The sequence below is a fragment of the Corvus cornix genome, chromosome 1A (genome assembly GCF_000738735.6).
Source record: "Corvus cornix cornix isolate S_Up_H32 chromosome 1A, ASM73873v5, whole genome shotgun sequence".
Taxonomy (NCBI): domain Eukaryota; kingdom Metazoa; phylum Chordata; class Aves; order Passeriformes; family Corvidae; genus Corvus; species Corvus cornix.
The window spans coordinates 14,615,227-14,855,709 of NC_047057.1; the positions used below are offsets into that span (position 1 = coordinate 14,615,227).

General features: G+C 42.5%; 5 protein-coding genes and 1 long non-coding RNA gene across 13 annotated transcripts; 3 read left to right on the forward strand and 3 right to left on the reverse strand.

Moving 5' to 3' along the window:
- Positions 1 to 14,722: 14,722 nt before the first annotated feature.
- LOC104686912 (ALG10 alpha-1,2-glucosyltransferase B) lies at positions 14,723 to 22,053 on the reverse strand. Its single transcript, XM_039570811.1, has 3 exons — positions 21,851 to 22,053; positions 21,404 to 21,601; positions 14,723 to 19,586 (listed from the first exon to the last, which is right to left on the reverse strand). The coding sequence occupies exons 1-3, from the start codon at positions 22,013 to 22,015 to the stop codon at positions 18,531 to 18,533; spliced, it is 1,419 nt and encodes a 472-aa protein (XP_039426745.1). The 5' UTR covers positions 22,016 to 22,053; the 3' UTR covers positions 14,723 to 18,530.
- A 24-nt stretch (positions 22,054 to 22,077) lies between these two features.
- TPRKB (TP53RK binding protein) lies at positions 22,078 to 26,459 on the forward strand. Its single transcript, XM_010395699.3, has 4 exons — positions 22,078 to 22,391; positions 22,862 to 22,984; positions 23,277 to 23,453; positions 24,280 to 26,459. The coding sequence occupies exons 1-4, from the start codon at positions 22,251 to 22,253 to the stop codon at positions 24,364 to 24,366; spliced, it is 528 nt and encodes a 175-aa protein (XP_010394001.3). The 5' UTR covers positions 22,078 to 22,250; the 3' UTR covers positions 24,367 to 26,459.
- Positions 26,460 to 27,841: 1,382 nt separating this feature from the next.
- On the reverse strand, positions 27,842 to 30,788 carry LOC120411893. Its single transcript, XR_005604466.1, has 2 exons — positions 29,851 to 30,788; positions 27,842 to 28,626 (listed from the first exon to the last, which is right to left on the reverse strand). It is a non-coding gene; the product is annotated as an uncharacterized LOC120411893 (long non-coding RNA).
- Positions 30,789 to 32,238: 1,450 nt separating this feature from the next.
- On the forward strand, positions 32,239 to 44,125 carry GTSE1 (G2 and S-phase expressed 1). Of its 2 annotated transcripts, none has more exons than XM_019283612.1 (12): positions 32,239 to 32,387; positions 32,863 to 32,946; positions 33,645 to 33,708; positions 33,785 to 34,388; positions 35,487 to 35,657; positions 37,016 to 37,169; positions 38,359 to 38,736; positions 38,928 to 39,000; positions 39,409 to 39,639; positions 40,783 to 40,960; positions 42,567 to 42,707; positions 43,699 to 44,125. In XM_019283612.1, the coding sequence occupies exons 2-12, from the start codon at positions 32,868 to 32,870 to the stop codon at positions 43,780 to 43,782; spliced, it is 2,157 nt and encodes a 718-aa protein (XP_019139157.1). In that variant the 5' UTR covers positions 32,239 to 32,387; positions 32,863 to 32,867; the 3' UTR covers positions 43,783 to 44,125. The 2 variants fall into 2 exon arrangements, with proteins under 2 accessions (XP_019139157.1, XP_010393899.1); XM_010395597.2 differs by having other exon boundaries at positions 32,239 to 32,355.
- A 506-nt stretch (positions 44,126 to 44,631) lies between these two features.
- On the forward strand, positions 44,632 to 55,282 carry TRMU (tRNA mitochondrial 2-thiouridylase). Of its 3 annotated transcripts, XM_039571228.1 has the most exons (11): positions 44,632 to 44,735; positions 45,147 to 45,312; positions 47,472 to 47,578; positions 48,135 to 48,257; positions 49,399 to 49,571; positions 50,551 to 50,604; positions 51,111 to 51,177; positions 51,995 to 52,095; positions 53,085 to 53,229; positions 53,477 to 53,559; positions 54,754 to 55,282. In XM_039571228.1, the coding sequence occupies exons 1-11, from the start codon at positions 44,648 to 44,650 to the stop codon at positions 54,898 to 54,900; spliced, it is 1,254 nt and encodes a 417-aa protein (XP_039427162.1). In that variant the 5' UTR covers positions 44,632 to 44,647; the 3' UTR covers positions 54,901 to 55,282. The 3 variants fall into 3 exon arrangements, with proteins under 3 accessions (XP_039427162.1, XP_039427163.1, XP_010393898.1); XM_039571229.1 differs by lacking the exon at positions 54,754 to 55,282 and having other exon boundaries at positions 53,451 to 53,542; XM_010395596.2 differs by lacking the exon at positions 44,632 to 44,735 and having other exon boundaries at positions 45,220 to 48,257; positions 49,458 to 49,571.
- Positions 55,283 to 65,252: 9,970 nt separating this feature from the next.
- Positions 65,253 to 232,284, reverse strand: CELSR1 (cadherin EGF LAG seven-pass G-type receptor 1). Of its 5 annotated transcripts, none has more exons than XM_010395590.3 (35): positions 229,412 to 232,284; positions 164,195 to 164,833; positions 143,233 to 143,455; positions 138,693 to 138,808; positions 135,967 to 136,055; positions 115,777 to 115,934; positions 114,702 to 114,865; positions 112,925 to 113,050; positions 107,830 to 107,996; positions 107,182 to 107,367; positions 106,688 to 106,801; positions 106,195 to 106,369; positions 105,338 to 105,479; positions 103,516 to 103,636; positions 102,212 to 102,395; positions 101,314 to 101,415; positions 99,423 to 99,517; positions 98,898 to 99,107; positions 96,087 to 96,270; positions 93,197 to 93,340; positions 91,853 to 92,051; positions 91,351 to 91,518; positions 88,850 to 88,976; positions 88,274 to 88,474; positions 83,241 to 83,415; positions 77,494 to 77,606; positions 76,100 to 76,179; positions 74,460 to 74,586; positions 72,425 to 72,550; positions 71,981 to 72,117; positions 71,396 to 71,499; positions 70,430 to 70,597; positions 69,320 to 69,562; positions 68,758 to 69,022; positions 65,253 to 67,467 (listed from the first exon to the last, which is right to left on the reverse strand). In XM_010395590.3, the coding sequence occupies exons 1-35, from the start codon at positions 232,092 to 232,094 to the stop codon at positions 67,443 to 67,445; spliced, it is 8,280 nt and encodes a 2,759-aa protein (XP_010393892.1). In that variant the 5' UTR covers positions 232,095 to 232,284; the 3' UTR covers positions 65,253 to 67,442. The 5 variants fall into 5 exon arrangements, with proteins under 5 accessions (XP_010393892.1, XP_019139166.1, XP_010393895.1 ...); XM_019283621.2 differs by having other exon boundaries at positions 91,853 to 92,054; XM_010395593.3 differs by having other exon boundaries at positions 69,320 to 69,520; positions 229,412 to 232,189.
- Between the last annotated feature and the right edge of the window lie 8,199 nt (positions 232,285 to 240,483).

The window sequence follows — 240,483 nt, forward strand, 5'->3', positions numbered from 1 at the left end:
ATGAGTGTCCTCGGGACTGTGACACATTCTCGAAGACTCTGCCTGTCACCACAAGATACAAAAATGGGATAGAAAACTTAATCTTCTGCTTTTATATAGGAACCATATAGGAAGCAGTGTGCATCCTTACCTGCAGGACATGAAGAAGTATAGAGGATTATGGAGGATTTTGAAGTGATGCTACCTGGTTATCTCCCTTTTCCTTCACCAGGCAATCCCTTTTTAAGTTACTACATTTCATTGATGCATCATCACAATTCTGTTCTTGCCTAAATCTGATCTTGTGTGTGCCCAGCTGTTCCTTTTCTTCCTTCTGACTGTGCTGTTTGATCCATTTCTCTGATAGTTCAAACTACAGAGTCCTTTGTAACATCTGAGCTGGAAGTGTGTCTGCTCACAGAAAGTCGTTCCCAGGATGTATCCATCCCTGTAAGCTGTTTGGTTTTTCTCTTTACCTGTTAGTCTAGTTAAGAAGGATTTCTTTGTCTGTTACTTTTCCAGACGTGCATAATGGTTACTAATCCTCATCTATTTCCTACATGGAAAAACAATAAGACTTGATAGCTACACATTGCTTCTGTGCCCTTTGAGAGGAGACCAGGGAGCCTAGGCAGGCTGGTCCTTCTGCTACAAAATAGTTTCTCAAGTCATTGACAATGACTCTGGGAGAAACCAGAGCTTAGAAATGAAACACATTAATAAACAGCAGAGAAAGCAGGGGATTCTTGATACAATGAAATCACTGATATAATTAAGATATTTTTCTCGGTGACATTTCCCACATTTTGTCCAATGGGAAATAAATTAATCTAAAAGATTTTTTTTAAAAAAAACCCCTAACTAATGGTCTGAGGCATAAGAAAACAATTATTTTTATTTTAAATTGTTTAAAGAAATTGAGAACTCAAAAGTTCAAATATTCTTTAAAGCACTAAACTTCTTTATCCATCCTCACTGAGGACCTACAGTATAAATACTCTGATTACTCAAGGATAGCATTTGTTTTTCTGGGAGCAGTGATGCCTTAAGAGGCCTCCCAGAAACAGAGACTGGACAGGAGTAAAAGAATAAAATAGGTATTTATTTGAAAGGCCTTCAAAGGTACACCCTGGGAGCCACAGGCTGTTGCCAAAAATGGACCCCAAGATGGACAACAGGTCATGAGTTCTTCACACCTTTATAGGTTTGGTTCATTTGCGTATCAGTTAATTCTCCAATTAAAACTTCAGTTCAATTATGTAATTTCCACCCCCCCCCCCCCCCGGCCCCCTTAGAAGCTCTTTGGATTATACTTCTTGAGCCTAGGACAGTCTGGGTGATCTTGGAGAGCAGGCCCAGAGAGGCTTTGTTATGTCTACCTAAGCATGAGAGAGCAGAAATTAACAGGCTACAAGAAACCTCAGAGTTACACGCTAAGCAGTACAGAATCAGGAAAATATAAGTTAAAACCTAGGCATCAGCAGGGCTATGGAAGACATAAATAATACAGCCCATTACAGTGTCTGTTGTAGTGGAACGAGACTGAATGGTGCAAACATTGACATGTACAGTATATATTTCCTGGTCTTTTCACCTCCTCAGCTTCTACATGGATTGTGTCACAAATGAATAATACTTGCTAGACTGGTTGACCCCAGAAATACGGTGGTCTTCCTTTTTGCATTATGCTTCATTCCACCTGCAGTTTTTCTTTGCTTTCTCTCACTCTTTTTTTCTTATTTTTTTCTTTTTTTTTCTTTTTTTTTTCCTTTTTTTTTTTTCCTTTTTTTTTTTTTTTTTTAGTGAGTTAGTTGGCTGAACTCCATTTTGGCTTGTGTCTGTGAAAGCACCAGTGCATTTTCCCTCCGAGACAATGTCACTGCTCACCCATTCAGCCAGGTTGGTGATTCAGTGCCATCATACTACAAATGTTGCACAAATTACTCTACTCAGAAATAGTTAATGTCAAGAGAAACACGGATGGGAGCTTTGAAGTCTCTTGTCATGGTCTGGGCTGATGGACAAAATTTCTGACAAAATATTTCATTTTCTCAGAGAATGATGATTGTTGAGGTTTCAAATTTGTTTTTCATTAAATTGCAGAGAATTTCCACATATTTAAAGGTGTGATGGTTCTAGTAAAGGAGCTGTGTAATACTATCACTGTTAACATAAAATAATTAAATGGAGGTGCTACTAGATACCAGTGTGATTAAACTCTATTATTACTAATATCAAGAGATCTAAATCCAGTTTTAGAGGCAGCTGGACTAGACTGCCCTTGGACTAGATGTCTCCATCTGAGTGCTAAGACTCATCTTCCTGGTCACCTATTCCAACAAAAAGACTCCTCCAGAGTTTAGGTAGAAGAGAAGGAAATTAAGGCCAATAAAAAGAGAAGAGGGAAACTAATACAAGGAAAGGACCTACTATCAAAATGCTGATTGTCAGTCCATTCAAATGGCACTTTCAATGGAGCAAATCGAGTTAAATTAGTCCACCTTGTCGCATGTTCCAAAAGTAAATCCAAGTATAATTTTAAGATTTCTTGGACAGATTGCATAGACAGTTTTTTGAACGTGTTTCAAAACAAGGCACAGAGTGTAAAGTCCATGAAATCTTTGCATTGTCTACAAACATGCTGAAAGGAACCCTTTCCTTCTATAGAAACACGCTTGTAGTGTTACATGCCCACTGGCTAATCTAAAAAGTACTTGTAAAAAAACTCCAGAAAATCTTGGAACTAGTAGAGTCTGGGATGTGAAGCTACTCCCATTGTCACTGAGAGCCCCAAGCAGCACAAGCACCTGTGGCTCTTTGGGAGAAAATTCACCATAGGGATCAGGACATGGAAATTTTCATGACTCTCCTCTTCTCTTGTACACCCAGGGGCAGCCAGATATTTGTAAGAATATGCACCAAGTGCAGCCATGCAGGGAAATGTGCAAAATGTAGCACACAGAGGTGTTGAAAGTGCTACATGAGCAGGGTGAAACATGGACACTGTAGTCGTGTGCTCTGCAAGGTCTGCAGTGCCAGAATACTGGAGTCAGCTCAGAAACCACATTTCAGAAGGATCTGGTAAACCCGACAGCTTCCAGTGACAAATGACATCCTTTTGGGAGCAAATACCCTGCTCTGAGTCCCCAAGTAAAATGCTAAGTGATCTGCTTTAGAGCATTTTTAGTAGAACAGACTCTTATGAGGACATGCTGAGCAAGTAGGGAGGGAATGTGAGGGAATGGAAGGACCACATGTTTCTGTCTGACACAGAGATGTAAATAGCTTGTTACAGCAGTCTTGAGCTGAGTGATTAAGCCCATGTTAAAAACTGTGGTTTGTAAACAGATGGCTTTACAACCCTGCTGCTGCTGCTTGCAAATAAACACCACCAAGTACCAACATCAGCAGAAATAAGTTCTTCTGGTCTTCTTAATGGAAGACCTTCACTAGAATAACAGCAAATGGCCTATTGGTATATTCAGTCTTTCTTACCCGTATTGCTTAGAAATCTGAAGCCATCCTTCAATTTGTTCATGTTTTACAAGTTGACATGCAGCGTTTGACTCTAACTGGAAGAGATGTGCTTCACTACAGATCAAAGAAAAGCTGGTTTCAGAATGCTTATTTTAGATTTGCAACCACAGGCTCAACTAGAGCAAACAAGAGCAGGAGGAGTGGCTTCTAGCCAGCCGTGTAGTAGGGATCTTCTCCAGAGCAGTCGGCTGAGCATCGAAATGAGGCGACATGTAGTACCACTACAATAAAGGCAGCCAAATATTCTCATGACCCAGACAGATGGTCTTAGAAAAAGATCTATGTATATTTGAGCACACTTCAGAAATTCAGAATTTGGAATTTGTTGGGGTTCATTTAAACACATGTAACTAAATCCCTGGCCAAAGCTGATCTGACTTCTTATGCTTGCAGGAGGGACAGTGTCATTCCCAAATTCAGGCTGATCTCTGCTATATCCCTCTTCTCTTTTTCATCAAACTCTTACAGTAAAATGGCACTTTCAAATTTTATAATAATCCAGAAATGCACTCACTGACCTGAGTGCCCCGAATGCCCCTGAAGAGGGCTCACCTGTCACCAGTGGCCACATCAGACCACACCAACACGAGCTTTCCATCTCCTTCCCTGACTTGGGACGTCAAAGACAGAGAGCATGAAAGCCCTCTAACTGTGCTGTAAACTAAGACAAGGTCTTGACTCATTTTCCCAGGTAGATGTTCTTCCTGACCTATTTCTCCTGTCACTTTACTGTACCATCATAGTTTCAGGCCGGCGCCTGGGGTCGTGGCTGTGCTCCAATCTCAGTGAACAGCCTTTAAAAGCAAAGTGGCTTGAGTGCCAACATCAACACAGACTTATATTATTAGTCTGTATAAACTGTCTGACTCTATTTAAAGCTCAATTTGGCAAGACCTATGGACAACAGGCACGCTGGCATGGGGAAATAATTTAAAAACACACCTTCTCTGCTCTGCTTCTTTCACCCAAAAATCCTGCTCCAGGAAAGCTCCTGCATCACTCCCTTGTCCTCATGCAGCAAAGCCAACGTGGTCCTCAGGGCACTGGGATGAAGGCCAGGAAGGACTTTCAGTTCATGTGGCCCGAGGAGAGGACAGTGCCCTCCCCCATGGCAGTCAGGGCCTCACAGGAGGTACCCCCGTGGCAGGAGCCCCACTACAGGGTATGGGCTGCACCTCCTGTGCCTGAGGGGGAATCAGGGTGCTCGGCAGGTAAATGCTCATGAGCAGGAATACTAAAATGAAACACAAACTCCTCTCTTAATCCTTATTGCAAAGATGAGAAAACAGAGATAAAAAATCAGGTCACCCTGAAAAACTCCCAACCTTAATCACACATTCTCATCAAATATATTTCCCTCCACTTCATGCTTTTAAAAATAGCCCTGGGAATGTGGTTTTTAAGTGTTGTAGAGACGATGACACAATACAACACAGGGCACTTTTTCTACTGTTTTATGGATGATTAAAATAGAAGATCCAAAGTACTACTTACTGTAAGACTAATCTTCCACACAAAGACTATCTGTCTCTCTTCTCCCAAAAGTGAATTACAGGCTTGGTTACTAAAATAGTGAATCAATTTGCAGACACCAAAGTCATTGACGACTTTGCAATCTTCTAACCCTGTTAGGTTATAATGCATATATATAGACTCCCAATTACTAGGCAGCATTTATATGTGAATCCATACTTCTTGCAAGTATTTGTTATTTTATATTAGGAATACAATATTTGGAGTTACCAAAGTCATCCTCTGGGATCCTGATGATATTGACAAATTCTTTATTATTTTGGGGAAGCTGTGCTATATAAAAAAAGGATGCTTCGGCAAAGTTTTGGGATACATTATAGTAAAGAGAAGTTATAGTTTCGAAAGAGAAATAAAAATGAAAATACAATTAGTTTTCAATTACAGCACATGTACTATATTGTACTATGATTGGTACTAGATTTAAGGGTCAACACAAGAACTTGCAATAAAACACATAAATTAGAATTAGGTATGGTTTGAGCCTGACACAGCAATTTCCTTTGAGCCCTTACAGGTGAGCCTTCAGCAAAGTGATTCTAATGGATGCTCACATCATTAACAGTGAAACTGTAGGACTTTGTTGACCACTGTGTCACTATCAGCTTCAATTACAATAATTTGTCTCCAGCCAGGTGGATCAAAATCTAAGTGATTTTAGTAACCAAAGTCTGAGTAAGAGTATACTCTTTTGCTTGAAATCCAATGGGATCAGAAAGCTCTTTATCTCCAAGCTGCATAGCCACTTATTTGTGAGAGATGGATGTACTTGGAACAGCTCCTCATACAATCATATGTCTAATATCCTGTGACATCCCACCCTTAAGGAGAAGGAAGCTCCTGACATTAGCAGATGCTCACTTGAAAAAAAAAAGAAGACAAAAGTCAGAGGATCTGCAAAACTTACAGAGTTTTATTAGTATATTACACACTTGCCATGGAAATTGGTATAAATTAGTCCTTTTTCTTATAGTATAAGCACACATCCAGCTATCAGTGTTTGAGACATACACACCAGCCCATCATCTTCTGGGCTTCTGCAGTATCAAAGGAGGAACTAAACACAAGGAGAAAGGTAAAATACCATTTTACTGTAATTTCAAGGAACCTGGTATCTATTGAACAATTTATTTAAAAAAAAACAAAACAAAGCTTTCGGAAACCATTTAAGTCATCATCTGTTACCTCTCCCCGGATTCTGACCACAAGAATGTGACAGACTTATTTTCTTTGCATCTTGTTTAATTAACATGCCTTTGGAGGAGCAACGGCAGTGGCAGCAGGTACCACCCCTGACAGTCACTGAATTCCAATAAACATTTTCTGTCCTCCTGCAGACAGGCTTTATCTGACAAGTGATTCTTCACAGCTGACTAATATGCCTTGGGTCATGTTCATGGTTAGCACAGATACTTGCAGTGCAGATATGACTTACTACAACATGTGCCACTTGTAATTTTGTAATGAAAAATCTCATACTCGCCAAGAGAAGGGAAAAAAAGAAACAAGCAACAGCTTTATAAAGGAACATCTTTCAAGATGTTCTGCCTAGACGATACCTAATTCCAAGCATACCAGCATTTTATTTTCATTTGGACAGAAAATTGTTACTTTTTGAGGCAGGAATGCTTTGTGTTATAGAAATGCTATAAATCAAATGCAGTAAGTTTCTAACAGTAAGACACTCAAGAAATCCTGGGTATTTAAGAGCAACACAGCCCTATTTGCAATGAACTGAAAAATTAAAATGACAGAGTCAGTGCTAAGGTCTCAGCTTTTTCCTTATTATCCATGTTGTACAGTAATATGTGAGGTGAAGAACAAAAAATGTCATTGTTTGAATCAGGAACTCTCAGCACTGTGGCTTTCATCAGTAGGTCACCTACCTGCTCTCAGGTTTAAAACTGTCAGCAATTATTTTAAATTTCCATGAAGGAAAAGGAGCAAATTTGGCACAGTCAGAAAAGCAAAAGCTGATGGGAGCTCAGCTCTTCAAGAAATACAGAAAGTATTGCAATAGTTGCCTTGAATTCTTGAGCCCCTCATGGCACCACCACTCACTCCTGTGAAGGAGCTCTTCAGACGGAAGGAAGCAGCCATCTTACCAGGTATCTGGAAACTGAAAGATTTCTGTTGATAAATACATAGTACTCAGGCTTTTCTTCTTCATCCACCCACTTTAGGTTCTTCTTTTTCTAGAAGATATATTTTTATTTATGTATTATTTGCAAATTATGTATTTAATTTGAACAATAAAGGGACGGTTTAATAGGAGCAGTAGGAATTCGAGTATATTGACTCTCCTTGTCCCAAGGAGAATAAATTCCCAAGGGGAATAAATCCAATCTGTGTTCTATGATTGAAGCCAAAATATAAAGGTTAATTTTTTTCTTTTAAAGAAAAATCTCTTTATAATTAATGATAAAATATTAATCTTCAGTTTAATATTTTTCCTTCCATGAGGACTTGCGTTTTCTTAAATAGCTACAAAGAAAGGAGACTATCCAATACATTTCCTTCAAAAAACACTGGTTGTAATTTTTTGTTCAGTTATGTGTATTGGAAATATATTTATCCAAAGCAATTTTTAAGTATTACAAAATAAAGTATAGATCAAGAGGACAAGACTGGTTCTATGTAAATAACTCACCATCTGCTTATAAAAAACTTTGTAAAAAGCCATGAGATGCAGGGAGAAAATAAAGGCAGTACACACAAAATCAGAAAAACGTCCTTATCCAGTAAGAGGAAAGCCAATGACACTAGTTTGTCACATATCACAGACAAAATTCAAAATGAAGAAAGTGACTTGAAATTAAAAGAAAAAAGCTATTCATGAGTGCCACTTGACCACTATCACCAGCTGCACTCATGCATTTTGAAGGACATCAAGCTCTAATGAGCCACCAGAGAACCCGTCTCAACAGCAGAAACCAATGTAAGTTCTTTCAGTGTTTGAGAGGGAAACTCATGTACATAGAAAACAGTGAAAAGTGTATTTTATTCTGTAGTCACATGTCTAGTAAAAAATATTCTTTCATGCATCATCTCATCCACTCTCCACTACATTCAATGGGAACCACATGATGAAAAATACAGGACAAAGCAAGGGTTTTATAAGGTGAACAGTTTTCCATATCTATTTCAGTTCTAACAAAACTTCATTTAGTGTATCCTTGAGTACAAGAAATTAAGAAACACCACGGAAATTGTCTTTTCCTTTGTTTGTTTATCTCACGACTTCTGAAGCCCGAATCATACATCTTAAGTGCAGGTCTGCATTTGTGCCTTTCAAAACATCTTCCATGGGTGAATTAGGGACACAATTTATATTAGCCTAAATAAGAACCAAATAGTTTATAAGTTTAGGAAACATCAAAAAACAACCCTTGGCTTTTGGGTTGCTGAAAACCCATCCATTCCCAGGTTGTGCAGATGCTGATGCTTCAACCTCTCAGAGGAGGAGGCCAGGCTGGGCCAACAACTGACATCTAATTTTATGGCTATCTTTATTGCTTCTTGAAGGTAGAACAACACAGTCTGCTGAGCTTAGAGCTTTGTTACATTATCTCAGGACAAGGCAAAAGGGCTGTCAGCTCACCCCAGCTAAAAAGGATCAATCATTTGAAGAGGCTCTACTAGGAAAATCAAGACAAGCAGAACTCCCACACTGCAAATTTGCTTCTGACAGCCAGGGAAGGATTATCACACACTCCTCCTTTTGCCAGGCCAGTCTTTTTGGTGCCATCCCATCAAGCCAATGGTTAAGTACAGCCTACACTTACATCTCTTGAAATCCTTGCTTAAATGAACAATGAGTTTTGGTTTTTGGCAGCAAGAATGAGATAAAGAAACAGTCATGAGCATGCCAGGGTGGCTGGGACAAAGCCAGCTACAACTGTGGACAGTCTGTGACACATGCTTACATGGAGAAGAGAGGTTCCTTCACAAAAGGAAGAACAGCCAAGCAAAAAGAAATACAGCCTCTGGTGGGAGGAATGGGATCATTCACCCTAGAAAGGGATGAAAGTGGAGGCTGAGGGGCCTTTATGGAATTCATTCCTGGCCTAAGCTTCCTGCAAATGCACACAGCACTACTTTTATCTTTTTTCTCCATGCAATGTACCAGGAACACCCTTCAGTTTATTCTTTTATTTGTTATCAAAATACAGAAGTCCTAGTGAAGGTTCAAAGAAAAATATCAGATTTATAAAGGTATTTAGAATGATAAAAATGCAGATGAACACATGAACAAGTAGATCCACCTTTTCAGATTTGGTGCACAGCTGCTTTCTACCTTAGATGAGCTGACAACAGAAAATCTGTCACAAGATATCTTTTCACCTTTGTATTTCCTTGTATTGTTCCATTGTTGTAAATATCAAATGGTGGTTTTACCAAAAAAAAAAAGTAGTCACTGCCCTGAGTTTTATTTTATTTTTTAACATTGTACATTCTAGTGAATATACAAATCCAAAAATCTGTGAGGTCTTTATGCCTGTTCTTTCGGGTTGTACGATTGAGAGCACACAGCTGGAGCATCTCCACAGGGCATTATTATTTCTTTAGTGTGTAGTTCCTGTTGATTTATATCCTCTAGTGTCCTTGGAGAATGCAGTATTGAAATGAAAATAGATTCATCCCGTGAAGTTGTACTTACTACAATTTCAATTAAATTAGTGTGTGGGTAATGGAAAAGAGACTTGGATTGTAATTACCTTCTTCAACTCTTGCCTTGGAAGTGTATGTTCAAAGGACCAAACGAATTGTCAATATCTATGCACTTACTTGCAGAGTAACGTGAAAGATTAAGTCTGATACCAAATTATCCTGTCTACTTTATGCTAGATTTAATGAGAAAATAAAGTATTAAATATATTCTGTCAATACATACTGTTGTTTGCATTTTGGCGGCAGGGTATAGATCCATTTGGTCTAAGTATTACTCGTGTTAATGCATACATTTCTTTAAAGTAATAAAACAGACCTCCAAAACAATTTTTTATCCAAGAGGCAATAAAGCCACATTGAGGGAAGAGGATCTTGCATTTTGAAAGAAAAAACAAAAAGGGTTGAAGAACATTTATCATGAGATCCATCCCAGCAAAATCTCAGAAATCTTTTAAAGCTCTTTACAAAAGAGACTAGAAGCTGATTTTGACAGGCTAGTTTTTCACCAAGTAACTGCAGACTAGCAGTTAGTTAGACTTTAGGATTGACTTTAAAGGCTTTTCTTGCTTGCTTATTCTCTGACAAACTGATGGGCAAGAAAGTTCAAGAGCATCATGTATTCTATTGTGTGTGACTTAAATAAAATGGCAGAATCTTCACAGGTGTTAACATCTTTGACTCAGATTCAGTCACAAACGACTTACTTTAACTGATCTTTGTTGTAACTGCATGCTAAGGTTTATAGAAGCCTTAATTGCTAGTAGGATTGACAATTGTTTTCCAGAAAGAAAAAAAACTGTTTTCTTTATTCACAAAGAAGTTTTAACTATAAAGCTAGGATTTGAAAGTGCAAGAAGAATGAGCCCAGTTGATGGTGGTGGTGATTTGTTATTCAAAATCAAAGGCTTCCTGCAAAGTTAGCTGATCTGATAGTTGTCTACAGCAACGCCTAACACCCTCTGACCCTCAAGCAGAGTGATTCCAAGTATTAGAGAGTACACAGAGACCCATTAGGGCAAATGAAATTTGGTTTAATCAGTATAAGGATAAGAAAAGCAGGCTTTCTTACAGAACCAGCCAATTCTCATAATCTGAATACCTTTATTTTTAACTGGACAGAAAAAGAATATTCCTGTGCACAAACTCCACAAAGAAACTGTCTCAAGGCAAACATAGCCAACTTCTCGATACAACAGCAAGCTACTTGAGTTAGCCCTGGCTTTACAGATCAAGACAGTAATCAATCAATTAAATTTGCCTCCATAAGCATTTAACTTCAAGGAGCTCCACAGGAAAGAGCCAAATCATAAACTGCTCAGCCAAATTGAAACTTCACATGCCCTAACTACTATTAATATAGTAATAATCAAGGAGAAGCAAGAAAATAGTTGTGTGTATCTCCAGCCACTTCACTAAAAAAGATGAAAGCAGTTGTTACGGGAATTGTTAGTATATTTATTTTGGGCTGATTTTTCCATTAGCTTGACTTTAAAAATCAAGAATTGATGCTTCATGTACAAGGTAGCCAGCATGCTCCTCACAGTAAGGGTATCCACGCATACAAGGTGCCACAGACCTTGTTTCAGCTAAACAGAGCAGGTCTAGGTAGATGATACTTCCTCTGAGAAGATCTCAGAAGTTTTGTGAAGTCTTCAATTATATTAATCATAACTTCTTTATATGCTGAAAATAAAGCTAGAGAAAATCAAATCTGGAGCGCCAAATCCTCATGTCTCTGGAGGCTGTTGTGTTGTGCTGTGATCTGTACATACCAGCATAAATTATATGTATCTGCACAAGTGGAAGAGGAAAATGGGGAGAATTGTCTTTGCACAGATGTAAAAAAAGATCATAACTAGAGAGAAAAGGTTTCTAAGAGTAGAAGTAATTAACTCTGCAAAAGCTTGTCTAGTGAAATGGCAAATTCATCACTACTTGACTGCTTTAAATAGTGTGTTTTCAAAAGATGTGCTCCATTTCAGCTTCAAAATATCAAACTCTACAGGATTCACTTATATAATGTGGAAAGTAACTCCCTCCTTGGTGGAAGTTCTCAAAGTCTTGTGGTCTCCTGGCCTGATCAGGCAAACAGCCAGATCAGGCCATTGTAATGCTACCCCCCTCTTCCACCCTTCCAAAATTTAAGTAATATATATTTTATAAGCAGTATAGGAGGGAGAAGTGAAATTACTAGTATTTATCTTGAAGGCGAACTTAAAGCTTCTCTCAGACAACAGCTGTTTCCAGAATCCCAAATATGTTTTCTTAATTCTTAAGAAAACTGCTGGACACCTAATTTCTTTTTGGTTTCAAGCAAACTGTTCTTCTTCTCTGTTTCAGAAAAGAAGGCAGAAAATTCCATCCCAGTAATAGTTAAGGGAACAAAACTCGCTGCTATTGAAGCAAACGTGCACTGATACAGTTTTACCAAGGATACATACAACTCTTCACTATAAACAGCAAATAAATTCCTTTTCCTTTGGCGTGTTACTGTTTCTTTCCCCAGGGGCTGGACCTGAAGAGAGAAGGAATTCCACAAGGCTTCTTGAGATTTTAAAGCAAGTTAACAACACACTGGATTGGGCTGAAACTTTTCAAATTCAGCTAGCAGAGTGGTTGCCAGGAAAATCAGCTCAAACTTCGGTCATTTGGGCCTCAGTCTTGGATATGAGGCTTCCCCGGCTCACAAGTGCCCTGCCTGAACAGGCAGGGTTCTAGCAAGCAGCTCGAGCTAGAAGGTGGTTTCAACAAGACATCTGGCAGATGAATTCCCACTGTCACAACTATCTCCAACGTAAAACAAGGCTATTGATAATGAGAAGGACGTAGTGCTGTAGCAGCTCAGGAATGCACAGAGCAGCTAGTAGGGAAGGAATCCCATAAGCAGCACACAGAACACCCTCGCTGCCCTTCGCCAGGACTATGGTTATGCTGTGCTTACTCCCACACACCAACAACGTGGTGGCATTTGATCAGCGCTGACTCCGAGGGCGAAGTGCTATCCCTGAAATCGGTGATGTTCCTAGCTGCGTCTCCTTTGTGCTTTTGAAGCTTGTCATTTAAATTTCAGTTCAGCCAGGCAATGCTTTGAGATTTGATGGGAACACAGAAAAATGAAGCATGCTTTATGTGTACTAAACTTGCAGGTCTGAAGTAGTGCCCTAAAATTACTCTTGCCAGTGATAATCACCATTCCTTTTTCATTATACTTTCACAAGATTACATTTTGACATTTTGATATCAACTCTTCTAAAAGTATTGTCATAGAAATAATCTCATTACAGAAGATGGGAATGTAGCTAAGGACACGAGCTCTCACAATTACATCTTTGAAAAGGCATACACTGCTGTTACTAATAGGAGTTCAAACCAATTGGAATTAAATGCATGGGATATTAATTTACATCTACTTAAAACCAGGAGATAAACCACATGGGAAAGACTGCTTTAATGATGTTTATTTTTTAAGATACATCAATTTTGTATTATAAACCCACTAAAGTATCTGGGCAACTGACAATGTGAAAATTAGCCAGACAATGCTTTGTTTGAGATTTGATGGGAATCAAATGGGAATCACAGAAAAATGCAGGAAAATGTGATTTACATATAATAAACTTACAGGTCTGAAGGAGGTGTCTGAAAGTTGTCTCTGAAACAAGGTTGTAGCCAGGCTGGAGTTGGTCTGTTCTCCCACATAACAAGTGAGAGGACCAGATGAAACGGCCTTAAATTCAGATTGGATATTACAAAAAAATTCTTCATGGAAAGGATAGTCAGGCATTGAAACAGGCTGTCCAGGGAAGTGGTGGAATCACCATCCCTCCAAGGGTTAAAAAGGTGCACAAATGTGGCAGCTGGGGAGATGGTTTAGTGGTGAAAAAGGTAGTACTGGGTTGATAGGAGGACTCAATGGTCTTAGGAGTCTTGTCCAACCTTAATGATTCTATGATTCCATGAAAATGAAAGCAACCCCTTCCCCATTTGTGACACATAGCTGTGTTTCAAGCTCATATTTCCTGAACACTGCAAGAACAGTGTTTTTATTTACAGATGCACAGTGAAGCACTAAAACATCTTCCAACAAACCAGTTCACTGTCAGATTTCAGAGGATCATTCTCCCTGTGCCCTAGCAACAAGCAGATTCTTCTTGCAGCTGAAGACTTTCCCACTCAAGTATGGCAAGCAGCTCTCCCCTATCACCTCATGTTTTAGCCAGCCACAGTGCTCTGCTAAGTACAGTGGTGCCCTCTAACCCCCAAAAGCACCCACTCATTCCTGCTCCTGGCAGCCTTGCACGCTCCCAGCTACGGCAGCACTGCAATGACAGTGATCTGCAGAAATGTTTTTCCTCTTGCTTCCTGCTCCTTGTATCCCAGCTATCCCTGAAGCTGAAGGAACAGCGTGAGGTCCCAAGCATCCTCTGAGATCAAGCAGAAAAACTGGCAAATTAAGGGCATTTTAGCTACACATGGCTAGGTAGATTAGCATTTCTGTCTCATGGAGAGATCCTTTTTGTTGGCAAAAGGATGTTTGTTAGCAACACCAATTATCTGCATTCGTCTAAAGCATACTTTTAAGAAGGATGTTTTTTTATAAAACGTGCCTCAGGTAACATACGAATGTCACTGAATTGAAAATAAAAAGCATGTCTAATCTAACAAGGGATAAGCAAAGAGAGCAAAGTTTTTCAGGGGAAAAAATCAGGATGCTGAATATAGACAAAGTTTAAGATAATTAGAAGCATTTTCATGGATTGGGCTTTACAATTTTTCATTATGCAAGAACTAGATGACACATTTAAAAGAAGGTATATTGACTACTATAGGGCCAACAGACACTTGAACATTTATAGTTCGAATGTGCATCACCCAAATAAGAGTGAATATTTTAGAAAATCACCATGTGTCAGTCTCAAAAGCATAATTACTCTGCTTTCCTCAATTTGTCCTTCAGTTTTTTTTCTTCTTAGACAGCAACAAATAGAATGAATATGCAAAGAAAGTAAAAATACTGTGAAATTTAATAATAAAACACCAAAAGGAAATCTGCTAATCTGCTAAAAACAATGACATCTTTACAACAGTAGGATTTCGAGTTTCATTTTGTTCTCTTAGAGCAGATATGAAAATTTCCCAAACAGAAAAAAATGCCAGAAAGACACTTTTAAGATTAATAGAACTTAACATACTATACGCATTTAAAATTAACAATGATATTATAGCTAAATCAGTTACTAAAACAAGCAATCAGCCATGAGAGAACTTGAAATATTCTAATTATCAAAGTGTTGCTGGAACAACATTATGATTTCAAGCAGCATTGCACTAAGCACTTGGTCACCTCAACAAGACAGCACAGGACTGCCACCTTGTGAACAACAGAAAACATCAGAGCTGCATTAACAGGACAAAAACCAACCGCCCCCAGACACTACAGAATACTTTTCCTTACTTTCTAACAGAAGGAATCCATCTTCTTTATCAACCCTCTAGAAAATTAACAGATTAAAAAATATTTCAGCATCGCTTATGATATAAAATTCTTGCTAATTTTGAACATGAACATTTGTTGTCAAAGAAGTTAAAAGGAATGAAATATAGAATGCTCACAAATAGCAGGAAATGCAGTTCACAGCATAAAGGATTATCAAACTTCCTATCTTGATGAATAACAACATTTTTTTAACTGAAAGAAAAAAAATTGTTCAACTATTTGTATTTTTTCCCCCCACTTCAAAACAATTCAGCCATGCTATGACTATTCAGCTATTTTTATTATTCCAACAGTTACTGAAAAATCATCTTTCTCTCTAAGAAAAAAACTGAGCCCTTTTTTTTAAGCAGCCATTATAGAAATGCTAGCTATGCCATTTTTGGTTTTACCTTGGATACTTTAAGAAATTAGTGTGACTTCATTCTAAATTAGTAACTAATAAAATTTACAAGACATGAACGTTTTAAAGCTGTTTTAAGACATTTCATTGCCAAATGACACCTGCTGAGAATTAACCTAAAGTAAGCAATTATGGTTCTATTGAATCTAGAAGACCTTGGCAACATAAAGCAGGATAAATACAACCCTTTCTGCATGTCTTTAAGGAAAACAGCTAACAGCTAAACTAGATAATATTTCAGGAGCAAAATACTAAAATCCATTTTTCAATGAATTTCAATAGTGCTAGTGCTATTTGTCAAAGTTCTAGAAAATACTGACGGAATTTGGAGACCTTTCTTTATGACCAATTCTGATACAAATATAACCACCCTGATTCCTGGACTGACTTGGCCAACATTGAATATTACCTGCAATATTACCAGGCTCATAGGCAAAAGTAAAAATATAGCTTTATTCTACAAATATGTTCTCCTTTCATACTTTAGTAATTCATCAACTTCCCTCTTTAAATAAACTTTTATCAGCTCAGCCTGCTTTCAAATGAGCAAAACATATTAAGCATAATTGTACTTTTAAATTAAAATCTGTAAGTATAGTGATAAATTCCATTACAAAATATTACACCATTTCATAATACTGGTTAAGCAGCCCCAGCAGGTCACAGTAATTTTTCTAGTGTCTCCTGGGGTGGAGCTCATTAGAAAGGTATTGTGCTCTAAATTTTGGTGGACTTTTTGCATTCACTTTTCACTACAAAAAAGAACTTTTTAAGTTGTACATGTTTAAGCCAGCTCTTTTCACTTGAAACACAGCTTCTACTTCTGTTAAAAGTAGGAAGCCTAACAGTCTCTCAACAGTGTTGATCATCAGAGGTATTTGAAACCAGTAACTACAGACATGCTGGACAAAACACCTGTGGACTACACAGGGATCTCTGCAAGGGAATTTTCTTTTCCTCAAGGGAATGGACACCTGCTCCCCAATGTAAAACCAGAGAAAACCCTCAGATCTAAGATACAATTTAGAATACTAGACAGAGCCCCATGCCTTCCCATGTTACCATTCCAACTCAGTATTTCAGGGCACAAATGAAGTTGTACTCAAGGCAGCAAATGCTCTTTATCTTATGATTTTATTGGCATGGCACACAAAAACAAAATTGGAAGCAGAAGGCACGCAAGACTTCCCCTCCCAAATCTGTGACACTGAAATCGCAACACAATATCTGGACTCTGCCAGAACCATGCTGGATTCTTCAAAAGCAACCCATTTCAGGTTTCTCTTTTCCCTTCAATTTGAAGAAGCAAATAGGGAATGATTGAAAATGGTGTTCCCTACGGTACACATTGACAACAAATTACCAGGCTGGCAAAAGGCCAAGAAGCAAAGAGTGACCTGGCAGATATCTTAAATTCAATACAAACACACCTACTCATTGAAGAGTGGCTTGAGGATTTCCTTAGGAGAAACAGGGCTGCGAAGGCACTGATCAGAATCTGAGCTCACCACACCCACAGTGTTAGTACAGGGAAGGAACTGGAGCCAGGACACTGATCTTAATGTCTTAATGTTGCAAAAGAAAACAGTAACAGTATTGACCTGAGTCTGTAACTCACTAGTACTGACCCCTTGAAAAACAATTCCATTTCAGAGTGACTTGAGTGCCGATAATATGATGTTTGCACAGATCTGGCTGCAGTATTTTCATTACAGAACAATAACGACTTTAAAGAGGCTACACAGTACCTGAAGTTTTGGACACCACCCTCCTCTGCCACACACTTTAGCAATCAAATATTTTTCAGACTTAATAAAGTCATTACTGACAGGAACCATTACAGGCTTCATTTTTTCTGATAATGCACACTAGATGCTTTTAAATACATATACATACATATATGTATATATACATTGCATTTTGCCTTTGTAAAACAAAATATATACACTCAAGTTCCATTAAGTTTGTATAAACATGAAAAATACTTAAAAGACTAGTTCAGTAATGCCATTAGTACTTACTGAAGATTACACATCAAAGATCTTTGAAATACTCTGTGCAACTCAGGAGTGCACTCGAGCTGATTTCAGCACAAACCTGTAAGCCCAGAACCACAGGACATAAAAGCTCAATTATTTAAGAGGCTGCAATCCACTGCATGTTACAGTCTGACATCTGTAAATTACTCCCCTTCTTATAGGTCACATAATCAACTGCAATTTATCTTTTCTTGTACAGTAACATTTATTGCCTCAAAGAACGCACACGCACATAGCCTCCACTGTGTTTTCTAAATACCAGTTTGAAATAAAATGTTCAAAATGCTCTAATGATTTAAGAGCCTACATTCTGTTTATAAAACTAATGTAAGCATTTACTGACAAAAAAGTGATGAAAACTCAGTGAGACATAGGAGGTTTTGAAAACATTGTACTTTAGCAGTGGTTTATACCTGACAACTAGTAAACCTAGAAGGAAATGGCCTGATCTGAGGAATAAATATGCGCACAGATAAATAAACAAAAAGGTTGAATACTGAAATCCTTCTTTTTTAAAAGAGAAACCTCTGAAACATACTTATGAACTGTTATTCCTTCAAGGGCATGTCATATAATACTTTATTATCATGAAAAATGACAGTAAACATCTCCCTTATTTTACAGTAATTACAGAAAGGTGTTCTCACATTTCCCCTCATATTGAATTTTAAAATTCTCATGAATTCAACATCTGGAGTATCTTCACATTATAACAGATCTTGCATTTGGTTGCAACAATATAAGCAAAGAGCTTACTTCCCAATTCCAACTAGGGAAAACAGTCCTTACATGATGCAAAAGACATTGTTTCATTCCAGAGCCCAGTCCTGAAACAGAATAGTGTTTTCCTACAGGTATAAAAGTACCAAAAAAAAAGTCACCACATAAACCTCTGTACTTCATCACTATTTTCCCATTTGAATGTTCTGTTTAGAAAAAGATAAAAGGTAACAGCATTTACTAAAACGTAAAAAGCCAGCTCCAGAAGTTGTCTATATAGTGACAGAAATGGAATATTGAGCCTATATATTAAGAATGGCAAAATAAAGTAACGAAATTCTAGCAATTTTTGAGGAACTGTGACTGCTAATAAACATACAAAATACATTAAGATCCAGAATATCGATTTTGATTTTAGTGTATCAGCAAAACTCCAGCCAGCAAATATATAGAATGGAACTAACAGGTATTTTACAAGCTCATGTCTTTGGAACACTTTTCTCCAGACATAAAATGTATAGTGTCTGTTATCTGCTAGTAAATACTTATGGACGTAGGTAAATTTCCAGATCAGGAATAAAGAGATGACAGCGATTAAGCTATACTGCACAGGGTGCTTTCGCAATGACAAAAGGAATTTCCTGATTTTAGTAGGGGTCAATAAATGAGGGAATGAAAAAAAAACTGTAAAGGACAGAAAATAGAACAGCTGAGGAAAGTGCAAACAGGCTTCATGACTACTTTTATCACCAACAACTATTCCACCATTGATAAAGACAAAAACAAAGAACAGAGATACTAATATGATGTATGGCCAAGTTAAAGCACTAAGTGTAACTAAGTTTTTAGGTGATGTGAGATATTCAACAAGAAACTGCAGTATTCTGGTCAAATCGGAAAATGATCCTTTCCTGGAAGAAATCTTTTCATCTTTCTTTTTCTGCAACTCAATCTTCCAGGCTTCATTTAGCTTCTCTGCAACAACATTTCCAGCACAAAAAACTGTCCACACAATATTCGTCTGACGAAACATGAAGCCACAAAATCCAAGGAGAGCAGAAGTTTTATGGTTACCATAAAGGCACATTAAATAGGAAAAGAGAGTAAAAAATACTGATCCTGGATCTGTATAATAAAGGAATGTAAAAAAATAAAGGGTGGGAAACATTGCAAGAGTTAATGTAGACAAGATTCTCTGGAAACCAGACACAGCCTAAAAAAGAAGCAGAAAAATGTGGTTAGACAATGTCTAATAAAATAATAAATTAAAAGAAAACTAGTATCATTCTTGAGAATTCCATTAACACAATATAACATCTCCTATGCTCTTTGTTTCCATTATTGCACAAATGCTATATATTTCTTAAGCTCCTGTGATGTTAATACAGTTACACAATGTTAAAATCCAAGTGGAAAGTACAAAACATTACTGCAGGTGAGTTAAAAATATGGCAACAAAAATACACCAACTTCTTTCACATGTCAGGTGTGCACGTATTTGTGGCATTAAAATCATGGTGGGAGCATAATTGCCCCCATACCTTGGATAAAAAGGCTGCACTAATAGGCAGAAGAAAGTAAAATCAATGGTTTATGCCCCTGCAATCTCATAATGAGATTCTGTTTATCTGTGAGACAGCACCATTTTGTGCCTCTACTATCACCTCTCTTGAACCCAGTCCACAGAGAGGTCATCTCCAAGTTTCTGATCTTTAATGCAGCTTTTATTATTTATCCTCATTATAATTCATGAGTCAGAAAAGAAACTTTAAAAAAGGTAGGAGACAGGCAGTTAAAAACTCTTCCCAATCATCCCACTCACTACATGATACACCACAAACCACAACATGATAAAATGTTGCATGATGTTTCTGAATGATGTAGTGTGGGGTGAAATAGCCACTCACCACCTTACAGGAAAGAGGAATAGAGAAAATGCTGAGGTCAACGAAGTGTCCAAGTATTACTTAATGCTTAGACTACTGTCATGAAACTTTTTCTTACATTTATGTTTCCACTTCCAAGTATAAAATTAAAAGTGGAAACAATTTATCTGATCTAATTCTGTAGTGTTATCATGTGCTTAAAAATGAAGAGGTTTCTCTAAGAAAATACACCAAAAGAAACTTTCTTTATAGTAAAGGAATCCTTCAGTTATCAGGGAACAGGAAAAAATGTTTTAAGGTTAAAAGTTAAACTAAGTAACTTTACTAACATGAAGGATTTTAAAGAAGCCATTAACCACTAAAACCATCTATTTACTGCAGTGGTGGATGCTCCAGAATTTTAAATATACAGCATTCTTGTATCCAAGCTGAACTGTTACGGTATGATGTACGGACAGCTAGACAGGTAAAAACTGGCTGGATGGTGAACTGGTCACACTCTACCCAAAGGACAGTAACAACCCAAGTACCACGGGGATCTGTACTGGGACCTGTCCTGTTTAATGTCTTTATCAAAGACAAAAAAGCAGTGAGAGTACACTGTCATCAAGTCTGTAGTTGACACTACATGGGTGGGACCAGGCAATTTACTGTAAAGAGTACAGGTGTCATCCAGAGTCACCCACACAGGCTGGAGGAATGGGATAACAAAAATATGATGTAATTCAACACGGACAAAATCAAATGCCTGCAGCTGAAGAAGAAGAAGTCCACATAAACAACACAGGCTGCTCACAGAGCAGCTGAGGAGCTGCTGTTCAAGCTCTGTGAGGACTCCTAGTAATCCCAAGTAGATGAGCATTCAGACCTTCGGATAATAAGTCTGCATATGTACTAACTTTTATTTCAATGGGACTCCCTGTAGTTATGCGCAAGAATGAAATTTTAGAGGACTGCACCTTGTACGAGAAAAAAGATATTAAAAAAAATTAGAGAATAGGAATGTGTCTTCTTGGCCAAACTGGTGGTGGTACTTGCAGTTACAGAAAACTGAGAACAGCTCACATATGTAGTGAAGGGAACATACACTAAGCCATCAAAGCTGCTTGTACAAGTGCATAAAATTATTTTACTCTGACCGTACCTTATTCTTCTGATGGATCTTGAACAGAAGCAAATACAGTAAATAGAAGTTCCCAGCACTGAAGAGGAGGTTGATGAACCTGAGCATTCCCACGGAGCACACCACGCTTCCCGTCCACCCGAGGAGCCACGCCGCGGGCTTCACCACTCCCACCGAGAGCAGGTACAGGCCGGGCAGCGTGGTGATCATGGGGTCCCACTGCGACGCGACACACACAGCGTTACGGAGCGCTCCCGACACAGCGGCCCGGCTACCCCACCCCGCCACGGCCCCTTCGCTCGGCCCGGAGGCCCAGACAGCTCCTGGCATTGTTGCCCGGAGGGTTCTGAACTCCGTGTGCGCTGCCAGGCGCGCTGCTCCTCCATCCCGGTACAAAACCCGCCTTCGGCCACCCTCGACCCCGAGCGGCTGTTACACTGCTGCTGCAAGGATGAGTTCCTCCCTGACCTGCAGGAAGCGGCCGTGGCAGTAGGCCTGCGCCTGCGGGACGTGGAACACCTCGTCCATGTAGGGCCCGCGCTGTCGGCGGCTGACGGCCGCGAAGAGCAGGCACGACAGCAGGAAGGCACCGCTCAGAGCGCCCGAGAAGCCGTAGGCCTCAGCCCGCTCCATGCCGGCTCCGCGCCGGCCGCGATGGCGCCGCCCTTCCGGGGCGGGGCGAGCGGCGAGGGGCGGCACCCGGCCGGGCGGGAAGGGCCGTGGGGCAGAGGCTGTGGCGGGGCCCGGACATTGGGGATTCCTGTCGGAAGCGCTGAGCCCCCGGTCTGAGTGGCCGCGTGTCGGTAGCGCTGCGTTGTCCACGGGACGAGCGGCGCCTCCGTGCCACCGATACCCTGGGGCGGCCGGGATGGAGCGAACGCACCGGCTGGAGCTGTTCCCTGGCCGCAGTGTCACGCTGCTCCTCTTCCAGCACGTGAAAAATGCCGCTGCTCTGCGGAAAAAAGCCATGGAAGGATCCATTGACGGAGCACTGATAAACCCCGCGATGGTGAGTGAACGCGTGTGCCGCCCTGTCGGTGTGGAAATCCTCGGGGGAGCTCAGTGAAGGACGACCCGTGCTCTCAGTCGCTGTCCCACGAGTTGCTTTGCGCGTCCTCCAGGCTCTGCGCAAATGCCCTCCTTTGATTTCATTACTATGTCCTACAGCAGAAGGGTTGGTCTGTGTAAAACACAGCATTGGCAGGATTGGCCAAAGCAATTGTTGTCTTGATTCGTTTCACATCCTGCTTGGTGGAGCGGTTTAAATCTGCTTCATGTGTAAACTCTAATGCTAATTGATTCATGCTGTCAAGAATCGACTATCTGGTGCCTTTGTTCTCATTTAAACCCATAAATAGTTTTAGAATCTAGTCCTTTTTTGTTAGAATTAGGCTATAAAAATGAAGTGGTCAGGATTTTTTTCATATTTCAAAACAGTATGTTAAAATTCTGTATAACTGTTTCTGTTGTGTTTTACAGATTGTAGATCCTTTTCAGATTCTTGTGGCAGCCAACAAAGCAGTGCATCTACAGAAGATAGGTAAAATGAAGACCAGAACACTCTATGCAGAAATTATTTTCAGCCTTTCACCAAGCAACAATGTAAGATTTATTGAACAAATTTCTTTTTTGCCAGAAAAGCTTGCTAAGATCCACACATCCAAACTAAGTACATGTATTCATTTAACAGCCTACCTGGCTACTAGTAGAAGCTACTGTTATTTTTAATAACGCTAATATGCTGTTACGGTTTGTAGCTTGTCAGAATTCCATTAATGTAAAATGTCTGTCAATTTATACTGTTGGTGTATCTGACACAGTAACTGAAAAGGTTCCTTATATGTAGTCAGAAAGTGACTCATAATATTTTAATTTTTTTTTTATCTTTTCTCAGATTTCAGATGCATTTAAAAAGTTTGGCATTTCAGACAGCGACACAGCAGTACTCATTGTGCTGGTTGTGGATGGAGACAAGACTGTAAATCTGGCGGATATAGCATCTCAGGTGGAAGGCGAGCAGGTTTCCCTAGATGAGCTCCCCCAACTAACAGACACTGCCAAAGTTAAAAAGGTGTGTAGCCAAAAGAGAAGACTGACATGGAGAAGAGGGATAGTTTATTTAGTTGTCTGATTGAATATCAACAGACATAATTAACTTAGGATCTGTATTTCTTTAGCACAAGTGGACAACTCATTTTAAGTGGACCTTGATTATTTCTTAGAATTTTTTAGTTGAAACAAGTTTTAGTTGTCACACCCTAACATCACAAAGTTTAAGTCTTCAAATTATTAATGTTGTCAGGGAATTTGACCATAAAAATAAATTCCAAATTGCTGCCTACCATCCAAGCACTTTTTCTTCCTGTTTTCTCAGGCAAATATTCATTTAATTAAAAATTTCAGTCCTGAGCAGTTTCATAATCTTAAGTACATAGATAGTCCCTGTAGGGGTGGTTAAAGTAAAAACATGTCAATTAGCTGTTAGGAGCTGTCTTAGGGCATGTATGCTCTTAACAGATTACCACATGCTAAATAGGTATTTTGAAGCATATGTGTCCTACATGATAAAATTCAAGTAACTTAAATAATCGTTATGATGTCTGTCAAAGTATTGATAGGAGACATATGAATAAAATTGAACAAATCGTAGCATTTAACATGTGGAGTTAGAAGTGCTGCTCTCATTCAGTTTCATAGCTTTCCTTGTTCTTGCAGTTTCAGAATTTGCTTCAGTCCAAATTTTGTCTTGTAGTCACAAGAAGGTAGGAATTTCCAATGTAAAAGTGGGGAAGAGGGGAATAATCTTTTCTTGTGTATGTATTTTTAGAAGGTATGTCATCAGTTTTTTTCTTCCTTATACATATTTCCTGTTTTTCTTGTTCTTTTTTTTTCTGCAGGTGTACAAAGTTACTCCACAGGAAGAAAAAATCGGCACCTTATTGGATAGTGTTGTTTGCAGAATGTCAACAAAAGATGTTTTGTGAAAATGTGGAAATAAATTTCAGAGGAAGTGAAGTAGTACTGAGTAGTTTGATAACATCTGAGCTTTAACCAAGCTTGGACACAAGGGTAACCTGAGCTGTGTTCTAAGCACAGAGAGCAACTCTGCCAGGCCAAGCAGAATTTGCCATTGGCATTTCTGTCCCTTTTCTTGACAAGGGAAAATTGCCAGTACTGTAAGCTGAACTTAAACAAAAGGCTTGGAACTGTGTACTTACTCTTTCGTCAAATGTTTTGGTAGTCCCAGACAGGGTTCAAACATTGTAAATACTTTTTATTAACCGTGCTCTGATTTGTTTTGGTTTGGCAACCTGATGGATGATATCCCTTTAACAATACTACTGCCAGAAAAGGTGTCTTTACAGCCCAAGTATTTCTGATGGACTAGGAAAAGGAAATTTTCCATAAATAATCAGCAGCATCTCCCTCTTTTTGCTACTGGGATAGAATTGCTGCCCACCCTTTGAGGACAGGAAGGGGCAGAGAAGCAGTGTGGCAGCCAATGGCAATGTGGAGCAGGTGCACCAGAGATGTGTGCAATGAAGAATAAGGTCAGTGTGGATAATGCTGTGGTGTTAGCACCTGACAGTCTGATGTCATCCATTGCTGGCATTAAAGGATAAGAAGTGGTGCTTTTACTTCATAACACTGATACATGTGATGCTGAAGTCGTTCCAAGTGCAGAATTCACAGACAAATCTGCACCATAGATTGTCTCCACTTAAATTGTTAATAGAGCTTACATAGCATTCTGAAAGGATCATAAATCTTGTCTTGGTTTTTTGAACCAGTGCTAGGAAAGGCCATCAAAGGGAACTAAGAGGACTATTGATTTCCAGTAGTGACCAGGTGCAACAGCCCTGCGTGTATATCATTTAATCACAGGCAGGCATCCTGTTCAAGTAAAACTAATGTCCTAATTAGGTAGAAATCCATCCTGTTTGTTATTTTTATGCTGTAGTATTTTTCTGGGATGTACATAAAACTGTGTAGCTGTCTGCATTTTTTTTTCTGAAGTTCTCTGAGGTATTATGATTTGTGTACTTAAAAGATCTTTGGGAGAGTTATTCTTATGCATAATGTTTGGGAAAACAAAATATATTTTGAGGGAGAGGTAGTCTGAGTTAGAGTTCAAATGTTGTCCAGTACAGTAAACAGACGAGTGAACTGACATGTAGACCTGGTTTTGTCTGTTTCTGTATTTAATACAGTAATATACAGCTTCTGTTTCGCATTTTGATTTCAGTTAAGTCTTCCCTTAGTTAAAACACAGTAGTACAAATACCATCCTTTTCTTACCAAGCAGACCAATGGCAAATTTAGTTACAAAGTACCAAGGGAATTGCAAGGTTTATCAAAGGATTTGGGACAAATGCCTGTGCTGACTTCTTGCTTTAAAGATGGCTTTACAGAATGCATCATCGTCTCTAAAGGGAAATGTGAGGCAGTAGCAAAAAATGGAGCTTGGAAGGACTTGAGTCTTCAAAAGTGTGTAACATCAGCATGTGAGAATGACCATGGAAAAAAAATAAGAGACTTGTTTTCATTTTCTGACAGTCCATTTGGTACATGGAATATATCATAAGACTTACTGGCTGAACTACAATGTTTTGGTAGTTTAAAATAACAGCAGACAGGTTTACTTAACCCATTGCCTTTTTTGAACATGTGTAAAATGTTTGTCCAGTCTGTTTAATACAGGAGAAATAGTAATAAAATGATCGCTGCATAAAAGTTTTGACACAATTTCCAAACTTGGGTTCCCAGTTTCTGCTTCTTGTCCATCTATTTCATTGGTGTAGAGACATTAAATAGCTTGTTACTGTTGACATAAGTTAAATTGTGATTTACTGTGAGACCCAAATGAGGTGTTTTCATGGATGGATTTACAGGAAATTATTTTGGGACCTGAAGTCTCCAAAGTATCATTCAGTCAGGCAGATGATTTGGGACTGTTTGCATTGAAAACTATGCCCTGCAAGACCACAGGTTTTCCCTAGGTGTGGTTGCATTATCCAAGTTAAATGAGTTCTTTACAAAAACTGGTAATAAAAGTAGATTTTGTTCACCCTGCAAAGATACACTTGTCTTTCTGAACACATTAAAAATTAGTTAATTTAGATCTCTAATGTTACCACTAAATCAACCAAGGCTGTTTTCTGAAACGCAAAAATATAAGAAAAAAATATGTTTTTCAAAACATTTAATGTTCTGCTGCAGTCTCTTCTGAACTTTCATACCTCATCTCCTCTATCACAAGGTGAAAGAGGAAGCTGAAGTATTTTCAAGACCTTATTTGGACCTCCAGTGCTTCAGAGGCAGGATTATACCTGCAGAATTTATAAATTTAACAACTAAATGCTTAATTATGATGTGTGGTCAATTGTTCTAGGTGGGTTTTTTTTCCCTAGGTGGGGTGCATTTGGGATTTTGTGTTTGACTTCCAGCACACTGAGGCCACTGTCTGTCCCACAGCCCTGATCACCAGAGGTTTTTTGCTGCTGTCAGAATGCATAGGTCCCTCTACCATCTCGTGTACTTCAAAGGTACATTGCCATCCTTTTGTGTTCACTTGTAATGTTCATGCTACGTGTTTTATAGCTGGGTCCCTATGTTCTGTGACAATGTATTTAATGTGCTAATCATCTGGTTTTTTAAGTATTCCTTTGTGTGCTGTTCTTTAGGGAGCATCACCAAAGCACCGCTCCCCTGTTAAAGCATGCAGGTACCTTAACAAGGGTGTTTGCCCTGGTAGGGTAACGCTGGCTGAGTGCAGCATCAATGGAGGAACACCAATTCCAGCCACCTCACTGCCTGCTGAGAGCTGACATCGGTGTCTCTGGTGCTACACTGAGCTTTGTTAACACTCCTGGAGCTATGCCATGGAGCTCTTCTCAGAGACATTTCAGTTTATGTACCCCTCCTGATTACGGATGGATACCAAAATGGGGTACACAATACTTAGAAGAATTGTGTTGTCTGCAGGTACTACCTAATTACAAGTGTCTACCTATGTGAGTGTGTAAAATGTCTAAATATCTTGCAGGTTTCTTTTTTTTTTAATTGGGATACTATTTATTAGTTTAGCCAATGCTAAAATTTGGGGTTTAAGCTGAGTTTAAGCTCTCAAGGCTTGGACTATTGTCTCCAACAGTCACTGCCCCTCCAAACTGCCAGTCCACTAACTTGTGCTCATCAGGAGTAGACAACTAACAAAGAGTTGAACAGAAACTGTCAACCGGCTCTATATTCAGAAAGCTTGCAGGTTGTCTGAGTGGGGTTACTTCCCTGTTCCCTGAGAATGTGGGAGTATGGAATGCCCCCCATCAGTGATGGGCTGGTGTATGTAGAAGCTGCTGCTGCCATGAGATGCTAATGAATTATGGAAAAGCAAGTGGTGGTTGCAGATAAATTATACAAGACTGAAAACTGAGCCAGCTGTGACAAAGGATTCAGAAATACAGCTCATTTCATAGTTTTATTCCTGAGCTTATAAAGTCATTACCATAAGTTAAAAATAATGGATGCAAGTCCCATACAAACTCTCTTCAGCAATGGAGATGAGAATTCAACTTTTTCAGTGATCTTCCTTTGCTGGCAGAATAGCTGGGTTTATTGATTATTTTTTCCTATGTTGTTGTGACATGGCAGATTATTTCCCTCCTTCTATTGTATGTTTTTATCATGGATTGGGACAGGCAAACTTAGCAGAGGTAGAGACTCGACAAGTGCACAAATGGAAGGCTGGGGTGGACATACAAAACACTAAAACAGAAGTTGAATTCTTCTTTCTAGAATATGGTGCTTAAACTTTCATATACATGCTAAGTGTAATAGAAATGTGTACAGGTCAAACAGGTCTATGTTCTTCACAAAATTATGTTCTGTGCATGGCCCGTTGAATTGCTTCATAGATTCACTTCCACGAGTAGCAACCATTTAAGCAGTTTCAAATAAACTGAAATAGGCTGATTTTTTTTTCTTCCTCTTGAGTATGGATAATTGACACAAATACTTCTTTAAATATTTGACAAAGAAAGTTGCTATATTGCTGCTATAAGGATGAATCCTTTCTTGACCAGGCTCCCCAGAGTGCCACTAGAAGGATCATGATGATCACTGTGTAAAGGGTGTGGACCGTAACAAGATCATCTCCATGCTGGTACTTGAACCCAGAGGTGCTGTGCCAGTTCTCAATTTTGTTTCCATTAGTTTTCTGTCTGTGAGCACGAAGAGAATGTATCCTGACATAACAAAAAGCAAGATTAAGGTTAAAAATTATTCTTTTTTTTAACAGTTCAATACTGTTTGTAATGAAATCCAGAGTGTGCATTGTATCATTGACTAGATTTGGGAAAGAGCTCTTCAAACTGTCTGCAGCTAATAAAATAATTTCTATAATTGGAAATGCAAAACATTTACCAGCCATTTGGTATTTCTCTCCCACTGACAGGCAGAGAGACTGGGTATGGGCTTGTTAGAGGAAACAGTGCTCTTACTCCTCACTGTTGATACAGATCATTGTATGAGAAAAAACATACCCTTTCATTTTGCAATAGTATGAAAGTGGCAGGGTTCAAATAAAAAATTACCAGTTTCCAAAGCTTTAATCCACGGGAATAAGTACAGCATGTGAGCTTCCCATCCTGCTCCGGCATGTTTTTCTATCTCTGCTTTTCAGAGGGGACTTGTGTCAAGGTATTCATTAGGCAAAGATACCCATCAGGAGTAAGTATGCAAAGCATATTGCAGGATTCTCTGCAGTAACATTTAACATTGGTTTGTCATCTTTTCTAAAGGGTTTGAAACTAGAATTATTCACCTATGGCAACAGACCTCCAGTTACTGTTATCTCCACTGAAAATTGCCTGCTAAGCCCCAGTGCTGAGTCCTTGTTCCTGCTGCCTTTGTTTTTGTTTTTTTTTTTTTTTCTTAAGAGAAAAGTAATGTTTAATGTCCACGATTACATCTGAATTGGAATGCCAAAAGGAGATTAATTAGCTTGTGATTTTCACATTTGTTAGGAAGGGGTCTGAGATGTATTAGATGTATTGCAGGTCTGGTTCATACATGTTCCTGCTGTTACTATGACAGAAGAGTAGAGATTACCACAAATGTTAGCACAGATACAGCTTATGAGTAAAAAAGAACTTTAAACCACAAATTACATACTTATGCACATACTTGGAAGAGAGCTGTCAAAACTAATTTGTTAAAACTGAAAGACTAGGAAATGCAATCTCCAAAAGGGTATTCATCAATAAAACAAAAGTTCTGCCATTGAGCTTGTACAGAAGGTAGTTGCAGAATTAAACATTTATATGAGGACAGTCTGTCATGCGTAGCTGCAAATCAAATAACAGTTCATGATCATTTGGGAGCATCATGTGAGGACCACAAGAGGAATATTCTGCCAATAGTTTGCTTTTCTATTCCTACCTGAGGGGAATGCAGTATATGCAGCTTACCTTCTGCAAGCATTCATGTTGTCTGGGGGATTGAGTTCCCACTGCGTCAGATTTCTTCTTGCAGAGGAAAAGAGCCTTTTTTATCCTCGTTTCCTTGTACAAAATGAGAAAATTTTCTCTCAGTACCAACAAAAAGAATCTTCCTTCCAAGCCCACCAACTTGACCAGCAATAATCTTGGAGCACTTGTTATGTGTCAATGAAAGCTCTCAAATTAATGGTTTCTAAAGCTGATTTTGACATAGTTCTTGAAGAAATTCCCTTGAGCAGTTCACAAGGCAAGTAATGAGTAATCCCAATGACTAGCTTCTTTTAGCTGCTGGGATCTCATAAACAGTAGCTTGCTGCTGAAGTGTTGCCAAATTCATAACAACACAAGTAATGCACAGATGGAGGGTGCTGGTGATGAAACATGCAGGATGAGCTGTAGCTTAGAATTACTTTCTATTCGATCACAGGCTATTTTGGGGTAAAACTTAGTTCCTTTCTGCAATTTGGTTTAAATTGCCTGGAGTGACATTTCAAGCCACCATCACTTACATGTGCTCTAACAAATATTTTTTATGAAAAAAGTAGGTGCCTTTTTTATTAAACCTTTGACTTCTATGACATGATCACATTCAATAAGCAGTCAATAAGTAATCTATCAGCACAAAACCCCACATTTAGATATCTAGGGTTAGTAACAAAGTCACGTACATCCTATTATTCCCTGACCACCTGGAGCCATTAATTAACAAGAGGCTGTGCCAATGCAGAATTTCTCCCAAGCTGGGTGTTGTATGATCAGCTGGGTTAATGGTGAGTTTAGCATAATCAATTCAATGCCCCTGTAATGATTTGTAGGGCTTGTAAACAAACACATTTAAATTTGCAATTTAAAAAGGCAGACCAAAACCCTTCTTTCCCAAAACACTTTCTTGCATCATCTTTCCAAATACGTCCTGGAAAAATCACTTACACTCCAGAAAATTAAGACTGAGTTTGTTCAGCCATGTGAGCAAAACTGTGTCACTGGAACCAATGAGGAAAACACCAAAGTAGAAAATCCTGATGTAAAAAGCTGGAAGAGAGAAACTGTAACAATGAAGATTGGCCTGTTTTACAAGCAACTAAGCCTGACAGTTCCCCATGCAACTGACCACTGCCAGCCAGGAGGGACTCCTCATGTCATTTGAAGGGAGGAAAAGTGTGAGGTGAGCATGTTAATATTCAGCACAGAAGCCTATTTGTCCCAGCCTATTTGTCAATACATAGGATACTAGCTATATACTCAAGTTACATACATACTGCTTGTGCGGCTCCATGAAAGGTAGAAAATTACAAATGGTTAAGTGGAAAAAAGATTATAGAGTATTTTATCTATATGAAAACCTGTAGGTTATGATTAACTATTCTTATTCAGCTGATAAATTCCAGCCGAGTGATTTAGTCATCCCAAAATACTTGGAACAGAGTACATCACTGGAACACAATTTCTGATGCCATGCATGCATTAAGAGAAAACCCTAAGCACTGTGCAGCATTAAATGTTAGAAGAAATGTGAAGAGTGGTGTTTTCCCAGTGTTTTTTACTAACACGGTTCTACTTTTAAAACTACCCTATCAGTCAGGCTGTATTAATGGGACTGATAATAACAATCCACAGTTGGGACTGACATCCAGGCATCTTGCTATTCCTTATGCCACTTTAGGATTAGATATACATCCCCTTCACAAAATCACAGAATCCATTAGGCTGGAAAAGACCTCTGAGTCCAGCCTTTGACTGAACACCACCGCGACAACCAGACCATGACACTGAGTGCCACATCCAGTCTTTCCTTGAACACCTCCAGGATGATGACTCCACCACCTCCCTGGGCACCCCATTCCAATGTCTAATCGCGCTTTCTGTGATTAAATTCCCCTTATGCCCAAGCTGAACCTCCGTTTAGCTTCACTTCTAAAGTTAAATTACTAGGAAAACCATATCCAGCAAAGGTGTCAAGGACACCACAGGAATCGGCGCGCTGGCCCCACCGCAGCCAGCACGGCGGTGCTGCCTGGAATCACCGCGCACGCCGGCACGGCCTCAAGGTGAGACGTTCAGCAATGCCCACACGCTGCTGAGGCTTTCCCTTGCGCTGCTGCCAGCACCGCGGCTGCCGAGGCCGCCCGGGCAAGCCGGGCTGTCCAAGGCCAGAGCCCGCTGTAGGGGCGAGGACGGGGCCGAGCGGGGTGATGGGGCCTGCGCAGCCAGCAGAGAGGCCGTTGGGAGCCCCTGCTAACTACAAGCCCCAGAATGCACCGGGAGGGCCCGTGTATCCTTCGAACCTGCCAATGAGGACGCGCCGGGCGCGTCACGTGAGCGGGGCGCGCTTTCCAAGTGCGGGCGGGTGCGCAGCGCGGCTCGTGCGCGGTGGCGGTGAGGGGCGAGCGGTGAGCGCGGGGACGGCGGTGACGGCGGCGGCGTGCCCGGAGGCCTTTCCCCGTTTCCCGGCCGTAGAGGGGCCCTTGCGGTCGGGTAAGGGAGGCACCTGTGCGAACTCGCCTGAGGTGGGGCGGTCGGCGGGATGGTGAACTGTGTGGCATCCCATAAACCACTTTTTCGGTGGTGTCCAGCCACAGGATGAGTAGTAATACTAAATTAAACTAAAACACAGGAAGTTTCATTTCAGCGTGAGTAGGAACTTATTTACATGGAGGGTGGCAGAGCACTGGAATAGGCTGCCTAGGGAGGTCGTGAGGTCTCCCACTCTGGAGATATTCCTAACCCACCTGGATGCGTTCCTGTGTAACCTGCTCCAGGTGACCCTGCCTTGATGGGGATTGGACTGGATGGCCTCCAGAGGTCCCTTCCAACCCTAACTATTCTGTGATTCTGTGTGGCACTCCCTAAGTATGAGAGTCTTCAGAGGGAATGTTTACCCCCTCACTAATTCAGCAGTATCATCAAAGTCCGTGACCCTGTTGTTGTTCGGTTTTGGGGTTTTTTTTAAACCTCCTGCATGTCTACTTCTATATTTTCCAGGTACTATGGAGGAAAAAAAAGAAATGTCAGCACATAGCCTGAGTCATGTGACTGAAGCAAAACTGGATATTTGCATGAGCAATGGTAGGTGTAGAATATGGTGAGTTATTCTCCATGTGGTATATTCCCTGTTATAGGTTAGGACAGCTCATATCAGTAGACAACCTCTGTCTGCTTTATCTCATGTTCTGTGTACTCATTTCCTTGGATGGGCTGCTGTTGCCAGTCTCAGAAGCCTCCTGAGAGCTTGTGGAGCATGGTGCTAAAGCTTGTGTAATAGTGACTGATGTCATCAACCTCCTTTCTATATATCTAATCTGAGCTCCTCCCTTTTCCTTATCCATCAGCTGCTGATTTATTTAGTGTATCTGTTAACTAATAAGAAAAGGAGCCTTTCTCACTGGTTCCTGCTACTGTTCTGTGGTAGCCTGAACAAGAAAAGAACTGACGAATGGGACAAATGCATTGTCACATAGCTCTAGATTACATGTTCTCGCTCATTTTAATTGGAGGCTGCTGATGAGCTGTGTTCCATGTTCCTGTTACAGCTGCTTAGAAATCACCATTGAGCTCTTTCAGAATATTTGGGCATCTCACAATTATGATCATATTCGCAGTTGTAACTTAAATTTCTTGGACCTAAAGCATGTTTTTCTAAGTTTAATTTTTTAGACTTGGTAGCTAAAGCTTTTTTTGCTAGTTGACATCACTCACCAAATTGTCAAAGCATAATGCAATCATTTTCATTGCAAATCCATGCTGTGATAAAATCTTTGTTATAGTTTCAGACTTTCCTCTTCTGACTGATGAAAAGTTTGATTTTGACCTTTCACTCTCTTCAACAAGGTAAGTAATGTAAGTACTGTACACCCTTCAGAATTGCCACACGTAAGGTGCTGGGCTAAACTATTTTTCTTTGTAGTGGAAATGAAGATGAAGTTTTTGTTGGACCTGTGGGACACAAAGAAAGATGTATTGCTGCCAGTATTGAAGCAAAAAAGTGTGTGTCTGCTTCTGATGATAAACTCATGTGGAGCCCACTTCAAGGAGAGAAATTTGTGGAAATTTTCAAAGAAGCTCATTTGTTGGCACTGCAGATAGAGACTGGAAGCAAGAACAAGGAGAGTAAAATAAGCCAATCAGAAGAACAGGAAAACAAAATTGTAGAAACATTTGTGGAGGACTCAAAGTCAAAGCTGAAGATACTGAGAAACAAAAATATAGCAATAAGTCCCAGGGCTGTTAAACGGGAGACATACTGTGTGCAGGATAGCCTGGCATGTCAGCTGCCACCTTGTTTTCAGAAGGTATCGCATAAACTTGTGTCAGATGGCAAAGTACGTGCTCCTCCTGCTCCTCCTAACAACAGCCCTGTTAAAAGTTGTGTGTCTCCTACAAAAAATGCTAGTTTGCCCCTGACAGAGGAACAGAAAACTCAGGAAACAAACACAAAGGCAGTTGGCAAACTGCCAATGGCAAAACCTTCATCTACTTCTGGGAAAAGCAATTTGTTGACAATTGACAAGGTAAAGTCAGGTTCTGGGCAACATTTTCTTCAAGTAAGGTCTCTGTGTTTTAGGAATGTTTAACCTGTCTACAATCTTTTATTTTTAAAAGTGAACTTTAATCTTCTGATGCTCCTCTACCTCATAAGATCCTTAGTCAGAAAACATATATAGAAAAAAAAAAAAGGGCAGGTCCTATGGTGTAGTAACCAATTACTTTATCTGTTATAACAATGTAGAGCATTTGCAAGTACATTTCTGTTGTATTCTGGTTTTGTGAATACTATAATTCTTGGCTTCTCTTCTAACTGGTTTCTAACACTTCTGTGTTGCTGGCAAAATTACTACACTGTTACACTTCATGTATAATTTTACACTTAATGTGTAAAAGTGGCCTTTTTTACTGTTAATCTTTGTCAATGGAAATGTTCTGGGATAGCAAGGAAACAGTGGTGTTAGTGACCTTGTGAGCACAAATCCCAGTCTTTAGATAGAATATCTTCTGGATTTTATTGCTCTACACTTTATGGCTTAGGCTCCAGTATGTATCGTGGATTTTACTGAAGGTGTGGTAGGGGCTTCTTAAGAACCATCACATATAGAAATTACAGGACTCTGATTTTCCTTTGTGGTATAAATTTCTTCTTGATTTTGTGTGCTATCAGGAAAGACATGATCTTAAACACTTTAACTAGACAAATTATACCCCACTGTCTGAACAGACAGTTTGCATGATCCATTCTACTACTGTAATGTCTCACTTTTTGGAAGGCAGAGTAAAGTGGAAGAATAATAAGTGGAGAGTCCAATATAGTTGTAAGGTACAGTTACAGTATGGAACAGTATGTGGGTGAATGTGATTATAGGATTTGTACTGATGAATTGTTGCAGAACTGCCCTTAAGTTGCTGTCCAGTCTCTGCGTTCAGGCATGTTCTAGTACTTGGCAAATACAATCACTAGACTTACTTCAGACTGTATTTGTCTAAAGACTTCACTGGGTTTGGAGGCTTCATTGACTTTTGTCTCTGTTTCTGAACAGAATCAATGTGTGTAAAAAGCTTTATAGTGGTTTCTAGAAGCACTAGTACCTATTAAAATGTTGCATTGAAATTTGCAGCTCAAACGAGGAAAAAATACTAGTATTTCTACAAAAAGAGACTTGAACAGCATGGGATCATCTGAAGATGTAATTTCCGATAAATCTAGTATTGCTTTAGATGCCTTTGAGTCTTCATTCAGTGGCAGTTCCTCAGTGCAAGACACAAAAGTCCTTCCTGCACCAAGTAAGGTAATGGCAAGCCTCCTTAATATGAAAATAAGTTCTGTAGTATTTCTGATGAAAAGAAATTAATATAGTTTACTTTCTAATTTAATTTAAAGCTGTTGTGTAAAATGATTTTAAGGAAAAGTAATTTATGTTTCATATTTGCCATTTTTGAATGTGTGTTCTAAGTCTGTAATGCAATGAATGTACTTAAGAGCAACGGTAAATGTGCTGGATTAACAAGCATGCCTTTGTTTTTAAAGCACTAGCTGCAGGTAAGTGATGAGCAGTTTCCTGTAAGAAAGTTTTTGATGTGTGTAGCTAACTATACCATATGAAAAGGTTGCCATAACTTGCATGAGGGTAGTATACCTACAGCTGTCAGTTGCTTTGAAGCTTTAAATGCCTGTTTTAATGCTGTGTGCCATGTCACAGAATCACAGAGTTGTTGAGGTTGGAAGGGACCTCTTGAGGTCATCTGGTTCAATGCCCTGCTCGAACAGGACCACATGGAGTCATTTGCCCAGGCTCATGGCCCGACAGCTTTTGAATATCTCCAAGGATGAAGTCTTGGCAACCTCATAGGGCAGCCTGTGCCAGTGATTGGTGACCCTTGAAGTAAAAGAAGTGTTACCTGATGTTCAGAAGTAGAACCTCCTGTGTTCTGCTCTGCCCATTGCCTCTAGTCCTGTCACTGGGTGCCACTGGCTACTGTCCTTTCAGATATTTCTATATATTGATGAGATCCACCTTGAGCCTTGTATTTTCCAGGCTGATAAGCCCCAGCTTTCAGCCTTTCCTCCGGTGGGAGATGCTCCAGTCCCTTAATCACTCTAGGGGCCCTTTGTTGGACTCTTTGCAGTAGCTCCAAATCACTCTTGTACTGGGGAGCCTGGAACTGTAGGGAGATCTTCAGGTGTGGGCTCTCAGTGCTGAGCAGAGAGCAGGATCAGCTCCCTTCACTTGCTGGTGACGCTCCTCTTCGTGCAGCCCAGGATACTATCAGCATTCTTTGCTGCAGGGGTGCATTGCTGGCTCATGTTCAGCACTCCCAAGGGCCTTGCTTGCCAAGCTGCTTTCCAGCTCCTTGGTGCCCAGCATATACTGGTGCCTGGGCTGACTCTTTTTATTCTTTAATTCCTTTAAGTCCATACTCAGGTTTGTGGCAGGAATAAAAATAATTGTTTGCCTCCTAGGTCTGATGTTCCAGTTCTGTATAATAATCCAGATACAATGATCTCTCTCTAAGAAAATTCACTTTTAAAAATGTCATCTGAGTTAAGGAGCTCCTCTAAAATTCACGAGTAAAAAGTTACAATACCAAGACAAATAATGGCAAAATCATGTGTTAAATAGGGCATTTTTTTTTGCTTTTGATTCAGCCTGGCTTAAGGAAGATGACATATCTGAAACGTCCTGGTGTTGCCAGTGGTCTCACAAGAAAGACTACATCATCATCATCTTCATCATCAGCTTCCAGCATGAACTCATCAAGTCTTAATTCAAGTTTACCCATTTCTCCTATAGGCAAAACAGGTAACGCTCTTACTACATGTTTGTGCCACAAATCAGTTTTGAAATAGCTAAGCATGTTCTGGACTTTGGATTTGGAAATGTTTTAATGGTGTCCAGTACATTCAAGCACTAAGAAATGTTTTGTATGGAGAATAAAATTTTGTAGGCTAGCCCAGTAAATCCCTGTGGACTAAAGATAAATGTTAGACATACATCATTTGTAGAAACTAGATTGATCCAAGCCCGATGCCTACATGTGAGCAGCTGACACAGCTAGAAAGGAAGCAATGCCCCAGGAATTCTGTTCCTTTTATGCATGATCTTCTCTATTATAGCCAAGAACGTGAGCTTCTGAATGCTCTAAGCTTGTCTGACTGGAATTAAAAGAAAAAAAGAAAAAAAAAAAACCTGCCAAAACAACTGAAATTTGGAAGGAAGGTGGAAGGCTTTATTCCACATTTCTGTAAGCCTAAATAAAGGATGAGCTTTACCCAAGCAGATGGGAAAAACACCTCTAGGGAGATAACACAGCCAAGAGGCTTGTACTGTATTGAGGCCATCAATTTGACCATTTCAGTAAGCCTCAAAGGATCAGGAAAATAGTCTTCTAAAAGCACTGACAGATGTAAGGACTACAGTTCTTGTACATCTATAAAAATACCAAGTTACAGCAAATTTTTATTTGCACCTTGTTTCTGGGAGATTAATAACATACTATTAAAAGCTTAGTAAGAACTATTTTATGCAATAGAACTGTCTAATCAAGATTTCTCTTCTTATTGAAAGTAACCTACAGACTAAAAGTAAGAACTTTACAGAAATCTGGGAAAAATGCTTGTGGGGTTGTTTAGTCTGTGGTGTTAATCAGTGTAACTCAAACTGTTACCTCCTTGAAAGGCTGCTTAAGGGAACAGGGCCAGCTATGCTGGGAGAAAATGCTGGAAGTAATTTGAATCTGCAAGCTGTTTTGGCATTCCTTGAAGAATATTCTTTCACCTGACTGCAGTAATTTGGGAATTTGGTGAGAAGACCGTAAAATAGTATTGCTGAAGAATTTGAGGAATAGGTTTTCAGTAGTTGTATATATTCTCCTTAAACTTGAATTATTTGAACCTAAATTTAAATGCTGTAAATTTCTATTTTTCTTTCCTGTGTTAGTGTAATTATTCTGCCTAGTCAAAAACTTCAGAAGTACAATTTTCTATTTCAGGGAAATCAAGCATATCATCAAAAGCTAGTGTGAGTGGCTCTAAGGTTTCATCTAGTACAAACAGGCTGGCCCTTGTCAGACCTACCACAGTGTCATCTCTGCAGGCTGCCAATACTGAGAAATCCAGGAAGCAAGTGAGATCAGCTAGTACTCCCAAAATATCTAGTGCCGTAAGCCTGACTAAATCTTCAGCTTCTGCAACATCATCTGAGTCTGCAGGCAGTGGAATTCAGAGACCAAGCTCTGTTCCCAGTCTGCAGCAGCTATGTCAGCAGAATAAAGATGGGAGTTCACTAAAAGGAAGCCTGTGTGCAAAGCCCAAGGCTGGAGTTTTGTCTGTTTCCACAGGTCAAGCTAAGGCTCCTGTGAAAACTCAAGGTAAGCACATACTTTGTATGACCTGTCTGCTACTTTGGTTATTAAAAGCAAATGTTACCTTGAAGGTTTGTGATTTGTTTCATTACACTTCTGTCCACCTTTGGGAAGAAATTAGTATTTAACTGAAAGATAACTGCTATAAAAGAAAAAAATATTAATGTGATAGCAATTAACAAAACTTTTCTCTTTAGATGCAACACCAAACAAATTGGCACCAAAAGCAACACCATCTTTTGGATTAACATTTTGTGGCACACCTGGAAGGTAGGGCGTCACTGAAAATTGAATACACTGAGGCATCCTTCTCAGCATGTGACATGGTTGGGTGTTGCAACAGTCTTAAAAGTTCTAACTTAATTATCTAGTCCCTTGAGACATGCCAAGTTAGATGTGTTAATGCCTACTGGAACCGACTTAAATCAAAACCCAAAACTAAAACAAATAACCCCTCCCACTCTATTAAGAAGAGGTTTCTTTGCAGTGCTAAATAGACTAAAATAATTCATAAAATAATTCTTACCAAGTAAAGCCCCTGCTATGCTGTGATTATCAACTTTAAGTTGAATACTGTTCCCTTGCTGACCAATGGGGAATGGATTTCTATTGTTTGGTAGAATGGTGTTATTCAAACAATTTCTAGAAGGTGTTGGCTAAGGCATGTTCCTCTTCTAGTGCCATGGCAGTCAGCACTCCTATGAAAGGCCAGAGTTTTTGTTTTCCTGAGAGGTCTGCCACCATGACTCCTGCCAGTGTGAAACGGTCTGGCCTACCTACACCCATCCGTCGGATCTCAGGGTTCCCAGCAGTGACTCCTAAAACTGTACCAAGAACAGCAATTTCTCCACATGCTGCATCTCTCCAGCAAAGCTTCAGCTTTTCTACCAAAAAGACTTTTACAGCTGGGTAAGACAGAAATCTGCATATATGAAATGAGTATTGTAGGCAAACTGCCTCTGAATGAATTCTAGTGATGACTCTTGGGTTTCAGGGACCTCTGCTAAATGTTAGAATAAAGCATTTGAGCATAAAAAAGCTGTATAGCCTAATAAAAATTTATAACTTGTGACTGGTAAAATGCTATAAGCTGTACTGAGGTGAGTCAGTATCTAACATGAAAGAATTACAGCTTTAATAGGAAATTATTTGTATTTCTTGAGCTAGGGAACAATTTAAGAGTTGTATCTGATGCTCTGGTGTCATTTTGCTATTGCCTTCTGATGAAGGGAAATAGCTGATTAAAATGCATATTACTTCTAACTTTTGTTTTATATTGTTGCCAATGGTCTGTAAAATTACACTTTTTAAAGCATCAGTCAAAAAGCCAAGGATTTAGTTGACTTAAACTTTATTTTCTGAGCAGCTTTACTTATGCTTTTATTAATTCTGTTTGTTTTCTGTGAAAGTAGTGTTCTCCATATTATCAGCCCAGCATCTTCTGACAAGGGCCATATGTATGCAGGCTTGTTTTGTGGCTGGTGGAGAGGAGCAGTAATAAAGTAGGAATGATTCATGGCTAGAAAACTGTCATGCTACTGAGGTCAAATGTCTCAAATGGTCTTTTCTTTCAAGGAAACAATTATTCTGTCTACAGTGACTTTATCATACTAATCAGATTACAGCCTCTGGTCCTCCAGCCGGTGTCAGTACTTCCTTTCAGTAGGGACTGAAGTGGGTTGCTCAGTGATATACAAGATCAATGCCTCTTTGCTAGTTCTTCCAAGTTTAAAAAAATCCCAACCAAAATACCTTGTGTGAAATTTAGGCTGGACAGAAATGTCAAATAAGATTAAATTCTTCTTAATCATTTCCCTTTCTTTTTTTTTTTTTTTTTTTTTTTTTTTTGCATGGGTAGGCTATACTTCTATTGCAAAATGAAATATTTTGGATTTTGCAGGTAACTACTATTTGAATAAAAATATTGGAAGCCTTTTGGTCATTAAAACTTGGGGTAAAAAAGGAGAAAATGAGGTTAGAAATTAGGTTGTCTGTCTTTAGTAGTTAATGCTGATTAAAGAGCTCAATTATTGCTGATGCTCTTTTCTGTAGTTCTAAACAGAAACAAGACAGTAAGAGACAGACATCTTCAGAAGATGATACATCTCCTCCACCTGTACTACCTCTTGCACTTAACTTCTCACCAGAGAAAACTGCTACAGAAGGAGTAGAAAATGTATTAAAAGAGACAGAAGTACAAAATGAGCTGGCTGAAGAGAAACAACCTGAGGTAAGAAATGACAATACATTTTCCTACAAAATTACTAAGTAAACTGCTTGAAACCATATTATTTCAAGGTAAGGGATAAGTAGGAAAACCACTTCAGTATACATGAAGTTAAAATGCGTTGGAATCATGAAATAATAGAATATTTTGAGTTGGAAGGGACCCATCAGAATCAAGTCCAACTCCTGGCCCTGCTCAGGACACTCAGGAATCACACTAAATGCTTCTTGAATTTTGTCAGGCTGGTGCTGTGACCATTTCCCTGGGGAGCTGTTCCAGTGCCCAAACACCCTCTGGGTGAAAAATACTTTGCTACTATCCAACCTAACTCTCCCCTGACTCAACTTCATGATGTTTCCTCGAGTTCTGTCACGGATCACGAGAACGAAGAGATTGATACCTGCCCCTGTGTTTCCCCTCTTGAGGATGTTCAAGACCACAGTAAGGTCTCTCCTCATCTCTTCTCCAGGCTGAACAGACCAAGTGCCCTCAGCTGCTCCTCATAATGCTTCCCCTCCAGACCCATTGCCATCTTTGTTGCCTTCCTCTGGGTGCTCTCTAATAGCTCAATGTCTTTTTTTATATTGTGGTGCCCAACTAGCTGTAACCATGTGCACCCTCTAGTGCCTGTATTTAGCATTGAACATAATTTGTTCAGTACTTCCACTAAGTGTGTTCCCATTTCAAATGCCTTGTCAAATACTTGCAGATTTTATATTAAATTTCCACTTTTGGAAGAGTACTGTGAAATCCTGTTGGATTCAATTAAAAAAGTAGTGTTGCAGGGCAGTTCATTTTGCACCCATAAAGCTCCTTCAGGGATTAAAAAACCCAAACCCAAAACACTGCTGTAGCTAAATTCAGTCACCTAACAGGAGTGCTAATCTGCAGTGAGGGAGGATTAAACCCCAAAGTCCACATAGTACTAAACTTAAGTGTCAAGTAATTAGTTCAGTGAACACTTTCCCTCTCCCAGGAATGTCGTGGCTTCATGTTGAAAGCTGGTACTCCACAGGCATTAAAAAGAAAGGACTGAAGTTGTAGTTCTGAAATATTAACCTGACAAAGTGGCTATTGTTTTACAAATACTCAGGTGTAGAATAATGTGTAGATAAATTACTTGATGTTACTGCATCAGTATGTTCCTTGTTAGCTTACTTGGGGGCATAAAGTCTCTGTTTCAGAATTGCTTAGTACATGTATGGGGTAGTTAAACTGGACCAAAGGATAACTAGAGTGTGAAGCTGTAGAGAATAGTTTCTATGGCTAAATAACATTGCACAATAATTGTAGTTAAATCATTTAACTATTAAGAGGGTTATTAATCTTCTGTTTTACATTTAACTCTACTTTTAAGTGAAAAACTGTTTTATGCCATAGGATCTCTTTTGCTTTGTCTTACTGCATTTTCCCTGTGATGCTAGCCACTGGCAGAGCAGGAGCTGAGGTTTTTACACTGTGTGCAATGAATCCTGCATGAAAAACACCCAAGCTATAAATTAAGCCTGTTCTGTGATTATTATAGCTGTATAAGCTAAATTGACTCCCACAATATATATGAAGGAAGCTTGGTGAACAGAGGAGAAAACCTGAATTATTTTTTTTAAAGGCCTTGCTGCTAGATACTGGAGTAGACAAATCTCTCCCACAGCCTTCTGAATGTGAAAGTAGACCTTTGATTGACCTTTCCAATACTCCTGAAGTGAGTAAGATTACTTCTCCAAAGCCTGTATTATCTGGGCAGATAAAGGTAAGTTTTATTCAAATAATCTGGTGCAAGTATGTTAGCAGAAAAATGTCAGCTGGCTACATACCCTTGTCTCCAAAGCAGTTCCACAATACTGTAGGAATATTTAATATTAGCTCAATATGATATACATAATGAGGTGCTCTTAAGAGAATGTCATGTTTAAAATCAAACAGTGTGTTCTGAACTAGAGCTCAGTGAGCAATCTGCAAATAAGAAAAGGAGGAGGATGGAGAAAGAACTTACTACTTAAAGCAGTTGTTATAGAATGAAACTGTTCTGAAGCAGGAAGTGAATGTTGTCTTCAGGAGAATTGGCATGCTTACTCTTGTTTCCCCTTTTTTGCACATTTTCAGTTCTTGGCAGCAACTCTTTTTAATCAAAAAAGAAAGGTGGCCTCTCCTGTTTAGCTCCTTTTCTAATCCTCTCCTTAGCTGGAAGATGTGTGCTGTTGGAATCTGCTCTAAATTTTACAAGCATTTCTAGGCAAGTGCTTTTCATGCATTAGTGGCTTGAAGGTAGATACCTCTATTTATTGTCAGATGAATGCGGGTAACTATGAGGATGCAGCCTTTGACAATAGATGTAGTTGGGCTCAATTGAGTATCAGGCCCTTCAAATTTTGTCAAAAGAGGAGGATTGCAGAACTCTGACTTGGGGGGGGGCATGTTCAGAGGAGTTCAGAAGTGCTGTGTCCTGCCTGGATGGCACTGTAATTAGAATATGCATTGTAGTGAAACTCAGAAAAGCCTTTTAGGCTTTTAAGGTAAGTATGGACAATAACCACCTTGTGAGAAGCTTATGCTTGTCTAAGAATGAGCATATTTTAAAAAACCAGAACACAAACTCTTGAGTGTGGTGCTTGTATTTGTCTTCTGGATACTAAAAGGAACTCTAAACAAAACAAGTAATTGAGAATAATACAGATTGTAGCTGCTAGTAGCTATGCACAACAGTTGACTACACTAGCTAAATTTTATTGTTTTTCTTGCAGCTAATTGATTTGAGTTCTCCTCTTATAACTCTGAGCCCTGATGTAAACAAAGAAAATCTGGATTCCCCTCTACTCAAGTTCTGAATTTGAACTGAAATATGAAGAATTCTTGGCAACTGTGATCTTTGAAGTGTTTTAGGTGTTATTCTTCACTTGTATAATTTTTGGGAGATGGCTGTAGATTCTGTTGAACTGCATTAACAACATAGAATTCTAACAGTCTTGATATAGTCAGTCTGGTAATGGTTTTGTTCATGGATGTGCTGCAATGGATGTATTTAAATGATATTGTTCTAAGGTAAAAAAAGGTATATTCTCTGAATTGGAAACCTGCCTCCTTACTTCCTACCAATTGTCATTTGATTCCTTTCCTCTATGTACAAAAAAGTTTTAATTTACAATAAATGAGTTGTGTGCTGAATGTGTACAAAGTAGCAATTTATTGCATGCTGGGGGTAGACTTTTCTAGTGCTTCACTTACAAATGCTAATGTGTAGGTAAAAGCTAGTGGACTTCAGGGTGGTGTAGCAAGTTTGGAAACAAACATTTCAGTACTGAATGCCAGTGGAATAAATCAACAGCACCACCTGAATTTCTGTAATGCAAAGGAGAAGACAGCAGCTTGTTCCTGCCCGATGGTTTAGTCGTGGCTGGCCCTAGCTGGGATAAACTTGGCTTATTCAGGGATAACGGCCATGAGACAATCAAAGGGAGATGTTTTGTTCTGTTTTCCTTTGTCTAACTCACTATGCTGGGCCCTGTGGCGTGTGTGCGGGTTTTGGGTGGCCTGAGCAGGCCCAGAGGCCGCCTCTCCCGTTCCCGGGGCCCTCTCCCGCTGCGCTCCCCTCCGGCCGCGCGGGTGCCGCCGCCGCCCCGCCCCGGCGCGCAGGCGCGTGCCCGGCCCGGCGCTGTGGGGAGCGCGGGGCGGGCGGAAGCGGCGGCGGGGGCGATGCTGGCGGCCCAGGGCCGCCGCGTGGCCTGCGCCGTGTCCGGCGGCGTGGACAGCGCCGTGGCCGCGCTGCTGCTCCGCCGCCGAGGTGCGGGGCGGGGGTGAGGGCGGCGGGGCCGGCCGTGCCCTGTGCCGCGCTGCGCGGGCCGCGTGTCCCCTCTCGCTGCCCGCTCAGCCGCCCCCTCGGGCTGCCGGAGCGGCCGCACGCCGGGCAGGGCAGCGCGGAGAGCCGGGCACCGCCGGGACGGCAGAATAGCCGCGAAGGAGGGGGTGGGAGTTGGGGCTTACCGTCGCGTTAGGTTGCCACAGGAGCTTGGATTAGCTATTACCTAGAGAAAAAACCCATAGCTATACAATAACTCTGCTGTAGAGTTTAGCACAGGACTACTCAGCATCTTCGGAAAGATGCAGTTACCAAAGCCATTCTTGAGAAACACAGGGTTTGCGTCCAGGCTGTAGGAGTTTAACTTTCTAAGACATTCTCGCCTTCATTTCATAGGGTACCAGGTGACAGGTGTGTTTATGAAGAACTGGGACCCTCTGGATGAACAAGGAGCTTGCTCTATTGATAGAGATTGTGAAGATGCTTACCGGGTGTGCCAGAAGCTTGATATCCCGTTTCACCAGGTTTCCTACGTGAAGGAATACTGGAACGAAGTGTTCAGGTAGAATCACATTTACACTAGCTGGTTTTCCAGTATATTAGTGTGGTACCATGTTATAATGAAAAGCAAGAATGGACAGATAATGGGCAATGGCAATTCACTGCAGTATTATCAGTGCTAAGAGAAAGCCCTGAAGCCTGTTAAATATTGAGGAATTACCTTTTCTCTTGTTTGTATTTAAGGTCAGAATTTATATCTTGGTTTTAATGTGTTATTTTAAAATTAATAAGAGATTTCTCCTTGTGCTAGTGTGTAGCAATTGCTTTGTTGCAGCTTATTTCTTCAGCTACCCGTGTACTGGCCCAACCTTACTGCAACTTGAAAAAAAATTATTTAATGGGGTGCAGTTATTGTCTGTATGTGCAGCTTACACAGAGCATTTTACATAATGTGTGCTGAATCCAGTTTAGCATAAAATGATTGTGACCTAGCCTTGTTTCTTTAAACTTAAAACGAATTTGAAGCTGTTCTCTGAAGAGGGTGCTCAGATTTTCTGTGAATTTATTTCACTTTAAGGGACGTTCTACATAGGAAAAGCTGAGAGATTTTCTTGGAAGGTAGGAGAAGAAGGGACATGTTGGTATAACAGCATAATTTATCTTTATGCGCTGAACATAAGTACATAAAAGTTGGTTCCTGATCTTCATCATCCCCCTTTAAGTAGTGCTGTTACTACGTTACTTGAAAGCGAGGAATAACCTGGTCATGCTACTTGTACTGCATGTTGAAATGACATCAAGCTGAGCACCAAACTTTTGGATAGTCAGTGAAGAAAACAGCAAAACAGCCCTTTGCTGGGGAAGTTCACTCCATTATTCTATTTTTTCTGTGAGAGAATGAATAAGTGCTACAAAACTTTTTGGGCTTTATTAATACAGTGTTTCCTAACTCTCTGTTACAAGTGTCTCGGTTTGTTCCAGAATCCTTTTTTCTTTACTGTCATCACTGACCTTAAATTTACTCCTCCTCTGGATCTCTCTTAAAAGGGTTATTCACCGTAAGACACCTTTTATCATGAGAACTGTTCCAGGTCTTGTCTTTTCCATGGTTTTTGCAAAGCCTGTTTCAGTTCTTTGCGTTAGAGAAAAGGAACTCTGTCCTGTAGACATCCTTCATTGCCCTTTCTCTGGTTCTGTGCTTTACTAGAAGTTCTGAACTGATGTGAGTCTGGCTTTGTGCTGAGTCCTTTACAGAACTCCCAGTGTGCCATAAGAGTACAGTGTGAGCCAGCAAGAGGGAGGCATCTCTGGGTAGACCCAGGTGATTTAATTATTAGCAGCAGTTGTTGAATTCAGAACTTTTAAAAAGGAGTTAGAGAAAGTAAAAGATATGTTGCTTTATTTTCTATTTACTAATGTAATGTATCACACATAAGGCAGAAGCAAGTGATTCAGTTTCAGATGGAGAAAAGTAAAATCAAATACTAGGATTGCTGTTGTTCTTTTAAATCCAGTCTGTGCCCTCAGTTCCTCTTGACTGCAGTGGCTATTGACAGCAAGCAAAATGATGCAGTGATGAGGCCTTTTGATATCTCAGGGCAATGTTGTATGCAGGTTTAATTTCATTAGTTATTATTTCAGTGTTTTCAAGTGAATAATAAATACTAAGTAATTGTGCAGCAGTGTAAAAGGACAACATAACTTTGAGAAGCTTTGAATTTCTAGAAGGGGAAAAAAAAGGACAGGAAAATGTCTCTAAAATTAAGCCCCATGAGTGATGACTGCTTGTGGTGACGTTATTGCAGCTGAAGTTATTGTCTGTTCCACTGAGACACTCCTGGTGTGTACCACCACATTGTCCCACTGAAAAATTAAATAGGGTTGTTAATTCTGAAAGTAAGTATTCCATAAGAGTTGGGTAGGATGTGCACAGTGGACAGCCACATCTGCCCAGAGGGAATATTAATTTAATAAAGCGGGGTTACAAGATTGTAAGTGATAATTTGACCCTGTCCTCAGTGCACTTTGGGGAAAGTCTTCCAAGGATTGGGTTTTTTTGCACATTACAATCTAATATTATTTCTAACATAAAATGTTTAGTATAACTGGATCTTCTCTGAGACTGGGACACTCAGGTTCTCATAGTTAAACACTGTCCAGTTTCTGATAGTATTATGCATATTAATGATTCTGATAGACATTTGAGTCTTTATTTTACAGTGACCTCTTAAAAGAGTATGAATTGGGAAGGACGCCTAATCCTGATATTTTGTGTAACAAGCACATCAAATTCAACTACTTTCTGCATTATGCTATGGATAACCTTGGTAAGGTATTTTCAAGTGTGTCAGTACAGAGTGTGTGCCGTGGAAATGCTTAAAGGAAACAAACTCTTTAAAAGGTGGGGAAATACATGAGTCCATGTGCATGCCTAACTCATATATCTGTGGTAGTATGTCAGTAATCACAAAGTATTTGGTTTTAAGATTGCTTTTGCATACAAAATTATAGAATGTTTCAGGTTGGGAGAGACTTCCAAAGATCATCTAGTCCAGCTCCCCTGCCCTGAGCAGGGACATCTTCCACTAGATTAGGTTGCTCATATGTAGGAACAGATTTATTTCAGGGACACGCATTGACCTGACCACTAAGTTCTACATTCTTAAGTTGTCCTTAAAGTACAAAAGCACAAGTGCTGGCATGCTGGTGAATAGTTTGCGTTATTTAAATAGCAGGAGTACAATTATTGTCAGTATAAGACTTCTCTAGGTTTTCTTCTTTCATTGCTTTCTGCTTTTTTTGCTGTATGTTTGCAATCCTGTTTCGAACTGTGAATTTCAAGTTTGTGCCTTTATGTTATATTTGGGTTTTTTTCCTTGATAGGGGCAGATGCAATTGCTACTGGGCATTATGCCAGGACCTCACTGGAGGATGAGGAAGTGTTTCAACAGAAACATACTAGAAGACCACAGAGGCTTTTCAGAAACCGTTTTGAAGTTAGAAATAGTAAGTTGTGACTTCATTTCATGTTTTATCCTACATATGAAAGGGAAATTTAAACTACATTTGTTGTCACAGAGTCAGAGATGTTTGTTACCTTACACACAATGATTACCGATTAGACCCCAGCCTTTGTAGAAGGTTGGTTGTGCTAAACAAGGTATTTACATTACTGAAAAGGACCCTGACTTCTCAAATACTACAGATTCTGTTTTAAGAGTCAGATGAATGTCTGATACATGGTGAGAAGCATGCTGTACCCAAAGGGAAAAAAACTTGTAAACTGAAGCTATGCAAAGCTGCCACAGTGATGATTTTACTTTATAGATTCTCTGCTTTCATTTGTTTGTTCTGGACTTAAAGGGGTTTATTTTTTTCTTCGTTTTAATTTTACTTCTGGGAAGTTGAAATGGCCCCAACTGGACCTATGGTCTATATATGGGACAGACTGTGATTTACAGATGTAGTGTTTTGTGATGAGCTTCCTTTCCCTGTTACTGAGATTTTATATTGCCAGTTGTGACTGAACTATTGGCCTGTAGTTCGTGTTCTAGTCAAGAAGCACGTAAGTAGTGTTTGTACAACAGCAGAGCTATTAACTTTTAAAGAGAGGGGGCAGAACGTGATTGAAGAACTGTACCAGTTTTATTTCATCTGGGCAATCAGGAGATTTCATCTATTTTAAAGAAAAAAGTCCGACTCCCATCTCTGAGCATTGGCAATAACTCCACTGATTGCTCAAATCATTGATTTGAGGTGATTTCAGGGCAAAACAGTGTCTTTCTGAAGAACAGTGTACTCCAAGGTATTTGAATCTTTGTTCTCTCTTTCACAGGAAATGTGAAAGTTGTTTTTGTTTTTTGTATTGTCAATGTCCTTGCCAGTGACACATGCACTATTGAAATAGATGTGAGGCAGTGTAAGACTTTGTAAGATTCTGCACTGTACAAATGCAGAATCTTCAAGATCTTATTAGTGACGAGAAAATATCCGGGTGTTTTCATTAGATTTTGAAAAACATGCAAAATCCTGTCTTTAATATGTATTTGGAAATACTAAAACAGAAATGTTGATTGTCAAAATACTAAAGCAAGTTGAACTATTAATGGTAGTTATGATGAGGTGTTTTATGTGTTTAACTTTGCAGCTGTGAAACTCCTTCAAGGCGCTGACCTCTTTAAGGACCAGACATTCTTTCTAAGTCAGATCTCACAGGATGCTTTGAGGAAAACGATCTTCCCTTTAGGGGATTTAACAAAAAGTTTTGTAAAGAAGATAGCAGCAGAACATGACCTTCATCATGTGTTAAAGAAAAAAGAGGCATGGTAACACTTAAAACTCTTTTGATGTGTATTTCTCTCTAAAACAACTTCCCTGAACTTTTCGAACTTTAATCTCTGGCAACCCATCAGTTTCTAATAGAAAAGAATAATATAATAGGCTGGGAAGCATTTTTCATAGCTGGCTACTGCCATAAAAGTACTTTCAGGAGCTTGTGGTTAGTTGTGTATTTTAGCTTGCAGGTATTTTGTCTACTGTTGTATGTCAGAAGAGCTAAGATGAAGGTGAATGTGTCAGATGCTGTGAGCCTGAAGGAAAGCATCCTCTATCACAGCAAGGGAGAAGCCTCTGGTCTTTATTCTCCATAGCTTTTAAGAGCTTCCTCACTGTAATTTTTCACTATGTCTTTAGAAATTGGATCATACTCTTTTCCCATAGTTACTCTTAAAAAAAAAAAAGTTACGTTTCTTCGAGAACTAAGACTTCATGAGTTGATCTTAAAAACTGTAATGCAGGCAGTAGTTGTTTTGCTGATGCTGCCTTGATTGCTTTTCATGTTTATATTCAGCCTCAGTAAATGGATGCTTGAAGAATGTCAGCAATAACTGAAAGGAAAAGAAAAGCCTGTTTCGTTCTGAAAGTGTTTTTTTTCAAGAGATGGACCATCACTGTATCATTTTGTTACTTTTGTACCTCAGTATGAAAGAGACTTCTGTTTTTAATGTACATACAATCTAGTCACCAAGGTTAATGTATTTATTTATTGAACAGATTTTCTATTTCCTAGTATCTCTCTTACTTTCAGTGCTTACAGCTCTCACCGATTCTGTATAGAATTAGTTTACCTATGTTGCAGCAGATGTTGTGGATTTGTTTATGACATGCCTAAGATAGTTTGGCATATATGGGAGGGAAAAAAACCGTCTTGGACAGATTATTTCAAACAATTTCTTGGACAGACATTATTTCAAATGTTTTTCTCTGCTTTTATGGATTCAATTCCATGTTTCCTTTTCAGAGTATGGGGGTCTGCTTCATTGGTGAAAGAAACTTTGAAAAATTCCTTCTTGAGGTGAGCAACACTAAATCTGTGACAATCTTTGTTTTCTTCTGGCCTTCAGTCACTGTCTATAGAAAAATCTCCAGCAGCTTGTGGCCCACAGTAAGTAGCAATGTCCCACCTGCCTTTGCAGTCCGAAGCCTAGTTAGAAGCTGACACCCACAGCCTGGGGGAGGTATCTTGCCCCTCTACCAGCAGTCACTCCTTTTCTGGGGCAAAAGGAGTGAACATGCACTCCTGTGCCTGCCAGGCTCTGACAAATGGTTGGAATGTGAGAGGGACAAATTGCTGGATCCTGCTGTCCCCTGACATATGTGAGGATAGGGGACTTGAAGCCTAGAGTTACTGCCCTTCCTGCTTTTCTGTGAGAGCAGTATTGAGGAAGAGTCAGTAAGCTGCTTGGGCAGAGTTTGCTTCTTTCTTCTTCTTCAGCTTCAAGAGAATGTAGTGACAGGATCTGAAATATGCTGTGAGGTCTTCTTGGGCTGTCTTGTGACTTACCTCTTCCTCTTTGTTAGTATTTGGAACCTCAACCAGGTAACTTTATTTCCATTGAAGATAAGAAGGTGATGGGAAGACACAAAGGTAATTGGCTAACTTACCGTAATAACTTACTTTTAGATAAATGGAACAATACTGCTTATATTTGGGGGGACAAATTTTGGGAAATTCCAAAGGAGTCTACAAATTTTTACCCTGTTTGTTAAACCATGGAAAATTTGCTGTATCCAATAGTAGAGCCTTGAACTACAACTGATTCTTGATTAGTTGTTCCATATTGCAGGAAAGCAAATAATTATTAGGGTTACTCTGTCAATACTAAGTGGTTGTTATTTTAATACCAGGAGACCATTGTTCACTTAATTCCTTCAAAATGACTGTGCTTCCTTTCCATAATCTTTAGTATCTAAACTTTGTAGAAGAAAATGCACCTCAGTGATACACAGCAGGACAGCATCAAACATGGGCACCTTAACTTTTCCTTTTCTCCCATGTGTTCTTCCTTTGCTGTCCTCAGTTCAAGCTGCCAGAATTGAGTTCCTCTCCCAAGTAATGTATGGTAATAGAGTGTTACACTGGTACATAAAAGTAAGGGACTGGCAAGACTGAATGGTAAAAAACCCACAAATTGAAACTGAAATAAAGAAATGTTTGTCTTTTATAAGACCTAAGAATACCACAGGTGAAATGGATTATTTGAAATCTTTAGTTTGCATTTCAGGTACAGATGAAATTTCAAGTAGATGTTAGTTTTAGTTTGTGACTGGTCCTCTTCTCTAAGGCAGCTTGGTTTGTTATTCTTTGTTTAGTGGTAACGTTTTGGGGAAATTATTTTAATGTGTTTTTCTGAAAGAAAAAGATGAAAAGTTCCTAGCAATATTCCATTTTTATATTTCTTTAGGTTGGTTCCTCTTCACAATAGGCCAGAGGGCTCGGCTGGCAGGCCTCAAGGATGCTTGGTTTGTTGTAGACAAAGATGTCAGCACTGGAGATGTCTATGTGGTGAGTTAATTAACACTGGGTTTGCAAATGACTAATGCATACATTTTGTGACTGCTGCTATATGGAGCATGAGCCTAACGTGGGCAGAATTCTTGGCTTTCCTCTTGGGGGAAACAAGAACCAACTAGTGTATCAGCAGATGTGAAACATTTTCCAAACAGGCTTTTCATGAGCACCAAATTGTTTTAGATTTTGGCACAGAGCTTTTCCAAGCAAAAGGCAAATACTGAAAAGAATCAGCCAATCTCCTGAACTCTCATTTTCTACTCTAAAGGATGAGGATTTTATCTTAGTTATTAGGACATGGTTTATAAAATACGTATTATCTTGGTTTATGATATATTGCTGCTTTGTTTTTCTAGTAAAAGAATAAGGAGCCAGTGACAGAGTTTTATCATTTTGAAAACTGAGGCAGAATATGTATAATAATGCAAATAATTGGTGTGTTAATGGCTAATCATATGATGTTTCTTCCTGTTCATGCAGTTGTTACTCCTCTTGGATACTGATGTGATTGTGATAAGGTGTTCTGCTACTTGTTGGTGTGCTGGGGGGGGGGACCATAATCAAATGAGAATTGAGAAGAAACACACAGGAACACTAAGAAATTTTTTTTTATGCCCTGCAGTGAGTTTGTCAAAGGCAGTGCCTTTGTTGGGGAGGTGTTCATTTGGGAAGCTGAAAAAGAAGAAGGTAGCATCTTGTTGAGATAGGATAAAGGAGGTCAGATTTCTGAACTCAGCCTGAAGAAGGCAGAAATGCAGTTGGAGGGAAAAGCATACAGGAAGAGACATGACTCTGAGGGGAGTGGAAGACTGACAAAGCATTCAGGCTTGCTGTAGCCTACTTAAGTGCTAACAAATGCTTGCTTTCTTGCTCATATTGCCTTCATCTTGCTATGGCTTGATGCTCCTTCTATACTTCATGCTTCACTTTACAAGCTCCACCTCTTTGGCAAAAACATCAGCAATAAATAAACATTTTTTAAGGCACCATCAAGAGATCACCCTGCTCTGTACAGAGACCTCCTGCGGACAAACCGAGTGCACTGGATAGCGGAGGAGCCTCCGGCAGAGCTTGTTAGAGAGAAGATGATGGACTGTCATTTCAGATTTCGGCACCAGATGGCACTGGGTAGTCAAACCTTGTTTTACTTTTTGTCTTACTCAGTTTGTGAAACTCTGGTAGCGTGTTGCTGTAGTTCTGCAGATAGTGGAAAGGTTTTGGCTTGGCCTTCCTGTTTCTGCAGTGTGTTATGCAACAATTCTGTACCTTGACTTAGATCTGTTTAGCCTAGGTTTTCCTTCTTTAACATGAACATAATGGTTAACTGTCAGGTTTTTTGCTCATGTCAGGTGTTTCTGATAATTTTCTGCTCTAGTGCCTTGTGTCCTGACTCTAAACCAAGATGGGAGTGTGTGGGTAACACTAGTAAAGCCAGCAAGAGCTATCACACCTGGACAGGTAAGTTATTAGAAGTAGTTTTCCTGCCATTTTTGTGTTTTACCTTATCTGGCTAATAACACAGAGTAGCTGGAGCAAAATAATTAATTTATTTACATGTGAGAGTGGTTAGCTCTATTTTGACTATTCATCAGCTGTTTTCGAGGAGATTGTTTCTAGTTTTAAGTGATCTGTTATTATCTGTATAGTCTGAGAAACTTGCTTACAAGTTTTAGAAATACATGGAAACATCTCTGGTGATCAGTTGTATATGCAGAAATGGAAGCTATTGTTGTTTGCAAGAAATAGATTTTAAAAGGCGTTAATTTGGTAATTGGCTGCTTAACATGGGTTTAGTGTTCAAACCAGTTTAGGGAGGCTCTGTCTGGGGAAGTCCATTGTCCTGTAGAGTACTGAGAAGAGGTGCTGTGCCTAAAAGGGATGCCTTTTAACACTGCCAATATAAATATACTCCATCACATCCCAGCACAGTGGCTCTCAAATATTCCCTGCATGCCTTCTCCCAGCATCTGTTGTACCCACCCTCCCCGATACTTGGGGGCCTGTGGGTCACATCAGGAGGGAAGTTGTTTGAGAACTATTTGTAGTGGAGAGAAGCTGAGAAGAATCCAGACAGCTTATGAGAGACATGAGAAGCCCCTGAGTGCCAGCAGCTGCTGAGCCTGTAACCGGGCTCTGTTTTGCCAGGGAGTGAGACAAGGCAGGAGGTCTGGGCTCCCCTGTCCTGCAGGAACCTGCTGAGCACATCGGGGAACTCCAGTTGCTTCCTTGCAGGTGGTCTGCTGCCATAGTCCTTGGCCCCTTCCTGTTTTGGGAAGTGCCACTGCAGGCTGGGCACAGTTGTCTGGGGAAGGTCCAGTGGAGATGCAGATGATGTTATGTGTGTCATCCCGTTTGGAAAGGAAATTTTCCAGCACAATCTATTCCACCTCAGTAACTGAAGAGTTTTGAGATGGTCTTGTAGAAGTTCATGATGAATTTTCCACCAACATGTTTATAAATATACACTCATGTGAGCCAACAAATCCTCTGTGATTTGCGTGTTTTTTTGGTTTTTTTCAGGGTTTTTTTCAGATTTAGCCAGAACAGGTATAAATGAACGTGCTCACTCTCCAACAGGTCTTGCACAACCTGCAGTTGCTCACGATGGTTTCTGCAGCTGCTAAAAAGGCTCTCCCTGTGTTTATCTCCTAGTTTGCCGTGTTCTACAAGGGGGACGAGTGCCTGGGCAGTGGGAAGATCCTGAGGATGGGCCCATCAGTGTATACCTTGCAACAGGGCAAAAATCGAGAGGAGAGTCCAAAGAAGGAAGAGATTGACAAAATAGAACCAGCAACATAACGCTTGGGGTTGTTTATTGAAGGACTTCGGAGAATTTGCTGCCTGAGAATAATAAAAACTATAATGAATGTGGATTTTGTTGATCGGTATGTTCTTAAGGCCAGTTAACTGAAGAGTCTCAGCTCTTGACTGTTAGCACTGAAGGAGTTTAATGCCAGTCTGGTGTAATTTTGCTGGACTGTATGGTGCTATTTATGCTAATATGTATCAAGGGATGTCCTAAGGTGTTCTGTAATAGTAGTTACACATAAAAGAATTTTAATATAAAAATCATGTCTGAAATAATAAATCTATCTCTTACATGTAAGTGAAATACTTTTTTTTCCCCTTACTTAAAGGTGTACCTGTCCCTAGTAAAGGACATACATTATTTTACTATGAATGTGTGCTTGTGCTTTGAATTCTGGAAAAGGAATTAATGATGTTCAAGTTCAGCATTTGGAATGAACTCCAGGCAACAGATACTTATTTTTCATTTTGAATAGTTTTCTAAAAATTGCTTTTGATTCTTAAACTGTATTAAGTAGTCGTTTCAGATGTTTACATAAATCAGAATTACAAATCTTAGGGGCTTAAAAACCATCTTGAATGTTAAATGTTTTCACAGAGCTGACTCATTTTCTGTTAACTGCTGAGGTCTGAGGCTGTTTGGTTTGTCTCCTGGAGAAGAGAATGCATTGTACTTGAAAAAAATGCAAATTCATAGGGATTTCCTTATTGTGGTTCGAGCTTAATATAGACCTAATAATGATTGGATCTTGCTATGTCTCAAATTGGAATGCTATTAGGAAGAGCTGAATCCAAATTGAATGGGTTTATAAGGACTGGGTGCATATTGAGGATACCCCAAGCTTATAATAAAACTTCATTGCAGCAAGTTAGCAAAAATGAATTCCTGTCTTTCAGCATGGTAGTAGAAGGTAACTATTCCTGAGGTACAGGTGTGCAGGAGCAGGACTCACCTGGTGATGTAGAATTTTGAGATTTTAACTGGCACTGAGATCCCAGGTTTGCTGAGAGCTGCTGGGCCAGTGTCTCATAGCAAAGGTTAACCATGTCCTGCTTGTAGCATAGCTGGCATGGGATGCAATGAATGCTACAGCACCTGCAGGACAGAGGCTTTTTAATCTGTGCTCTGCATCCCTCTTTTTGTTTAAGCATCCTAAATGTTGGATACAGCAGTAATCCAGGATGGCTAATGTAGAAAATTCAGAAGCTAACGTGCTGATCTTTGGTGGAAACCGCCCCAGCAATGGTCTCCATTCACTTTATAGGCTCAGGGAACTTTGATTTTTATCATCCGAAGTGAACCTCATGGTTCTGCTGAAGAATCCTCATCTGAGGTAGAGGTGAATATGGGCAATGGTTGGTTAGTACAGACTCATTGTCTGAGAAGGGTGGAGGCTGCAGCTCAGCCTCTTGCCGTGATGATGAGTAGAGATCTTTGACAAGATGAAGTGATTGCTGCTCTTGCTCCCGGTGAACCTCACCACACTGCTGTGAGCTAGGAGCTAGTGGGCATTTGTGAAATTCAACTTGCTAATAGCTTCTTGCATGGGATGCTGCACAAGAGGCTGCACATGCCCAGCAACGCCACACTTGCATGTTCAAACCAGCATTTCCAAACAGCTTGTGCTGTTCAGAGGGGTTGCTACATTTCTCTTTTTGTCCCATGTGCTTCTCCTGGATAAGGGTTTGAACTACTGACCTGGGTGAGATCCTTGCTCCTCTCATATGTAGGGTCTTTGGCCAGGAGAATTTTATTATGTCCTACATAGGGACGCAGTCTCTCGGGGCATCTGGCAGAGCAGCCTATAGAGGCACATTTCTATTCTGGAGCTGGCTGTTAACCTGCAAGATGAGCAGCCCCATCACCACTCGTGCCTGCATTTGTAACACCAGTGCCCAGAGGTGCCAGTACTATTGACAGCAGTGCCTGAATCCCATGCTCCAGCCTGCCCCAGGGCTAGCAGCCTGGCCTGGCCCAGCCCAAAGTGGGTGTGAAAATGCCCAGGGGCACAGCTGTAACGGCTTGGAAACCGAGGTAGAAGGGGTGAGGTGAGAGCAGAGGTTGGTGCTGGGGTCAGGTAGCCGTGCGCCCTCCAAGGGACCATCACTGATACCGTTGCTTGCACAGCCTTTGCTAAGGCTGGAATTTGGCCAGGATTAAGCTTGAATCGGGTAAGAGCTGTCTGGCTGGTGAATTTCCTTTTATGTCTATTGCCGAAGATTAGCATCAACATGCTTGTTGAACTTCATTGGCTTTTCACTTTTTTGGTCTTTTTTTTCTGCCACTGTGGGCAACAAATTGCAAGCTGGTGAATTCTCTTTCAAGTTGTCATTAAGCTTTTCAGGTCTTGAAATACTTGGTTTCAAACGCTCACATGCATAACTATTTAGAAAAGGACTTTTTCCTTCCAAAGTAGAAAATGTGGTAACAAGATTAGGATCATGTAACTGAAAAACCACGACTCGTGTCAGCTAAGGCTGGGTCTGAATTGAAATCTCTGTTGTGCCCTGTGAATGTATTCGAAACCTGTGTTTCTGAGTGTATAATGGCTGAAAAATTGCACTCCAAGTGCAGTTTTATTCCAGAAATGCTTGTGTGAAACCTGTCTTAATTGCACCCCTGGTTTTGCTCCTTCTTGGCGGTGTTCCTGCCCCAGCTGGTGCTGAAGAGCTGGAGGACAGAACTGTCCCCATGCAAAGAGAGCAGGGCTGTCACCTGATTCTGTCTTCTCCTGGACAGGATCTCTGGAGCATTGAGATGTTGCACAGGTGTGGTGAAGGGCTTCGTTCACACTATGGCAGCGCAGTATTTACAGTCCAGCAGTAAAAGCATTGGCTTGTAGTGTTTGCATTGGCTTCTAGGGCTGAGAGAAGCTGTTATATTCCCATTTCAAAACTGAGTGTTCACTCTCTTCAGCTGCTTTCTCTCTTTAGCTGCAGACCACAGGGAACAAAGCTGGTGTTTTTATAAAGCTTTTTCCCCCTCCTCCTCTTTAGAGTAGATCTGTATTTTTAGCATACTTACAAGCAAAAAGGACCCCAAATTGTTGGATGCAGCATTTAAATTTGTACTTTTATGTATGTAAATATTGAATCTAGCCCCTGTGAACAAGGCTGAGCTCTCCCTGGAAGCTGGGAGATGACTGTGTGCAGCCTCCTGTGCAGACTCTCCCCCGAAGGCAAGGAGATGGGACTGGAGTGAAGGTTCACAGCACAGCCTCTACTGCCTGGATTTCAGGATCACACTGTTCCAGAGTTAAGGATAAAATTCCCCTTTCCACCTTTATTCCCAAACCAGAATTTCCTGATCTCTCTTTGTCCAAAAGAGCCCTTTCAGCTTGGAGACTTCAGCACAGGAAGGTCTGGGGAGGTTGGTTTTCTGCTGTCCCTGCTTTGCATGGGACGATATTGGGCTCTGCAGCCAGGGACGGCAGAATGAGCTGCAGGGGGGTCTCAGCGCCACCAAACAGCCTCTGGTTTAATTTTAGAAACGCTTTCTCTGCATTTATATGTATTTACATGCTTTAAAGCATTGAACAAAATGAAATTATCTATGATAAATGCGATAATCACACCAGAGTGGCACACACCAATGATGCAGGGAAGTGATGTGCCATTTCCAGCTTCAGCACCAGGAGGCACCAGGGCATCGCGTTCATCCCTCCCAACCGTGGGCAACGTTGTTGGGAGACGGTGGCAATTAACACATCCGGAACTGTGAGTTTTCCCCTTTTTTTAGATTTTTGCTGAGCCAATACATTGGAAGAATTGCCCCTCTGTGGGTTTGCTCGCGGCAGGGATAAAGCCCAGGCGTTTCAGCACAACCATGAGCTGGCTGAGGAGCAGCATCTTTTAAGGGCCAGACTCTCACTGGGGCTGGGCGGCGCCCATGGTACAGGTCAGGCCAGTGACAGCCCCGGCAGCCGGGAAAACACACACTTAGTCAGGGTTCAGGTCCTGCCTGTCCTCCCTCCCCTGTGCCGGGCTGTGCTGCTGATTCGTTTCCTGGTCACTCTCAAACTTCATCTGGTTCTTGAACAGCTGGAGATAAAAGGGAGATTTATTTTTTTTCTCTTGAGAACTAGCACCAGATTCTTACACTTGTTTGAATGTGTGAGGATTCTGATGAACAATGGCTTTTGGAGTTGTTCTTTTCTAAAATGTCTTGCTTTTTATTACAGGCATAGCATCAGCCAGAGAAACCTGAGAATGCAAAAAGTGAATGGACTCCACATTCTATGCAGTTTTGCAGCATATAGAGTAATTTTTTCAATACAAAAGAGCTTCCAACTCACTCTGCAAGTTTAAGGTTCTAGAAACAATTAAATACGTGGAGAGATACCACTTAAACAGACCCAACCTGGAGAAATTAAGTTTTTTCAGGGGGCTGTCCCACTCTGGACTTTGATAATTCAGTGGCACCTTTCCCATTCTATAGCACCATCTTTTGAGGAGGCTCCCAGGAAAATACAGTCAGTTAATTACAGCCCACCAGTTCCTGTGATGAAAAGCAACAGAAGACCTACTTCCAGTAAGAAGATTCATCAAGAGGAAAGTGACCTGACTGCTCTGTCCTGGATTTCTCCAGAAGTGCTGTGGGAGCTCATGACAGAAATTCTTCTGGTGCTTTGCATTCCTGCAGGGCTCCTGGGTTTGTGTCTCTGGGCTTACATGAGCTGGATGTAGTCTGCAAGAAGTGTTGGTGGCAGTTCTGGCTGGCAGATGGGACATCTGGGTTGTATCAAAAAACTTCAAATTGGACTCCTAGACAAATGGTGAATTCTTCCTTTCCCTCCTTTTCTCTCGTTTTCCTAGGGAGGAAAGAGACTCAAGGTGTATGTAGCACTGACTTCGTGGGAGCCAGCTGTTTCATCCCTCTGTGCACCCAGTTCTCTTTTGATTTCAGTGAAATTTGACCAGAACAGAGAAGGAGGTTCAGCCATGTCCTTGGGAGCAGGGAAGATGTCCCATGTGCTCCTCTTCCCTGTGGCAGGTGCTACAGAGATTCCCTCTGTCTCCCAGTCTGCTGTGTTCTCCAGGGCTGATGAACCCCAGCACAGCAGGAAAATCCTGGGCTGTGCCCACTGCTCAGTGCAACACAGGAGAGACTGAGTGAGAACCACTGATGGAACATTTCTTCTCTCATTTGAAGGACTTCAGTGGAACCTCCACAGACTTCTTTGTCCATCTCGAAGGCTCCCAGCCCTGCTGCAGCTCCTGCCTGGTGGCAAAGCAAACTCAGCTGGTCTGGTATGGCCTCGTTACACTGGATGAGGCTTTGTATGAAACTGTCAACATCAAACAAGGATGGATTGTAAACATAAAAAGGGCTGGTATGCAAAGATAGGATAACTAGCCATGTAGCATCTGGTGGATTTCAGATTGGTGCTGGATTAAAGGTAGTTTTTATTTTAATCTAGTCACTTAACTACTCTTCACACATCTTTGTCTCTCCTCTCTGAGAGTACACAAAGGACTCTATGGGCCAACCATAGAGTCACACCAACAGTTCTATGGCTGTTAGCAAATTGGCTATATGTAGTAAAACTGTGCTCAATCTATTACAAGTTTGAAAGGTTCCAGGTGTGGCATTTAAACTGAAAATTGCTTTATGTATTTTAAGTACTTATTGCTATAGTGACACCTTTGGAAATAAATCAGCATAATCTACACTGGTTTTAATTATTAAGGTGTTTTATGGTATAAGATTATTACACTGAATTAGTTTTACACCTACCTTTTAGGTGAATAAGAAAGCACAAGCAGAATCTCTGTGAGCTGATTAGTAGCCAGATGTTAAACCTTGTTTAAGACACGACCATTTCATGGAGCAGAGACTGTCCTCATGTGGTGTGTCTCCTCTGCACTGCAATACAACAGTGGTGCTTGAACTCCAGAGCAAGCAGGGGAATTCGCTACTGAGAGGAGATCTAAGACTGATGACTTTTAAGGTGGCTCCCTGCAAGATTCTTTCTTTCTGAGACCAGAGGGAGAGAATCACTGATGGATCAGAAGAAACATGTAAATACTGTCTAAGCACAATAGATTGATCCTGGGAATTAGAGCAGGCAGCTCTGCTCCTGTGCTCCTTGCCACAGCTGTCCAACCCTTTAATTACAATGGACTTCCTGTAGCTACTGCTGCTGTACTGAGCACCTGCCATGAAAAGCCAGCCCAGCAGAGGCCACGCTTGAACCTCCCGTGTTAAACCTCCTAGGAGGCAGGTTTAACACGGAGCTTGCAGCAAATCCCAAAGGACGCATGGTGTGTCTCTGTATCACCACAGAGGCAAGCTAAACATTCTGCAAGAAACAGGAGTGCTTTGTTGCCAGTCTGCTCCAGCAGAGGAACAGCCTTGACAGAAACCCCTTTGGGGTCACCTCGGTTGTGATGGCACTGGCTCTGCCACGGATCTGCCCACAGGGAAGTGATGCAGATGGATGTTTGAGGAGGTGCCCTGTCACTGAGTGAGCGAGAAAGAAAATACACAAGCTGCTTTTGGTTTGTGCTTGGTATAACCTAGGTGAGATCAGCCAGGAAAGTGTTTTTCCTTGGACTACCTGGCGGAGAAAGCTGCGCGTCAGGAGTGCTTTGATGGCAGCTTGGTTCCTCCTGACCACCTGCTCACTCCTGTTTGTTTGGCCAATTTGTGCCAGCAGTATGAACCCTAACTCCTAAAGCTCCTAAGCCAACTGGGCTTTCCCCTGATCCTTTCCATCCCTGAAACCTGTGCATCTGTGAGTGAAGGAGTTAACCATTCTAGGCATTTCTGTTTGTTTTATCCAGGAAATTGAAACATGTGCTAAGAGGTATTGATTTTTCTCAGAATCAATGCCCGATTTATTGTTTTGCCTGGAAACTTGTTCAATTTGCTGGCTCCCAGCCACAGCTGCTGTTGTTTTGTATGGGATTCAGTGGGATGTTCCTAACCTGAGCGGAATAGATCATTCACAGGGACCTTCTGCTTCAGCTGCCCTGTTTATACATACACAGGATTTCCCATGCTCACTGTTTCCTTCAGTATATGAATATCTAACAAAAACACAGACCCAAGTCTACGCTCTTCACTTGGAAAGCACAAGTGGTGGTGCTGGTGTGGACAGTGGCGACATCTCACCAGGGGGCCTGGGGATCTCCTTTCTGTGATCCCCCAGACATTTCCAGGCTTAACATCCAAACAAGATCATTCAAGAAGGACTTCCAAAGAGCTTCCATCAAATAACCAAAAGGAAGAAGTTTTCCTACCCATTAGCCCAAGGGGTTGGTGGTTTTGCAAACAGTTATATTTGTGGAGGGGAAAACCCCCAACCTATAAGAAACTAATAGAGGAAACCACCCAACTGGTTGCACTATGACTATTTTAATAAAAGAGAGTGGCAGCACCTGGAAAGCTGGAGCTGTGAGCTCATTTCTATTTCCTGGGTGGATCTGATGGAAAACGATGGCTTTGCAGAAGTCAGGATGGGCTCCTGAAGCCAGGCCATGCTGGGCAGGGCAGTCCCACGTTTTGGCCAAGGATGGCCCTGGGACACACGCAGCTGTCAGAGAGACAGGGAACCTCTCACCTTAAGCACAGTTCTCCCCCTAAGAGGTGCCTTAGCTCTGCTCCACCTCTGTGGTGTCTCCTGACCCACTGCAGAGGCTGGGCTCTCACAGCACCTCCATGAAGCATCAGTCCACAGGGAAATCAGTCTGGGCCTCCCTTCAAATAAAGACAATATGCTCAGACTATGAAAAATGTGAGTTTGAAGCTGTGGATACTCTATTCAGAGCTGTCTTTGAGCAGAAGGATGGCAGCAGATGTCTGACCAAGGCAGAAGGGGACACACCGGCACAGCACTGAGCTCCAGGGGGCTCCTGGGGGCACTTACAAATGCTTTGAAGTATTTAGAAGACAATGATGAATTAACACGGTCTCTTTGCCACACACACTTCAGATTAATCTAATTTTCTTTAATACAGTGCCTGGCATGGTGGATAAAGGAGCAGCAGCAGCAGATGGAACATGTCTTCAGTAAATAGTTTGATACTGCCCCACACTCTGTTCTCATACACAAAACACTGTCAGTGCAGACTGACGTTAATTGATATGAGGTAGGTGCAAAACTTGCTTGGCAAGAACAGAAGTGTTTGAAAAGCCCTCTTGGGCTTAGTTTTGTTTGATATTTTCATTCATGGTTTGAATGATGAGATGTAAGGTAGCTAGTAAAGGTTGCAGATGCTGCCTCCAGGCATCCTCATGGACAGGACTAAAATCCAAAATGAGTATGAGAAACTGGAGGATGGATTCAAAAACCAATAGACTAAAATGGAAAACGAGTCTAGTACAAATTGCTTCTTTAAGGGACGAGAAGTGAGTTGCACATGTGAGAACAGGAGCATAAAGGCAGAGTAGAACCTGTGAGGCTGAGGCCCAAATGCATCCTAGACTGCTCCTGGCGCTGTGGGTGTGGTGTTGGTGTGGACAGTAGTGACATCTTCCCAGGGCTGCTGGGAATCTCCTTTCTGTGATCCCCCAGACCTTGGCAGGAGCATCCTCTGTGGCTGAGCAGGCTGTGTGCCTAAGCACAACATAAGGATTCAGACAAACTAACTCATTATCCTCGGAAATGCTACTGCAGGCTATTGGCAGATGTACTGGAATTATCAGTTAGGATTTTTAAGACTTTTAGACAGATCCCTGAGTATATTTGAATATATTTGAGTATACTGTTGTTGAAGGGGCTGGGGTACATGACTGCTTATGTTACTGCAGCCTTACCATGCCATGCTGCTGCCAATGGTGCATCTCTTCTGGAAATTTTTTCTTATAATTTGCTTAGGCCAAATGTCATTATAAAGATTAGGATGGGAAAAGTGAATGGAGATTTTTTTAAATTTTTTTTTCTTTTTTTTTTGGTGAGTGTTGGCAGGCCTACTGCTTGCATTTTGTGGTCTGCTCTGGTCTCTTCTCTCTCTGCCACCCCAAAAAGTCTATATTTAACCTGGTAATGGGCTGAAGAAGAGCAAGAAGGAAGGTAAAAGGTACAGCAGTGTTTCTGCACATGGAACAATTGCAGAGATCCAAGCTGCTCAGCTGGAAAGAGATTACCCAAGTGCTCTAGGACAGAGCCTGTCTCTCTCTTTGACCTGGAGAAGATGAGAGATGATTCTCACTGCCTCTCCTGCTGCAAGCAGCAAAGGTGTCCATGGTAGGGGATGGGAATGAAGCTGAAGGAAGGTATTTTTCTTACTGCTTGTGACTGAATCAGGCAGCCCACTGTGTAGTAGAAGTTTAAATGGGTCTGAAACACAACAGGAGAGATGTATGAGGGAAAAACATGGTTTGCTGGAGACAAGCACAACTCCTGCCTCTGCCTTGAGCTGCAGAGAGCTGGGGGCTGTGGACCCTGCTGGGGCCACCTTGCCAGGTAATGTGTGGCTGATAATCCTCTTTTTCTAAACATCTGCTGTAGGTCACTGCTGGAGACAGGATCATAGGCTGGTCTCTGCCTCAACTAACCTGCTTATGTGAAAGCCTGAGGCTTATTTCTGCTTCTCCACAGAAAAGTGAACTAGTACTTCAGAAAAAACTCTGTGTTCCCCCAAATAATGCACTTGTACAATAGAATTCAAAACAGTTTCCCCTTGGGCTAATTACTTGAGTTTGTTTAGTGGCAAGTTTTGGTGGAGCTGTTTCCAAAATGAAGATCCTGAAGATTTGATTTTGCCCCTAAATCAGTAGCGAGGCTCCCTCCACCTGGCTTCACCCTGGCCGGTTGATACTGAGAAATACTTTTATTTCCAGAAAGCTGACAGACATGTGCAGGTCACTGCTGGGCCTTATGAGATCTATGAATGAGGACTTGCACAACAGCCTGAAAAGGACTGAGTGAGCAGGACCACAGCTCAGCCTCAGCTGGCTTGGGAGAGCCAAGGACGGAGCACAGACCATTGGAGAAGGTCCTTGTCGCTCACTGCAGGCTGTTGTGGGCTGGGCTGGCTGCCACTCCCCTGGCTGCTCTCACACGTCCTTTTCTAAATCTGGTGCTTTCCTGGTGACCTGCTTTGCTCTGGGTTAGCAGAGGGCATTTCTCTTCCACAGGCCATGTCCCATGTCTGAAAAATGCCGCAGGTTTGGACTGAAATGTGATGCAGTTCTGGCACCCTGTGCCAGCACAGGGTCCTGGGCTGGCAGCGGGGTGTGTGCATTGCCTGGCTGGTGCTTTACAGCCTCTGCTGCCTCAGTGAGAGAGATGGGTATCCGTATGTTCCCGCTCCTGCTACTTTCTAAACCCCAGGAAATGCCATTTGGACCCTCAGCATCCGCACTTAAAAATAAACAACCAGAGGAAGAATACAAGTCCAAAAAAATTTCTTAATTTATTGTAAATTCTCCTTTCATCTGTGCTGCAATTCCAGTGTTCTGCACATTAATAAATATACATTTGTTAAAAAAACCAAACAAACTTCCAGTGTCTAATCTGCCATAAAGCTTTTAAAAAGTCATAAAAATAGGTTTAATTTTTTTGTCATTAATACAACTGACCCTCATTTACTGCAACAATTCTGATCAAAATAAAAACTACCTACATCTCACTGGGACAAAATATACATACACAGATGTAAGAACAACTAGCATGGGTTATACACAATGCCTGAGCACACAGCCAAGTGCCAGACCCTTAAAACATTCAAAATTCTTTTCTGTCAGAAAATGTCATACAGTATGTTGCATAATTTTTAAAGGAACAGCATCCTTCCTCCCTCTCCCCTTCTAAAGGCTTCCTTGATACTTTTGAAAATGCATAGGAATATAATGAAACCAAGATTACAGTATACTGTTTTTCATCTTTTCCTCAACTCCTGCATTTTATTTAGCCTGATTTTCTATTTCTTCCCTTTCACACACACATTTGCACAAACAATAGCCAGTATTTCCCCAAAAGGGCTGCTGTGGTGAGCACGGAGCTCCTGAAAGCCTTACTGGCAGAGAGCAGGCACAGCCACACCACTGTCATCCTTGGAGTCACATATTCCCACCACGAGGAGCCACCGGCTGAGCTCTGCCTAACACTGTTGGATGCAAACTTTTTCACATCTTACTCTTCCTTTTTTTTGTAAACATTGCAGGAAGGTGAAGACAGCAGACAGGTCACGCTTAACTTTCTGATACTTGTGAAACCAGCACATTTTATGGGAAACGTGAAACCTTAAGCCTTCCATGTGCTTTTTGAAGCACCAGGAAGGCCAGGGTTTTGTCAAAGAGCTGGACAGTGAAATCTGGACATCTTTAAAGTCTTCTATTTCTGCTTTGATTAGATGTGCTGAATCCAGTGAGAAGAGAGAAAAAAAAAATACTGCACCTGAGGCAGAACTTGCCCATGGAAGGAGGGCCCTCTCCCTGGGACATGCAGAGTGCTGGTTTGTTGCAGAGCCTGACCAAGGTAAAAACCTACCACACAACCACACCACTTAATTTTCTTGTTCTTGGTAAGGGAAATACTGATTTGACTTCTTCCAGACAAGGACTGAGTTGAAACCTTACACAAAGATATGCGTCCTGAAGTTCAGTTCCTGAACATGTCAATGAACTTGTGAGAAGAGATCAAACTACCAAAAAAATGCAGAAAACAAATTTTTGTGGGTTTTAGAAGGTTATGAGAAAAAGATACTGTGCCCTTAAAGTGTTCCAAAATCTGTTAACAAAACTTATAAATTATAGTCATGGATTTTGATGTAATTTACTGTATTACTTTGAAAACTGCATCGTGTCTGAAGGTGGCTTCCAGGCAAACCTCAGTTACTTATCAAACGCCAAATTCAAGTAAAATTGTGCAATGTTCATATAAAAAATATCAAAACATCTTTTTAATTGATTTCCTATTATCAAATTAAGAAGATCAGTATAAATGTAAAATATACAAAGGAACTTTTTCTTTAGCAACACCATACAAAATATATAAAAGTATCTACACTTTTTATATATATATAAAGGATTTTTTTTTCTTAAGACGACGTGTCCGTAGGGGGGTGGACAGAGATGGTGGCATAGAAACCAAAGGACACTTGTTGGGATATTCCTCCTGGAGCCCAGCAGCCTCAAGGGTTCACACTACAGCCATCAAAACTCCACAAGAGACACGTCCTAGTGCTTGTCTTCAGGCTGATGGATTGCCTTATTGTAGGTCCTCTAGGATAACAATGTGTTTTTCCTTGGTTCTCCCCTGCAAAAAGCAACCCCTGCAGCACTGTCTGCACCGTGCACAGATATCCATCCAACACAGGGCATCCCTGCGGCCGTTTCCGTGTTTTCGGCACGGGTTCCTGCGGGAGGAGCGTACCACACAGCGCCCTTATTGCAAGTGCAGCCGGGCACTGTGGCTGTGCCAGGAGCAGTCAGGAGTCTGCCAGAACATGAAACCACGTGGGAATCGATGCCCACCTCATCCTCCTCACCGTGTGGCCTCTCTGATGAAGTCCGAGGCGGGCAGGCGGCGACGCCGTGGCGAGGAGTCAGAACCGTGCAGAGGGGATCACAATTTCCTGATGGTTCAAATTGAAGTTTCATTACTGCCTCTGTTAGTGAGAAGAAGTGATCATGCAGGTTTAGGGTTAAACAGGTACAGGCAAACTGCTCCACCCAAACCCACCTAAACCTGTGAAGTTACCATGCCTTGCCAAACCAATGCTTGCAGGGGGGATGCTGTCTTGGAGGGGAAGACCACCTGAGAGAAACAGTTCCAGGTAGTACACAAGAGAAATGCTTTAGAGGAAATTCTACAGAGAGTCTGTATTTGGCTAATGCTTCACTGAGGATGCAAGGTTCACATACAGATCTTACAAGCTGTTAGAAGCCTGGTGTATCGGACAGATTCGTGCAGTCTGCTGCCAACAGCAGAGCTTTCCATTATGCCAAAGGTGCATAGATAACACAGTTGCTTAGTGCAAGCTGGCCAGTTATTCCCCAGTAATGACTGTGTTACCTGGTAGCAGCAGGTAGTTATGGCTTACTCAAAACATCCGTGTTTCCTGCCTAACCAGGATCTATTTCATCAGCCAACTCCCAGCAATCCAAAGATGTGCTTTTATAGTGAGCTGGGAATGGTCTGTGCACCCAGACAACAGGCATATTTAAAACCTGGTGAGATAGTGCTAGAGTTAAAGCTGGGTGAGAATTTTTCTCTCGGTTTGGTGAAAGAATAAGACTATTATTCATGTTAATAAAGAATGAGACTATATGAATAAAATGTTTGCATAGACTTTACATATGGCTGTTGTCTTAATTTGAAATGCAAGAATTATCAATGATGAGTAATGAGGTTTCTGAGAATTCCCTTTGGCTGAGAGCTTGCTCAGCCTTTTGTTTATATTTGATTTAGTTTACAATGATAAATTCACACACTGATTGCCAATTTAGGATTGGTAGCTTGGTTTTTCTCTCCAGCCTTGGGATCTCCTGCCTCAGCCATGGTTTCCCTCTGCCCTCTGAGACATGGACACTCACACCATGCTCCCCACAGCCTTGTCCCTTTCCCCAGCCAAGCCCCGGCAGGGTGGCAGGGCAGAGTGAGGCTGCTCCTGTCCAAGTGTGCCAGTACCACATCAGCCTGCCAGTTCAGAGCATGCCAGGGTGGCCCAGTAGCAGGTCTCTGTCCTGGCACCTTGCCTGTGATACCTGTTTTGGCCTTCTCATGACTGAAACACCATGGCCTGGGGACATGGTATGGGCAAACCATCAAGACAGTTACTGGTGAAGGACTCTGGGCAATCACCAGAGGAAATTTTTGCTCATGTGTGAGTCTGGGATTGGAAGGTGAAGGGAGAGACCATAGGAGGTCAGCCAGGGCATCCCAATGTGACACTTACTCTGAGTCTGAGGTGTCAGCATGTCCTGTTCCCACGTGGAGGTTCATGGCCATGCCATTGAGCTGGTCTCGAGACTGCTCCCTCCGAACATTTTTTACTGTTACCCCCAAGTCTGAAGGAGAGCGGACCCCCTCATTTGTCCCTAGGGAAGTAGTCCTGGATGAGATTGTGCTCTGATTGTAATCCGACAGCTTTTCCCGCAAACGATTCTTCATATTCTTATCCACCAGTGGGGGAGGGTAGGTAACTTTATTTTTTAAGATGCCTGTTAAGGAAAAGAGGGAATAATAAAATTTTTTAAGTGTATCAGTCATTTCATTTATCAAGCTGAGCGCATGCAAGATGTTACGTTCTCTATTTCTTACTAAGACTTCTAGTTTGGCACTTTATTTCATAACCAAAAGATCAGACTGCAGCAACTACCCACTAGCTTCCCACGGTGTATCTGGCTACACAGATTGGAGCCATTTGGAAAGTGTTCTTCCCTGACAGAGCTACCTTTTAAACTAATTAATGCTCATTAACCCTCCGGTCTCCCAATCCAACTGTGAGGCTGTGTTACCTTTCCTCTGCTCCGGCTGCTGGTTATTCTGGTGGGCCAGAGGTCTGTTCTCCTTCTGCTGCCCTTCGTTCTCCTTGTCCTGTGGTGCTTCATTGCTGTGGTTCACCTGGTTTTCCCTGTGAAGCTCTACGTTGACCTTGGTCTCTACTTTGAGTTTTTGTTTCCTGCTGGGGTCCTCGCCATCGCTGGCTGATACGCATTCTGTGGGCCAATAGGGTTTCACATGATTGGGAAGGGTATCAACTGCAATGCAAAAAAACACTAGCTCGAAAACCACTTTTGGTATGTTCTCTCAACCACTGCCTGGCATCTGTGGCTGGAGAGGAGCTGTGTGTCAAACCAGAGCAATCCTTCAGTTGGTCCTTGATGGACTGCACTGCCCTCAGGGTGCATTAAATCCCCAAAAAAATCACCTGGTAGGATGACAGGATGTCCAAACCCTTCCCAGAGCAAGGTTGCCAGCTCCATTAAGGAGAACTGTGAGGCAAACCTGCCTTCTCAGCTCTCCAGGGTCAGAGATCCTTCCTTGGGGAAGTTGGTTTCTGAAGGCTGAGGGTACCCAAGGCACCCTGTGCTGTATCTGTGAAGAGCCTCTGCACACAGCCTGGATGTTTGTCATTCAAAGTTGTATTTCATTAGGACAGTATCAACAATGCTTAGAAATGCCTGCACCCTGTCACACAGAAATTATATTAATGGTCAATGATTTCCAACTCTTTAGGTCCAGGACCTCCCCAACACCACTGGATACACATGCCTTTATTGTATGAGGAGAGGCAGACATTTCCTCCCCCTGCCTGCAAAACAAGTGGCTTCTTTCTCCTCTTCTTCATGAGATATTGCTGGCTTGGTAATGCCATGTCCAAATGCTTTGGGGACCTGCCTGCAAAGCTCACTCTGCTTTAGGGTGTTCAGCATTCAGTACTCAGTCACCCCTGGGAACAAGCCTTTGGAAGAAGAAAGGTCTCTAAGCTGGAAACAAGGATCTCTACCAAAGCAAGGTGCAGAGGTAGAGATGCTGCCTCAGCTGCACGGTAGTGTGGCAAATGCATCCCATCTAATCCAAAGCTACTTTAGTGCACCACTGCCCTCCCCTCGCACTGGGAGTACCTTTGGGTGTGCTGTGGAGTGGGCCATGTTCATTGTTTTTGGAAGTAGATGTGTTCCACTTCTTCTCCATCTCGAGTCCATCTTCCTCGCTGTCCGATGAATGGGAGGAGGCGTAAGAACTGCTGTGTTCATCGAGGGACAGCTCGCTGTCAGAGTCTGAATCATGCTCTGCAAAGGTGGACAGGGGAAACACAGTGATGGAAGTGTAAATAGCAGCTGAACAGATCTATCTGACAAATGCACAAGGAGGAAGGAAAGGCAGGCATCTGGTTCAGGCCGTGCCAGGAATGAGCTCTTACATCTGTAAGTGTACCTAGGATAAATGCAGAGGGACTGCAGCACAACCATTGGGAAGCACAACCACTCGGCTCAGCTAGTGGGCAGGATGTGCAGGACAGAGTGGGAGCACATTTTTCCCTATTTAACATGCAGAACAGTAACTCTATTGGATCTCAATGAACACAACACACAGGCAAAATAAGATACCTAGAAATACCAGGAATCTGAAATGCACTTAACTTAAAAACTGCTACAAGGCAACAAAATTGAATGTCAAGACCAAAATGAAAGGAAATCAGACAAGAGGCACTTCTCATTTTTTTTGTACAAACCACAGACAAGTAAAGGAGAATATTGCCCCAAGGTCTCAAACATTAAAATTTCTCCAACTAAAAATCAAAAGCAACAGTACATAATTTGTGAGAAAGAAAGGGGACTCCATAAACTGTCAACAGCTGTGACAGCATCAGATAAAAATTAAACCATCACAAGCAGCAGATATATGATATTTCCATTCCAGGATTTCCTTGTAAGGCAGCCATTACACAGCTTGTTATGCCAACAGCATAATCAGAATGAGAACATCTAATTATTGTAATTATTCTTCCTGTTACAGAAGACTTCGGAGAAAGTGCTGAGAAGGAGAAGGTGCACAAATGGGTCAAAGCATTTAGAAATTATTCTTACCATGGGATTTGGACGGATTCCTATGAAAAATGGAGGAATCTGCTTCAGTCTGACCAGCCCTTGCTTGACTTGAGGATCCACTGAGTTTATGAGCAGCCTCGTCCCTTTGAGAAGAAAAACAGAGGACAACTTTCTTGGTCACTTTACTGTTCTTAACAACAAGGCAGACATACAGACAGCTTCAGGGGATGCCAGCCAGCCTGTGCTTGACTGTCCAGTGGTCACTTTACAGTGAGACAAAGGTTATCCTGATCTAGTTATCTACCTTGTGCCACATGAATCACACTCTGAAAAACCCTAAAGCTAATGAGCTAAACTGTGCTCCTTGAGACACATCTGAATTGCAACAGGCAAGCAGCATAGCCCATATAGGTAACCTCACTCTTAGGTTAACCTCTGCACTGCCAGAACCCTGCCCCAAAGACACATGCAACAGAAAATGCACCAAAGAAAATGACAGTCACATGAAACAGAACTGTTAAGACATAAATCAAGTAGCATTTGAACCAGATTTCTGGTTTCCACAAGAGCAATAAAAAAGGGAAAGGCAAGCACCTGAAAGCCATGCACCTGCCACCGGATTACCTGAGAATATAAGCAAGGTAGCTATTGTGGCTCTTGGCTGACCTGACGGTGCTTTCTAGGGAGACAGTGGATTCTCCCATAGTTGTGCGATACATGTTTGGCTCTTCTATATATGTGTTGTTACAGTTCAGAGATCGCTGAAAGGGAAAAAAAAAGACATAAAGCATTAGTGAATGATCCTTCCAGAAGCTCATGTTACCCACAAATGTACGAAGTTTCAAAGAACCAAATGGGTTTTGACACCAGGGAAAATAATTATTTTCTCTCAAAGGTTTAAATTAAAATAATAATCAAAACTTTTGAGAGAGGCCATCAGTAATCTTTGTAGAAGTCACTGAAAGCAATCATTCAGTTCACTTATTACAGGCAAGCCACCTATAAGTTTATTTTAGGTAACTTCTACCAGCAAAAAGGATGGTTTTTCTCCCAATGCTTTTTTCTTACAGTTAATAATGTAGCTCTTGTTGCAGTGGAATCATCTGGAAGAGGTTTCTTTCCAGTTAAAGTGTTCTTCAAGTGCTTTCTGACTTCTTTGTTAAATACGCAGTGGAAGAAGAAAATGAACAGCCCCTGGACAATTTTAGAGAGAGGAAAATGTAAATGATTCGCTACTACCACATTGCAAATATGGATATTGGAGAACACCCATTCTGAAACAACCCCTGAATTCTAATTTGTAGTCCATGATGGTGTATTTCAAAAGCAATAACTATTTTCTTTCTTTGACTGAAATGGCATTGACTGATCTCCTAGCACTTCTTCATAATTTGATTCCAAGTTCAAATGTGCATTAAAGGCCTGGGAAAATATACACAAAGATGTGTTTCTCCAGAATTTACAGAGCACAGCTTGATTTGGGAAGAAATCCAAAGGGAACCTGAATGTCCCACTAGAAAACATCACAGGAATTTTAGAATTTGGGATTTTAGAGCTTTTACACAGATGATGAGAAAAAATCAATAGCAGCACGTGAAAAATATCACAGCCTTTAGTGAAAGCCTCTGGAAATGGGCAACTTCTGTGAAAGGAGCCCTTAATACTGTGTCTAAGAGAATTTTAGAAAGCCTTGTGAGATGTGAAGATGTACTGGGGGCAGAGAGGTCCCAACTTTTGTCGTCTAAGTTCCTTGGTTAAGCAATACCTCTGATGGGAAAATCAGTGAAGTCCCCCGGGCTGGGCAATTGTTGGCTGCCAGGAACACACATTAACAGCTTTTGCTGGGGGCAGGGCACACACACGTGTCTGCCTTCAGATGTATTTGCTCTGAGGGAATTAATGCAGCTGCCAAATAGTTACCAACTTTGGTTGGACATACAGTATAGAAAAGCCAATACTCATGAAGTTGCAGCTGTACCAACATCATAAGAAGCCTGAATTTCATTATTTCAGCCAAAGCAATTGACTCAGAGTAACTTTAAACTTCAAGCTCACTTTCTAAACATTCGAGCAAATGTGATTTTAGCTGGCACTAGCACTTTGGGATTATTCATTAATAAAATTCACATAAATGTCTCTTTAAAAATACAAGTTCAAAGAAGGCAGTGATGTGAAATGCCACATACCACTGTACCTCTCTGGGCAAGTTTGGAGAATTCCAGCTGCTGATCTTTGTCCCTCTCATCAGGTTTATGTTTAATTTAATTTAATTTTAGATTTGTGGAAGCCTGGTTTTACAGCCAGAGTAGGTGCATTTATTTCAGAGCACACCAGTTGCAGCGGCAAAATAACCTTGCTCCAAGCTGAGCTATCTGCTGTACTTCCAGGGCACTGACAGCCATCTCCAAAGGAGACCCATCAGACTTTTTTTTCTCTGTGGATGCAAGTTGTGGCTGTTGTGCTGCAGCTGAAAGAGTGTCCTACAGTAGCTGTTTTAGTACTGCAGACACTTGAGAGGACAGTTACTGCCATCCTTGGTCACATTCAAATTGTGACCGACATGAAGCTCTGTGACTACTTCCATGCCAGGTCTCCTACAAATAACTCTTTTCTGCATCTTTATTCAACAATTGTGCAAACTGGGACAGGCAACCCAGGAAAACCCTAATACAACTCGCATTGTATTTGAAAATCATTACTTGTCTCTTTTTTTCATTTGTGAAAGCCTTGAACTTGGAGCCATCGACTCTGGGTGTAATATAACAGTCTCTTGTTTGTGGTAGCAACAGAATGACTTAACAATGAGCACACAGAACACAGTAACAACGACTTTGTCACTAGAAAGACAGAGGTATACCTGTCTACTGTCACAGGTTACTATAGTAATGCACTTATCTTTAGAATGACTAAAAGCAAAAGATGTAATTACACCGAATTATAGTTTTGGTTAAAAAAACCCCACTCTTTGAGAAAAGAAAGCAAAAATTGCACTTGAGATCTCTGATTTTCTTAAGTTAGCTCATGTTGAGCAGGTTTTTGGAGGTCTGGGTGCAAGCAGTGTGCTCACCAAGGTCTGCCACAGACAAGATGCCATCCAACTTACCTGCAGGCAGCTGAAAATGGCAAAGAGATAGTGAAATGTCATGACGTCGCTGTTGACCGCCATGAGCCCCAGGAGCCACGTGGCACTGATAAGCAGCAGGAGCAGGAATGCTGTCCGCAGCACAGAGCTGTAAAGCAAACACAGATGGACATTTGCAGTGTGATGGCACACAAGAGATACACTTCTCCCCATGGGTGCTGTTATGTGCCCAACAACTCAGCAACTGGAAAAGCCCTTTGGGAGAATTAGGGCAGTGTTCACCAGGTCCCAGTTTCCAACTCTCTCACAGCAATACTCCACAGCTTAGCATATTCATGTTAAAAACGTGATTTCTTTTCAAGTTCATTTCCAAGACTTTCTTCAAACAAATCTGACTGTTTTCCAAGCCCTTGCTGTTCAGCCTTGATGACTCTGAGGAACACATCTGGGCAGTAAATGGCCATGTCCATCTCATTTCAGTTTGTCAACCTCACTCTCACATTCCTTTCCAACATTACTACCAGAGGTTTTGAATCAAGGGCACTCAGGGAATATTTGTTTTCTTAAAAATACAATTTCCACAGACACTTTCAAAAGACAGAAACAAATACAGTAGCAGAAGTTTTATATTACGAGTAAAATTGCTGCCATTAGGTAGCAATTATACTCCTTGGTTTAGGGAGATTTGGATGTCATCCTCAACCCCTGCACGTTAATGGAGTCAGGGTAGGGTTCAGAGTCCCACAAAGCTGACAGCTGCATGGAAACTGGGGCTGGAAAGGGCATGCCAAGGGGAGCACGGCACTGCACCAGCATTGCTCCTTCCACACTTTTATTAACTGGGCCACCCATGTTGCTGGTGAGCTCACCCTCAGATTCTAGTTTTCATTAAGTTTAGTGTTAGGGTTCAGAGAACCACAAAGACTACAGCTCCAGGGACACCAGGGCTGGAAAAGCCATGCTAATGTGTACACAGCACCCTACAGCCAGAACTGAAAAAGAGAACGAGAAGCAGCCATTTGAAATCTCATACAAAAAACCCAAGGGGCTGTCTTGCCACTAGATAATCACATTTGGGTTCACAGGTAAATCCTGAGCTTTGGGCAAAACAGATGTTAATGAGAACAGGCTGCCACAACAGCTCAGGAAGGTGGCAGGTTGCAGCGTGCGATGCCTCTCATCCCATGGAGTGTGGGATGCAGGCAGGCTGGCCCTCAGCACAGGAATGTCAGTGTGTCTCTGCCATGACACAGCTGGTAACCCAGACACTTGAGAGGGGAGACCTATCTGAGCCATGGACAAGAACAGGGAGACGCAGACTGATGTCCACCTGGGCAAGCTATAGGCAGAGGTGAAGTGACAGTGTAGTAGAGAGTATAATGAGAGATCTGGAAGGACTGCAATGATACCATCTGGAGGCTAGATCTTTCCCTTCTCCTTTCTCCTGCCTACACCTGGTGCTGCAGAGCACCTTGGTGGAGGCTTTACAGGACCTCCAAGGGAACCCCAGGAGTGGGTGGGGTGAAGCAGCTCCAATTGGCTTTACCAACACTCTCCTCCAAAAAACTTTTTTATTTCCTGCTCCAAAACTTGCTTTTAGGCAATTCTGTCTTTTATTATTTCTGGCCACAACTTCTACAGGTTTTTGAACTCAAACTTACATGACTCCTGTTTTTTCAAATGAACGTTGCCTTCGTCTGCACGATGCTTTCATTGCTAGTATAAAGATGACAGTGTTTATCTGAAAGGGAAATTGAAATAACAGCATGGATTCTTTCTGTACATTTGTTACAGCTCTATTTGCAATGACAATGCAATTTTTATCCTAAAACAGTTTGTGGTGCCAAGAATATTTTCCCTTCAACTTACAGGTCTCTAAATTCCAAGATTCACCTTGTTTCAAGGCAACATAGTCAAGGACATCCTGGCACTTGATCTGGATGAAACTCAGTAAGACAACCCTATGCAAAGATTCTTGAGTGAAAGATAAAAACTCGAGAATGGCTGTTGTTGTCCAAACCAGTGTCCACCTCAGCCCAGCACCTTGTTTCAGTTTGGTCAAACCAGAATTTAGGAGTATTTTCTAGCAGAGCATACAGTGATAATTACTCTGAATAAACCTCTCGTCTCCACTCATTTCCACGTCAACTGGGATGTACTAGGTTGGTGGTGCATTTATACTTAATCACTCATAGTGAATATTCATGCTGAGAATTTGTCTTGTCATTCACTTTCCAAAACTCTGCAGAGCTTTACCACTGCCATTGTCCTGTTTCTCAGAGTTTCTAACTTAAAATGCTGTGGAGAAATGATGCAGCTTCTCCTGTTTCTTCAGGATCTGCTGCCTCCTGCTACTGCTTGTGTTGGAAAGACCTTGAATGGTTGGGTCCATAGCCATTTTCTCCAGACCAACCAAGGCTTCTCCTTCTCCCTTCTCTGCAGCTTTCTCTTCTCTAAGCTTAAGACTCCTAGTCCACTTGTTTGTTCTCCAGTGGGAGCTGTCCCATGTCTCTGATGACTCCTGACCATAACCTACACTGCTTCTAGGTCTACTTCATACTTTTTGAGATGAGACCAGAACTGCATTTGGCATTCAAGGTAAGAGTGAAACCACAAATATTTATCTTCTGGTGTTACTTTGAAGGAGAAGCTCTAAGGCAGAAGTTAAACACCAGTCCATTCTTTTAAATTCCTGAAAGCAGAAATATTTAATATTCCTTTAGGACTTCTGGATGAAGTGACTTGTTATGGCTTATTTTGTTGATTTGTTTAATAAGCTCACAGACCAACCCTTCGAAAATGGAACAAAGCAAATGGGAAATAGGTTTCTGGCCATACAGCCATTACTCCACAAGCAATCTTTGTACTGGCAATCAGCTCTCTGATTTCAAGAAGCTTAACTCATGTCGTATCTATTTAAACAAAAGATGCAAGCTCGAGTACATTTGCTTCAAATGTAAAGAACACAGTTGCTTTGCATGACTACTGTTTGACAAAACATATGAGAAAAGGTTGCAGGAAGAGACAGCTCTGGATGCCAACTTCCCCTACTTACAACAACAACCATTACGATGGGCCCAGCGAAACTCCAGATCAGGGTGTCATGAACAGACAGCCAGCAGAAATCAGGATTCCCATAGCCTTGTGGATCCAGACCAACAGCGAGTCCTGTGTCATAAAATGGAGAAAAAGTAAATCAGAAAAGTGCTGCCTATAACCAAATGTAGTTTCAAATAAGCAAAATTATCATGGCAAAATTTATTCAACAGGGAAGTCTGTGAAGGCAAAATCAAAGCAAATATTGAAATAAAATTTTGTAAATCAAAAGCTTTACGCTGGTCATATCAAACAATACTTTGAGTTTTGCCAGCTAGAACAAAGTTCAGCTACATAAAAACTATAACAAATGCAAGTCCCAAATTAATTCTGTTTCAGCACAGTTTTATAGTCATTCTCACACAGTGTGAGCCTTGAGGGTGAGTGACGTGAGGAATTTCAATAAGCCTGTGCAGCAGAATGAAATGAATCATAACTGAGGAGATGTCTATGCTACAAAAAAAAAGGGCATTCTTAACTTGCTGTCACTAAAATAACATCAGAGACAAAGGAACCTGGGAACTTATGGGAGTTAACTGCTTGAGCTCAGGTGGGATTCATTTTGAACTGCCATCCCAGGTACCTCACCTTGCTTTCAGCATTGTCTGAAAAGGACTTAATGCCCCAAGGCAATTGAGTTAAAACCACATCTTTTATTATTTAGTTTTCAAAACCTGGCCAATTCCAAGGGACTCTCTGAGCCCAACATTCACCTGATGATTTACAGTGCTGTCTGACTTGGTGACCTACACCTCGCCCATGGTGATGGACTGGGATTGCTGCCTTTGACCTGCAAAATCATACAACCATAGAATCGTTTAGGTTGGAAAAGACCTTCCAGATAAGATGTCCCCTGAGACCTCTTTTCTCCAGGCTAAACACCCCCAGCTGCCTCAGCTGCTCCTCATCAGACTTGTGCTCTACACCCTTCATCAGCTTCATTGTCCTTCTCTGGACACTCTCCAGCACCTCACTGTCTTCCTTGTAGTGAGGGGCCCAAAACTGAACTGATTTGCAGTGTGGCTTCACTAGTGCCGAGTACAGGGGGATGATCACAACATCCTTTTAGTCCTCCTGAGTTATCTGCCTTTTCCTCCATTTTTCCCTGGATTCCAGCAAAAGCTCCCTGTTCAGCCAGGCTGGTCTTCCCCATTGCTTTGTCTTTTGCCATGTGGGGATAGCCTGCTCCTGTGCCTTTAAGATTTCCTGCTTGAGGAATGTTCAGCCATCCCGGACTTCTTTGCCCTTCATGACTGCCTCCCAAGAGACACTGTGGGTAAGCCTCTAAACAGGCCAAAGTCAGCCCTCTGGAAGTTCAAGGCGGAAGTTCTGCTGAATCCCCACCTTTCTCCTAAGAGTATTGAAAACTATAATTTTGTATCACTGTGTCCAAGACAATCTCCAGCCATCACATCACCCACCAGTCCTTCTCTGCTCACAATGAACAGGTCCAGCAGGGCATCTTCCTTTTCTTGCTCACTCATCAGCTGCATCAGGAAGTTCTCTTCCACACACTCCAGGAACCTCCTGGACTCTTTCTTCTGCTGAGTTGTATTCCCAGCAGACACCTGTTAAACTGAAGTCCCCCACAAGAACAAGGACTAGTGATGGTGAGACTTCTCCCACCTGTTTATACACTATTTCCTCTGCCTCCTCATCCTGGTTGGATGTCTATAACAGACTCTCACTGTGGTATCTGCCTTGTGGTCCTTCATGATGATTCTTACCCATAAAGACTTTTATCACCAACATCAAGCTCTAGACAGTCAAAACAACCCCTAACACAGATAAGTGTTCCCATGGTTTCTAACACAGAAACACCTGCATCTTTGCTGCCACATGGATCTCCAACCCCTGCCTCCACTGAGATGGCAGACAGAAGGACTTCGCTAGCATACTGCCCCACGAACACTGGCATTCTTCCCTCTGATTGCCTCTAGTGAGCCTGGTTTTATCCCTTTCCTCTTTCAAACCTAGTCTAAAGCTCTTTTAATGAGCCCTGCTAATTCCTGTGCAAAGATCCTTTTCCCGCTTTGAGACAGGTGTACCATGTCTGCAGAGATCTTCCTTCTTCAAGACACAGAAACTGATCCCTGTGAGGTCTGTGGCCAGTGACAGATGGCAGGTGGCTGCAGCATGTTGTCTGGGCATGGGAGGACCTATCATGATGAGCGTATGTCCTGTCTCAAGAGGCGGCCAAGGCTGACAGCAGAGCTGGTCTCTGCAAGGAGGGTCCATGTGCATTAATAGTCATCTTTTTTTGAATTGAAGCCTGAGTGCTTGGATGAAAAGACACAGAGAAAGGGAAAGGTAGCTGCATTTCACTCTTGCTGCTTAGAACTGGCCCACAGCCAATATTCACATCTGGTACATGCCTATGGTCTATGAAAACTAAACCGGCTATTTGGCAGACCAGTGGATATTGGATCTGTTTTCACTGAAACGTGGAATGAGATAGGACTAGTCTCCCTCCCTGCTCCCATTGGCTCTTCCACCACCTCCTTCAGCAGTTGCCATCCAGAAAGAATTAGCCATAAATGATTAAGGGACCATAAAGTATTTTATACAGATGTAATTCTATGGATACAGTCTGTTTCCCAGGACTGGATTTCCTCATTTATAGGACTCTGGCTCTATGCATAACTGGCAGGCAGCAAAATTTTTTCACTCTCACAATCCTACCCTGAAGTTCTCCATTAAACAAATGGGGAAAATTTCTGTCTTCAGGTACATGGTTCAAATATTACTGCAGTCAACAACATGTGAAATATCACTCAGCCTGCGCACTCAGTCTGCTAAGGGCAGCCAGGTTGCAGCATTTAATTGATGCGCCAAAATGTTTCTCAGTATTACATTACATTGGCTTCATTCTGCCTTTGAGTAAAGTGTTACCTTGCTGACATTTGCAGGAACTGGGGCTGGTCCTATGGCCAAGAGTCCTGTGGGGACCAGCACCCATCCCAGGACTGTGCCAAGGGTTGCAAGAGGGGCACATTTTGACCCTTCTGAGCTCCTGAGGGCTCAGCAGCCATGTGTGACTCAGGCAGCTGTGGGGCAGCCTTACCTCTCTCTGGGCTCATTGCTTTGCTTAGGATTTGAGAAGTGCCAGTTTCTGGGTGATACTGGTTTTAGGGCTGCATAAGAACCTGTTTTAACACAAGTACTGCAGTCTCCATGGCAAAGCTGTTACTGCACACATATGTCAAGCAGCTAGTGTGCTGCCACAGAGACAGGCAGAACTGGGGGGGTCTTGCTGGATGCCAAATCCAGCCCTTTGCTCCTCAGGCAAGGAAGTAATAAAATCCCTCTCCAAGATGGATCAAACTACACTTTAAAATCAGCAAGCTTAAAGCAAATTTAAAATGTTCCACTATCACTCCCAATGGAGGACGCTTCCAGATCCATACTCTTTTGATGACTGTAAGCCTTCTTCCAACTTCTATTCTATTCTATTCTTGTTCATGGCAATTTGCATTTCTATGCTGTGATTAAATGTGGTTCTTCCCCGTTTGAGTGTTCCTCTGTAAACCTTTTACTAAGTTTTATCCCCTTCTAAAGGTCAAGGTTCCCTTCTGCAAGTAGCCTGCTCCCATCACAGATGCCTTAGGACCACTATGTCCCACTTGAAATGAATATCAGTTTGAGCACAGAAAGTAGAAAAAACTATATACAAAAAGCCACTGCTATTGTAGGTTTGGTTTTTTTCCCTCTCAGGATAGCTATGATGAAGATGAAATAGTATTTATCTTTAAAATAAAAAAGTCCCCTGCATGTCCCAAGACTAAAATTTCTTCCCATACCTAGACTATACCACTACTAAGAAAAATAAACAATCCTTCTCTCATAAAGCAATATAAATAATGTTTAAGATTCATGTTATGAAGCTAGAATCTTTTTTACTGTTTAGAAATTAAAATTTATAAAGAAGCTTATTTAAAATATGTACAGTAACAAGTTATCTAGAGGCAAGAAGTCCTACATTGTGCAATTTATGATGAAACAATTTTCTCTTCAGATGATTTATAAGCCTGGAAGGGCAAACTAAAGGCTTCGTTTCCTTTATCCTTCATTTCACAAAATCCCCTGACTTTTTCAGTAACAGGGATCTGACTTTTCATTTAAACTGAACTGCAAATTCAGTAGATTCAGAGATTAAATTGAAGGACACAACCTGGAAAGTTTTAAAAGTGCAAAATAGTTCCTTATCACAGAGAGCAATATCTAAGTAGAAAAATGGTATGCTTGTGATATTTAGACTGCATAACACTGCTGTTGAGAGGGTCCAAATTAATTTAAATTTCAGGAGAGAAAGTAAACCTGAAGCAGAAACTCCTTCCAATAAAGTTCTTCTAAAGATAATGAGTTTTGAAATGTAATTACTTTTTGTTATTCAATGATACTTCTTTTCTGCCAGAAATGATGCTGCCAAATATCTGATTGCACTTCAGTGTTCCTGAAAATACTGTAGTAGTCCTGTATGTACTGATAAAAGTCACATAGGTCTGAAACATTTCAGAAGTTCAAGGACAATTTCTATTTAAAATGTCTGGGATACGTCTAGAGTGGCAGAACCTCCTGGGCTGTGCTTTCTACTATAAATTGATAGAAGTAGAAATTATTTAGGCACAAAGTGATATGGAAAAACTTACCAGCTCTCTGAAGAGAGAATTAAACTGTACCAGCCTATGCTGTGTTTTGGTATTGCACCTTCTTAAAACACACAGAAAAAAAGAACAAGTATGTATTTTTAACTTGTTCCATAATATTTTTGCAAGTGTACATGAGCGATAGCTATTTGTTTGATCTCAGAGACATCTAAACCTCTGCCATTGCTGACAGTATGTTATTATCTGTAAAAATAACACTAATTGCATAAAAGGTAACTGCCTGCCTATGATCTGATTTCCCATATGGAAACAGATACATGCTGAAACAGTTGAACCAAAAAACTCCACTCCAACTGTTCTGTGAAGCACAATTCCTGAGGAGCTGTCTGCCTGAATTAACACAGCGCCGTGTGCTTACAGTAGCACTGGAAATGTCTGATGGCAAAAATAGGCACGGTGAGGGCGGAGATGGATGTGCTCCTGTGGATCACTCTGGATTGGTTTAAAAGATTACTGCCTCCAGCTTTTCATTACTTTTCCTCAACTGGAAGTTACAACCTTTGTATCCAAAATTAAGTAAAAGGCAGCTTGAGTATTCCCAGCTTGGTTTTATGCCAAATGAAACAGAGCCGCTGAAATTCCTTTCAGGATGTATTTACTGCTGGTTGAGGGTAGGCAGTGGAAATGTCCAGTGAAGGACAGTAATATCCTGTGGGCAGGATTGCTTCTGAAGCCACTGCAGTTACTTCTCTCAGAGACAGTGTGTCCATATCTGGAGGTACCAGCACAGGGAAGGAAAATTCCTGAAAGCTACTGGCAAAGTTGTTGAAATAAAAGTACTGTTATTCCCAAGCAATGTTATCAAGTCCTAATTTAATGTGTGTCCCTGTTATTGCATAACCATCGATATCACTTCAGCTGGGGCAACAGACATTTGGTACACAGATCCGCCAAATTCGGGCTGACTTCTGCTAGATATGGCTTGGTGCTGCCCTGGTTCAGGAAAACACCCTTGGCTGTCTGGGATGGGGTAATTTCCCTGAACCTGGCCAGTGAAGATAGCAGGGAAACAAAGCTTTTTTGGGGTGGTTGAGGGTACCTGTTATGATGGCCGGAATGCCCCAGCCAACAACATAGTAGAACCGCATGTGCCCAAAGTTGATGTTCCTCACTTCAGTCAGCATCCGGTAGATGTGGAGCTGCTCCACAAACATCCATGCGAAGGTGCTCATGTAGAAATAATGCAGGAGGATGGCAATCACGGTACACACAAACTGCAGAGGGAAAGGGCAGGGAAATTAGAGTTGCTCTTCTGAATCACAACCTGGTGAGTCACCAGTTCCCCCTGTGCAGCTAATGGCAAGTGTAATAAAAAGATTTTGGCAGAACAAATATACTGCCTTTAATAAGTTTTTTAGAGTTTAAGAAGAGCTGCTCATACTGTGAAAGATTTTTCTTTTTTTAAAGTAAATTATGTCACCTGTTCTGAATCTGGTTCAGCTTCACCCTTATCAACCCAACACACTTTCAGTCACTGCCCTTGTCCTCTCTGTTCTGTGGCTAATTTCTCTGTGCATACTTGCTGCAAAGGTGAGGATTTGAGCTATTCTGACCAAAGTCCTTCTGCCTGCAAAAAGGGCAGGTCTGGCAGAGCTCCTGGCTCTTTCTCCTGGGGCAGAGCAGGAGGTGAGGATGCTCCTCTGGAGGCTGAAGATCCTTTGCCCTGCCTGGTGTATGAGTCTCACCTGCACAATGCCACTACAATGAATTCAACCATAGCATGTTTAACTGCATCAGCTAAACTGGTCTCACTGCAAAGCCCATAAACTGCCCTGAGAACAGCCACCCTCAGCCCTGCGCTTACTCAGGGTCTTCCATTGCCACATCAACAGCCATTCTATGGGTTTTCCTGACACTACATTCTTTCCAGAGAGAAAAGGAAGTATGCTAGTTTGGTACAGTTTTCTTTTGTTTTAAAGTAGACTATATTTTTTGTTTTATTAGTAGATAAAAAACTACAAAGCAAGTCTTCTCATATTTGACAGAGGTGGGGGGGATGTGTGGGAAGATCTTAGGCCTTCAGTTTAGGACCTGTCCCTGAGAAAGTTCCTTCTCAGGAAAACTTCCGTTTTGGGGACAGTAAGTCATGAAGCCTCAGGCAAGGAAAAGTGAACATGCTGAACATGAGCTACAGATGATGTGTGGAAGAAATCCACCCTTTCTTTGAGAAATTTCTTACTAGCTAAGTGAAATGTCACAAATAGACAAACTTTGGCAGGATCTTACAATCCAACATAAAGTCAGCCAACTATTATGCCCCTATGTGTCTGTCCCAGATCTGAAATTATCTATTCCAGCTACATCTCCTCTTCTGGGACTCTTTCTCAAAAAAAAAAAAAACATTTGAGAAGCAAAAGCATGGATGCATCCATGGGGTAAGGCTGTTGCCATCTCTTTTGTCCTTGCACTCTGCCCTTCAGTGACGAACCCTGAAGACCTTGCACATCTGTACTTCATCAAGTCATGGAGGACGCCTGGTCATTATCACTGGACTAAAAGATGCAGTCAGAAGTATAGCACCACCTACCCTGCAGACCAGTCTTTTACCTAATGTCAAAGTCAGGGTATTTGACTACAAAGTGGGAGAGTGGCTTCTTGTCTCTACCTGGCTTGAGCATGGGGGTTAACCCTCTTCTTGTCCACACAGAAAACAACCCTAATCACCAGGCTGTAGGATATTCTGGGTCCAGAAATGCTTGCTCTACCCCTCTCTTGGGGCTGTGCTACTTGCAGTCAGGCAAAGAAGCCATACGGACAAAGAGAAGCAGGGTAATGCTGGGTGGATAGTTCATGACTTCAGCTAGGAACAAAGGGACCTGGAGCTTCCAGTCCTATGTTTGGATTTGGTTTTTACACTACATCAGCAACACAAAGTGGATCACTGAGCTCTGCCAGGCTGAGAGCAGCAAAAATTAAGGACCTGCTGAAACCAAAGAGATCAGGTCCACAGTGTGACTAGAAGTAACAGCTACAATGGGCAAACTGGTAGCTGAAGTCATCTTTGTGATCAAATGGCCACCTTGAATTCAACCTATGACCTTCAGATACTTGCATTTCTGCAATATTTGCTAACCAGTTTTCTCTCCCAACTTGACAGTTTGATGGGTGAAAACAGGAATGACCACAAGCATCCGACACCTGAATTGTAATCTTGCAATTAACTTTCTCCTTTCAGAAGCCGAACAAAGGATTTTGCCAAGGATCTGTTGACAAGCTTGAATTAAGAGAACTTCGTGCAACCATTCAGTTCTTGTTTGAAAATGTTTTACATTGTGTTTTGGAACCTTTTGTTCCCGTGCAGCACTGACCCTGCTTTCAGACTTTGGCATGACTTTTTAGTGGTTTTTCATGGTGTAATGCTCAGAAATGTACATTTCCCTATTTAACTTTGCTGAGTAAAAGAATCATACAAAGACCGCCAACTTTCTGGATTCACTTACTACATCAGCTTTATAATAACATCAAGTAGTATTGAAAATGTGGCTCACCAAATAAACCATCTTTATTCCCTCTATGTAAGCAGTGCTTTTTTTGTTCCTACTCTCACATGCATATGAGTAGAGTGCTGCCCTGAACATTACCTTTTTCAGGTAAGAAAAAAGAAAGAAAATAAATCACTTTCTATCAATAGTCCAGGGAAAGATTAAAACCTCACCCAGAAATGTGACTGTTAATTTACAGAAACCCATAAAAGCCAGGCTGGATGCCAAGCAGCACAGCATTATTTGTGCTCCAGCATTCTTTACCTCTTTATGTTCATCAGTGCATGACTCGTTAGACAACTCTCATTCCACACAGACAGATGAATAATTGTCTCAAGCAGACATGGCTTACAGCCCTCCTACCTTCTCAAATTGACTGGGTAGGCAGTAAGGAGCAGCTTTCTGCCACATGAAGTACATGCTGTAAATTAAAGATCTTTGTAAATGTTTCAAGGTTTGGGGTGAAACCTTTAAACCATTTACAAAAACCATTGAGTCCTGGTAACACTCCAGGACATGATCACACCATGAGCCCCAAAACATGAAAATGAGAAGGAGCGAAAGAGAACAATCTCACCAAGTACAACCATTAGGATTTGTGGTATTGATGTAATGAACTGTTTTACTACTTTTATAAACTTTTGCTTGGTGCTTCATGATATTATGAAAGAAATCTGGAAATGAGGAGCCATCATTTACTGCATAGTTTTTGGTAAAATTCTGCAGGGATGTGGACTTGGCCCTCAACTCCTCAGTAGATATGTTGGAGAACTGAAAGATTATAAACTCCTTGGTAGTGAAATGCAGTGAAAAACGAGTGGTGTGGTCAGCAAGGCATGAGAAAGGTCAAGTTACACGGAGTGCTGTGGATCAATTGGCAAGGTGAGCTCCTTTGAGCAAAGTTATTTTAGTATGCAAACTTTTATATAATGAAACAAAGACAACACAAATTCACACATGACATAAGACCATATCCCAGGAGGCAGGTCACTGCAGAAGATCTCACCATAGCAGCAGATAAAGGACCTGAGCTCCTGGTAAAGGGGAATATTGGTATATGGGACTGGAAGTGACACAACCAGCTGGAAAGCTTTACCCAGTTTGGCATTCACAGTTTTTCAAAAGGTAAAGTGGGAGAAGAAGCCCAGAAAAATACCTGTCAGACAAACCTGAATCTTAGAAATTGAATGAGTTCAGCACCTTAGTTTTATACAGTTTTCCAAAAGAAATACTATTAAACAGAGGTTTCCTGGCAAGACAGTTTTTATAAGAGGGGTCTCTCAAATTTACGAGGAAAAGTCCTTGTCAGCACTCAGTTACCAGAAGCTGAAATTAGTCAAGGTCAGGTACTTTTTAAAATGCATGTTATAGCTCAAGTGGATATTAGAAGCCAGAGTGATGGTGTAGGATTAAGTTATACAGCAAATGAGGCTGTGTGATTAGGCACCATGGTGTCACTACCATGATGGTGATGATATTCATTGAATGTAGGCATATTCTCCTATTTCTTCTGCTTGGAAAATGTGAAATCAGGATGATGTTTTTGTTGTTTTTTTGTTTTGTTTTCATCTCAACACTGTACTTCCCTCTAAAAAATTTGATTGAAACATGTACAATAATGGATTTCTAGGAGATAAATTTTCTTCAGTGTTCAGATAACCCCTAAAGTATTATTTTGAATATTCTTCCTATCTATTACGGACATACATTTTATTGCATGCCATCCCCCATCACTGTCCAGCCTGTTTGGCACAGGTGCCTGTGCAGCCTGGCAGTGCTGGAGCCCTTGTCTGTCTCTTAACTGTCTGAATGGCAGCTGTGGCTTTTGGGATGGGTGCTACAAAGAAACAGCAGCAAGACTACATGTATGGTTAAGAGAGCAATGAGGTCTCAAGTACAGAACACACTTCATGTGTGGTTTATATCTATCTTGTCCTCAATCTATTAATAATTTGCATTTCTTGACATGCCCAGTGCTGGAGATCCTTGCACTAGGCTTTGCCAACAGATGTGATTGGCTGAAGCCATCAATCACAGTGGCTGGAAGGCACAAAGCAAAGTGACAGGTTTCCTCCTGAATCTCAGATGTAGCAAGCTGTCCCATGCCTGGCAAGTGGCTTCTCCAGAATAGCCAGTGGTGTACAATGTGCATATTAGCACCTGCCCAGCACCACATTGCTGACAACCTATCAGTCAACACCTGGAGCCATTTGGGCTTGGGAGGTACCTGCTGCAGGAGAAACTGGACAGCCTCCTACTGAACAGACACAGCAAGACAGAAAACACACTGATGGAAAGGAAGGAAGAAATCAGTATTCAGGGTTCAGTTCCTGGGATAAACCTTCAACAGGGCTGCTGTCATATATACTCTGAAAATAAGATACAGTCCTATTGCCTGCCATTGCTATTAATGACATCAACCACACATGAATGTACTAAAAATCTGATTTTTTCAAATTACTGTTGAAGCCAAAGAGAAGCCAAAAAGAGGAGAAAGTGAAACAGATGGGAGAAGGTAAAAGCTGCAATATGAACCCCCTGAATTAAAGCGTGACAACAACTCTAGCAACGAACACAGAGTAAGCCTTACCGGGTTTTCAGTCTGGTTGATTCCAATTAGAAAAACAAGCTCAGAAAAGAACAGGGCAGCTACCAGGTTTTTGTGGATACTGTGCAAGTTGGAACGCAGCGTGCGGATCAGGACCAGCAGAATGAAGGTGATCAGCAAAGCCGCCAGCGAGATGGATACGGTTGTGTAAGTGACAATCTTCAGAGGAAGCACCTCCCCATTCTGTAGAAAGACAGATTGACAGGAGCTCTTGGGGTTTCCCTTCCTTTTCCTCCAATCAAATCTACTACCCAGAATGTCAATGTTATCATTACTACTGAGACAACATACAGATTTACTTTAGGACCAATGGGACTGGGTGATGACACCTCTTTTGTCACTAAACATGTTGAGTGTGTATAAGCAGCACCCAGAGGATGCACCAACCAGGTAAGAAGCTCCTTTCAGCAAACCCAGTAGCAGATGCTGTCAGGGATGGACAACACACTCCTGACACTGGGATCAATCTGCTCACAATGTCCTGAGTCACACTCAAAGCTTAAGCTCTGAGTCAAAGCCCTTGAAAACCCCAAAAATCATGAGCCTGACATCACCCACCTCTCGTTTAGAAATGTCCATCAGGACGGCAAAGCTGGTTATATGGTTGCACTGGCAAGCAATATGGCTCTGGTTTCTGGAAAACAGCTCACACCCTCTGGAGGACCAGGCACCTGTCCCACCAATCCTGTGGGGGAAAAAGGCATTTCTGAGAGCCATCCTCTGATCTCCCCCTGCCTTCCACTGTTACTGTCCTCTGTGGCAGCTTGTGCTGCACAACCAGAGAGGACAGTAAGTACCAGGACAGAATTATTTATAGCTGTCACCTGCCTGAAAGAATATCATCAACTTAAAAAGGCCTTCAGTTGAAGTAGTTTCTGATAAGACAGCTGGCTTAGGTACCCAGATTTTGTGGGTTTATAACAGTCTGTTTTGAGTTTAAAAAAAAAATTTAGAAGATTTGCTTTTGGGTCAGTGACCACACAACCAACATGCAGAAGAGATTGCAGAATAAAATGACTGTAACCAAGGTAAATAATACCAGAACCAGAGAGGGATACATGTTTTTGAGTCACATGAAATATGTTTCAGCAGCAATATGATATCATTATAGAGTTCCTCCGAAAAGTACACAATAAAAGGTTACAACCTTCTCTAATAAATAATATTTCATATCAGAAGATCTCTTATATTAACAATGGGAAGGAACTGCTGCCTTGAAAATTCTTCTCTGTGCAGTTATGGTTAACTCCAGTGACTTCAGAAATTATTTTGTATCAATATTAATTATTCTATTCTAAAGTTAATGAGTAATAAAAATAGTCTTGCAGTTACTGAAAGAGTTTTTAATTAGATATGACAGGACCTCTTTTTCATTCAGCAATAAAATATTTGTTGAATTTTAATATCACTTTCTCTCAAAAAGTATTCACTTTCTAAAAGCTCTTTCATTACATGCAGCATAAGAGCTGCTTTTCGACTGTGGCTGTAGGAAGACGTAACACAGACAACAATGGCACTGAAGTTGCCAGCAAATAGCTAACAGATGAATCACTTCAGAGCTAATGACTTATTCAAGCTCATACAATATCTAAAAATTTATGAAAGAGGGCTTGCCATTCCCTCATGATCAGCAGAATCATCTGTGCATACAAGCAAAAACACTACTTCACATGAGGGCAAATGGAGGCGTTCATTACTGCGAACATAAGAGATTTCTGTTGTGTCTTCAACCCTTTAAATGACATAAACTCCTGAAGCCTTTGACTAGGAGGCACACATTTCCTAGGTTAGTCTGCTATTTTATTTCCAGTCCAGGATATTGCCTTTTAGTGGATTTTTCCATAGGTTTACTGGAGCTTTTGGGTCCTTAGGAAACAAGTAACAGCTATTCCCCTTCCCCTGGGCAGACCATATCATCCTCTCACTGTGTACCTGGGTTTGTAGCTGGAAATTGCAATATGTATGTAATAGTTACAATATTGTGAACATGTAATATGGATATGGTCACCTCTCAACACGTTTTCTTTGTTTTATCCACACTCTTGAAATATCTTCAACAGGACTGTGCTGTTTCCACAATGCCATAAAACCAATGGAACATCAGCATACACAGTTCCAGCTCATATAATTTTTCTCATTTTCAAGAAAAATATGTCTTTATCTTGAACTTTACTGAATGCAAAAAACCTAAATGAATCATTTTCAGAACTTTTCATCTTTTTCCTAACACTTCCCTCCTAGAGAGTCAAATACCCTCTCCTTATATTCTGCTTATATATTACAGTTGCTTTCCATAAACTGGAACAGGTCTAAAGTCCCAAAGAAGGTATTTCCTCTCCCTCCAATTTTTCACTAAAACAAATGAAAGCAAATCCACAATAGCTGATGAAATGAAAGTTTCTTATCACTGCAACTGCCTTTGCATTGACTTTTGATTAAAAAATTTGTGATTCAGAAATTTATAATCTTTACTCCTAATTTTATCTGCAAAACCTCAATCCTCATTTCTACCAAAATGAAGATTTGGTTTTATAATTTTTTGCACTGGCCCTGGCTGAGGCACCAAGGGTAGGTGCCAGCTTGCCATGGACTCTGTCCATAGTCACTGGAGTGCAACAGGAGAAGATTCAGCCCATGGAAGAGCTGAATCATCTCCTGGAAATCCTGACTTAAAGACCTCAGACAAGCTATGAATTCAGACACTGGAGCTGGACTATGCCTGTCCAGACATAGATCTGTGGGCAAAAAGCATGGGCAAATACAAGGAAATTGTGAGATTTATTACTTCTGGGTGAAAATGAACCCTGCAGAAAGACATGACAGCACTGTGTTTCTTAGAAACCACATGGCTAATCCTTTGTTCGAGAAGTTATGATAATTATTTTCATTTTTCTCAGGTTGGTGGGAAATGACTACATGGCTCTATTCCATCAAAAATCAGTTGTCAGTTGAATAAACAGACCAAGACAGGTTTTTCTCCAGAATTATCTTCCCAGGCAGGACTTTCCTGCTACTCAGACAGTTGCCATTCACAGCCCTAAAGCAAGCAGAAGACATACATGATGGAGTGATTCCAGAAGACACAGACAGGCTTCGTCCTCTCCTCTGTTTCCAGCATGGCGTACTCCACTATGACAGGCTTTTCCACCAGGTTGGGAGGAATCTCCCCATCACTGTGAATGGCTGTGCTCACTACAGGTGTGTTGATAATGGGGCGATTTGGCAATCTGCACAAGGAGAAAAATTGCACAGTGATCTACACATTAAAATGCAAAGCACTGATTCGCTATGTTCTGCAAATAAAAGATTTCCAGTTCCTTCCACTCAGAAAGTGAAGTAGGTGCACCATCAGCCTTCCATACAAATGTGTTTCCAAAAACTGCTGGCACTTCTGGCACAGTTATTCTCCCACAGTGTGCCAGAGGAGGACAAGAGACAGCACTGTGGTGACAACAGCAGCACTGATGGCATTTGGCTGGTATAAAAGCAGCTCTGTCTTCCCCACACACTCAGAGAGAGTAGAAGGGATCTGAACAATTCACAAACAGGTTTGAAGTTTACCTCAAGCTCCTTCTGTCAGGATCATAGTTTTCAGGCAGGAGGTGTCCCAGGGATCGGTATATAATGACCATGGCAACGGTATGATGTGTCTCAACATCTGGGTGTCGCTTCTTTCTCTTTGCAAAAGCACTCTCAGGGCTGAACGCATCGCTGTTCAACTTAGAGGGTATTTTTTGATTTGAAGGCTTCATTGTAGGCACTGCTATGGAATTAACACAAACACAGCTTCAGAGCTACCATTTAAACTGGTAATTTTGCTTTGCAAAGATACAATGACATTACAGTTGTTACAACTCTAGGCTTAGAGCACTCAGCATGCTCCTAATGTTATATTCCATATTTTTAATAAAATTTCAGCACAATTCATAGTTATATAGCTGAAAATCAACCACTGAAGAGTGAAAAGCCATTTAGTCTAGCTAGAAAATAAGCAATTTCTAAGCTAAAAGGTCCAGAAATATATAAGTACCCCATGCATAACTTAAGGAGAACATTAAAACATTATGCATGCTGTTAAATTGCATGTACCTTTATATATGGCAAAACTAGAATTAATGAATACACCAAGTAGTCACATAAGATTTCTTCCTGCTAATTCTGTCATTTAATGAGCTTTCAGCTTTGGAAGATTCTCTTAAAATTCACATTCCCCTTTTTTGTTACAGAAAAGATACAAATCATAGAAGCAGATACCCTGTTTCTAAGCAAAAAGTCACGAAGCCCTATTAGCTTATTATGTGTTATTTTCGGAAGAGTTACTATTTCCCCATTCAGGAGACATTCAGCCATGGTACATGTATTGAACTTTAAGTTACTCTCTCTCCCCTTGTCCAAAAAAACTTGTGGTGCTTCAGAGACATTGGGAAGCAGGTACTTCCCCATGTATTCTCCCTCGTCACCCAGTTCAAGACCTTTTCATTGCTGCCTAGTTCTGATAACACCTCTGTCTGCTCCCAGATTTGGAATCTCCATCTCTCACACCACCTCCCTCGTAACTCTGCAGGGACTGGAGGAAGGCGGCTGTGGGACTGCGGTGCTGGGCAGCCATCCCATCCTATCCTGGTGGGAACAGAGAGCATTTCTCCCACTTTGACAGGGCTTTGAGGGGCTGCAAGCGAGACCTGACAGACAGGTACAGCCAGTCCCACAGCTCCCCATGCCTCCATCGCTGCCGGCAGGCAAATGCCTCAGAAGTATGCACAGCTGCTCCATCCCTAAATAATGTTCACTTGTGCAGATGGTCACCCCGCTCTCACCCTAGTACCACTCTGCTCCCCGAGGATCAATCATGCTCCCTGGGAGCTGGTCATAATTGCTAACCAAACAGCAGCAGAAGGGTTTTACCTTTCCTTTCTGAAGGTCTGAACAAAGTATCAGGGAAGACAACAGATGACTCCAGATCTTTTGGGTAATCTTCTTTAATCTCATGAAATCGTGGTATTCTAGCTCCCGTGAAATTAGACTTGTCAAAGACGTCAACAGCAATAACTGGAGGGGATAAAAGTTTCCCATAAAATTAACTTCAATGCATTCAAATATGATATTGCAACACAATGAAATATTATTGAAAGATTAAAATATCTGCACAATGCAGATAAAAAATTTAAACCCCAAAATAGAAAGTAAAATTTAATTTTTTTCAGTTAACACCTTATATGACAACTAAAAGCTTATGTGACAGCATTATGTTACATTTATCAAATTATACATTTGTTTTTCAGTGGAAAGGAATTCACAAGATAGTATCTCATACTATGAAAACACTACTGCAAACACTGGAAATAAAGAACCATAGAACTGTTTAGGTTGGAAAAGACTTCCAAGATCAAGTCTGGCTGTTAACTCAGCATCACCAAATCCTGCACTAAACCATGTCCCCAAGGGCCACATCTACATGTCTTTTAAGTATCTCCAGGGATGGTGACTTCCCTGGGCTGCCTGTTTCAATGTCTGAGAACTGTTTCAGTGAAGAAACTTTTCCTAATACCCATCTCAACATAGATCACTTTGCTGGTACTTCTCCAGCAGCAGCTGACTGGGGTTTCACGGAGGCTTTTCCCTGGCTGCTGTTCAGTGAATGCTCCTGCTTCACAGAGCTTCTCCATGTGCTGCTGGCTTGCTCCAGTGTGTGCTGCATGTTCCAATTTTAGACTTGCTTTTTAATGGGAAGACTGAATCTACTACTTCAAAAACATAGTTCTACATCTGTTGGATTGCGAAGTCAGCTGACCAAAGAAAATAACATGCATTTTACCTGGGACTACTCCTTAGTCCTCCATCATCAGTTCCTCCCTAGCTTACCTCATAATCTCTGCCTGTTTAGCTGCCAAAATATTTAAAAGCTGTTGAGTTGGCTTTAAGTTTCTCATTTAAGTGAAATCACTGAGTGCCAATTTACATGTCCTGGGGGTAACCCTACACCAAAAGGTGTGATCCTCTGCAAGTTTCTGTATGAAGAAATATCCACGTTAAGACCCGCAAACTCCCATTCCTTTCCTAGTTTCTAAATAACTCCCAGATGAGCCATTAGGAAACTCTATTAACACCATGTTCACCTGGAAAAACTGTTCAAAAGAAAACAGACCTCTTTCAAGCCAGAGTTGCCTCATCCCTCTCAAGCTCACACGTTTTTACACAGGAAGAACTGGTTGAAAAAAAATCATGATTTACAACCTGCAAGAAATTCTGGGGTTTGTTTTCATCTCAGCTCAATTGCGTTAAAATGTTGAGCATACTTTTTTCTGAGTATGAAGGTAAAAATATTTTGATTCTCATAGTCCTGAATCAAAAGAAAATATTTCAGTTTTGGTTTATTAAGGAGAAATCGAAGTATTTCAGTTTGGCTTAGTTCAACAATAATCTATGCCTGTTGATGCAGGATGCTACAGCCTTTGTAACTTGACTGCCCCATGCCTTTGGTTTTCTGCCCCTGTGATTGTGGACATAAAGCATTCTTGGGACAAGGTTTGTAGCCAATTCACTTCTTATACCAACAGGTGTAGTTGGGAAAATAAGACAAACTTCTAGCACATAAGCCTTCTTCATATCTGAAATAAAAGCAATAGCTTGAAAAGCTAAATACAAGTTCAGGCTGATATAGTTTAGAGCACCTCTGAAAGAAAAACCAGATAGCAATGCTGCTTGTGAGGGACTTCTGAAGGTCACCCGGCTCCATCTCACCTCCCACTCAGAGCAGGACTATCACAAACACCCTCTCAGCTCAGACTGTTTGTAGCTGGGAAGAAAACTAAATAGGGAGGGCAGGGGAGAAAATGGGGAAAGAAGTTGACCAGGCTGCGGCTGCTGTGCTTCACCTGCGTATGCACTGCAGGGATGTCTATGAAATACATCACAGTCCCAGGCGCAGGAGCTGCTATTTGCTTGTCAGAGGACATATTTCCTGTGATAGGTGGGGAAGGTGTCTTGGTATGCCTGATGCTTCCTTCTCAGTTTAGACCCATTCTGGATATTTTGGATCCCATGGATTTTGCTCTGATTATGGGTTTTGCAAGACTGGGATGGTGTTTGAAGGATTGGTGATTCTGTGAAAATACCTTTCAGCACAAGAATCTCTACAGATTATGATTTTCTGGATAGGTTCCAGGTTAGGAAAGCATGTGAAAATCAGAGATATAATTATAGAATCACAGAATCATCTAGATTGGAAAAGACCTATAAGATCATTGAGTCCAACCTTAGACCAATCATCACCCTGTCAACTAGACCACAGCACTAAATGCCACATCCAGTTGTTTCTTGAACATCTCCAGAGCTGGGAATTCCACCATCTCCCTGGGAAGTCCATTCCTATGCTAGTAAGATTAATAATATGCAATAAAATCAATAGTAGGGTTACTTTTTTTTGTACTGCAATAATTCTTCAGGTGGTGTTGATGTGATTCCACCAAAAATGAGATCTACTACATTCAACTATATCAGTTGGCCTCAAAAGGCATTACCTTAATTTACAAACTTAGTCCTTCCTACCATCTCTACGCTACTGTGACTGCAACAAAAAGCCACATGGAGCAGTGGCATGGTCCAGGGGGAACCCGGATCAGACATCTCCCAGGAGGCCCCCATGGCAACTGAAAGACATGGATCAAGGCTCACTGGATTGGAAACTAATGCGATGATTTTTCTCCGTGGGTTCTATTAAAACAAATAACTTGCACCTCTATCCAGCACATTTTTAAGACTCGAAGAAAAATGGCAGTTTTCAATGGATACTCACTCATGTTAGTGGTGACAATAACAAAAGGTCTCATGTAGGTTTTTTTCATGTTCCGGGCCACGTTGTTGAAATATTCCTCATAGTGCCTGAGCAGGTGAGCGGTGCCACCCTCCGTTCTCTGAATTTGCTCCCAGTGCTCCTTGTTGCCGGGGTCCAGTAAAGCACTACCCACTTGGATAATATTCTGAGAAATAAAGTACAAGCCTAAATTATGAAACAAACAAAGTGCTGGGTTTCAAGTGAGAAGTATTGAAAATGATTGGCCTGAATGCCTCAGGTGAGTGTACAATGAAATATTTTAATGCAGGCATGTTCTACTGCAGCCATATAAAAACATGCACACCAGTTACTCACCCTGAGATTTTTTGGTCATGTAAAGCAAATCCCTCCAAACTTTTCATGAGCAAAGTAATCCAAAATTGGAGGCTATAAGAGAACTGCCTACTTTTTTTCCCCTAATGACAGGAAACCTAGCAAGAAAATGCAGGAGGAAAATCTATGCATGTTTTCTTTGTTTCTGAGAGATCAGACACAGACACATGAAAAGCACAGCTCCTAGTAGGTACACTGAGGAACTTCCCAAGAAATTGAAATAATGGTTTTTTGTTGAAAAACAAAAGAAAGCCATGGATATAAATATAATTTCCTCCCTTCAATTTTTTCTTTTACTTTGTTGTTTCCTAGATAAAAAAGACAGCTTATACGGTGAAGAATGGTAAGAGTGAGTATTAGCTTGCATAGACAAACCTGAAAATACATAAGAAAACTTAAATCATGTTATTGTCTCCCCATTTTTATGTTGCTTACAAATGGTATTAAAAAGGCAGTTCTTTCTGAGGACCTGCCTCTTCTGCCCTTTCTTAGAAAAATATGCAAAGGGACCCTCAGGCTGAATGGAAGGACATCGACCCCAAAAGTGAGTGCTAAATAGCTTAAATGAGAAAGATGCTAAGAAGTTTTTAACCTTGGTGTACATATGAACTATGTTGTTGTAACAAAACCTAATTCCTAACTAAAGTAAAATTTGTGTAGATGATGGTAGGAGTTAATCACCACAAGCTCTAAAATAGCCAAGACAAATATTTAAGCTTCATTGAGAAGGAGCTGTCTGTATCCTGTCTGTGTTGTCTGAGGCTGCAAACATGTATCAGAGCTAAAAGAGACTCCCAGTATGACCACCTCTACCTAGGGTGAGAAGCACGACATGTTTCCCAGGAATGCAGGAGACTCATGTTGTACTTGGTACCAGGCCTCCTCCATGTTTGTGAACATTATTTATGTTTTATTATTATCTATTTTTCAGGCTTCTATGTGGGACTATAAAAAAAACCCCTCCTTCTCTCTTTGTGCTCCCTCAGCCTAGGATGTTGCCTCCTTTTAGTCATGAGCTGTACTCGTTAGTTTTCAAATTCCTGACCTATCCTAAAATATTTAGGGAGTTCTTGAAAACATCATCTGTATGAATCTCGGTGCCAAGTGCACAGAATAATAAATTAAAGCAGAGGTTTCCAAACTTTTTTTTTTTTTTTTTGCTTATTGTTCTTATTTCTGCTTAACAAAACATGCTAGAAATTAAGTTCCGTCTCGAGATCTGAATGGCCCACAGGAAAGAAAAAACAGAGTATTTGAAAATCTGGTGCATCTGAAATGTAAAATGTTTCAGTTCTTTACTCTCTGTTAACTGTACAGCCCAAGACACTAAGGAACTTTTTCAGCCACCTTTCTTCCTGCTCCTAACTCTCCACTGACATCCTCTCCTGGTGCAGCTTGGCTTTGCACAGGCTCTCCAATTTCACCCCAAAGTTTGCCTGACCTATCTGGTCCTCCTGGAGTACTGTGAGCAGTGACCTGGGTGTAGCACACCTAAGGGAGCCAAACGGCCTTTGGCCAGCACAGATGCCAGTCTTGGCCCATGGAAGGTCATCCCACATGCTGCTGTCCAAGCTATGGGCTCTGCTAGCATAGATCCAAAAAGATATTTTAGCTTGGACTCTTGTGTTGTGCTATGGCCGGGATTTTGGAAATAGTATGGGCAAGAGTGGAGAACAGTACCTCACAGCACACATGGGATTGAGAAAAGCTCTACAAGCCTGACATGGGTCGTCCAGCCTTCACATTTTCAGACCACATAAAACTCCCAACTTCCTCCAAATTTCACATTTTTCCACCACAACTTTCCACATATTTTCCCAGACAGGGAGGGTGCTACAGCTTGTTCTCGAGCCCTGGTCAGGTCTTTGGTAATAACCGGGTCTTTCATGGATGCTCTGAGTAGCAGAAGCTCTCTGGCACACATTTTAGTATATGCCATACAATACCAATATGATATGGAATGTCTTTCAATGTACCAACTCGTGATTCAAGTGTTTTCAAACCGAATTAGTGGAAACCTTCAGAGTCAGTAACTGGTTTGGACTTGGTTCGCTGCACATTTAAATGAACATGATCACATTAGGCATGTTTTACAACAAAAACAACTGTAGTACACAAAACTATTTTAGCCAGGAAAAACACATTAACTTGATGATTTTTTTTTCATACGGGGAATATTGCTTTTGGCTGTTACTATGATGATATTTATTAGAAAAGCACTTTATATTATATTTGTATTACACACACATGTGCGTGCATAGACACATGCATAACCAACTTTCCATTCTAATCTGAGAAGAAAGGTTTATTTGTGGAACAGATTAAGCAATTACACAATATTCACTTCACCTCGGTCAAAGATGAATTTAATTACCCACAGCCACCTAACTTCTACGGGAAACTGTAAGGGCTCAGCACAGTATACACTATTTCTCTTACCTCATTGAATTCCACGTCCCTTGTGGCTGCCAAGTCAAACCCTTGCTGCTGGCTCTCATACTGGAGGACCCGGATCATCATCTGGTAAGCTGTCCTCACGTCATTGCCATACAAGCTGTGCGTGTATTTGGTGGCATTCTGCAGCGCTCTCACGATCCATATGGTTTTGTCTCCATCCAGCTTGGTCTCGTTGTGGTGTAACTTCTCATTCTGAACCAGATAAAAAGGAAGAAAAACCCAATTATGTAGGGTATTTTTCATTCTAGTTACAATCATAATCATAGGATTTTTTTATAATTTAGGCACAAAGGAATTTTTTGGTCAAAATTTTGTTTGTCTTGAGAAAGAGCTGGCAACAAAACTCAACCACAAATATAACTGAGAGCCAGAAAAGCACAAAGGTCCTGATGGGAAATAAGGGTGTTCAAGGATGCAGTCAAAAGACTGAGTGCAGGGATATCAAAATGGAGTCCAAACTGATCATTATTTACAAAATAAAGGGAAACCTGAGAAAACACAGCTTACCATGATTTTTAGATCCACAAAAGTGTTAGTGGTGCAGTTGAAAAGCTCCGGAGGCAGCCAGCCCTTCTCAATGTTACAATGGCGAACGGCGTTTCCTGAAGGAAACAAAGCATCAATGGCAAACAATGTTCCGAATTGCTCAAGGGAAATATTCATAGATTTCAACTATCCTAGACTTTCAGATTTCCTACATTTTCAAGTTGCTTAGAGCTACACATGTATTTCAATTTCCAAACTGGGGATTCCTGTGAGAGAAAAGTTAGTCTACTAATCTTCAGGAACAGCTTTTCCCAGGCTTTGGAGAAAAGTCAGGCAAGCTCCAAGCCCTGCCCAACTGCTCTCAGCCTCACTGCCCTAATGTTCTCAAGTTAATTCAGTCATTTATTTTTACCAAATAAGAGAAAGACTCTGCACTTCCTAAGTGTTCCTGAAAACCAACCCTTACTGAGATTTCTGTGCAATAGCCTACATAGGAAGACCTCCTGGACAAATGCTGTATTCACAGCAACACACGCCAGCACATCTGCATGCTGCATGTGCTAAACACTTCAGCCAACATGCATAATTGCCTTTTTGCCACTTGTAAATGGACTGTGAGCAGCTTACTGTTTAATTTAGCCTACTATATTTTGTACTATTTGTCAAATAATTTTAAAATGTGATTCTTGGCTGAGGATCCTTCACCATGAATTGCAAGTAATCAAATTCAAAATTGACATTTGTGCTACTTAATTTGCACGTAACATACTGCATGTGTCTAACCCATTTAATTACCAATATCTAAATAAGAACTATAATTAATTTTACTGTATCTAATTATATTATTTCTCTTTCATGACTAGGTGAATACAATTAAGCCTCAGATTCTTAGTTTGAATATTCATTATTATAAGGCTTACTTTTTTGAATGATCTAAAATTTGCTTAGAATGGGCAATTACTATAAGCAACATTGCCTGCCAGTCTATTTGCTAGAAAAGACACTTGGATCAACCACAAGAACAGTGCAGAAAACCCATTTTAATTCAACTTTATACTGTTTAATCACCAAAATATTCTTCACCTAAAAAAACTAAATCAATTCTATCACCTAAAAATTTTTAGAACAGGAGCTAGGTTGACCACAAATCCTGTGCACACCTATAGGCAGTGGCCTCCCCCAATAAATATTTCGGGCAGTCACATAACTATTTATAACTCCCTGAGCCTAAGGAGCACTCACAGCAGAGAGCTACCAGGTCCTGAACCAAGAGAGAGTTTTCATTTCCCATAGAACAGACATTGGAAAAGATTGGGAACTCTGTTTTCAAAAATTTGATACATGTTTTCAGAGACATATATGAAAAAGCAGATTGTAATTTGCCTGTTATACAAAACAGCACAGCTCATGTACTTTATAAAAGGTGTTTTTCAGCTGTTTTCACTTATGGAAAAGATATCGTGTGGAAAAATGTGAGTTTTGTTGCAACTCTTAGCTTTAGTAGCCTGCAAACCTAGTAAAACAGTCATCAGGAATACGATTTTCCTAATTTTATCTTTGACCAGAGGAACTGTATGGCTAAAGAGCACTTTTAAGTCACTAGAAACTAAAAGTTACATGTGTAAGAACTGCTTGATAAATAGCAAAAAAAGCCCAACCAAACAAGACTCTGCTTTTTTGGAAATAGAAAATTTTTCTTCTTTGTACATGTTTATCTGCTGTACTTTTGTATTTATTTATTGCTAGTATTCCAAATGTACTCTGCTCATGATATGCATGAGCTATGCTGCAGTGTCTAGACCCAATGAATTAATGCCTTTCCCTATGTACACATTTTTTCTTTCTTTTTTTTTTTTCTTCTCCTTTAGAGGCATGCAGATAAAGTAGGTAATTATTTACTCAGGGAACTTACCCACTGAGCCCTTAGGACAAGGCACAGCAGCTGGCTGGCCAAACTTGGTCTGTGGCCACCAAATATCAGCCTCGAAAGCTTTGGGACAGCCATTATAAATTACTGAAAGTAGAAAAAGAAATGATGCAATTTTTCTGACAAGATAAAAATCACAACAATGAGACATTTCAACCTGCCTGAAGGACCTTCCTGTAATTCCAAAGCCCTGTCAGGATACCAGTCCTCTGCAGTGCCTTCCAAACTGTAACCCATCAGCTGCTCCTTATCCAGCAGATTGGACAGACAGAGGAGAGCTCAGGATGATTATGGGGCTCCGGATTTTGGCTCTGCCTATCTCTGCTTGCCCCTTTATTGTGGGAAAACATTGCTGTTTCATTTCACCCACACACTGTGGTGAGACGGCTGTTGCAGCAGCATTGTGCTGATCACAGAAGGATGGTGGGTGGGTGGGTGAGAGGAAAGGCAGGATGGACAAGATGGGGAAGAAAGGCAGAGTGCACGAGGCGCACGGCACAGCGTCTGTGGGCAAAAGGTGTGAGGGCTCTCACCCGCCTCTTCAGCTGCAGCTCAGCAAGAAAATACTGCACTGCCAGATCAACTCAGGTTTAAAGAAAAGTTGGTGTCAGTCTTTTGCTCCCCCCATTTGAGGAAAATTAAAGAGATAAGAGCTTGCTTTCCTTTTCCCCAGCCCCCATGAGTCATACTGGCACAGATCTAGGAGGAGGGGTGTATGCTTAGGCTGCTGCAGCCCCCATTGCTGGAGCCATCCTGCTGGGCTCACACCGCCCCAGGACACAGCCGCGCGGCCACCGCGGCGTCCCCCCTGTGCCCACTGCCAGCAGCTCTGGTCCCGCACCGCAGCACGGCTGACGGGCAGCGTGGGCGGGCCAGGAGGTACCTTCACAGCCCCTCACGGTGACTTCTGCAAACGGGTTGTCGCAGCGGTTGCACTGCCGCCCGATGACGCCAGGTTTGCAAGGACATTGCCCCGTCTCCATGTCGCAGGCGCGCGTGTGGGAGCCAGATGGGAAGCAGTCGCAGGGGTAGCAGGTGTCACTGCTTTGGGGCCTGTAGTAATTGGCCTAGAAAAACCAAAATGATAGACACCAGGTATTTGACTTACATTTCAAAATGCTTGTATTTCTGAGACCTGCTCTAGCAGCACATACATCATAAAAAGGGCTAATTTTGCAGAGCACAGATAAAAATTACATTACTATTATCAGAGACCCAGGGTTTGCACTGCCATTTGCAGTGCAGGTACATGGCCCACATTACTCCTGGGGCACTCGTTGCTAGTGCCCACCAAACATACTCCTGGAGGATTTACAGTTTTCGCAGCTTTGCAATTCTGCTCTTGTACGGCATGAACGAGCCACTGAGGAAACTTCCCGCACTGTGCATTTGTGTTTCATGTAGAGGGTGGAGAGCAAGCAATGATCCCATATTCAAATCACCTCTGTACATGCTTTTGATCTGAGGTATTACGATTGAACAAGAGCGTGGAGCTGGCACCCCACTGACTCCATTTAATGCAACAGTTGCTGTGTGTCCTGCTGGCATTTTGGAAAGGAGCAGGGGGCCAGATTCACAGACGCCAGTCTGCACAGGCCCAGCTCCTCTGATGTCATTCAAGCCAGTTGTAAAACCTATTGTGAGAAGTCCTTTGTAAAACCTTCATGATGAGGTTCCTCCCCTCCGATGTCCCCCATCTGCCCCTGCCTGTCCACGGAAAACTCATCAGAGATGGCACTGCGGAAAGCATTTAGCCTTCAGCTCTCTCCAGCTGTCAGGCCTTTTGCTGGCCATTGCACAGGGGAGAGCTTCACCCAGCTGGCCCGAGCTGTTTCATGGCTATTACTCACTTGTGATACACAAAACCCCACCGACACTCCTCTGCACCCCAGTCTGATCTCCCCCGATAAACCAGGCTGCACTTCAGAGATCAGAGCCAGGCTTTCATCCTCTCGGTTCGGTTTTCCAAACACAAATAAGATAAGAGCTGTACGGTATGATTTGGAGAAGGGTGGTGCCAGCAAAATGTTTTGGGTAATGGTTAACTCCACTGTGCACATACATATATATGTGATACAAAGCACAACTCTGTGTACTTTGTCTCAGATACTCACTTGTAATTATTAGTGGTACAGTTACTTTTTAAACTACAGAAATTTTGACCTAAGACTGGTTTCTTTTGTTTACCTTGCAGTGGCATTCTCCATTGGTCTTATTGCAATCAGAATCAAACCCTTTACTAGTCTCACAATTACATGGGCCACAGATGGGATTTCCCCACCAACCTCTGGGACAAGGCAGGTCGATCCTATTAAAGAAAATCAGATTGAAAGACAGTTATTTTAAGTTTCCTCTTAAAAAGTGTGCAAAAAAGCTTTGGGCCAAATCTGCATTCAACTCCATAACCTTATCGAGTGTAATGTATCTCAACCAGCAATCAGTACATATATAAATATATATACACTATAATACAGGAAAATTTAGAATATCAGTGCTATGGAACCATAGAGGGAATGCTTGAAATATTTTCAAGTACAGGTGGCTCTGAGCCTGTGCCCTGGTTTACCTACCACCACAAACTGCCTTGGTGTACAGCTCCCCAGTACTTTATGTGCCCACTCTCTGTGGGCAGGAGGGCTTCTTGTCCAGCCTACAGGGATACCAGCTCAGGTGCAAAGCTGGCTGTAAGCTCATCCTGTAGAGAAAAGCCACTACTTTCAGCTCACCTGGCTTTCTCGGGCAGATCACTACAGGGTCTGAAAAGCCCTGGTCTGCCACCGGGGAGGCAGAGGGCCCATGGCTGGGGACATGGATGAGGGAAGGGTGGCAGCTTTGATCTGGACTATGGATCAAAGACTATGATTCAGACTGAGTGCAGCAGCACTGGAAGCTAAGCAGCAAGCCAAAGGCCACACCTGCTGAAGAAAAACCCTAATTCTCACTGGTATTATTTATTCTGGGTGAGCCTCTGAGCAGGTTACCCCACAGATGCCCCAACATTAGTTCTGGCAAGGGGACCTCTGATTCTCTGATAGCTGGGAGTCTTTAGTCAAGCAACAGCCTGAACGACAACAACTCTGAGACTGGGATCAGGGAAATGCACAAGGCATCCCTCCCTGCTGCTCATTTTAGGAAAGAAAAGCTATTTTCGTCTGTTTCGAAGACCACTACCAATTTTGTTTACAGTTAGGTTAGTACTTCAATGCTTTAGATTATGAAAACCACAATGTTGCACTTGACACGATGTCAGCAGATAATGACAAGGGACAATGTCTCTGTGTCACTAATCCAGAGGAATGAAAGACAAATCTGGCAACAGCATGGCCAACATTTGCAAGCCCACACAACAAAAGGCAGAGGAAGAAGCTTGCAGTTTTCAAAGGGAAGGAAACATCACATGAGCCATTTCTAAATGGGCAGACAAATGCACTTCATTTGCACGTCATGAATGGCCCATATTACATTAAATCAAAGTGCCGCCTCTGGGATAAGGCTGGTTGCTGAATGCTTATCTGAGACCAGGAAGCTGCTGACGAGGGAATCAGCACGTTTCACCCACAAAGCAACAGACACAGGCTCCCAGACTGTCCAGAACAGATGGCTCTTTGCCAGCCCAGGGACTAGACCCAAACTGCAAAGTGACTTTATCTTGCTACAGGCCACCAAAATGGTGCATCGTTCTGTGTGCTGGGGAAGCTGGGGGAGAGATGGAGAGCAAACTCAGGCTAAGCCCACTACAAGGTACAGGTGAGATGCAGTGCTGTGTAACACAGCAGAACTGGTTGAGCCCCTGAGCTGCTGATGAAGAAAAGCAGCTCCTGAGTAACATGGAAGTTTGTATAGCTTCTGGGAAGAGCTCAGGAATGCCAAAAGGCAAGGGAGTCTAAAATACCACTCAGATTTTAACAGAAAAGTTTACTAGAGCAGAAAAGGAAGTGGGAGGACGGCTGCCTTAGAGGAAGAGCTACCTGGAAGGATCAAGAAACCAAGAAAAAAATAATTCTCTTACTTGCTTTCGCAGTACTGTCCATAGTAGCTTTGTCCACATTCACAGGTGTAGCCGTGGGATGAGCTAGGTTTGTGCACGCATGTGGAGACATGCTCACATGGGTTCAAGTTACATACATCAACACAGTCTCTCCCAAAGTACCCTGGGGAGACAAGGTAAGAAAATTACCGCAACCATTGTAATTTACGATTTGCATGTCTCCAAAAGACTGTCTATCTTAAGCTTTTACACTAATAACACACCTTCAATAATCAGTAGATTCCCCCTGAGATACTGTCAGAAATGAAGCACTCTTGTCCCTCTCAGACAAAATGATAGTAAGCCATTCTTTTAGACAGTCTGTTACCATGCTTGAGGCACCCTTGTGCCTTTGGTTCCCAGTTTTATATTCAGGGCATGTGCTACAAATAGTTTTGTATTCTCTTGCTCCATGTATGGGAGGTGACTGTGCTGGGTGCTGACAGCATGTGCTGGCTACATGCTCCAAAACAGAGAAAACATTCAAAGTATCTTGCTTAGGATGCAGAGTAAGAGACTGAAATTCAACAGCAGAAAAGGCTGAGAAAGAAAATGAAAAAAAAAAACCAGAAAAAGAAAAGGGGAGGTGCACAGAAGGAGTCCTTTGGACCAGAGACTGTCTTTCTGTTTAGTGGATACGTTGCCTGGATTCTTAGCCCAGGACTGCAGCTTCCAGGGTGCTACAGTAACAGTGAGAAGGGTAATACTGATTGGAAGATGAGGAATCAGAAGATGAACACTTTGCCAGCATGCTGCTGCTCCTGCTGTGCTGCTTCTGATGAGTGCATGAAGGTGTGATCCAGCTCCTATATGAGTGGATGGGGTGGTCACCAGGTTACCTGGATCACAGACACAGGAGTAGCTGTCCCAGTCATCACTGCAGTAGCTGTGCTGGGGACACGGGTTGGAATCACAAGGGTTATCCACTTCACAGCCCTCCCTCACGTTAATCTTGATAGCCTGTTTCATGTTGAGTGTCGCTATGTTTGTAGACGTCTCTCCCATTCTTACTCCCTGGTGACAAAAGACAATTATTTTTAAATTAAGAGTCTTCTTTCAGAGTACAGTATTATGTGTTTCACTATTTTCATCAATCAATGAGACTACAATTTAAAGAAATCACCTGATAAGCCAAACCCAGATTTTTTTTCAAATGTTTTTCCCCTATGCGATCAGGTTTTTACCTAGCACAGTAGGTAGACTCTAATATTTTGATTCTTAGGTAATTTTTATGGAGAAATGTTTGAGGGTGGATAAAAAGTAACCCCCCACATTTTCACTGTGTATTTTCTCATGAGTTCAAAATTTATTGCGACACTTTTCATTTCATACCTGCATACATCCATAAAATCCCTGCTGAACAGAGACTTGGTCTCCAGAGACACCTCCCACAATGATGCTTTTCATTTTCAATCCAGGTAGTTGATTTCCAATCTGCACAGTGCTCTGTGAGGAAAAGGATAGTTGATAAGAAGCACTATCATCCTCTGTGACACAGACAGCCTTCTTTCTATAGTGATGGAGTTGAGCAGTAGCTGACAGTAGATTACAGAAAAAATACCAAAGCAGTGAGGAGCCAGACATCAGAACATGACTTTTTACTTACTTCTTTGTAAGATACCTTCTGCAGTGATTTATGCCTAATCAGTGATATTAATTTATTATGCTTTATGATAAAAAGGCTTAAAAAATTAGTATCACTGATTAGGCATAAATCACTGCAGAACATGTCTCACAGCCTAAGTATTTGTCCACAGTCCTTTATCCTACTTCCTCCTAAAAGCATTTGTGCAGTGCTCAGGGGCGAAGTTATGATGCTGCCTTACCTGGTACATGCCATAGTCCAAGGACATGACAGCGAGGTACTTGAGATCTTTACCATCTTTTGCACTTTTCAGCTCTATTAATAAATGATGCCATTCCCCATCACTGACCCGTGACTGGCTCATCTTCAAACTAGCAACCTGGCTCAGGCCACTGTACACTTCAAACTGCACGTAGTTGTTCAGTATCTGTTGAAAAAAAGATCATGTCTTCTTTTGCTACGTTTGTATTTGACACAGAACGAGGAGAAGGGCAAAATAACAGCATTTCTTAAGACAACCCAAAAGGAATAAAAGTCCAAAGTGTAAAGATGGGAATGCTTGCAAGAACTCCTTGTATAACTTTGGACATTCAGACTTCAACTTCCCTTATGGGCAAAAAAACCCCAAAGCAATAGACACATTTTTAACATCTATATTAATGCACACTACTACCTCTGACTAGTAAAATAATCTTAAATGAATATGATTTTTATAATGATATTTTGATCATTCATTTTTTGATCTTTGTAAAAGGCTAAAGTAATGATATGTTTTTATTGACATGCATTTTTTTGGGTGGACGAAGCTATGTAGTTCATCTGGCCATATCCACTGATGGGGGAATTAATTAATTAATTCTTTTCTAACCAAAGGCAGCCACACTTTTACCTGAATGTTGATCTTGGATGCAGCCCCGGCATTGGCTTGCATTAGCATGCCATTGACTTTCCGGGTTCTGAACATCAGCCCAATGTACCATGGCACAGAGATGGTAATGTCAAGGTCGCTCCAAATGATAATGCTCTCACCACTGAAACGCTGAGGAGAAGGCATTGCTGTAAATCAAAATACAGAAGAGAAACAGTTGATATCCTTCAGGACAAATGTTAAGAGGAAAAAATGATGCTATGTCACAGGGATGACACAAGGGAGCTAGTCCCTCTTCCACTGAGTTATATTCAATCTACCATGGATTAAGAGCTGGTCTAGGGCAGTTACTGTGAAGCAGCTGATAATAGTGCAAATTCACAAACTACCCTGGTTGTGGGGTAGGCATCTTGTCTTGCTGCCTGTACTTGAAAGTAGCACCTCCACACTGCTATGGCACTACCCACGTGAGAGCTGTTCCTAGAAAGGTAAGCTCAGGATCTCTGATGATACAGTTCTGCTGGTGAGTGGGTGGACAGAGCAGGAAGTATGAGGGCAACAGTTGCTGCAGATGTTTTCAACATAGCCTTGATTACCTGCTTCTAATTAATAGATTAAACACAGGAAAAGGCTGGGAGGCAACAGGAAATATGAACTAATTATGAATACTCCAGGGCCAAATTATTCAGCTGTACCAGCTACACAGCCTTTTCACAGGCAGAAAGTTTGTGTGAAATTGCCTAAATCATCTGCCTTAAATATCTTGAGGTGACTGCTGAAGAGTGGCCCTCCTCTCTAACCTTGCACAGGCACAGCTCCCCCAGGGTGACACCAGTGACAGCCTTCAATAGAAAACACTTTGCTGATGGAAAATATGGGAACACCCACTCCCTTGGAATTTTAAAGTTGTTACCTTGGGTAACAGGAGTTACAGCACCATGGATTAGTTGATCCCATTGATCGGAAGCACAAATTAAACCATGGGAGCTCTGTGCTATTTGCAACATCTCACACGGTACCTCCACCACACATTGAACCTTGCAGTGGATCTGCCATCAGCCCCTGCCTGATGTCCTTACTTGTGGGCATGTTGGTGAAGTTCATGACAGCTTTTTGCCAGTGGAAGCAGGCAGTGGAGACTGGGTGCAACCACCACAGATTAGCACCCAGATTTTATTGCATCATGTGCTGAGTCCGTGTAGTTGGCCAGTGAAATGACAGGGTTTAACAGTCTTTCCCTTTCTGCTCCACACTACCATATCTGCTGACACCTTCTGGATTTTTTGTAGTAGGAGAGATCACGTCTGTACAAATGTGTACATGTTACTATGAAATGGCAAGTCCTTAGAAAAAGGTTGAGGGATGACACCACAGCAGAAAATGGAGTAAAGTTGATATGAAGTTGTATCTTTTTGAGGAATAAACCCAAACCCCAAATTCTCATATGTCTGCATTTCTGGTGTCTATAAAGGGAAAGGCTGTGGTGGGAGTGGAGTGCAGGAGTTGGAGTAAAGTGCAAGCCCTTCAGCTTCCTGTTTGTGAGAAACAAAAATTCAGGGACTAGTGGGCTACTACTAGTCAAGCCAGAGGTGTAACTTGACCCGTCCTTCCCTAAAATGTGATTACCCAACCACCCCACATCAGGCTAATGGCAGGCAGCCCCAAGGGGCAGCCCTTCTCCCTCCTGCTCCAGCCTGTGGTCTCCCCTTTGCAGTCATACCACAAATGCCAGAGAGGCATAAGGTGGAACATCTGCAGCATAGCCTGCTCTTGAAAATCAGACAGCAACTTAAAAAAAGGTTGTCACCAAATACAGATGTCCCCAGATTGCTTAAAACTTGAACGCAGTGCTTGAGTTCTGGCTGTCTGGGCCAGGGCACAATTCTGGGCCAGGACAGAATTCATCAGCCCACACTGCACCGCATCAATGTTAAAGTAACCGGGACATCAGTGTTGAGCAGGATTATTTTCTCTTGCTCCACCTGTGCAAAAGCCAGCCTTCTCCTTCCTCCTCTACCCTGGTGACCTCCACAATGACCTCAGTTTCCAACTTTGCTACTGGTTTTCCAGAGTGTTGCTGAGGTTTTTGAGCCCATCTACCTCTGAAGAGCAGAGGCAGCATGCAAACTTGTGGGCTCCCCACCTGCTGGAGGCTGGGAATGCTGTTTGCAAGCATTTTGCATTTGCTCCTGGGAGAACTGGACTGGCATGGCAATTAGCCACCTTCTTCCTTTTATCACTGGTGGTGACTTTCTGTACTTGCAAATACCATTCCCTTCCCACACTTTCTCCCAACTTCCCTCCCTTCCCTGGGGCCAGGGTGCACCTTCCCCTCCTAGTTAAACAGAAATCCCCATTTGTCAGCCCCCTCTGACCTCCCTCTTTCCCCCAGACCTTCCTCATGCCCGGGACCAGGACTGTCCATGGAGGTGCTGCCCACATCCAGTGTCCCCAGATGGGACCTGACCTCCCCTGTCACCACAGAGGCCCACGTGCTTCCCAGCACAGCACCTCCCTGCCATCAGCGGTGCAGTGATGCAAACCAGTTGTGTGCCCAGGGTTTGTCACTTTGAAGCACTGCCTGTGTATGTACTTACACTCTGAAGAGACTCCTACATTTAACAGGCCATCAGAAAGACATGAGGGCTATTCCCCGTGGAGACACAGGACCTGGGGAAACATGCTGCCAGCATCCCACTGGATGTCACCTGCAGTGTGGGTGCTGGACATGTGAAAGCTTATGTTTAGGTGCAGACCTGTGGTGTTCAGCCCAAGGCTAGCACAATGACATTGGCCATCTATAAGTGAGTCAGACACAGCTGCTAGATCTTCACAGTATTGCAACATACAATTTTAAAAATAATTAAATTACAATAAAGGTGAAACTAATATTTCCTTAATTTTATCTCCCTTCTATATGTCAGCAGAGGGGGATGAGAGCTGCCAGAAGGTGAGTTAGCAGGTTCTAGGAGGGTGGTGAAGGCAAAACACTCCATCCTCACTAGTGTAGACCAGATCCCAGAGTTTCTGAAGAGCAGGAAATCAAAAAAGGTGGATTGGTAACTTGCCAAAGTCTTTGTGAGCCTGAAGCAGAACCAGCACTGCCAAAGGGATGGAAGAAATGCAGCACTCCAACTCAAAAATGCAAATATTCAATCTAAGACTTTTTTAAAAATAGATGCCTAATAATAATCCTAAAATTAGGATCATAGCTAAGCATTCAAATAAGCAACTTGAAAGACAGGAGTATAGCATATCTGTGATTCCTCCTGACTTTAACTTCAGGCTCCTGAAATCTCTGGTCACATTCCAGAACAATCCATTTCTTTCTTGGCTTGCAATTTTTCCATAGAGACACTGGCCCACAAATATCATCAAAGAAGCAAGCAGCCTGCTACCTTCAAACTATCAGAAAAACCCAACAAACTGAGGCATCAGCAAGAACATGGGGTTATGGAGTGACAAAGGGAACATGAAGGAATGCACAGTGCTGGAGGCAGAGGTGACAGCTGGGATGAGGGGCAGCAGTGCTGCTGTGACTGCCATCATCTCTATCACCTGAACTTAAAATGAGTTTCCAGGGATGGCTACAGGGCAGTTCTGAGATGATTTTCTAAATCCCAAGCTTTATGGACTGGTCTTGAGTTTGGGATAAAAAAATGGTAAATAAAACAAACATTTGATCAAATTCTAAATTTCCTTTTGAAAGCAAGACAGAGGGAAGGATAGTCTTTGCACGTGATAGCAGTACTCCATTTTCACCAGTACAGGTCACACCATAGCTGGGCCCTGGCACTCCCCTCAGAATACATCAGAGTGGGTTTGCAGCATAGAGAACAGCCAACCATGAAGAAAACACAAGAACTTCACCAACAAAGATATTTGACATGAGACACATGGAAAGATCAGATCTTCATACAAACCTGGGAAGCTCAAAATATTTGAGGAGCTGCTCCAGAAAGTAGGTACCAGGCTAGGGGCAGTAATAACAGCTCTGGGCTCTGTGTGAGGTGGAGCATAGGAAGACGTCTCCATCATTCCTTTTCCCTATTCTGCAAATCTTTATCTCCAAGACAGAAACTTAACCATGTGTCCTCTCCACTTAAACTAATACTGCTGCTTCTCAGGTAAGGGAAGAGTAGTTGCCATTACCTAGGCCTGGCCCAGGCTGAGGGATGCTGTGCTAAAGGGGTTTGCAAATCCCTGTGGTGTATTCACCTCATCTGGAGACCTGCTCTTGCAGGGTCCACACCCTGGTCAGAGTAACCAAGAATAACCAAGAGAGCTTGGGGTAGATAAACCAAGAAGTTTGGGGTAGATATATCAAAAGAACAAAATCCTTGATCACACCGCAACACTATTCTGGGCTAAGTATCAGGGGGGATAACAAAAACAAACACCTACCACATCTGCATCATGGACCAGAATTTGGCCTTCTGTTTTTAGGAAAGACATGCCTAGTAGAAGCAGGTTTTCTTTCCTGGAAGCATCCAGGAAGACTCCAAAGGAGCAGCCACCTTACAGCACCAACCCCATGGGACTCCTCACACACACAACTCCTCACTTCTAGGGAAAAAACTGACTGCAAGTTCTTCACACCCTATAAAACTCACCTGCTGCTCCTTCTTTATCCTTTAGTAATGAGGTTTTACACATCTATGCACATTGTGTTCAATCAAAGAGAAATCCAGTAAAACTGAAAGTCCTCTTTCTTAGCACAGAATGCCTTCTTACCAAAAAGTGGTGATTAAAACTGCACATTCATCCCCAGTTTGAGTCAAAGCCCAGTAAAGTCAGTGGGATTCTTTCCACTGATTTAAAGGGGCTTAGGATCAGGCATTATTACTATGAACAAATTACTAAATACTGCCAAGTTCTTTGGAACTACTTTGCTTATGTAAGTAAATCAATGAAAGCTGCTCTTATTCATGACAGTATGTCATCTACTATATAGGGGATCTCTAAAATTATTTCACATACATAATGGGTGACAGTCTCAACTGCAATCTTCTGTTACCTTTAAGCACCAGAGTTGGACATATGTGCTATGAGGTGGTAATGACAGGCAATGAAAAGTGCACACATGACAAAGCAAGACGAGCTCTTTGCATCCTACCTTGCTCACAGTTCTTCCCTCCGTAGCGCACGGGGCACTCACAGATGTATGTGTTCCACTTGTTGATGCACGTGCCTCCATTCTGGCACCAGTTGGTTTCACAATAGTTCCTCTGTGCTGCACAGCCTGCAATTCAGGAAAACCATTACTTTGCATGTTTTTAATAAGAAAAAGGCTTTGAGTGACTGTATTTGAGTTTTTATGTAAAAAGAAGAAATGAGCATTACAGGTTTGGGTTTTTTGCTTTTTTTTTCAATATTTTTGAAGTCAGTGAAGCAAAATGTGGATGGCAAAAGCTTATGTGAGCTGATCATGTGTCAAAAGCATAAAGACAAGTCTGTCTATCAAAGGCATATGCTATGACTCCCTTCTTAATCCACGATCAATGCAACATACTGCAATTTAGCTCTTACACAGACCTTCAGCAGCATGGACAGAAGGGACTTTCCATTTTTGTGTGTAGGAGCCAGTTTTAGGATGATGAGAACATTCTGTACACCTAATCACCGGAACTAATCCTGATCAGGGATCCAAGGACTGGAAACCAAATCAGAACCTCCAACAGGCTGCTTCATGAAGCAGGTTTCAGATTTAGGGGATTGCAGAATTTTATTTACAGAACAAACACAATTTATTAAAAAGTCATTTTAAGTGTTGTCTTTTTCATTAACTAATCCCCTTGGCTTTCAGAGCAAAATGACATTGTCTTGGGGTGACTTTATGATGTGCATCCCCTATTGCTGCTCTGTGCCCAGAAATTAACTTTGTGCCTTTCTGTGCCTTTAAACTGAGCCTGAGAGGGAGGAGAGGAAAAAAACCAAGTGAACTTTTCAAAACAGTTGTTCAAGGACACAGATACACACTCCTCTGCGTCCTGCTGCTGCGGTAGCAAGAGCGGAGGAAGCACCCTGCTTGCTTTTCAGCCAGCTTTTGGTTCCTTTTCTCCAGAGGGAGATGGAGAGGTGAACTTTGTTTTCCTGGGACTTTGTTTTTTCACTTCTTCTCTTCTGGGCTGTTTCAACATCAGAACACACCGGGAGAATTTTCCACCGAGGACCTGGAGGTGGGCCCACACTGACCCAGGTCCAGTGAGGAGGAGAGAGACCACACCTACAGAAGGACTCTGAAATCTTCCCAGGTTTCTCTCCAAAGCAAGAGGTTTTATTATTTAGAATTATTATCCTTTTCCCGTGTGTTTGTTAAATAAATAGTTTTTATCTCTCACTTTCTTCCGAGGAAAATTTTTTTTTTCCCGAACCTGGTGGGGGAGAGTTGGTTGTAACCTGCCTTCTATCAGAGGATATTTTCCTTCAAATTTGTCCAAACTGGCACAGACATTTAATAGGTAGTTAAAAAATAGAAGAAGAAAAGTTAATTTAGGAGTAAATTCCTGCCTGAAACTCGCAGCAATGCAGAAAGTCTAAACAAGCCCAGTCCTTTCCTGTGTGCTGCTGAATCCTGGAAGTGTGCCCTGTGCCGGGCTGTTGTGTGCCCCCATGGCACAGGTGTGGACTGCACCTTGCTCAAACAAATGAGGTCTGGCCAGAGACACAATGGCAGCACAATGCCAAGCAGCACCTTAAGTCCGTGCCCCATGGCTGCTTTGCCCTCAACAGTGCTAACAGGGGGACAGGGGTAATTTCAGAACCCTCTGTCCCCTTCCCCTTCCTGGGGCGCCTCACAGTGCCAGCCCCTTTGATATCCTAAGCCCTGCTACACACACAGCTGTGGCAGAGGCCTTTCTGGTGCTGACCTTTGGGGCACTAGTGGCCCATACCTGGCAGAGTGCCATTATTGGCGATGAAACCAGCCATGTCGATGGGCTTGCTGTCAATGGAGAGGTTCCTCATGCAGCCGATGAACTGCCTGTTGTGCACCGGGAAATCCTCAGGCAAGTTTGGGACACCACCAAGGAGGAGAGGGCCAGTTAGGTCCAAAGATCTGAAGAAACAAAGAAATGCTTATAATTTCTTGCAAAGAGTTTGTTTTGTTTTGTTCTTTATCTTATCGCTTCCATAAACACATTCGATCTGCACTTCCCTCTGCTACATGAGCACTTCCAGAGCTCGTAATCAAAGGACCGTCCAGTAACACGGACTTTTAACTTAGGAGCTGTCATGTGCATATAGAATCCAGTGACCTGTCCCTAACAGTGGCCTGTATGAAGAAGAAAATGAAAATTAGATAAAAATGTGTAGCCACAGGACACTTCTTTCTGACCCCAATCATGCAGGGACTGGCTGATGCTGCTCAGCACAAAGGTTGAGAAGCAGTACGTTTTTATATAATGACTTAATTATTATATAGTGCCAATCCTTTTTAAATCCTCTGAAGATCTTAGTCTTAATGACATTTAGTGGATGCAGGTTCTACTAAATGACTCCACACTGTGTGAAAAGTGTTATCATCCGGTCATTTGGATTAGCCCCAGTTTTTATGGTGTGCCCCTCTCTTAGGATATTACAGCACCATGCGTATCTCAATGGTCTTTCTGCTATCACTCATTACTTTATATCCCCCCTATGTTGCTTGCTGTTAATCTCCTCTTTAAACTCAACAGTACTAAATTTTTTTTTCCTTTCTTCACAGGAAACCTTTTTTCACATCCAATGATTTTCAATGGTCGTTTGTGTATATCCTTTATTTCTACCTCTTTTTAGGATAGGACTCTTAACTGAAATGATGGAAGCAATTCCATGTCCCAAATGAAACTTTGTTACTTTTTTTTGTTACGTCATTTCTTTTTCCAACTTACTGGTTCATCACTTAGTGCTCAGTGGTTAATTGCATGCTCTTGACCCTCCGCTGGAAAAAGAGAATGAGTAGAAAACACAAATATAAGGAATCCTTACTTTTTTGAGCCAGTCTGAGTCCCCTGGGCAGCACAGGTGTAGTTTCCAATGAGGCTCCCGAAGCGCACAGCCACTGCTGTGTCACAGTCGTCCACGGTCACCACAGCCACCTTTTCTCCAGAAGGCCCATGGGGAATTCCTAATCGGCCAATGTTTGGCTTCAAAAAATAAATGGCACATGTGCTACATACACATGGGATTGAAATGTTGGTTCTGTCAGCTCAACAACATACTTCTTACTACCCCCCAAAGGGGACAAAAGTAGAATATATAAACAAAACAGCGCAAGTTAGGTTGTTCCACGACATTTAGGCAAGGAAAAACCATGATGGCTGACTTCAGAGTCCACACATACCCAGTATGATACACAGGGTGGTCAGAAGTAGCTTGGTCTTTTCCACTGCTGAACTACTTTGGCCCAAATCACACCAAAGAGGTGTTTTTTCACTTCTGCATAGCAAATTCTAATAAATTATGCTCATTTTGCACCTCTTCACCTCAAGTGAATGAAAACCCTAAAATGATGTAATACTTCAACTGAGGCTAAAGGCTTAAGTCACATTTTCTCTGATGGGCATACTCTGTCAGGGCTACCAGGAACTGAGTTCAGGCCTCTATAAAAGCTGTAGCGAGGGGTTGTCTGATAACTGGAGCGAGCTTAGATGAAACCTGCTTATTCTAGCTACAAGATGGAATGCACGAAAAACCACTGCCCATTGCTAGGCTGGCTGAGAAGCCCTCAGTTTCTAGTTACAGGAGAATAGAGGCCAATGATCTGTGGAGCTGGACAACCAAAAATAATGGATGGATCTGTGCTTGCTCTGGTGCCGGCACACAGACTGACACTGAAGATGCAGCATGGAAGATGGAAAGAAAGTGTGTTTTAGAGCAGCAATAAAAGCTCTGGCTTTTCCTCACCTCCAGCTTCTCCCAGGCAGTAGGAAACTCCTGCCCACCCAATCACAATGTGCCCTGGTGAACATGAGCCACAAAACTAGAATTATCACACTCAGCTTCACACCTCCACTGTTACTGGCTCACTCTGCTAATCACCTGCTGTCAGTTGTTCTCTCCAGTTCAGCACCTACTGAGTGGGGAAATTCAGTGATCCCAACAGACAGGCTTTCCTGTGGGACCACCAGGAATTCAATCCGAACCATCAAACTTCTGTGCTTCCACCACAAAAGAATCCTTCGTCATCTCCACTAATTTTGTAACTGATGAGATGTAACCCAGAGTGACTGACAAGAGATGATATTTGCTGTGCAGAAACTCAAAAAGAGACAGATTTGTCCAGTGGAGAAGTACATTATGACTGTTAAGAAAGGGTGCATATATAAACAGCAGCGTAGCAGCCTCAGTGAAGAACTAGCAAACCCCGTAAGAAAACTGTTTCCATATTTAGTGTTCACATAGAGCCAAGGGGTCTTCATCTACCACTGGTGCAAGATCTCTGAGGACATTATGGGTACAAGAGAAGCAATGAGCTGAACTCTACTGGCTTTGCAAAGGGACACCCCACAGGAATGAAGTCAGCAGGATCTAACTAGACACACTGAAAGTCAAAACATATATATACAATGTGTTAATCAACAACAGCTGTATTCATATAAAAATGAAGATGGGTGGGCATCTGTAGCTTGCTGTACACTTGTTTTAAAACATGTACTGCTTGACTGCATTCTGAAATTCCTAATTTGTAAAGCAAACAAGGAAGCAGTAAGAGGATAAATGACTTCTTTCTGTTTCACTTACACACACATAAATTTGTTAAAATACAATCACTTTCATCATCTGTGTAGAGACAAATTTATTTTAAAGGGTAATTATCCCAATGTATAAAAAACATTTTTAAAATATGTTTCCTGGTGTCAATTCCAGTTGGAAAGTATTTTCCATTTCCTCTACCAAGAACTAACGTGATCACATAGTTTGGCAGTTATTCAGTATAAGGTTTTGACTTCTCTTGAGTGATACTAAGGCAGATTTTATTTTTTCCGATAGTCCCTGGACTTTGCCATTGCCTAGCTTGGAAAGACAGGAAACACACGTATTCAAAGTGCTGAAAATGTTATTGTATGCAATGATGGCAGTGTTAGTGAGCGGCTTTTCAAAGTACATGAAAAAATACACAGAAAACTAACCAACAGGCAGACCCTCCCTTCCAAAATTAAAATGTTTACATTCTGGGTGCTACTTCTATTCATTCGGAGGAATGATTCGATTAACATTTATGTTCTTGTGCTCCACTGAAATAATCTATTGTTTCTTACATGGGAGCCTTGACAAAGGCAGGGTATTTATCCCGCAGCAGGGGGGATCTGCCCAATGTTAATCACGATTGCAACCTGATGAGACTCAGCAGTTTGCAGCTGCTCCTTCACAGTCACTAGCTGCAGTAGCAAATTGATTTTTTTCTACTTTTATTTAACATAGAAACTGAAGAGTGTTTCTCTAGATGTTGACTGTTCATTGCAGCACAGCTCTCTGGCATTTCTTCGGCTCTGATGACCACACAAAACCATGAAGAAAGGGAATATTCCAGTGAATGAAGATATATTGTCAGCTCAAACCATATTTAGTTCAAACACAAGGTGATTTTCTGACCATGTTAAAAGGCTCATTTGACAGAATTTGGACAGACTTTTCCCAAAATACAAGAATATGTTACTGCAAAAGGAAAGAGAGATTTTCTTAGTGATTTAATGGGACAAGGTCTCAAAATATGTGGCAAGTACTACACACTACTCATCTTCTCAACAGCTAACATAGGCAATACTCTATATTTGAAGTAATGTGAAATAAATAACACATTCTCTGACTTTATCAGAGAAAGCCTGAGTTAGGAGCTCCTTCAGCAATGAATCATGGAACAGATTTTATTCATTAAATATGTTGATTAATGTTAAATATAGGTTACTGGTGATGAAAAGGATATTTAGAGTACCATGAATTTAAAAAAATAATCACTTTGAGTAGTTGCATGCAAGAAAGGGAATTAAACCCACAACATGAAACTTGGGATCTGATGACAACAATTCCTATTGCAGACTCTGACACTCTCAGCACTAAATGATGAAAAATAATAAAAAACCCCTACTAATTAACTACAAAACAATTAGGAACCATGGTGAGATTAAAAGGCTAAAAAAGCAATACAACACTGGGCTGTTGCACAGATGCATATGAGGAAAGTTTTATGAGACAGCACAGGATAGAATGTTTGGGCAGTTTTGTTTTCATTTACTAAAAATACCTTCCAATTACAGCAGGTGCACAGAACAGCAGCCAGAGCAGGGCCAAGTTTACCATATCAAACAGGCAAAATGGACTTGGCAAGTTTAACCTAGCAAAGTAAAGGCTGGGAAAGAGTTTTGGAAACAAGATGCTATCACTGCAATGGACACAGAACAAGAATAAAGCGGTATAAGATGCCCATGTGTAATGTAGGCTGTTAATCACCAGGTGATGCTCAGCCATAGGAGGCATCGTCTTTGGGAAAGTAGCAGAGGTGAAAATGATAAGAAAGCCCTTAATTTGTTTATGATTATAGAAGCCAGTGTTAGCAGAGGACTGGCTTATGTTTGAAAGAAAGTAAGTAACAGTAAGTAGTATGTGGAAAATGCACCACAAAGTGTATCGCCAACACTAAATGACAGCACACACATTCACATTTCAGACATGATCTTTGCCTCAATGAAATCCTACTGGAGCAAGACTGATCCCTAACAGTAGGAACAGCTAACACTAACCAGCATTAGTTCACACTATTATTTTCTGGAAATATGTTCAAGGAGTTAAAAGCCAGACTTTCATCTGGGTACTTAGCAGTCCTTTCTGCCTGTCAGACCCATCTCCTGAAACACATGCTACCCAAAAGGCAAGTTTCATTAGCTGTGCCAATTCTGCACTCATGAGTAAATGTGCAATGTGGTGTACAGGAATTTACCAGCATGACCCCCATTAATAGTAATGCAAGTCATGTAACCGAGTTCCTGCTCATAGAGCTGAAAATTTACATTTTGCTGCCTAACCCTAAAGGCTGCCTTTTCAGTTAATGCTTCTCCAGAAAGAAGTTGGGATTCAAATTTCAAAGACCACATGCTGTAACACTGAGTAGCAAGAAGAGGTATCAAACAGTGACAGAGAGAGAACTTGGTCTCCCTTAAACAAGCTATGAAAGAAGCGGAGTATTCTGGGACTCAAATGAAAGGAAGAAAAAGCAGCCCCCAGTTTTGCAGTGTTTTATCACCATCACATAGTGATGCTTCAAACATTCTGTGCATCCCATAATGAAATTAATTTTGTTATTCTGACTTATGTTTTCATGTTATAGTCACATATAGGGTCATTTGGAGAAGAGAAAGGAACAGTCCTGTCTCAGGATCCACATGTGACAGCATTAAGTCCCCTACCTTTTTCTCTGTCTGTAAACCAAGACGAACCATATTTATGTTCCTCAAATGATGGCAATTAGTACCTAAAATTGTAGACAATGTAATGAAACTTAACTTTGCCTCACTGAGCTTTCATGAAGATTAGAGGTTCTGATCTACAAGTGACAATCTCCCATCTCATGTCTAACCCATGACATTCACCCTTGCCCAGAAAGAGTCACAGCCAAAATGTGACTACAGGAATGACAGCCTCCTAGGATGTGTTTTGAAAATTGTGGCTGCCTTTCTGACCATAGCAGAGATAACAGTGAAACTCATCTACTGTCCTCAGTGATGACCTGGAGGAGTGACCTTCTCAAGCTGCAAGGGCATATGGAACTCCCTTTGGCTACCTGTAGTGACTTTCTCAGGTTGCAGTGAGAGAACACCACTGTGGAGGTATTTTACTAGTGATGCCAAATCTGATTTTCATGAAACCCAGTTACAGAGCAATGTTTGGACTTCTCCCCATAAATTCAACATCAAGAAAGACATGTAGATTCTCCCAGGTGAAAAAACCTGAGAAGCTTAATCTGTGAACTTGTGTTTCATAAATGGAGACCAGATAGAGGAGAGAAGGTCATCAAAACACGTCTGTTTATAATTTGCAAATCCACTGCACAAATCCACTCTGATTCCACTTAGAACATCAGATGTGGATATTCTCATGTATCTCAGTTTCACTTAGATTCTCTATTATGTTTAAGTAAATATTTAAACGGCAAGAGCCCACACAGTTACTTATTAAAGACACAGCTGGTGTAACGATGCACAGTGAATGGAAAAGACATACAGATCAAGGGACAATGGGAGCCCTTGTCCTAAACACTTAACCATTGTATTTTACATTCTATGTCCTACTGTTTCCAAAAGCCAGGATGCAAAATTGTTGGAGAGGTTTAAGCAAGTAGTCCAATCTTTGTCAGACTTATTTTAAAGTAAACTAGACTAGATAGTGTCTGTACATGTAATAGTAATACCACAAAGTTCAAATGTTTATTTAGACAACCAGCAGCAGTGGTGACACTCAGATTCCTGGATCTCACTCTTTTATTAGGTAATCTGCAAGATAATAGTCTTTTCCAGAGGTCTCACAAACATCTCCTCCACCAGAAAACTTTTTTCCATTTTTAGATAAAAACTTGCCACTTGACTTTTCTCACAGATGGAAAGACGGAAGAGTGGTTTTGGTCAGCCATCAGAGCGTGTTCCAACATAATGGATATTCCCTGAGCTCAGACTGAAAGCTGTGCTCTCCAGCCCGAACCTTGGCCAGGAGGTCTTCCGCCTGCTTTAGCCACCCCATTGAGTCTGTTGAAGGAGCTGAGGAGATGATTCAGCAGCAGACTGTAAGTATGGCCAAGACTTAGGGAATCCAAACCAGGATTGCTTGCCGATGAAACACAACGTACCTCATTACACTTGGCACCAGCAGGAGACCTATTTTCTTCGGGGTCAGATGTTGCATATTGTAAATTCTGCATTTGCTCAGTTCACTGTACACATTAAAAATCTATTTTAGAAAATCGGTCTTTTAGCAAAATGCTTTGCATGGCATAGCTTAATATTCAGAGCTTGGCTTGTTTGTCTTTTCAATAACTGCAAATGTGTAAGAAGAAAAGGCATCCTGAAGTCAGTGCCAGCCTTTCAGTGATTCCAAGAGTTTGCTTACCAGACAGTAAGTTACCCTTCTGTTTTTGTTAATTAGTAGCTAATGATTTATTGGCTGTTTGGAGTGGTTAAAGGTTAAAAAGAATCTGTTTCCTAGTTATTTTTTTTAATACTCTCCTCTGCATTGTTAATGCTCTGGTTCAGACCCCACTGCCCCAAAAGTGCTGGGTGGAAAATGCCTTATATTCATACTTTTTGGGGCTCTTTGCTTTCTAACGCTTCCAGCTACAGTAATAATGGGAGAAAATGGGGGAACTGGCATTGGGTCCTGCCGGAGGCTGCTGCTGGGGCTCCGGCCACCGCAGGGTCCCCCCTGCGCGGTTCCCTGGCGCTCATTAGGCCGCCCGCCAGCCGCCCCGGCTGCTTTGTTAACCCGCCGGCCTCTGCTCCGCGGTCTGATGTGGGGAAGGGAGGAGCCCCTGCGATTCCCAGGCGATGCTGTGCTGCTTCAGTGGTCAAAAAGCTCATTAAGGGCCCACGGCGGCGGCGGCCTCCCTGGACAAGCTGCCGGAGCCCAGCCCCCCGCAAGGAAAATAAATAAATAAACAGGAAAAAATAAACAGGGAAAGCACACTGCTTGCAGTCCTTGGGGAGAGACTAGGAAATGCCAGAGGAGCTTAGCATGGACTTGCAGATCACTCTGATCAATCAGGAAACTCCAAATTAGGCCAGATTACAGAAACCACTAACGTTAATCGTTGTTTTCTAGTTTCTCCTTACAGATTTCCAGAATACCTTTTAAATAGGTGGTGTGAGGAACAGATCCTGATTAGTCACCAGGGAAAGGCAGGACAAGTCATTTCACATAACCCCCTTACTCCTTTGATGTATGTATCCCCTTTATTCACTGAATATTTTAATGGCACTTCTTTATACAAATTTGGCTCAAGTCTGTACAGAAACATGAGAGCCTGTGACAGTGAAAAGGAAAACCAAAGAGCTTCCCATCAGTGAGTCAAAAATGCAAATCCTGAAAAGCCACCAGACCAGTTCCTTTTCCTAGAGAAACGCCCTGCAACACCAATCATCAGGATCTGGGCTGGCCCACAAAGTCAAGCAAGTTTTACTGGCCTCATTTGTTATCTCCTTTAGGGCTGCATCCAGAGGCTAAACTTTGATATTCAAAGCAGGAGGCTTTCAGCACAGCTATGAGAGTTGGCACCAGTGAATGGCACTGCCCGAATTGCTGCTGCTCTTCCAGTGGGGCAGAGATGGGGAGCAGCCCCTCCTGTCTCAACATGTGGCAATGGCACAGCAGGGCTGTGAAAAGCCATGGTTACAACAGGCATGGCATCCAGATACGCTTCTTGCCTCCACAGCATGACCATCCAGCTACTGCAAAGGGTATATTCTTAGTTTTGACTAACTTTGGCAAGGGCTGCTGTAGTGCTGATGGGAAGAATGAGTTTTCCCTGTCTGCAAATGGAAATTTTATCCTCAAATATGTATTCCCAGATGCTTCTCACCTCTTTGATGCTGAATCAGTGACACAACACGACAGACCTGTTCTGGCTGTCAAGAGACCATTCCCTCTTCTCAAGACAACATTCAGTTTTCCATGTGGGAGACAGCACTCACCACAGTGCTCTGCTGATGTGGGTGCCCTTGTCCTCCCTCTACAGCCCTCTCCTCACTCTGATCTACCCCTGTGGCTGATGTCCCTTCTCCTTCTCCTGCCCTCTGAACCCTTTTTCTGCCTATTTTGCTGCCTTCCTCTCTCTCCACCAACAAGGATGTTCTCCAGCACCCTTGGAGAACTGGGAAAGGAGAACATGTGAAGGATGCTAGAAGATCCCCCTTCTCTCCTTCACCTGCTGTCCTCTCCTAGTTCAGCAAACTCTCCTCCCTTTGCCATTTGTCTGTAACTACCTGCCAAAGTACCACTCTAAAATATTTTGGCTTTATTTAAATCTTTTATGTTCTATGACATATTTTTGCATCCAGGATGTGAATGTTGCTGCTCTCAGAGTCCAGGAAATACCTGTGACACTTATGCACAGCAACTAACTCCTTCCTGGAAAAATCCCTGGTGACACCTTGCCAAGCAAGCTGCTGCTTAGTGTGGGTAATGGAGTCACATTTCAGCCTTTAAAATCCAGGAATCCCACACTTTTCTAAGGGGTCCCTCCCTGACCCCATGGCTGGATCTTTGTGAGGGTCTCCTGGCACACAGACTCCTGCAAGGCCAGGTAACTGCAAAGTGCTGTTTCGTCTCACTGCACAGACAGATACAAAATACCCGAAAAGTTACTGCAAATCGGTGAGCTACTGTAATTTACTACATGATTTAATGGAGATAACAGTGCACTTCAAAGAACATGCACCAAATTCCTGAGGTGCCATTTCAATGACTCTGCTGGCTTCGAGCAAGGCCTTGCCAGGCTGGACTGTACAGCACAACCTTCAAGCACTGTCCTCAGGGCCTTAGGGTGAGCCAAGGGCCATTCAGCTTCTGGCAGATCTCATGGAGGTCCCTTACATCTCCTTAGCCTTCCGGAGGAGCTGAAAATCACCATTTTGGGAGATGCCATTAAATGTCTTTGCATTTTTGCAGCGCAGAGGTGTCAGATGGCTTGAGCATCTGACATCAAAGAGCATCACTGGGTGCCAGATTCCCAAGGGTGACCAGAGAGCCCCACACCAGGAGGAAAAGCCACACAGCTGACACCCAGCTCAGGTGTGGGTTGGGCACAGACCTAGATGGGCACACAAGTTAAGCCTTTAAAACCTGGGTGATGTGAGAAGAGTAAGTACTGAACAGCCTTGCCAAAGATGAGGCTTCCAAAAGAGCAGGGACTCAGGCTGGTTTTGCCAACACACGGTCCCTGACTGTATGGATGTTTTCTAAAAAGTTACTGTTTGTGTTTGCATATAAAGTCACTACCACAGCTACCAGGGTTTTCAGGTGGTGTTTGCAAACTGTGAGAGCAACAGTTCCAAAAGCAGGAGGGGGAGAGAACAAGCCAGGCACTAGGTACACGCTTTCCCTCTCTTCCCCAGTCGCTGGAGAGATTTCTCAAAGCTGTCACTGAGAGCTGAGCCACTCAGTGCTGTGGAGCAGGTCACACTTTACATCTCAATGACCTCCAAATGACTTTCACTGCTTTACACTTTAATTTCCCGAGACACAGATTTAGAGGTGAGTTATTTGTTATTTTGTGTCAAGACAATGGAATGTCGCTCCACAGCCAAATCCTGATTTCCTTTCCCAGATATCAATCACTTCACACTTACCCTCTACCAGAAAAAAAAAAACAAACAAAACACCAACAAAAACAATTACTACTAATTGAAATATTGGGGGAATTGCAGGGAGGGGCTTTTAAACTCCAGACTCACATGTGCCTGTTGCACAAGGATAGATCAGCTGCCCACCCCCCACCCCCTTACACCCACTAACACCTGCAGGGGCTCCACAAGAGCAAGAAAAAGTAAACATTAGCCAGGCAGCCCTCCAGTGCTTTCCAGGAGATGTTAGGAATGTAAATGGTTGCCATAGGCCAGACCAAAGTCCCACTGAGGGAGTGGTAGATGCTGTGGAAGTGTGTAAAAACAGGGCAAATGTGCAGCAACATTTTTCTCCTGGCTCTAGGCTTTCCACCTGCAATACTGCAGGCTGGAGCTCAAGACGGGTTTTCACAGGATCCTGTCACATTTTTTCGTATGGATGGGACTCCTGTTCTCATCTAATCAGTCTTGTGCTTTATACAACCAAAGAGCATCACCCAAAGAGTCCTGCTCAATAACATAGCTTGCACCCAAGCAAAAATTTTCCTTTAGAAAGGGAAATACTGACTTGATTTAAAGATTTCAAGGGACAGCAAGACCGTCAGACCTGTGGGCAGATATATTAATTCTAATCAGAATCTGTCAAGGTTCAGTTGCTATATAGCAAATCTATGGTCTTACCTAGAGGAGGACTTTCATTGATGATCTTCTGGATTTGGGTGGAAGAGGATGAATCCGACCTCAGCAAGGATGTGAGTGTCTGAATCATGAGCCAGAAAGCCAGGAAATGACTCAAAACTGAACTATTTTTTCTGAGATTACCTCTTCTCATGGCATTTTAAAAATTGAACTCTGAGCATGTGGGAAATGACATCTTTTGCATTCAGACACGAAGAACATATTTTATGTGTTTGACTAGAAAAACATTCTGAACTTTAAATGTAAAATGTGGAATGCATTCAGTAATGAAAAAATATACTTTCTTTCCTTCCTCTAGCTGCTTGTAATTTTAATTGCTAGTTTTTTTTTTTAAATGGCCATGCCCAGTAGCACCAAAAATACATAGTACAGGTAAGTAATACAAATGCATAGCTACAAATTCCTCATACCCTCATATTGTCCATGTGCCTCCAGCACTACCTACCACATCTTTCACCAATATACAAGCCTACCCACCAAAAAGCACAATAATCTGCTGATACAGCAACTCCTGTTCTTGCAAGAAAGTTGTGAAAAAGCTATCATAACCTGCTTCTGGCTAACCACCTTGGAAACCCAGTCAAATTTCCTTACCCTCTTGAGTTGAGAAGTAAATTAAAAGTGCATTTTTCTCAGGATGCTGCTTAAAAATTTTGGTTGTGGCTAGAAAAGAAAGTGACTTTTACACTTGAATTGCTTTTTTTTCTTGTAAAGCTGAAGAAACCCCGGTAGCTTTCTCTGTGAAGAAGAAGCCCCCCAGTTACACGGGTAAGTACAGCTAAGTCCTCAAGAACCTGAGCTAATGAATTGACTGTGGTTATGCTCCCTGTGGTTTTGGTGTCCTGTAAGCTTCCCTGTGTGTAAACTAAGGCAGAACTTTTGATCCCATGAAAATGCCGTAGAAGGAAAGGCATCCAGCACAAATTGATGATCTGGTGAAGTGTACCATCTATGCTCTGCTGCAAGTTAGCACCATCCACCACCTCCTTCTTGCTACAACACCACTGACCTCTAGACCTCGCTGTGCATTGTGCTATTAAACAATTCACAATGAGATGGGTGATAAGGAAATGATAAAGTTGGAAGAAATATGGTTAAATCTGGTTTCTTTTAAGAGGAAGCACTACATTGTAACACACTTTCTGCCTTGCACGCTTAAGAGGGCTTTTAAAAGCTATATTGGCATTTCCTTGAAATACCATGAATTTAGGTTTTGAAATGCCACAAAATTCTCTTTCTTTCTGGAAAAATATGCCCAGAGAAGTAGGTTGCTCCTAATTGAAAAACATTTTCAGTATTTCCAGTACGTCCCCACCTCCACAGTTTGCTTGACATAGAAATTACTATTCTGCATTTTTCTTTATCAGACAATGCCAAGCAATGCTGGAGCATGTCCGTGTCAATCACAAATGCAGTAAACACAGCAAGTCAATCTGAGCCAGCAAAATCCAAACTCTGGCAGTGTCCACATCTGATCAACAGTGGCATTACCATAATCTTCAACAACTGCATTGTTTATTTAAAAAGTCTCCCTCAATCCCTTAACAAATTAATCTGGAAGCCACCATGAGGATTAACTTCAAAAATCCTCCCTCAGATCACAATTACATCTGCTCAGATGTCACCAGTGATAGACATTTGCATAATTTGCACCCGTGATAGACATTTGCATAAGTCATAACCAACATCTATTAATAGTTGCTTTTCCAGTTATTTGACTTCTGTTGGGGTCTGTCTTTTCCAACCAAGTTACAAAACTCATCTGGGCAACCCTGCTCTGGTGTGAGAGGTGCTCCCCAGCACAAGGGATAATACCTAATACCTAAATCTAAGAATTTAATTGCCAACCACTTTTCCTGACCGTTCAGATTAAGAAGTAAATGATACTGGGTGGTGTCCTGGATACTGTGAGGGCAGGGTCTTTCACTCAGGGTCCAGTGACTAAAGTTATGCCTAGCTGGTGGCAGCTATGTGGCTTTTCTCCAAGGAGCTGGCAATCCCTATTCAGCTGCAGGCATGTGCCTGCCTCATAAATCACCCGCAGCGCTGGCAGCCTCCTTGGCAGGCTCAGCAGGGAGAGAGAGAGAGCTGAGCAAACAAGGTGTTTGTGCTGGAATGCTCCCACAAGGTGGGAGTGGGGTAGTGCAGGGAAGCCTGTGCTGAGCCACTGTGTGATGCTGCCTGTTGGTTCTGGGGCAACAGAGTGCTGAGAACCCAGAACTTCTAACAAGAGTTGGTTCCCTTTACAGGAAAGAAAGCAGTAACCAGCACCATCTGTATCTTTTGGCACAATTGTCACAATCTGAGTTTCACTACAACACTGTAGTGAAAGGCACTCTGCCTTTTTTTTTTTTTCCAAGGCAAAGTAGCAAAATCAATTGTCAGTCCTGGATACAGAATACATTTCCATAACAGGCAAATTTGCCATCATCAGAGACAGTCTGTGTTTTCAGAAGGAAGCGAGATAACCTATCTGTCAGCTCCAAAGGCACCTCGTGCAGGGGCACATGTGCTGGAGCCAGCAGGGTCTGTGCTTGTCTCTGCAGCAGAACATCAGAGGTTGCTGCACTCATCCCATCCTATTCAAAACAAGTTGCTACATTAACCTCTCCAACACAGATCTGCACATTCCCGCTGCCTGTGACTGCCTGTGCCACTTGTGTTTATGCCCTTGGATTAAAAGGCACATCCTGCCTGCCCACGGCTGTGGATTGCAAGTGGCCACCAAGCTTCAGTTGCCCACAACTGCACCAGCACATAGCCCTGTAGATCTTGATTTTTGGAGTATGACTGTGTCACCCACCCTGGTGACTGGTGGCTGCATGAAACTTGGTCCCAGATGGCTCCTGGGTGGGAGAGCAGGGGTGGACCCAAGTTTTTAAAAGGTAAGTTTCGTGTACACATGCTCGAGTTGTTCAGCACTGCTCTGCCTCTCGCCACTGTTAGGCAGTTGTGTGACACAGGCTCCCAGAATCAAAACAGAGGCTCTAGTAAAACAAAGGCAGTGATGAATGTCAGAGATTTGCCATAAAGATAATCCTAAAGATAATTCTGCCAATGAGCGGCAGACATAACGTGTGCAAGAGTATAAGAAATACAGGGGTTTTACAGGACTGTACTTTCCAACTGGTTGATTTTTCTGCTTAATTTAGAAAACAGGGAGATGCATTCTCAGCTCCCCAGAAATACAAAAACTCAGCAAACCCCAAACTCAGCAAACCTTCCCTTTACATATCCACGCTTGCCAGGTAAACATAGCATTTTTTATCTCAAGGTCTTTCCTACTTATATAGGAATTAGAGAAAGTCCATTATAGAAAGTCTTTATCTGCTGAACACCAGGCCTGTTGTAAAGTGCTTATTTCTTGCGTAGTATCATCATTTAACCCCAGCAAGCAGCTAAGCCCCACACAGCTGCTCGCTCTCTTTCCCCACAATAGAATGGGGGATAGAATTGGAAGGGTAAAAGTGAGAAAACTTGTGGGTTGAGATAAAAACAGTTTAATGGGTAAAGGAAAAGCTGTGCACACATGCAAAGCAAAACAAGGAATTCATTCACCACTTCCCAAGGGTAGGAAGGTGTTCAGCCATCCTCAGGAAAGCAGGGCTCTGTCACGCGTAACGGTGACTTGGGAAGACAAATGTCATCACTGTGAACATCCCCCCCATTCCTTCTTCTTCCCTTCAGTCATATGGCATGGGCTACCCCTCTGGTCAGCTGTCCTGGCTGTGTCCCCTCCCGACTCCTTGTGCACCCCCAGCCTCCTCACTGGTGGGGCAGCCTGAGGAGTAGAAAAGGTCCTGACTCTGTGTGAGCCCTGCTCAGCAGCAACTCAGACATCCCTGTGCTACCAACACTGCTTTCAGCACAAATACAAAACACAGCCCATATTAGCTACTGTGAAGAAAGTTAACTTTGCCCCAGCCAAACCCAGTACAATTGGGCATGACAAAAATCACACATGGAGATGATGAGTGTATGTAGAGTGAAGGTGGGTGGTTCAGAATAGATCTGCAGATGCTTTCTGTTTTCTTTTAACATTAAGAGCATTGACAGATACTATCTTCGGGTACACTCTCAATTTATGCCTCTTCAGACATCTATATTCACAGAACTTCCATATGAAATTCCTTTTTCTGACCACCATATTGCCTGACTAGCTACAGGAACAGCATCAAATGAAGCCCTGACCTGACCTGGGATTGCTTTTTTCTTCCTGACTTTTCCTCCATGACCCTACCCTTCCTTCTACTTTATCCTGAGTCCCGAGCAAGTGCAGATAGGATCTGTTTCTCTGTTGCAAACAGCTTCATCCCAAGTCTACCTCAGGTGGCAGCAGTCCCAAATCGATATCATCCTTAAGACCCTCAGCTGCCCATAGCTTCATCTGGATCACAGCAAAGCACACAAGCACTGTCCAACAGCGCTGGAGAGCCACTGCTCAGATGGCATGAACAAATGGGGGTCACTGAGGTGTCCCAGATACGGAGGTAGTTAGTTTTGTCCAAATATATACTACCCCTGGCATCAACAGCCAGTCTGTGGGCACTACTAGTGATCCACAGTATGGAGGATTTGTGGATGCAGACTTCAAAAAATAAGCTCTGCTTATTTACAGCACAGCTGTAGGGGCACGGGTAAATAACCCTTCAGGGGCAGCTTTGGCCAAGGAACCCACAGGTGAGGGAGAAAGCTGCCTTCCCACCCACTCGCTCGCCTGCTGAGCAAGCACAAGGGGAGAGCTGCGGCACCCACCCCAGGTATGGAAAATAAAATACAGTGCGGGACTTGGCACTGAAACACAGGGTGTTCTGGCACCTGGAAACAGCTTTCAGCCAGTGGATGAGGGATAAAACCTCCATAAGACAGGAAGGTACTGGCAAATTCTAGAGCATGAGTGGGCTGAGAGCTAAATCTCTACAGTATTAGCTCAGTCTTTGGTGATATTCAAGCTGCAGCATGCCCCAGATGAAGGCCAGTTAACTCAAGAGAAACCACCACTTACCATAGGCAGATTTTTGAATTCATATGTGAGTCTGAAAGCAATGCACCTCCTGTTCTTTGAATTCACAACACGCCAAAGAGCAACACTAAGCAGCCCTCACTTCTTTCAAGTTTATCTCTAACTGAAGAATTTGCCTGTTTTCTCCAGCAGTTGTCGTCAGGCTAAGTACAGGTCTGGGTTCTGCCGGGTGGGAAGCTCATAGGGATGAGAATCAGCAGGTCCCTACTAACTGTAACCATTCTGAAGGGGTGGGCTACTCCCAACACAGCCAAGTATCTGAAACAAAAACCATGGCACTCCTCAGTCGAAGACATTCAAGGAGGGAGAGAAAGAACAGCAGCTTACTATTGTTTATCAGATATGAGAAGAAACCTCATCCCAATTATGGAAAAAGAGTAGTATTTGTACTGAATAGCAGTCTAGGAGACTGCAAGCTCCACCAGTACAGTGGAGACACTCTCCTAGGCACCCATCATTTTACACCTCTTGACCATAAAAGTGGATCCCACCACATACACTGTCTAACAGCACACAAAAGTTGTTACTTTTGTGAGTCATTCTGTGAGTCATTCAGGGTTTTTTTGTTCATCCTATTCCCCAGAATTACTGCACTGCACATCAGACACTCAGTGGTAGCTTGTTTCTATATGCTGTTAGGCTTTCTGTCACTGAGGTTAAATTAACCTGTGCTCCCTTAAAGAGATGCAGCAGGACCTTCTGCCTAAAGAGCAGTAACATCCTTAAGCAACTCTGATGTTGTATATATATAAGTAAGACATAATATACAGAGCATATAAATATAAATATACAGGTACATGCCCTCTATAATTAAAGGAACATGTCCATACTCAAAACATTTTTATGTTGTGCCAAATGATGAATTCTACCCTGAGGTAATGAGTCAGGTAAAACATTAACATAAGTTCGATGGTATATCTCAAATTCTGAACAAAACTGTGTTTCTATCAGAAGTTTGGGAGAGTGGTTTGAAGTTTTCATTTAATTAAAAACACCACTCACTACTGGACTCAGTAAAATCTGCTGTTCCAAGTACTACCTACAATCATACACGATCCTGTACATGCAATGAATGCCAGACAGTTCATGTGATGTCACTGGTATTGAGCATCGCTACCATCAAAAACGAGTTTGCTTCTATTCCAAACAAGTATCAGCATGGCTAAACCTGGTGACTGTCACTCATGCTGGCAGGTTCAGGAGAGTCAAACAGTGTGGATCACTGTCCTTGAGAGGCTGACTATATTCTCATAATGTGGAAAGGAAGTATAGTACTGAGGCAAGTAGGGCAGCTGACACTGCTGCTGCCCCTTACACCAGCTATCCTGTGAACGAGCAGCAGGCTCTTTCTACTATTTTTGATCAGTTTTATTTGTCAGGCTGAAATCTTCCCCCTCCTCCCACTTTTCCATCCAAAATAATTTTTTAAATTCCATTTCTTATAAATTTCTTATCAATATATATGCCTCTTGAGAAAGCAGGTCACCCATGGGTTACCCTTAATTCAATACCTCCTGCTGAGTTTAGTGGCTGCAAGACCAGGACCCTGCTAAGTAATGTGTTTGAGCTACCAGAGTCAGCAGTGACTTTCCTCCCCATCTACCCCCATCTGTCAGCAAACATCTATAATGGCAAGTAACAGGTAAACTGATACTTTGCTACTGGGAAGCTGACAAACTCCTAATACATGACTGAAACTAGATAATGGTTATAAAACACTCCTAGTTCACTTCTGCTCTCTTATAACTTCTAATTCCTCCCTCTTGGCATCTTCCCTTCCAGAAATTCAATACATAGCCAACAGTTAGTACAAGTTCCATGTGCTTCCCTCAGGCACTTCCACTGAAAACAAGTGTGTCAGCTGGTTTCCTCCAATGCAGGGAGCATCCATTTCCATCACTACACAATAAATGAAACTACATTGCTTCCCTTCCTCTGATACAATCTGTTTCCTTACTGCAGTGTTTTACAGTGCTGGCACATACCAGGATTGGTAAGAAAGCATCAAATGCTTGAGCTGACAGAGAGCTGGTTTGACGCCTTTCTGCAAACACAGTGGAGCAAAGCCTGCTCTGGACTTACCTTTTATTGATGAGGCTCCAGTGTTTGACCCCAAGTGGAAGGGGACCTTCATGATATGGAGTTAATCCTAAACCATCATTTTTCAACAACACTAAAGATAAATATTACCAAGCACATCACTTCTGAGCTAAGTACAGAAAATAATTTACAGGAGACACTTCTACACTTGTTTCTTGTTTCACTGTGCTTATTAACAAACTGGCTTTATGCAGGGTGACTTTGCACACCACGAGGATGTGTGTGTTAAGAAAATAGCTGCTGCGGAAGTTTTTTAATGCAAGGCAGACAAATCAATAAATTTGATCTCTATGGATATCTGGGATGATGATTATGCATTTCCCACGGACAACATTGGCAAGAGATGTCTAAAAAGGAGCAAAAACCAGAAGCTCCCCAGGCAAACAGCAGAACAGAAAAAGGAACAAGGAGCCCCAAAGGGATGCTGGTGCAGGTAGCCCCTATGGCCCTGTTACCAGGGATGGGGTGCTGCTGCAAAATGCCAGCAAGAGACAGAGGCAGACAGGAACGAGGAGAGTCCAGAAGGGCCCGGACGTGAGGATCAACCTCACGATGAGCTGGAGACGGAGGAGGGGAGGGAGACAGCTCAGGGGAGATCCGCCTGCTCAGAAAGGTTGCACAGTGTCTGAGCAGAACAAAGGGGCTGTGTAGCCTTGAGATGGTGAACTGGCACTGCAGTAGGATTTTGGAAGAGCGGAAGGATGCAGAACCTGCAAAATAATATGTGTGCATAATTTAAGGAAACTCATGAGTTTTGGTACTCTGTTGTTCAAACATCTCAACTGTGTCAAGTTTAGACACAGCATCCCATTTTTCTTGGCACAACTCGAATCCCTAAATTATCCGTCTTTTCAACCTACTCACAGGAACTTCTAGCTTTGTTAAAACATGAAGTAGCCAAGAAACTGCTTTACAAACAAATACCAGCTGAGGCGAGGGCTTAACCCTGGGGCAGGGTGCGGGGGCAGCCCGGCGGGCAGGGCTGCAGAGCTGCCTCCAGCTGTCACTGCCCTGCAGCACCCACTCCCTCTTTCACTACTGGAGAGCTGGTGCATCATATGCAATTCTCAGACATGCTGGGAAGTCCTGAGAGCATGCTGAATACATACTGGTGAGCATATCCTACTTGTGCCATTGGCTCAATATTGTGAGCTGCCCCCTCCAGCCCAAACTTAACCATTCTGCAAAAAATACTGCTAAGGGGAAGGTGATGACCTCGGTCTCTCACACGGACAGCAAAGGGCACGGTGCTACTCTCCACACAGTGACCCTGCTTTTCATCAGTTTCATGTCATGCAAGTGGCAAAGGCAGTGAAGTCAGCAGTGTTTCCTGGTGTTTCCCTCTGCTCTCCCTCTCTGCCCTGAATTTCCTCCTGTTCAGTGGAGACTGGCTCATTTCACTTCAAAAAACTCGGGCAGAAGAAGAAAATGATGACAGGACACACATGTTAACAACGAAAAAACATCAGCTGCTAACATGGCTCACCTACCAGTCTGCTTGAACTGCAGCAAGCCCTGAAAATGAGGCAGGGGTTTATTTTTAACATCTGTGTCAGATCTCTTTGCCTTTTAAAGAGTGTCTTTCAGCTGCTCGGGCCCCTTATCTGCTCAATGGCACTTCAGAGAGCTGCTCCAGCGGCTCTCCCTGTGCTCAGGAGCCTGAAAGCTGGAGTGTCCCTCCACTGCCTCAGCAAGTGCTGTTCACTCTGCTAGAGTCATCCTCTAAGAAATATGTACACATGGAAACAGGGCATACTGCAGATTGTGAGCAAGAGCCTCACCATGTCCACAGATGCATGCATGGCAACACACCAAGTTTCACTTTTATTTCTCTGGGCTCCAGACAGCAGAGTATATAACGTATCTTAAGCACAAAACTTAATTAAGTTTTAAAATTTTATTTAAAAAATATAAAATACTAACAGAAAGCTTTTCATTGCCTTGATAAAATATCCTTAGGCTAGGAGACCCTATCTAGGAGTCAGAATAAAATTTTAATCCTCCCATTCAAACTGCCACACAAACTGTGATGAAAGGATGCAGCACTGGGAAATAAAGAACTTGCTGACCATATTAATCCTTCATCTTCCATTCAGCTTCCTACACCAGTATCCTGTTTCCTTTTTAACAGCCAACAATGCTTCTCTATTTCCTTACATGATCCCCCATAATGCTATCATGTCAGACTTAAAAGCAATGCTTCTTAGTCACTAAATGAATTCTCTAATTTTTGTTATGGTTTATAGAAGATCTCTGACATCTACCTGTAAACAGTGACACTGTACACTCTAAAAGCCTACTTTCTGGTTCATCATGAAATGGCTGCTTTGCACAGAGAGCCTGCAATCCTTTTAATTCCGTCAGACTGACACCATGACCAAGTGACAGTGACCAAGGGTGCAGCTGAGGGACAGGGACCCCAGAGTCCACCTCTGAGTGACATGGACAGCATTCAGTGATATCTTTTGCATTTCTCTTGTGTATCTTTTTATAAAGCAGACAAAAAATTACTGAGTAAGACAGTGCTTTACTACTGATAGGTGTGAACCATTTAATAATCATATTTTCCAAACCAGAGAAGCTAGTGCAAGCTAAACTTGTCATTTGACACAAGAAAATACAGCTATAGGGAAGAATTTTCTTTGTTTCAGAAAATTCTACACTAATAGCTGGCTGTTATTACACTGAAGGCTCCTCCATAGCACAACTCCTTAACAAGATACAAGTGAATCAGTTGGGTTAGATACACTGACACTTGTAACAGTTTAAAAAACTGAAAATTAAAATAGTTCCAAGTACCTGATGTACTACGTCTGATTTTGCCTTCCTGGGTCAAAACTCAAAAGCCCTATGAGAGAATATTTGTCCCAGGCAAGGTTAGCAAGACTAGTACCATTTGTGCAGAGCTATACCAATGTGCCTGGTTAAATAAATAAAATTCAGGTCACCTGCATATGTCAGGTCAGAGCTAGATGACCCACACCTCTGTTGCTGTATAAATAGTAGGGTTATCACCAACACAGTCAGTCTTACCTTATTGTAGTACTGCACCTGAACCGAGTGCCACTGCCCATCGCTGACCCCTCCCGCAATGAACGGCGCCACTGTAGTGGTTGTCTCTCCTGCAAAAACAGGGGGAAGGGAAAAATAAGTCACCATCACTGCAAGAAACACAGAGAGACTCTCATTGGGCACACATGCAACTACCTTGCTTCATCAGGGGGGAATTTGGGTTTTGTCCTGCAAGACAATAAATAACCCCAGTTTCATGGAGTTACTCTGGTGCACAAAAACCAGCTTCCTGTGCATTTGGGTGAATTATGTTATTTTTTATCATGTTTCTGTAAAGCATGGTAGCAGATGCATTAGGTAGATACAGCTGTTGCTGAAGTGATCAGCTGAGGGAGAAATGTACATGAATTTCCCTGCATTTCTGCCAAAAGCACCCTTTGAGGTTTTTTTACTATGATGACTATTGTGATGGGATATTTTGTCAGGGAAGGGAAGCCTACTCCCTGTTAGAGCTGAGAAAGCAAAATCCAAAAGTACCCATGGTAACCTTGGGCCCAGCAAAATTTTACCAGTGATTAATGAAATTATTGGCAGCCTTTAGGTATTTAAATTTGAAAGCAAGACATTGCCATTGCAATTGGAAAGCTGAAGCTTTTAAGCCAGGACTGAGTCAGCAGAACCAGCTCAGTAACCAGGCATATCTGTTTCGAGGTAGCAGCAAAATAAACATTCATGTTGAAAGTACATAACAGGCCTGGCACAGAGAAGGGATTGCTCGCTTTTGCCTTTTTTTTTTTTTAACAGTTGGAAAATTCTACATAATAAACCACAGGAAAAGTAACTCCCCCCTGTAAGCTAACAAAGCTCATAGTATTGTTGAGCTTAAAATGTACTTTCAACTCTCTATCTGCAACAAATACCTAAGTGAAACATTATTCTTGTGTCCCCTACTCTCCTTTAACTCTCATCCCTCATATTTCTGTTATTTAAACAGTACATATTTCAGCTTAGCATGTATGACATCCTGCTGTGATGGTTTTTATCATATAGTGATAAAATCTGTGCTAATAACTGGGCTTTTTACTCACCTATCAAGTGTCTGAAAAAGAAAGATCATTGTTCTGCAATCTTTTTGCTTTGCTTTCTGTGAAAAAGTTGTTGCGACAGGTAATAAAGTGAGATCAGGTGTCCAAAACTTGTACTGTTCGTTAAAAGCCACTTAAAACTATAAAACATAAACCATTCTCCTTCCAAAGAAAATACCATTTGTAATATGCAGGACCAGACCTGCTCTCAGGTGCAGCAGTGCAAATCTAAATTTAGTTTCATGTATCTTAAAGGAGTTCTTTCACATTCAAATGCATACAAGTGCAAGCAGAATTTATTTTTTTCCCATTCATCCTCAGGGTACCTTCCAAGCAATTTGGTTCAAGTTTAGACAGGCGGAGCAGAGCTACAGAAGAAAGCACATCTCTCTGCAGCACACTATTTCATTACACTAATCCATTCAGAAACCTGCCTTAAAATCTAATTTGGACAACTTTGAGGTAATAAAGGGGAAATGTAACCGGATCTCTTCAACCCAAAGGGCCCAGATATTCACTTAAGCATCGCTGGTAAATCAGTGGGGTCACACAGGATTTACCATGGGGTCTGAGGGCAGCAGCCATCACTGGTGATGAGTGTGCAACACCAACGTGGGCTGTGCTTCTGCTTCTATGGCTTTACTGCTTGCAATGTCTCACTCTCCACAAAAATAAAACAGGAGGTGACTTGAACTCCAATGTCTATCCTGAATATGGATAACGGGAAATAGCGGGATTAGCTCCTGAATTGCGTGCCCAATACAGAGGCATAAACATCTCGCTTGACCTACACATAACTCCACGTGACTTACAGGACAACAGCCTTCCCCAGATATTTGTCTTTGTCTCAATGGAAAAATACCTTAAACCTGAGACAACCAGAGGTTGTCTGCACTACTGAGATTTCGTTTAGTCACCAAAGCCTTGCCACTGAAAGCACAGATCTGCTTCTGGGGATATATACTGCTTGAACGTTGCCTGTCAGCCCTCCTCTCTCTTCTCCTACAAGCTCCAGAAGACACTGGCTTAGTCCTAGTGCAGAAAGCAAGCAAATGCCAAAGCTGCCACTTGTTTCCTGGCCTACTGTAGCAATGAGTGGGCAGCTAAGCTCTCCTAAATTTGTTGTTGTTTATGGCTTCTTCTAAGAGGAGATGCTTCTCCAGTGCAGAAATGCATTCTAGAGACAGCACTGCTCCTCCTCAATCCCTAATGAATGACAGGCAGTTTTCACTTCTGCTAGCTTTTCCTTTGGCTTGCACGGATTATTTAGATAACATTTATGCACCTATGTTCCTCTGATGGTGTAGTGTAAAAATGCATAAACACACAACACTTATCACAGTGTGATAAAGAGAAGTCTCATTTAAGCAAACACTGGCATGGGGGCCAACATTCAGGCTAGCCCCAATCTTTTATAGTAGTCATAAACTCTGGCTTTTATAACTGATATGTTGACAAGCTCCTGCCTACGACCGTGAGTGTAATCACCACAAACCGCTACAATCTAGAGTACACCCGGCATCAGTTGTGTACTGTGCAATGTCAGCCAGTAAATTAATGAGGCAGCAAATAGCCATATAAAATCACTGAAGTGCATTTCCAAACAGCTTGAGAGGATCTTCTGACCTCTAGCAGAAACGCTCAACTCAGATGGGACCTCACCTGCAGAGAAGGTGAGCTGGATCTGCTCCTCAATGATCTCCAGGGCAATGAAATCGTGCTTCTCGTTGAAACGCCCATTGTAGAGGAGGAGAGCATTCCTCTCCCTGGTTGCAAACCTAGAACACAGAGACATGGAGTTAGTTTCTGCTATAACAGCTTATGGATTGAAGACTGATGGTCAAGTCACCCAGAAGAAAGATGGCATTGTGTTTAGCAGAAGAACAAGCCTTTGAATCAATCTTCAGACAGAAAATTGTAAAACTGAGGAGTCAGCCACAGGATAAATCTACTCTTTCACAATCAACAAGGCAAGCAGATGAGAATTACAGAAATCTACCCTGCAGAGGTCTGCTGACCCTCAGGAGGGCTAAAATTAGGCAGACACAAGATGCAACAGCAGTATCTGACACTTGCCAAACAGTAGCACTTCCTGTGCTCTGCAAACAGTCTGACAGCTAGAAAGCATTTTCACATCAAAGGGGGGATCCTTGCTGCCTGCTTGCTGTCTAAATGCTACAGGGTCCTAGGACAGTCATCAACTGATTAAAAAAGCCTGATGGGGAGGTCAGGGGAAAGAAGAATAAGTGTTACTTTAATAACGCCATGTAGAAAATCAGGGTTAGTCAATCAACAGGTCAGTCAATTGGAGGAAGGAAAATAAACACTTAAATGATTTCACTAAATCAGCACCAATAGGTGCATTTTGGTTTTATTTTTCTTGTGCTACTAATATGGGATGTATCTTTCTACCAGAAAAAGGGGCAACCCCACTTTTAAAAAAGGCTTGTTCTCTTTTTTTGTCAGCACAGAACATTTTTTTCAAATTTCTGCTTGTTGTGAGTATTTTATAATTTTTAATTTAATTCTCTTATCTCTGGAGAGTTGCACACAGCTTTCATCTACTCAGAAATGCAAAAAAAAATTATTACACTTTACATTAACATTTTTACAAAGATTAATATTAGATAAAGAGAGAAAAAGAGAGAAACCATGGGAATTTCTTATGTTTCCCAATGGCAGTTTACTCTGATTTTGTATTTTGAACTTCAGGAAATATGGCTGATTTAAATGAACCCACTTTTCCTACAAATGAATGAAATGCTGAACACAGCTAATGAAAATTGTCTTCCACACACAATAAGAAGTGACTCTTGTGCCTGTCCTATCTTGTCTAATAGCAAAACTCTCATGTGATGCAACAAAACCCACATTCAGAGAATGTGAATGAAGCAGTATTTTAGAATACCAGGGTTGGTATTTGAAAGAAAAAGTTTCAAAGACAAATAATATTTTTTACCAGAAGTTGTTTGTTAGATATATGTATGTTGTGGATCACAGTGAGTAAAGACATTTCAGAATTTGAGCTACATGGAAATGGGAAATTTTATTAATATATTTTTTAATGTTTTTGAAGGATTATGAATTGTTCTGGTTCAAAAAAAAGAAATCACAAATTTGATATTACCCGTAAAATACAAATTTCAAAGAATATGTATTATACTCCATCAAAATATTAATTAATATTTTGATTACTTTTAATCAGTTTTGAAATACATATTTATTTCTAGCTTTGTTTATCATAATATTATACAAGTAAAAGGCAAACTAAATTAATTACAATACCATTGAAATATATCAATACTATCAAAAAATGGTTTAGTTTTCACTTTTCACCATGAAACATTTCATCCAAAGGACAAAAAAATATGTAAAACATTTCCCAATACTATTTTTTCATGGATAACTGCTTTATCCAAATATTTTGATCACATTTATCCACAATATATATGAGCAAAGGAAATAGGAATAATACTAGTGATGCTTCTTCAGTGGGCAGGAAGATTTAGCATGATTAGCAACAACAGGAAGCTTAGTTCTGTTTGAATATATTTTCTCATATTCTTACAATTTCTTACTATAATTTTAAGTATGAAACCATTATTTATTAAACTATTACATTATTAAGCCATTTTGTATATTTCTTTATCTTTGCTCAGTTCCATTCTTTGTGACTAGTCAAAAGCAACTTTTGTATCATACTCATTGTTAAAAGCACTGCTGCTTTTGAACTTGTCTGGTTATCACCCACTAGCTGGGGGAAAAAATACTGGTCTTTAATAGAAGGGATATGTTTAATTTCATGACATAGGAAACAGAAGACTCTTTTTTAGAGAATTTTGCATAAACAATAAGAAAACCTCTCCAGTACCAGTGTCTCTTGGAGTGAAGGAGTAGTAAGTGTTGGAATTAAGCAAGGAAGATACATAATATTGGGAGCAGAAAGACATGCATGGTCATAACCTAAATACTTTAAAACTCATTTTAGTTATGAGACTGGACAATGCAAACATCCTGCTCTTTGCTAGGTGTGGGTCACGAGTCACCTGAGGCCGAGGGAAGTTGGACATCCTGGGATTTTACGAATGCTCCGAAATCACAAAATATGTAACGGCAAATCATCATCATTAGCAGTCAAACTGCTAATTCTTGCTGATCCTCACATAATGTTTTCCTCCTCCACTAAGGGATAATAAAAGCCAAAGAAATAGCTAGTGTAAATAGAAGTGAACTTCAGGTGTGAAAAGCTAAATGTGTTGTCATTCCAGACAGGGTGGGATGAACCTCATGATGGCCTAGAATTCTTATAGTCACACTGAGTGGACTAAGTGGTGTTTAGCTCATGACTAAATATGCCATTGTGGTTCTAAAGATGGTGAAGAAACCCTGGTGTAAGCACTACCTTTGTACAGTACTTTGCTATTTCTCAGTAACCCCTACACAGAGCATTTGAGTCATTTTAACTTGAAGCACCCTAAACGTCAAAGCTCTCTTTCCAAAAGCCTGAAAAATGACACCTCATGGCTGAGGGGACAAGTCAAGGGTAGTGCAGGCAATTCATGCTGGCAGCCAGCCCAGACTGCTCCTTTGTTTGCTCTCTCACTGTAGGTCTGAGAAATCCAACAGAGTCTTTTGCTCTTCAGTTTTTCTGTGTACTTAGACCTAATGCTCTAAAACAATCTTCACAGGCACAATTCTTCCTTGCCTTGGCTTGTGTGCAAACCATGTCTGTGCTTTCTGATTTAACCAAAATGTCAAGATTCCATAAAATTTCGACTTTGGGATTAAGGCAGATGAAAGATAAAATGATAGAATCATAAAATGATAGAATGGTTTGGGTTGGAAGAGACCATAAAGACCACCTAGTTCCAACCACCCTGCCATGGGCAGGGGCATTTTCTGCTAGACCAGGTTGCTCCAAGTCCCATCCAGCCTGGCCTTGGACATTTACAGGGATGGGGCATTACTTACTTATATTAACAGAACATAAGGCATGGGGAGTCCCTCTGGGATCTTATTTCAGGAAAGTAAACTATGCTGAAGGACAGTACTAAAAAACATGCTGTATAAAAGTGATCTGGCACAGATGTGAAACACCAGGTAATGGCTGGGTGCTGGAGGGGACATAAGCCTGAAGGTGTTCTCCCTGACCACTTTCTCTGGACAGACACACAGACAGGTCTGTCCTTGCAGCTGCTGTTATACCTGTTAAAAATTCCCCAGCCCTGCTCTTTGGGGTCAGGACTAACACATTTTGTGTTGTTTACTCACAGTTAGCTGTGAGGGAAAACCAAAAGTCAATCCTGACTGGCTAAACCATGGGAAAGCTGCAAACCTACCCCCTCCCTGGAGAAGAGGCATGTGTGCACCTGAAGCTCTGGCTCCACACCAAGCAAATCCTATGTCTGACCCAGGAAGTCTTCTCCAGAAAAGGGGTTTTTCCCAGGCAAGGGAGAGCTCTTGCCCATGACTGCGGCTGCTGTCATTGCTCTTCCTTGCCTACTTGAGCACCCCCAGGGGAAAAGTGACAGCCCAGAAGAAGACTGCCCAACATGGGGCAGATGGGATGGGGATAAGACTACTTGTGCCTGGGAGCTGGGATGGACCCAGAAGCAGGACCTGGGTATGAAGGCCAGAAGGAGCTAGGCGAGGAGCTGGATCAGATGGGGTTGTCCCAATCCCAAGGCTGAGGACCACTGGAAAGCAAGAACCTGAGAAGGACCAGACTATGCTTAGCCATGGCCTGACATGCCCAGGTCCTCTCACAGGTGGGGAAACAGGAGACAGGAAGAGTGCTCCCAAATGAGGAGCACAAACGGATGGGTTCTGAAGCTGGGCTGAAGGTCAAGAAGCCAAAGGCCCAGCTAGTAAAAGTGTCAAACCCAACATCCACCCCGGCACTTCTGTGGCTGAAGGCTGCTGATGGGTGGCCAGAGTGGTCCTGGTTTCCCTTCTCCCCACTCCATCACCCTGAGTTACAACAGGGAAGGTCGTGAGTCAGCAATTCAGAAACATCCACAGAAGGGCAGAAAACCAAATGCTTTCAAATAACATGCCAGTGCCCTGCTCGCAGGAGTCACCGTCAGAAATCCCCACAGTGACCTTCAGGGGTAGGTCTTCGGTGGGTAACACTATGTGACAAACAGTCCCAAGCTCAAGCAAGAAGCCATCAGCCACAGAACCCTTCCCCGCTGGGACTTACATGAGGGAGACAGTGAAGTGGAAGCGCTGCCGCAGGCCCTTGAAGGTGATGAAGGACTGAGGGGGGAAGCTCCTGGTGGTCATCTCGCAGTACGGCCGCTCGTACTCGCCTGGGGGGCACTCGCACTTGAAGCCCCCGATGAGCAGGTTCACGCAGGTTCCTCCATTCTTACACACCCCTGGAGCACAGCGGCCAGAGCGTGCGTTCACCTCACAGGACTCTCCTGCAAGGGGAGAAGCAGACATCAGGGAAGGTGACACCTCACCCCAGCAGCAAGCTGTGACACTCAGCTACCCAAGTGGTTCTGCTACAGGTTAAGCTGCTTCCAAACTTCTACACCCGACCTCCTAAGCAACCGAGGTACAAGCCTGTGACTGTTGGGGTAAGGATGTTGTATCTTCTTCAAGTCTGAATTTTCAGGGAAGTGTGGGATATGATTTGCTGAGTAATCCTCTTGCAAATATCCAACAACATTGGCCTCTGGTTTTCAGATTCCTTGGTTGCTTCCAAACTGGGTGACAAATATAGAGCTGGTGACAGACAGATCTAGATGGAAGGAGGTAAAAAACCTGCACATTCCCTGTCAACCAAAATATGTGCAAATTATTTTTGGTGCTTCACTACAGTTGGAAATTGTGTAAAACAGATAAATGCTTTCACTTTGTCTTGAATGGAATTTGGCTTTGCTGCCCATTGTGGCAACAGGGCATGGATGAGCTCATGACAAAGCTCTCAAAATTTCTATGGCAAGAATAAGCAGGATACAGATGACATATGGATTGCTTCCACCTTTTCCCACAAATGCATCCTGCAGGTGATGACCATTTTCTGAACCCTTTGGAGCAGGGCGTGGTAACTCTCCACAGAAGTTACAGATTCTGTGTGCCACTTGCTAAAGTGTTTCACCCCTAAATACTTCATCTTTATTCATCTCCAAAGCATGAAGGAAGGTGTGTTAAATACAATACTAAAGAATGCAGTGTCTTGCTTTGTGCATATGCTGTGGGTTTTTTTCCTGTGCTTGCCCAAAATCTGAGAATGAATCCAAATTTAAAAGAAGTAACGTAGAGAGGATATTCATTTTAAAAAATCTGCTGCAGTTGGGACAAAAGCAGCTGCTGAATTAATCATTGTACAGAAAGCTAAACCCTCTGTATGAGTTAATTAGTTAACATTTGTGTTTTGACATGTGTCTTCCTGTGGTATAAAGCATGTTCACATCCCACATGTAAAACTGTTCAGAGAAACTGGAGGAGGCATATAGTTGAATTGAACCAAGTAACTGTGTCTGACAAATAAATGTAGAGCAAAACTACTCAACACAGCCAGCTGAAGGACCAGATTTCTAACAGCTCAGTGCTTGCATTATTACTCGCCACCAGGTGATACAATTACATTGGGACAGGCTCTTTACAGTTGTGCTCAGCAACAGGACAAGAAGGGGCAACGGGCACAGACTGAAAAGTAGGAAGTTCCATCTGAGAATGAGGAAAAACTTGTCTCCTTTGAGGGTGACAGCGCACTGAAATGGGCTGCCCAGAGAGGCTGTGGAGTCTCCTTCTCTGGAGATATTCAAAACCCATCTGGATGTGATCCTGCATAACTTGCTCTAGGTGTACCTGCTTTAGCAGGGGGTTGGATAGCAGAGACCCCTTCCAACCCCGACCATTCTGTGATTGATTCAAGCACAGTTAAAACCATGAAAATACATTCCTGTAGGAAAGTAAAAGCAGCAGGAGCTGTGGGCAGTGACTCATTAACAAAGGCAAATTTAAATGGAAACTTTTGCTCTATTTGCTGCCCCACAGCCCTGCTCCCACAGGTTCCCACGCCAAAGCTGCCCACACCAGGAGGCAGGCTGCAGCCAGCAGTACTGCTGCACCCAAACCAGGATCTGCACCTCCTTTCTGGGCCAGGCTGTAAGCTGACGTGGTTTGCAGCTGGTTTAGCCAATGCCCCAAGGGTAGTGATCTCTGAGATAAGGTGAGGTGGGCAGCCTGGTGGTTTTGGCTCTCCAGCTTTGCTGCCTTTTTCTTCTCACATCAGCATCACGTGCCTTTCAGACAGGTATGGTTTAAGCTGGCAAAAAGCAGGAGCAAACACAAGACTGCTATGATCAGGAGCCAGGCAAATGCACTCCCCATCCAGGTGGGCTCAGCTCTGGAGGATCGACCTGCTCTGTGCCTTACTCTGAACTATACCCATATAGCCTTGAGACCAAGTCTGTGCTTAGAGCTTTGCCACTTCAGCACTGATGTTCCTACATTCTCACTTTAACATATTAAGTGAATGCTGTGAAAATCACTTGATAAGTATCTTCCTGTTTCCATTTATCAGCTCTACGTATCAGGCAAGATTATGTGAATACACTTTCCTTAATACTTTTAAATGCTCTACAGCGTGTTTCCTTTGGAAAAAATGATACATATCATCCAAGACAGGAAATTCCCCTGGTATATAGGATATGTCATACGCAGTGCACACACGCATCAGATGTTTTAGGAGGACATTACAGCAAGCACTTGTTGATGATTCACTACATAAGCACAGCCCTTATACACATATCTTGTGTACCAAAACACTCAAAAAAATGGAAAAACAAAATTCCTATAGAAAGACAAAACACAGGCTTGTTGCTTTAAAAAAAGTTGTAGGATATTTTGTGAAATAAGCCTCTGACTCAGAGAGAGACTCTCATCAAGGCTTTCTGGGAACAGAATGATGTATTTTGGAAAAGCAAATAACACGCAGGCTTGAATACACAGAGAGAGAAAGGGTGAGCTAAAAGGAGAGATTCCTGGCATTGCAGCATGCTGAGGAAATGCCATGGCGATACAGAGGTGAAATACAAAAGCTTAAGCTGGAAGTCATTGATGGCTCTGTATGAATTCTGTGATATAACAAGAATGTACAGACCATTTATTTAGATACCTGTACTTATACAAGCCATAAAACTATTTAAGACAAAAGAAAGCTTACAGAAAAGTTCTATTGAATTGTGTTTATTATTTCTTTTCATTATGATGTCTAAAGGAGTAAATTAAAAGAATATACCTCAAGATTCTTTGTCCTATATTCATTCAGCTGTAGCATCATTGATGTCCCAGTTACTAAAATTATTCTGAATTCTCTTAAGTCTGTAATCTAAATGAGAGCTGCATTTGATGCATATTCTTTGATGTTGAATTTTCATATTTTGTGTATTTACCAAAATACATTAAAATAGTGGTTTTGAAATCTCAACTGCAAATCCAAGGTGTTACTGTGATTCGAGGTACAAAGGTTACCAAAAAACCTTGTTTTATGCACTTAAAAACCTTAATTATAATTTTTTCCAAAAGTGCCTGGAATTATTTAGAAACAAAACATTTTTGCCTTTATGGAGTAGCCATCTGAGCAAGAATTCAAAGCACTGCTTTGATCAGGACTGGCAGCAGAAGGCATCTTTGTGTCACTCTTGGGTTTGTCACTTCCAAGGGCAGCCAACTCCCCTTGGACACATCGCTGTCCCACAGCTCTCCCCTGCAGGAGCTGTGAGGCACAGCTTAAAAACCATCCTCAGAATTTGAACCGAAGCCTGCATGGACTTGAAGGAAGAGCTGGCTGCTGGCTGGAGCTGGAGTCAGAAGGCCCTAAGGGAAGAGCTACTTGAGCAGCAGAAAAGGAAGGGAGCTGCACGCGCCAGCCTTCGGGAATGAAAAGCGCCTGTGTGCCTGCTTGCAGCTGAAGGTCGGAGGGCTGGGATGCGCTGTCAGAAGGGAGGCCTTACAGTCTGGTAGGAAAAAATAGTACAGAAGAGGGAGAGCTGCTGTGCAGTGAGGGTCTGGAGGGGCTGGGGTGATAAAAGCACAGCCCAAATAGCTGTCACACAAAGCCTGGGGTCGGTCTGTGATGTTGGCGATGGCAACATGGCTCAGCCACTCACCCAGCCCGTGAAACCCTTCTTTGCTCCTCACAGCACTTCCTTAACTAATATGATTTTATTTTTCACATTGCATTTTAGGAATCACTGAACAAACTAGTTACACATCACAGCTCTGTGAAATCCAAGCAGGGGATGTGAAGATCAGCTCCTCCAGCTGCTAAAGCTAAAGCATGCACTGTCAGATAACACGGGCTGTGGCTGCCTGTTATCTGCTGGCAGATTCCTGGGCTTTGAAAAAATTCTGGCCCTTGCCAGAAATCACTTTAGTGTGACATGACAGTAGCTGATCTTATAGGCTCCCAATTAATATTGATGACTCTTAAAGATGAGTCCTGTGGATTTTCTGCAGCCCTTTATGTTGTGCTTCCCATTTTTAAAGCCCTTGAGATCAAAACATCATAGTTGCTTTTGACACTGCATCCTATTCACAAACATCCTGTCTTTAATACATATCCTCTTTAATTTTAGGACTAATGCTACAAAGATGTTAATCATAAAATTTCTGTTGCTAAGTTTATGTAAGTGAGGACACCACAATATCAGGTGCAAAATAACAAGAACAGGCAAAGACAAAGGCTTGTTAGATTTGGTCTTCCTCTGACCTATTCCAAATAAAGTAATGAAGGTTTAACTAATAAACAATAAATGCTGATGAAAAAAGTGAAAAGAAATAATAATAAGCTGTCTTAAAACTGAGACAATAATATCCCAGTTGCAAATGCCTTCTGAGCTAACATTGTGGGTTTCAAGTAGCACACTGGTGCCCATCAATGAGCTGGTCTTCGCAGAAATCTGTGGTTTTGCTGATGAGTTGTTTGACATAACAACAACATTGTATAATGTTTAAAAGCTTTCTGGAAGCAACATAATGGCATCCAACTACATAGAGAATTCCTCTTCACATCAGTTTACTGCAGTGTGTTTCCCCAATATACCAGTTTAGGGACTAGTCCTCAAAATTTTTTACTATTCTCTGATTGTTTTCAACTGAAACACTACATTAAATATATATTTACAGGAAGCAGCAGATCTGCATTGATACTCTTTTTTTTTTTTCTTCAGTTTCCCTGGGCATGTTAGTTTTTCACTCACTGTCTGTGACTGTTTGACTTGAACTGATTCTTTTCCCCTCTCCTCATCCTGCCACTTGTTCTAGATACATATTAATCTTCTCTATGTTTATAGTTGCATTACCAGAATAAAAATCATTTTGAGAAGCTGATTTGAGCAGCCCACCTAAAATGGTATACTTTAAACTGGAAAGGAGAATACACAAGAAATAAGGCAAAAGGAGAAACAACAAGAAATAGAACAACTAAATTCTTCAAACAATTCCCATTGACCCTTTGCCCTAATAAAGAACCAGCTATCATTAAAAACGTATTTGCTATCTTGCACATTATGGGAAATCAATCCTCCTTTTCCTCTAGTAACAAAAGCACTACTAACCTTACATGACAATTGGCACCAAAGTAATCAGTGCCCTAAGTAATAAGAAGGTTGTTAAAAACAAATTAGCTGCAGAATCTACTTGGAAATCTCTACTGGAACAAGAGATAAAGAGGTTGGGATCCAGCGCTTTAGGGGTGGTTTCACCGCAGTTCAGACTGAGTGGGAGTTACCATAGTCCCCTCCTTTCCCCAAGCACGCCGCAGTTTCCTCCCCCTCCCTTGTGCAGGCATTCATGTAATCCTGCAGTTGACTGATTTGTAGAGCTAAGATGGCAAAACACCATTCATTTCTTTATTGAAGGGTTAGTGATCTTCCAATTAAGTCCCTCCTAGGATTGATGGGATGAATAGCACAGCAAGCACGTGGGAAGGAGGCAGGACCATGCACCCAGGAATAAGAATGAAGGAATGGTCTGAGAAAGGTTTAACTGTTATGGAAATACAGCTTTAAGCCATTTTAGATGGCTCACATGTGAGTCTAGTGGCTCAATGCTTGCCTTAAGTGAACTGGCTCAACATCTCCAGTAGATACCCACCTCTCTCCACTGATTGTACATGGATATACTGCAGGAAAATTTGCCTAAACCATAGGTGCAAGTCAAATAATAAAAATTAGCATTGGATTTTGCCCATAAAGGAAAATTAATGACTTCAATGGCTCTGTGGTGCATAAGTCCACCCTCAGAACCTCGTGGGACGTCAGCCTTACCTCCCAGCAAATTGACAGCAAATGCCAATTACCAATGAAATGTGAGACAAACAGAAACACTAGCCAACTCATTCTGAATGATGGGGAAGCTGGATCAAATAGAAGTTAGAAGCCACTGGTGTACTAGTGACTGAGATTAATTAGGGGACAACTAAATTCATGTACCATTTTACATTTGACTCAGAAGTGTTATTTGAATAACAGATGTAAAATCTGGGTTTGTTAGAAATCAAGGGCCAAACCCCTACAGCCACTTCAGAGAGGCCATGCAGACTCAATACTATTGACACTGATGGTCATGACTTTGTGAGGTTTCTAAATTACACTGCTACTAAACCTTAAAACTTGAAAATACATTTTGGTCTTTCCTTTCACTCATTTGTTTACATTTTTAGCACTGGGACTGATTTAGGTTAATTTAAATTATCCCAAATCCTCTTATAGGGAGAAACACCAGCTTAAGGTCTATTTTACAGTTTCCCTCCTTTCTTTTGCTTTCTGCTTCCTTTGCTGCTTTCTGCCTTATAAAGGCATATTATGAGAAGCAGGTTGAAGTAAAATAATACATAAATACCTCTACAGACATACTCCACACATACACATTCACACTGCTGACTTGCAGTGACAGCTGTCCTGCAGAATTTCAGTTGCTCACCATTCCAGATTTAATAACATGTATTTGCAGGAGAGTAACCTGACTTTATAACACTAAGCAAAGTAACATTCCTCTCACACTACGTATATAGCTTGCCAAGCAGTTCTCTGAAGTGATAGGTAGAAGTGATTCTATAATAAGATACTCCGGAAATCACCCTTTTATCTCTGGATCTACTTTAGTTTTTCCGTGGGCATAAGCACTAAGCTCTGAGCTGGTGGGAAGGAAGTGTGCAGAATTAGCACTGCTCTTTTGGATACATATACATATATATAGATATATCTTATACCTCTCCTTTACCATCACCCTTCTCCCTTCCCTGTGCTTCTTCCATAAAGTTCTCCCTAGGCATCCCTGATAACTCACAATTCAGATTTTCAAAAATCATGACTCAGCTAAATAAGGGTCACAAGATTTTTAACCATGAGATGCCTTAAAATAACGAATGTGAGGAGCTTTTTATTCTCTTTTATTTGCCTCTGAAGCTGTGGGTGTCATCTGCTGGCCTAAGGCATCTAAGAGTTCTTGGCAGTAAAATTCCAGCCCAAAATGTAGAACCAAAATTGTCTGTTCTGAGGGAGCTCCCATTCCCCCTCACACTTCAACAGGATGATGCTACTTGAACCTTCAGAGTTCCTCTTCCCACCAGGGTCCTCAAGGAAAGCATCTGCACCCTGGCTGCTCTGAAGTCCTGCAAGCTTCTGGGAGGAGGAGGACCACCATGAAAGTGTCCCATGGGCCCAACAGGCAAGGGAAAGGCCAGAACTCCGTCCTACCTGCTGATCCTTCCCCACTGGAAACCAAGCTAAACTGTATTTTACAAAAGCAAAGGCAGCAAAAGCAGGTCTCCATCTCTCAAGATGCTTCAGGCTGTGCCTGCTGATGCAATGCACACGCAGAGCAGCCACTGAAACAGTGCCTGGCCCTTTGAGAGCCCCAAACCAGGCCCAGGATCCTGGAGCACCACCAGCCTGAGCAAAGATGATCCATTTTCCCTCAACTCCTCCCCTTCCCTGGTCACAAAACAAAGCAAAACAAAAGACACCCCGCAGAGAGGGATGGATGGATTGATGATTTGGGTTGTTTTGTGTTTTTGCATTTAAATGAGAAGGAATAACTGGGGGAGGTGGGAGGGAGAAGAAACAATACTGAGGAGGATTAGTGATATTTGGGGCACATCTGTTGGAGAAATGAATTAGTCTGTGGATTGCAGAAATTATGAGCATGTTCTCAAGATAATATATGCTCAGTGTTGCACAATCACTGGACCTCATCTTCCTAAGCAATTTCCACCAGTGCCAGCAAGAACAGAGCATAGACAAAAGTCACAACTGAATACCTGTGGTCTCTTCTTTGCGTATTTGTTGAGGATTAAAAATTCCCAGGCATTAAGTTTCCACTCCATCTACACCAGGCAACTCACCTTTCTGAGTCATGAGGCCAGAATGGTGTGAGCAGCAGTAGTCCAACCAAGATTTATCAGAAGTATTGTGATTTTTTTTTCTGAGAGCAACCTGGTGAGCAGGGAGCCAGATGCCACAGTAAAATATTCTCCATTTAAGAAAACACCAAATTCTGAAGCTCACCTTATGGTCTGGGAAAGAAAAGAGGTAACTCATGATTTTATAGCCCATGGACTGGTGCCAATACCTCCAAAAAAAGTCCCAGCTGCTTGTTTTGCAGAGGTAGGGCACATGCCCAATGGCAAACTCATGAAGAGACATCTCTGTGTGAAACCTGGGCACTGGTCCCCTGCAATGAGCCAGTGGGAAGGGGTGCACACAACGACTGGTTTCCCCCTGCTGCCTGCTCCCACAGCACCAGACATAATCACCCCCAGGCTTCTGAGGAAATGCTGAGGAAAAGCACTCTTTCGGAATGCTTTAGATGTGGTGGATGAGAAAAACCCATAGAATCACAGGGTCGTTTTGGTTGGAAAAAGCCTTAAGCATCCAAGCCTTTAGCCTGCCACACCTACTTAACAACAAATTTTGCCCTATGGGGTCCAGTGGATAATTTCTTAATGTCTTAATCTTTAATCTTGGCTGATTTGACAACGGTCTCTTAGCTCTCTAAATTATTGAACCATTTATTGTAATGTACAGGGCCCTCGCAAGGTGTCACCTCCTTCAGCATTTGACATGTAAGGTAAAGCTTTAGAAACCTTTTAGGTTCTGTCTCTCTCACAGAACTAAACACAGTAAAAATCTACACAAGAGAAAAAAGAAATGCACAAAAATTTCCAGTTATGTTGAACTCTGGCAGGTTTACATGTAAGACAATTCATCATAATAAAATTGCAGTGATTTGGTGTAAGATTCGGTGATGAAGCAGTGCCTTTCAATAAAAGCCTAAGCTTTATCTCTGGATGTATTATCAGGGGGATGACATTATTATAGATGTCAAAGATAAACTAGATTATGCCATTGTGTCTGCAATTTGCATTGTCTTACTTGGAATAAATCTCTTCCTAAAAATCCCACCTTAAAACCAGTGAAGAAGCTGGAGGTGTAAGAATAAAGCATCCCTTTGCATAACACATTCATTTACAGAGGAATATCCCTCCCTCCATTTATTTTTAAGAGGCACAATCACCCTCTACCCTTACTACATATGCATCTGATATTATATTTTATTTTCTTGGCTCTCTATGCCCCTTGATTCCTCTCCAGGAGTGTTACTCGAGGCGGGGCACATGGAGGGAACCGAAGGCTGGAGCAGCCCCCATGGCTGGCAGGACAGATTCCCTTTGGGACAACTTTGCAGGCTGATCCATATTTGCTTCTCTGCACACCTGCAGGCACTTCAGCATGGGAACCAGCTGCCAGGCCTAGTCCTCACCTCCTTCCATGGGCAGCAGTGAGACAGAAGAAGGGGACAGACTCATTGTGCTTCTGCTCAGATGACAAAAAAGATTATTTCATCCCACAGAGCTGCAATTTTTCCTGGGCACCAAATGCCACCACCGGCACCATTAACTCCACAAGGCTGCTGTTCCACAGGCTGTTTTGGCCTCACACTGGGTTTTTCAAAATACATTAAACTATTTATGTGAATGAGGAAAGCAAGCAAGGCGTGGTGGCTGTGGCAGGGGTGTGTGTTCAATAACATCTTTTATCAACAGGAACTCAGGAGCTGGAAAACCAGACACGCTTTCAGGCACCATCAGGCTTCCTGCCCACTTTCAGCCTGGTTTCCCTAAGCTGCTTTCCACAGAGATCAACCAAAGGGTTGCAACTCCCAGTTCCTAAATTGGTAGGCAAGAGGAAAGCTCTAGCACTTATTTTTGATCAAGTTAGCATCTCAAAGCAGTTCAAAAAGGGAACACATCTGCAAATAACTGCCCTCGGAAAGAAGAAAAATGAAGGCTAAAGAATACGCAGAAAAGATCAGTGTCTCCCTTTCAAGGGCAAACATTGCTGTTTTCTTTAGGAGAGTTCAGCCCTTATTTCACTAAGATCCCACTTAATTTTCTCCATGTAAATGTTACAGACATAATGATTCAGCTCACAAGAGACAGAACACAGAAGAAGCCATCTCCCCTTGTCCCCAGCAGCTTGCTGGGATTGACTGCACAAGCAGCTAACTCCACGCATCTCCACTAAAGGAAGGCTGGTGAGAGCCTGCATTTTGTGTTTTCCATAAATTAGAAGTTTTCACAGGAAAATCTCACTCTCCCATTTTCTGTGTAATCCAATACTGTCATAAATATCACGGCAATGTAGAACCAGGCAGAGACCTCAAATCAAATCATGCCCCTTAACATCTTAGGTGGTCCCAGAAGCTCTGGTGGAAAGAAGCATAATGGCCAATTAGTGAGAATAACTGAAGAGAAGCCATAAAATATTAATAACGCAACAGAAAACCACGCTTAAAGTCAATCTACTATTGTAATTACATGTTAGGAAGCTAGAGCTCTACATTTTCATTTTATATGAGAAGAATTAGATTAAAAGAAAGGTATACTTAAAAGCACTGTGTAACTGTCTACTATGAATCGTAGTTCAGAGGTTCAGCATCATGGGGTAGATAGTGCTGGCAAAACAAGATGCTCATCAAATTCCCGTTCTTATACATTGAAAGAAAATTCTGAAAAAAACAATCAAAAATGCCCCTTTGCTTGTCAAATTAAAAGGATTAGGGTTAAAAAGATAATCCCATAATCTTATGTTTTGGTAGCCTCAAAAATATTTGGTACACAGCTCCGGAACACAAACTGAAAACAAAAAGCAACTTAATCAGGGAAATTGACTTTTTCTTAACGAGTCCTGAAGAAGGGATTGTCATGTCACACACATCTTGCACAAAAAATCTCAAAATCCATGTATTTTTAAACCTACACAACAGATGGAAATTCAAAAGTTACTTCCTTAAAAAGTATTTTGAAATGGACTCATAAAAAATTATTCCAGCCAGCTTCCACAGCTTGCACTTATCTCTGCTTACAGCAGTCCAGTAGATTAAAATTCAACCTTTTTGTTAAATACCATTAAATTTTAAAGTAACTTTAAATGGTTACCATCTTGTTAGAGTTAATACACTTCATTGTGTCAATTAGGATGTGTTTAATTATTAATATAAGACACTCATCTTCATATCTTCATCTTACAATAGGCACATCAGTTGTGCTGACCCTTTGAAGCTGGCCTATCTAATTAAAATATGCTTTTTAATTATACTATATGAAAATGCTGTTTCAAAGGTCTCATATGCTTCTCTACAGAGAGAGACAGCCTGAAGTAAAGTATCTTCATCTTGATTTTTAGAAACTGAGCGCTCAGACTGGTGACTGCTCGGGAAGCTGTGTTTCGGGGGCACCGTACAGTGCGGGTCGCAGAACAAAACCCGCCCCAGGAGGAGCAGGGCTGGGATGCAGGCACTGAACCATGATGGTCTAAACAAAAGAGCATTTGCAACAACAATGAAGCTGTGGTTCCCACCACGCTCTGCACAACTGTAATTATCTTGACGTTCAAGGCCAAGTGCCTCAGTCTGGTGCTCAACTGTCGAAACTTTCAATCATCACAACACAAAGAACAGGGGCACAAGAAACTATTCTATGCTTTTTTCCTTCTAACAGGGTATCACGCTGATACCCTCATCTCTGCACCCAACCATCCTTCCTGCCACTTTCCCGTTGTTTATCCACTGAAAAAAATTAAAATGTCTAATTTGGGAATTATAAATATGTATACAGAAGTCCAACATGTTTTTCATAATTCAGTCTTACTGCTTCCCAGTTCTGTTTCCCAGTATTTTTATTTGCAGACAGGAGAAAAGGAGCCCCATTACCTTGATCCTTGGAAGCTAAATTTCTTTTTTGTTTTGGAAGATCTAAAATATTTCACTTCAGATGTCCTGGAATTCCTTTTTTTTTGTCTTCACCTCTGATCTGCTGTGAACACTGTGAGGGGCTTTCCAGAACATAAGGTATACTGGAAAAAATACTATCTCATTATGATTTTATCTTCTGTACAAATAACTTACAGGCAAGTTGTTGGGTTTTTCTCCTCCTTTCTCTCCTCCTTTTTCCTTATCTGATTTGTTTTCAGTGAGAAAAAACCACCACCACTTAAAGGATAGTCTAACATATGGGTTGTTTTGACATTTAGCAAGTGTATATTTGGGTAATGAGAATGCAGCTTAAAATTTTATCCAGCTAACCTTTTTGAAATAAAACTATGAGAAAAAAAAAACCCCAAATCTTACGTTACACAAGGCTCAACTTGGCTAAATTAATAAAAACGCAATTGTAAACTATGGTCACAGAGAAATTTGCAGTTGTTTAATAAACTATTTAAAATATTTTAATTAAAACAAACCTCCATGTGTGTGATTTCTGTCAGACCAATGATCTGCAATGCATATATATGTTCACAGTTATGACAGTGTGTGGGAACTTAGCTACATCAGTGAGGAGGGTTTTACATGTACCTATAAAATTATAATATCAAATGCCTCCACTTTGATTAATTACGCTTCACTTCCCACGTTTTGGTTTGTTTTTTTTTTTTTAGTTTTACCAATGATGATAAGAAAGTGCACTTTCAAAGAGCCTGGGAGAATTGTGACTCCCATTTAGGTGTGGTAACAGAAATACCATTAATACAAAACCAGGAGAACAATTCAAGAAACTGCTCAAAATTGACATAGCAATATACAAAACGAAAGACAACAGGTTAAAGACAATAAAAGAGATTTCACATGTGCTAGAACAAAGGGAATCCTAAATTTAGACCAGTCTGTTGTTAACCAGGATGCTAGTAGGAAACCTGAGGTGCTCCCTGTGTATCTCTCCCCCACTGGACACCACTGATAAGCTCATACTCGTAACACATTTCCTTGCCAAGGGGTGGGAAGAGAGGTCAGGTGCCAGAGGCAGGCAGGTGCCCACGCCAGGTTAGCAGCTTGCCTTGCTCATGCAAAGCCAGCTGCCTGACAGCAAACAGGAGCTTAGCTGGGCATGGTGTCAGGGTCAAATGTGTTATTTTCACAACAGGTATTTAATGAGATTTGACTTGGAAAAAAGAGACTGAAGTCAATGTTAGCCATGGTAGGGGGGTTGGACTAGCTGATCTTCAGAGGTCCCTTCCAACCCCAAACATCCTGAGGTTATACCTGGCCATCAGGGCTTGATACTAAACACCGGCATTGTAGAAGAGCTGGGGAAGCACTTTTTGCACAGCTGCAACCCTGTCCCACCACAGTCTGTGCTTGCAGGCCTCTCATATCTGCAAACCTTGACTTCGTACTGTGCAGCCCACAACCAAAATCCTACCTTCTCTCCATATTCCACCATGATCTCACGGACACCGAGGGCATTAAGGGCAAGCAGTTGTAAAAATGTAACTGTGAGAATGGTACCATCCTGAAACAGGTTACTGCCTAAGTTATCTGGTTACTGAATTTTAGCTATGTGCTACTTTTACTTTTTTTTTTTTTAATTACCAAAGTCTGGGAGAAAATGTAAAATGATCAGTGATAGACTCTTCAGCTGACAAATGAGGGGAGTGGCTAAATGAAGGGAAGAAGAAGCCAGCCCCACAGCTGTCTTATAGAGAAGCAAAAGAAGAAAAGCTGTAATCAGTAAGGAGGATTTCCTAGACCCTGAACTGTTTGGAAGAGCTGAATTCATAAGTATACTGGAGATAACTACTAAGGTAGCTCCTGAAGCCAGAGCTAAGTGATTACATTGGTGTGTGACCTGCTGCTTGCTTCTACAAAGCACCCATCGTGCCTCCACTGCACGAGCACCCAGGAAGAACGTGAGTCCTGTCAAATAATTCTAAAACTAATTAAAAAGAACAAATACAACATTAAGTCTGTAGCTAGGTTTCCACAGGACAGCAAAGGACTTTGACCAGTGCAAATACTTCCATGGGCAAGGAAGACAAGACACAAGGCTCCAGAAAAGGCATCCAAACCCTTAGCACTTGCAGCAGTTCAGCTGAATCAAAGGCCATCCCATATGCAGCATCTTGGGGTGAGGGGCAAGGAGGGTTTGGACATGACTGAGAAGACTGTGGAACTTTAAACAGCAGCTAGTTTATGCACATGAGGATGAAGGTAATGCGATAAAACTCTTTGCCTGGGTTTAAGAAAAAGCATAGCAGATTGCTGTGAAGGCTGTAGGCCATGTACAGCATTTGAGAACTAAACTGTCAACAAATACACCACAGTAATCCAATTAGGAAAGGCTTTCTGCATCCTGACAAGTGAGCGTAGGTTTAAGATTAGCTGAAGGACGTATCCTCCAGATAAAAACCCACCCAGAGAAATGGTAGACCTCTTCAGGGAGTCCTGATATATACTCCAGATTTGCAACATTCATCTCCTGTGACTTGGTGACAGACATGGACAGGAATGTAATCAACAGAAACATGACAACAATAGACTTCAGAATTTGACTGAAATTTTTTACTCTGTTTTTATTGTTTCAGTTATCTTCTGGAGCAAGCAGTCATGCAGCTGTGATATTGGGGCCACAGCCTCAGGTCCAGCCCAGCATCACTTGGGTCCAGCCAGAAGGCTGTGGCATGCTGGCCCTATCCCTGCATACATGAACAGCAAACCTTGCCACAAAAACAAGCAAGGACCTGTTTTAACATGCACAGCAAGTATCAGAGTTAAACACACCAGACAAGTGGGCACGCAGACTTCTGCTGAGAATCTGTGTCAGGAAAGAAATGTCTTAGACAGGCATCTCTCCCACGGTTCCAGCCGTGAGCAGCCCAGGAATGGCCCTTTCTCAGCTGCTCTTGACCTGCCTTTGATGCAGCCCAGGACACAATTGGCTTTCTGGGCTGTAAGAGCACATTGCCAGCTCATGTCCAGCCTCTCATCCACCAGCACTGCTGAGTCCTTCCTGGCAAGGCTCCTCTCAATCTGTTCATTCCCCAGCCTGTGTTGATACTGGAGTGCTCCGACCCAGGTGCAGCACTTTGCTCTTGGTCTTCTTAAACCTCATGAGATTCCCATGGGCCCATTTCTCAAGCTTGTCCAGGTCCCTCTGCATGGCATCTCATCTTTCAGGTGTGTCAACTACACCACTCAGCTTGGTGTCATCTGTAAATTTGCAGAGGGTGTGCTCAATCCCTTTGTCTATGTCATTGATGATGACAATAGATAACAATAATGATAGCCTTTTCCACATTTTACACCAGTCATGCTCTGAAAAGTGTTTGGAGGATTTAAGCTCTGCTTCTGGACCATCCATTGCAGTGCTTACAGGGTCCTTGCCAGGCACCTGTGCTTGGGGGCTTGGAAGGGGTAGGGAGGAAACAGAGGCCCCTGGCTGTATGCAACTGCTGCCAACCCTGGGGTCACAGCTTACCATGTCTACACTGACCGAGATGCCTGCTTGTTCAGTAAAGGCAGAAATGGGCTGATGAGACAGAGAAAGCTGAAGATGGATGGAAAAGACTGTGCTGGGACATCAGCCAAGGGGTAATAATTGTAAGGATGGATCTTACAAGCAAACTGTTACTTATCTTTCCATGACATGTGAAAAAGCTGCAGAGAGTCACAGGTCCACAGCAATATGGTGTTGCTGTTATGAAGACCTAGTTTCAGTACAAGCATAACAATAATGGTATGGCATAGCACTGCTGAAAAAGAAAAAATTTAGAAAAATATCTAAACCTTCAACACTGTCCAGACCTTCACTGAGATGCAAACACCCTCCACAAGCTTTTTCACAGTATTGCGATACAGAAACTGCAAGGTAAGGCAACCAGGCATTCTAACTGAGGCACTGAGAAACAACGAAAGTTTGTCAGCAGTCTTCTTCAACTTTTCCTGCATCCAAAATCAGCAGAAAAACTTAATAAAAACCCATTAAGAGTTCAAATTCTGGAAATACTGCAAATCACCCAGCACTCTAATAACTGTAATTCTATTTAAACTCTTAAAATTGACTATATGTTTTTTAGAGTATTAGACCTTGCCTAGGTTTTCATCTTTTTAGTATATAAAACCATCCAGTAGCACAACTCTGAAGACCTAGCCTAAAGGATACTGTTAAGGTAGCAATGATGCAAAACATTTCAGTACCTTCATTGTGTTCCCTCAATATTTGAATGAAGTATCAGAGAGATGACCCACGAAGCTGTCACGTGGCAAGGACAACATCCCTACATTCATGGCAATGCTTGTGAATGACACAATTTCTTATTTGGTGTTTTGTATTAAAGAAAAACTTGGTCACAGCTGCTTGAAAGTGCTGTCAAAGCCCCACAAGCCTGTAAGGATAACTAAGGATAGTCACAAAACCATGGACTTTCATAAGCTAAACAAGGAGTTAAAGATGCAGTGAGGAACCTGAAGGAATCAAATTTAGATTTGCTGTACAGGATTTGGCTGTTACACACCTGCGATCCCACCGAACTGCAGAAGTGCAACTGAGAGTGGAATTTCAGACCTTCTTGCACAAGATAAACACTCATTTTGACTACTGTACCTGCCAGATTTCTCTACCCGAAAGGTGAAATTCCCCGAAATAAGTCTCTCTGGCCTGAAAAATGAGAATCTGGTATCAGTTAGCTGAGAAATTACTATCTGAAGAATGGATATAAGTAAAGATAAAGCAGAAGATATCCTCACATTTACTTTTATGTTCTATGTTTGCAAGAGCCAAACACTGAGAACTTACTAAGCAATATGATTAGGGACTTCTGGCAGGATGCTAAGAAACCAACTATAATTTCCTTCTCATTATACAAAGTCAGAATTCATAGCAGGCACATTAGATGTCATGATTCTTCATGTCAATATGGTATCACAAATACAAATTAGGAGGGAAAAAAAGTGTAACAAGCAAAAGATCTCTAATTGCTGTATTTGATTACTAGAAGATTTACGACCATGGAAGGTTTCTCCTCTCTCTGAAGCGAAATCCAAGGAGAGTTGCAAAGGATATGGGGAATTCTCCAATGATCTTTTTCCCTTACAAACTGCTCCTTTCTAGGGGCTGTGTAGCAAAAGAGGCAGAGAGAATGTGATAATGCTAAGAAGAATTGTGGCAACATTAATTCCCTTCCTTATTTCAGGGGCTGATGGGGTTTTTTTTTCTATTAAAGTGCTTTTGTTCTGTGTCAATTAAATTTTGCTTTTTGGGAACATGACCATAGAGGAGAGCAGTCTTGGTGGCCACTGAGCAGAAGGACTGTGAGCATAGACCTGGAGGAAGCACCCACTCACGGCAGGGCTGGAATAGTGGGAATTCACCCCAAAAAAGTGCTGACTTATGGCCACAGTGGTGTGCTCTGTAGGAGGCACCAGGATAGGGCTGGAAGTACAGCTCATGCAGGAACTGCTGTGGCACCCATGCCTCCAAAACTGGTGCGGATGACACGATGCATTCGCACTTCAGGTTGCCCCCTGGGGAGTACAGACAATTCCACCTATGTCTAAGCCTTCACCTACAGCTCATCTCAGATGCTTCTGCAGAGCTCAAACATATATGAAATGAAGCTGGAAAAATGACACAGGCTTTATATAGTGTTCATTAAATTTGTCTGCTTAACTAAAATTATGTCCTTTAACCCTTCAGCCATGAACACAGCTCTCTGCCATCAATGGCACAATTATTAGTGTGTACATTGTTCACTTCTCTACATTAATTTGTATGTAAAGAAAAGAAGTTGAAGAGGTTGTAAGTCTGAAAAAATATGATTAAAAATATATGTACTTCCTCACTCACCTCCTTACATCATGGGAAGTGAAGGGAATTCCAAATCACCCCAGCCTAGCCAGTAATCAGGTTTCAGAAATACCTTGTAGAAGCTCAGTTTACCTTAGTGCCCGTAACAGAAGACTCCTGAAGACAGAGAAACTTTCATCATGTATAAATGACTAACAATTACATCAAAACAAATGGAGGGCTTCAAAGCTGGGTGGAAAAATGGAGGGAAATTCCATCCTATTAAGATAGGACATAATTGTCTTGTACAGGAAATAAACACTATATTTCTAGCAGGCGACCAGTCAGATACAATCAGTACAGGGTTATGATTGTGTAGTGATTTCTCATCAAATTGCAGCCTATCTCCCCAGAGAGATGACAGATCTTAGTATCTTCTTATAATTTTTTTTCTATGTAGGCTCTTAACTAGGAAATGGAAACATGAGAGCTCCCAAAGCAGGCTGCATTTCATAGACTATTACCATCCATATTTCATCTTTTACAATTAATTCAAAGATTTGTAAGAACCTCATACTGGTATATTACTACACTGCATTAGTACCATGATAAAATTTCAGTAACACCAGAATCTTCCAACCTTCAGACTCAGCAATTCTCTGCTCATTCCGATTTATGGCCACTGCATTCCATGAGCCAAGACACACTGCTGCTATTGAAATCTATGCTATTTACATATCAAATAGATAGAAAATCTGGATTGCTGTAAATAATAAATTTACATCCAAGCTGAAAACACAGTATTATGATTAATAGATATAAACTGAACTTGCAAATGGATATGAACATATTTAAAGCAAGTATTAAAACCATAGGTAAAATAACAATATTAAGAGGAGATTGGGACAAAATTCAATAATGCATCTTCATAAAATATTTCTGGTAATAGGTTACTTGTTGGTAACATTTTCAACCTTGCTCTGTAAAGGGGATGAACATCAACCAACTAATGGCCACTATACGTAGGTAGATGTTTGGGTTTGATGAACAAAACACTGTCATGCAACATGGAACCCAAAGGCATCAACGTCATGTAAACAAACCACAGAGCAGATACTGAATTTCTACTGCATTCACTCAGTAATAAAACAGAAATATTCAATAATATTTGTATCAATTTATGGGATAAGGTATTCCAGATCCCTCTTTATCATGGCTGGAAGTGTTTTTCCCTGGCCAATCTGAATGTGATCAAACTGTCCTTCCAAAGAAGAAAGTGTTTCACTCAAGTGTAGTTAATTCTGACAGCAAAGCTATAAGCAGTGTTCACTCCTTAACTTTTGACCACCTTAATACCCTGGTAGCAGGACAGTTAATTTTTAACTCAACAACTATGCACTGAAAATAGACTTACAGATCAAATCTTTCTTTGTGTATGAATAATATGGTGCTTCTCTTCTAAATATGTACTGTATTTGTTCTGACTACAGCATTAAGTATTAAACATGTTAATCAATTATTTATATAAGCTTATTATCTTTCATTTTTAAATGATATTTAGCCTTTTTTTCTGAAGATTTCTAGCAAGAGATTCTAAAAATGTGGTGGAATGAATGATGGAATTTCAAAACTAAGACATGGATGCATTAACATAATTTTTATGCATATCTTTGGTTAATGAAACTTGCTACTTCTAAGCATTCCTATTTACAGTATCATAGTTGCAAACATTTTTAATGAAATCTACTGATTGTAAAATCTATTTTGTGATGCCCAGTTCTCTGTGTATTGTGTATTAATGGATAATGAACTTTATAATGTATTTCACTGTGGAAGTCATTCATGAGAAGCCTGGCAGGAAAATAACTCCTCAACAAACACCAGTTATCCCAACCATCTCACAGCTCTATTCAGAGTTTCTCCCATCAGGAAAAATATTTGTCCCCATCTTCTTAGAAAGGTCCTGCTGCCCTAAGCCCTGCATAAATTTCAGGGAGCACCTCCTGTCCCCCATGCTGCGAAAAGCCCACTTCCCTTGCTGCCATGTCCCTGCTCACTAACTCCTGGCTCCTTCCACAGTCACATTTTTGATGACAGACCTGAGGCAAAAGTCAGAGAGAGTGAAGGAAAACCCTTCCACCTGGAGGGCTAGATCCACATCATCTAGATTTTTTTTACATCAGAACTTAAATAATTTATGTTTTCAATATTTTGTAACTTCAGCAGTGAGAGGCAGTGTTGGGAACCAGCCCCCTCTGCTTCACCCCTTGTTTGCAGGGGTCACAGCAGACATTGCTGAGCTGTCAGTGTAAATTACAGCCGGCAGCACGTCAGTGCAGAATGCTCAAATGCGTGTGCAATTTCGAATACATAAATAATCCCACTGACTTTACTGAAGCACCAGAAAACATTCACCTAGTACTATTTCGTAACTTCTCAGGAGTATTTGAGAAGCAGCACTTTGATTTTTATTAGCTGTCAAGTCCATGATGAGGCAAAGTATGTTCCTCAGTGGGCTGTGGAGACAGGCCTGGAAGCAGCTACGTCCTTCTGGAGTTTTATCTGAACATTTACAAGCCACAGCAGACTTACAGCATTTCCCTTAAGTGTGTATTATTGCAGCTTTTTGGGAACAAGAACAATCCTAATGCTCTGTGCTGGCTGATGATCAAGGGCTGAGGAGTTCCTATCGAGGCTGTCCACCCTGGTATGCAAAGGGGCCTGGAACGGGTTTACATGCACACCCAGGAACCAGGAGATGTGTCCCACCTTTTTCCTTCCAGACAGAAGAAATGTGTTTGCATAAAGCATTTTGAGCAGAAATTCACACAGTGCAAATCTCTTCACAGCTGACAGTCCCCCTGCATGACCTGGAGCAAGGCATGGTTCCAACCACCATGCAGGCACAGAGATATGGGATTTACCCTAAGTGACACTCACAAACCTTTTCCTGACTAGAAGGCAGCGCCAGGAGTTTTTCTCCTTTTGACTAAGAATGCCAGCAATTTCAGCTTGACACAGAGCTGGCCTGGCTGATGGTCTAACATATAAATCATGGGTCAAAGATAAGATAAACACATACCGGTGTAGTCCTCGTAGCACTCACAAGTGTAGCCCCCCTCTCGGCTTCGACACAGCCCATTGCCCCCGCAAGGGTTGGAGTAGCACAGATCAATTTCCGTCTCACAGTAGTCCCCCGTGAAGCCCGGGGGGCATCGGCACCGCAGCCCGTTGATGGGGTGGATGGGGCGGAACAGGACGGTGTTGGAGCTGATGAATGGGGCCGAGCTGTCAAACTTCAGCACAGAGACACACTTCATGTAATTCTCACAGGGCTCACGCAAGCAGATGTTGTCGTCGAAGGGCAGCACCCTCTGCGTCGAAATCATGGTCAGCAGCGTCCTGTTGAGGTAGATCTGCTCCTGCAGGTCCTCAGAGGGGAAGAACTTGTTTCGAATGCCACCAGGGAGCAAGGCTGAGAAGGTCACGTTCAGGATATTGGAGCTGACATCCGTGTCATTTTGGATGTTGAAAACAAAGATGCCATCCTTGGCAGTGGAGAGCACAGTTGCCACCCCCTCCACAAACAGGGACAGGAGGGGAGAAAGGAACCTCTCCTGGGACATGTTCTCCAGCCGCACTGTGATGCTGTTGGTGAGCATGTCGTCCGTGATGATGGTGACACGCAGGGTGCAGACTGCAGTGACACTGTGAACACCATCTGAAGGGAAGAGAGAAAGACAACAGCAATGTCAGAGAGCAGGCTTCAACCTATGGACAGGGAGGCTCCCACAGTCTCCTGAAAATAAAACAGACCTGCAGGGCGGTCAGTTCACGGCACCAGGATGAGACAGGGAAGTGTACCCACCTTCTGCAGTGACTACCCATGCCTTTTCTCAGGAAAACAAAATAAAATTTCTTAAGAATTGTAACTCAAAAGTACCTGAGACATCTCAAAGAGGCCAGAACACCTGGCAAAGATCCTAGGCAAACAACTAGCAAGGGTTAGTGTGGAAACAGTCTGAGGGCCCTATGATGGCCAAGGGGGAGCCAAGAGGAAGGGGACTCTCATGACAGTGACTGCTAGTCTACAACACGTGCTGGGAAGCTGTTGCTTTTCACAGCACAACACCAAAATTATCTTCTTCAGGTGTGGTCTCAGGATTTAGGAGCCAGAACTCTGCACAGACACAGAATTGTGACCAGACCTTCAGATACAAGTCATCTAAGAAAGCAAGTCCTCACATTTGAATGTCGGAACTTCTTCATTTCTCACATGTAACTTCTTAAAATATTTTATGAACATTAGAAAAAAAACTTAAATAAAATATGCCTGCAGTGAAAAGCAGACATTTAAAAAATCTCCCATTTTATCCTTCCTTTAAGGCATTTCTGATACTGCTGTGGTTGTTCTGCAATAAAACCCGTAATTATAAAAATATAGCACTAATACCTGACACTGGACGGAGAGATGCCACTGTAAAATTTCAGTACACCCTGAGGCTTACAGTAATGCTGTGAATGTACAAACTCTACATTATTCTGTCATTATGGAAAATAATTATGACACAGTGAGTGCTAAATTTAATCCAACTTCGATGCAAGTGTGGAATGGGAAGTTGCATCATCACTGAAATCAAATCACCTACTTTAAATCTGTCTCCTCACTAACATTAGGGACTCATTACAATACAGATCATATTACAGAAAATATGGTTAGTATTAGAGCAGCATCTAGAAATCCCAGACAAGATCAAGAGTGGCTTCTGATAGGAAATGTTCCTTCTGAAAGATGTCATAGTGTAAATAAACAACCATAAATGGGCATGAGTTAACCACATGAGAGAGATTAATTGGTTAGAGTGGCCAGTATCAGGCCCAGAGTGGGGTTAAGAACCGAGCCCAATTCCCCTAGGCCACAGCTCAGTGGTCACAGTCTTGGTCTGAAGCATCCCAGCAACAATCATTACACAAGTAACCTGCTATTAGCCTGATTTCAATTAAAGGTATGTGCAGAAATGGATTTTGAATCACATCAATGTAAAATTGCATCAGGAACTGCATTTGAATCAATCTTAACTCAGTGTGAGATCAAAATTCTAACAGCATAGAGTACTAAATGTCATTTTGCTAAGGTTTGTTATCTCAAAGTGTAACTTTATGGTCATGCAGAAATAGAACAGTAAAAATAATTCTGATTTCTTTCCTACTCACTTCACCACTTCATCTCAAGTAAGGTTTTGTTTTAAAAAGAAATGTATTGTTGAAAGATTTTTTTCTCCAGTATTATAGCAGCAATATAGTAAATTACAGCAGCATAATTAGCAAAATGGCTTTTGACTCCCTCCTCTTATCAGGTTGCCTGTAAAAGCTCAGTTGTTGACTCTTTTCCCCACTGAAGCAGCTTTTATGCAATTAGAAAAATCTCTTCTTCTGTGTGCTGTTTAACTACTGCCAGGCTAAAACTAGTCAGCCAGGAGGGGTCATTGTCTGGGGTGATCTGTTTGACTTCTCCCAGGTAACAAGTGACAAGGCAAGAGGAAATGGACTCAGGTTGCTCTGGGGAGGCTTAGATTGGGTATGAGGAAAAATGTCTTCACCAGATGGGTGGTCAGGCATTGGAACAGGCAGCCCAGGGAAGTGGTGGAGTCACCGTTCCTGGAGATATTTAAAACATGTGTAGATGTGGCCCTTAGGGACATGGTTAAATGGTGGGCTTGGTAATGCCAGGTTAATGACTGGACTTGATGATCTTACAGGTCTTCTCCAAACTCAACAATTCTATGATTCTATGTGTCCATCACAGAAGTTCACATACCAGCTTTCATATTCTCCCAGGTTTGCAAAAATCTTTATCTTCTCTCCCTCAGACTCATTCCAGAAATGTGTAGTCTCAGCTTCCATCAAAACCCAAAGCAACCTTTACACATGATTGGTAGCCAAAATCCTCATTGCAAACTCCTCCTACACGGTCTGTGGATTTCTGGCCAATAGACAGTATGGGACACCAGTATTGTCATAAATGACATCCTCAGACTAGTTTACCCATGTCTATGAACTGCACAGCTCATTCCCCTAAAAGGCCAGAACAAACTATTCACTCTTTTTCATAAAGCAATTGACATTTGCCTGGTTTGTCCCATAGGGTGCCTGAACTATCTTGCTATTTGTTGCACAATATGCTACAGAAGTTCTCTCATACCAGCCAGAATGCTGGACAATGGGTCCTTTTTTAAAGAAAACACTATGATCTATAGCCCATGGTATGTATAGTAAGAAGACAAAATACGATCCACCGTCTGACAATGCAGTAGAGTCTACAAACTGTCATAATCAATATCAACTGTCACAATACGCAAGAGCTTCCCAGCATTCACAACAGCTATTCTGACACAGTTAATAAATCACTGGAAAAAGCCTGGTGTCAGATACCACACAGCCTCCTTGTTCCATGGGCAGCACAAAAGAAAACTGGGCACAGACGTATAGCTGCAAAATGAAGTTGTGTTTTAAAAGCCAACTCAGCTTTGTGCAACCCTGTTGCAGAGCATTAAAATAAAAAGAGAGTAAAAAAGGAGCAGAGCATGTGTACTATAGGCAACAAAAGAATGGCACAGCTATAGAGCTGGCTGGACAAGCGCCTCTTTCATATCACCAGTGAGGCTGAGAGCAGCATCACAGGATCTGATCATCTATTCATTCAGAAACTCAAGGAAAGTTGAAACAATCTGTGGTTTTATGAGACCAAATTAGTATCTATTCTACTTTCAATAGACAACTTTCGCTTTGAGGGCTGGAACAAGTGCAATAAAGAAAGCGGAAATCTTGTCTTTTTTGGGAAATGAATTAAGCCTTAAATACCCAGTAATGTATGTGCTTTGAGATTTACAAGTGAAGCACTCCATGAATGTTTAAAATGTTTACTGCCAGGAATGTCAGAAAACTGTCATTAGGAAGTAGTATTTTATGGGGTGGCAATACTTGATGGCCTTCAGTGTTTGAGATGCCCACCATATCCAGCTTCCAATCTGCTAAAAAGGCTCAAACAATCTGAGTTTCCAAAGGTCTTACAATACAGCTATAAGAAGTCCCTATCATGTTATGGCAGGTGCAAGATGGTTTCAGTCAGGGGTGTGAAACAACCTTCAAGTTGCTACACTGGAAAATTCTGGCTGCACTTTACTCTTTGGAGCAGACCTTGGCACAGATGAGTGCACACACATTCCCCAGGCTTAGCTGTCACCAGTTCTCACAGCCATCATGTGGGGGCTTCAGCAAACCGGCTGGATGCAGGAGTCTTCCTGAAGGAGCTCTAAACACTCAGATCATGCTGGCAGATGGGATGTGCAGGCATCCTGCTAAGAGTGATTTGAGCAGACAGTCTGGATCTCAGCAGCCCAAGTCACCTGGACAGCCTGAGGAAAGGGAAACACAGGACAGACCAAGGAAAAAAAAAGGATTCAACCAATCCCTTTGTTGGCTTGGCTCCTAAAACCCTGTACCAATGGCTTTTGCCACTTTGTCCTCGAGTTTCTCTTCCATAAAATAGGGATAATAGCACTTAACATGTACACTGTGAAATAGTGGGTACAGATGATGAAATGCTGAGACACTGGGGTGACAAAAGCAACACAAATGTCCTTAAGAAATCATTAAAGGTTTTTTTAAAAGCTGTTGCAGCCAAGTTTATCAAAAACAAGGTGGAAAGATTAAATAAGGCCCCTAATGTCTCACAGACCAGTGAATGAACAAAGGGAATTCTGAACAGCCCAGTGGCTTCACCAAAAATGTGTTCATTAAAAATGTGGTACCTGCACACTGAATTTTTATCCTGGCAATATTATTCTATATACAATTTCCACAAAAGGGCTCACCAGAAGGTGGAAATCAAAGCAGACTGTTGTCTTTTGAGTCATTGTCATTGCTGAAGAGGATACTTAAAACTAGAATTACTCATCTTCATCCTTCATCAAATTAATGAAAAGATCTAATAGCTAACACATACCCTCATGCATTACAAAGAAAAGAGAAGATAAGAAAGGCTGACGAAAGCTTGATGCATTCTAAAATATATTAATAACTAGAAAATCAACTAAATAGGCATTGTTTCATTATTATTTTTACTTGACAGCAAATCTTATCAAATCTGATACTTTAATCTCAGCTTTCTATCTTCTGGCAGTACATAAACCAAAGAATTTTATTATGTAGAAATGTAAACACAGCAAAGTTTAACTGAAATGCATATTTGACAATGGCAGCACCTGGCCAGAAAGGTTCTTTTGGGTTTTTTTTTAAGTTCGCAGAAATAAAATAATGAACACTTTTTTTAGCTTATTACATACAGAAGTCTTAGTACCAATTTTGAAAGCTACATATTTTATACAAACACTTCAGCATTGGAGATTTCTTTCACAGATATACCAACCCAAATCCATTTTAACTTTGCTTTATAACACATCTGGAAACAGCAGAAGTCAGTCTTTATGACAGCCATGCAAAATCCCAGGCTAGCAATCCATAGGTTCAAATAACCTCTTGCTCTTCCCAACTCATAAGAAGCAGCCATGGCCATGGGTAGCAGCCACTGCTTGGTAACAGGCCTTGGAATGATCAAAGCTCCATCCCCATTGTTTCCAGCCATCCCTTTACACATGGGAGTTAATACATACCTAGTCCAGCACTAAGCCTGGAATTACTGATTTAGCGTCCTCTCCACTGCCTGGGCAGCAGTAGCATATCAGTAGCACCAGGTCACAGAAATGAATACTGCAGGCAATGCTTGGCTGTCTGAGCAGGGCTGGCACCCAAACCACAATTCCCATTGAGCAAACAGCAGTAAAAAATCAGCAGGTGTCAATAAAAGTGAGGCAGAGTACACAGTCCTGCACTGAGCTTTAGTTTGCCTCAGAGAATCTGCCAGCATTGCAGGTCTGAGCCCTTTCCTTGCATTGTGCTTCTACCACCACAGAAGCAGATGCATAAAATTTCAGTGTGTTAATATTGTCCCTTCCAAACCACTCCTTAAAATATCTTCTGTGTTATGGAAAAGTTCAGGAGCTTATAATGTAAAGAAAATATCCCAAAAGAAAATAAACTGCACAGAAAATGGCAGGTGGAAACTTAAGTAAGAGTCCTTGCTGAAACAGCAGGAAAACACTACCAGAAAGGAAAAGGAAAATGGGCATAATTGTGAATTTACAGATACCCATCTCAGGGTTTTCCCAGTTAGCAAGCAGCCTCACTGAGGAAGTGTTTCAGGATAGAAAGTATGTATGTGACCCCAGTTTCAGTGTCCCCTTGGGGCACCTTGGAAAAGGAAGCAGGGGCTGGTTTGGTCTTAGCTTTCCAAAAGACAAAAGCAATGTCCAGAGGCAAATGTCCTCTCTGTGTCCCTAAAGAGCCTCTGTTTTGTGGCAGGAACATATCAAAGTGCAAAGGTCTCTTTTCCTGGAGGAAAGTGATCTTAAATGGTGCAGTAACAGAAAAGTAACATCCATGAGAAACACACTCCATCACTTGCTTTGTAAAAACATAAACATACTGTGTATAATATCCTATTATTTCTTAGGCACTAATTAATCCTGTCAAAGCCTTCTGATTCTTCGGAATCTGAAACACTGCTGCTGAGCAATCCTGTTGTTATGTCAAGTTGGATGTAACAACATGGAGATGACCGTCCTTGGCCACATGAAGCTTATGTTATTGATTTTGTCCCTTTGTTTCAGGCTGCCAGTCAGCCCCCCACATTTAGGAGCACTTACTGCCAACACAAGTTGTGGGCTTTGGAAACAATACATAAAAATAACTATCTGTTATTCATACGCTGCCAAAGGTTCACACTGGAACCACTGCTCTGAAGAATGTCAAAGGCCAGGTCTGCTCCCAAGCCCATCACGCCAGGAAGGTTCCCATTGACTTCAGTGGGCTTCACTCCCTGCCAAAATTAGGCCTAGAGTCATTACCAGCACACTCACACAGAGCTTCACTCCCGACCCTGCAGCCCCAAACAAGAACAGTCTGCCCAGGAAATGGCTCGGGGTTGAAAAATCAGGATGGCAAGAGCAGAAAGCAAAACATGAAGGATGAGCAGGGTAAACATGTAGACACTAGAAACATGCTGCATGGACTGCACCTCCTGAGTTGTAAAGGTGGTAAGGGCTTTCCTAAAATCAGGTGTCTGAATCCATACCTCAACATCTCTCAAATTCCAGAACGGCTGCATTGGCAGATGCTCAGTTTTGAAAACATTAGCCAATGTTGCCCAGCATTATTTGGAGGAAAGAGGGTTTGGAACACCCACAGAACAGGGAAGACAAAGACGTGTTACCTGGTGTCATGGGGGTATTTTAGATTACAGGGTGAGGCAGCTGAGGCACATGGTGTACGGAAGTACCTTGGCATACCCAGTCCTGACTGAGACATGTCTTTCAGGGAAAAGAAGGTATCTGGGATTAACTACAGCAAGGCTGGCAGACCAATGGAAGACAAGCAATAGTCCACACTGGCAGAGTGAGTGCCAGAGTGTGACTGTGCAAGTGACCAGCTCTCCTTAAACCAGCATTAACCACACTGCCTCCAGCACTCTCCTGCTGCCACTGCAGCAACTCAGAGCACCCAGGGGTCTGCCCCAGGCCATGGGGTATGTACCTGGGTCATGGCTATGCCAGCCTGTGCCTTGTCACTGCACTGCCCCATGGCAGCATTAGCCACATCCCCACTTCTGAAATGATGTCAGGGTCATTGCAAGCAACAGATCCCAACAAGTCTGTTCAGACACTTCCAGGCAAAGCCACTTCTTCTGCTCATGAGCTGCAGGCACTCTTAATTTCAAGTCAAACCTTAATGTACTTCGTTTTGCAAAGATGAATATCTGGAACACCTGGGAAAGTGGGCAGTGGGACTTGGGGCTCTCAACTCACAGTTCCCTTGGCACCAGCCATAGCAGTACCAGCTAAATCAAACAGCTAAAAATACCCAAATTGTGGGAGGATAAATTGCACATAAAGCAACTGTGAATTCCGAATGTGCATAAGAGAAAAAAACAAACCAATTTTGGCATCATTATCTTTAATGTAGCCTGTGCTGTTCAGGATTATTTACTTTGCACACAATACTAAAAAGAAAAAGAGCATGTTTCAGTCTGCAGCTCGAACAGGGGATTAAGGACAAATTGATGCCAACTGGATTGCTCAACATTGTACAAGATTGCTTTTCTGAAACCAGCACCTGCAAGCTGAGAATTTTGAAATGTTAATTGGGTTGAAAACACTAGTCTGGGGAAACATTTCCGGAGGGTAGGAGGTAAAGCAAGTTGGATCTGCCGGCAGGAATAAGCAGTCCTGAATTCTAACTGCAGCGAGGCTGAAGATACACCTAATTTCCTTGAACACCCTCCCACAGAATCACTTCTTGCTCTTCAGGTACCTGGTGCTCATGGGCTACAGCTGCTGTAGGGGATGAGATGCAGGCAGGGATGCAGGAGCAACAAGCTGAACAAGGAAACAAGTCTCTGTCCTGAACAGAAAGCACAAGTAGAAGGGATGCGGGTACTTAGAAGTATGATATGTGGGAAGATAGCATGAGTACACTAACAACCAGCACCTTACAGACTATTTAACTGATGAGGAGATTTTCCTTCTAGCTAAAATGCAAAGCCATTTTCCTTCTGGGCTCTGCACATTTCCCTGTACCTCAGCTGGTTTTCCTTGTTAGCAAGGACTGGCCAGACTCCCCTGCCCAGCTGTGCATGGTATCAGGGCCGGCTCCCCACCTGCCTTCCCAGTAGCGCATCCTGTCCCGCTCTGGGCCACGCCAGCCCTGGGCAGGGTGTGCACAGCCCAGGAGCCCTGCCCCGCTCTCAGCCATGCCAGCCCCGGGCAGGGTGTGCACAGCCCAGGAGCCCTGCCCCGCTCTCAGCCATGCCAGCCCCTGGTGCAGTGCACAGCCCAGGAGCCCACCTCACTGCTGCTCCACAGCCAGCTGTGAGCCACAATGCAGGTTCCAAACTCCAGCTAAAGACAAGGATTTCCATTTAATGCTAATGTCCATGGAAACCGTGCATCTTACAGCACTCATCTGACCTGTTCAGCTGAAAAACCCCACTCAGATGGCTACACCAGATAGATTCATAGACTGACTTGCTGAGGGCTCCAGCACCTCCCGTAAAGCTTGATCTTGTTTCATATATAATCAAAACTATTGCCTAATTACTGCAATAATTTTCTCTGAACTTTAAAGGGAGAAGGGTTTAATATAATTTACATTTTAATTCTAATTAAAAGCAGAGCTAAATGTTGTTAGCCAAAGGATAGTTTCCCAGCAGACTCGCATGGCTTGCAGCCACATCTCGCAGTGCGCCGCAGTGGTGGCCGCAGTGGCTTGGGTGGGGCACTGCTGGGCAGGCAGAGATGCCAGCCAGCATTGGGGTGTACGAAGCCCAGGCACGGGGAGCACAGCTGTCCACTCACCCACAGCCAAAGGGCTCTTCATGGGCCTCTCTACCTGCCCAGCTGTAACCAGTGGTACACAGGAGTCGAAGATCCATGAAAGCACTGGACAAACTGAACTGCAGTCACGGGATGCCCCAGCGTTAAATCTCCATTCAGGGCATGGTCTTCAAGTAAATGATACGTTTTGTACAGAGGAGATAAGAGCAGCATGTTTACCCCGAGGTGCTTTTACGTCACTTACCCACTTCAAAACGGAGAGCCCCTGTGCGGGGTGCCTGGCTGGGCTGCTGTGGGGACAACCCATGGGTCGCCATAAAAGCCTCCATTCTCTTCACAGCTACGCATCCCCTGCAAACATTTTTATTCACTGTCTCTGATTAAAGTAAGAACTTTCCCAGGCAAGCCAGAGCTCTACTCAAATCTCTCTCTTTGCAGTTTCAAAGCGAAGATGAAAACTGTTTTGGGGATGGCAAGGGTGAGGTGGGAAGAATTGGGGTGGGGGCCTAGAAGTCTCAAAACTGGGAGCAGTGATAAGGAAACAGCTTCTCTGCCTCACTGTTTGCAACTGTACTGCATATTAGCCACCTCAAAGGCATCCTTTCAAAACAGCATCAGCAAAAGGAAATCCATCAGGTTTATTTTTCTAAATGTCTCCATATTCCCATGTTCCTTTTGCCTGGAAATATGCTCTGCTCCTTGCTGTGACCCAAAGTGAAATCACGGGGACACTTCCTGCTGGATGGGGTTCAGGTTTGCTATCTAGAGTGGAAAGAAAAGGAGGGAACAATGAAAGAAAGACAACATTGATGTTTTTCTGATGTCATTGCTGTTTACAGACAAGCTTTCAAAACAGTTACGTATCAACGGAAAGTTACTGATTTATGGGGTGATGCAGACTTGCCCAGCTCTCTGAAGCAGAAAAACCACCAGAAAAATTCAGCTGTGGTAGCTCAACAGGTTGCTGACTCTGCTCATTTGCTGTGGAGACCCACCTTGGGAAAATAAGAGGGTTCTTAGGCATACAGGCACTTCTATTTTTTGGTTTTCTGTGGTTTCTGTCATCCTAAGACATTTGCAAATTAATACAAGGTAAAAACAGAAGGCTATCTCTCTGGGACAGGCCAAGCAGTAATGGCTACATGTCAGCTTCCACATGCACCGGGCACAGGAAAAGTTGGTTCAGCTACTCCTTCTGCCCCAGAAGACTCAAACAGACTCCAACACGAGGGACTCACATAAACAAGGTAACACTCTCAGGCTGCTTCGGTTCTCAAATTTTTTGATGGGAGCAGTGATGGGGGCATGGATGTCCCACCTGTAGCACACGTCTGAAAGAAAAGGTTTAAGATCCTTTATAACTCTATCTTTTCTCCCTTCCTCTCTCAAGCTCAATTAATGTTCAAAGATTTTTAATAAGAAGTAGATTAAATTCAAGAGAAGAGATGGGGTCCATCACGGTCCATCCACTGGGATCTGACAAAAAATACACCCATCTCTCACAGTCTAAAAAATTTAGACTTTCAACTAGCTTAATTCCATTAAAAATCCCCAGAATGAAAATCTTATCTTCAATAAAATATCACATTTTCCTTCATTTTTGGTTTCAAAGGGAAGAGGTTTTCTTTTTTCTTACTAGATTTTCAGCTGACCAGTTTAGCTGGTCTTTTCTCTTAACTGAGGTCTGCTGACTTAAGCAGAGTAAAAAGCAAATAAACAAATCAGAAACTTGAGGAAATAAATTTAAGCAAATAAGAAATGTAAATTTAAAAAAAAATTGCTTGCATCATGTGATTAAAGAAGTAAGAACAGAAAGACAAAATAAACAGTCAAAACCACCTTTACCAAACTTCTGTAGTTTTGTGAAAGGGTCACGAGGCACTGGGAGTATTTATAGGAAAAATGCTGTGTACTTTGTCGAGACTCTCTGTTGATAGGCGACCTACACAATCTTTTAAAAATGCAATGCAAAAACAACCCCCCCTTGATTAACTAACCACCTACACATCGCTGGCCACTGGCAATGAGATCATGGTGGGTTTGGCTGCATGGTCAACTGAGATTATTCTTGGATTCCTGCCGTTAAAACTAGAATGCTGGACATGAATCAAAAGGGACAAAGCACTTGCTTCCTGTTTCTATAATACTGAACCTGCAGTGGGTATTTTTCTCCCCAAAGCTTTTCCAAAGACAAAAGCAGCCTCCCAGACAAAATGAGGGGAATGCAAGAGCTTGACTCCTATCGCTGCACGTCATCTCAGGAAGCCGATGCAGAGAAAGGGCAGGTCAAGTTATGACAGATGAAAGTGGGTAACAGTGACTTGGAGCCACTGGTGAAACACAGAAACTACACTGATCTTCGAAGTGATACTGTAATCTCAAATGCCTATCTAAGGATTTCTATTCAGCTGAACTGTAGAAATGAAGTCATAACTACATGATTCACTTCTTCAAGAATCAGATAAGATTTTCTGCCAGACACTGTGTAAGACACAGATCTCGAGCAAAATGGGCATCTTGCATTCTAGGACTAATGTAGGACTATCCAACAAATTCCATAAGGAAAAGATTCTCATTAAAGGAATTTACTATAATGAATAAACAGAGAAAAAAATTGTGCTCTCAATACATCCTTGATCTTAGCACAGCATCAACAGGGCATCACCAAGAGGGTGCCAGGCTGGGCTCTGCCAAGCAGTCACATGTTTCTGGCCAAGGGCAGGATGATTGTGTCTTTCTCTGCTGGGTGATGGCTCTTTCCTTCCTATTCTGCCAAATTTGCAGACAATCCAGGCGAATTGTATTTAGTGAGATCAGAGTACTCAACAGCAAGCAGAGCCTTACTACAGGAGCATGCCAAGACCCAGGAAGCATATGCCCATCACAAAGCAGGGCAGAATGACTCCCTGTGACACCTGCATCATTCACAGCACAAAGTTTTACCAGTTCAGTCAGAATTTATTCACCTTTCCAGGCATCCCATTGAAACTAATGCTCCCACCAGATCACTGGACATCTTAACATCTGTAGCAAAGCCTTCTCTTTCAATCCAAGCAGAATTGTAGAAGAAAAGTAGAAGAGAACACACCCAGTGAAAGCTGGACATACAATGACCTTAATGATGCCATGGAAGCAGCACATTTCAACTAGCATGGAATAAACTACCCATGGAAACAGTTTCATTGTACATTGAGTTTTCCCAGGGCTGTTTGTATGTTCTACAAAGCCTAATGAATTTATGTATCTCCTTCATTACAGTAACAGTAGATTCCTATTAATATCTTTAAAGGCATTATTTTTCATTGTTTTAGTTATGTTTTATGGAAAAATATAAAATACTGACTGTATGTGAAATATACTAAAAAACTGTAACCATTAATGTTGAGCCTTAAAATGTAAATCACTCTGGTAAAACATGAAAATCTTTATTCTAGGAATCCTTACCCCTATAATCCCACTGATCTCAGCACAGCCTGAGCATTACAGGATGGCTGCACATGAAACCTTCAGCCCAAGCTCTGAGATTACTGTGGTACAACACCAAGAATGTGCAGCTTCCTGAGAAACCACTGAGTCACAAGGATGAAATTTCACCAAGCACAGAAGAGGTTCATCCTATCACTCTTCTATAAAACATGCCAAACCTGTGTCCTCCATTTCTAAGCATGCAATATGAGATAAATGTTATCCCTGAGAGAATATAAATACTAATTTTATTTTTTAAATATACTTTGAAAAATTTTGTAGTACACACTGTGAAAAGCAGCTGTCTGTAAATCAGGATTTTTCCATGCAAAGAGCTTATCTGAATTCCTGCAGGATGCTTCATACTGTGGAGTCACGTCCCAAGAGCTCAGACAATTGCTGAAGTTTAATTAGTAGAAAGCATTTGTGTTTCAGTGTCCAGAGCACACCTTTTCACCACCTGAGCTCTGAGACCATCTGGAAAGACAGTAGGTCAGTTCTTTGGACCATGCCCTCTTTAGCCTGGTTTGGATTTAGGCTGGTATTTCTCTATTTGGCCAGTGCTGAGCATCTTCATGAAAGAGCTTCCTAAATGCTGAAAAAACACCCAGTTTTAACACCTGCAGTCACTGCACTGCATTAATAACCCCTGAAAACATCTGACATGGGAAGACTTGCTCCTTCTCTCCACAGGGCCTATCAGAAACACCCTTCTGCTTCCCAGCCTGCAGGAAACCTGCTGATCCGTGAGAGAGGCCCTAAGCCAAATCCTACCCAAGGTGGTGCACAGCTGCAGGACCTTACAGCACTGGCTGCTTGAAGCACTAATCTCCTTGAATGTCTCAGAGGTGGGCTCATGTAAAAGGGAACTGGAGCTTCAGTATTTGCATGGAAAGAACCATTTCTCTCTGGACGTGACAGCTGGTGATGGGGAGAAAGGCAAAGCAGCTGTAACCCAGATCAGGAGGTTTATAGGGCGGCCAGTGGGCCCAAACGGCACAGGAAGCAGCAGCTCAATACAGGCCAATATTATTGGAAAGGACAGCAAAATTCACATAAACGTGTGCCAGGCAAGGGAGGGCTTCAGAACACTCCAGGTCAGAGGGGGCACAGGCAGGAGGCTGGGTAGGGACAGCGTGGTGACCAGCAGCGATACCCAGCTGTCACCCAACCCAAATGTGCAATTTGTCACATAGATGTCATTCCTCACGTCAGGAAACACAGAGCAAGATGCACATGGAAGTATCGTGACAGCTGGCTGCAATGTCTGGAGAAAGCATCAAGTGGAAAAACAACATTTCTGCCAGGAATCTTCCAAAACTGTAGAAGTTCTTGATCTCCAGCTCAGGCTGACTCCTGTGACTGCCAACAAGATGGGTGCAAGTGGATGCAGCTCTTCCTCCAGCACCCCCAGAAGAGCAGAGAATTGTCCCAGAGAAGCTGGCTTTTACTCCTCTATTTTTTTTTCTTTCAGTCTTCCCAGGAAAAACAAACTGCTGCGTTTGTAGCTACAAGGACATGGAGCTAGAAAAGGACAGCTCACATGGGCAGTCTACTCTGAGCAGCAATGCAGAAGCAAACCCCAACAGTGCATTTCGTGGGGGACAACTGTTCATGGGCATGAAGCCCATGGGGTGAGGTGGGTTTGGCCAAGCTCAAGCTTTCATGAACTCTTAACTTCATTACAGCAAAATTTAAAAGTGTTTCCCCCCTTCCCCTAAAAGAGAACAATCTTCTAATTAAGGATGGATGTAAATAAAAAAAAAAGGGGGGCAAAAAAAATTTTTTTAAAAAAAGCAAAAAATGCATTAGTATTTTAGGATAGATAGATGCATAATTAAAGGCAAAAAGAAAAAATGCACCAAAATTTCAAAGAAAGTTCAAGCTCAAAATAAGATATTCTAGCCCTGAAAAAATGACCAATTTGTCTTTGTGTCCTTTTTGGAGACCTGTTTGGCAAAGAGGACATTTCACAGTCTCCTCTTACAGAAATCCAACGCCACGCTCTTGTTTCAGGACTGCTGCCGGCTCCGTGTTTAACGGATAAACCCTTTCACGTTTGTCTCTGAAAGAGGCTCTTGTGAACAGGAAGCTGTGCTGTGACACCAGGCTCCTGTGCTCTTTAAAACAGCTCCAGCTCTGTAAAATGACCTCTCTCAACTCGCTTTCTCAGTTGGCTCAAGATATATTCTGCGTGTTTCTCCAGCAGTAATCTGAGGCTTCAGAAAATGCTGTAACAGGTGGTCAGAGTTAAGTCAGCACCCAGAAAGAGGAAACATTTTAATATCACCTACCTAATGTACCTTTTTGTCTTTAGATCCACACCCATAATCAGAATTTAGGGGGTTTTTGTATAGGTCCAGGCACTACTCAAGGCCAATAGACACAATACTACAATTTCTTAAAATACAGCATAATTTAACATCTGCTGCATTTTACTGACTGAGTTGTCTGGAAAGCACAGGATGCTCTGGAGATCATGGAAGTACAGAGGGGTTCCTCAGGTCTCTGAGTGTATCTTGTACCTCTCTTTCACAACTGTTTTTATTTGCCAATCAAGTAATGATATTTCTGTAATTACTTTAAAGTACTGATCTCACTTGGTGCATGCTGTGCACTGCTGTGCAAGGCATGGGATTTGAATAATTATAATGTCCTCGAAAATACCAAACCAAAATCCCAAGACACCAGCAAAAGCTGAGAAATGTCAAAAGAAATAATGTAGCAACAACAAGGTCATACGAGCATGAAACAGAGTATTTCTCTATTACCACTCACCACTGTAAAATAAATTGGGTGCTTCCCTCTCTTCTTTCCAAGCCCAGAGTAACACACTCAGCAGCACTGAGCTCAAAACAGCCTCTACCCAAAAGAGCAAAGCAACCACTCTGCCCTGAAACACCCTTGGTGTACTGGAGTTATTTCAGGTTTGCACACAGGAGGCAGAATCTGGCCAAATCACTTTTAAAAGACTGAACTGCTTGAGATATTAAGACCTGAGAACCCACTTCTTAATACTCCATTGCTCTAATTTCTCTTCTTAAAGCATTTGCACCAGTAATCAGAGGTGATCACTGAGCTCCATCCTGCACCTTTAATTAAAGTCTGTTTCTGAAAGCCCTGTCTAGAGAGGCTAATCCCTCTCTACTCAGCTGCTAGACTTGCACAGCAGGGCAAAGAGGCAGATGCATGTTTGAGGAGGTGAACAGGTCCCAGTTTGGCATCCCAAAATGCCACAAAACATCTACTGATACTGAAGCCAGCTACTTCAAATGCAAATTGCCAACAGTCAGTAAAGAAGTGGGGCAGAGAAGCAAATGCAGGGGAAAACCATGAATGCAGATATGAAAATTAATCATTCAAGGGTAACTACATGTTAGTTTTTGTTTGGTACTACCAGTGTGGGCTTGGGTCCTGTCAGCCCTTGCCTGCAGCTGATGCTTCTGTTGGAGAAGATACAGAGATCTTGCAAAGAAAACTGTAGGGAGTCCTCCCTCAGAGCTCAAAGGAGATGGGAAAGAAAGGAGACCTGTCACACCAACAAAAGCAAATATAGTCCTCAAAGCAGTAGTGTGGTGGGTCATAGGATCCTCATGAGCTAAGGAATAACATCAGAGAGCTTCCATACTGCTGTAGGCATGGCATATCAAGATCTCCACATCATTACGCTCACTCTGCAGCCTTTACTTGTGATACATTGCCATTTACCCCCTGCTCTGTCAGCGCAGCAGGGTTCCATCTCCCAGCATCAGATTTACCCTACAATTCATCTCCTCTCAGTGTCTGCCCCTTTTTCTACCTCCCAGAGAGACCACAAAGTCCTCCTTCCTTTTCTCACTATAAACTTCTCTCTTCTGAAGCACGGATAGGAAACTGCCCTCCTGTGATGGCAGGTGACAGCAAGTGCAAGGGGCTGCAGCCACTGATGCCTTCTTCACATGTTAATGTGGATAAGGGAGGGTCCCAGCTGAAACATAAGTGCAAAGTACACAGCTGACTGGCCTTGCCCTTCCACCATCCCTCACCCCAAGTGAGCCTGACAAACTTCCGTCATCTCTTTTTTCAGCCCCAAGGGCTGCCTGTTCTGTGTTCACACACCTGGCTCTGGGTCTCAGCAGACTGCTAAAATACAAGAAGATAACAGAAACAAAGCAAAGGTATCTCTTGCAGAAAAGGATTTGTGGTCCTGGGACATATGTTTGTGGAGAATTTTCTGTGTGGGCTTAGAGAGTGCTCAGACTGACTGAGCTGCAGCTCCTGCAGAGACCAGTGCGTGGAGAGGGACACATGTAACCCAAAACTCTACAAACTCACAGTCAAGAAGCAAACATGAGCCAAAGTCTGGAGACAGAGAGATGACCTAAGTGACCCTGACTGGTATTTCATGGTGAAGAGCCAAAACCTGTAGTCTGTAATGAAGAGAATGGGATGTGATGTTACCTTCTGGGAGTTTAGGATGGGATTAATACAATAAACATATGGAGGGCAGATCAGCTCAGGAATACAGGGGAATTTTCTGAGTCAGTATTTTCAAGTGAAAACTAATGAGAAGGGCAGCAGGGAAGTCAGTGCTTAATGGGATCATATTAGAAATGTGAGACCAGAAAAGCCAAGAGGAAGCCCCCTCTGTTCTGCTCTGGTACCCACTGCAGGCCATCAGAGATTGCACAGCAGCCATGGGATGCAGGAGTGCCACAGAAATGAACCTGCAGTGGCAGGGCTCACGGGTGCTTTCTTCAATGAAAGGTTAGTAGAAAGATTAAATGGTCTTAAGCAAAGAGGGTGCTAACCTCCCTGTGTTCACAGCTGACAGTTCAGAAGAGCTTCAAGATAAGTACAAAACACCAGAGGAGGCACTTGGCTCAGAGGTCTCATTACTGGCTCCAGCATATAGTCTAAAAGAAAATATAATTGTTTTTCTTAGTCCCTAAATATACATTCTCACTCCTCAACTGTACACCACCAAATACATTACAAGAAGCTAAGCCACCCATGGTACGCTGATGGCTGGTGTTTGCCTCCACTGCTGACAGCCCCCCAGTATGTAAACATCTTCCTAACACAGACATACCTCTCAGGTCTGTGTAATCTGGGTTTTCTGCAAGCCTAGGGCAATGCCTGAATATGTTACTCAGCAAAGTCAACTCTTTACTCCTTTTGATGGCTTAAAGAAACCCTGAAAAGTCAAAATACTAATGAAAAAAGTGAAATATAAGTGCTTGGTGACAGCTACATTGATATACACATGCACAAGGTTGAGGGTTTGGGAAAGAAGTCAGCTATGCAAAAATGTTAATGCATGATACAATTTGCGACCTAGGCAACATCACCAAACAGAGAACAATGATTCTTGGACTAGCAGTGGAGGGAGAATGGAGGCAGAGGGGTGGGTGATGCAATGCTAGATGTTGCTAACAAAAACCCATATGACAATGAAGAAAATAAGGAGGTAAAACATTATGGGAGTGAATAAATGGGACAAACCCCAAAGCAGCTATTAGAAGAAGCCAAAGTTGGACACCAGGAACTGATCACAACACAATAAAAGCTTGCTTGGCTTTTCACACCTTGTAAAGAGGTAGGGAATTTTAACATACTATGCATTTCCACGCATGGTAACAAAAATATTTTCTGCTAGCAGAGCTATAGAACAGTTCTGTGATACAGAAACAGTAGAATCTAACTACAAGAAAAAAGACTTGAGAGGACTTAAGAATTAAAGGAGCAACTAGCTGGTAATGCAACATGTGGCAGTTTAATGCTACTAATGAACAAATACAGCAGTCAGCATAGTTAAAATTGATTTGCCAAATACAACAAGTAACTCTTTAGTTCTAGTAATGCTTCACGTGCAGGATTCAGACATGACAGAAGCCAAGTTAACCCAACATGAACTTCACTGGTTGCACTTTTCTTAACATAGACTAGTTACTGATAAAAATTATACACGATGAAAGTGGAATATCTTCAGTGTGTTTTTATTTGAATCACAGAAGTAACTTCCAGCCCACCTGGACCGGAGAGATGGTCACAGTGCTGAGTTCACAACTGCTGCCTGTGCCAATCTACCTGGGAGCACCACACTGACTAGCTCTTACCTCCTCTCCTTTAATTCCTCTCTCTCTCTCTCTCCCCCCTGCCGGCTGCAATGCAGCATGTGGGCTTGGCTGCCGGCACTTCATGAAGTCATCCGGAGAACGCACATTCACCGTTCCAAGCTGGGGCTCCTCGCTGAGGGCGGGTTTCCCAGCCAAGCCAGCTGCCTGCCCCGCAGCCAGGGCTGCTCATCCTCCGGCAGCTCCCCCCGCGCTGCTGGCCCCCCAAGTACCAGTTTGTTCAGCTCAATTAAACAGCCCCTTGTCAACGTGCCTTGGGAAAGGACAAGCTTTCCCTTCCAGTGAATGACAGAGATGGAAGCTCCTGCATTTATTATGTGCAGGCTGGTTTCAGAAGGACATATGCCTCTATTTAGCCTGGTGACACCTTGACAGCCACGAAATGATGTCTGGGGATTTTACAAGCAGGAAATACTTGGTTTCTCTTCTTGATACCTTTGTTACAAAAAAGTTACTAAGTGGTTCATGTAAATGAACCCAGAAATACCAGAACTTCTGGTTAACCTATTGACATACTGATAAAAGTAATAATAGATGATTTTTTAAAAAGTGAATATTTACAGTACTTCTGAATCTTCCCTAAGGTCTCCTCTTGAGCCACCTAATAACACTTTCAGGTTTTAAGCTCCATTTAACCAATAAAAGGTATTTTAAAATTATTTTCAATCAAATCCCAGCCACCCAGAAGGCTCTATCCAACAGGTGCCTCGTGCTTGGCACTGCACCACGCTGTAACCCTCCTGCTGCAGCATGGCAGCTCTGTCCTCATCTATTGCTCTCAACCATGAGAAGCCTTCCATCCTCCCTCCACCTGACATGCTCAGGAGCCTGTTCCTCTTGACATTATTGCTCCAAAGGAAAAAAAATTACAAACATCAGCTTACTAGCTTGAAATGGTTTAAGTGTACTGCTCCTCCTTGCAGATCTGAGAGTGAGGAGCTAAAGGTGATGTACATGAGAGTTCCTCTGGTAAGAGGCCAAGAAGTGACATGAACAAGATAATCAGGCCTTCAAACCAGACACGCACATCTGGGACAACTATCTCCAGCTTCATCTGACAAGAGAATAATCCTACTAACAGGAGTCTTTCACACCAGGCTAAGTGCCCTTGTAATAGAAAAATCTAAATGAGTTAAACTTAGCTTCTCTCTGTCTCTACTGGTGTCTGAAACACTGACTCATAGTATGCAGGAAGGGACAGGATTTTGCTCCACAGGGTTTTCTCATGGATAAATTCAATCCCAGCTTGGTCACTCTGAGACCTTTTGCACTAAAACTCAAACTATAGTAATTTTGGGTTGCAAAAAATGTGGCCTCTCAGACACAATTGTGGAAGTCCACATGAATCATCCAAAAAGCCAAGCCCCGCACACTGATCTCCAGCTTCCCATAACGAGGGAGAGCAGGCCTGTCCCCACACCATGCAGGGTAGGACTGCTCCCAACACCCTGTGTGGTGCAGGGTACCACACATGGTGAGGATACCACCAAGGGCACCACACCTCTTGCCCTGTGTCATGTCCAGCAACGGGAGCATCCAGCTGGGCCTCTCACCATGCTCCTGCATGGTGGACTCTGTGGGAGTGGTGAGCTGTCTGACACAACAGCACAAGTATATGAAACATCTGTCCCCAGCTCATATTGGCAGGGAAGGAGGGATCAGCCTCCAGAGCGCAGATTGGGTCGGTCGGGAAATGTGCTAACTCCGAAAGAATGAGCAGCTTGGCTCCTGGAGGTTGATGTCAGCTGCTCCTGACTTCTCTTGCCTCAGGTGAGTTGATTCATGTGTTTTATAGACATGAAGTATGAAGTATGAAAGATTCTATTGTTCCTTGAAGATCCCCACAGGATGCAGCGTCCATTCCGTTTGGTTCTGGTTTTGCCTCCTTACCAATAGTACTGAACCACAACTTTGCAACCCAATACTGTCAGTTTTTGAGAAGATCAGGTCAAGGTCATTCCTTGACTGATCCTTTTTTTCCTTCTGAATCCAACTAACCACACCTCTGAGCACACAAGATCATGGGCAAAAAACTGAACACAGACCAGGCTTTGCTTTCAACTCTCCCTGATCTGGTTCTCCTTGCCGCCCCGCCTTTGTTTTTTTCTCACCAGTCTGGTGTGGGTAATGAAGAAAGAATATGCATTTTGCCTCCAAGCAAGAGTTTTTTTAGTTCAGATCAGCTGCCTCTGACTGGAGTAAATGATTCTAGTACAAAAATGAGATGCAGTGCACAGTAAACTGAAATAAGAAAAACCTGATGGTAAATTTACTGACTGCTTCAAGGACAGACTCTACCCTGACCCTTTCTTGCCTGCAGCAGCTCTGGTGCTTGACATACTGCTGCTCTCCCACAAAGAGCAAGACCATACATGCACCTACAGCTGCTCCAGAGGTTGATTTGGGGCTGAGGCAAACAAATATCTGTGCTGATGGAGACAGCCAGAGTCCTCCACACTGACCTAGTGAAGACGACAGCTCCACAGGAAGTCTGGCAGGACACTTTGTGCCTGGCTGGGACACCCCGCCAAGCCCACATGGCAGCTGAAATCACCAACATGCACTGCAGCCTTGCCGGAGGAAAGCCAGAATTTGGATGAAACGCATTAATACCAGCCCAGTAATTAACAACCCACAGCTCTCAGTACAAGAAAATCAACTACTGTGCCATTTGAAGTGTAGCACATGTACACACATGAAAATACTCAAAGGGAGCTTCAAAAGATACACTGGGGAGAGAAAGAGGAGGAGGAGCTGGAGAGGCTGAGTGCTGCCCAGAATAGGAGCCTACAGCAGTTTTTGTCTCATTGCTTTTGCCAGTTGCCTTTCATAAACAATGTTTGGGAGAAAAAGCCTCCATAAATGTCAACAATTGCAGTTTATTAGATGGTCCATGACCTATTTGTAAACCAACTAAATTTCTTAATTATATTTGCCTTTAGATGGTAAGAACTACACAAAAAATTGGTAGCTTTTGTGAAGCTATAAGGGAGCAAATTACCAGCTTCCGGCACCTTCCTAACAGCTCAGCAACTTCTGGCACAAGCTCATTCAAGGAGGAGTATGGAAAAAAGAATACGTTTGTGAGAAAGAATGTCTATCATCTGTTATTGCTGTATTTCTCCAAAGCAGAGCAAACAGCCAAGCTCAGGTAGAGCTCAGACACACAGAGCATGCCTTCCGAGGGCACTGAAGAGGGATAAAATTCAGCTGGTTGACTTGTATAGACTAGCATTTAGAAGGTTTTAGCAATATTTTAAAACATGCTGGGAGAAGCACATCAATCTGTCTCCACTAGACTAATGCTGGTTAGCTCAGGGGTCTGCAGCCTTTCAAGGCTTGGCACCCAGGGGAGTTCTTCCTCCTCGCATCAGAGACTACCTTTGCCAAGAGAAACCAAGCAAGTTCTTGGTGAAGCTGCTTCTGCAAGGGGTGACATGCTGCAGACCCAGTGGTCAATAATATCACTGGGCAAGCCAGTGGCACCCTGCTCCTGATAAACTCTATTGATCATTAGCCTATGTCTCTTATTCCTCGTTTTATTCAGTGCAGTCTTTGTTTTACAGGACACAGAGAATTAGCACTGAAAGACTTCTTAAAAGCAAAATTATTTAACTAAAAACTAAAAAATATTAACGACCTGACCTTCTGGCCCCAAATTAAAGTTTACATTACAAATTAAAGAATAATAAGACAAGCAAAATAACACCTTCATAGAACATAGCAATTAAGGAATTTAAACAATAGAAAGATGCACCGGACATATTTCAACTGAGGACGGGAACAGCAGTGTAACACCCTTTCCTGTATAAAGGTCATTTCATTTGCCACCCCAGCTTATTTGGCTGATCATCATAATTCTACCCTTTATTCCAACATGTAGAAAAGGATTTAAAAAGATAAAACACTTGTGGAGTTTTCATCTAGTCTGCAGTATGCAGTTAATTACTATTTGGAGTTTCACTGCATTCCTCCATTGCCACTCACTCCCTGCCTCCAACACTCCCTGCCTGGGCTGCTCAGCTCCTTTACTCCAGCACTAAACTTGGCTAACATGTCCCATGTCCAAGTGTCCCCAGGCAGGGCATGGGGCCACGGCAGCAGCAGCTCCCACTCCCTGCCCATCCATCCCCTGCCCTGTGCCATGCCAAATGCTGCCCACCCACAGGCTCCTGAGCACCACCTCCACTAACACCTCCTGGAGCCCCCACTGGGAAAGGTTCACAAAAGCAGTGCCTGTGCTTTTTGGGCCACCAGACTGAGCACCTAAACACCACCTGAACAGCACATGTTAAATTGAAAACACTATACAGCAACCAAAGTGCACCAAAGGGTCTCTGTGCTTGTTTGGAGATCACTGTTTCAGAAACAGAAGTTTGAGAGACTTCAAACAGCCACATGTTCTGCAACCGAAGCCTCCACAGAAGATCTTTCTCAGTGCAAGGAAGACAACTAAGTAATCCTCTATTCTGCATGGAGACAGAGAGAAAAATACTCCTTTCTGGGATTTTTGTTTGGTGTGGAGGAGACCTGCAACTGTAGCTGAGGTAGGGCTCTGATACTCTATTTGCTGAGATCTGAGATACCTCCCAACTCATGCCAAGCCCCATTCTGAAGAGTAAAAGGCAGAGAGAAGAGTAGCCATATTGAAAAAAATTAAAATAAACAAGTAGAAAAATCATTACAAGTCTTGTACCCTGCTGCACAACTCCAGAAATGCTGGAGAAGAGTCTCATTCTCCCTCTTGAATTGGGAGTTCCTTCCCAATTCAATTTACAGTTAATTTATACTTCTAGATCTCCTCAAATAAATTTTTATTCCTAGAAAAATACACACACACACACACACACGCGCGCGAAATGTCCATTAAAAATTTGGGGATGAAAGGCTTACAAGATTTTTTTTTTTAATATGCTGAAAATCCCATTTGCTGCATTCTAACCTTCCAGCATTTTACAGGGTCTTGTTGCAACCTGTTTGTGGTTCACCCCTGGTTGCTTGGGAAGCAGTAGCTAACGTGTACAAAATACAAGTCTAGTGACTAACTAGCACAGGAACAGGTATCTTCAGGGCAGGAGTGAGCTATAGCCAAGCATCAGCCTTCAGAAACTGAGTCTTCCAACAGCAATCCATGCTAAGGAGCTCTTAGAAGAGCCAAATGGCATTACCCTCTTCTCAAACCTGTTTTAAAAATGCACTGGTTTGGGAGGTGGTTGATGTTCAGAGTGTTCCCCCAAAGCTTTTCTCTCCCTCCTCCGTGCTCAGCTCTGTGGAGCTCATAGAGTCACCCGAGATGTGTTTGCTAACATGGACAGAAGAATGGCCAGGATTCTCACTTCCATCATGAACAGGGTATTTTTACCAGCTTTATTTCCTTTTCTCTGCTCTATACACAGCAAATGGCTTCTCCAGTAAAGCCTTTATTTGTGAAGGGTGGAGACATTTGTTTTTACAGTGCTTACAGAGACTATTTCAAAAACATTTCTTGCTTTCTGGCGTTATTTTGTGTAAATAGAGAGAAAGGATTTGCCTATCACTACTTGACTTGAGCTGTTAGCAAGTAATCCACACCTTCACTAAACCTTTTGTGAAGAAAATTATAAAAAAGTATTACTATCCAAACAACCACCTGATTACTATTTGAGCTCTTGTGTTCTACTAAGCTTGTGTTCACCCACCTGAGAGGCCTCTCAGAGAGTATAGGGATCAAGGGATTATTTTAGGCAGGTAACACTCCAAACCAGCCACAGAAAGTACATGTCTCTCCTTTGAAAGGAAAAAGCAGAAAGCCGTCAGCAATGGCTCTGCTGATGTCCTTGCAGCTGCACCATGAGGGATCACACCTAGTGAAATCCCTTTGCACAGCCCATAAACCTACTGCAGTCAGAACTGACACAGATTTTTGTGTATGTGGAAGGGGTATCTATCAGGAGCTGCCCCTCCTGCCGTGGGTGCAGAAGTCACCCCAGTGCTTTGCAACACTTCAGACTTGTCACCACATGCCATGAAATAATGTAAATTTACTCAAAAGCAGAGCTGAGACATCTTGGTAAGATCTCTCATATGATACTAGACCTGCATAGAAAGCACAATTTTATTAGCAACTTTTGGGTGGAGTATTAGAAGACTCCTGAAAAATAAAACCACATAGGTTCGGTGCACATTTCCAGGCAAGCCCACCGGGCTATGAGTGGGCATACAGAGCTGTTGCAAAGCATGGGCAGAGCAGCTTCACACCACGCTGCATGCACAATGGATGAAAGACTCAGGCCACCGAAACCCACTCAAATCTGTTTGGAAAAGAGCTGGCTGTTTTGTAGCAAGACAAAAGAAACTAGTCCCTTTTTATCTGTGCATTTGAAGTCTGCCCACTGTCCTCACACCGAAGATGCCAACCTGACATAACTCCATCGATTTTGCTGAGGCTTACAGGGCTATTACTGAAGAGAGAACTTGGCATCCCTGGTTCCAACAGCAAAGCTAACAGCTCTCTGAGTCTCAACCAAATGCTCAAACAGTAATACATGTGCCCTGGGCACATGAGAATAATCTGGAATACCCATCCCAGCAAGACCCATCCCAAAATTGCTTTTACAGTTCAAATCGAGATTTGCATGTGGTCTAGCCTACTTGGTCTGGCGCCCTGCAAAGGCTGCACCCCCTAGTTCCCAGCCCTTGGCAGGCTGCAGGCTGCCAAATTCAGGTTTCATCATCCCTGCATGCCACTCATTCCTTTTGGCAATGCTCGCTCCTTTTGAAATGTATGTAGAATGAAATGTATGAAAAGAAGGGGAAAAACCTAGGGATAACACATCTCTAATATTTCCATTAACTCAGTTTATCTAACATATGCTTCTTTTCCTGATCCAGCCACACAGGGCAAACACAGGAACAGGTCCATGCTCCCTAAGAGCCACCACAGAGCCAGCACTGAGTGAATGCAACAGATTCCATAGCCCCCCATCATCCCTATTAAAAACCTGCCCTGTCACAAGGACAGCGAAAGTTTTTGGAGGCCATAAATGTTTGTTTCATTAACAAGCAAAGGCCTTGGCCTGAGCTTTACAGGGAGCAATAGGCTGCTGGGACTGACTTAAGACTGCATCTAATGCTTGTGTGTCCTTGTGTACAGAAGAGGGAAAAATGTCTTGCAGAGGGAACAATGCCTGTTATAATACTACTATTTCCTCAGTATCTGAGTGCACTACCTGAACACCCTGCTCATGCATGTAAGTAATAGAAATATCCCAAAACAGATGCAGCTTGCAGAACTTCCCTTCTTTGTCTCAGGTCCTATCACTTGGTATAATATGAAAAATTGTACTGCATATTGTAGACAGGAGGCTGGTCTATTCAAAAAAACTTTTTCAAATCTGAAAAATAAAAGCATTTTTCAAGCTGTCTTTAATTGGCTGTAGTATTTGCTGCATGAAGTGGTAAAACAGTACAGCAATCCCCCTACAGCTGTCCTACGCAAAGGCTGGAGGCAAATGAATTCATGTTGTGGAGACCCAAAACCGAAGTGGCAGAAAACATTTTGCTTCCTTACCGCAAACATTTTGGATGCAATATATCAATTTTCTTCAAATCATATCTTTGCTATCCCATCTTTAAATTCCTATCAAAATCATATAAACAAAAATAAACCATGATCAGTCTGAATAACAGCAAAGTTGCACACTGACAACCTACAGTATTTCCATTTATTTCTACATGTAAATTCTGAGTCAATATACCTTAAAACCAAGTTTACAAGTTTCCAGAGTTATGTAAATACATAATTTGGAAGATGGCCATACTGAGGTCACTTGTCACAGAATTTACTATGTTGACACTGACTGTCTAAGGACTATTTATTTAGACGTACATAGGATCCCCAAACAGATACCTCTATCGCAGTCTTAGAAAAAATGCCAAAGTGATTGAAGAAGAGATGCAGCTGATCCAGCACCCTCTGACACCTGGAGCCTCTCGCTGCCCCTGCTCCCAAATCTCTGCTGTAGCAGCTTCTCCTGGGTTAAAAAAGGGTACTTCAGTCCTTTTATTTTTGTTTCCTTGTGGAGACTCCATAATAGCAATTTCAGTTGCTGCCAAAATCCAGAGGCCAGTTCTGTGTTCTGGACCAGTCTCCGTTGGTTTGGGGCTGAGTGCTGCCAGGCATGCTCCACAGAGGCCACTGAATAAAGGCCACTGAACTAATTGTTCTATTAAAATACAACACACATAATCTGTTTAATTTTTAATTATTCAAGTACTAACTGTAAAACAACTGAAAGACCAATTATTTTCAATTACTTTGATACTCTAGAAATCCCTGAAAAAAAACCAACAATGAACTGAAAATTGATTAGCAAGCAAAAAGAATAAAATTTAGGTCTGTTGTTTGCTGTAAAGAGAGAATTGCAATTATGTGAACGTATTTTAATTTGTATCCATTTGCATAATAATTTAGGTGCATTATATTTTTTCACCAAGTTTTATTATACTGTGTTATAAGTCTTTAATGGAACTGCAATGGAAAAAGTGATTGTCAAGATCAAAAATAAGAGAAGGAATTCAAACTGGCATGATATCAATAGAAGTCTTAATCCAGTTCCTAATGAAAACAATAGGAGTTTTGGCATTCACTATAATGGAAGCAGATCCGAGCCTAAGTGTCTGCGTTTTGGGACTTTGCACAATTTCCCCTAGCTTTCAACTTTAATGATACTGTTCCACACATTCAATTTTTCCCTTGTGAATTCTCACTTTCACAGGAAAATATCAGCAGTTTCACCTGTGGATTTGAGTACTGGCGAGGAGCTAAAACATTAAGATCACGACAAATACTGTTCTCACAGATGCCAACATGAAATAATCCCAATGCTTCTGATGAGGTTTACACCACTCTGACTGTAAACAGATACATGCATGTATACTGAAAAAAGACAAATGCTTTCCCTTTCTTAGAGCATGAAAGCTCAAACTTCTAAAATTGAATGCTTCTGGACTTGGGATTTTTTTCATTTTAAGGAAGTTCCACCTTCAGACTTGAAGGTGAACCACTTCCATCTGCAGACACTGAATATGATAATTTTTCATGAATTGGATTTTTTGTTTGCTGGGGGGTTTTCAGTGTGGAGTTTTTTTTAACTCAAAGGAACTTTTTTCACTATTTTCTATCTATTTCAAATGCTGCTTAGTAATTATATGGCACTACAAGCAATTTCTCACTCTACACTCTCTTTACAGAACCCAAAAATCCCAATATATGACTGTATATTACATAGACATACACACACATAGGTAAATATATATATATATATAAAAATATGGATTGAGGACAAACACTGACAATGAATGAGAATCATATCTTTCAAGCAGTGAGTTTAATTCCTGTGTCCTTCACATGCTGGGAAACACAATTTCCCCAAGACACAGCACGTATTCTTCCCCTCCCACTCTCCCCTTTCACATATTCCCTCTCTTAGTAAAGCTGTAAACAGGAATCTTTACGCCTTTAGAGACAGGCATTTTGCCAGATCCAGGACACCAAGTATTTCTCACCCAGGAGGGCTGGGAGGGAACTCTGGGGCACTCAGGAAAGGAAAACTTTTCAGTTGAAGTAAGAGTGTCCAACTCCAGCAGCTTCCCTCAACAGACAGCCTTCTCCTTTCCCTCCCAATCCTCCACTTCTCACCCCTTCAGCTTGGGGGCCTGCTTTGCTTCCGAGCCAGTTCCTGACTCTGCCCATGGTTCCGAATTAAAGGAAGTCAGAATTACCCTGACTTGTGTCTAAAAGAAAATGCACTTTATTTAGCTCAGAATATAAATCCAAAGGCCCTGGGACTTCACCTTCTCGAGGCTCTGTACATCCAACTCTCCTCCCTTCCAGGCCCAACTGCTGTTTCTCTCCTGACTCACTAAGGAGCAAAGGTTTCCACTATGTTATTCAATACCACTTTTGTGAACCAGAAAAAAATACACTACTTCATTTCTTTTAAAGAGGCTTTATCATGACCCAAGGCTGGAAACACTTCACGCATGTGTTTGTACAAAGTAGTCCATCACAGACTTCAAAAGACTGTCACCCAGAAAACTGTGTACCTAAAACCAGACAAATCTTCACAGCAGCGTTATCTTTAAAGCCAAAGCAGCAGTTGTGCTACTTAGTGTTCTGGTTCAAGCCTGAAAGACACAAAGCTTTCAGCCTTTTAAGTGGCTCCTCTTCTGTTTATACAGAGAATAAACTTCCATAAATATCTTTCACACATCTGCCCTAGTGCTTACTTTTAATTAGTCTAATTATCAAACACCTCCTTAGGCAAACTTTTCACATGCTAAGGGTCCGACATAATGTGCTTTTATACAGGCAAAGTCCTGTCTTTCTGCCTGGACAAAATTGCTGGGAAGAAAGAAGAGATGTGTCCAAGAAAACCTAGAAGCGTGATGACTTTGTAGATAATTTTTACAGAATTCATAAGTAAATTTAAACAATTTACTAGCTACCTGATTTGCCATTGCTTTCTGAAATAAAGTGAAATTGAGAGAGCACTTGGCATATTCCTTTTACAACTACTGTATTTAGACAATTTCTACTATACGATGTATGCTGTAGAATAAAAACAAGGTTTAAATGCAAGGTTTCTGCTGTGAAAAACTCGAGAACATAAGATAGTTGTCGAGCGACTGATTTTGGATTTAATAAAAGGGGAATCTCAGTCAAGTATGCTGTTTTCTTTCTCTCAGCAGCACAGAAAGGAAGATCTTCATTCACCAAGACAGCCCATCAATAAACGTGAATCCTAGGTTGGAGAAGACCATTGTTACAAACACAAAGATAAAGACCTCCCGGACTGAACAAAGTACCCAAGATTTTGACATATTAAGCTTTCACAGTCTTAATATTTTTCCTGAAAGTAAATCTCTCTTTTATACACTTTCCCCCATTATTGCATTATTAAAATTAACATGCAAGTAAATAATGCCTATGGATTTAAACAGGAGTGCACCTTTCCAGTATGCAAGGCTGTCACTATTTTGGGCTTAAACAACCCCATGCAAAATAACTTTCTGAGCTTATACAGCCAGCAATTGTTTAAAGTCTTGTGTCCCTTTTTTGGTGGAACAATGATAAATCATCGGACATTAGCTCACACCTTTCTGCCTGATCACTTCCCAAAGCTAAGAATGCACGGAATTACATTCCCCCAAAACACCCAACAATGCCAAGAATGTATTGCTCCTCCCAAAGGTTTATAAAAGCAGCACAAAAGGAAAAAAACCAGAGGGCTAATATTTTGAATTGAAGACAATGAGTGGTGACCAAAGGAGACAGTTACATTGCCCCAGGTCCCACAGCTGGGAAATTGATACATGGCTCTAACTATATAACACATCCCATGTGGGTCTTCTTCAGTTCTCAAGTATCTACCTACACATCTGACACAGAAAGTTTATAAATCTCCTTATTAAACACTTTTCCGTTAATCTACTCCTCCAGACCTAAAAACCTTCACACCCCTTAGGAATCTCACTGCAAGGCCTAAACTGTGAGGAGCTAGGACCTGTGCCAGAGCAGTCACCTCAGGTCCACCCTGGTAAAGAGTTACTTCTCAGAGTCATGGCATCAGCTCTGCAGTGGCCTCTGGTCTTGGTCTAAGGGGACAAATATGATGAAGTAAGTAAGGCTTGTATGATCAAGCTGGTACTTGAAGCAGCATAAACCAAGCTCTTTTACAGTCATATTTTTCAAAGCAGCAAGGTGGTCACTAGGATGAGAAGTCAAGCAGTGTTTTTCCTCCAAGCAGCTCCCACTGGCACCGCAGGAGCAACGGGCACCTAACTTGATGAGCTGCCCCAAGCTGCCCCAGGCCATCCATCTGCCAGAGCAACGTGTTCTGCAAGAACTTTCATAGTTTTCACTCATCATCTTCAGCTGAAAACACTTAGTCATCAAAACAGAAAAATACATTGATGAAAGAGTTCTCTATTAATAATTGAAAGCGGTACATGGCACACCATTAAAAACTTTACATAACTTCCTCTATTATGTTGTTCAAATAATCCTGTTTCAATAGACATAAGTGTTAAAAGGGAATATATAGATTAATTCTTTTTCTGTTTAACAGAGAGGGATTCCTGCTGTGAAGGAATCCTTGTCCTTCCATTATCTTCTACTTTTCAACATTTCAATGCTGCCTAATACAGAGTCCTCACTTTCACCCTTTCCAGAGGGCAAAAGTAATAAAATAAGAAATCTGTTTCCCTCATTTGGGAACAAGAAGCACCTGAGATATTTCTGTGGCACAAGGAATGAATCTTCTGCATGACAGCTGCACTGTGCAGAAGGTACAGTATACTTGGTGTCTGCTGTATTCTAGCAACCTTACATTCAAATTTGGTAACATATACTGCAAGGCGAACATACCAACATGGCATATGAATCCAATCACATCTGCAAGTCAGGCAGTAAATCATCTGAGCAGATGTTATATAGTTAACTAGGAGTACACTTTTCCTCTGAATTTCTCTGGATACCAAGGTAAGACACCAATAAAAATGCTATCCCAAAGGGCATAGCCTCTATAGGCATTTATGGCCTACAGTACTGCAGATTTGTCCAGAGAATTAAACAGAACTACTGAGCTGGTATTTATGAATAAAGAGACCACAGATTATGAGCTTCCCTAGTCTCACAAATTTTTCAGACAATGAACAAAATGATACACTGTGTAACCCTCAGGATATGTAACTTGGGAAGCAAAGGTGACTCTAATACTGGAGACCTAATGGCTGTCCCTGCCCTTCCTGGGCTCACATCCTGCCCTAGCATTTCCAGGCACCCTTTCCTCACCATGGCACGTGCTACCAGGCTGGCTGCAATACTCAAGCGGAGAAGGCAAGACAGGCAACCCAGTTTAGTCTGCAAACCAGAAAGGACTCAGTGAGGGAAGGAGGCAGATCCTGACTCCACACCCCATGAAACTAACTCCTAAATTATTAGATGATAAATTGTTAAATGTTGCAGGGTCATCCTGTTGCTCTAAAACTTTTCAGTGCACCAAATGAATTACATTAATGAAGCAACCCACATGTAATTTGTTATTTTTATTAATGACAGAGAACTCTTCCCTCCCAAGCCAAAATCTTCACCTGATAATCCCCATTCTTCTCCTCTCTCCCACATTTGCATTCTGTGGCTCTCCCAGCCTGAGGTCACTGTAATTGCCACACCAAGGCTACATGCAGAGCACCTGCAGCATCCTGGTCAGAGCCAGTGTAGGTGAGCACACACAAAGATCTGCTCTCTTGGCTTCTAACTTCAAAATCATCAGATGAGAAGATGCCCCTTCAGAGTCAGAAACTGAGAACCCAGTTCTACAACTTTATAGAGATGATAGAGAAATCTATGGGGCAGCAATACAGTTTTCAAACAAAAAACCTAAAACACTCAGTGAAGAACAACCAAACAAAATCAAGAAAACTCCATGAGCAACAGGCAGATTCTTGTCCACCTGATGAGAATAAACTGTACAGCATATATCTCCTCCTTCAAGCTACCTGCAAACACAACGCACTGACATGAGTTTTGTCATCAGAGATTCTTGCCACTCCTGAAAGAAAATCTGATAAAAGGTGCTTAGTACATTATATGTAAACAGACTTGAAAGGAGAATTTTGCTAATAAAGTCTCTACTGATTACTGTCCAGTTAAGATCCCCAAAAGTAAGGTGTGCTTACAGACTGTTGCTCTCCCTCATTAGAGTGCATGCTCTGCTCTTCTGTTGCAAATCTCTTCAGATCCCAACATGCTAAAATACAGCACACAACAGATATTATTTACAGCAAAGGATTAGGTTAGTTAATTTATCAGTGTTAATGTAGAGGCACTTACTTGTTGAAGTAGTTGCACATTTAGTCCACAGGCTTACCGTGAGAATGTGACCAACACGAGTTGCTTAACTGGTCCCTCAGAACTCAGCAAACTGATCTTTATCTTGCTCTTCACCAAGTCAAAGGAAAAATTCCCATTCCTGGGAACAGCACAGGCTCCAGCCCATACCACAATTCTTCCAGAGCCGTGGCCAACTTTTCCCACCACACTTTTACAGTGAGTTCCTGATGTTTAGTTAGTACACTTGGTATTCAGATAGAAAAGAGCTTTATCTAATTTCACTAAACTTCAGGTATTAGATTTTGGAAGGGTCAATATTTCTTTTTACTTCTGTGAGAATCTCCCATGAGGTAATTAAATCACATGCTTACTCATGGTGTGCAGTAATGTACACCTGGTAATTGCCATACAACTGCTCCTGGAACAAAGCATTGCTTAATGCAAACATGGCAGAATTCGGCCCCAGGAGTCTATTAAAATGTGGCACAACTGTCAGAGTATGGCTTTCTCATAACAACACGTGATTTTAAAATGAAATTGCAGCAGGTTGGGAAATCTTGTATTAAAGCAATTAAACGTTTGCTCATTAAAGTGCTTTGGTTTTTTTAACCCCAAAAATGAAAAATTGATAGCTGTGAAATCACAGGGCTCCAGGTGTGAGGGCATTCAGAAAAACAGTAAATGTGCTTGCTTGCAAAAGTTTCACGCCATAAAATAGTGGGAATGCTGTCTCCGTTACTCTCCTCTGGCTCAGGAACCTGTTTTGCCATCCTGACCATGCTGTGTCTGCTTGACAAGCAGAGAGCAGCTTGGAGGGAGGATGAGATGCAGTCTTTGTGCAGGTGGCACCCATGGCCCTTTGAGGCTGGACACTGACTTCTGCCAATGCAAATCTCCTGGAAACCTCAGCACCAACTTTACTAAGAAAGGGCAGGAAAATGCAAACAAGGAGTCTATTGTTACCAAAACAATTCTATATGTGAACTGTCCATACTTAAAATGAAAACAACATTTTAACTAAAAAAGGAAAAGGGAGATGCTGAAAGGCCAATAATTCATATACTTAATGAATTTGTTGGCTGTGTGAAATCCAACAGACTAACTCAGCAAGTCAAAACTTCTTGTGCATGAGTCAGGATTTGATTCACAATCTGACTTTATAAGCCTGCTAATGCGCTCATTACATTCTCACAGCCCTACTAAATCACTCTCCACTCACTGTATTTGGGCTAAATATGAGGGCAACACGTTTGTATCTTTTAATAATACCATAGTTTGTCATTGCCTTAAAAAGCAAGATTTTTAAACTATTTAAAAGAGAGAGATATATATATATAGATACTGGTACATTCCCAAATATATACAGAAAGACAATTTATGAAGAAAAACACACAGAGGAAATGCAAGCCTGTACACTATTCAGAACTGGGCCATCTGCACGCCTTGGAAAACAGACTGAACTAAAGCTACAGTAAAGCAACAAACCAAACTCCCCTGTGAGCTATAGCTACAGTCCCTTGTCTTCTGTATTTGGGTACATAGAAGGATCCTGCTCCTAGATTGCCATCCATCTCCAATGGGAAAGCGAGAAGTCCCACGAGGGTGCACTAGTTAGCAAGAGCTATGTTAGCACTGGCAATATCAGCAGAAGCACAGGAAGGAAGTTTAGAAGAGTACTGAACACATGGGAGGGAGGTTCTTGTTTTATTCTGACTGCAGTTAACTAGGGCATGTCACCTACCCTGAGGGAAATCATAATCAAGATAAGGCACCCATATTTTCTGTAAGGTCAGCTCAAAGGGCTCAGGTAGGAAAACTCTACTGACCTCAGCAAACTTGCAAGAGGATTATAGAAGTCCCTCATCTTCTCAATCCCATGACTTGGGTAACTGAAGTGAATTGTTTGAGCCAAGTCAGAAAACACGACATACTTTCCATAGTGAAAACAACTGTGAACTCACCTGACATAACTCATCCACTAAAAAGGTTTTGGCAGAATTTCTGAAGAATGGGTTCCATGTAAAAATGGTAAATATCCACTCTAGATGGGGCAGACCTGATTTGTGGTTGCCACTTCTTCACACCATCCCTGAACTGCGTCTGAGAAGAGAAGCACTGATAACACCTATCAATCACAGATTATTTGCATTATGCTCAGCCCAAGGAAGCTGCATTCCAAAAAAGGACAAAATGCACTTCAAAAGGGAGAGGAGAAAGACCTCGTATTTCACAGCAGATCTGCCTAATAGGCAGCCTGGGGCATCCCACTCCATATCCACTCTGAAGGCAAAGCCCCAGTGACTGCTAAGCCCACCCCTCTGCCTTCCCAGCTGGGCAGTGAAGGTCTTAGCCTTTCCTTGAGATATCTCCTGGTTAGAAGGCATATCCCATCAATGCACCTTTGAATTGTATCCTGAAATTGTACCCTAAAAAAGGATTATTTGCCTTCTTTTTCTTATGGCCACCACTGGAAACGTCACTTGAAGCGCATGTACCAAGAACAAACCGTGCCTCTGATCTGTCCAACAACATATGATGCAAGTATAAAATAACACTAAGAAACACAAAAGAACTCATTTATTCCCTCAAGTGATCACACAAAACCCCCACTTAAATAAACAAAATTACCAAGACCTCAAATACTTTTCCAATGGTAAATTGCAGTACAGAACAGAACCTGGACATTCTGGAGATTAAAAGCTTGACCTGGAAAAGTCCAAGTTCTTCCTATCCCAGTGACTTTTGTGAGAGAGGCCAGTGCCCAAACCCTTCAAATTGAGATGATGAATCTTCTACTTTTTCTGAGTACTCACATACTATCTGTGTCTGTTACTTAGAACTGTCGCTGGTGCAGCGCTTTCTAAACACACTGCATTGACCAAGAGAAAAGTCAGAGACAGGCCCTGCCCCAAGGTGTTTACAAGCATTTGAGATCCTTAATGAAGCTGCCAGACAGTGCAGAAAAGATTGACAGATGTTCCTGGTGGCACAGCAAGAACAGTTAATCCGACACGGAGACAAATACGCGAGACGTGGAAATCCAATGGTATCACTGTACAAGCGACCTCAGCACTTTAGGTACGCAAATCTCTGCAAGTGATAGCTCTTACCAAAATAACCATTCTTAAAAGAATAGATCTCAACAGAGAAAAATGTTACAAAATCCACAGGCAAGAAAAATCCATATGAAATGAGGGCAAACAACAGGGCCTAGATTACTTATCAAAACCAGTCTTTCCTCCTAAAAATGAATTGAAAATGGTAACAAGCAGTTTGTTACAATGAAGTCTAGCACCATGTGGGAAAGGAAGTCAAACTGTTGACCTGTCTTGCAAACCTCTTCCTACCCAGACAGTTAGAATGAAGTTAATGAAATTGTTCAAGGTAGACAAGATAGCTTACTCAGACAAGAATTTGGAGTGTTGGTGCCTAAAGAGACCCTTGTGAGTGATAGACAGAGTTTTCAGACCTGAAAATTATTAAAATAACCTTTGGTGTCTCTGATCTATAGAGAATTGACCTGTTTATACCTGAAAACTGTTTTACCACTTGCAACCAAATTACACATATTCTAGTATTTTGGGCAGAAACAGCAAATGTGGTTGACAGCCATGCTGAATCATGCAAAATATCCCTGCAAATTTATCCTCATTAGCCCTGTTCTAAACCATCTAACTGCAGTAGTTTATTTGCCAACAGTTTCTCAGACCAGTTTATTCTGAGAGTCAGCACTGGAGAGTCTGCTTTCTGCAATGATGGGTAGTGGCAGGAGTGGGTATAAGCTGCTGGTAATCTACAGGGAAACTAAAAGAGCTCCACCAAAAAGTGCAATTAAACTAGTATTTACCTCTCACAGCAGAAGGACCATTCACATAAAGTTCAGCAAGAGTATAAACAGTTTTAAGATACTTTTACTAGCAGATAAAAGTGTTTTCATAGGACAGATTTCTTCTAATGCAGCCAAAGTTACTAACGTAAGAGTGATAGTGTGTAATATCTACTATTTTAATTTTGATGGAGTAAAACTTGGATCTTTTGGGTGCTCTTTCCACTAAAGTACTGAATATTCTCAAATTCCTAGTCCCAAGTGATGTGACATTATAGGGACTAGAGGGTGCACACAGACAGTATTGTAACACTTACAACACAACAGAAGAGCTGCTTTCTCGGAGTTTTCAAGAGGAAGAGATGGGAGAATTCTGTCTTTATAAATTGGATAGATGTTCAAAAATTACAATAAATGAGCAAAGGATTTCCTGTAAAGTCAAACACCTCACAATGTCATTGTAGCACTGCAATTTCACAGGCTCTAAGGCTTCACACCCTAGACCACTCAAATCTGTTCAGTACATTTAATGTTCCACGCCACACAGACTGTGCTGGACAGGCTGTGGTCCCACCAGCAACCAAATTCTGCTCACCTCCCCACTGGGAACAGACTCATGGAATCATCAGGACACTCTGCATGACTTTAGGCCTGTGGGAGCTGGTTGTGGTAAAGTGACAGAATTCACTGTAATGTGAGCAAATGTAAAGAGATGCATTTTAGAGCAAAACCATGTAAGACACACTATATGATGCAAGGTAACCAAAACGTACTGCCAGCGGATAGGAGACAGGCTGTTTGGGAAAAGAAAAGGCTAATGGAATTCTTGGCTGCACTAAAAAAGAACCCTTTATGCCACAGTACAAGCCCCAGTGAAACTGTATCTGGCCTATCATCTCTGTTTGGGGCTGTGATCCCATAGCACCATGCAGCCCCCACCTGCTACGCCACCCCGACTGCCCACATGCTTGCCTTGGGATGTCTCTCCTTGCAGCACCCCTCAAGCTCTGAATGCAGCTCCTGAAGTGGAGCAAGGAGAGCATCTTCAAAAGCTCATATTGTTTGGCCCTGATGAATCATACTCACTTTGGGAGCTTCCCACAGTAGCAAAGAGGGAACTACGAAAAAACTGGATGCAGGTTTAACTGCATTAATTCCCTTGGTTTCATTCCTGACGCCATCCAAGAGACCAGTTGTCCACCCTGTCCCTGAAATCTGGAGCCAACACAGCATGCCACTGTCACCCCTTCTTGTCCTCTGACCCAGGGGCAGGACCTCCACTGTTGGCAGCAAGCTGCCATCTTCACACTGTAAGGGTTGAGGATCTGCTCAGAGCCATCACACAGATTTTAAATTTAGGCAGGCAATAATTTCTTGTGTTTTCATTAACTGCACAGGTGCCAGTGTATTTTCTATTTAAGCACTGAAAGAACAGAGGCAGAGAAGACCTGAACTCATACATATGGGAAGAAAGAAGGGACTTCTAAAGTCCTAAGAAAAGCTTGGAGTGTCTGAAGCACATGGGAGGAGGGCAGAGTCCCAGCAAGGGGGGACAATCCCAGAACCTGCACCTCTTGCACTTCCCTTTCAGCCAGCGCAGCACCAGCCCCTTCCCCTGTTAAACCCATGCCTTGAATTAAAGATTTTAAGCAATTCAAGTAAATAAAAATGTGATACAGAATAGATACATATAGTCTATGGGTACAAACTCCCCTGAAAAATAAAGTTACTAACATAATGTAAAAGTGAACGTAAGACAAAGTGCAATGGTAAATGAAGTGATATTATCATGTCTCCAGTGCTCTGGCCCCAGTTTCTGTTATTCAGTGACCCATCAATTTGAAATAGATAAGCAAAAAATCCCGACTGAGAATACCCTCCTATAAGCAGGTGATTGCAATCTTTCAGGCTAAAGCATGTTTATTGTCAGATCCTGGAGAAACTTATAGTTCATCTGTGGTTTTGTTGCTGTGGCTACGCAGACAAAGACTTGAGCTCCTTTTCTGTGAGTTCAGCCCGTAGCTCAGGGCATTCAACACGTTAATTCTGCTGGGGCTAGATGAGTGATACCCTGGAGCAGATACGATCTGGCTGCTACCGATGAAAGACTCATTAAAATTTTCTTGCTGTGAACACACAAGTGCAAGAACAATTTTGAGTGACCTTATACCTCTGCAAATGGCCAACGGCCAAACTCCTACCACTGCGTATGACGCTTGTACCAGAGCTAGAGAAAACAAATTTAACAAGACCATAGCTGCAAGGGAATACGCCTGAAACTTTAAAATCTTCCCAACATTTCCCTCACTGTGAGGCAGAGGGATTCGCTTTCACACAGAACAAGCCTCCACTTCATCCACCTTGTATCAGATAACCTTTTACATCCCGGCTCCTGGAGTTTTGTCTTCTCCGGGAGCTGTGAAAATTCCTCCGGTGCAGTGGCTGCGGTCAAAGATCGCATTTACAAGCGGAGCGCGATGCTGCCGGTAACCACAGTAACGGGGCACCCCCTCCCCGAGCCCCGGGCCCCTCCGGTTGATGAGTAACTCGGGGACAATGGCTGCACCCAGCGCTCCCGCAGGTCCCTAACACGCCCAGCCGGGAATGGGGGATGAAAGGCTGCAGCGTGAAACAAACCCCAGAGGAGGGGACCAGGGAAGTCTCCAAGCTGAAATAGCAGCTGGAGAGACACCAGAAGCTGGTGGGAGCCATTGTAAAGGGAGTATTGAAGCAATTTTTGCCAAATGCCTTTATTATTCTTCTTAAGGGATTTTTGAATGAGTATTTACAGCACTTTCTCATGTGGAGAAAACATACAAGAATTATGAATTGGATCCAGATTTTGGTCCTCCTTAACTTCAGAGCTTTCAAGAAGAAAGGGCAGAAAAAAATCTGTTCAAAACATTGTTTCAGCCATCAGTTCATATGTAGCAATCCCTTTGTCAAGTGTAATGCCAAGTCCAACCATGCTGTTCTGCTTTAAAAATCTATTACTAAACATTTCAATATTCCAATATTTCTGAAATATTTAAAATCAGCTGCATATGTGAAAAGAAAAACTTTTCTATGAAAGCAGTAGCCCAACACCTGCTGCAGCACCCTAAGAGCAAGGCAGACATGGGGCAAGCTTGGCTGTGTGCTAAAATGACAAAACCTCTCTCATGTTATCTTGTGAGCTTGGTGACCCTCCTATGGATTTTCCTCACCTGATGAGACCCTGCAGACTTGCTCCAAGCTAGTACCTGGCATCCAGGCAAGGATGGACAACTGGGAAACTCAGGGTGGTGCACATATTCCCCTCCAGGCTGCTGTGGCAGCACAAGCACATGATATTGACATGGCAGTGCAATAGGATCTGTGAGGTGAAAGAGAGCAGGAGTTGACAGCCTCTCTGCATGCATTTCAGGGGTTCCTGGTCTCGCCTGTCCTGGCTCTGTCCTGGCTCTGTCCTGAGAATTGGCTGTGTTTAAAGTGAGCACTCGGGACAAGTTTCATTTGGGAGAAGCCCAGTTCCTGCACTCCCAAGTGACTGCATGAAGCACATCGAAGTGCACATCGCAGTGGAGTAAGCAGAAATGATCAGCAGATCTACTTCAAAAGCATACTTGTGATCTGAACTAAAATGCTGACATTGATGCACCCATGGTGAGACAGATTTAAACTACACTGCAGCTGAAGCTTTGCCCAACTCCCCAGACACCCTGATGCAACACAAAAAAACCAGCCCTTGTTTCTCCCTTGGATGGATTTTCCCCTACCCACAAACCCTGAAATTACTATTTTGGAACCGATGAACTCTCATGCAGGGAATGAAAGTAAAATAAATGGCTCCCAGGTCCTGCTCCTTTCAAGTCAATTGCAGAAGCCCCTTTAACTTCAGAGACAACAATAAGAACAATAACAGGTTCTCATTAGGCCTCATTCCCAGCAGGGCTTTGGGTACTTCCAGAAATAACAAGATCTTCCTAAAGGTCTCTTTCTTTGTCTCTTTCTTTAATCCCAAAAGGATTGGAATTTGGGGTTAATTTTGTTGCAGGAGTAGGCATTGAAATCCAGTGCAGCTCACATCAACACCTCTCATTCTGCCACTGTCTCCAAATATTTCAGAACTAGACCTTTCTTGCTGGGCAGCCAGGTAAGAAAGTGGGTTCCTAACAGATGGCTCTGGGCCATCTAGCCACAAGTTTAGCTTTCATCTAATTAATATTCCTTGCATGTGCATGTGTTATGAAAGAATTGAAAGTAGGTATAGGCAATAAAGCACATCCAGACACTCCAAGCAGTGAAAGACATAATTGCCAAGAGACTTCTGGAACCTCACCCCAGCCCTTCCACATATTTTATTCCTAGCTTAATTATCTTCCAATCTTTTCCAAGATTATCCAGCATACATTTTGATTCACTTTATATAGTAAAGATCCTATCCAAGAAACATGTTCCTCCTCATCTTATTCTAGTCTTATTGAGAAATACAGCACAGATATAGCAGCGATTCAAATAAACAATTACATCTCTCTACAGAAAAACCCCCACCATACTGTTTCAATACCGTATTTTTAGATTTAGGATAAAAATGATTTGTTCATGTTCTCAATTCTCTTTTGTATCTGCATAGTTCTGTCCAGAGCCAAACACACTGATGACACATTTGGATCTGCCTGCTCCAGAGGTAACAGTTAATTCCTGACCTTGTTTAGGTCTTTTCAGGAAAAAGACCAAACTTCTACAAGGAAGGATTTCCCAGGCTGTGCTTTTCAAGCCTGCTCAGAGCTGGTCATTCAGGGCTCAGTTTGAGTGTCTTCCTTGAATCTTTTCCTATCAATCTAGGGAACCAAGCTGTGATCCTGGTTTAGACCTAAAAACCTGGTGCCTTGCAATAGCAAGAAATTGGAACTTAATTCCCATTGAGTCATTTCTTGTAGAAAGTAATTAAAAGAAGCATTGATACACAAACAGCACTCCAGAGTCCTATTGTTTTACAAGTGACAGAAATCTGCATTTAGACAATGAAATAGGCTCTTCAATTTAAAGGGTCCCTTACTTAAAAAAGGGACTACAAAGGTGCATCTTGCAGCCTACTTTTCCTAAGGAATATCTATGAGAAGGTTTCAATCACTATGACAACCTCTTTTTAATGCCAATGATTTTCTAGCCCAGACAACACTTTCTTGAGAAAGGGCATGTTTTAAGGCTCTGCCAAAACTGTGGTTAAAAGCCTTAGTGACAAGAGAATAATCTATGAGGTTACCGTTTTGGCAAACATGAGTTTTCAAAAAGAATCAGGAATTTTACATTATAGCTAGCCAAAAGATTGCTGCTGAGAAGGAAGAAAATAACAGAGAGAACAAGAATAAAAAAAAAGCCAGACCAGCCTGCCATAAGCATCATTTGGGTAAAACATGGGTGTTCTGGGATCTAAAGGTTTTGGTACCTCATGAGTTTGTAAATTTATAAAGATGCATTGTATAGGGACAGATAAGAAGATTACATACCTCTGCACATTTGCATTTTATTTCAATCCACAATAAGGGTTTTTTAGCGTTTTTCAGTCTTTATCTGCCAAGTCTCTGCCGAATCTCCATCAACAAAATCAAATGCAACCATTTCTTGCTACTTGTATTTACACAGCATTTCTTGTACTATATTGCCATCTCTCTCTAGAATAAGCAAATAAAGGGGTTCCCTTTCATCAATGATTTGATGCTATTCCATAAGAATTCCCTTTCATCAATAATTTGATGTCATTCCATAAGAATTACCTCACCGTTAATGCGACAAAAGAGACTCTTCAATATTCACGGTGCAGTTCTAACCCGGTACCAATTCAGAGGCACATTAACTCAGCCCCTCTAAGTGCTCTGCATTCCCGCGGGATGCTTTGTAGCCTGTTTTCCCTTTCAGCGAGGATTTACACCCACCTAGGTTCCAGCGAGCTCATTCTCTGCTCTGACTTCTGACCTGCTACTACTTTCACAGGGAAATGAATACACACAGGTTACGCAGCACAGCTAAAATCGCGGTAAACCAGTGGCAGATGCTGGAGTGCAAAATGAGGATTTTGGAGACTCATCCTCTACAAATGGTCACGCTACCCAGAGCTCGCACGCAGCCTGCCTGCGGGGTGGCGGGTCGGCACGGGGAGAAAGAGGCAGAGAGTGGTTTTGCAATCAGAGCCGGCACAAAAGCCTTAACAGCTGTTGCTATTGAATCTGAGGGATGCAAAGGCTACACACACCCCCAACAACGCCTGCATCGGCAGCTGACAGCCCGAACAACGTGCGGCAGGAATTGTTTCCTTTTACCGCAGTGGTGTTCTCCACACGTGTAGGTACACACACAAGAAAGAGCACTTCAGTGTTTTCCAATAACAATATTGTGTTATACAATACACAATAGTTAAAAGAAAGGAGATAATTTTATGTTAGACATGCCTGAGTGGAATACAGGGCTGCGGGGTAGCCTTTGACTTGCCAAGAGTACAACTACTGTACTGAGCCTTCTCTTCTAGAAGCAGCATGTATGTATTAGAGACAGAGGTGTTCAGAAAAAAAAAACCCTTTAACAATTAAAGGAGTTGAGGAAACACCTCTGTTTCTGAAAGAATCCACATAAACTTGCATATCTGTGCTTCAGAAAGCTGCTGAAAGGGTCTAATACAAGACCTTGTCTCATGCTACTGCCACTATTTAGGGGTTAAATGCTGGAACAACAGTGGATCTCTCAATATTTTTACCTCAGAAATAGTCGCAGTGATATATTGAGATATAGTCACATACAAGCACACAATAAACTTGAAAAATGTAGCAATATAAGTCTATTTATGGACCTCTTAGAGGTCCAACCACTAAATACCTGGTAATACTTGTGTCTCTGTCATGCTATCATCAGAGAAAAAAAATTAAGCTCTGAAGTGTTAAGCCACAGGATCTGAGGATTTTTTCTGGAAATCATTTATGAATGCCTGTACATTTGGCTAATGAAAATAAGCTTTGTCAGAAAAATTACCTCAGTAAAGGGACCAGAAACCAGATCTCACTTCAAGACATGACACCCAGTTAAGGCTGTGTGTTCACAGCCCCCCAGACTAAGCAAAAGGGACCTCTGGGAGTGGGCAGAACATGTTACCATGGTAGGACTGGCAGTGCTTCTCTCCATGAGAGCAACAAATTCCTTTCTGAAAATGCAGCCTCTTGCACTGAGGGCAGCAGAGCTATGAAAGCATACAGTTAGCCCTGGGCTATCTACAGCTTCTGTACATAGATGACATTGTCTCTCAGCTAAGACAAAGGCTGGTCCTTGTTTAGTCCTCCAGGACTGAGGCTGGCCATGCTGGGAGTAGCTTGAAGAGTGACAGACTCATGCATCCATCAAAGTCAGCACAGGCACAGGTGCAGAAAGTCAGGCTCAGCCTCCATAATCTGCTGACAGTGATGGAAAAAATCACCCCAGAAGGCAACTTCCCGGGCTAAAGCTGAAGACATAGGTCAATCAATCTAGAAAAGAGGTGAAAAGGCAAGAAAAGCTGGAAGTCATGACTTTTGCTGACCACCGACCAGGTTATTTCTTCTGTTAAAACTTCTGTCAGGGTACTTTGCCACAGAGCACCAAACTCCACCAGCAACAAGGCATGCAGCTCTCCAGCTGGTCCTCTTGGCATCCTCCATGAACACATAAGAAAGCTGTGGTCACACACTCAGGACAGCTGCTGGCAACATGTGGCTTTGGTGTGTGTGAGCAGTTGAGGAACTGATGGAAATCCCTCCCATCCCCACTGCTCTGCCCTCCAACTAGCCTCTTACAGGCACCACTTAGGCATTTCCCACCACGAGGTACAACAGTGCGAGAGGTTTCAACATCTTCCAGTTTCCTGGAGGGTGATCTCAACCTCTCAAGGAGCTGACAGTAAAGAACAGTTTCTGGTTCTGCTGCTCTCTTCTTCCTCTGTCTCCAAGAGTTTGGCAACCTAGACGAATTCCTCCTGAAATGGTCTAAAATCCAGGTGTTACACAGACTGGAATCAAGGACATCAGTTACTCAGTGGAGGATGCTTTAAATGATGACATGAGAAACAGGAGTTGTCCAGACTCCAAACTCCTGTTTGATTTGATATGAAAGGGTTGGCCCAGTGCACAGAAGACCCTCAGTTCCTCAATGGAACTGATGACATTTCAGGCTTTTCTGCTCCAGAAGAATTACAGCAGCACAACATCTGAGATCCCTCAGAGCAATAGGGGCTGTACAGAGGAGGAATGTGCAATGGAGAGGACCTCTCTCAGCAACTGGAGGAGGAAATTCATGGCCATGGAGGCCCATATCCCAGACCTCAGCCACACAAGGGTCCTTGCAGATGTCTCCATCACAGCTTTGTACTGCTTAGGAAAAGACACAGAGCCTCATCTAGATTGCTCAGGCTTTAGGGTACTGCTCTATTTCAGTGATATATCAACCTGGTAGGGCTCAGCCTCAGCAGAGATGGATGCCCAGTCCAGCACCAACGACCCAGGTGTCAGCCAGCCATATGGAGGAGTCAACCAGCAGTATTTGGTCAAAACCAAGTTTTATGATTCAGGTAAAAACAGAGATAGTCCACAAGACAACAGGAGCTTGGCAGTAAGTTCCCGTTAAAGCTGGTAAGATCCAAGTCACAACACTGCCAGGTTCCCTCCTAGAGGCTTTTGGAGACACGAGCAACAGTTTTAATATCCAAAATGCTGATGTAGGGGAAGGTAGCTAGGCTGTAACTCTGGAGCACAGAACTAGCCCTGCTGGGTTTCAACAAAATAGGCTCCCTTTGTGAGCCCTGCCTGAGGTGGTCAGTCTCTAACAAAAGACCACTGACAGTCCTCTGGCACGATCTCAAGCAATTTGAACTTTCTGCAGCTTTTGCAGTAACGCAGTTCACTTAAAGCTGACACAGCCAGGAACTTTCCAGTAATCCTCATGTTAGCTCTTATGCTGGGTTAATAATTCCCTGCTCAACCATCTGTGACCAAGACACAACCAATACAATTCCAGTTAAGTCTAAAAGTAGAATCAAAAGCATATATGGAAAACTCAAAAAAATTAAATAAAGTGAATGCTGTATCATACTTGTGTGCAAGGCAAAGCAGAGTTGCTGGCTTTTTTCATTTTATTATAGTGATTTACAATCCAAAGTGGAACCAAGATCAAGCCCCTATGCCCTAAAATATAAACACAAGAAAAACAGCAACACTTTGCTTTTTATGTCCTTTGAACAAAGATGCTTAAGATTTTCTGCTTTTTATTTTTTATCTTTTTTTTTTTTAATCAGTAAACAGAGACAAATTTAAATATAACACCTAAAAATAACATCCAATGTTGTTGCCAAGCTCTGAGCTCCTATTTTGGATAAAGTTGTTCTCCAAACACTGGCGACACGGACCCCATGAAGACCCTCTCTCCCACCACCATGAAGCTCCCAAAGCCCTGTATTCCATGTGCCAAGTAGATAATATTCTCACTGGTTTGGTCATCTTCTGAAGCCTACAGAAATCTTCTTTCTTGAGCTGATTTTGACTTAGTAAAAAAAATTCAGTGTGTTCTGATTTCAACAGAAAGACTTCTTGTAAAAAAAAAAAAAAAATCTGTTCACATGCACTCACCTTAGTCTTTCTATCACACAGGGCTGAGCAAGGGGGTCTAAGAAATCAGACAGCCACACCTGCCCCACCTCAAAGCAAAATCCTGACCATGTAGAGAGCATCGTTAGAGCTAAACCCAGGGATTTTCCCTTAGGAATTCAAAGGCAATTCATACAGCAATTAAAGTATCAAGTTCAGATGTGCTCACAATTCATGCGGTTATAAAAGCAAAAGTATCCAGACACATAAACAAATAAACCGGGAACGGGGTAAAACGTTTAGCTCGAGTCAAGCCTTTCCCCTAGGGATGAGAGAGCCACAATGGTCCCTGCTCCCCACGCAGCCGCCAGCGCTCCGCAGGGATGCGCTCCGCAGGGATCAGCTCGGCAGCTGTCCTACGCCCACTCCGGCTTAAGGTGTGCAGAGACCCTGACGTCATGGGTATCTCCCACCCTCTCCTGGTTGTTTCCACAACCAGCAGTTACTCGGAGATGGTCCTAAATGTAAGCGAGTGCCCAGTGGGGACGAACACCTTAATTCTGACAAGACGCTCAGCCCAGGTCACGGCTACCCTGTCTCAGCTGCAGCACAGGAAAGAGAGCAAACACTGCTCAGCACAGCTCTCCTGCCTGCCCTTATGTTGACAATCTGCGGGCTAAAATGCTGCAACAAATACAAATAAAAATGTAAAAATACATTCAACTGCACCTGGTCCTTTATTCTTCTCTGAAATATATGACTAAGCTTTGCTCTGACATGAGTGGGAAGGCGATATGGTTACTCTTTGTGTATTGCAATGGGCATTCAAACAGGCCAGTATCCAAAACAGCCCAGCTAGAGAGACAACCAAAGAGAGTAACAAAAAGCTGTATGGGGCACCCTGCAGCTCTTCAAACAGCAGCCACCAGAAGCAGCTATCAACAACAACAATGTTTCTATATCCAAAGTTTTGTAAAGAAGTTTTAAAAAATGGTGTAAACATAGTAACATTTTTGCAGAAAAAATACAAAGCTCAAAGCATCTGAGAACATTGCAGACAGTTACCACCTCTGCAATTTGCCTTTTCCCTGGAAATGGTTTGGCCATAAAAGCACCCATATACATTGGGATGCTTCCATTTACACCCCCCTGGACAAGTCAGGCGCATCTGGAGAAATCATCTCCACAGTATATTACAAGACTAGGAGCATTCCTCATAGGATGGAAGGACAGATGGCTAAGATGAAGCATGACAAGGAAATACAAAATCACAACAAGAAGGGAAATAAAACACAAATAAACCCTGTCCCTCACAATATAAAAACTAAAGATCACCCAGTGAGATGATCAGGCAACATGTTTTAACAGAAAATAATTTCTGCAAGTGTGTGCATCTGAATGGTGGGGACTGTGATCAGGCACTGGGGAAAGCAGAAACTTCAGAGGGATTAAACAAACTGAGAGATGAGGGGGCCATGGAATGTGGTACTGACTTGCCCCACAGTGAGTCAACACCATGATCAGGGGAGACCTGTAGCCCCAAAAGCCCTTAAACATCTGCCTGCTGCGAGCTGGAACAGTGCAAGGAGGGAAGGATCAGTCTGTGCTTGTCCTGTTTCTCATACATTTTCCTTAGCACACGTTGCTAGGCAGGGCAAGAGTGGGAATATTAGCTCGGACACCCCTTTAGCCTCACAGCATTTAGCAGGTCTGAGAGGAGATGCTTATGGCCCTAAATAAAAGAAGGCACCACAGACATACATAACACACATGCATACATAGTGCAGCCCTGGACCAGGTGCAATTTTTGGCAGGTGCAGCAGCACCCTGCCGAGCTGGCTCACTCGCAGGGACAGATCTGGCCACACCAGACTGGACAAAGCAGAGGGAACCATTCCAGCCCAGCCAGGCTTTGCCACTTAACCTGCAGGGCAGGGAAGCATACCTGTCTTGCTTAATGAGCCTCTGTAAATATTAACAGGGCAGGTCTTCTCTAAATTACTTAAACATGCAGAGCAGTGGCTAAAATCATCCAGACTCTTTTCTGCTGTCTGTATCGCAGTTGGGCTCATTGATCTCACACATCAATAAAAGGGCCACTTAGGTTAGTTGGAAGATATATCTTAATTACCTATATGCCTGGAAATGACCAGGCAGCCCAGCCCAGTCCCGGTGGCCTCCTAGCTCTAAAATGAGCCAAGCCAGGAGATCTCCTTACACTGTTTACCTGCCTCTCCTCCAGCCTCACTTTCCCTGAAACAGAAGGAAGTCAGTGTACTTTTTGACTAACAAACTCACCCAAAGAGGGTGTGTGCTATCTCACAGAAATTGTAACTCACAGAGCAGGATACACCCAAAAAACGTCTCCAGCAAGCACCAGCTTTTCCCAGAGGCTTGCTCTGCGCACCTTATATTCAAGACCACGCTTTCATGAGACTGTTCCTGTCTGCAGAGATCGGTGTGAGGGAGCCCTGGGGCTCCTTCCCGCCCACGGCCACCATCCCGGCTGCTCCCACGGCTGCTCCTGGCCACCATGCTGGCGCTGCACCCACAAGAGCTCTCATCTGCAGATCAAACAAGGTTCTCCTCCCAGAGCTTCACAGCCTTCCAGTTCCCCTTTTCAGGAAGTTTTTTCTCATGAAGGAGAAAAGCATTCCTGACTGGATTTCTTCTGATCAACCCCAGGGTGAGGGACAGAGTAATCCCGGGGTCCATCTGGCCACCTTCTCCCTGCCTCCACCTGGCTCCTCCCAGGCCATTAAGACAAAGACCTGTGATTTTATGCCACAAGAGAGGTGGAGATCCCAGCATGTGGTGAACATCTTTAACACACAAGTACCCAACAGAAGAGTAAAAGGGAGAATGGTGTCAAATCAAAACACAGTTCAAGAGACAGCAAAGCAGTGCCTTTCCTCATTGCACTGCACAAGCCTGGCTTAGGGGAAGCGGTTGCCACACTTAAAACCAAAACGCTGAATAATTACAGGCTGCTTAGCCCAGCACTGCCTATTGTGCCAAGTCCTCCGTATAGGTTTCCATACAAATGAGTGATTTGAGCGATTTTGGTCAATTTCAATGATAGCGACAGCAGAAAGGGAACCCCAGGTGCAAGTACTCAAGTTTAGTCTCAGCAGTTGCCCTGCAGTAATGTGGCTGTCCTTGTCCAGAGCTGCCAGTCACACACGGCCACTTTTTCCTCTGACTGTGGCTGACAGGGACGTCATGGGCCTTCTCCAATGGCTCCAAAGAGCGGCAAACCAAAGGCAGATAACGATTTAACGACAGTGACAGCCCATTTCCCAACTCTGAGCATTTTTATACACACAAACCATTGCAGGAGCCTGACTCTCATGAGTCACCATGTTTAGTTTTACTCCTCTCCTCTGCTCCTAAAGGAACACAAGCCGGTACAGGCCAAATCCTACCCGGCTGATACTGGCTCATGAAATCAATTACAAGAAGCTGCTTCTCAGATTGCATGCAGCCAGCAAGCCGATGCGGACACATCCTGCATACACCACTTGTCTCCATCCATTTTTTTCCCACTCTCTGCCTTTTCTAAACCCATGGATTTCCAGCCCCATGGTTCTGAGGAAACAAAGCAACGGGGAAAAAGAGAACAAGTGTGGACAAAACTCAAGTTAGCCTGAAATCCCAGCAGCCTCCCCAGAACCACCTCTCTACAACTGGTGGGGCTGCACCCATCTTTGCAAAGATAGAGGCCTTTTTTTTTTTTTTTTTTTTTTTTTTTGCAGTGTAACCAGAGTTACCAGAACAGTCCTCTGAAGCCAGCAAAGTTTCCTAAAGTGTGAGAGAGGCCAGAGACCAGCCCTTTCTATTCCCCCTCTTTGTTCGGATCAGGAATTTGCAATCCAAATCCCAGCCACACCAGAGTAGGCAATGAGCCTAGCTGCTGTAAAAAGCATCTTAGAGAGTTCATGAGGCTGTGTGCCAAGGAGCTACTGCAAGACAAGGTAAACTGAGCTAGAAAAAAACCTGTATGTATATAATACCATTAAGATAGCAAATAAAAAACCTGTCCTGCAGTGCAAAGGAATGTGATAGTTACCGAGTGCTCCCCTATAGCTGCAAAGAGTCCTTGAAATATTAACAGGGTTATCAGCATTCCCTTATCGGTTACAGTAGTGCCTAGATAATTCAAAGGACTGAGCCAGAGCTCATAAATATGTACACTTTCTCAATGCAAAATTCTTATTATCAGAGAATTTGTTACCTTTTTAAACTGAAATTTGTTAATCTTTTAAATTAACAAACTTAAAAAGGCAGCACTCTACAGGGAAAATATATTCCGTTTATTCATGCATCCATTTATTTTTCATGTGCTCTGTGCATTTTCAAGACAGGTGTTTTTAAACATGTTTATTGAAGTTTTGATGCTAGTACAATGCGGCTGCATTTTGTATCACAGAATCTGTAGTGTCCAAGCTGTAGAATTTCTAGGTGGCAGAACTTCATACAAATGAAAGCTGGGAGCTTTGTACCCATAGAAGAAAGTGGTGAGTGCTGACAGTCTTGCCTACATGGATTAGGTGCTGAGTACTGCACACAGAGCACTGGAACAAATCCTTCACTTGATATGAGTCCATGTGGTCACACAGGCCTGAGGGAGGGACAGCACAACATCTTCATAACTTAAAAGGACTTTCTAGAAACTTTCAACCTTCCAGAGGGATGTAATGTAAGCATGGGCAAAATTATATAATATCTCCTTCAAGAAAAGCAAGCCAAGGGCAGAGCCTAAACCCACCTTATTACTGCCTCCTCTTTAACACCATCCCTGTGTCTGTCCAGCCATGTGCTGAACTGCTCCAGTACAGGCAATAGAAACCCTTCTTAAAAAAAAAAAACCTACAAAAATTAGTTTTGCTTTGGTTGCAAATGCACAGCAGCCCTAAGCTAAACGAAGGGCTGGCTACCACAGCTCCTCTCCTCCTCTGCACTGGAACTCATGCTCCATTGAACTACTTCTTCACATCAGGTAAGAACTTTTTTGTCTGTTTTTTATTGTTAGTTTGGCTTTTTGTCAACTCTCATCCTCCCTTGCATTATTTTCTACTCATTTGATGAACTCAGCTGTTTCTCCACGCTAAGTCAGAAGCTTGTTTTGTTGGGTTTTTTACCGGCAGAGTGGCTTTTTAGAAACTTGGTGTACAGAAACAGCCCAGCACAAGGTCATATGGGTGATGGGAAGCAAAGGGCTGTAACAGCCAGAAGAAAGATTGATTCAGATTTGCTGCAACTTGCATTCTGTGACATTTGTGAATAACTTCCAGCCCCTTTCATGTATCTGTTGGACCACGTTACCTTGTGGATTCTTTACCTTCTTTTGATACCAAGTTTAGGAGAAGATAGCAATGCTGTTACCAACACACAGCAAATTACACAAGCTCAGGCAGTTCAAAGGGCTAATTGCTCTTACAATTTATTAATACGTATGTTTAATTTCTGCAGCAAAAAGAGAACAGGAAATAATTTTTCCTCCAGCAAGTTCAATTTTCTATTTAAGGAATGTTCTTAAGGAAATGTGTTGTATATACATAATACTACTTACAACTAGGAAGCTTATCAATTTATCAAGCTTTATCTTAAACCCAGCTACACTTCTTTGGATCTCTTCACAGAGAGGTTATCCCAGAAATTTGTTTCCCTGAAGGTTTCAAACTGACTTCTAACATTCCCCCTAAATTTATTGTATTCACTTACACATTTTTTTTCTTTCAACTGTCCTGCTCACGTACTTCAGGGATGTAGGTAGCAATCGTAGTCCTCTTTGGTTTTTATTTTGCAATAAGAAGGATGCAATCTTCTATCATAAATGATACCTCTGGTAAAACACATTCTCCGTTCCCCAATTTGCCCTCTTTACAATGTACATTAACTTTTCTTGACTAGGAACAATCAGAATTGGAGAGAGGTGAGATATTTGCAGTGCCTTGTTCAACAGCATGTAATACTTCATTTTATATAATAAACCCATCTCACTTATTAAGCCCCTGTGGTGGAAGCCCCATGCAACACTGCGTTTTTTCATGTGGTTGATGCTTCCATCTTTCTGAACCAACTCAAACACATAGACAGTGGGCAGGCAAGAAAATTAAGTCACCCAAATAATGTCATTTCAGAAAATGGAGTAATTTTCCATCCCAGTATTTGATAAGCACTTTAAGTACTATATAAATTGATGGAGGGCCCATCTCCAAAGAGGGGGCAGTGTGACCCTGGCATATCACGCCCAAGTAACAATATATTGCTTTCTTCAGAGAAGCAGCAGCATTGCCTCCAAACAAGCAGCAACACATGATCCAACCAAAGGAAATCCAAGAGGTGCTGAAATGCCATCACATAGAAGCTAACCTGTTCCAAGAGATTTTGTGACTAATAAATTATCATAGAGAAAATTAAGTGCTACAAAATACCTAAGAACAGAAATGGAAAATAAATTAATCAAGATGTCTAATAACGGAGAGAAACAGTGGTTAGAAAAAGCTTTCTAAGTATTGGATTATTATCTATTGTGCTTTCCAAAAGGGATTACTTTACCCTGAAGTTCTAATGGATCAGCTTCTCATTTACTAGAGGACCAGCTCTCAGCTGCGAGTTCAATCCCCCACCCCATGACCTGACCATCTCTGCAAGGTGTCTACACCCATGGGCCCCTCCCACTGCATCATGAGGATGGAGCCGGGGTTCAACAGTGAAAAACCCATCCCCAGGACAGATCACCAGCTAACTGCCTGCTGACTGCCACAAGTGGGATGCAGGAAGGGCTGACAGAGGTCACAAAACTAGTCAGAGCCTTAGTTTTGATAATCATGGTAGAATAAAAGGGAAAAGTATAGCAAAAAGAAAAAAACACTGGAAATGCAAATGCCAATACATGGCTGTGAAACCATCAGACTGAGATCTCTGTTGAGTGCAGGGACAGATCCAGTGACCCTCAGGGAATCTTACCTGCTGAATGAGCCAAGAATACGCCTTGCTGGGTATTAGGCAATGTCGTGTAATATGACTACAGCAGTAAACACAAAGGCTCTACAGTGCAAAGAACAACACTGTGAATTTCACAACTGCTGAAATCTCAGCCTGATTTCTCTAAAAATCAGTTTCATCACAGGAACAAAATTTAATTAGGGTTTTCTTATCATTAGTCACTTATATAAGTTCATTGAAATGCCCGAAAATGCACAATATCCACATTTTATGCAGCACTAAGCCATCCTATATGACCAGTATGGGATGCATAGAGTGTGAGTAAAGTTGTTTGCCCCATGGGATGCTTTCCAGTCTGAGAAAGCTTTCAAACTGGCCATCAAAGTTGTCACCTTACTTTCCCTTTAGGCCTTGAAAAGAGCAATGGAGTCTTTTAACAGCTACAGACTGATCAAAGAGACTCAGAGCAAAAACCCAGGGAGTCACCAACACAACCTCAGAGCAGGAGAAACTCTCCTGGAGGACTTGCCCCAGGGGAAAAAAAAGGGATGTATTCTTAACTGCCAATAGTGGTGTGAAGAATTTTATCTGATGCATCTCAGCTTCAGCCCAGTCTGATGCAGGTTGGCTGAGATAAAGGAGTGAATCAGTCATCTCAGCTTAAGAAATCCCCACCATTTGGCAAAGGACATATTTTAAAAGCAGATCATACAAAAGTTCGTAAAACTCAGTCATACAAAACAAACATGTTCATTTCATAGAACAGAAAAAATGTCCTTGTCTCTCAGTTCTCACCTGAGTTTATTGCCATTAATCAGTCATGTCCATCAATGCTGTTAGCAGTAAGTAGGAATTTCTTAGTTTAAAGCCTCTTAAAGCTGAATAAAGTCCCAGACACTGTTATTAGCTGAGCCATAGGGTAGCTGAGGTGCAAAGGAACAAGTCAATAAAGGCAACTGCAACTTTTCACAAGGGATAGGAAAAAAATACAGTCAACATCAATGCCCAGACTGGGCCAAATTCCTAATTCTGGGCACAGGTGTTGCTCCCACAGACTGCAAAGACAACAAACACTGACGCTCAGTGTGCAGCATGCCCTGCAACCTGGAGCTAGACACAGACATCCAATGTCTGCTTGTGCTGGTGACCTCTGTGGGACTGTCACCTTATATTGTGGCTCCCTAGGCTCTGCGCAAGGAGAGGGGCAAAGGATTGTGTCTGCAAAACTTCTGGAAGCTGCAACCAGCAGCCATAACCACTGAAGTCTCAACCCCAGAACTGCCAGTGGAAGTGCAGGGGCTGCATGGGCAATGCACTGGTTCACCAGGCACATCTCACAGGGCAGCCCTGGAAGGGAAGGACCCTGCCCCTCACTGTGCACCAACAAACGCTCCTAATAGCACGTGAGAGCACAGTGGTCAGAAGAGGGTATGGGATGGATGAGAAATCTGCCCTACCTCCCCAAATGCAAGAGGGAAGGCGGTAAGAAAGGAGGCTGACACACCATCAGCAAGCCCTGTGCCTGGTGGGCAGCTACCCGCCAGCTCCCGGCGCCTGCCACAGACACCATGGGCCGGGCCCAGGACGTCCCCAGCACTGTCTGTTATCTCACAGGGCAGTCACTCAGTCGATGCCTGCTGGTTCTCCTCATTATTTACAGCAGGTATTACAAAAGCAGCCCAGTGAGGTCTCTGCTGTGCACGGCCCTGTACAAACTTGCAGCAAACAAACTCCAGAGATGCAGCACCTTGCTGCACAACAGAATAGGGCAAACAGATCCAGTGAGTGCAAAGGGAGAAAGGAGAAGAAAATAAGGAAGAAGGAAAGAACAACACCAGCATGTATTGTGTAACAAGCTTTCAGCATCTACCAGGTCCCCGAGTATACCCAGGGTTCCCACTCTGCATAACCAGCGCAAACAACCAGTGCCTGCTGTCAGCAGCTTGGTCTACAAACCCAGGCGGTATCGGACTGCCAAACTCAATGCAGAATCATGTCAGGTAGCTTAGTAAGCAGGACCTAGAAGTTAATCTGTCTTACCTATCAATCAAAAAAACTCAGAGAAATTTACCCACATCACTTTAACTTGTAACAAATCCTTTTGCAAACACCCTGCAAAACTAACCAGAAGGCACCAGCAGGTTCATGATCTCCAGAAACTGAAGTTAAGATGGGATTTAAACTAGCAGGCAATTATCTGCCAGATGGAGAGCTCATCACGCAGAGCACACACCGCTAAATTACACTGTGTCAGTAAAAGGAGACCAACATCAGAAATACACCCCGTGAGAAGGGAAACTGAGTCAGCCGACAGGATAGTTCAACCCAGTCATTGCTGCCAAGAGACCTTTACCACATGTGTAGGGCAGCGTTGGCTGTCTATAGCAGCAGCGAGCACACTGCGGGAAAAGCCACCCCATCCAAGCGACGAGCAGCAACACGTCGACAATTACTAGCAAGTCTATCATCATGGCAAGCTGCAGGGAGAAAGAGGATTAAACAGTAGGCGAAGATGGTTGGACTCTGAACATTTAGCAGCGTAATTTAAGTCTGAGTCCATTAATTCTTACATAACTGACCCTTTAGCCCATCTGGGGGCTGCTCCACATAAAATCAGAATACATTTACAAATAGTTAAAGCCAGAAGGCAAACAAATCATCTCTGGTCAATAGGAAAGTACTCCATGGAAATTCCCAGGGTTCTTGTTTTTTTACCTTTGAGTTCCCAGGTGAGAAGAATTGAGTTCCTGGCTACAACCAGAAGTGACCTAGTCCCGACATGGCCTGAATGGTTCATGACCCCACTTTTGTTATGGCCTAAACAGCATCCAGCAGCTGAGGGTCAAAGCCAGACTGCCCACACTGCTGCTGAAGCAGGGGTGCACATGTACATGAGCCAGAAATCTTCCTCTCCTGCTCTCTCCAAGAGTGAGCGTGATCCTGTGGCTTACAGCACTTACCAAAGAGATGGGAAATGGGAGTCCCACAACAGCTTCTGAACCTTATTCGGCTCCTCCTTATGTATAGCACAGTGAGAGCTCTTAGATCAAGGGCTGGAGCCCAGCCCATCTCTGCCCTTGCTGAGTGTCTCGATCGCTATGCTGAGTGAAGTGCCCAAGCTGTAGTGGGATGGTATTTCAAGTATTCCCACTTTATAGGACACTTAACTGCCTAAAACAGAATATGGCTGCAGGGAACAGGCATCTACAAGTGAGGTGCTGTAGCACTTGCTGGTTAGATCCAAGTCCTCTACTAGACCTAAGGCATGAAAGGTGCCAAACGTCTCTCCCTAGTCATGCTGAGCGGTGCCCGCAGTGTCTGGAGGCTGCTAAAACAAGCAATGCTCTGGTGTGGGACAGCTTTTACATGGATTAAACTAAATGCACACAGCCAAAGCATTTTAAAAATAAAAATCACAGCTCGGATGTTCAAGGGTCTCCTTTAGAAACAGAGTCAGCAAGAACACCACTGCAAGCACACAAATAAATGAGGGGCTGGGCTGGTTCCTGGGAAGTTCGAAAGTGCTATGACAGGAATTCAATGCAATAAGCTCAATGACTTGCTAACATCAGTGTTGAATAGGATCAAGGAGTCTGATCAGCGGCTAGTGAAAGAAAAGAGCAAACCCAACCAATCCAGCAGATCTTTGTGCCCATGATGTACGCTCTGGTGGCATGGCAGCTGCAGAGATCCACCTTGAGTACATTAGTTTCCAAACGTAACAGCCCCTTGGGATTTAACAGCAAAGACAGACTGCTAGGTGCTGGCCATCACATCTTGGAAACTCAAATCTGATAACACAGTCCTTGCTTTGCCCCTTTTGGTGGGGTCCAGAACCTTTCGCTTCTTCCTGAAATTGGGCCTAGCCCACAGACTCCACGGCAGGCAGGAGATGCCATGTTGACATGTTAATGATGGATTCTTCTTTTGCGTCCTTCAAAAAGCACTGAAATATTTTGACCATATGAGTCATTTCCAAAAGTGCTGGAGACTTGATGGAAAGTAGCATCTATCATGTGTCAGGCAATGGTGTTGAAAACAGATTACTTTCCTTTGTATGTGATAAACATAACACGTCTATGTGTATTATGTGATCCCCTGAGGATTTATTACAGGTTTACTGCTCCATTTATTTGCTTTTTTTGTGCTTGGCAAGTGTAAACACTGGAATAAATATGAAGGTGGTTACAGCTTAGCAGCATTAATGACTTGTTGAAACAAAGTCCAACAGTTTTCCTTTCTGTCCAGCAAATCCTACTTTTCTGTTCAAGCGCTTTTTTTCAAGTGTGAAGATCATCTTTCTGAAGTATTTTAAAATTTTCTTTCTTTGTTGAATGCCAAATCCCCATAAAAGCTTACTTTCCTCCTTCATTCACTCAAACGCTTGACAATATTTAAAGTATATCCTAACATTATTCATGGCAAAACATTTTCCTCTTTGCAAATTACAGCCTCCCCCATCTTTTCTATCTAGTCTGCTAAGCCTGTTGCTACAGGTAGTCTGCTGTAACAGAAATAAGTACAATCATCGCTCCAAAAGAAAACAAACCCTTCCGTTCTGGCACACACATTCAGGGTGGGTTCATCCCACTGAACTTTAGCCACCTAACAACAAGGCAATCATCCCAAGTCAGCCATTTATGTTCCCTCTTTCATCAGTGGAGTGAGACGGACATTTCCAGTCAACAGCCCTCCTGCTTATCAACCAGTCATGACTGCAACCTGCATTTGAAGAGATACAGAAGATGATCATGGTACCAGATAGAGATCTGACCATAAAAGCTAAGCTGTACCTTTGATAATGCTGTTTTCAATCCAACAAGATCAACACATGGAATTTCATTCTCAAGCAAAATCTTACGAATTTAAAAAAAAAAAGGCCTTAGGCAAGTCCCAACAGATTTCAAAATTTTTGATAAAGATTACATCCTGCCCCTTTTGGAAACTTGCGTTACTTCTATAGGTAATTCAGTGTTTTTCAGCACTGGACAAAGAGCTCCACTGGGGGGGAATAATAATACTGTCACTTGTCACAGAAATACAAAGTGGAAAAACTGAATTTAATTAGGTCTCAGATGTTCTTTGTTTCAAGTGGACAACCACTGTGAACAAATCTTTGAAGAACTGAGTCCCTCGTCAACTTGTTCTGTACTTTGATTTATGCACTCTTTTGTCCAAGGAGTCTTAAAAAAGGAGCAGACAACAAAAAAGCCTATCATTCAGAAAAGACAGTACCACCATGCTTGTTTCTTAAATGGCAAAGTAGATGTCAGAGTAGTTGGAAGTACTGTATTACCTAAAAACATCATAATTCCCACAGAAACCAGGACAGAAAAACTGTAACATGGAAGATTGCCAAAGACTGTCATTAGATCTGATCTGAGTATCTTCCGCTCTTCTAACTCTCCTACATTTCCTAAATACTTTCCATAGATATTTCTGGAAATGCAAGTCAGTAGGCCAAAGGAAGCCAAGAGAGATAGCTGCCCAAACCCTGTAACTTAGGCAATACTGAGGTAAGCAAGTAAGCAGTGTTGTTATCTCAAGTACTCAAACACAGAGAGCTTGTCCTCACCAATGACTCTCAGAGACCTGAGGGCTTACGAAAGAGAGGGTGAAGGAATGGAGAGTGTAGATCTTGTGTCTTGACATTTGATCCTTCCCTTACTCATCCTCCATGCATGAGCATTACTGCTAGAGTTGCCTACACTGCTAAATATTGAAAAGGTACTTGCACACAGGCCTAAAGAGGTTTCTGCTTCACATTTACTTGTTTCCTGCTCCAAATTTCAGAGTGGTCATATTCCCAGGCCCTTCATATCAGTCTCACCTGACCTACACGGGAATTGAGGGGCCCAGTGACATTGCAAGTCAAATCTGTGCCCAACAATTGCTGTCTCTACCCAAAATAACCAGATGAACATGAGCTCAGTTATGCCAATGTATGCAGCAGCTACACATCTGGCTGAACTGGAACCACCATCATAGGTGTGGCATGCTCTCACATGCCCCTGGACCAATGAACCCTGAGCACCCAGCCAGCCTAAAGATTGGAGACAACCTGTCAGCCGCAGGGGTGTCTGACAGACCTGCTGCACACTCTGAGGAGGAGGCAGATCACGAGTGAGTCACTCCAAACCCTCCGTGAAGATGCTGAGAGATACAAGGATATTCTGATCAAGATGCTCTGACCAGACTGGTTGAAATGTGAGGATGTCTGGGTTCCTAACCAAATGTCTGCTAAGGGTCTCTCAATCATCCTACAGAAGAGCAGTGAGCACACAACCTACCTTCACCTAATGTTATACTCTGAAACCTCACATTATGTTCCTCAGTCATGGGATGTCTGAGAAAATTCATTTAGTTCCAAGACAGGAGACAACAATGGACAGGAGTTCCAAGGTATTAAGCATATACACTGAAGGAAAATGGACCATTCAATGAGCAGATGTAAAATGATAGGCTTTATCAGCAGCCAAATGCTTCCTCAGGTAACGCTTGGGATGTTGGAGATAATGAAGTATAAAATCCCACTGCTTCACATCATCTACTTTCCCCACCACCACGTCCACTGTAGGTTTACTATCATGCCAACATCAAAACTTAGAAAACTGCTCCTGTATTCTAAACAAAGGGTCATTTTGCCATTACTTGGACAACAATTCAATGTTTATTCTGCATTTGGCAGTTTGCAGCACGTTCCACAATCCCAGCCTAAAACAATTCTGAAATGCATGACCACAAAAACAGAATAAGAGGATTCTTCAGAACTCATGAGCGCAGGTCAGAAGTAAGAATACTTCAGTGACTTCTGAGAGGGAAGCAAATCACAAGAGAATACACCAAGGAAACCAATTCTTTAATATACCCTGAAGCTTAAAAAGCAATCAAAAAATATAAGCCAATTACTAATCCAATTTTTAAAAATGCTTATTACAACTATCTCGTCATTTGCAAATAATTTGAAAATGAGAGGAAAAAAGTTTTCAAGGTAATCCCACCATCATACTTCTCTACAATTAATTTCTTTCCCATGAGACTTATCAAGTAAAGCCTATTAGATCTTTCTCCCTGTCATATCTCCATTCTCATTCTTCTTATACTTTCTTTTTTTTACCTTAGCTTCTTTCTTTCCCCGAAATTGCTGAGAAAAGTATCAACATTTTATTTATTGACAGAGAGAAGATACATTTTATCTCAGTAAAATGTTACTTTGTCAGTCAGACCTCCACTGAATATTTTTCCCTAATTGCCATATATGTTTTCCTGTCTTTTGAAACAAAAATACACCACTCCTATGAAATCCAGGCATGAAGTGGAAAGAAGACTGTGGGGAAGCAACAAGGTAGCCAGGTTTTCATCAGCTGGAACAGATCATACAGCTGAAAAGGGAAAGTCACATTCCAGCCAGCTGGAAGGACACACATCTAAAATGCATCTTGCAGCATGAATTAGAATATAGAACCTATATTGATGCAATAAAGGATACAGGTAGCCCCAGCAGATCCAGGAACTACCCTAACTTTAACCGATGGTCACTATTTCTGATTTGCTATTTTAGGAAAAGAAATGTAAATGTTCACCACTACTAGCTATTAGTCATCCTTCACTTCAGCCCCACAGAACTGCACAATGAATCCTGCAGCTTGTGGTATCAGGCCATCTTCCTAAATGGGTCTCCTATCATTGCCTCCTCCCCTCTCTCTCTATGGTGGGATGCATGAGGGAAGTGCAAGAGCCCAAGGCCCCTGGGATGCCAGCGCGCAAAAGCCCTGCAGCCACACAACAGGTTCAAACACCTCTCCTGCTCCAAGTGGAGGACTCTCCACGTCTCCACCCATCCATTTCCATCATCTCCTAACTGTATAACTCACAGGGATCCTTACAACAGCTGTCTGCAGGAATGTTTCCCTGGGAGGGAGGCTACGGAGGCCAGTTTGGGTGCTAAGTGCCCCTCGCTGTCCCTGGAAGCAAGTCCTTGCTGGCAGCCAGAAGCAGCTGCCCTACGGACCTGCCTCCAAAGCTCACAAGGCCCTTAATTACAAGGATACCTTTTTGCTAGAATTTCCTTTCTCCCTTTAATCTCAAATCTTGCCTCACGCAAGTAACCCCCAATGCTTTGTATCTCAGGCACAGCTGCAGCCTCACCTTTCTCAGAAGGGCTGCACCAAAGTTTTGCATTATCTGTATTTGTATGGAGAAGGCACAGACCTGGAGATTCAGGATCATTAGCATAATGACTTTTAAATTACAATAATAATGAAGATCCTTTACAAAGCTCTGAGTAAAAATTCCCAAAGTTGATTGTGACACAAACAAGCTCTATGTTAATTTCTATTTGCAGATAGTCAATAACCTCACTGAATGCCACTGGATATTTAAAGCTAAAGAAATGTAAAAGACAATACTTGAGCTTGCACAGTCCTCAAAAATGCTTGGGTGTCTATCCCTTAGTGCCCAAGGTGCAACACCTTCCCAGAATTGTATATTGTAGGTTACACAATGATATTTTACATTTATCTGGACCACTCAAAAGCTGTAGCGTCCAGCCACTCTGGGTTTTGTCCGCACTGCTGATTTAGGCTGAGTTCCCAGAAGAGTTTGCACACACATCTATTGCACCCCACAGAGCTGTCGTTGATGATAAGTGGGACTTCTTGTGGCAACACAGCCAAGCAGGTGCCAGCAGTGTTTGCAATGTGATACCCAGGCAAACTTGTGGAACATTTGTGCAAAGCTAATGCTCATACCAGCCTTCCCCCTGCCACCCCAGCAGGAACGGTGATAAAATGTCTAACACAAGCAAATGCAATGTGACTTCAGCAATGTTTAACCCATTTTTTGACCAAATAAATCCCAATTTAACATTATCATGAACATCACTGTGGACAAAAAGTAATCATATTTAACCATCCTGTCAATTTAAGCCACATATTTATTAGTAACAATAAGAAATTACAGACTGATCGACTCTTGACCACCTGTTTTAGAAGGCCAGAGTAAAATCCTGCCCCTCCTGGAAAGCAGGGGCAGGATTTCAGCAGAGTCCAGATTTCACCCCATTTGCTAAAACAACGACACAATGTGCAGACATGGGAATATAAAGCCAAAGCTGTGCCTTTCTGTAGGAAAGCCTTGAAGGTACACTAGAAAGAGGAGAATGTGCCTTTTTAAGGGAACCCTGGAGCACTTCTGGAACAGTTGCATGAAAAAGGGGTCCGGTTTGTTCACTCAGACGGCTCTGTACAACAGGCACAGGCAGAGGGGCACCCCTGAAGAGAGATTCACTTCAAAAGACACAGACTTCAAAAGCTCCTTCCCAATCCAAAGCAAAATGCTAATATCCACACCACCCACACTCCTCCCTCCTCCGCCTCGGTTGGTTCCTGACTGGCTGTGGGGGCACAGCCCACAGGTACCCCACGGGTACCACAGCACGCAGGCAAGGGCAGAGCCACGCACGCCCCGAGCCTGCCCCAGCTGCTCACCACCCCACAGAGCTTCTGACAATGCTGACATGAAACTTCTGACAGCTTTATGAAGCCTATTAGCTCCATTTGCTTGGTCTTCATGATTCTTAAATTTTGTTTATAAGAAGAAGGCCAAAATTACCGTGCTTATTTGAATAATCCCCAAGTCAAAGGAAAGAGTGCTGGGTTTAGCCACGTATCAGTGTCTCAAAGTAACTCAGTGGAGTAGCAAGGCTCCTCGTTAGCACTGCACACACTCACATGCCTCTGCAGCACAACACATCTCTAGATAGAAATAAGATTTTTATAGCACCACTGCTATTTCCGACTCATATAGAGATCAAATTCCCCAAGTTCATAAAGAGTTCTAGTCCTTCCCTGACCTAAGAGCAGCTGTGAGTAGCTGAGGACTTTGTGTTTGTCTGGGTTGAAAGGTTAATGGCTACTCCATAGACACGTTTTTTTTCAGCTAACTGGCAGATCATTTTAGCAGATGATTTGCAGGTGTTTTGCAACACGTAGAGATAACCCTGTGGAGTACTTCTGTCTGAGCTTCTTCTCTGTCTCTTTTCTTTTCTGAATTGCATCAGATAAATCAGAGAAATCAAGCAGGTGAGACTTGCATGGACTAATCACCCAATGACAAACTGCCCTTCCAATTTCCACACAGAGGAACTTCTCCAAATAAATGTCAAATGTAGTTCAGTGCTTGTTAAAATTATCTTAAAATCCTAGCCATAAAAAACTTTAACCTTTCAAGTATCTCAAGACATGCAGCAGACAGTCCATTTTGATGAACATCACAGCACAGTTTCAAAGTTCACACTTTCACAAAACATGAAAATGATGCTGGAATAATCAATCTCCCGCATAAGAAAATAGGTCTTCACTTCTACCTGGACTTCACCCACTTAAACTGTGTAAATCGTTATACTGAGAAAGGAATCGTTCATGTCAGCTATTTTTCTGAAACACATTCTTCACCTAGTCTAACAACTTTTCCAAGCTTTGTGCTTCAAGATGAGTTCTTATCTTCTGCTACCAGATAAAGAGCTACTGGTTCAAACAGACAGTGGCCATGCAATCAACTGCACCTTAATCCGAATGTTTTTCTTTAAGGCCACAAGCCTACTGTCTGTTTTTCCTGCAAGTCCTCACAGGACATGGAAACAGCATTTACCTTACCATATAAGCTGCCCCCCAGCATTTTGGAAGAACCAGGAGTGGCTTTTCAGGAGACACACTGCAGCAAAATCAGTCAGCTCAGTTAATATCACTTTCATTTTTCTGAAGCAAAAAGAAACTCAAGCCTGCAAACACAAGGGAGAGTGTGGCTCGTTCTTCCGACGCCTTGCTGCACACCGTGGATGCTTCTACAGCAAAACAATCACTGCTGGGATTATGCCACAGTTTGATTATTATTTTTCTAATAATCTCCCCAAGTGTGATTTTACATACCTACTACTTTGAACTTTTTTCTTTTTTACAAAGATAACACAAATCTTAGTTTTAGTTTGCAGAGAGAGGCAGCAAGGAAAGCATCTGGCTAACCCTTTGAAAGTCAACAGAAATATGGGATCAGGTCCACAGTAAACTTTATAGAGTGGCACCTGCAGAGGAAATTACTCAGTGCATGATTGATGCCACAATTAGAGGCATAAAAAGTAATTCCATGATAAACAAGCAACTGAGCAGAAAAAGAATAATATCCTAAGAGCGTGTATGTGCTCAAATAAAAGTACATATTGGACAATATCGAACAGTCTTCACACACACACACACACAAGTTCTCAATGAAGTTAATGGCACAGTATCTCTCCCTCTCCCTTTCTCTCCCTCCTGGGAACAGCCCTGATTTGGGGGCTGCATTTGGCCAGTATCTGCCCCTAGTGCCACTAAAGCAACTCCAGTGCCATTGGCCATGTTACACAGCTATCACACGGCCATAACTCATTGCTTTCAGAGCTGCCGTTTCCCACAGAAGTGCAGGCCAGCAATGCAAACCAGCACAGCTCCACCAGCAGCACTTCCCCCTGGGCTACACCAGCTCTGGCCTGAGGTCTGAGGAACTGCCAGCCAAAGCTCTAGGTACACAGAAGGGAGTAAACATGTTTTGTTGCTCAAAAAGCAGAGACACCAAATCTGAACTTTGTTTTTTAGAGAAAAAAAGAGGGAGGGGAGACAGAAAAAAAGAGGGAGGGAGCATTACAGATACACACGCATTCCCTACATCTTTGCAAGTTACATCATTTACTACCTTTATGGAACCACATCAGAAAAAGCTCCAGCCATGGTACCACCTCAGCTGAGGGAGTAAGCACCCTTCCATGCACACTCATGTTTATTTATCCTTGTGATCCACGTTTACTAAATAACTTCAAAGTGCCACTTCAATCTACAGCACATAGGCTTGATACATTTTTGTGGTTCGTCTCCAAAAATTTCACAGATAAATTGCTGCTTCAGGAAACCAAAAGCTACACTCTAAACTGCAAGTGTGTTATTTCTGTCCATGCCCCTGTACTGGTCTGAGAAGCAGAATCACACATTCAAACGCTTGCTTACCTGAGACTGACACTTTCATAAGGGCTTCCAGGGGTCTGTTGTTGTCCAGATCACGACTGAGTTTGAGTTCCCCAGTGGCAGAGTCCAAAAGTAGCAAGTTTAATTCATTGCCTTGGACGAAAGTGTAGGCCAGGCTGTCAGACACATCGGGATCATGAGCTGGGATCTTGCCAATCACACCAGAGGGAAAGCTGTTGGACTTGTTGGTCACATAGTTATTGAAGAGGATCTGGAAGTCCTGCAGCACGGGTGGGTTATCGTTCTGGTCCAGGAGGCGGATGTGCACAGTTGCTCGGCTCACGAGAGGGGCTGAAGTGGCCTGCACCACAATGACATACTCCGTCCGGCTCTCATAATCCAGGTCCATTAGGGCTGTGAGGTCTCCATTGAGCAAGTCTAGTTGGAAGACCTCGGGGATGTTCCCCTCTACAATCTGGTACATGATCTGTGCATTGGTCCCCTCGTCAGGATCAGCTGCACTGATCCGTGCCACAATAGAGCCCACAGGGCTGTTCTCCTCCACAAAGATATCAAATTCATCCTTCTCAAAGACAGGGGGGTTGTCGTTAATGTCCAGCACAGTCACCTGGATGTCCACAGAGGCTTTCAGTGGTGGGCTGCCCCTGTCCACAGCAAAGGCCCGCAGGCTGTAGACAGCCACGTTCTCGCGGTCCAGCTTGCGCAGTGTGCGTATCACTCCAGAAGTGGGTTCGATGTAGAAGTCTCCATCTCCATCGTCACCACCTTGGAATGTGTAGAGGAGACGGCCATTGAGGCCTGAGTCACGATCAGTGGCAGACAGCTGCAGGACACTGGTGGAGAGTGGCACATCCTCAAAAACCGAGCCCTGGTAGCGGTCACGCAGGAAGCGGGGTGCGTTGTCATTGGCATCCAGGATGAGGATCTCAACGTATGTGGTGTCCGATTTCTGGGGGATACCATTGTCATGGGCTGTAATGGCCAACGTGTAGGAGGCCTGGTCCTCATAGTCCAGCTCCATCAGGGTGGTGATGGTGCCTGTGTCAGGGTCAATGCGGAACTGGGGGATATTATCATCCAAAATGTAAGTGATTCTTGCATTCTCCCCCGTGTCTTCATCAGTGGCACTGATGGTGACAATAGAGGTGCCAATAGGCTTGTCCTCGCTGACACTCACTGTGTAGTGGGAGCTCTGGAAGACTGGGCGGTGTGTGTTGGCATCTGTGACATTGATGAAGACCTGGACGGTGTCAAAGCGAGTGCCATCAGAGGCAGTGACTGTGAGCACATACTGCCTTTCTTGCTTGTAATCCAGGGGCAAGGCCAGTGTGATCAGCCCTCCTCCACTCTGGCTGGTGATGGCAAAACGGTTCCTGGTGTTGCCACTGGTAATCTGGTAAGTCACAACACTGTTAACGTCCCTGTCCACTGCTGTCAGGGTCAGGACACTGCTGCCCACAGCTGCATCCTCATTCAGTCTGAGGTGATACACCTTCTCTGTGAAGGTGGGGTTGTTGTCGTTCACGTCCAGGACAGTGATGGACACGCTGGCTGAGGAGGTCATGACTGGCACACCGTGGTCCCTGGCCTCCACCCCAAAGTGATAGTTTTCCACAGTCTCTCGGTCCAGCTCTGCAGCCACAGTGATCCACCCTGTGCTGTTGTTGATTTGAAAAGGGAACCCAGAGTCACCTGCTGCAGGGGCACCTCCAGTGGACGGTGCCATCTCTATGAGTTTGTACTCCAGGCGGGCATTCTCTCCAGAGTCAGCATCCACAGCCTGGATGTGCAGCACTGAGTAACCCAGAGGAACATTCTCCAGCACTGTGGCCTGGAAGGGAGTGCTCACAAAGATGGGGGCATTGTCATTCACGTCCACAACCTGCACTGACACCATACCGCTAGAGTTGATCAAAGGAGGTCTGCCCCCATCCTGGGCTTTGATCCGGAGCGTGTACTCCCGAATAGTCTCGTAATCCAGAGGGTTGATCAGGTCAATGGCACCAGAGAAAGAGTGAATGTAGAACTGGCCTTTAAGGTTGCCACTCACAATGCTGTAGTGCACCTGGGCATTGCTGCCCCGGTCCCGATCTGTGGCCTGTACCTGCAGTATCTGGCTGTTCACTGGGGCATCCTCTGGCACCTGGACCAGGTAGCGCTTCTCACTGAACTGAGGGTAGTTGTCATTCTCATCCTCTACAGTGATGTGCACCATAGCTGTGGCACTGCGTGGTCCCGGATCCTTGCCCTGGTCATTGGCTTCCACCACCAGGTGGTATTCAGAGACCTCCTCGCGGTCCACTGAGGCTTGGGTCCTCACAACCCCAGAACGCGGGTCAATCTCAAAGACTCCGTCACCAGCTCCTGGCTCCAGCAGGCGGTAAAGCATGTTGGCATTGGCTGGGGCATCACCATCGGTGGCACGGATGGTCAGCACCTCGTAACCCACCTCCAGGTTCTCCCGGATGCTCTCCCGGTACTCGGGCTGCTCAAACACTGGCTCGTGGTCGTTGGTGTCACTCACAGTCACTGTCAGATAGGTGGTGGCTGAGCGGCGGCGTGGGGAGCCATGGTCGGAGGCGGTAACCTTCAGCACGTGGGTGTCCTTCGTCTCCCGGTCAAGGCTGCGGGCAGTGACCACGCTGCCCGTCTCGGCGTCGATGGTGAAGTAGTCGTTGGAGCGCTCGTCAAAGAGCGCCTCCATGGAGTACGCCAGCCGGCCGGCTTCACCCTCGTCGGGGTCCTGGGCCCGCAGCACGATGACCGCGGTGCCGGCCGGTTCGTTCTCGGGGATGGAGACCTGGTAGCTAGGCAGCTGGAACTGCGGGGGGCTGTTGAGGCTCCGCGCCCGCCGCGCTCCCCGCCGCCCGCCGCCCTCCTTGCCCGGCAGCGGGGCGCAGCCGGCGGCGGCTCCGCGGGGCTCGGCGGCCGCCCGGTGCCGGGCGCGCCGCGGGCAGGGGCCGCCGCCACGGGGCCCGCGGGGCTCGGCGGGCGGAGCGCGGCGCGGTGCGGTCTCCGCAGCCCTCAGGCGCCCGGCGGGCGGCAGCGCCGGCGGCTCGGCGGCGGCGGCAGCGGCGGGGCGCCCCGCGGGCAGGTGGAGGAGAGGGGCGGCGCGGTGCGGCCGCGGGTCCCTGCCGCCGGCCGACGCCAGGGCACAGAGCAGCGCGGCCCAGGACACGCAGGCGGCGGCGGACAGCAGCCGCGGCATCTCCGGAGCTCAGCGGGCAGCGGGGCCGGGCAGCGGGCTGCTGCACAATCCATCCACCCGCCGGGCTGCCCGCCCGCCCGCATCCATCAGCCGCCGGCCCGCCCTCCCCACCGCCCTCGCCTCCTGGGCACCGCCGGCCCCGAGCCCCGCGCCCCGTCCCGGTCCGCGGGCAGCGAGCTGGAAAGCTCCAACTTTTCCACCTTAAACTTTGAAGTGAGTTCAAAATGGCTCCTCTCCTCCTCCTCCCGCCGCCGCTCCCCAGAGGGCGATTAGCATAAACCTGCTGCTCCTCTCCTTCGCCAAAAAGAAGAAAAGAAAATCAAATACCGAGGTCGCCCCCGCGGCGGGGCCGGCCCACGGGCGGCGCGGTCCCGCGTGGCTGCGCGACACGGCAGAGCCGCCGCGCCTCGTCCGTCCCGTCCCTTCCCGTCCCGTCCTGTCCCCGCTCCAGCCTCCCGGCTCGACTCGGCTCCGCTGAGCAGCGCAGGCTGCGCGGAGCGCGGCGGGCGCTGCCCGGGGCGGGGTTTCCTGCCGGCCCCGCCCGGCCCCTCCCGGGCGGCGGCGGCGGGGGCCGGGCCGACTTCGGCCCCGCGGGGCTCCCGCTCCGCCGCCCGGCGCCTCTCGGCGGCCGGGGGAGCTGCCCGCCCCGGCGGGGCCGTGCGGGCCCGGAGCAGGTCCCGCTGCGGCTGCTCCACTGCCCCGCGCGGACGGCGCTCCGCGGGCGGCGACGCTCGGCCGCTTCCCCACGCCGCAGCCACCTGTCGTCTCAGATCCGTCATCCAGAACAAAGTTAAACCGAAATTCATTTAAATTCAGTTTATTAAGTTATCGCTATGTCGGGGGGAAAAATAAAGTGAAAGTACTTTCCAGGGCAAAATGAGCATCGTGTGGGGGCCCAAGGGGGGGCTGCCGGTATCCCAGTGCTCACGCCTTGCTCTGAACCACGCAAAGCAGCCGGCAGGATGTGGAGCCTTGAGTTAAAGATTTCTTTGGGACAATCGCAAATAGTGATAAACAGGACGCAAACTTCTGTGGGAAGAAGCAAAGCCCAATCCCGCATGGAAATGTTGCACTGGTGATTATAATGTCAATTCTACGAATTTTATGCTAAACACTTTTTGTCGCGCTACTTTTCCCTTAGCGATGTAGACGCCTGAGCGATGCGCCCGAGCTGCGGCCGCATCCCCGCGGCTGCAGTGGCCCCTGGTGGGTGCGGCGGGAAGGCGCGGGCGGCACAGGGCCGCGGGACGTGGTGCGGGACAGCCGCCTGCGGTGCTCACGCTACCCACCCTCGGCGGCAAACACCGGTGCCAACCTACAGAGATCCCGCGTGCAAGAGCTTGACGTAGGAAGAAGACCAGGGTGGTGAACGATCAGCAGCCCAAGGTTGCCGACTGAGATTTTGCAAAACTTTGTTCCTTGTAGGAGGTGGGAGGCAACTTTTAGAGTGATCTGTCACTGTCAGTTCGGGCTCTTCAGCACTTAGAAGAGGACTATGAACAAACCAGATTCTTTCAGTGGCTTTCATCCCCTGAAATGCATTATTGCAAGAGAAAGAAAGAAAGAAAGAAAGAAAGAAAGAAAGAAAGAAAGAAAGAAAGAAAGAAAGAAAGAAAAAGAAAGAACCAACCAGCTGGATAATTGCCAGTATGCCTGTCAGGAGGAAAAAGAGCTTTATAAATTGGGGTTTTGGAAGATGTTTTGCTGATTCAGCTTTACTCAACTAGAGATTTTTTAAAATGGAATTTAGAAGCTTACCTGGCTTTGCATGTCCTCTGATGAAAATGATGGCTCATGAAAAGAAAGTTTAAAAAATTGAACATAACATTCCATTCATTTATCAAGTTTGAGTGGATGTAGTGAGCTGCTTTATACTCCAGAAACAAAGCAACTCACTTGGTAGCTGGGCTAATCAGTATTAACTCTGGATTTGCATAAGGAAACTTTAGTTTAAGTCCATACTTTTCTTGCTTCACTCTACGTTTTCTTTCTGCTGTGCTTAATGTCCACAATTTGAAAAATAACCTCTTTTTATAAAATAATCTCTTTTTTTGGCTTTTCAAAAATGAGATCCAAGTACATGTTTCAGGATAAAATAGATTTGTAAGAAGAGACAGTTTAAACTTCTTTCTTTGCTTTTTATTGCAATAAGAGGCAACTGTGAGTTGGGAAGATACTGTAATATCTTCTGTAGAAACCAATTTTGTGTATGATTATGCAAATATTTTGTGTATGATTACACAAAATCCTCCATCTTTTCCCTGTTTGTATGACCTACCTTCTATTTCCAGTTAATTTTGTCTTGGTGTGGTGTTTCACTGTTTTCTAATTAAATGTATTATCCTTATTGTTTCTTGCATGCATTACACCATTTGTCATACTATTTTGCCATTAAAATAGATTTCAAATGCAAAATGGTGAATAAAGTTTTGAAGACTGACTCGCTGCTCTAGCAAAAAGAATGGCTTGTTTAACACGCTGGCAACTCAAACGACTTTCCAGGGGTGAAACGAGTCATCATGCCTGTTCCCAGATCGCTCTGTATGGAGACAGGGGTCGCTGTTAGATCAGAGGTCAGAATTGAGGGGATCTCTTTCTGCTGCTGCTTCAATGGGTCCAGAAGAGCCAGAGAAGGCAACAGTGAAACAGAACGTTTGGTAAAGGCAACTCAAGGTGAGGAACAAAAACAGAATTACATGTCTCTCTTGTTTTAGCTGGCAAGCTTTCAATGAAGGCTGATCCTTCAAAGAAAACCAGATACTTTCTTTGCGTCTGATTCTGCAGATTTTCTTACAGAAGCTGTGCTTTTCTTACAGAAGAAATCACACTGACATCACCATGATGAGCGACGTCCATAAAAAAGGCAGGTGGGTGAGGTTTTCCTTGACCGTTTGTTTCCTTAGTACTAATTGATGACATATTCATTTCACAGCTAAAAACCTCTCTGTTTCAACTTGTCTAGGAGTGAAATATTCCAAGTTTCTTTCCAAAGTGAATTTAAAACAAAACTGAGAAGATTAAAAAAAAAAAAAAAAGATGGAATTGTTACCCAGCTTCATTCAGTGCTCAGTTTAAAAAAAAAAAAAAAAAAAGCAGTTAAACTGTAAGGGATTTTCCTAAAACAGGAAGTTTACAAGACCAGGGGAGAGATCAAGAATCATTCCTTAACTGGGACTCTGCTGTCAGATCTGTAGCCCAGAGGAAGGCTCGTGCAGACCCGGGGTTGCCTGCACCTAGATCCAGTAGCATTTTTAAGGTTGGGAATAAAGTGATTCAGTGTAACATCCATCCCTGTGGAAGAGGTGGTTCTATAGAAGGAGATGGAGTTTTTCTTACCTTGGCCCACCAGTGCTATGAGGAAGGACTTAAAATTCACATTCAGTAATGCTGTGTTAAAATAGTTCACTTTTTTTTTTTTTTAAGAACAAGAGTGCTGAAAAGATTTTTGTCATTGGATTTATGAAGTATATTGCAAAAAAGTCATATGCAGTGTGTCCCCCACCCCTCCAAACCACGGGTTTTAGCTTCTAAACTCTTGCTTCGGGGAAGAAGAAGAAGAAAGTTATCCTCAATTTTAGGCATCCATGCAACACAATCTATATCTTGTACAAGATCTCTATATACATAGTGTTAACATAAATTGGTACATGCATCACATTTTCATAACTGCATTTATTTACTTCACAAATGCTCCAGTGATCTATTCCTGCTAAAGTAACACTTTGAGAAAATAATCTGAGAAACCACAACAGGTAGTAATAAAGCAGCCTTTAACCACAATTTATTCCACAACTGTACAATTTTCCAGCACCTGGAAAGAAACTGGATGTTTTGTGCCACACATTAGAAGTGAATAATACTAGGTTTTGGAGGGGAACAGTATTTATTACCTATTATTTTAAATAAACTGACAACAGATATGAAAAAAACCAAAACAACCAAAACCAAATAACTTCCTAGTTTTCAGACTACCTGTGCTGGTTGCTGTTAAATCCTACCCTCAGTGTTGGGTGTCTTCATTGTCTGGGACTGCACATCAGCAGAAAGCCATCTTCTGTGACCCCAGACAAAGCCTAATAAAAAATGAAAGGGGAAAACTAAGAGGAATTCCTCAATTTTGGAGGTTTCCCCTGCCCATGGCAGGAGGCAGGTGAGAGCTCTGGTCTGTCACTGGCTGAGTCATCCCTGGCTTTCTGGGTCAGGGCAGCACAGAGAGGATCTCTGTCTGCTCAAATTTCCTCCAGAAGACCTCATCCTGATACAGTGTGCAAACTGGTCTGAGGAGATGATCATTATAGTGAATTTAAGTTGGATGAACCCAGGATTTTAGGCGATTTCTCCAATCACTACAGAAAGCATGAGAAATTGCTCTGTGAACAGACATTTGGACTTCCAGTCCCCTTGCAAATCTGTTCCATGTCCAGCCCAAGAATGGTCAAATGAGCAAAAGCAATTTATGTTTCCACATTGGATCTGAGTTCATTTTAGGGATAGAAGAATTAGCTCAAGCTCCATAAGGTGAAATTTGATCCTTCACCTATTGCAGGAACCACACAGGTTTGGAAGCATTCCAGAAAATACTTTTATTGCTAGCATTCATTATTCTTAAAGCCAAGAATGGATTTCAAAATTCTGGGATCCTTATTGCAGGAATTATGTTTAAGTCTTCTTGGCTGTATGTAGCTTTTCTTTTCAGAAAGAGTAGAGACAATTTAGAGCTCTCTTGGAGTCTGTTATAGCAAATCATACTGTTGCTTCTTTTAAAATCCTCCATGGATACAGCCACAGTTCAGTGTTGGAACTTGTTTATTTCTTTAGACTTCATACCATCCATTTATAATTTACCCTAAGGAGCTCAGCTCCACCCTACTCAAACACTGCCTGTGGATTTCCTCACTCTAAATTGGTTTGGGTATTTTTCTCCCTCCTCACTTTAGCTAAAGGCTCCACTAGTTACAACATGCAAATAAGACAAATAAACCAATAGAAGAGCAAACTTCATGTTCAAAAATTGCACAGTGGCCAAGAGCAAATAAAAGCTGAATAAGGCTTGATTGTTACTTATGAAGGAAGTGATATAGAGATTAATGCATCAGAAATGTACTTCTACATAATAACAAGCTCTGTAACACATACTGTAACAAATGAGTAAATAAAATGTGAGACTAATCATCCAGTTCAAGTAAGCAGAGGAGAGCAGCTCTACAGATTGATATGTTTTTCTGTACTTACCATATCTCTCCTATATGTTAACAGAGGTACTGAGTGAAAAACAAACCCTGGAGAATTACCTTTTGCTGTTTGTTTTGCAGGATTTGAGCTTTCCCTCTCACAGGGTCTCACCTTATGATGTACAAACAGATTAAAAAATCAGCTCTTGTGGCTTTGCCCAAGAGTTTGCTGAAAGTTTGCTGTCAGCTCATCAAAATAAAGGTGCAGTAGGACAAGTTTCCTTACTTTGCCAGCTCCTGTTGTTTAATCAGGGGATTAGGGGACTAATTAATAAGAACTGAGTACAAAAGGGAAACACTATCTTGGTAGACACTCTAGTTTGACTGAGCAATGGGTTTGGGACTGGAGCAGGCTGAGTCTATCAACACATTACAAACACCCTGATGTGGTCACCAGGGAGCAGTTATTGACAGTGCTACAAGAACCACGAGGAGCAAGGAGGTGGCACAGAAGATGGGCAGATTAAGTAGTAGAGTTCAAGTACTGATAGAGAGGCTTGTGGCTGTGGAGAAGTCTGCAGGACTGCTCTGCCTGCTCATGGGGTAGGCATGCTCTGCATTTACATGGGAATATGGGATATTGTTCTTGTACCACCATCAGTAGCTGCTCCTCAGTAACTACACATGGGTGTTTGCAACATGGTGTTAGAATCCAGATTGCTCCAATTTCTCCCCTAGTATTTCCTTCAGCTCTCTGTAAGATTTAGACACCCATTTCATATTGAAATATTGTTTCCTAGGCATTTTAATCCCTCCAAAGTATTTTTTTTTGCTGGCGCAAACTAACATTTTCTAAACTTTCTGTGATTTGCATAGAGATAGGATTAGGCTTTTTTCTCCAATTTCTATTATTTTGTCTTTATCAGCATGAAGTATCATCTGCCATTATATTGCCCACTTGCTCAGCACCAGGAGATTCTTCTCCAGAAGCTGGATAGTTTTCATGTCATTAGATTAAACAGTCCTGGCTATTTATGTAACATCTACACACCCAGCCACTTTTCTGCTCAGCTCCTTCCTGGCAGTAGGACCTCATAGCCTGTTTTTCATGAGCTTGCCATGGGCTCCTTGGACACAGCTACATTTGCAGAAGAAAAGTACAGAGGAAAATTCTTTCAACTACTTATCAGAGACTATTCAAAGAGCTTCTGGTGGATGGGCACGAAGGTAGAGTGAAAGCAAGGACAGTGTGACTTTGGTCTAACCTGTTCCTTTTCCAGTTCAATTACATTCAAAGACAAGGTGTTTCAGACTCTTAGGGGAGGAAACACACAGCTCTAATGAAACACTTGCAGGCAGGGAATTAGTTGCCTTGTTGGAAAAATAAAAATATTAACTGAAATGCTTAATGTGGGAATATGAAGTCAGCGTAACAGGTTACTCCAATAATGGTGGGGTTCATGGCTTTGTGGCTGTTTCAGCAAGAGAAGGTGAAGTAGGTATTCAGCACCTCTCTTAATTGCTGTAGGTTTTGCATGTGAGATATTACGACTATTTTTATTTCCCCCCCTTTCCTGGTTTTATTTCATACCTAGAATTCAATGGAAAGACATAGTCTTGGTTTCTAGTCCTGGACTGGAAGCACACCTTGTGCCATAACCTCTTTTCATCTTTTCCCAAGAGTCCTAGGAATTGTAATTTTTTTCTCATAGATCCATTTTTTAACATTCTGGGTGTTTGTCAGCATCCCTGAGGCTTGGCAACTCTGAATGTGGAAAAATAGAAAGTGTTTGAAACACCAGTATACCGTATCACTTGAAAAAGACTAACTGAGACTGTGTTGGGCCTCAGTTTAGGCTCTCTCTGGCTCTGGGAGGGGTTCACGGAGACACCATGTCCTGCTGCAGACATCCAGAGGGATCAGGCCTGGATGGTGTGCATTGTACTGCTGCTGAACTCCCAGACTGAGCTTTGCCTGTGCCAGCTCACCTCCTTGGTCAGCCCATGCCAGGCTGGGCTTAGCACAGCCCTTGGGACTATGCCCCATGAGAAATTTGGACAGAGTTACCCTGAGTGTGTTGGGAAAGGTAAAAGAGTTGTTCTCTGGGAAGAAAGTCATGTCTGTTGGCCTCTGTGATGAAAACAGCCCCTGCCCTGATTTATTTCCCAGCCTAAACAAGTTTCACTCCAAATGTACGAAACACATTGCATTTTCAAAATCCAGTATCTTAGCTGTTCTATTTTCTGCTGTTCTGCCAGCTACTGAGCACCACAGTTCATTGTCCTGCCTCTCCAGAAGCTTTCACCAGGCTCACCACTTATTAACAGACTACATGTCTGGTTGCTGTATTTCTTCGGAGATCACTCAGTGTTGTTTCATAAAGGACAGGAAGAGCCTTTGCACTCTTAATGAATTTAGTTGTCATCACTTGTCAGCTTTGTGCTCTGAGGTCTCTCTTAGGTAGCGTAATTATCATTATATTTATACATAGGTAATTATAATCTGGGAAGCAGTCCAAATTCTGCTTTTTAAGTAAAATTGGTGAAGCCTATTTGCAGCGACTGGAGCCCCTCAGCACACAGCAGCCTCACTGGCAGCACTGCAGTGGCTGTGGGAGAATGTGGATACAAGAGACACTCTTTCCTGCTCAGTTACAGCCAGAGGTCATTTCCTGTTCTATCTGGCATGCCCCAAAACACCCTTATCTTCAGAT

Coding starts and splice junctions, on each gene's coding strand:
- LOC104686912 (XM_039570811.1), bottom strand. CDS start 22,015: ATGGAGCGGGCTGAGGCCTACGGCTTCTCGGGCGCTCTGAGCGGTGCC. Junction 21,602..21,850: donor GCCACGGCCGCTTCCTGCAG/GTCAGGGAGGAA, acceptor GTCGCGTCGCAG/TGGGACCCCATGATCACCAC. Junction 19,587..21,403: donor AGATCCATCAGAAGAATAAG/GTACGGTCAGAG, acceptor CTTCTTTTTTAG/GCTGTGTCTGGTTTCCAGAG.
- TPRKB (XM_010395699.3), top strand. CDS start 22,251: ATGGAGCGAACGCACCGGCTGGAGCTGTTCCCTGGCCGCAGTGTCACG. Junction 22,392..22,861: donor CACTGATAAACCCCGCGATG/GTGAGTGAACGC, acceptor TGTGTTTTACAG/ATTGTAGATCCTTTTCAGAT. Junction 23,454..24,279: donor ACACTGCCAAAGTTAAAAAG/GTGTGTAGCCAA, acceptor TTTTTTCTGCAG/GTGTACAAAGTTACTCCACA.
- GTSE1 (XM_019283612.1), top strand. CDS start 32,868: ATGGAGGAAAAAAAAGAAATGTCAGCACATAGCCTGAGTCATGTGACT. Junction 34,389..35,486: donor ATTTGTTGACAATTGACAAG/GTAAAGTCAGGT, acceptor TGAAATTTGCAG/CTCAAACGAGGAAAAAATAC. Junction 39,640..40,782: donor AAAAAGACTTTTACAGCTGG/GTAAGACAGAAA, acceptor TCTTTTCTGTAG/TTCTAAACAGAAACAAGACA.
- TRMU (XM_039571228.1), top strand. CDS start 44,648: ATGCTGGCGGCCCAGGGCCGCCGCGTGGCCTGCGCCGTGTCCGGCGGC. Junction 44,736..45,146: donor GCTGCTGCTCCGCCGCCGAG/GTGCGGGGCGGG, acceptor TTCATTTCATAG/GGTACCAGGTGACAGGTGTG. Junction 51,178..51,994: donor GGTGATGGGAAGACACAAAG/GTAATTGGCTAA, acceptor ATATTTCTTTAG/GTTGGTTCCTCTTCACAATA.
- CELSR1 (XM_019283621.2), bottom strand. CDS start 232,094: ATGGAGGCGCTCTTTGACGAGCGCTCCAACGACTACTTCACCATCGAC. Junction 72,118..72,424: donor CAAGAGCTACATTATTAACT/GTAAGAAAAAAG, acceptor TTTCCCTTTCAG/CGATCTCTGAACTGTAACAA. Junction 69,563..70,429: donor ACTCCACAGCACACCCAAAG/GTACTCCCAGTG, acceptor TTTGCATTGCAG/TTGATACCCTTCCCAATCAT.